At 36.1% G+C, this 213,946-nt stretch overlaps 23 protein-coding genes and 1 long non-coding RNA gene across 36 annotated transcripts; 14 read left to right on the forward strand and 10 right to left on the reverse strand.

Annotated features, from left to right (window-relative positions):
• Positions 1-6,533: 6,533 nt before the first annotated feature.
• On the forward strand, positions 6,534-11,558 carry LOC122301489 (cytochrome P450 90A1-like). Its single transcript, XM_043112873.1, has 8 exons — positions 6,534-7,223; positions 7,799-7,951; positions 8,319-8,564; positions 9,781-9,867; positions 9,984-10,062; positions 10,217-10,323; positions 10,450-10,580; positions 10,737-11,558. Exons 1-8 carry the CDS (start codon positions 6,705-6,707, stop codon positions 10,846-10,848), a joined length of 1,434 nt encoding a protein of 477 aa, XP_042968807.1. The 5' UTR covers positions 6,534-6,704; the 3' UTR covers positions 10,849-11,558.
• A 2,183-nt stretch (positions 11,559-13,741) lies between these two features.
• On the reverse strand, positions 13,742-17,447 carry LOC122301490. 2 transcript variants are annotated; one of them, XM_043112875.1, is made up of 4 exons: positions 16,913-17,447; positions 16,513-16,787; positions 14,713-14,867; positions 13,742-14,635 (listed from the first exon to the last, which is right to left on the reverse strand). In XM_043112875.1, the coding sequence occupies exons 1-3, from the start codon at positions 17,187-17,189 to the stop codon at positions 14,772-14,774; spliced, it is 648 nt and encodes a 215-aa protein (XP_042968809.1). In that variant the 5' UTR covers positions 17,190-17,447; the 3' UTR covers positions 13,742-14,635; positions 14,713-14,771. The 2 variants fall into 2 exon arrangements, with proteins under 2 accessions (XP_042968809.1, XP_042968808.1); XM_043112874.1 differs by having other exon boundaries at positions 13,742-14,607; positions 16,913-17,446.
• Positions 17,448-30,733: 13,286 nt separating this feature from the next.
• LOC122301491 (putative ABC1 protein At2g40090) lies at positions 30,734-36,571 on the forward strand. Its single transcript, XM_043112876.1, has 12 exons — positions 30,734-30,994; positions 31,287-31,441; positions 31,681-31,806; positions 31,989-32,084; positions 32,226-32,326; positions 33,616-33,652; positions 34,300-34,518; positions 34,629-34,740; positions 35,088-35,179; positions 35,278-35,457; positions 35,619-35,732; positions 35,984-36,571. The coding sequence occupies exons 1-12, from the start codon at positions 30,811-30,813 to the stop codon at positions 36,188-36,190; spliced, it is 1,623 nt and encodes a 540-aa protein (XP_042968810.1). The 5' UTR covers positions 30,734-30,810; the 3' UTR covers positions 36,191-36,571.
• A 757-nt stretch (positions 36,572-37,328) lies between these two features.
• On the forward strand, positions 37,329-40,651 carry LOC122301493 (GDSL esterase/lipase CPRD49-like). The gene is made up of 6 exons (XM_043112877.1): positions 37,329-37,828; positions 38,599-38,676; positions 39,122-39,262; positions 39,667-39,743; positions 39,831-39,980; positions 40,288-40,651. The coding sequence occupies exons 1-6, from the start codon at positions 37,718-37,720 to the stop codon at positions 40,499-40,501; spliced, it is 771 nt and encodes a 256-aa protein (XP_042968811.1). The 5' UTR covers positions 37,329-37,717; the 3' UTR covers positions 40,502-40,651.
• Positions 40,652-43,654: 3,003 nt separating this feature from the next.
• LOC122301495 (DNA replication complex GINS protein PSF3-like) lies at positions 43,655-47,111 on the forward strand. Of its 4 annotated transcripts, none has more exons than XM_043112883.1 (7): positions 43,655-43,922; positions 45,373-45,552; positions 45,643-45,711; positions 45,793-45,893; positions 46,330-46,422; positions 46,558-46,697; positions 46,756-47,111. In XM_043112883.1, the coding sequence occupies exons 2-7, from the start codon at positions 45,508-45,510 to the stop codon at positions 46,773-46,775; spliced, it is 468 nt and encodes a 155-aa protein (XP_042968817.1). In that variant the 5' UTR covers positions 43,655-43,922; positions 45,373-45,507; the 3' UTR covers positions 46,776-47,111. The 4 variants fall into 4 exon arrangements, with proteins under 4 accessions (XP_042968817.1, XP_042968813.1, XP_042968814.1 ...); XM_043112879.1 differs by having other exon boundaries at positions 43,656-43,922; positions 46,776-47,111; XM_043112880.1 differs by lacking the exon at positions 43,655-43,922 and adding an exon at positions 44,655-44,792 and having other exon boundaries at positions 46,776-47,111.
• A 153-nt stretch (positions 47,112-47,264) lies between these two features.
• On the forward strand, positions 47,265-51,900 carry LOC122301494 (phosphoinositide phospholipase C 6-like). The gene is made up of 9 exons (XM_043112878.1): positions 47,265-47,968; positions 48,670-48,866; positions 48,991-49,126; positions 49,207-49,449; positions 49,531-49,751; positions 49,854-49,971; positions 50,386-50,538; positions 50,614-50,700; positions 51,275-51,900. Exons 1-9 carry the CDS (start codon positions 47,654-47,656, stop codon positions 51,566-51,568), a joined length of 1,764 nt encoding a protein of 587 aa, XP_042968812.1. The 5' UTR covers positions 47,265-47,653; the 3' UTR covers positions 51,569-51,900.
• A 1,818-nt stretch (positions 51,901-53,718) lies between these two features.
• LOC122301496 (phosphoinositide phospholipase C 2-like) lies at positions 53,719-60,263 on the forward strand. The gene is made up of 9 exons (XM_043112884.1): positions 53,719-54,156; positions 54,923-55,119; positions 55,547-55,682; positions 56,059-56,304; positions 56,393-56,625; positions 58,386-58,503; positions 58,946-59,098; positions 59,231-59,317; positions 59,611-60,263. Exons 1-9 carry the CDS (start codon positions 53,833-53,835, stop codon positions 59,902-59,904), a joined length of 1,788 nt encoding a protein of 595 aa, XP_042968818.1. The 5' UTR covers positions 53,719-53,832; the 3' UTR covers positions 59,905-60,263.
• Positions 60,264-62,381: 2,118 nt separating this feature from the next.
• On the reverse strand, positions 62,382-65,371 carry LOC122301497 (putative serine/threonine-protein kinase-like protein CCR3). 2 transcript variants are annotated; one of them, XM_043112885.1, is made up of 2 exons: positions 62,663-65,371; positions 62,382-62,497 (listed from the first exon to the last, which is right to left on the reverse strand). In XM_043112885.1, the coding sequence occupies exons 1-2, from the start codon at positions 65,028-65,030 to the stop codon at positions 62,481-62,483; spliced, it is 2,385 nt and encodes a 794-aa protein (XP_042968819.1). In that variant the 5' UTR covers positions 65,031-65,371; the 3' UTR covers positions 62,382-62,480. The 2 variants fall into 2 exon arrangements, with proteins under 2 accessions (XP_042968819.1, XP_042968820.1); XM_043112886.1 differs by having other exon boundaries at positions 62,382-62,502.
• Positions 65,372-69,335: 3,964 nt separating this feature from the next.
• LOC122301498 (CTD nuclear envelope phosphatase 1 homolog) lies at positions 69,336-71,890 on the reverse strand. Its single transcript, XM_043112887.1, has 6 exons — positions 71,502-71,890; positions 70,801-70,929; positions 70,592-70,712; positions 70,420-70,501; positions 69,928-70,081; positions 69,336-69,833 (listed from the first exon to the last, which is right to left on the reverse strand). The coding sequence occupies exons 1-6, from the start codon at positions 71,787-71,789 to the stop codon at positions 69,699-69,701; spliced, it is 909 nt and encodes a 302-aa protein (XP_042968821.1). The 5' UTR covers positions 71,790-71,890; the 3' UTR covers positions 69,336-69,698.
• A 1,535-nt stretch (positions 71,891-73,425) lies between these two features.
• Positions 73,426-78,367, reverse strand: LOC122301499 (serine/threonine-protein kinase ppk15-like). Of its 3 annotated transcripts, XM_043112890.1 has the most exons (8): positions 77,846-77,979; positions 77,433-77,549; positions 76,071-76,890; positions 75,515-75,794; positions 75,286-75,393; positions 74,723-75,001; positions 74,266-74,409; positions 73,426-73,865 (listed from the first exon to the last, which is right to left on the reverse strand). In XM_043112890.1, exons 3-8 carry the CDS (start codon positions 76,781-76,783, stop codon positions 73,692-73,694), a joined length of 1,698 nt encoding a protein of 565 aa, XP_042968824.1. In that variant the 5' UTR covers positions 76,784-76,890; positions 77,433-77,549; positions 77,846-77,979; the 3' UTR covers positions 73,426-73,691. The 3 variants fall into 3 exon arrangements, with proteins under 3 accessions (XP_042968824.1, XP_042968822.1, XP_042968823.1); XM_043112888.1 differs by lacking the exon at positions 77,433-77,549 and having other exon boundaries at positions 77,846-78,366; XM_043112889.1 differs by lacking the exons at positions 74,723-75,001; positions 77,433-77,549 and having other exon boundaries at positions 77,846-78,367.
• Positions 78,368-92,809: 14,442 nt separating this feature from the next.
• On the reverse strand, positions 92,810-96,819 carry LOC122301501 (jasmonate-induced oxygenase 2-like). The gene is made up of 3 exons (XM_043112891.1): positions 95,869-96,819; positions 95,202-95,532; positions 92,810-93,443 (listed from the first exon to the last, which is right to left on the reverse strand). Exons 1-3 carry the CDS (start codon positions 96,366-96,368, stop codon positions 93,189-93,191), a joined length of 1,086 nt encoding a protein of 361 aa, XP_042968825.1. The 5' UTR covers positions 96,369-96,819; the 3' UTR covers positions 92,810-93,188.
• Positions 96,820-106,208: 9,389 nt separating this feature from the next.
• LOC122301502 (zinc finger CCCH domain-containing protein 29-like) lies at positions 106,209-109,312 on the forward strand. Of its 2 annotated transcripts, none has more exons than XM_043112892.1 (2): positions 106,209-106,367; positions 106,860-109,312. In XM_043112892.1, the coding sequence occupies exon 2, from the start codon at positions 106,869-106,871 to the stop codon at positions 108,924-108,926; it is 2,058 nt and encodes a 685-aa protein (XP_042968826.1). In that variant the 5' UTR covers positions 106,209-106,367; positions 106,860-106,868; the 3' UTR covers positions 108,927-109,312. The 2 variants fall into 2 exon arrangements, with proteins under 2 accessions (XP_042968826.1, XP_042968827.1); XM_043112893.1 differs by having other exon boundaries at positions 106,217-106,367; positions 106,877-109,312.
• Positions 109,313-111,174: 1,862 nt separating this feature from the next.
• Positions 111,175-113,514, forward strand: LOC122301504 (N-(5'-phosphoribosyl)anthranilate isomerase 1, chloroplastic-like). Its single transcript, XM_043112895.1, has 5 exons — positions 111,175-111,508; positions 111,813-111,875; positions 112,049-112,413; positions 112,494-112,657; positions 113,142-113,514. The coding sequence occupies exons 1-5, from the start codon at positions 111,499-111,501 to the stop codon at positions 113,365-113,367; spliced, it is 828 nt and encodes a 275-aa protein (XP_042968829.1). The 5' UTR covers positions 111,175-111,498; the 3' UTR covers positions 113,368-113,514.
• A 573-nt stretch (positions 113,515-114,087) lies between these two features.
• Positions 114,088-115,986, forward strand: LOC122301933 (GDSL esterase/lipase At2g40250-like). Its single transcript, XM_043113281.1, has 3 exons — positions 114,088-114,560; positions 114,594-114,888; positions 115,228-115,986. Exons 1-3 carry the CDS (start codon positions 114,244-114,246, stop codon positions 115,393-115,395), a joined length of 780 nt encoding a protein of 259 aa, XP_042969215.1. The 5' UTR covers positions 114,088-114,243; the 3' UTR covers positions 115,396-115,986.
• A 448-nt stretch (positions 115,987-116,434) lies between these two features.
• Positions 116,435-119,529, reverse strand: LOC122301503 (omega-3 fatty acid desaturase, chloroplastic-like). Its single transcript, XM_043112894.1, has 8 exons — positions 118,542-119,529; positions 118,212-118,301; positions 118,000-118,066; positions 117,803-117,895; positions 117,506-117,691; positions 117,346-117,426; positions 116,919-117,056; positions 116,435-116,835 (listed from the first exon to the last, which is right to left on the reverse strand). Exons 1-8 carry the CDS (start codon positions 119,057-119,059, stop codon positions 116,650-116,652), a joined length of 1,359 nt encoding a protein of 452 aa, XP_042968828.1. The 5' UTR covers positions 119,060-119,529; the 3' UTR covers positions 116,435-116,649.
• Positions 119,530-120,692: 1,163 nt separating this feature from the next.
• LOC122301505 lies at positions 120,693-132,901 on the reverse strand. 4 transcript variants are annotated; one of them, XM_043112897.1, is made up of 24 exons: positions 132,419-132,901; positions 131,753-131,868; positions 131,475-131,559; positions 131,212-131,265; positions 130,978-131,069; positions 130,758-130,861; positions 129,325-129,394; positions 127,719-128,178; positions 126,952-127,284; positions 126,620-126,829; positions 126,373-126,471; positions 126,214-126,286; positions 124,216-124,343; positions 123,816-124,107; positions 123,500-123,738; positions 123,285-123,409; positions 123,002-123,119; positions 122,637-122,692; positions 122,399-122,492; positions 122,111-122,300; positions 121,932-122,000; positions 121,751-121,854; positions 121,583-121,645; positions 120,693-121,120 (listed from the first exon to the last, which is right to left on the reverse strand). In XM_043112897.1, exons 1-24 carry the CDS (start codon positions 132,491-132,493, stop codon positions 121,013-121,015), a joined length of 3,357 nt encoding a protein of 1,118 aa, XP_042968831.1. In that variant the 5' UTR covers positions 132,494-132,901; the 3' UTR covers positions 120,693-121,012. The 4 variants fall into 4 exon arrangements, with proteins under 4 accessions (XP_042968831.1, XP_042968830.1, XP_042968832.1 ...); XM_043112896.1 differs by having other exon boundaries at positions 129,325-129,400; positions 132,419-132,900; XM_043112898.1 differs by lacking the exons at positions 131,753-131,868; positions 132,419-132,901 and having other exon boundaries at positions 129,325-129,400; positions 130,978-131,086.
• A 5,802-nt stretch (positions 132,902-138,703) lies between these two features.
• On the forward strand, positions 138,704-141,900 carry LOC122301507 (protein ESKIMO 1-like). 2 transcript variants are annotated; one of them, XM_043112901.1, is made up of 6 exons: positions 138,704-138,944; positions 139,054-139,643; positions 139,737-139,908; positions 140,311-140,510; positions 140,613-140,771; positions 141,253-141,900. In XM_043112901.1, exons 2-6 carry the CDS (start codon positions 139,099-139,101, stop codon positions 141,599-141,601), a joined length of 1,425 nt encoding a protein of 474 aa, XP_042968835.1. In that variant the 5' UTR covers positions 138,704-138,944; positions 139,054-139,098; the 3' UTR covers positions 141,602-141,900. The 2 variants fall into 2 exon arrangements, with proteins under 2 accessions (XP_042968835.1, XP_042968834.1); XM_043112900.1 differs by lacking the exon at positions 138,704-138,944 and having other exon boundaries at positions 139,048-139,643.
• A 128-nt stretch (positions 141,901-142,028) lies between these two features.
• On the reverse strand, positions 142,029-142,911 carry LOC122301508 (protein SLE2). The gene is made up of 2 exons (XM_043112902.1): positions 142,705-142,911; positions 142,029-142,501 (listed from the first exon to the last, which is right to left on the reverse strand). The coding sequence occupies exons 1-2, from the start codon at positions 142,817-142,819 to the stop codon at positions 142,338-142,340; spliced, it is 279 nt and encodes a 92-aa protein (XP_042968836.1). The 5' UTR covers positions 142,820-142,911; the 3' UTR covers positions 142,029-142,337.
• A 6,224-nt stretch (positions 142,912-149,135) lies between these two features.
• On the forward strand, positions 149,136-162,929 carry LOC122301509 (clathrin heavy chain 1-like). The gene is made up of 30 exons (XM_043112903.1): positions 149,136-149,528; positions 150,633-150,837; positions 151,585-151,673; positions 151,818-151,896; positions 152,045-152,172; positions 152,739-152,837; positions 152,966-153,074; positions 153,838-153,917; positions 153,997-154,224; positions 154,310-154,375; positions 155,167-155,283; positions 155,431-155,628; positions 155,787-155,903; positions 156,038-156,097; positions 156,433-156,519; positions 156,679-156,762; positions 156,856-156,990; positions 157,092-157,154; positions 157,234-157,338; positions 157,448-157,560; positions 157,691-157,943; positions 158,137-158,273; positions 158,361-158,639; positions 158,730-159,732; positions 159,977-160,462; positions 160,554-160,724; positions 160,805-160,990; positions 161,461-161,583; positions 162,056-162,166; positions 162,399-162,929. The coding sequence occupies exons 1-30, from the start codon at positions 149,484-149,486 to the stop codon at positions 162,558-162,560; spliced, it is 5,118 nt and encodes a 1,705-aa protein (XP_042968837.1). The 5' UTR covers positions 149,136-149,483; the 3' UTR covers positions 162,561-162,929.
• A 1,517-nt stretch (positions 162,930-164,446) lies between these two features.
• On the forward strand, positions 164,447-192,952 carry LOC122301510 (clathrin heavy chain 1). The gene is made up of 30 exons (XM_043112904.1): positions 164,447-164,829; positions 166,012-166,216; positions 166,969-167,057; positions 167,208-167,286; positions 167,462-167,589; positions 168,154-168,252; positions 168,381-168,489; positions 173,921-174,000; positions 174,080-174,307; positions 174,393-174,458; positions 175,150-175,266; positions 175,414-175,611; positions 175,846-175,962; positions 176,084-176,143; positions 186,145-186,231; positions 186,391-186,474; positions 186,568-186,702; positions 186,804-186,866; positions 186,946-187,050; positions 187,160-187,272; positions 187,405-187,657; positions 187,838-187,974; positions 188,060-188,338; positions 188,429-189,431; positions 189,676-190,161; positions 190,254-190,424; positions 190,505-190,690; positions 191,092-191,214; positions 192,070-192,180; positions 192,438-192,952. Exons 1-30 carry the CDS (start codon positions 164,785-164,787, stop codon positions 192,597-192,599), a joined length of 5,118 nt encoding a protein of 1,705 aa, XP_042968838.1. The 5' UTR covers positions 164,447-164,784; the 3' UTR covers positions 192,600-192,952.
• Positions 192,953-195,776: 2,824 nt separating this feature from the next.
• LOC122301512 (transcription factor bHLH51-like) lies at positions 195,777-197,291 on the forward strand. The gene is made up of 2 exons (XM_043112905.1): positions 195,777-196,170; positions 196,576-197,291. Exons 1-2 carry the CDS (start codon positions 195,871-195,873, stop codon positions 197,065-197,067), a joined length of 792 nt encoding a protein of 263 aa, XP_042968839.1. The 5' UTR covers positions 195,777-195,870; the 3' UTR covers positions 197,068-197,291.
• Positions 197,292-199,055: 1,764 nt separating this feature from the next.
• Positions 199,056-200,301, forward strand: LOC122301513 (transcription factor MYB73-like). Its single transcript, XM_043112906.1, has one exon. The coding sequence runs from the start codon at positions 199,358-199,360 to the stop codon at positions 200,138-200,140; it is 783 nt and encodes a 260-aa protein (XP_042968840.1). The 5' UTR covers positions 199,056-199,357; the 3' UTR covers positions 200,141-200,301.
• A 1,380-nt stretch (positions 200,302-201,681) lies between these two features.
• Positions 201,682-202,447, reverse strand: LOC122301514. The gene is made up of 2 exons (XR_006240198.1): positions 202,042-202,447; positions 201,682-201,909 (listed from the first exon to the last, which is right to left on the reverse strand). It is a non-coding gene; the product is annotated as an uncharacterized LOC122301514 (long non-coding RNA).
• Positions 202,448-205,839: 3,392 nt separating this feature from the next.
• Positions 205,840-206,872, reverse strand: LOC122301515 (RING-H2 finger protein ATL66). The gene has a single exon (XM_043112907.1). It carries the CDS (start codon positions 206,534-206,536, stop codon positions 206,042-206,044), a length of 495 nt encoding a protein of 164 aa, XP_042968841.1. The 5' UTR covers positions 206,537-206,872; the 3' UTR covers positions 205,840-206,041.
• Between the last annotated feature and the right edge of the window lie 7,074 nt (positions 206,873-213,946).

Raw genomic sequence — 213,946 nt, forward strand, 5'->3', positions numbered from 1 at the left:
ATCTTTTGAGCATAAGTCAATTATGCGATAAAGGATTTACAGTTACTTTCAAAATGGATAAGTGCATTATTTTGAATGATCATGATTGTAATATTTGTTTTATTTCTTTTAGAAACAATAATGTTTATACAATTGATTTTGAAGAAATTACCTCACAAGATGCTATTTACTTTTCAGCTCAAAATGAAACTAGTTGGTTATGGCATAGAAGATTAGGTCATGCCAACATGGAACTTATTTCCAAACTTTCAAAAAATGATCTTGTGAGAGGTTTACCAAAAACATATTTTCTTAAAGACAAAATTTGTGATGCATGTCAATTTGGTAAACAAACAAAAACTTCTTTTAAAACTAAGAAATATATTTCCACTACTAGACCATTGCAACTGATACACATGGATCTTTTTGGACCAAATAGAGTTGCAAGTCTAGGAGAAAAATATTATGCATTTGTTATTGTTGATGATTTCTCTAGATATACTTGGGTCATCTTTCTTGCTCATAAAGATGAGGCACATAATGCCTTTACCAAGTTATGCAAAAGAATTCAAAATGAAAAGGGCTATATTATTTTAAGTATCCGAAGTGATAGGGGAAAAGAGTTTGTTAATAAAAATATTGAAACATTTTGTGATGAAAACGGTTTTGTGCATAATTTTTCTGCTCCTCGAACTCCTCAACAAAATGGGGTAGTAGAGAGGAAAAATAGATCTCTTCAAGAGATGGCAAGAACAATGCTCAATGAGAACAACTTGCCTAGTTATTTTTGGGCCGAAGCAGTAAGTACTGCATGTTATGTTATAAATAGAGTTATGCTAAGGTCTAAGTTAGATAAAACCCCCTATGAGCTTTGGAATGAGAAAAAACCTAACATTGGTTACTTTCATGTATTTGGATGCAAATGTTTTATTTTGAATGACAGGGATAATTTAGACAAATTTGATGAAAAATCTGATGAAGGTATCTTTCTCGGGTATTCTATTAATAGTAAAACTTATAGAGTATTCAATAAAAAGACTTTGACTGTACAAGAATCTATGCATGTAGTATTTGATGAATCTAATTCTTCACTCTCCAAGAAATCTATTGATGAAGAAACATGAGGTATAAATAATACGGAAAGTCTCAATCTCAACAAAAAGAAAACAATAGAGGAAGTTCAACATGGAGCCATCATGAAAAATCATCAAAATTTAATACAATATGCAACCAAACAGTGAAAATTTGTGAAAGATCATCCAGTGGAACAAATTTTGGGAGAACCTTCACAAGGTGTAAGTACTCGATCATCTCTTAGAAATATTTGCAATCATACTGCTTTTCTATCTCAAATTGAACTCAAAAATATTGATGACGCACTTCTTGATGAATCTTGGATTCTAGCTATGTAAGAAGAGTTGAATCAATTTGAAAGAAATGATGTTTGGACACTTGTTCCTAGACCCAAAAATCATACTATTATTGGAACAAAATGAGTTTTTAGAAACAAGAAAGATGAGTCCGGAGTCATTACTAGAAATAAGGCTCGACTTGTAGTCCAAGGTTTTAATCAAGAAGAAGGAATCGATTATGATGAGACATATGCACCTGTCGCAAGATTAGAAGCTATTCGAATGCTACTTGCATATGTTTGTTATAAAGATTTCAAACTTTTTCAAATGGATGTTAAAAGTGCTTTTTTAAATGGTTTTATAAATGAAGAGGTATATGTTGAGCAACCTCCAGGTTTTGAAAATCATATTTCCCCAAATCATGTTTTCAAACTCACAAAAGCACTATATGGACTTAAACAAGCTCCTAGAGCTTGGTACGAAAGACTTAGTGGTTTCTTGATTGAAAAAGGTTTTTCAAGAGGAAAAATTGACACAACTCTTTTCATTAAATATGAAAATGATGATATTCTTTTGATTCAGATTTATGTTGATGATATAATATTCGGTACTACTAATGAAAATATGTGTCAAGTTTTTGCTAAGACTATGCAGGAAGAATTTGAGATGAGCATGATGGGAGAACTTACATTCTTTCTCGAATTGCAAATTAAACAAGCAAAAAGTGAGACATTCATCAATCAATCAAAATATATTAAGGAATTACTGAAGAAGTTTGGGATGGAAAATGCTAAGGAAATTGGAACACCAATGAGCCCATCAACTAAACTTGATAAAGATGAATCCGGTAAGCCAGTTGACTCGAAGATATATCGAGGTGTGATTGGTAGCTTATTATATTTAACAGCCAGTAGACCAGATATTATGTTTAGTGTGTGCTTATGTGCACGCTTTCAATCATCTCCAAAAAAATCACATTTAATTGCAGTTAAGCGCATTCTTAGATATCTTAGTAGTACAATTAACCTAGGGTTATGGTACCCTAAGCACACATCTTTCGATCTAATCAGTTACACAGATACAGATTATGCTGGCTATAAAATAGATCGAAAAAACACTAGTGGAGCATGCCATTTCTTAGGTCATGCATTAGTTTCCTGGTTTAGTAAAAAATAAAATTCTGCTGCACTATCTACTGCTGAGGCAGAATATGTTGCTGCGGATAGTTGTTGTGCTCAAGTTCTCTATATGAAGCAACAACTTGAAGATTTTAAACTCAAGTATAATCACATTCCAATCAAATGTGATAATACAAGTACTATAAATCTTTCAAAGAACCCAATACAACATTCTAGAACTAAGCATATTGAAATAAGATATCATTTTCTTCGAGATCATGTGCAGAAAGGCGATATAGTACTAGAATTCACAAACACACACGATCAGTTAGCAGATATTTTCACAAAGCCTTTACCACAAGATAGATTATGTATGATCAGAAGAAAAATAGGTATGATGCATGCTATGAATATCTCTTAAAAGATAGACTAGAGTCAATAAAAATAGAGATAGATTTTTTAAATACTTTTACATAAACTTGAGATTCTTAGCCTCATGTTTGAGACGCTCATTCTCTTCATACAATATCATGTCATTCTTATCCATGGGAACCGGCAAGCGGAATGAAGAATCTAATAAAGATTTCAACTGTTTATTCTTCTGCCGAATGATTCCTTCCCTTGTGTGAGACTCTTGAACAATTCGTTGAAGTATAACAATTTGTTCTTTGAGCTTTTCAACTTCATGATTTTTGGCTTGTAGCAGCTGAGAAAAAGCAACAATAGAGGAAGAGTAGCGAGTCCCAAGACTCACCAAGTCATAAATAGGATCAGAATCTGACTTATTAGTCAGATTATTATTTTCTTGCTGCAATATGGCACCAATGACAACTGCAGAAAGGACAGGAGGTTGAGATGCAGAATGCCTCATGGATGGATCTAGAGAAATGTTAGAAGAATGAGCCATTGAGAAAAGAATAGAAGGCTTAAAACGAGAATGCTGAAGGAATACAGATGAGTTATAGAGATGAGATGAAAACTTGATGCGGGTTGGATGAACTTCAGGACTGATTTTATAGAGATAGCATAAATAATAAGACAAACTATTGTCTCTTCAAATCTTATTTAGTCAAAAGAAATACAAGATATGCTGGACACACATTGTCAAAATTTTTCTTAATAAGCCAGCGAGATTAACAGTAGATTGTCCCTATTTTTCTAGTAAACGATGAACCTCTGCTGTTATCTGTCGATGTTGACCTTGTATCTGAACCCTTTCTCGTTCCAGCTCCTCTATTCGTGGTTACAGATCATGAGCATACCAATCTGTAAATTTTTTCAACTCTTGGTTTTCTTGCTTTAGCCTTTTATTCTCACTATCCTTATTAGCAAGCTTCTGTCGTAACTCAAATATTTGCATGTTAAGATGATCAATCTCACTCACCCTCGCCATTAACCTCCGAGACATGATCGTAACAGAGGCAGCATATTGACTACTGAGCATTCTTGATTCTGCAATAATCTCAGAATCAGCTTTACTAGAAAAACGGTTCACTGCTCCTATCATGGTATTGACGGCCTCAGGAGAAAAGATTGATGATTGATGCGTCAAGGGTTCCTAATTCAAGTCTGGAACATTAATGGAAGAGAATTGCTCAGCCATTCTATCGTTGTGGAAAAACAGAACTTAGGTCAAGAAGCGATTATTTTTTTGGCATCCGATAGATGAAAATGATCATTTTTTTATAGCAACTCAGATCCTTCAATCACGTTTGTCAACAACATCAGGCGATTATTTAAATCTCCAGCCGCATTAAATTCATAAAATTAGGCCTCGAGACTTTGCAGCATTTGTCGGGTCACGGACGACTCCTTTTTCAACTATCTACAGTGACTATTAAACGCATCATTTTCTTCAGTCCATTTACTTGCTACCGATCCTTTTTAATGATGCCAAAAGGGGGAGAAGTGTTAGACTAGAACATTAATATTGTTTGAATTGCTAAACTTGTTATATATGATTGGAATTATATTTATACTTTTGCTTGAAAAACTAACGCACATTCTCAGGGGGAGCTTAAGTATCAATACAGACTTCAGGTTCTATCAAGTATTTGTCATCATAAAAAATGGGGAGATTGTTGAACCCAAGGTTTCAAGTTTTGTGTAATTATATATCTACACATGAATTTTGATGATAACAAATGAATTCAAAGAATAAAGAAGTCTCAAGCTCAAGTTGTCTACACAATGGAGTCAAGCACATCAAGGAAACAAGCATAAGCAAGAAGGGAACAAGTTCACATTAAAGTTATAGAGTAATGTTGTAAATCTCTTCAAAATTCGAAATTAGGATTAATGCTCAAAAATTAATATTTTATCATAAACCATTAAAATACATTTTTCACATGTGCATGAATATTTTGAAAATTAAATTTGAAAATTTTGAAAGATGATTGGTTGTCATCTTTCACATGTGCATGTTTTATTTGAATATTTTCAAAAGTGATTGATGCTTTTTTAGACTTATACAAAAGGTAGATGATTTTGTTTGAAAAATTTGAAAAGTAAAGTATGCTCCTTTTGTCATATACAAAAAGTAAAAGATTAGGTTTGAATTTTTGAAAAATGAAAGTGTGCTCCTTTTGTCATATGCCAAAAGTAAAAGATTAGGTTTGAAGTTTTTGAAAAATGAATGATGTTGTCTTTGACAATTGAAAAGGAAGAACCTTTTATTTGAATTTTTTGAAAAAGTGAATGATGTTGTCTTTGACATGTGAATCTTTTTAAATTTGAATATGAAGTCTCATATGCCTATAAATAGATCATTTGAGAGCTTCACATTCACAACATCAAGAGCATACAACATTCATTCAAAGCTTTCATTCTCTCTTTTCTAAGCATTGAGCCTTAATCCTTGTTCATTTTGAGAGATATAGTTTGCGCTGTATTGTTCTTATTTCACTCATTGAAGAGTGTTTTCTGATAACCTATCCACTATCAGCTTTTGTATCAGAAAAATGGTGTGTATAACCCTTGTGCATGTAGAAAGTATTCTACACGTGTAAGGTGATTGCAAGTGTAGAGGGTGTTCTACACGGATCCTTTGTAGCGGTGTTGTTCAAATGTGTAATAGGTTTCTATCTCCACCTGAAGGAGGTTGAATAATGAATTTGGGAATCCTTAAGGGGTAGCTTGAGGCGAACGTAGGTAGTGGGGCCGAACCTCGTTAACATACTGAGTTTGCTTCTCTCTTACCCTTACTCTTTATATTTATTGTTATTTCATATTTTGTTTATATTTTATATTATATATTTGATTTATAATTATTATTTTTTTAATACAACTCAATTCACCCCTCTTGTGTTAGTCATCTGGGCAACACATCTCATTTAATCATTACAATTTTTTCAACTTCCAACATAAAATATAATAAATAATTTAAAATTTTCAAATCCTAATAAAATTTTTTCAAATTCTAAAATAATATTTTAAGTATAAAAAAAGATGAAGAGGAGAGAGAGGGAAAAAAAATTTAAGAACTACTTTTTTACTTTTTGGATTGTTACTAAATATAAGGCATACATTCATATTTATAAAAAAATTATATTAATAAGATAAAATAAGATAAATATTTAATTTTTTAAAAATTATGAAAATTAAATTATATTAAATGGAAGTGTTTTGATAATTATATACAACATATTTTTTAATAAAAAGTTTCATGGGAAAAGGAAAGTTGACAGATATGAAAATAACCGGCAGGAATGGGTTTGTCTGCCACGACCTCCTTTCTCTTTTTGACCTACGCTCGGAACTGTAATATATATTGCCCATGCAGAAAAAAGAAGTCATCAGTAAAACGAAAAAATCATTCGATTTAAAAACTTTCAAAACTACTGTAGTGTTTTGAGTTTCGTGCAAAACATACCCTTCCAATAAAATATATATGTATATATATACTATCTTCCCGGCGTATCAAAATAATTAATACTAGATTTTGATCATGTATTTGAATAGGAATTTATTCAGATTTTTTAATTATCCAACATGTCTTTTCAATTAGAAACTAATTAGCCGAGAAAAAAATTAAAGAATGCAAATAAAGACTTTCTTAACAAACTACTGTCCATTACTGTACACGCGTCTTCGGCTTGATAATGCCCATCCGTGTGCTACTGCTCTCTCCCCTCTCAGCCGTATTATCTTCCTCCTCCTTGAAAGCTTCTCTCTCTCTCTCTCTCTCTCTCTCTAAAACACTTCTATTTATTTATACAAATTACAATCTGAGAGGCTCTGTATGTAAATTGCATGCATGGCCACCTTCACCTTTCTGCTCCTTTGCGCTACTCTCTCCGCTATCATTTTCTTCTTCCTGTTCCGTGCCTCCCGGTGCCGGAGGTTGAGGCTGCCACCTGGTAACCTTGGCCTCCCGTTTATTGGGGAGACTCTACAACTCATTTCTGCTTACAAGACCGAGAATCCTGAACCTTTCATAGACGAGCGTGTGAACCGGTTCGGACCCATTTTCACGACTCACGTTTTCGGCGAACCGACGGTGTTCTCCGCGGATCCAGAGACGAACCGCTTTATCTTGCTGAACGAAGGGAAGCTGTTCGAGTCTAGCTACCCGGCCTCGATATCGAACTTGCTGGGAAGGTACTCTTTGTTGCTCATGAGGGGTGGCCTTCACAAAAGATTGCATTCCCTCACCATGAGCTTCGCCAACTCGTCCATCATTAAGGAAAATCTTTTGGTTGATATAGACCGGTTGATCCGGCTCAACTTGGATTCTTGGACCGGAAAGGTATTTCTCATGGAGGAGGCCAAGAAGGTACTTAACAGTCAATGATATGAATTCTAAATTATATGTAATCAGTATTTAGGACTTTTTTCTTTTTTTTGAAGAAAATGAGCCTAAAAGTTTGTTTCCAAAATATGCAACGAAATTGATATTAGTAAATGGACGTGAATTCGGGGTCAGCTCGTTATGTATCGTCCGAGTCAATCCATCTTGTAACTCCCTTATTCAGGTCACCAGCTCGCTAGCTAATACTAGATCCAGTTGCTTACATGATATTTACCTCCGCCTGGGTTATTAATATTAGTTGAGCAGAGACCATTATCCTCTGGCGTGAGTTATGCTTCATATTAAAGAATTAGTGGTGACAGCTTGTACAAGTACGCGTGCACGTTGGCATGTATAATAAGTTTACGGCTAAAAGCCGTTCTCTTTCGGCATTCGTAATATGTTATTCTGTTTCTATCATGATATCGTCATACATACATAGATATTTCTTGTGAGGTTTTTTTGCCCTTAGATAACTGAGTTTTCCCTAATGATCTCTATATCTATTAACAAGTTAAATGAAATAATGGCTATAATTTTTTGTTTTTTTGTTGATGCAGATAACTTTTGAATTGATGGTGAAGCAGTTGATGAGCTTTGATCCAGGGTCGACATGGACAGAAAGTCTGAGGAAGGAGTACGTGCTCGTCATTGAAGGTTTCTTCACCGTTTCGTTGCCTGTCTTCTCGACCACCTACCGCAGAGCCATCAAAGTATAGTCTTTCTTTTTATTATATATAATTGAAATTTTGTGTTGCCCAGGAAAAGAAAATTTGAAAATGTGTTATTCTCTAGTGATTGGCTATCGAGGAAATTGATAACCCATACTGGCCTACAGGGTGGACATTTTTATTGCTCTCGAAAAAGGAAAGAGAATAAAAAGTACAGCATCTTCTTAATCCATTTTATTATATAAACAACATGGTGGAAATTTATCACATGTAAATGCATGATCGAGTTTTGCTTAGAAAAAAGCCTACATTATCGGATGTCCTTTTCTTTTTCTTAGTTTTTGAAGTAGTTGTTAGTACTTCTCTTGATCGTGTGTGTTAATTTTGTTACTATTATTATGTTCTGAAGGCTAGAACTAAAGTGGCAGAAGCATTAAGCTTGATAGTGACGGAAAGAAGGAAAGAGATTGAAGCGGGAGAGAGAAAGAACGACATGTTGGGAGCCCTATTGGCCGGGGACGACGAATTCTCCGAGGAGCAGATTGTAGATTTCTTACTGGCTCTTCTCGTCGCCGGCTATGAAACAACCTCTATTATAATGACTCTTGCCGTCAAGTTCCTCACCGAGACACCTCTTGCTCTAGCTCAGCTCAAGGTATGATCTTGACTTGTTTGTTTTCATAAATAAGAGAATATGTGATAAGATAAGATAGTTGATATTAATATTAAAAATTAAATAAAATATTGTTAGAGTATATTGTTTTAATATTATTTTTATTTTAATATTTAAAAATGATAAATTATTTATTTTATTTTGTGTAATATATAATTTATTAAAATTATAATAATTAGATGTTATGAGATAAATTAAAAAGTGTTATAAAAATAAACGAGAAGCCTTCATCTTTCTGCCTATCTATCACTTTCTTTTTCACAACCGTTTCTTTCATATGGTTCTAATACTGCTAATAGATCAAGGAATTCATTTTCATTCATTATCAAGGGATAAGCGAAGCTTTGATGGGTCGTTTCGGTGTTTGTCCTTCGCAAGTCAAACTGGTACTCGAGCTCGTGTCTCTAACAATGTCTAAATTTTTGTGTGTTTGATGGGACATGTCTTTAACTTTTGACAAAAAAAAAACCCAGACTTTATTCGTCGTTCGAATGGAAAATTTCATGTAATCCTCAAGTGTGCTGCATGCATGTTGAGGCCAGACTGATTGGAATCATTTGCAAAATATTAATAGCGAAACAAAACTTTTATTCCAGTAAAGTTGTGTATGTCGGAACATGTAATTTCGTGGTTCAAAAGCAGAGGGCAATGTATAGATAGAAAAGTCAAATTCAGTAGTAGAAAAAGAAAAAACATTCGTCTAAACCGACGGACAAAATGATGGGTCTCTCTTCCAAACTGCACGCGTCAAGATGAACTTGTTAAAAAGAAACCCAGACGTGTCAGAATCTGATCACTTGGTCTTTGACTGGACAGTCCTCACGTGCAATTGGGAAGGGTTGTCACCGGAACTCAGATTGCATGGTCTGCGGTGTGTGGCAGAGATGTGGACAGAGTTTATTAACATGGGTCCCACTGTTCTTAGGAGAATCATTAGAAATCGTGTGGTTTTGAGTTCGAGGTATCTAGTTGATCGACGGTGAAAAGTGGGGGATGACGAGATGATGCTCTGTTAGCACCCCAAGTGCGGCACTCTATTCTTAGGATTATTTTGAATTAATAGTCCTTTGTATTATCTTATAAGACATGTATATATAATTATAAAATAGGGTTCAAGTTTTAGCTGCAAGATAAAATAAGAAGCGTCTAACATGTTTAAGGATGGTCCAGCGTCTCATGCTTATTGTGTCTTTGACAGGAGGAGCACGATCAAATCAGAGGAAAGAAGAGTGAGAACGAGGCTCTTGAATGGAGTGATTACAAGTCTATGCCTTTCACTCAAAATGTAAGTACGTACGTTGTTTAATTAGTTAGCCCACAATCTGTGGATATAGCAAAAGCTTGATTTTGATGTGATTGCTGAGGACCCGTCTTAATTAATTACCTGGTTTATGATTCCAGGTTATAAATGAGACTCTGCGGGTCGCAAACATAATTGGTGGTGTATTCAGGAGAGCAATGACAGACGTTCATATAAAGGGTAAGGAATTCCTCATGTGCAACATGCAGTGTGGAGCTAAGAGGATAATTTTATATGCAAATGTCTTAATGTGATGCATATACGTAGAGGTCATTTTGGTCAAACGCAAAATCTGAAACATTAGCATCTATGTATATAACCTCCATCCAAACAGGTTACACAATTCCCAAAGGATGGAAGGTTTTTGCATCTTTTCGTGCTGTACATTTGGATCAGGACCACTTCAAAGATGCTCGCTCTTTCAATCCATGGAGGTGGCAGGTAACACTACTCTCGCTAGATGTGTCCCCAGTGATCTCTCACACTCTGCATGTCTCTGTCTCATTTTTTTTTTTTTTTTTTTTTGGGTTTTCTTTCTAAAGTCTGCACGTACGTTTGGATATATAGGACAACTCGGGGGCAGCAAGCGCAGGAAATGTGTTCACGCCATTTGGAGGAGGGCCACGGCTGTGCCCTGGTTATGAGCTTGCTAGAGTGGAGCTCTCCGTTTTTCTTCACCACCTAGTCACTCGTTTGAGGTACCTCATCATATATATATATATATATAGATACGTATACTCCATTATCTTGCATGCACTGTAATCCTACAATCATTAATTAAAGATATTATATGCGTGTGTACATACGTTTCGATGCTGCAAAAACATTATGCCTTTGTCGTCATTGACGTGCAGTTGGGTTCCTGCTGAAGAGGATAAGTTGGTTTTCTTCCCAACCACCCGGACGCAGAAGCGATATCCCATCAATGTGAAGCGTCGAGGTGTGTCTAAGCTTTGTAAAGACTGAAGACCGAGATATGAAAGAGAGTCAATATGTAAAAGAGGTGAAATCCCTTTCGTGTCAGTAATAATAAAATCAAGATATTAGCTGAGTAGCGGATGTAAATTAATCTTGTTCAAATGTTTAGAGCATCTAGGACGCAGGCGGCAGGTATCGATGGTTATATTTTAATTTCTTTACATACAACCAAGCAACGTTTGGGAAGTGAGCTATATATATAATATATGTGGATATGTGGACATATTTCACATCTGGCCTTTCGGGAGAGGAACAAAAAAAGAAAAGAAAAAATCAGGCCCAGTAAAAGAGGAAAAAGAAAATCAGTGCCTATCATGCATGGCCCAGAAAGGGGAATTGTGGTGGGGGTTATATAGATTGCGTGAGTCTTCACATTTCTTCAACAGGGGGACCTGAAAACATCATTAGTTCGCAAATTATGTTTTATGAACAATGAGTACTGAATCAGCGCTGATGTTCTCGATCCCAAGAAGCGCGTGACGAAATACCACGTTAATCATGAACTCTTTTTTACCAAGGCAAAGTGCAGGTGGCGTACAGTGCTCGTGCGCAACTATTTCAAGTTTCAACACCCCTTGGTCTCCTCTTTCGACAATGCTTGTTGCTATGCTTTTGATCCTCCTCTTTTTACGAACTCTGTACATGACCATAATTAAATAAGTAGGATTGAATGTAACTTTATCAAACTTGCTAAACAATTAATCCCTCCAATGCTCTCTTCTTTTAGGTCTCATGCCAATTGAGTTGATTGTGGACTGCATGTGCGCAAAAATAAATGTATTTGCTTTGGAGTATTACGTAATTTTTATTGGTTTTTTAAATGTAATGGAGGATATATGTTTCCTATTATTTTTGTTTTATTTAAAATTATATGTAATATTTTTTTAGAAATAATTTAACTATATATAAATAAAAAAATTATAAAAGTAAACTAATAACTAACGTGTATTGATGTAGTAATGCCTCATATTGTAAAGTCATTTCAAGAAATATTACTTTTTGTGGTGAAAAAAATTAACTTTTCTTCTTATTTTCCTTTGCTCCAAAATCACGACAATCATGATGACTTAATAGAGAATTTGCAGCGGAAAACAAAAATGAGTTGCAAATAATAACTTTTTGGAGAAATCTTTTGCTGGAAAAGTCTAAAAATTTCATCTAACAAAATGTTAATCACGGTTAATCGTTGCTAGGAGTAGTTTTTCTGTGCTTAATATTGCCGATATTTATTTGCTGTGCCCCGTACCAAGCTTCAAAAATAAGTATTTGCGGCAAGTTATATCAGCGAGAATTACTCATATCTGGCGATAATTGATTGTCGGGGATAAAAAAAAAAAAAAAAAACTTGTATAAAAAATGCACAAAATGCAATGCAAAGGAAAACGGACAGAAAAAACAAAAAAAAATGCACAAAAGATAAATAAAATGAAAAAAAGAATGGGACAGGAAAAAGGAAAAAAAATGCAAAAGAAAAACGTACCAAAAAAAAAGTGCAAAAGAAACGCACGAAAAAATGGACGGAAAATGATCTGTGAAAAAAAAAAAAAAAAACAAAAAAAAGAAAGAAAGGGAGGGAGGGAGGGGGGGGGGGGGAGAAAACGCACAAAAAAAAGCCAAAAAGGCATAAAACATTGTGGTGTTTTAAAAACGTAAAATAAAAAACGCCAAATAAAAAACGTAAAATAAAAACGTAAAATAAAAACGTAAAAAAACGCAAAATAAAAAACGTTAAATAAAAAACGAAAAAAAAAAAACAACGCAACAAAAAATGCGCTACAAAAAACACCCCAAGGAAAGGCCATAAAAAACGATAAGAAAACGCACAAAAAAAAGATGGATTCATTTTGAAGTAGACAAAGTGAGGGACAAATTAACATTTTCCTATGCCCGTAGAGATATCGCCAATGCAGACGGCCTAAATGGCGTACGTGCATGCGTGCGTGCAGTAATGCTCCTGCATGCGGAATTATATCAAGACACTGTATTGGGCTTTATTTTCTTGACATTTATTTTTAAGAAGGTTATTCTCTTGACATTGGCTGTTGTTCATGTATCTTCTGATCCTCATGATGTTCATATAAACTTTATACAACTCTATTGAAAATCAACATACATTGAAAAAAAACTATATAATAAAAAAACAATCTCATTTTTACATTTCAAAATTAACTGCTAACCCAGCCTGCGTAGCTAGCTTCTCCACTACTAGTTAGATGCCGTTAAACAGAAACCTCCCTTGTAGTTGAAAAACCTTGATCAGATAAACATATAGCTAGCACATGAACTTAGAACATATCACCAATTTGAAAAACCTCTCGCCACGTTCAAGACTTCATCATGGGCCGAAACAACCAATCTATCACTGCCAATTTCCATGACAAGTCTAATTTCTGAGAACTTAGAACGTCCTTATGATGTATATAAACGATAGCTTGTTATAGAATTATTTGTCACTTCAATTACCCGTGGCTGTTTCTGGACCGTCCACAGTGGACGTGCACCATGGGAGTGGCCTTAGTAAAGTGACGTGGAGAATGGAAGCTAAAAGGAAATGGTGGAGGAAATTAGGGGCAGGGGAAAGTGATCAGGATTAGCCTACTTTACGTATTTGGTTCCTTACAATTTAATATGGATTGAGATTTTTTTAAATGCTGTACCGACTACGTCCAATACGGATCGAATAAAATTATTGAGAAGCTAGACTCGTACATATGCTAATTAAAAAGAACTGTAAGGTGCAGTACACCAGCTTTTTCTCTCGGATTTTACTTTACAATTTCGACTATAAATTATAGCTTAAGCGTACACGTACAAGAAGTTCAAAGAACGCATGATGAGTCATGTCCTTCTGCACAGTAGAAGCAAGCAAGCAAGCAAATCCTTGGAGAAGTTACGAATCATATAAATTTTGCATACCACAAAAGCTTAAACGAGTTCCAAAATTTATCCTGGTATTAACTACTATGCTTGTACTGTGGCATGAAAGCCAAAGACGCTTACTCGCACGCTGTATACACATTTCTTTATGATACTGATCTGTGAACATCTAATCATTACCCAACACTCGGCAGTTAATATGGAACGATGGCAGAGTAAGAAGTGGATTGCTCTCACATTCTCATGTAATGAGGATCCCGGGCTAGAATTGTCGCCCGAGATTGTGGCTTGAGAAGAATATCCAGATAGAGGCATGCCAACAGAGGATGAGCAATGATGGGGCTGTGGATGGTCGAATTCTTTGATGGTGGAGGTAGTAAAACTTGCCCGGCCTCACTTTCAACCCAAGCCTTTGTTTGCATTTCAAGCAGAGACCAGTGCTCTTTTGAATGCCCAGCATTTGGAAAATGGAGCAGGGGACTAAATAAGCTTCTCATTTTACAAGAAACTTCGATCCAATAACACAGAGCACCCTCTTTTTTACTTTTAAGAGCGACTCATTTTTAAGGTTCACATTTCAATAATTCGGAACTGTACTGCCGATTTTGATGCAGTTGAGACGTCAGCCATTTGTAATCAATAATCAAGCACCCCACTACTTCAATTGTGTGGTTCACAGAGTATACATTTCTAGCTAGAAGAGATCAGGAGGCAACATAAGTTAAAAGACAAACGCAGAAATCACAGCCTCTGTACTGTATAGTGACTCGAAAACTTTTCCAATCGTTGTACTAATGCCTAGCTAGCTTTAATCTAGAGTTAGTTTCTATTCTTGGGTCTCCAGAAGAGCCTGGTTTTCCTCGAATGAATCTGTACAAAAAGAGATGCATATTGAAGGCTAGAGTGAGTTGATGAAAGGAATAGATTTATGAGTCAAATGTGATGTAGCTAGGCGAAACTATTTAAAATCATTACCTGAAAAATCTCACGGCTACAAAGGATTGGGTTAGCCAAATAAACATGGGATGGATATATTATAATGAAATTTCCTTCGTTGTTATGTTCGCTTCGCCCTTTCTTTCTTGTAAGATATTCTGATACCTTGAAATCCCATTCTTGAAAGCTGAAACCTGTGCCCATGCCATAACATAATGTCATTTATTACAAATTGGTAGGACGGTTTTAGACATTCTACAAATAAAACAATTTATAACTTGCATGAATTAATACTATATTTTTAATTTTTAAAAAATTCTATCTACACTCATTTTTATATACTTTTTACACATTTTAAATATTTAATAGTATTTAGCAAGTAGCCTGTCACTAAAGGCGGCTGCGCATTATGATTCTTTGAACATAAATATTTTTATATACTTTTTGCACATTCTAAATATTTAATAGTATTTAGCTAGTAGCCTGTCACTAAGGGCGGCTGCGCATTATGATTCTTTGAACATAAGACATAAGGATGGAGGAACAACGAACAAGGCAATATTAAAGCGAGCCATATGCATATACAGAGGAGAATAAATGTTATAAAATTGTAAATTATCAGTGACCACTCCTTTTTTTAAACTTCGTGACATGTTTGGAGGCTCATCTTAATACGGACTATTTTTTTAATCTTTTATTTATTCTGAGTTTATGAGAGTATCAAAGTATTCATCGAGATCCCAAAGAGAACAAATAATAGGAAACTCCAAGGAAATGTGAAGAGGAAGAATATGTCAAAGAAATATTCAGAAAACAAGATGACAAAGGGAGTAATAAAAAATATATATACAATAAGAAACTTTATAAATTTCGTACGAGGGAAGAACATGCAAGAGATCAACTGTCAACAGCCTTTTATATGAAGTGTCAAAATATCGTTACCTATTAAGTACGTTATAGCTCATAAGCTCTAACAATTTTTTAAAAGTCAATGACTTTTATGATTTCATTGATTACAAAAAAGTAAAAATACCTGAGTTTTGAAAACTAAATGGTACACGTTAAGAAAATTTAAGAGAAAATTGATGTCAATGCTTGTATTAGTAAAAGATCATGTTAAGCCAAAAATCAAATATCTTTTAATCTGATCATTAATGAAAGAATACAAAAACCGTATTAAAGGAAACAGAATGGAGCTCATGAAGGAAAGGATTATGACAAACAGATCAACTTCGATGAATATATATATAGGTTGGAAATTCAAAAAAGGGTGGGCGTATGCCCACCGCTCCCAGCCTCCGTTAGTGTTATACTGTTATTTAAGTTTTTGTTTTTGTTTTGCTTTTTTTACATGTATTTTTTAATAATTTTAAATATTTTTTAAAAAATAAAAAATTGCAATATTATTAAAAAATATTTCCTTAATCATTAAGAAATTTTTTTAAAAATAAAATAAAAAATTCAAACAATAACAGGAACGATAAGTTTGAATGATAAGAGTAATATTTTTCTTTAAAAAAAAAAAAAAAAAAAAAAGAAGGCCGACCCGGCCAGCAATCCTCCAACATCTGTTTAGATTCACACACGATAATTTTGCCCCTTCCAGTAGACAGATTTTCAAACTTTTGTAATAAACGACCGATGAATTTTCCTCGTTTTTTCATCGCATATACAGATGTGGGACCGGATAAGTCAGCATCCACGTCACCCAATAAATGAACATAAACAATCATTTTCACATATATTTCCGATCTGAAGAAAAGTAATCAGGAATTGGGCCCTTAATTATGTAATTTGTTTTTTAATTAGAATTATATGAGATGGAGAAATTGAACTTACAGCTTCAATGTCAATTTTGTAAACCAGAAGCTTACGTCTCGCCCTGCAACTTGTTCTATAGGCCACGGCGATATGCCCTACAGCCAGAGCCAGAGAGCATATGAACAACGCTACTTCCGGTGCCCTGACATACCCTCCTCGATCGCTGCCCGAAACGCCAAAAACATACGCGGCTTTCATCGAAACAAACATTAGAGATAACACCGAACACATCGTCGTGATTCCCAAATACGGCCCTCGTGAAAGCCTTGGCCCATCACACAATCTATAGACACCTGGCAAAAATGGAAGAATACTAACAAAATCAATGATTTAATTTAAGTTCAAAACGCATTGCTTTTCTCTTGAAGCCAAAAGGGTATAGAAAAAATCATTTTGAAATTACAAGTATGGTACTCACAGATTATGATGGCTGATCTTATAATGGATATGAGAGGTATATCGATCAAGGAGTACCGAAAGTCGTAGTTCTGCAGATGAGAAGAGAGAGTTTGTAATGAAAGAGGAAGAGGAGAAAGAGAAGCAGAGAGGAGCGCAGAAGGAAGAAGCGTATCCGCTATAACCAAAAGAACAGGAGCTGAGAAAAGCAGCAAAGAAATAAGCATGGTGATCAAGAAGAACATGGTCTTCACACCTCTCAAAACCCTTTTTGATCTTTCTTCCTTTGAGAAACCCATTTCTCTATCTCCCTATTTCGTTTCTTTCCCTCTCTTTATCCTCGGATTTTGATTTGGGTTCTATATATGTTTTTGGGATTTGAAGGCTATGCGTGTATATATATATATATATGCATGTACAAGGGAATTGAAGTAAATGAAGTATATAGGAAAAGGGTTGGGAGGGGGGCCAAATGGAGGAGTGAACTTTATGGGAAAGTTTTGGGGGCCAAAGAGAGAGAGGCTTAAATCTTAATAGGAAAGGGAGGCAGAGAAGAAGTGTAAGCTGCAGGCCAAGGTGCAATATATGTTTCGACTCGTCGAGTGATGACAAAGACTTTGGAACCGAATTACACGCAGTATTTACCGGTCAAATAGTGGCATGTTCTCTCTCTCTCTCTGTTCAGGACCATTAACGGCAATACCGATTAATGTCTTTAAAATTTAAAATTTATAACTTATGTAATAAGTTTAATTATTAAAATATTATTTATTGTTTAATAACCATATATTTAATGCACTTCAAACATGCTATATTTGTTTATAAATAAATTAAAAAAATACTTTTTGAAGTGGAAATTACGATCATTTAAATTTTTAAAAATTATAATTATATCCTTAAAAGTTTGATTGTTGTAATTATTTTAAAATTGTATAGATATTTTCGTTTATTGAAAAATTTTTTAAAATTTGAATTACGTTCTGTATTATCTAAAAAAACATGTTTGAAAAAAAATATCAAAATGATGTTTTTCCTCAAATATACTTTTTAATTTATTTGAGATTAAAAGTATTTTAATATATAACACTTAAACGACTTAATATTTTTATTAAATAACTTTTACTAATATATAAATACATTTTAAGGCTTCTACCGTGACCTCAAATAAACCCTAAATGCTGATCTATTGGGACATGATTGTCTGCATGTGCACACGAGCATCGAGGGACAAAGCTTTGGTTCTTTGATTAAAGGTGCTGCTGGCATGTGACTGACTTGAGTACCGCTGATTGGAATAACTTACGTAACGGCTGTACTTAGATGGAACTTATGTGTTTGATGGGGTTAATTATTTGTTAACTAAAATTTGGGATAAACTATGATCTGGTGTACGTCGTAATAATTATTATAAAGAAAAATCTAGTTAAAAATATAATTACGTACTAATACGTGTGTCAATCTAATATGATTGATTAAAAAATAAATTTTATTGAAAATAATATTAATTTAAATTTTAAATATAAAGAAATCAGTATTAGTATGCAAATTAGTACACGACTTTACTTATACGTAACAAAACTCTTATAATAATATTGATGAAACTCATTTATTTCCGTATACATAGATGAGATTACTTGTAAATCAAAACCTACTAAAATCTTTTAAATCTGGCTGAATATTATATATGGAGTCCAATGACTTTATTTTTCTTAATTAAAGGATGAAAAAGTAAACTAAATATTTAATTGACTTGATTACAAGGTGGATGATAATTTATTATATATACTCTTTGATACATAATTCTATCAATTAATGAATTAATTAATATTACTTCTCTTTAAATATTTCTCACCAATTAATCAAGCGGATCATATTATATATATATATATATATATATATATATATATATTTATATATATATATATTTGTTTGTATGTATGTATAAATAGGTGGAACCGATTGATTGGGATCATGTGAATCTGTGATATCACATGCAGCATTTGTCACTTTATGAATCTCATTCGATCGAGTTTATACTGATTTTCATTTGTTTTGGGGTTAAATTAATATTATTTTAAAAAACTGCAAATCAATATAGTTATTGGTTATTAGTTACTAGCTACAATAATACTCTTTGGTGGTTGATGTCACAACCACCAGCGCGCGGTTAGGAATAGGCCGGGGTTGGTACGATCTTATCTATTTCGAGGTTTTTAAATTATGTAAAGGGAGATCAGATCTATCATGTACGTGTCATTTGAACGTAGTACTCATCATAATTAAAAAAAATATGAGTTTTGTTATATATAAGTACAGTTGCGTGCTAATCTGTATAATAATACTGATTCATTCATATTTAAAATTTAAATTAACATTATTTTTAATAAAATTTACTTTTTGACCAATCACATCACATTAGTAGATAGATTAATACACAATTGTATTTATAATTATATTTTTCCAAAAAATATATAATGTTTTTAAGTCCCTATTACACATAAGCGATATATAATTTTAATCACTTGTTTCGGTGTATATATTTCAGTACTTACGTAGAATGCTGCTGTGTTTAATGGTTTGGTTCAAACTTTGTTTCTTACGTACGGAAGACGAAAAAGAGCATTCTCAGTCCAAAAAACAATGCCAATTTGGCATAATTTAGAACTGTCTCGTTCCTGGAAGCTGCGACTGCGAGAAAGTCTGTGAATGTTATTAGCTTTTAAACGCGTAAGAACACTTTCCCTTAATTTAGACATTCACATCCCGCAGTTTTATCAAATGAATACGGATCCGATATATTTTTCTAGCCAAACTAAAACGTTAAAGAATACAAGAAAAAAATGAAATATGTGGATTTGATTTTTCTTTTATTTATTTTTTTCATTTTTCTAAGTCCACATTGGTTGAGCCAAATTCTTACGTAAACATGATGCAGAACTGGTTGCCCGGCGGATTTGACCATAGACCTGTATACATTTAATTTGTCTTGGTCAAACCTAACAATGGAAGTTTCGTACACATGAAACATATATATATATATATATATATATATATATAATATGTTTTGGGTCTTCTAGTTAATTATATTGCGGAGATTTTTAGCTTATTGGCTAAATTAGAGGCAGTGAAGCAAACCAACAAATGGCCCATCTGTAATACTACAATTGATGCCGCCCTCGGCCGTCAAAGTCGCCCATGATTCGGCCAATTCTGCCGCAGACATCGTGCATGTCTCCGAACTTGTTTCTTTTGTTTCGTTAGAGACACACGAACGGTGGACGTTGAAAGGTGGATGATATATAGATATCACGTGCACGATATGATGATGGAACAGTCTGATGAACAGATGTCCATTTGACAGGATTGTGCAATACTAGACTGCATGATTAACCGTTTGGGCACGTTGTTATAGGAAAAATATAGTTGTAAATATAATTATGTATTAATCTGTGTATTAATATGATGTGATTGATCAAAAAGTAAATTTTATTAAAAATAGTATTAATTTAAATTTTAAGTATGAATAAATCAGTATTGATACACAGATTAGTATATAACTGTACTTATATGTAACAAAATTCTTGTTGATATTCTTTCTTAACTTTCCAATCCTGGTGTGATGGAAGATATTGGATTGCTTCCATTCCAATATCAGAGCTAGTCACGATCTCTTCGGATAATAATCCAAAACGAATTAATTGTATCAATTAGTGCTGTACTTAATTCCATTCAAGAACTTACTACAATTACAGATATTTAAGATCCATAAAAGGAACTCAGAATTCAGAACCTCTTTTTCTTTTTCTTTTTTTATAATCTTTTTATAAATAAATTCAACCCAAATTTCTGTGCAATATCTTGTCAGTATTATATTTAGCTTCTCGTTGATACTTAATTGTTAAGCTAGAAGTTAAATAATAAAATAATAAAATGATAAGCCAGAAATTTGGCTTATTTAATCAACCTAAGCAACGCCAAAAGAATACCATAATTTTAAGTATTGATATATGATTAATTAGCCCATCCTGCACGCGGAGACTTGTCTATAAGCGTGCTAATAATGAAGTACTTGGCCACGTAATTACAAGAATTCAGAAACTTGCGTCTCAAGCACTGCCACTGATCAAAACGAGACGAAACTTCTTTGTCTAGAAAAACGAACCGTACATGGCCCCTCCCTTTGCGTATTGGCAAAGACAGGAGATGGCATGGCTTCAATCCGAATACGCGTGCTTCACGCGGAGTACTTAATTAGCACCCAAGAACAAGACTGATCTCGTTTTATAAACTTTGCTGTCTCTGTTTTCCTCTAGAAAGCAACAGGGTACCATTTATGGTCGCTGCCATTCAAGTACCCTATCAGCGACAGTGGCGGAGCCAGGATTTTATTTTAGGGGGGGCCAGATATAATTATAACAATATACATAAAATATTTTTTATTTTATTTTTATATAATTTTTTTTATGATATATAATAATTTAATAAGAAAATTTATAATATAAATAAAATACGTTTAATATAACTTATGCATTAAAAAAATATTTGATATGTCAATAATACTATATCATTGAAATAATATAAAGACATTCATACAAATATATTAAACAAACAAAATCATCAAGTATTGAATCTATATCAAAATTCTTAACTATTTCACTTTCAATATAGACAATGGAATAAACTTATCAAAAAAAAAATATAGACAATAGAATAATGTTAGAAATACTACTAGTTATAATTAGAATTTTTTTTATTTATAATAAAAATTATGTATTTTATTTTATATGATATGTGTTTTATTTATTTCATTTTTATATCAGATTAAATTTTATGGAGGGGCCAAAATAATTTTTAGAGGGGGCCAATACATGATAAATTAATATTATTTATTAAATAAAAAAATTAACACACATATTTTTTTTTTTTTTTGTCAAATTGTAGGGGGGGCCAAGGCCCCCCCTGCCCCAACGTGGCTCCGCCACTGATCAGCGACCATTCAAGTACCCTATCACTAGTTTATTTATATTTTTTAATGTATTTTTTTCTTATTTTTAAATATTAAAAAAAAAAAAAAGAGGAGAAGAAAAGAAGAAGACCATCATATCCCTTCGTCTGTCTCCCCTCTCCCAAATCCCATATTAGCGCACCAAATCCCTTCGTCTCCCTTTCGGCCGGTCTCCTCCGTCAAACACAATCCACACCCTTTCATTAACCCAGCCCCATTCCATGTCATCTTAGGTGCTCATGGGTGTGCGTAGGCCTGCAACCCGTCCAACTCGGACTGTTTTTGGATCCGATCCGACCAGTCCGCGTATCAATGTCATGATAAACCGACCCGTGACATGCGGGTTGGGTCGGGTCTTAAAATAACTGCTAATATTCCAACAACAAATTCGAACTAGTCGAGAATTATCCATCTTGATCTTACTTTCCTAATTCCTCAGTCATTAAACTTTTCGTTAGGACCTCAAAGGCTCAAACTCCAGAATCCACAAATTTCCCAACTGCGAAGCTTTAGATTCAATCAAAACAAGATCCATATTTTCCCATAGCAATGGATTTCAAGAACTATGAAACCCAGAAAACAACACAAAACCCCAACAAAACTTCCCTTTATTTCTTAATCCATCAAAAACACCATGCCAAGAGCTTTTGAAACTCACCAGAATCAAGGTCGATAGGCTTAACTTCATAAGATTCCTGGTGTGGAATGTCAGAAATTGTATGCCCATGTTGAAAATTCTTTTAGCCTCTGACTCTATAGCTGCTTGCCACTCTTGAAAGAGTATGTCTATGTTGGTCAAATTAGAGCTTGTACTCGGAGAATACCAGTGGAGTTCTAGGCCATGGAAGCCATAGTTTCTAGCTATTTTTATCAAAGAATCAATGAAGGATTTTCTATGAACAGGACCATTGGCCATTTGCAGAAATGTTTTTGTTGCGTTTCCACTTTCCATGCGCAAGAATATTCTTTCATTTGACTGTTTCCGTGCAGGCGAGAAGGGGAAAGTAGACAAAGGTTTCGTTTCGGCACAATCATCTTTAGAGCAAGAAAGAGAAGTGGGCTGCTAGGGTTTGATCAGATAATACTTTGAAGTGTTCTAAGAATTGTAAGAGTCAGTTTGCCCGTTATTTATCGGGTTCAACCCGACATTGAAGCAAAACGGTCTTCTATCGGATGGATTTGATCGGCTTAGACGGGGTTGACGGATCAGGCGGGTTTTTTGCACAGGCCTAGGTGCGCGGACTCGCCTTCGAGTAGAATTTTCCTTAAGGGGTAATCTATCATTTCTTCCCCCTCTATTAACTTCTCTCCTCTTCCATTAATTTTAAAATTCCCAACGTACACTTGTAAAATCACGAAATTATCTACCAATTTTCTTGAACAAATAAATTAAATCTCAATTATCAAGATTATGAAACAAATCAAATACTTTTAAATAAATAATCAAACTTGCAAGACACAACGATCGGTTACGAAGGGAAACCCTTTAAAGAACTCTTTAAAGGTAAAACCCTACGGGGCAGCCAAACCCAAGAAAGTCAATCTTATTATTTGAAGAACAATTACAAGCAATAATCAATTACAAAATTTTTACAATTCGACTTTCTTATTTGCCTAGACAAACGACCCGTTTGTCTTCTACCGCAGTAGCAGCCAGAACCTCTGGCGATCTTCAAATGTTGACTTCCTTTCTGGAACTCCAGAGGTTGAAATCTAATTGATATTCCTTCACACTCAAAGCATGATCACACTCAAGAAGATATGAAAAACCCTATGAAAATTCTCAAGTGAATTTTCTCTCATAAATGCTCAGAATATCCTCTCTGAAATTCGTGGCTCAAAGTCCTTGAAAAGATACAAAACCGAATCCCTTTAAATAGAATGTCTGGAAAGAGTTCTAGTCGTAGTAGGACTCTGCTGACGGTTAGCAACGGATGCGAAAACGCGTCTTGACGAACTGCTAACATTTCGCGATAATATCTTCTATTATTGACTAAATTCTGTTCAGCTTTCTTCTTGATAAATATCAATCTTCCAGAACTTGATTTTAACATCAAGGACTTATCTAAACAACACCTAAGACTTCTAGATAGACTTAATATTGTTTAGATACACATCAATACTTATTTTACATTCATCCAAATTTAATCAAATAATGATAAGATAAATCTTATCATTTAATCATCTAATTCTACCCAATTTTTGTCTTTACAATCTCCCCCTTTGGCGGATTGGTGACAAAACCAACTTGATCAATGTCTTGCATATATAATCTTCCCTTTGGTGGATCCGTCACAAAACCAACTTGATGAATGTAGTGTATACCTAAGACAAAAACAACCAGCAGACCAAGATCTCTTGAAAAATATCTTAATACAGTAATGATAAAAAATGACATAGAACATTATTTGAAACTAGTCCCAATAATAATTAAAGGTTAGATGTAATGTAAACCTACAAAAAGAAAGTGTTCTAGTCATCATCAATAACCATGTTCAATACTTAGTTTTCCCCCTCAATATTTTGTTGCCATCATTTTTATATTTTCAGCAAATTCATTAAACTCCCGCTTACTTAAACTCCCCCTAAATTTCATAATATCAAAATATTCCAATGTGCTCTTCCAATACTCCCCCTTTTTGTCACTAATCTGACAAGAAACAAAATAGAATAAATATCACTTATGTGTGCCAAGATGAAAACACTAAGAAAGACATGATGAACAACTCCAATGTGTCTCAATTTTTCATGGATTAAATGCACATGATGTATGAGCATGAATGTATGTTAAATAATGAACAAATGATTGAGACAACTTGGTTGAGACAAACAAACAAACACTTGGTGGGCATACCATGTTATATAAATAAAAAAAAATAGAGATTAGAAAGAAATAAAAAAAAAATTGAAATTTTTTTAATTTTTTTTTTAATAAAAAAAAAAAACAAAAGGGCAAGTAACATGTCTAGATGCATCTTAATTCAAACATAGTGTAATATCTTTTTTTTTTTTATACCTTTATTCATGAAAGATTGCTTCTTATAGATGCTCACAAGAGTTTGTTGCTTCACCTTAAAAGTCAAACTTTATGCTAGGGCCTAGATATATGAGCATCTCCTCTAAACACTAGTTTGTACACCCCCTTTTTGTGTTCATGTTTGTTGCTCATCTTTTTCCATAATGATTAGAGTAACGATTTTTTCTATAAGAACTTTAAGGTGGTGGATCCATGTAGGGTGTTTGTCTCTTTCTGCAATGAATTAACACCGACTTTTTCTATATGGATCAACTCTTTGTATTTGGCAAGAAGAGAGCTCTTTATTTATGTACTAGGTTCAACTAGTATTAATTAATTCAAGGTATGAACTCTCTCTTTGATGAGCATCTCATTAAATGATATGAACTTTAATTATAAAAAAACATACATATAAGTTTCTCACTGTGTATTGAAAATGAACTTTGCCAAGATAATCCATAAGGTTAGTATGCACAAAGTGAATTGCATCAAGTAGAGAGATGCATAGGTTCAGGAATTTATTAAGTGAGAACACAAATGCTCAAATTTTGACATATCAAGCATGCACTTTCCTTAAAGAAAAGTTTTGAACCAAACCAGAATTTTTTTTATATTATATTTTTCTGATTTAAAACAGAAAAATAAAAACATAAAAACAAAACAAAAAAATAAAATGCATGTCCTAAGCTAATGCAATAATATAAAGGATGCAAGAACATGCAAGTAGTCCTATCCATTAATGTGACATGACATCCTTTTTGACCACCCACTTTGTTTTAAATTTTACCCTATTCTTTTTATCAACATCACTTTGTATGATCTTTTCTTTATTTTGAAAGCAAAAATCTGCCATTTCACCAATTTTGAGACTTAAAAAATTGATTTGTTAACTCATATCATAAACTTGATTCTCTAGACTATTTCCTTTCCTTTTTGGATTTCTTTCACATCCATTTTTCTTCACATTATTCAAGTTAAAAAAATTTGGTCTTATATGACCAACAACACCACAATAATGACAAATATGAATAAACTTACATTTGGACTTATCTTAGTTGGACTTCTTTGTCATTGGTCTATCATGTGAGACTCTTGGAGCATGAGTTGTAGACACGGCCTTCTTTGGAGTTTCCTCATCTTGACTTCCTTTAACAAAAATGATATTTTTTGATGAGGTGGCAGCGGATGATGGGTCTCTAAGTTCCATACCTTGGGAAGTCATATACCCCAAACCCGTGCGATCACAACTAGATTTTTAAAAACTCAACATCTCTTATAGTTTCTGTGTTACTGTTTTTTCTTGAACATTTTCCAATTCTTTTTCTAATGCAATGTTTTGATCCCTTAATCTTGCTATTTCAATATCAGAAATTTTGAATGCCTTAGACAAATTATTTTTCTCACTCTCCATATTAGTGAATTTCTTGAAATTTGTCATAATCAGATGATGAACTTGAAATTTCAGATTCTGAACTATCACTAAGTGTGACATTCAATGCTTTTCCTTTACTTTTCTTGAAATTTGGACATTCAATTCTTATATGACCATAACCAGAACATCCATGACACTTTATTTTATCAGATTTTTCTTTATTCCATTTTCCAAAATAATTTTTCTTTGCAGAAAATTCTTCACCTCTTTTTTTCTTTCCACTATACTTTTTATTAAACATGAATTTTCTAAACTTTCTTACTATGGGATCTATATCCTCATTGTTAAGATTTTTTTCATCAGAAAAATCATCTTGATTTTCTTCTATAATTTTTAAGGCAATAAACTTACATTTTCTTGCTTGAGGAAGTGAAGATTCATACGTTTGTAAAGAACCTACCAGTTCTTCTACCCTTATTGCATCAAGATCTTTACTTTCTTCAATAGCGGTAACTTTGGGTCGAAATCTTTCAGGTAAAGACCTTAGAATTTTTCTCACGATTCTTGAATTCTCCACCTTCTCGCCGAGATTAAACTTGCCTAGACAAACGACCTGTTTGTCTTCTACTGCAGTAGCAGCCAGAACCTCTAGCGATTTTCAAATGTTGACTTCCCTTCTGGAACTCCAGAGGCTGAAATCCAATCGATGTTCCTTCACACTCAAAGCATGATCACACTCAAGAAGATATGAAAAATCTCATGAAAATTCTCAAGTGAATTTTCTCTCATAAATGCTTAGAATATCCTCTCTGAAATTCGTGGCTCAAAGTCCTTGAAAAGATACAAAACCGAATCCATTTAAAAAGAAGGTCTGGAAAGAGTTCTAGTCGCAGTAGGACTCTGCTGACGGTTAGCAACGGATGCGAAAACGCGTCCCGACGGACTACTAACATTTCGCGATAATATCTTTTGTTATTGACTAAATTCTGTTCAGTTTTCTTCTTAATAAATACCAATATTCCAGAACTCGATTTTAACCTCAATGACTTATCTAAACAACATCTAAGACTTCTAGATAGACTTAATATTGTTTAGATACAAATCAATACTTATTTTACATTCATCCAAATTTAATCAAATAATGATAAGATAAACCTTATCATTTAGTAATCTAATCCTACCCAATTTTTGTCTTTATAAATTTTCCTTCATAAATACATCAGTTTTTTCTTTTCTATATATAAAGAAAAAAAAAAAAAGGGATAGATCTTTTTCGCTGTTTGATCACTAAAGAAGCACATGTGCCCCCATCGATAAGTCCAGTGCCTGTCGATAGTGATTCCCATTAACCAGTGCTCCACCAAAAGTGGCCTACACGCGAGGAGCTGATGATGCCATGTAAAGTAGTGTCATTGCGCTTCCAAGCATTTCTAGTCCAGACATAACTGATCTAAGCGTCTTGAACCTGACCTTAATGCTTCCATTTGAAAGCCAAAACTCCTGCATTGCTGGTGCTGCATGGAGCCCATCATGTGTCATGAAAACAACATGATATATATAATGTCTCCTATTCAGTAGTTGCTAAAGTCTAACAACCTTATTATATTCCTGTTGTTTTTAATGAGGATTAATCTGAGATATCATACATAAATTCCTCATCCAAACTTATTAAAATAATTAATTAAAGCATGCATCCTTTTACCAGGAGGCCTTCTAGAGCCACCGCTATAGGCTCTCACTAGGCTTAAAATTTTGTTTTTTGTTTTTTTTTTTCATATCATTTTTAATATTTTTAAATATTAAAAAAATAAAAAATTCACAATAATATTAAACAATTTTTTCTTAATCACTAAAAAAAAAACAAAACAAAACAAAACTGGTAGCGGTACGAGATCCTAACATTATTCTTTACCGGGTTTAATTAGTGAGTGTACGTAACTTCTAAAACAAATATTCTCTTTTAGGGGTCCTGATCTCCTTGATAATTTGTTAAGGAATATGGGCCCTACGTGCGTACGTAGAGGATCTGATCTTACTAATTGTGTTGTGATCATGTACTTAATTATGATCAGTATTATTTTATCCATCGAAGTTGGCACCACGTCATAAAATCCAGCCAAGAGTTGTACGTAGGGGACTTAGAGAATTTTTCTTTCTTTATACCCTATTAATCTCTCTTTATTGTTACTTTGCCAGGTTTAGTACACCCTTAGAGCAAAAGATTAAAGTGAAATATCAGCTTAATTTATGACCATTTTTTAATGCGTGTTGTTATTTTAAACTATGTCATGGCTACTAAATTTATAATATTAAATAATTAATCAGGCTGAGAGGATCATACACTGTTAGGCATGAAGTGGCTTGATTCCATAGGTGGCAAATAAACTCTTTAAAAACAACAGACGTTTTGAATCACTCTGATTATTACAATATATATATACAAAAAGTGTCATTCTTCATTGTTGATTTTATCATTTTTCATTTCACTAACTGATTTAACGTACTTAAATTGTGTCCCATAAGTGAATGCGCTTAATAATTATAAATCCATGAGGAAGAACAACATTCTAGTAATTATTATATCAAAAAACTCTATATGAATATGAAGCATATATATATCAATTTTGCTACCGGCAGGTTAGATTGTGCAGGAGAGGTGAGCAGGATGCCACATCAGTTTCTTTAAAAAAAATAAAAAAACAAAATAAAAATTGGAGAAAACATTAGAAATACATGAAAAATAAAACACGAGGGATTTCATCATCGCCGGTCATTGTCAGTCATCGTCGCCGGTCATTGTCGGCGTTATTTCTAACAGTTATGGCCACAAATTCATCCAAAAAAAAATTTAATACCCTAAAAAACACAATATTTTGTAATATTCCCAATAAAAAATCAGTACATACAAAACGCCATCACTACTGTGAAGACGCTATCACTGAATTGATCTCTTGAAAGAAATAACACCACAAAAAAATGGATTTTTGTGTCTAATATTGTACTATTTTCGTTGGAAATAATAATTTTAGTTGTAAAATATTTGTCACAAAAATCTATTTTTCTTGTAGTATTAAAACACTAATTTAAAACATTAATTTCCATCAGCTCACAACTTTTATGAACTAAAAATGACTTACTACTTTAATGGAAAACAAAAATCAAATTTTCCAGAGCTTTTCTTATTACTAAGCGAACACACACCAATGGGTCTTTAATATCTCTCCACCCTAATATCTCGACAGCCAAAGCCTTACATCTCGGAACACACATCTCTGGTCACGACATGGAGGAGAGGAGGAGGGACATGGAAGGCGGTCAAGGTTCAGAAACTGGAAAGGAAAAAATTCAAAGAAATGGAGGAGTGAGATGGAGAGGGGACCACGAGATAGCTTTCAAAAGAGAAGGGAAAAATTTTAAAACTCACCGTACTAATTTCTACGTAGACCCCTGCATTCATTCGTGCGCATCCCTCCGCCAACTTACCTGCATACAGACTTTTTCTATTTATACCCTTCTCAAATTTCAAATTACGCCAATAGGGCCGAAAATAATCCAATATGCAAGTTTTGATCTGGGCCAAAAATTGTGCTCGAACATTATTAGGCTGGGCCCGGATAAACAAGATTATAAATGGAACACATTGGGGGAGGGTAGCCTGGGTAAGTGGATCGTTAAGCCGAAAACAGCCCACCATAAGTAATAGGGAAAACACCACGTCACGCGGATCTTGGCCATGCGTTTATTTCTTTATTTTAACTTTGTTTTAAATTTCTTTTTTGTTTTTAAAATTTTCCGTTTTATTTTTTTAATTATATTATTATTTTTGTTTGCTATGAAATTTATGTTATTTTTGTATTCTTTATTTCATTTTTCTTAATCTTTTTCAAGTGTTTTAAAATATCTTTAACAATTTTCATAACTGTTATTTATAATTTTATGTGTTTTAGAAATTTAGTTTATTAATTTGTTTGTTTATCAAAAACCATTCTGTTGTTTTGCGAATTCCATGTGTCTTTATTTTTTATTTTTTTATTTTTTGAAATTTCTAAATTTATTATATTTTTAATTTTTGTTTTAAATTTTTTATTGAGCTCTATTTCTTTTCATTTTGTAATGATTCTTAACATAATTTATTGATTCTATAATATTTTTCGTTTTTACTATGTTATTTTCGTTTTTATTTTTTATTTTTATCTTCTTTCAGTTTTCTACTGTTTATGATAACGTGTCATATTCTGATTGGTGCAGACATAACTTTTTCAGTATTGAGGGAGGTACTAATTTAAAGTCTAATCATATCAATAATTTTACTTATAAACTTTTTAAACCACAAATAATATTTTTGAAACAGTTAAAACCTTAAGTAATATCGTCCGAAATTAGGTGGATTTAGGAAGAGGGCCATAGCCATACTACACGTGACAGTTGACAGTTGACAGTTGACAACTTGATGTAGCGCGTAAATGCCCCAACCCTTCGGCTACGTGTAGCCCTAGCCCACATTTGCCGAGGCACAAGTTCTGAAACATGGCCACCAGATCCCTGTGGCGCACGGGAAGGAACCTCGCGGTGTTCTCCGCTACCGTTTGCGGAGGCAGCGCCGCGGCAGCCATTGCCACCTCGGAAGATCCGGCGAAGACGCTGAAACTCCTCACCACTGTTCCTATCCGCCTTTTCCGCGACTCTGTCACCGCTGCATCCATCGTCTTCGGTACCCCCACCTCTCCTAGCTACATTCGTGTTAGGGCTTAGGTTTCTTAATTCAGGAGCTCCATTTTTCGCTTTTTCTGCAATCTTGTTTTTTTGTTTGTTTGAAGGTTTATTATAATTATTGATCTCGAATATGTTGACAATTAGTGGTGCTAATTCACGAGGGATTGATTGAATGTTATGTATCTTCTTTTTTCTGTCGATGTTCAGTTATAGATTAATGTAAGTTCCGTGGAAAATGGAAACCGCTGCTTTTCGATTTTAATACAATTTTATTGTTGCTGTTTTATTAGATTACGAGTATTCACTATGGGGACTACGCGAAGGTAGCGTTGAGATCTCAAAAGTTAAACACGAAGTTCACCTCAGGTCCGCACGCAAACTTCAAGAACTATGCTTCAGAAATGGAGGAATATATATCAAGCTTGGTCAACATATTGGGCAGCTGGTATGCTCTTAAATCTGCTTCCTTAGGTGTCCGTGATAAAAACAAAACTTTAAATTCTGCATCTATCATTTAGCGACTGGTTTTCAAAATTATTGGCAAGAAAAGAAAAAAAGAAGAAGGATAAGAAGAACTGGAAAAGCTAGAAATAAGCTTTGGGATAGATTAGTTATTTATTGTTCTATATAATTGCTCACATTCGCAAATATTGGATGCCAATTTTTTCTCCTTTCTGTATACAGGAATATTTGGTTCCTCAGGAGTATGTCCAAATTATGAGGGAGTCTATGTTGAATAAATGCCCCGTGTCTTCTTATGATCAAGTATGTGAAGTCATTAAGAAAGAGCTGGGAGAGACACCAGATAAAGTATGTATTATTGTTTCGGTTTTGTAGATTTCTGCCTGAATTTTTTCACTTGACATTTTGTTAATGTTTCTAGTGCTTATCAGTTTTTAATCGTTACATTTTTTTTTTTTTTTGTGATCATACTACCTGCTTTTATTTAAAGGCATAAATTGGCCCACTTAATTGAGCCTTTTTATCTGCAGTTATTTTCTGAATTTGATCGTGATCCAATAGCAAGTGCTTCCCTTGCACAAGTTCATGTTGCTCGCACACATGATGGCCAGAAAGTTGCTGTCAAGGTCTGGTTTGTTGTGACATTTACATTAAATAGAAATTATCAATGATAGGTGCAGCCAATTTTTTTTCATTGAGATTTGCTTTACAGACATGTTTTTCTTATGATGATATCTCTCCATGTCCAAATAATTTCAAATATTCAGGTTCAGCACACTCACTTGACCGATACAGCGGCTGCAGATCATGCCACTGTGGACTTTATTGTGAACACCATACATCGTTTATTTCCGGCTTTTGATTACAGGTATGAGTCCTTCTACAGAGCAGCCACTGTAGCAGTGCACACAATGCACTCACTACGTGGCTGCAGCTGCTTCTCTCATTATTTTTATTTTTTATTTTTTTTTTCATTTCAAAACATGCGGTTTCTCTCCCATTTGAAAACATCTTCTTTCTACTTTCTCGATAAAGCAATGTAAAATCCTGGACACTCAGTCACTTCAAAATTCACATTTTCTCCTCCTCCTCCGGCCATTGGAGCAGCAACGTTACTACGGTGGGACTCCAACTCCAACAATGTTTGATTAGCAATCCAACACAATCAGAGGATCCATTTGGCTTCTCATCTTTCGCAGACCCAGAACAAGGCATCGCCTTTCTATAATGTTTTTCAGGAGGAGGAGATCGTTTCCCCGCAGTAGATCTCAGCAACACCCTGCCACCGTTTCTTAATGGTGACCCATTTCCTCCACAACCAGATCCCTCTTCTAAATTCCTGGACATGACAACCAAGAAATATTAGGTAATGGATAGCTAAAGGTGCTTGCTTTGGGATGGTTGCAGAGTAAATTCAAGTTCTAAAACTCCGATGAGAACGGAAAAATCGAAAAGACAGGATTTGTAATACCCACCCAAGACATTAAAATGCATTTTCAAAGAGTTCTTTCAAGTTTTTTTTTTTTTTTTTCCCCTCTCAAATTTCAAGATCGGGGACTAGAGGACTCTAACGGGGCTCAAAGCAATGCTCTGTCATAATCAAGAGACAGAATATAAGGCATTAATGGGGGATACCCACTAAACTCAACAAACATTTGAGAACTGGGCTTGTGAAAGAGAGTTGGAAAGCAGAGACAAAAACAAGAGGGGGAAGGAGAACTGGACTTGTGAGGTTCGGGGGGATGACTAAGGGCTGAGAGACGTGTGACTTGAAACCGGTTTAGTGAACCGGTTTACACCTCATGCGTGCAATGGATGCAGCCAAATAGTGGCTGCTCCCCAGATTTATTCTTACAGGTATTGCCACAGTTGTATTTTTTCCTGCTGGTTATATTTGCATTGTTTTCGATTACATGAAATTCGGTAGAGACCATCTTGGTGTAAATAGCTTTTTGTAGGGGCCATCTCGATCTTCAGCATGCCAACCTGACATGGATGCACACTTAGAATGCAACCGTTATTACAACTCATGCCTAGCTGCATAGAGTTTCTTTCGTCTATACACATGAGGATGTATCTCACTTTTCTATGCATGCCTGTATGTTTAGGAAGTTTTCTGGTCTTTTTGACCGACATCTTCTTGACTTTTGTATGTAGGTGGTTGGTTGATGAAATTCGTGAAAGTTTACCCAAGGCAAGCTGCTTTAACTGCATTCTTCAGTATTTAATTGTAGATTTCTATAATCATAATTAACTGTAAAAAAAATGTCTTTAATCATAATGAATGATTACTTTCAACATGTTTAGTAACCAAGATGCATCATTTGCAGTTGTTTGTTATTGTTATTTATAAAAATAATGTGGTGGTCCTGCCAATTAGGCCTAGGTGTTCCTCTTGTATATGACCTGTGTACTTGGGCTATGCCTAGTTCTGTTAATAAAATTCTTATTTACTGTTTAAAAAGACAATGTGGTGGTCAACCATGAGAATTATACATGATAAGTATTTTTTCCGTTTCTTTTTCTTTGGATTAGAACTTATACCAAACACCAACCCCTTGTTTTCGTGGTAAATATTTTTGCTTCAAATCTTAAATTCCATTGAGGAAACTGGAGCCTAGTTTCTTTTACATCAAAATATTCATCCTTCTCTTATATTACAAATTTGTGTTCTCTCTCTCTCTCTCTCTCTCTCTCTCTCTCTCTCTCTCTCTCTCTCTCTCTCTCTCTCTCTCTCTCTCTCTATATATATATATATATATATATTTATCGGTAAGTTTGTGTTCTATATATTCTTTTCTAACTGTATTGTTATTTGGTCTTTGATGCCATGGCTATCAGGAACTGGATTTTTTGGTTGAGGGGAAGAACAGCGAGAAATGCTTGGATAACTTTAGGAAGCTGTCTCCTCATATTGCAGACTATGTATATGCACCAAAGGTATATTGGAATTTAAGTACCTCAAAGTTGTTAACCATGGAATTTATGGATGGTGCACAAATAAATGATGTGAAGACCATTCAAAGGCTTGGAATTCAACCAAATGAAGTTGCAAAACTAGTAAGTTCATGGGTCTTATGAAGAAATAGACAGTGTTTGAGTAGAGATTAAAGACTGAAGACTTAAGTCTTAGCAACATTGAGGATGACTTTTTGCCTGTACTTTATCAGGTTAGCCAAGCTTTTGCTGAGATGATGTTCAAACATGGGTTTGTGCATTGTGACCCCCATGCTGCCAACCTGCTAGTTCGTCCTTCGCCTTCTAGCAAAAGGAGTATTCTAGGTAAAGCTTTCTTGTTCTAAAAGTAGAGGCATATTTTTTGTTCTAATCTACTGCTGGTTTAATATTTTAGCCATGACAATCATGAACCTGCCCAGTCCCAACCCCAAACCATTTGATTGGAACCGTTCCAGGTCCATTTTTTCCCTTGTGGGCATGTCATCTCATCTATAGTGACTGTCTAATGAAACATAATACAGCATTATATGACCCTTTAATCCCATCGTATTCACCCTGGTATTATGTAACCTCTTTCTCTTCACAAATTTCACAATTATTCCCTTCTAGTGTTTTCTTTGAAAAATGCTGCACTTTGAGTTCTTTATAAACTTCTTCCATCTCATATACAGGCAAGAGAAAACCACAGTTGATACTTCTAGATCATGGATTGTATAAAGACCTTGACTTCTACACTAGAACCAACTATGCTGCACTTTGGAAGGTACAACATTGCTTTGCATAAAAAGTGTCTTCCTTTCCTCTAGAATTGTTTCTGTTTTAAGCAACTTGCTTCTTTCCTTGTTTATGTTGTTGTTACAGGCATTAATATTTGCCGATGCCAAGGCAATAAAGGAAAATAGCGTAAAATTGGGTGCTGGGGAGGATCTTTATGCACTATTTGCAGGAATTCTTACGATGAGGCCATGGAATCGAGTTGTTGACCCAGCCGTTGATCATTTAGTCATTCGAGGTGCTGATGGTGACCGTTCAGAATTACAGGTGATCTGCTGTCCAAAGAAGCTTTCCATTGTAATTTGGTCCACTTCTATAGGGGGCCTGCTATGATGGCAAGCCTTGCACTGCTCATTCTTATATGTGGTGGATGGTATAAACGGAATATTTTGTTGTTAATTGCTTGATCATCTCTACCCTCTTTTCAGATGTATGCTTCTCAATATTTCCCTCAAATATCAGAACTTCTGAGGAGACTGCCACGTGTTATTCTGTTAATGCTGAAGACAAATGATTGTTTACGAGCAGTTAACAATTCTCTGGTATCATATGCTCCTTGTTGTTCATTAACTTATTTTTTCCAAGTGATCTTTAGCTTTCTACTGTAAAGCATTTCATTTGACAAGCGATGCTAAATCATCAAAAAATGACTTCCAACCGTGTGATTTCAACAAAATCAACCCTGTTTTTAGTCCTAACACAGGAACTTGGGAACTTCTTGATTAAAATGTTTGATAACATATTGCTCTAATTTGTATTGCAAAGTAAAATCATGTACCATTTTCTTGAGCAGGTGCAGGAATCTTCTCTTCTGACATTTTTCGTCGTTGGAAAGGTCTCTTCGGAGGCAGTGATTGAGGCAAAGCTGTTACAAAGGAAATCACTGCTATGTTGGTTGAACGTTTGGTTGGCTGAAATCTTGTTGGAAGCTCGACTCTTTGGAATGCAGATGGCTTTGTGGCTCTTACAACTCAGGAAGGCTCTGTCCTGGGGAAATTGACATACAGGAAAAAACGTTTTTTTCCCCCCCTTCAAGATCCAGTTATTGTTCTTTCATTTTTTCACACAAAAATTAGGCTCACTTATTCTTTGTCTCCGTGGTGAAATCTCAACCATCTACTTGAAGGTTTTGAGCACGGATTGACAGGTTGAATTTTTTATAGAGGAAAAATAAAGAAAGAAACATAGATTTTTTCCTATTTATAGTTTAGGGCCTGGCCCTCAGCGACTCGGTGGTGTAAATCCGCATCGATGGGACAAGGGAGATTTTAAGAACAATTTTTAGTAGGACATGATATCAAATAATAGAAAAAATCCAAAACATCATTGTATTTGGGATATTATATGTAGCAATAAAACAATATGCGACTTCTTCCCGTTATTCATTCTCTGCTTGATTTATTTTTGTAATTTAGAATGTGAGAATGAAAGTAATGACTAATGAGCAGTATGCATTCATGACCTTCTTCAGCTCAAAACTCCATAGCCTTTTTGTCTCCTTTGGGTAGGAACGTTCAGAGACAAAATAGTGACGAATGAACACAAGATCCAGAAAATTGGCGTTGAAAACCACCGAGCCATTACTAAAGAGTCCAGTCTGCTGCAAACTTGACCGTTGATCTTAACAAATTACGTAGCAAAGACACTGAGGCGTGAGGGTTGAGGCTATTGATGAGGGTATCGAAGTTCAAAGGGCCTAAGCTTAGCTATCCATTTTTCTTTCGGTATTGATGACGCCACTGAAGTTGCGAAGTTATGGGAGAATTGAAGCCAAATCGGCTGGTTGTTGCCTCGTTTTATTAACTTCTGTTTCTTCTTGCACTCCAATTTGATTGCTCGAACAAGAACAACTTGAGGCTTCTGGCTTTCATTCAGCCATTCATTTTCTTTTTCTTTTAATAAACTACGAGTGTTCAAAAAGCCACACAAAAAGGGTGAAGTCGTCTATAATTGGCCGTTCAGTTTGCAGTTCGGAGTTTCTTCACGGAACGGAACAAAAACTTTGCCCAAAATATTTTTTTCCTTTTTTTTAAAAAAAGAAAAAAAGAAAAAGAAAAGTCTACAAACATAAATGAACCTTTGGGAGAGTGTTACTGATGATGGGACTCTGGTTGGTTGGGTGGGGGTTGTTGACCTGCTTTATGGCGTCCGTCAGAAACCAACTCACAGGGCCATAACCATGTTTCCATAAATAAATAAAGTGGGGATGTCATCTGTTTCACATAGCTAAGTCCAGATCGATTATAAAAATTTACATTGGCGGAGATGCCATTATATTCCACACATCATCATTCTGCTTGGAAAGTTGTGAATTGTGAACCAATCAGTGTGTAAGTATTTTGAAAGTTTACGTGTCGGCACCATTAACGACAGCACGTGCAGCTTTTTCTCCATGCCGATTGCCGAGTAAAACGATATCAATAGCGTTATTCTCGTGCTGGATCCATTACTCTGTTCGATACTAGTTGGTGTTGGGTTTTGGTTTTTTGGAGTCGTTCTCCCGAGAAAGAACCAGTTTTGGAGAGAAATGGCGGGACCGGCGAGGCCTCAATTCGTTCTTTTCGGATCCTCCATTGTCCAAATGAGCTTCGGCCATGGTGGTTGGGGTGCCACTCTCGCTGAACTCTACGCTCGCAAGGTATCCTCTCTCTCTCTCTCTCACACACAAAATACATGTGTCTTTTTGTGTGTCATTTAGTTTGATGTTGGCTTATTAGCTTGGTTTGTGAAATTTGGTTCTTCAGTTCGATATTAGAGCACAGAAACATGTTATCGAAGCCTATCTTTTTTCCTATTAAAATGAAGCCCATTTTGGTTGACCCTGGCAAGGAGGGCATTTGTCTTCTTGTTTGTTTTCGCATGAAATAATATGAGATAACATGAACGGAGATCAAAGTTGAATATAATACGTTAGAATATATTTTTTTAATATTATTTTTATTTTAAAATTTAAAAAGGTTGAAATATATTTTTTTTAATTTTGTACGAAAATTTAAGAAAATTCTAATAATTAGATTAGATAAAAATGGTTAAGAAAACAAATAAAGCATTAGAGTTTTGGCTTGTTGGGTGTTGATTATATTCATATATGAAATTTTGGGCAAGAGGTGGGGTTCGAGTTATTCCGACTTCATGTATTTGGGTAAGGTTCCTTCGAGCCGAATTTGACGTGCTGAAGTCATTTTTCTCTTAGCATTTAAATATCTTTCTGTTGTAATCTTTGGATCCCGGATTGGTAGCTTTCCATATGGGAGATTTGATTTCCCCACATGGGAGATTCTGTTCAATATTTGGATTTATGGTTTACTTCTTTGGCCGTGATATTCGAGAGTCAGGAAGTATTTTGTTTCTACTACACTCTCTATCAGTAATGACTTCATTTCAACTCTTTTTCATGCTTTGTTGTAGGCAGACATTGTGCTGCGAGGGTATTTTGGGTGGAACTCACGACGTGCTCTCGAGGTCCTGGATCAGGTTTTTCCCAAGGTATTATACTTATAATATTTACGAAAAAAAAACTATAATGATACCTCAATTGCACTTTGTTGTGCCATGCTGGTGCTCATTATTATAATTGTGGACAGTAGAGGCCTATCTACATATATGTTGGTAATCTCAGAGCCGTTATTGTTTATGACTGTGGAGTTACTCCCTACCGTTTTGTTCTGACATAGAATTCCATAAGAACTTCATAGATACAGTGGAAAGGGAGTTCTAGTTCCCATAGCAGTTCATTGTTAATTGGACCTCGTCGTTGCTCTTGATAGCTCCCTTTGTATCCCTAAAATTTGGTACTAATAATGGGGAACTGTCTTCTATTTGATGTAAGATTGCCAACCATGTTAGTAGAACTTTCCCTAGTTAGGCCATCCGGTATACTTTTGTCTTACAATTAAGCTCTGACTCCCAACATTACATTTCTTGGTCCTAGAACGCTGCTCTACAGCCTTCCTTGGTGATAGTTTATTTTGGCGGTAACGATTCAATGGGGCCTCACTCATCTGGCCTTGGCCCTCATGTACCACTCCCTGAATACATTGAGAACATGAGAAAGATTGTGACTCATCTCCAGGTACTTTCTTCACATGCCAATTTATACGAAGTTGCAATGTTTCATGTTTGAAGCAAATGTAAGACTGTGTAGTAAGATAGAATCAGATACTTAAAAACAACTTGTCCAATTTGATTCTTGGATTTATATCATTATCGTTTCTGTTCTGGGAAAATGTTTTACCAGCTCCTGGAAACTGCACAGGTAAAAAAGGATTAACTTTTAACTTCATTGATCTATATAAAAATTAATGAGATGAAATCTTCACCTCTCCCAAGTAAATAAAAATCTTTAATCTTTATTTTAATGACGAGAAAGGTAGATTCATGTTATTTTGGTTTCTACCTACTGCGTTGATGTTGTCGTTGATTATCCTCAAATTTTGGTATACCCGACTCATATCCTATTGCAAATTTGTATATCAGAGCCTTTCAAAGCAAACACGCGTCATTGTTTTAAGTTGTCCTCCTGTCAATGAGGCCAAGATTCGTGAAAACAAAAGGTGCTCTCATGCATATCTTGAGCATGCTGCTTCCTGGTTTTTGAATGGTAGTGCCATTTTTAACGCTGGTTTTCTTTCTTAAACCAGTGAGTTTATAAGTGAGCTTGCTAGGACAAATGAGTTATGCCAAAGTTACTCAGAAGCTTGTATAGAGCTGTGCCAAGAAATGGGTGTGAAGGTTGTCGATCTTTTTACTGCACTTCAAAAAAGAGATGATTGGATGGAAGCATTCTTCACGTAAGTTTACTTGGCCATAATTTTTGTATGCCATTTTTGTTCTGCCAACACCATCAACTTCTATGTCTGAATTGTTATAGTTATGACTGAATCCTGCAGTGGAACTTCTTATAATTGCAGTTAATACGATTTATATGCAATTAGAGGACTTACTGACTCAGGAGTCGAGTGTTTGAGTGGAGTCTTTTCAACGCTGAAACTCAAAAGTCAAAACCAATGCCTTAATTATTCTGTTTATTGACTATGGAAGTTAATGTCAAAGGCCTCTCACTGTCAAATTTTATTTTTATTTGTTTAACTTTTTCAGAGATGGGATTCATTTATCAGCTGAAGGGAGCAAGATGGTTGTTGGGGAGATACTGAAGGTGCTCAAGGAAGCTGACTGGGTGCCTTGTCTACACTGGAAATCTATGCCGACAGAATTTGCTGAGGATTCCCCATATGATCTTGTGGCTGCTGATGGAAAGACAACCTTGAATCCCTCGGACTGGACATACTACTTTGAGAATCAGTGGGACTAGTTTGCAGAATCAAACATAAACGAAAATAATAATACATCTCTCTCTCTCTCTCTCTCTCTCTCTCTCTCTCTCTCTCTCTCTCTCATATACATATATAAACTTGTTGTAGTTGGCTATTCATCATTCAGAAAATTAAGGAATTATCATGCATGTGCTGGTGTGTTACAACTTCAATCCCATTTCAGCTAGAGCTTTACCAATAGTAGACTTACTTGCCTCTCCGTATCGGCTATATAGCTAGTTCCCCTCCCGCTCTAGTTTATCCCCGCTGCTGCGATAGCTGAGCAATATCGCTTGCCCCATATCAAATTTGAATAATAATTCGTATCTCTCAGCCTCTTTTCATAACTCATAAGCGCAATGCATTAAAATAGTTCAGTTTATTAAATAAAAACTACTCTATATAACTCCTCATCATTTACCCATTATACAATAAATTGAATTTTAAAAGAGTGCTGATAATAGTATTTTTGTTCAGCAATTTGTTGTTCTATCCATTACTCTTCTCTATTTTCATGATTCATGAGAAATCTCATAAATTTTACATGAGTTGAGAATAAGATAGTAATAAATACATATTAGGAAAACTAGACATTTAGTAATTTGATTTAATTTATAAATTTTTATTTAGAATTTGAATTTGATATAAAATAATAATTTAATACCATATTTTTGTTTAAGTACAGCTTTAATTACATTTATATAATCTAATACAAAAGACAAAGAATGATGTGACTTATTGTCATTTAATAATAACATTCGAAATATATTAGACCTGCAAAAAAAATTATAAAAACTTCGTTAACTATGTAATAAAATATTATGACTTTGTAATGTTGTGGAATTATCCCAGTTTATATGTAGACAAAATCTTATATATATTTATAAGAAATGAGTAATCTTTTTTTGTTGAACTGGTTTTAAAAAATAAGTTAGGGTCAAGAATTTCTTTACAGTATCAGAGTCCACCACAGAATAAATTGGAGTCTACACTACTTATCCCGTGACAATAACTAAGAAAAATACTGACCTGCACGTAAGATGAGATATTAAAGAATTATCTCACATTGCTTATAGACAAGACTTTGGGCATATTTGGAATGAGCAACTCTCTCTTATATAATCGATTTTATGATATGAGTTAAACTCATAAATTTCTTCAATTATAAGATATTTTGAAAGGTAGATTGTAAAGTTACTCTCTAAATTTCCATGCTTTATAATTTGAGATCTTTTTTTTTTTAAAAAAAAAAATCATAAAATTGAATATATATATATATATATATATATATATAACTTCAAAGAAATTCGCAATTAAATACATTATTTTATCTCAAGTTAAAAATTTGAGAAAATATATATTACAACCGTGAATTGTGCAATTGTCGTATAATCTATTTGAAAAAAATAAATAAAATATTGAACTTACATGAAAAAAATTTAATTTTTTAATAATGAACTCTACTCTTTTTTAAATTGATTATGCAACATTTATGTACTTCACAATTATATGTAAAATTAATCTAAAAAGGTAACCATAAAACTGCATTGTGATATTAGTATCGTGCGTGCTGGCTAATTAAAGATTGACGCATAGTCTCCCATTAGCTTTAATAGAAAATTGATTTAAATACCTAATTGCAACATCCTGTTTGGATGTTAGATTGTTTCAATTGATCTCATTTCATCTTAATATCTAAATATCATTTAAATATAAATATTTTTAATTTCAAATTTTCAAAATTTTTATATAATTATTACAATTTTCTCAAATTTCTAAACAAAACATAAAAAATTATTCAGTCTTTTCAAATTTCAAGATAAAAATAATTTTTAATAATATTTTAACTTTATAATTTATTTATTCAACCTTTTATCTTACATTTTCAAAAACCTTATTAAACATCATAAATCAAACTATTTTATTACTATTGTAAGAAAATTTTTTTCCTTAGGCCAAAGGCCTAGGGTAGAGGCCCTAAATAAATGACCCATCAAAGGACCCTGGCCTTAGAGCAGAGGTTTGCTAGTGACCTAAAATGCGTAGGAAAAACCCTGTAACACCGGGGGGGGGGGGGGGGGGGTTGGAAGAGGGGGAATATGCCACTATGACATTCATCTATATAGCCTAGTCTTGTATTGCTTTGTATGGGCAGAGGGCGCGCCTGCCGGGGGGGGGGGGGGGGGGGGGTGGTTGGAATAGGGGGAATATGCCACTATGACATTCATCTATGTAGCCTAGTCTTGTATTGCTTTGTATGGGCAGGAGGATGCAAAAGGGAACCCTCGATCCTCTGATAGATAAGGAAATAAAAAGCATGACAGCATGGATCCGTAGGATAAATGGAACAGAGAGTCACGTTGCATTAATTGCATCACTCTAAAAAGTATGCCACATTAAAGGAATTTGACTAAACGAACTGTTGAGGTGACACGTTCTCCTGATATAGGGCATGAGTAGCTGATTCTAGAAATCAAGTATAAAAGGCAATCTCTATATACTCGAAACTCTCTATTCGTTTGCATAAAATACTGAAACAATACGGACTTTAACATCAAAGGTTCATTGACCTCCACTAAAGTTCTCATATCGCGGTGTTTTCTTTATGTTTGTAAGTCACTAAAATTTTTCGTTTGGACGTTGACATAAATGTACGAAACATAATGTTAGCAACCATTAGCAGATTTTTAACATTATCTCATGTTAATGTCCAAATGAAAATTTTCTTAAAGTTGAGTATAAATTTTACAAAAGTTAAACTAAGGTATTGAATTATAAAATGATGAAAATCCTGCTATTGTAATTAACTTTTTTTCTTTTAATTTAATTTTTGGATTAGCCGGCGTTCCCACGTCATTTGCTAAAGAGCTTTGCTACTCATGAGCCCATACACCATATACCACATAATTTTTTAATTTTTAATTTTTTTAATTTTATTTAATTTTATTCTTTTTAAAATAATAGAATTCTTCTATTAATTATTCATATACTACATATTTAATAAGAGAAAAAAATTAAAAAAATAATAAAAATGATAGTGTGTGGTTTATGAAGCTTATGAATAAAATTTTTATTTACTAAAACGGAATTTTTCAACCGTTTGCGAATTGCGATTTCGTTCTTAATGAAACACACCGTTTCATTTCCCCCTCTCCCTCTCCATTTCGTTCCCTCTCTCTGCCCCTCGAAATTTCGTTTCCCCCTCCCTCTCTATCTGCCTCTCCTAGCCTCCACCCGACCTCTCCCTCTCCGATTTCACACCCTCCTTCTCCAATTTGTCTCCTCCTCCCTCTCCCTCTACATTTCGTAACCCTAAATCCATCCCTCTCCATCCCCATCTGTCTAGTTCGTAACCCACCCCAATTCAAATTGAAGTCTTCAAAATCTGAAAGGAGCATCAAGGTTGACTAGTGATTGGAGGTAATTTCTTATTTTATGCTTATCCACAAGTCTTTAGCTAACTACTTAACGTTTTGTTAGTAATTTAGTATTATAACGTCCAATGGATCTGGACTTTATCTCAATCTCTGCAACTCTCAAAATTCCATGTTTTTAAGGTATTATCCTCTGCAAATTTAAGTTCCCTCATGCAAAACTCATCTGGTATTTGTGTCGTTGAGCTGTTGCATTATGAGGCTTTAATGCTTTTTCTAATCTTAAGTTCAACAACCCAAAACCATATTATATGGATAGATTTCAGATGGGTCCTGGGTATAATGGTTTTTGCTTGATGCTACCCTCTGGCCATTGTGTTTTAATTTTTTATAAATTTAAACCCCATGTTTCCCCTATCGTGTGGGTTGGAAAATAAAAATACTTTAGGCATCTCGTGTATTCATAGGAGATAGAAATTCTACTTCATTTTTGTGGTTAGCTGAGCAGGCCAGGCCATATCTTCTCAGTTTCATACATTTGTAGAAGTTAGAGTTTGAGGGAGTTAATCCAAGACTTTCAGATGCCCAGGTTTTTTTTCTTGGTGGAGAAATGGTTCAACGTACCAGGAATTTTCAGTCTGCTACTCACCCGAAGAAGAAGAAAATCTCGCCTTTTTCCTTCCAGCGTTTTTCTTTCTTTGCTTTATCCTCTTTTGTTTTTTTCTTCCACGTCAGCTCCCACAGACAGCTGGTTACCCACCGTTTGTCGCTTTGCACATGCCGCTTGCACGTAGCAGAGCTGAAAAAAAAAACGCGCGCCTTTCTTGTTTTTATATTTTTGAATTTCCCTCCCCTCGAGGTTTCTAATTCATCACCTCTCTCTGTGCAACGGCAGAAGAGGAACGGGATCTGCTAGGTATCCTCTCCTTTCTTTCTAGGTCCCAGAATAACTTTTTCTCAGTTCGTTTTACTGAACTTGTTCTCAATTTGTTTGCCTCTATTTTACGGAGGTTCTTTAATTTGGGTAATCTAGGTAGGGTCTTTCTCACTACAAATATCAAAATAGTCTAGGGGGTGTCATTATACCATCAACTTTCATTGGACGCTAATCGAAGCCCTGAAATTTTTGGATCTTGCGGCTCGATATGTCGGTTGAATCTGATAGTGGTAGTTTGTCAAAATTTTAAATCCTTTGGTGTATGTGAATTTGATCGCAATTAGGTTGTCTTCTATACCCAAAAACACTAATCCACGTGTTTATAGATCAAGGCCAATACCCATTTCGTAATTCAACTAAAAAACAAGTTTATATACATATCACTACGTGGCTGTTAGATTTTAATAAACTTCAGAAATGGATTGAATTTGAATTAGTCATAATGTTCTGTAACTCTGCTATACTAATGCATGGAATTTTACTGGTGTTATTTTTATCGCAGAACTTAATTATTTTGGATCTTGCTAGATATAATGTTTTGTTTTATTTGCCTTTGCAGTTTTTAACGGATTCAGAAAAAGAGGTTTTAATGTGACTGTTGGTCGTGAGCTTCAAAAGCAGCAATTGGGTCCTTAGTAAGCTGTCTCTCATGAGCTGAGATAAACTACAAGAGTGGCAAAAAAAGGTTTCAAGAATGGCAAAATTCTATGACATTGATGATATTATTGCGGATGAAGAGGTTAACACTTGTGCCATCCCATGCTGGATAGTTTTGCTTCCAAGCATTTCAATTCCTTAATATAATTATGTGTTCTGCTTTTGCTCACAGGTTGTCTCGGTTGTGTTTGAAAAGGCAGCATGTGGAGTGGGAATTGATCCAAGTTCTGAAACTGACAGTGTAATTTCTATAGAAACTGGAGTTGAGTGTGAGTGGTTGCTCAAATAGTGTTTCTGACACTTTCTTTGGCCTTTTCTCCAGGTTGAAGTGGGTTCTAAGGTAGAGCTGCCTTTCTGGCTTGCACATGAGTTGCAACTGAGACAAGCAGTATCAATGAATGTTCCCACTTGTTTCAATCAAAAGTAATGATCGTAATAAATTTGGGTGTCATTTCTAGTCCCATTTTAAAGTTTTAATCTGAGAGCATATATAAATAGGAGAAGCATATTGCATGCTGTATCGTGGTAAATATGTAGAGGGATTGGACCTTTGTTGTAAAAATTTGGCCTTTGGTTGCTGAAATTTAACTTTAAATTATGCTCTGAGATCTCGTTGCTAGATCTTTACTTCTCTGCATTGTTTCGTTTATCCACTGCTAATAAACAGGCATCTGCTTGTTCCGAGTTACAACCATATTCACATCATGTAACTATTTCTATGCCTTTGTAGGAATTTGCTTGGAACTAACCCAATTGTATTGTTACCAACCCATTCACTATATCATGGACTGATTTAGGGGTATTTTTTGTGTGTTGAAATGTGACACCTATATTTTACCTGTCTGTTGTTTTATAACAGAACGAGGTTGGAAATACAGGCTGATTCTGCATGTGTGGATCTGAGATCTCGATGCCCATTCTTCTATGAATTTGGATGCAAGATAGCACCACTGTGAGTCTCAACGTACTTACTTTTTCTTGTTTACATTCACTTAATAATGATTGTTCTTTTTGTGGCTTTATTTAAATTGTTGCCTTCGTAGAATGCATGGTTTGATATTCTTATTCTTGCACTTTTGATGGACAGCGTGGGTGTTAGAACCATAGGAACTTTGCTCTTATCTGCGTTTAAGAGCAGGTACAAGGAAGTCCTCACCAAGGCACACACTGCAGCATTTCCAGCAGCTTCCAAGCATCTAACAATTTTGACAAAAGAAGAAACCAATTGTGAGATTCATTTTTACGTATATCCTTTTGATCACATTTTATGAAGTTACATTGATAGTCTTGTTATGCTTTTGTTAGTGTATGAGGCGGCTCAATCCTCAATGACAGCCTTTAAGAGGTGGCGGATGGGTGGCCCCAGATTTCAGAGAGCTTCCGTTCTTGGTAGGAAGAGAAAATCAACTGATTAGTTACCATATCTTTCTTTATGATTAATCTCCTTCACAATGGGGGGGCCTTGTCCGTGAGCATCTGAGATCTGTGGCCAGAGTTTGTATACATGAATGAAATATAATGTAAGATGCTAATTTAACACTTTAGAGAGGAATATTTCATTGATTAACCGAAGGCCCTGAAGTAGCGTTCGAACAATATGATGTGGTTGCAATAAAGCGTTGGAGCAATATTTGATCTCCAGAATAATTGATCTCCAGATGTTTGCACCTGGGAGGACAACAAAGTTTTATGTCCCGTCAAAATGTTGCATTTCATTTCCTAAAGTTCTTTTGTGGCTGTGATGACTGCTTTAGTTCTGGGAGAACAATAACTATTGATGCTTTGCCAATCCATAAGCCTCAGCCTTTTGCGTAGGATTAACTCAAACTAGTAGGTGCAAACATCTGTCTGTCTGTAATGGTACTTCCGCGTAGAATTTTAATAACTTTTTTTTAAGCAGAATATTTTGTGCAAATTAAGATTATTTTTGCAGTCACTTTTTTCAACTTTGGCCGCGTCTGTCTTCTCTCTCTGTCTCTCTCTATCTTTCTCGTCAACTTCGGCCTCGTCTGTCGTCTGTCGTCTGTCTCTCTCTCTCTCCATTGACATTTGCAATTACACGGGACCCATCGAAAAATGCTTATAAAAGTTTTATAACAGAATGACCTCGGGGGAAATCTGCAATTTCTCTTAATTCATCGAAAAAGCTAATAAAACTCGCAGAGAGACAGAGAGAGCTGAGGATGGCGAGTTACAAGTACAAGATGTTGGGGTTCAGCAGGAAGTTTAAGATGAACGAGCTAGGCCCACCGGCCGACGTGCAGAAAGCGTTCTCGAAGTTCGCCGAGGGTGGCGACCAGATGTCGGCCTCTCAGCTCCGTCGGTTCCTGGAGGAGCACCAGGACGAGGTGGAAAGCACCGTGGCTGATGCGGACCGAATCATAAAGCACGTTCTGCATGGGCGCCACGAGGCCCATAGCGCCAAGCAAAGCCTTTCCCTCGCCGATTTCTTCCATTTCCTGTTTCTCGATGATCTCAATGGCCCCATCAAATCTCAGGTCCTGTATCGCTCTCTCTCTTGCTGCTTTGGTATTCCTCTGTTTCGTCAACGAAAGAAATTTAGGAAAAACAAACTCGATAAAACAGTAATCCTTGTTTTAACCAATCTTCTTAACAGAAGGATTCTAGGAAAAGAAAAAAAAAATCCCCTAATGAGGGTTTATTCAATGATATGGTTTAGTGAGTTTTTTTCCTCTTTCGATAATCAAGCACCATCTTGGCGTGCAATGAAGTTGCTGAACTTGCTGTAATAACAATATGATGATAGCTCTTGTACAAGTGGCGTAGGGTATTCACCAGTTTCAGATACACTGGCTTTATTTATACGTGTTGAAAGGGGCCACTTACTGTTAAGCTCAGTCTTCACAAAGAAACTCTAATAAGCCCATTTTATCATAGGTCAAGACTCAACATGGTTTTTTTCTTTTAAAGCAACTCTATTTAGTTTCGTCAATGACTTTACAATCAACTCTTGCCCAGTTAACCTAACTCTATTTAGGCTAACTGGGCACTAGGAAGTTCATTTTCATCGGAGTCCTGATTCCCGAACTACTTATTGTGGCTGTTTTTGGACATTAATATATTGATAAGAATGTACATTTCCTTCGTCACCACGTTAATTGTTTACTTTTCTTATTTTGAAGAAATCTAATAAGGGACCAATGTAGGTTTGTTCCTGACAATTTACATGTAATTTCAGGTACACCATGATATGACTGCTCCATTGTCACATTATTTCATATATACAGGGCACAATTCCTACTTGACTGGGAATCAACTCAACAGTGATTGTAGTGATGTCCCACTCATCAAGGCGTTGCAGAGAGGTGTGAGAGTAATTGAACTTGATATATGGCCGAATTCTACAAGAGATGATGTTCTTGTTCTTCATGGAAGGTAAATGCTGATTCTCAAATCTCCCTCATTTAGCGATGCGATTGTTTTCTCATGTCTACATGGCTTTTGGCTGTGCTATAAGATCTTTATTTATGTTTCTGCAACACCGTCTTAATCACTGTAGGACACTGACCACTCCTGTGAAGCTCATCAAATGTTTGCAGTCCATTAAAGAGTATGCGTTTGTTAAGTCTCCCTACCCTGTCATCATAACTTTAGAAGACCACCTTACCCGTGATCTTCAGGACAAAGTTGCCAAGGTTAGCATTTTTTTCCCCCTGATAATAATATTTAAATTTGAGGTGTTTCTTCTTTGTGACTCACTTCGATTTTCATGTAGATGCTCACTCAAACATTTGGAGAAATGTTGTATTACCCCCAGGGAGAATGCTTAGCTGAATTCCCTTCACCAGAGTCATTGAAATATCGAATTGCTATCTCTACCAAGCCACCAAAAATATACCTTGAATCTGAGAATAGCAAGGATAAGGGTAGTAGCTTCAATGGTGAAAGGGAAATATCTGAAGAATCAGCATCAGGAAAGGAGACACCGACTTTTAATGCTGAGCCAGAAGAAGAGAAAGTGAGATGAATATGATGTGTGTCTATGCATTTTCAATCCCAAAACGTGCTTTTTAACTTTTACTCTTCTGATGGATGGCAGAACAACAGTGATCCAGATGATGAAGATATCAATGGGTGTGTTCACAAATCAGCCCAAGAAGGAGCACCTGAATACAAACGATTGATTACAATTCATGCTGGGAAACCAAAGGGTAGTTTAAAGGATGCATTACAAGTTGTCGTTGACGAAGTTAGACGTCTTAGTTTGAGTGAACAAGCACTTGAGAAGGCTGCCTCAAATCATGGAACTGATGTTGTAAGGTATCTATTCAACTAAATTTTGTGGATATTTTTACAAGACATTTTAGCATTCGCATTGCCTATCTCACCTGGATGATTCATATAGGCTCTCGTGCTTTACAGGTTCACGCAGAAAAATATACTAAGAGTATACCCTAAAGGAACACGTGTCACCTCCTCTAATTACAAGCCACATATTGGGTGGATGCATGGGGCCCAGATGGTTGCATTTAATATGCAGGTTCGTTAACAATTTTCAGCATTCAAATAATGTAATGGTAGCAGTAGCTTTTAAATGTAAATAATCTTTTATCTGTAAGGCTCTTTCTTTAATAATGTGGATGACTATGTGAATAGTTACATTATAATGAGATTATCCATTCCAATAATCAAATCAAGATGCAGCTAGTAAAAATTTATTTTTACTTCTCTTCCGTATTGTCAAGGCATTTGCTCAAGTGAATGCAAATTGGCTTATTAATGTCAATTTTAAATCATGAAATGATTAGTCAGCAGTCAGCCTAAAATTTCCAGTCCTTCCAAGTTAAAAACGATTTCCTTATCATGCCTTGACGCCTGACGGTGTTCCATTCATTTAGAATTGTCTGATCTCCACCAGAGAATTCTTTTTGACATGTGAGTTTTCCTTCACCAGGGACATGGCAAATTGCTTTGGTTGATGCAGGGGATGTTTAGAACCAATGGAGAGTGTGGTTATGTTAAAAAACCTGATTTTCTGATGCAAAGGGGTCCTCATAATGAGGTGTTTAATCCTAAAAGAACCTTCATAGTGAAGAAGACATTAAAGGTGAGAATACGATTTTGGTTTAGAAAAGAATGTTTAGCCTAATGACCTCCTCTTAGCATTGATGTTGATTATCAGGTGAAAATATACATTGGAGATGGGTGGCACTTGGATTTTAGCCGAACACACTTTGATTCATTCTCGCCACCTGATTTCTACACAAAGGTATAGTTGGATAGTACAGTAAATATACGTGTGGGGCGATAACCTTAAACAGATTTTTTTTCCTTTGCATAATTGCTTTAGAGTTGTGACTTTTGCAAAATGAATCATGTACCTTTTTCATAATCTTGAAGCTTGATGTAGCTTTGTATTTGCAAATATGCCCATTAGTCCATAAACTTATTGGAATAGTACAGTAAATATACGTGTGGGGCGATAACCTTAAACAGATTTTTTTTCCTTTGCATAATTGCTTAAGAGTTGTGACTTTTGCAAAATGAATCATGTACCTTTTTCATTGTCTTGAAGCTTGATGTAGCTTTGTATTTGCAAATATGCCCATTAGCCCATAAACTTATTGGAATCACAAGTTGTCTGGACCTGTTGCAATGCTGGTGTTTTATTTATGATTTAGGACTTCACCTACCGGTCTTATAATACCAGTCAATTATAATGTACACACTTGCAACACGCACACGCACATATACTCATATTTCAGGGGTGTAACTCCTAGAAATATATTGCACATGTACCATGATTTCTTTTTCTTTTCTATTTTTTTTTTTTGAAATGGCAGATTCGTATTGTTGGGGTGCCAACTGATGCTGCCAAGAAGAAAACAAGAATAATTGACGATGATTGGGCTCCTTCTTGGGATGAAGAGTTTGAATTCCCTTTGACAGTTCCGGATCTTGCCGTGCTTCGGATTGAAGTACGGGAGTACAATAGGTCTCAGAAGGACGACTTCGGTGGGCAGACATGTTTGCCTATCTCAGAAATAAAACCCGGGATCCGTGCTATCCCACTCTATGACCGAAATGGAGAGAAACTAAAATCTGTGAAGCTTCTAATGCAGTTTCAGTTTGTATAGGCCATAGGATTTCATTCATCCAGGACATATGCTCTTGTAATTGAGTCCATATTACATTTTTACACCGTTTTGAGCTAGAAGTTACAGGTGTGCGTTTTAACTAGTTGATACAAAGCTCGTGGCCGTGTTTCCCTTTCAGAATAGGCATTGATAATTGGAGAGGCAGTCTTTTATTTGGGTCACCGGATTCTAACGAGTCATCAATTTTCACAGATTGTTTTGGATTAGAGACTCGCAGCGATTGAGAATCAAGGAGTGAGGAGCAGCAATGGTCATATTAAAAAGGTTAAAGGTTAATTATGAAAGTCATCTTGAAAAAGATTGTTTCATTATCTTGTGGGGAAGTTGTTCCATCTACTGATTTACGTTCGAGTTCCCATTTTGCAAGCCTTTTTGAAATGCGACTACTCTGTTACTGTGACATTGGGAGTTCTCGTAGAATAATCTCTAGATTCATTGGAAAATAAATGCCCTTTTGATTTTGCTGCTGATAGGATCAAGATGAATATCTTTTCTATTTTTTTAGCAAAAGATCAGAGTGTTTGTTATGAAGAAAAATAGTATATGAAGACAAATGTGCACACCTTATCCACGTCTTTTTTAATCGCAACTCAATATTTTCTCACGTGTCAAGCAACTTGGTTTGCGATAAGTCAAGCTTATTTATATATCTAAATTTAAATTATTTTATTTTATTTCATCTCATTATTATATAATTTTTAATAAAATATCTCAACGAATGAAAATAGGAGAGTTTAGTTAACTGTTAGCGTTACACCATTAAAATAATAATTAATAAAAAATAGATGCAGAAAGGGAAGCTACCGACAGGAATAAAAGAGCCATCGATAAATACATTCAACCGTCAACCACCCCACCTTCTAACTTTTTGCAAATAAGTCTCTTTCCAGGGGTACAGTAAAGAGGATAATTCAAGCTACAAAGGCAGATGGTCTCTATCCATATAATTTTTTTAAAAATAAAAACAAAAAAGAGAATTGAGTCTTTGCACCCAATAATTTTTTTAACCCCTCACTTACAGGCCTTCTTTTATTTTATGCACGAGACGAGGAGAGTAGAAGTGACAAGTCAAATACATACGACACGTAGAGAGTCAAGTAAAAACTATATAAAGATAATTATTAAACAATTTTTATACAATTATTTGAATATAATATTATTTATTTCTCAATTTAAATTCATTATCTTTAAATTTTATATCTTCATACGTCTAAATTTTTTTTCATAATTTTTATATTTATCTTCTTATTTACTACTTAATATTTATCTTCATACTATTTAATAATATTTACTATATTTATATTCATTATCTTTGGCTGTCAACTATCATGAATGGTGTATTTCGAACTGCAAACAGTTGTTGTTGGTACAAGAAATTTAAAAATTGAAAGTACTTTGGATATGAAGTTATGTGTTCTCCATATTATTTCGTCAGGAGAATGATATCAGATTATAAGTTTTAAATATATTAAAATGAGTCTTATTAAAAAAAAAAAAATCATTTTTTTAATATTTTTTAAATATAATATTCATTTTCTAATAAAAATTTGTGATTTGTAAAAATTATTTATCTTTATAAATATAAATTTTCATATTTATTAGTAAAACTATTTTAAAAGATATTAAATAAAGAAAAAAGTATAATCGGATATGCCTAAGAGCATCAGCAATGAATTATTCATCTTCATATGTAAATTTTCATGATTTGAAGATTGATTTTGAATATGAACAAAATTTCCCACATTAGATTATGTATTTTTTGACTAAATAATAATAAAATATTCAAAGAGAGAAAAGAGAGAGAAGAGAAAAAAGAAAAGAAAGAAAAAGAGAGAAAGAGAGAGCCGGTTGGGAGTTTGGAGAGAGAAATAATAATAAAAATAATATTTGAAGATGAAAAGTGATTATTCATCTTTAAATAAACACTGTAGCAATTTATTCAAAAGTATAGATATGCATATATCAATACAGGACATTTTAAAGGCAATTCAAGAATGAAGATGAAAACTGATGCTCTAAGTCAACTTTTATAGGGGATCCAATAAAATCGTCCCACGTTTATATAAATAAAAATGTGTAGGGATGGGTCCCAGACCATCAATACCATCTTGCTGCTGAAATTATTAATCCCCAAAGGGAAGGGAAATGCCAAAACAATGTACGAAAACCCAATCCGATCAAATATATCCATTTCTGAATTCTGCGTCTCTCTATAATTCCTCTCCCACCCCAGACACAGCAATATGTCCAAACAGACCTACAAAGTCTGCTTCTGCTTCCGCCGGCGCTTCAGGCTGGCCGCAGCGGAAGCACCGGACGATGTCAAGATCCTATTCAGCCAGTACTCGGAGAATGGAACCATGGCCGCTGATCACCTCCGGAGGTTCTTGGTCGAGGTCCAGAAGGATCATAATGCCACCCTAGAGGACGCTCAAGCAATCATTGACGGTCTCGGCCGCCTTCACGACCCCCGGCACCACAATATCTTTCATCGAAAGGGCATTACTCTCGAGGCCTTCTTGAAGTACCTTTTATCTGACACTAACCCTCCTCTCTCACCTCTCGGGGTAATGCTCATACTCTTTAAACCCTTCTTCTTCTTCTTGTTATTGTTATTGATTTTCTAAAATGTATGTTTCCTTTTAAAGCCTCCGTTGGCTGTATGACTTATAATTCCATGTTTGATTCCGAGAACAATGGTGGAAAAGAAAAGAGAGGGACAATGTTAGCATGCGTTTGTTTTTGGAAGGAAGGAAGGAAGGTGGACTTTGCTAAGTCAAGTTTATTACTTTTTTATTTTATCGATCTGTCACCAATAGTATTCTTCTTTCTGAGCAAGCTGTCACCAGTATGAATGTGCTTATAATAATGATGCAACGCCTTTTATTTTTTGGCTTTTGCATCACGTGGCATGCTGCCACGTATTTGTGATTAAACAAAATATCTTAAGGAACAATTTCGAAAGAACTAGACGGCAAGCCCCATAGGCCCACCGTGGCCAATGTAGTCAAATTAGCAAACTTTCAATCACCAATGTATTGTTTGAAGAAGACTATAGTAGAGTTAATTACTGGCGATTGGTTTTTATGAACGTGACCGATACCAAATGTCTATGCCACGGAATCTGTTCTTAGTGAACATCATCCAAAACTTGTCTCAATTTTCATTAAATTGATGGTTTTTCCTTATTTTGCGCTTCTTTTTTGTTGTCTTCCTTCTTTATAACTACTAGTTCAGGACAGACTAAGGACTCACACAATTGTTAATTAATTATCTTGCTGATGTAAATTTTAAACAATAGCACTTTCTTGGTAACCATTTGCTATATTCTAGGTGCACCATGATATGACTGCGCCGCTGTCGCATTATTTCATATATACGGGTCACAATTCCTATCTGACCGGTAATCAGCTCAGCAGCGACTGCAGCGATGGCCCCATCATAAATGCCCTACGGAAAGGTGTGCGGGTAATTGAATTGGATATATGGCCGAACTCCAAGAAAGATAACGTGGACGTTCTTCATGGAAGGTTTGGTTTTTAACATGCGAACTTTTGTGCACATTATATGGGTGCAAGTGACTTCCCATCTTTATGAGAAACTAGTATTTGCCACCCAAATAGTAATATTACTGATACGAGAGTGTGTAATGAGTGAGATTTGTAATTTCCAATAATATTATACCTCTATGCTACAATAATACGCCTTTTCCAATAATATCCACCGTCGATTGGAATATTTTCAATTTTCAAATAAGTCTTTATGAACTTTGGTTGCAGCCCCCTCCACTTTTAATAAAATTTCTTTATGAAGTAAATTGTCGCACTTGAGCTGGTTGGCGAAAAATAGATTTATAAAGTCAACTCCAGTTATTGGGATTAACTATTGGTAGTCGATGTAAGTTAATTATATTCTACTTGCCATGTTCTTAGTTAGCAGATTGTTTTTCTCGTATAGGACACTAACTACGCCAGTGGAACTCATCAAATGTTTGAAGTCTATAAAGGAGTATGCCTTTATTGCATCTGAATATCCAGTTGTAATAACTCTAGAAGACCACCTTACACCAGATCTTCAGGCTAAAGTGGCTGAAGTGAGTATTTAGATTTATGAATAAATACATTTTCCGTCCTCCAATAACAATGTTTTATACCGTGCAATTGAACTATCAAAACTAACACATTACATACTCCTATTGCCATCTTTTGTTAAATAGCACCACCCATCTCAGTTTGACTGTTAAGATGGCAATAATAGATGGTATGGCGTAATCTTGTCTGTCAAATTTTAATGGAACGTGCTATTTGACAGACAACGATAGGGGATGCAATGTGTCAGCTACTATAGTTCAGGGTGTAAAGTGTAAAGCATCCATTAATTGGAGGGTAAAAAATGTTTTTTCTCCTTAATTTTATGTTGGTTTTAACAGTGCTCTTCTAATAATTTACAATATGTTCACCAATTTCTAGATGGCCACTCAAACATTTGGAGACATACTCTTTACTCCTGGCTCAGAATCCTTGAAGGAGTTTCCATCCCCAGAATCCTTGAAGAAAAGGATTATCATATCAACCAAACCACCTAAGGAATACCTTGAGGCCAAAGAAATCAAGGAAAAAGAAAGTGATTCACAAAAAGGGAAAGCTTTAGGTGATGAAAAAGCTTGGGGGAGGGAAGTCTCAAACCTGAAAGACGCATCTGTGGCAAATGACAAGGTGTGGAGATGTATATAATTTCCTTGTTCACTGATTTACTTGAGGTACTGAGTTCTTCTTTTTGCTTTCTGATGTGATGTTCTGGCAGAATGATTTGGATGAAGAAGAGAATAATGAAGAGGAAGATCTTGACGATGCAGATCCCAAGTTGCAGCAACATGCAGCACCTGAATACAAGCGTTTAATTACCATTCACGCTGGTAAGCCAAAAGGTGGATTACAAGAATGTTTCAAGGTGGACCCCGAGAAAGTTAGACGCCTCAGCTTAAGTGAGCAACAACTTGAAAAGGCTGTACTGACTTATGGAAACGAAATTGTCAGGTATTAACACGATGTCCCAAACTGTGTTTTGCTTTTTTGGTTCTTTAGGTCTTGCAAAGAGATTTCATTTGTGCCTATGGCATTTTTCAATGGTCACAAGAATGTCTCCCATCTAGTGATATTCATGCAAAAAGCTTCATCCAGGCTGGTTTTTTGAGTTTTTGCTTCTGTGTTGCTCGGTGCAGAGAGGCTTAAGGTTCTGTAATATTCCTTATTGACATTCCTTGAGAGATAGTTAAATGACATTGACAAAGAAAGCCCTTATCTTCCTCAGTGATTCTTCATGCTTGCTCTTCTCTTCAAGTTACAGATCTCCACATTTCTTTTCTTCACGTTCCCCTTGAAGCTTCTCAACATGGCCATTGAACTCAAAGTTTCTTTCTTTAGCACGAGTATATCTAGATTTTCTTGTTTCTTGTACTGTAAAACTGTCTAATTGCAAGTTCACCAAACATTATTTTAGCAACCCTTACCATCATTGTCAATTCTTTGCTCTCTTCAAAGTGGTCTACTACACTTATGGAATGCAAGTTGCATGGGAGAGAATTGTTTTGGAGAATAGTGCCCTGTTGCTTGATATTAAGTAAGAATAGTGCCCTGTTCCTACGCCAACAACAGGAAGAAGATTAGCTACTCCTTGTTTCAATTCATGAGAATGGCATGGTTGGGGAATTATTGAGGTTTGGAGCAATCCAAGCAACATCGACAGTAGAACTCATTGGCCATTTACTAACCCCCGCTCCCACTTCTTGGGCTTTTAGATCCTCGTATCCACAAAGACCAAATCACACTATTACTAGGTCCTACATGTTTAAAGACTAAACGACCACCCCCAAGGAGTAACCAGATGCCAATGCCACACAATTTGCATGACTGGGCCCTCTGCTTGAGAATTTATATATTGATATATCAGTGAGAAAGAGGATTGTTGCTAGAGATTTATCAAGCTAAAGTACTAGTTACATGGACTATAATAACTGAATCTTGGCTGTGAGATGGGGTAATGTTCTGGTGGAAGGCATTCTGCATTTTTTAATTGTACACATCCTGAAACAGAAGGTGCTGTCTAACTGGAGTGTTGAGACTTCAGTTTATGATATTTGGAAGCTTAGGGATACTATTTTGTATTTTAATATGTCTAGGGTTAGTAGAAATTCCAATTTTTCAGCAGATTAACTTCGGAGTGGGCAGTATGGCTACTTTTGTATATTTTAACGTTTGTCATGTTTGAGCCAGACCAATTCCCTTTGCCCTTGACAGAGCTCTCTCATGCAAAGCTTGTAATGACTCCTTTGGTGCAACGTAAGGCCTTTTCTCTTCAGCACCCAAAAAACCTTAATGATGATCTAAAAGTGCTGTTCTGACACAGTAGATGTGGTGAATTAGTGCAGAGGAAGAACCAACTACTAGAGATCCTTTTTATAAGATGAATCAATATGGTGGTACTGCTATTTTTGGGTCGATCACTTAGTTTAAAATGTTAGTAGCCATGGATAGGAAGGGCCTATTTTGGCAGGATAACAATTAACTGGTTGTGTGAAGTTACTGCCAGAGACAGGTCTCAGGCTTGATATTCAATGGTGGCTCCTATAAATTGACTCAGTTGCAGCCTTCAGGTGCTTTAGTGCCAGTAGTCTCCCGCAACTACCATAAGTTTTCTACTGTAACACTTTAACATGCTTTAACTCATGTCATATAAAAATTCAAATCTTGATTCCTAAAAAAAGTCTTTCCATGTTCTGATGACAGTTTTGCTGTAGGTTTACACAGCGAAATATTCTGAGGGTCTATCCAAAGGGTACACGCATTGACTCATCAAATTACAACCCCCTAATTGGGTGGTCGCATGGAGCCCAAATGGTTGCATTTAACATGCAGGTTTGATTTGTTTGTTTGTTTTTGTTTTCTTCTTTTAACTTTTTTAAGTTGGGGATATCTTGCTTTAACTATTCCCTTATCATTTGATCAAATTGCTGCTCCTTTACTTTTTCTTGTCCTTTTCTTTTGTTCTGAAGTCACGAGTACAGTAATTAATTAGCTGCTGGTGTACGAAAATTTGTAGCAGTATTTTCTTTTAACTTGAGCCATTAGAAAAGTGATCTGCACACATATGTCTATGATTGCCCATGGTATTCCCCACACAGAACTACTATTCTGATAGGAAAGAGATGCTATTGGATTTTAATTTGGGACTTTTGTGACTATTTGATTGTGTCTCTATGACCCTTGCTGATTAGTGAATTAAGTGTGGTCCTAATACTGATCTCTGCCCGTGAAAGATGTTCTAAAGAGTTCACCTCTGCTAATTACCCTATAACAGGGATATGGAAGATCACTGTGGTTGATGCACGGAATGTTCAAAGCAAATGGTGGATGTGGTTATATTAAAAAACCGGATTTCCTATTGAATACCGGTCCAGATAATGAGGTCTTTGACCCTAAAGTTAGATTACCTGTGAAAGAGACTTTGAAGGTAAGTGCTTTTTATTGCCAGGGCTTTTGGCTGTTAGTTTCCTAAGTGATTCAGGGAAGTGCTGTCGACAATATACATCTGTTCTTTTTGTTCATGTCTTGATCAAGGGTTAGTTCTTTTGTTATTCACCAGGTCACTGTGTATATGGGTGAAGGATGGTATTATGATTTCCCCCACACGCACTTTGATGCATATTCCCCACCAGATTTCTATGCAAGGGTAAGTTGATGGAATCTATGATTCATGAAAAATGTCTCAATTCATAAAGCTGCTTTCCATTCTAGTTTGACCTCTGGTGTGCCTTACTCATCTGCTGTGATTCTTATCATGCCTTGAGTTTTTCCTTTAACAGCGTGTCTTGCCTTTTATTCACAAGTCATGGCTTATGCAATTGGTTGGTCTCTATGCTTTACCCAGCCATCCCCATTTCTTCCCAGGATGCCCTTCAGCAACTCATGATCTTTTTGAAAAGTTTCTCCATTTAAGATATGATTTCCTCGATCTGTGTGCAGGTTGGAATTGCTGGAGTTCGTGCTGATACTGTTATGAAGAAAACGAAGACATTGGAGGACAATTGGGTGCCTAATTGGAATGAGGAGTTTGAGTTCCCACTAACTGTCCCAGAACTGGCTTTGCTTCGGATTGAAGTTCATGAGTATGACATGTCTGAAAAGGATGACTTTGGAGGCCAAGCATGTCTACCTGTGTCTGAACTAAGAAGCGGGATTCGAGCAGTTCCACTCCATAGTCGTGAGGGAGAGAAGTACAAATCTGTAAAGCTTCTCATGCGCTTTGAATTTGTGTGATGCATTTTGGTGGTTCCAATCTACATCCTGGTGGAAAAAGGAGCCAAAATAATGTACAGCTTTTGAATGTGCACGTCCTTTTTTTGTAATAATTTTATGGATAATTGTTGTCCCTCTTTGTTTTTAAGGCCTTCAGTTTCATGTTATAACACATATCAGATCCAGGCCTGTCCTTTTCATAAGTTGTGTGCGAAACTAGCAATGTGTTTTTGTGGGTCAAAATATTGGAGTTCTTTCTACTTGTTGCTGTTTCCGTAATTTTTTCTGCAAGTGAGCTGTCCCCCCATAAACGATGAATTGGTAAATGCAGCCATTATTTGGATCGAAGATTTTATTGAAATTATTAAGGATTTATGTAATCTGATTGTGCAGGCTTTGTTTCTGGGCTTTGATATGTTGGACCCAAAACTGTTTTCGATGCTTGAAGAAGCGTTTGGCCCAAGAGGTGTAAGTTCAACAAAATGCCTCCATCTTCTTCTTCCAACAAAATAATCAAAAAATAAATGGCATTTGAAGGAGAATAATAATTAATTTTGTAACCTCAGATTACTATTTATTTACAAGTAGGGTAAACGTAAGGCTCACGTGTGAAAGCACGCCAGCGGACACAGCAAACGCGTGTTTGACTCGGTCTCTCGCAATTTTTATGTTATTTTCTTTGTTTTTCCTTTTTCAAATTCCCCGGCCGTGTGAAACTGAAACGTGACCTGAAAACAACAGAAGGAGGGTGTGCGACAATTTGTCGTCAACGTCGTGGATTTTGGGGATTTTACGTGCATGATTCCAACAATTAATTAAATGGATTTCCTTGAGAACTTTCGCTGATCAAATTTAATTAAAATGTTGAATCCAACGGCTACTTTGACCCGAAAATCTTATAATTGATTCTCAGTTTTGACTATGTGATCCATTTATATCAAAATATCACGTCCAAAGAAGACTGAGCTGTGTCTAAATTTCAAACAATATATCATATTTAAGATAATTTACTTTGTGAAATTCTCGAGCTTAAAAAAAAAAAAAAAACATGTGAATACAAATCCATTTTGCTTGCTAAGGCTAAGACAACTTATCGGTTACATAGTCTCTTAACACTAATCAGGTGAGATTGATTTTGTCGTCGTTCAAGCGATGAATCAAGAAATAGTAATATTGTCATTAATCTTAATTTCTTTTAGCCTTAGTATACTTATTAATGCTACATATTTTAAACAATTTCATAACGTAATTACTTAAATAGGAAATAATTTAAAATTTTGAAAATTTAGTTGGTATAATTAAAAGAGAAGTGTTGTAATCAGAAAAAGATTTTATTAAATTAAATTTATAAATTAATATAATTTTTATATAATACATTAAATCTATTTTATAAATAATTTTATAATTTAATATATTATATTAAATTACGTTAGTTTATAAATTTATTTTTATGAAATGATAAAATGAGTTTATAAGTTTTATTCAAAAACAGAGAATAACATCTTATTAGAAAATTTGCTATCAACAAAACGAACGCTACCTGTCCTGCAAGCGAAAGGGTAAGAAAGCAAAACCCTTGGGGGGCACGGGCATGTTCCCAGAGGGAATCTCCTGTCTCCCATAGCGAAGAGTGGTGGTTGAATTGTCATTTTACTCTAATTTGTATTTAAATTCCGATTGGCAAGAAAGGATGGGATGATTCTTTTCACTTTATTCATGTGCAAACGTGGGGGTCCTCTCTATCTTTAGTTGCATTTTCGTTATAAATCAGCATTGGAGTTTGTGCACATACTCTTTCCACAAAACAGACTAATAAATAGGAGCAAAGGCAGGTGGTGATGGGTCACCGGCCAAGTATAAACGCAGCCTCTCCGAGTCCGCTTCACACACTCATGTAAGCTGTTAATATATTTATAGCCTCATTCATTTGTATTAAATATAGCAGCAGCATGAAGGAAGGACATTGGACGTTATGCTCTGGCTATTAAAGTTTTAAGAGGCACCGTTGGTTTTTTTTTTTTATTAAACTTATTTCCAAGACCTAAAGCATGAATCGTGATTTGAAATATTGAGATGAATCAATGAGGACCATTCAAGAATTTGGAAACTGCTAAGCCTTTTCCCAGTAACTACTCTTGAATTTTCAAAGTCAAAGTGCCTCCCAACGTGGAAAGTATAGACTACACTCTCTTTCAAAAGGTCGGACCACTTTCCCATCTACCCCTTCTTCGTAAATAAATAAATAGCAAGATTGACAAAGTTGAGAGTAGGTGTGGGGCTCAGCCGCGTCTCTGGGCACACTTCCAAGGTGCATGTATGGTCCAAAAATAAAAAAAAATCCAATCTCCGTTCACATCGTTGGTTCTGTCTTTGGGCATATATATGTCAAATTGAGTGAGGATCACCCTGCAGCTTTGCGTGAACGAAATTATTTGGTCAAAACTCGAAAAGAGCAATCCCGACCAAGTCAGACTACATTCATTACCGGCACATGATAATGATGGAAATATTGAAAGCTTCTTAGCAACTTTAGAACAAAGCAAAAAGAATGCCTTCTCCTTGAAAGTAAATCATGTAATCATCGTTCTTCCTGGCTGTCAGTGTTCACGAAATCCTACACTACAGCTCAATGTTAGAGGAAAGTCCTAAACTTTACAACAATAATCATATCAAATATGAATGATCCCAAAAAAAATATCAATAAAAAACTGGACAAAAATTATGTTTGTTTCCTTGCTTTCCGGTTAGAAATTTCATTCTGAAACAATGGAGATCGTACCACTAGAGATGCTCCCATGACTAACATCACAGACAGCCAATGCCCTGTCCAAATTAGCCACAATGTCAGCCATTGTTGGCCTGTCCTTCCCTTCCAAATTCACACAATGCAGTGCAGTATAGGCCATCAGCTCCACTGCTTCTACTTCATTCAGCTCTGGTGGCCCAACCCTGGAGTCTAGGATCTTTACCAAGTCTCCGGCCATAATTGCTGGCACTGCAAAGTCCACCACACTTATGGGTGCTCCTCCATCTTCACCGTTCCTGAATATTGCTCTCTTTCCTGTCAAAAGCTCTAATAGTACTATTCCAAGTCCATAAACATCACTCTTTGCCGTCAATACATTTAGACCATAGTATTCAGGATCAATGTAACCAACAGTTCCGGCTGCTTTCGTCGGTCTGTAATCATGATCGGATTCTGGACCCATTAATGATAATCCAAAGTCAGATACTCTTGCTGTCCAATTGGCATCGAGTAATATGTTAGAGGACTTGATGTCTCTGTGAATTATTGTTGGCACTGCATAATTATGAAGATATTCAATCCCTCTGGCTGCATCTAACGCGATTTTTATCCTCATCTTCCAAGAATTCAAAACACTACTACTCTTTTCCACATTGTTTTTGTCATGCAAATGATCATAAAGAGCACCGTTCTTCATGTGCTCGTAAACCAAGAGCCTTTCATCATTTTCCTCGCAATACCCAACAAGCCTGACCAAGTGTTTGTGGTGAAGACGGGACAAGAAAGCCAACTCTGAATCAAATGCACTTTCTTTCTCTTGAAATTTCTTCGTCTTTGGACCCGTTTCTCCCCTTTTGATCGCAACCTCTCGGCCATCTGTTAACTTGCCTCTGTACACAACACCAAAGCTTCCAGCACCAAGCTTGTTCTCTAGGGAGAAATTGTTGGTGGCTACTGCAAGCTCGCCTAATGAAAATTCCTCAGCCCTGTCTGCGTGCTTGGATGAGGTTCCACTCCTCTGGCGCCTCATAATTCTCGAACCCTGACGCCTAATGGTGGATGATCTCGAAGGCGGACTATTGTTTGAGGTTGTGCCATTGTTAGAACTGGGATCTCTGGTAATTGTGGGTTGCACTGAATTATGCACTTTTTTCTTCCCAAAACAAACTCCAGTCCACAAGCAGTAGATTACTGTGCAAATACCAGCGAAAGCTCCAACCGACCCTACAATGCAAAAAGCCAATAAACCCCGCCTCAATCCCTTCGATGGAGATGAACCCGTTGCCCCTGGTGGAAATGATACTGGCGGCGGCGGCGGCGGCATTGAAATTTGAGTCAGACAGGGCCTGCAAATATTCCCAAAACCAGAGCACAAAATCTGAGATAGCGGATACAGACCACACTCGCCACAGGAAGAATTATCACAAGGCCCTGGAAGAATTTTAGGAAGATCAGACATTAAACTAGAATTAGCCTCGCCAGGCCACCCGGGTCCCCAACATATAATCGATAAATTTCTCGTAGTTAAGCCACAAGTAAAATTCGACCCGGAAGCAATCGTTGTAAACGAAACCCCTTGTGTCATATTCACTGAATACTGCCCTTCCCCACCCCAACACACAACCGATTCATTTTCTCGCCTAATTCCACAACTATGGTTCGCTCCAAGCGCCAATGACGAGAACTCCCACGGCCAATTCGAAGGAACATTCAACTGCCCAGAATCGTTGTGTCCTTTGCAAACCACAAACCCAGTGGAATTCACCCCGCAAACATGTGAGCCACCCGCTACAATACTCTTCATCGACATGTTCCCAAATTCTGTCTGTGTCTGATTCGCTAAAACTGTATTTTTACCCCAGCAGCGAACCTGATTGCTGTCCCTCAAAATACCGCAAGAGAATCCAAACCCAGACGATATTGACACAAACGCATCGGACGCAGGTGGCAGTCCAACCGCGCCGCTATCTCTCCAGCACTTGACGGAGCCTGTACGAATCACCGTGGCGCAGATTTGGTCGTCACCGACCGAAAGGTTCCCTAATAGAACAGTGTTGTTGAAGTAAACCCGTTGGGGATCTAAGGTACTGTTGGGAAACTCAGTGGTGAACCAGCAAAAGAAGCTGTAGCCACCGGAGCGGAGGCCACAGAAGAAGTTACGGCCGCCAGAGATTGAGGAGAAGCTGACGTTGGGCAGGACGGAGATGATTTGGCCACGTCGGTAGCATTGGATGCTTTGCTTGGGTTGCAAGGCGACGATGCCGCAGACAGTGGCGGAATCGAAGCTGATGGCAAGGGTAGCGCCGGAGCCGAGCGCATGGGTTGAAGGTGTCCTAGAGATGATGACAAGGATGGTAAGAATGACGCCTACGGCGGAAGCGGAGGAGGGTAGTTTCGTCATCTAAAAGACTCTGTTTTTACGAAAGCAGTGGTAGGATGGAGTCTAAGCTGCTTCATTGGCGGAGTTGACCGAGGCAAGAGAGAGAGAGAGAGACGACCGTAACTTCAAGACCGGAGAAAGACACAGGGGGTGAGGTAACAGGTTGTGTGTTGCGAGAGAAAAGAGAGGGAGAGAGACAGAGCGCCAGAGGTTTGGGGCTTTGAGTTTGTAGTTTGTACAGTGACGATTAGTCTCTTACTGCACAGAATAATGCAAAAGGGAACGTACGAAAATATTCGTCTGTACAGACGGCGCATTTTGACTCAGGAGAGGAGGCAGGTTTGGATACAAGATGAGATAAAAAAAAGAATTTTGTTATGTAAAAGTATAGTTAGTATTAATTTATATATTAATATTAATTTATTTATATTTAAAATTTAAATTAATATTATTTTTAATAAAATTTATTTTTTGATCAATTACATCATATTGATACACAGATTAATATATAATTATATTTGTAATTATATTTTTTTTAAAAAAAATTCATTTTATTTTATTATTATAATTTTTTTAAATTTTTATATAAAATATAATAAATAATTTAACTTTTTAAAATCTTAATTTATTTTTTTTTAATTTTAAAATAATATTAATATTAAAATAATATTTAAAATCTTTATCAAAAACTTAAAGTTTTCATCTTACTTCCAAATCTGCCTCAGTTGAGGTTGCCATTTCCATAATTTCTTTAATTTCCCTTCAAGCAAAGGAAAGCAAAATCGGAGTGCCTGTTGTAAGCCTTAATTTATTCCTTAATGGGTAGTGATAGGAATTTATTTTGATAGGTTATTACCATATTATTACTCATTTATTATTTATAAAGTGTTAGAAATTTTTTATTTTTTTATTATTTTCTTTTAAGTATTTTTTCAACATTTCTAACCATTAAAAAAATTAAAAAAATATAAAATTTTATTAATAGTCACTTCTTTAATTATTAAATAAAAAATTAAAAAAATTAAATACAATAAAAATAATAAATAGATAATAATAGAATAATAACCTTATCATTTTCCTTTCTTGATAGAGTGGCGAGTGGATTTCAAAATTCAAAACCGCAATCCCCCAATCAATCGGCATTAAATTCGTAACCGCTGGTTAGAGCACAGAGAAATGATACAGAACAAACGATCGAGACCAGAGAGTTTTTTCTTTTCTTTTCTTGATATAAAAGAGCATACAGAGTTAAATCACGTTCACGGAATGCGAGACCCAAATAATTTATTTATTATTTTATAATTTTAATCATATAATATATTTTAAGTTATTTTATATTTAAATTAATCTAAATAAAAACTCTTTAAATTACACGCCATCAATTGATACTATTAATCATGATAACTTCACTGTCAATAACAACATTACTTATTTTTTTAATCTGGTCAAGTCGTAACGAGAATTCTAGAAAACAGCCTACCTTTGAATTTTCTCGTTCGTTTTTTGACGGGCTTTCGCATTTTATTTCTAACAAATATAATAGATATTAAATTATTAAAAAATTAATTTTTTAATAGTAAATTCTATGCACGATACTAACACACTATACATGATTACACGCAGCATTACTCTACATTATTACTAGTAATAATTAATGAGATAGGTGGCGATTTCTAACAAATACTTTGTCAAGAATGCCGATTGATCAATGCGTATAAAGCTGGTTCTGCTTCTGAATAGGAAAAACCCAGAAAAGTTGCTTTGATGGATCGTCAAGAATATTCCTAAAAAAGTTCAGTTCCATACAACAGCAAGATATATTTTGAGGGCATCTTATTGAAAACAAGAAGAGTAAAAGGAGGAAGGAGGAAGGAGGAAGAGAATGCCGAGGAACCAAATGTAATCATGACAGCAAAATCAATTCCAGAGACAACAGAATGGAGTAGGAACAAAGGTAGCCAACAGGACAGTAGGAAAAAAATAAAACAAGCACTACGTCGAGGGTCCCCCCGCCTTCTCAGTGTACGTAATCATAGTTCTTGTGCAATATTATTACAACATTGGTATTTGTAATACCCATCATATATATATATATATTAATTATTATTTAGGATAATTTAGACGTAGCTTTATTTTTAAGAGTATTTGAATGAGTCAAAGACATACATTCTGTAGCAATAGCATAATACAATGATTTTTGTTGTTATAATTCGTTTCTTAAATCTGTAATTGCCTCTACCAAACAAAGATGATTCTGTTTTTTTTTTTTTTTAATATAATTTGTTATTTGCTAAACATTTAATCACGCCATAACGATATGGTTCTAAATTTTCTACAAAGTTCTGCAAATTTGGTCACATACGGTATATAGTTAGGTAGCAAGCTTGTGCAACTTTGTCAATTCAGACTTCAATTATCGTGACAATCCAAAAAGTACATAGACCTTGTTTCACCAACTCTAAACCACGGTTCTAAAACATGAGGTTTGGGGGGACATGAGAACAGGGAATATTCAAAGACAACATTGAAAAAGACATACATAGAAAGCCAAGGGAGATAAGCATAATACACAAAGAGGGGGGAAATAAAAGGAAAGAACATCATCTTTTAGAAGGAAAAGTTCCCAACGCAGCTAGTGCTGCTACTTGGCACTGACAGTGATAAGCTTTAAGGACAAAGAAAGCTGCAAAAGTCTCATGTGGGCAGCCTGAATTCCTAAAATGATGTTGGACTGCTAACTAATCTGATTGATTGTAATCATTAACAACTTAACAAGACAACCGCCGACCATGTGGCCGGGCAGAGTGTCCTCACTCTGTTCCCCATTGTCGGAGACTGCCAGATAATTCTCGGATGCACAAGATCACAAGCCGAAAGCAAGTGAAAGATTCCCACAAGGCACCAGCTCCTCTAGTAAACTTTAATGGAAGTTAAAGGTTGTGCCGACGAGTCAATAGCCCGGGGTTTAACTATTTACTAGGGCTCAAATTTTCTATCCCTCCTCGTTGATTGTCAAAACAGAAAAAAGATTACAATTTTTCCTTAGCTTATACCCCATCTATCGAGCTGTTTATAAGTGAAACGGCGTGTGCTTGTTACTTATTGGGGTCCTGCTACATCCTTCAAGGAATGTAGCCCGCTACCGAATAATACAAAATAATTATTTTTTTTCATTACTTTTTCATATTCTTAAATATTTTTTTAAAAATAAAAAAATTGACAACATCATTAAAAAATACTTAATAACTAAGTTAAAAAAAAAAAAAAAATCCTGTTCAGGACACAAATTCGGGTCCAGAGCATTTTCCTTAACTTATTGCGAATAACACCTTACTTTAAGGACAGCCAGACGGCCCAGACATCGTTCGGCCAGAGACTTGAATTCTAGAAGTCTGTGAAACCCACCTCTTGACGGCACTCAAGGGTTGGTCCATGTACATCCTTAGGTAGTTAGGTGGCGCACGCCTCAAGTCTAAGATTGGGCAACCCGTGTTATTTTCACAAGGGGGCTGCCAAGGACGGCCTCTAATTTTCTTCTCTTTGTATCTAAATGAAGAAAATGGAGAGACTCAGAGAGGTGGGATTTCTTGGCTTCTTTAAACACACACCCAAACCTTTGATTCAACAATAGCGTGTCTAAATAAATTCATGCGTGTGAACTTGGGAGGCATCTGGTGTATGCAATGCCCTTGTTCTCATCCAGTGTGCTCCTGTTTCATGCTCATAGTCATGGCTTTGGCAGGTTCAGGTGATCCAAATCTCATATCGTAATATGCACCACACAAAACATGTACACAGCGAATAATTCCCGGTCCTGTCTGTTCTAATAGTTTTGGGCGAAACATTGGGAACATTCAAACCAAAGTTTTGAATACCTGAAAGTTATTCGGTTTGATTAAAATACTAAAACGAAATATTTTAGTACTAGTACTATTTCAAGATAGCCTATATATAAATAAGTTAATTATATATATAATTAATTATATTTCAAAATAACATCAATGTAATTCTTAAAAAGTTAAAACATATTTATAAAAATTAATAATACTTCTAAACTCTCAATCCAACTATTAAAAAAAATAATCACTCATCTTTAGCACGAAAAGGAGAGTAGGGATTTAATTTTCAGTCCTAAAAAAAATGGGATTAAAAGAAGTTAAAAAAAAAAAATCTTCAGATGTGAAAATTGTAGTGAAAATTATAAAAACGTAAGGATTTTTATATAAATTACAAAAATACATTATTTCGGCCAATACATTGAAAACCGGCTGGTATTGATCGAAACGTACCGATACGGTCGATATTTAACTTGGTATGAAACACATCTCCACTATGCCGATTATTGTTCCGGCACAGTAAATACCAGCCATACCGGCCGGTACAGAATGATATTCTTTAAACGGCTAATAATAACTGTTTTACAAATTTCTAATTAGTTGAGAAAACAATCAAGAGGATCACGAGCATGATAATCGAGTTACATAGCTATGACAATTTTACGAATCTACGTAATGGGGTACCTTTGTACCACGGTTCGCAGCAGTTGACATCTTCGAATTGTACTTCGAAGGAGCTTTCATTACTCCGGTGTACAATTAGTCCAATGATGAGATGCTGCCTTTGGGAAAAAGTAATTATGGAGGATTGTACAAAGAAGAAGGGCGGCTCCTATTGCAAGGAGTCCGTATCCTAAGATGTCCAAGCAGAACTAGGAATCCCTTGCTTTTGAAAACATTCAGGCATATGGAACCTTTCATAGAGCACTGGTCTCACATCTTTCTGCTGAGAGAGGTGCTTGAGGAGTGGAAGGAGGACTTCCAAAAGCTGATCAACAAGTAAATAAAAAAACTTGCTGAAGAGGCAATGGTGAAATTAATTGGTGAAAAGAAACTGGGATATCAAATGCAAATCCTGATACCTCTGTGTCATGGGGTTGCCCGGCAGTAAATGGAACGCAAGGAATTCCATTCAGTGGTTGCAACAAGAAACTGAATGGATTGTTATCAATAATGACAATTCGTTTTGGATTCTTTGATAGGATGGAGAGATCCTTCACGTGCTCCCGATGCTCGCTGGAATTCATTTAACAGAATCAAAGGTTTTTTTGAAAGGGAGATTTTTTGAAAGTTCATTTCTCCAACAAGCGTACTTAAATGACTTATAGAAATGTACGCTCGTGGAATTATTAACCTTGAAGCTTTATACTTGACCAAAGTTTGTGAGATAGAATGATGAAATGAAACATGAGGAAGAAAAGATAGGGGCTGGAATGAGACATCAAAAGCAGAAAAAAGTCCTCAAATGAAAAAAAAAAAATTCACATGAATAACAGGTTATGAATTTTAGAAGGGCGATAAAGTCGAATAACAGGTATCACAATTCACAAAGAGAAGAAGAAAGCAGCACTTACGTGCTAGTTGTAGAAGGGCGATAAAGTCGAAGACCAAATCGATTTTCAGTATCTATTTTGTCCACAAGTGGTCTAGCATAATCTGTGAGAATAAGTAAAGATCACATTGTAGAAGAGCAAATGGGAAAAGAGATACGGGAAGGGAATCTAAAAATTTATGTGATAAGCAGACCTTCAAGACCAGCAGTAAACAGCACAAGATCCGCAAATTGACCGACTTCTTTCAAGAATTCTTGCAATCCTGGGCGCTCAAAAACTGTAACATGGGTGACCTTAGGTTTTCCTTCACATTCCTTCAAATCCCAACATATTCGTGTGAAGATATATTCATATCAAATAATACTAGAAAGATTAGATATAAAATGATTATTATGAAAGCACCTTGTCCGAAGATATGCATTCCAGTTCAAAATACTTCAACCCAGCTTCGGTTGCTTGATTACGAACGCTAGCTGGCAAATTAGATGTCTCATATGTAGATACTAGAGTTTCGTCCAAGTCAAGAACTACCTGCAGGTGAATTTATCAGTTGCCAAATCCATTAAGGAAGGTAGCCGCTTTCAATCGAAGTTTGTGACGGTCAGAACATTGTATCTGTACACCTACAGCTGATAGAACTTTGCTACTCATCATCCCCACGTTACACACCACACTATTTTTTAATTTTTAAAATTTTTTTGAGTTTATTCTTCGGACTAATTAAATTCTTCTGCTCCGTATTTAGTTAAAAAAAAAAAGTGTAGTGTGTGGTGATGATCATTAGAACTTTTTCACCTGATACTGAGTTACTAAACTTCCGTGATCCCAATTTTCGAACACTATTTCCACTTTCCATGATTATCTCACCCACCGAGCAAAAAAACTTGGCTCAAATCTTCCAGACTAAAATCATTTGCTTTTAAATATAAAACTCAATCATCTTGAAAGAATTCAAAGAACAATGCTTTTCACCGTTGAATATTATACAAGCGAAACACACTCATATAAGAGAGCAAAAGATAAAAAATTTTAAAAAATATATCCGAGAAGCCAGATCAAATTAAGGAACTTCATACAAAAAAATAGCAGTGAATAAAGCGTACCGTGAGCTTATCGAGAAGCTCGTCGGAATCCGAATCCCTGGCGGTGATGGGGATTTCTATTTCGGAGGTGGCAGGCAACTCGTGGTCCGGGAGCTCAACGACCGGTAAGGGCTTGAAAGACAAAGAAGAAGAAGAGGAGGAGGAAGAGGGCAGAGCGTGGTGGCTGAGAGCTCTGAGGATCTGAAGGAAGATCCGGAAGAAGAAGGCCAACCAGTTCAGGAGCGTACGCCATACGTGCAGAGAACTCGGCGAGTACGCTTCGGCCCGAGTCAACTCCGAAATGGGCATTACAGCCAAACGGTGACTCTGTTTCTCCCAGAGAAGAGACAAGGAGGACGATTGGAGGGGGGCGTTTGGATATCAGCGTATCTGCTTTGCCCAGATATGTACGTTAATTACTTCTGTAGTTTTTCTCTCTGTGACTATCTTGGAGGTGGGGTAGCCTTCGTTCTTTGTCGAGAAAGACAGATGGTAGCCACGCGCTCTCCAGGAGAGTTTACTCTTGACTCTCGAGTAACGTGACCCCTGGGTTTCGGATTATTTAAAAAATATTATTCATCTAATTTTTTTTAATGATAGAATATCAAATGATTAAAAAATAAATAAAAATATTAATAAACTTCCAGTCATTTTATTTAAAATTTAATATACGAAAATTTGAATAAAACAGGGAAATTCTAATAATTATAATGAATGTGAGATAATATTGTTAGAGTCAGAAAAATAAGGGACAAAAAGAAAAAGAAAAGCAATTGAAAAAAGTAAAAGCGAACTCCACTTTTGAGAATAAGATTAATCCGAATGCCATTTTAAAATGAAATTAATAATTTAATTTTAATATCTAAATACTTAACCCTTAAATTATTAAATTTATTTTCAATTTAAAATTTTCTTACACATAAAATTTATAATATTATTTAACTTAACACATTTTTATACGTGAGACTAATAATTTTTTTAAATTTTTTATAAATATCTCTGTATCTATTTTAATATTTAAGTATATTTAAACTTATCATAAATGATTCTATATAACTTATTCTACTAATTTAATTCATTATTACTCATAAAAAAATTTAATTTAACTTAACTTAACATCTAAACTTAGCGAAAAGTTAGCTTATCACAAATTTTGTTATCTTTTATCGTACAAAGCAATTAATTAATATGTCAAAAACCATAAAATACGTAAGAGATTATGGACCTACGGTAACGTGGAGGAGGGGCTGATTAAGCAAGGGGAGTGCACGCGCTAGGGGTAAACGTGGGCTTTCAAAGATTTTGGGCGACAAGAGTAAAGAAAGTGAAAAGGAGGTGGGAAGGCTGATAGGATATAGAATCATCCAATCAGAAGGGACAAATCTTTTCTTCTTTCTGGTAATACTTTGTCCGGTTAATACACATAAAAAGTTAATATATTAGTGATGATTCATAGGTGATGGAGAGAGATGATTTGGTACCTTGTGGCGTACTCGAAGATCATGAAACTCTCTTGAAAACTGTGAGTTTTTCCTTTCAAGCAATATTACGTATCGTAGTAACAATTATTTTAAAAAATAATAAAATTTATTATTAAAAAATTAATTTTTTATATAAATTTTATATTTATTTATTTTTTTAAAATAATTACAGGCATTTGCATAGTTACGTAACTATCATTTTTTTTTTCTTTTTTCCCTTATTCTTCTTCAATCTCTCTGTATCTGTAATTTTGCCTGGGTTGACAAACCTGTAACGGTGAGAAATTATCTTTGCAGTTGTATATGTGCAATTACACGTGCTTTTTTCCATGAGTTTTGTATCATGGGGTAGACAAAAGAACATTGTATTTTGCATAAAATTTCACCAGCATTATAGTCTTTGGATCAACCATTGTTGGAAAAAGTTCGTCACTAGCATATAGAAATCCAAATTGGTGGGGAAATTATTTGACCCATAACTGAGGGTGAAAAAAATGGAGTAGAAACATTGTACAAAACGTATGTAAGTGTCAATCAATAAATAAATGCAAAATACAAAAAAAAAAAAAAAAAAACAAAAACAAAAACAAAAAACTTGTGTAACAGAACCAAAATGGGAAATGCATTCCCTCACGCTCAAGGTCATGGCAGTTTGGCTAAGACTACTACTCAAACTGAGAAATAATCCCACAAGAATGGAAAGTCCAACAAAAATGTAGCAAGAAGTGGACTAGTAGATGTGGGAGAGCCATGGGTGCTCTAGTGCCTCGACTGCTGTCGGACGCCTCTGTGGATTGATTTCGAGCAAGCTTTTCACAAAGTCGATAAAGCCAATATCATTAACCTGCAGACGATGCTCCAATGAGGATGACTCGGGGATTATGTATTCCAGTTGGTCCGTCTCCTGAACACACGTCATTATTGTCATATGTGAGCTGAGCAATTCCTTATTCACTCAAGATATTACACTTTCAATGCATCACCATATACCAAGTACTCTGATGAATTTCTGCATTTCTAAATTAACAAGAAAAAGATGATCCTGATTTTGCAGCCTCTTCTTGGGTAAATTATATTATTGCTTCTGTTTTGGAAATTCTATCTTTTTAAGGAAACATCATTTGATACCTAATCTTTCAAATAAAAAAAGTATTCTTGTTGTATTAATTATGCCTTTAATCAAGAATGAGATAAAATGTCATGTGTCCAACTGCAAGCAAGACTGTACGTTCATAACATCCTGTTCATGAGATAAAAAATGCAATTCACTCGAAGCATCAAGGCGGAAGACATGGGCAACCAACCTCGTTTATACAATAGAGATCATATTCTTCCGTGAAATACTTATGTGTCTCCTGACCCTGCACTAACATCTCTTGATCAATGGAGCCCAGCATCCCAATCATGCGTGCCAGGATCATTACAATCGAATCATTTGGAAACAGCACCTGCCCAACACATAAGTTACTAATTACTGGATGTGTTTCTCAAAAGAGAAGTACTATAACCACAAAGAGATCTCACAAAAGTAAACTCACAAATTGACATTATTTTATATAATACGTTAGATCTAATTTACAATAAAAATAGTTTTACAATCTAACGTACTAAATCAAGCTAGTGCCACACCAACTTGAGAGTTCACTTTTGTGGGATTTTTTTGTCGCTAAAGCATTTCTCTTCTTGAAATTGGTCGCAGGCATCTATTACCACACGTTTGAACTTCAACTAAATAATAGTACAATGCGAAACAAGACATACTTCACCAGAGCATAACTCAGCCAAGATACAGCCAAGAGACCAGATGTCAATCCTTTGGTCATATGGAAGGCCTAGGATTACTTCAGGAGCTCGATAGGAACGTGATTGTACATATAGGCACAAGTTGTCCGTCTCAAAGCAACTGCTTCCAAGATCAATAACCTTAACCTCACATCTTTTGTAACTTTTGATAAGAATATTCTCTGGCTTTAGATCACAGTGAATAATTCCCAAGTGATGCAAGTATTCCAACGCCTCCAAACATTGACGAGTTATGACCTGTGAAGAGTAAATTAATGTTTGAAGCATACATACCATTAAGTTTCATGATGGTTGTTTTACTTGTAAACTCGAATACATTATTTAGCCAGCTTAAACCGCCATTAAAATGCCTAAAAAACTGTTCATTAACAGACAAACCTTCATTCAGAAAAATTATAGATCCTGCGTCAAATATGGACTGTGTGAATCCATAGCACTCATATTACTGTCAGGCTAGGGAGCCAAAAAAAAAACAGCAGAAGAAAGCAAATGGTGCAAATAGATATTGTAGTTGAACTAACCTGCAGTCTGCTCAACGTAAAGTAAGCTTCTCCACCAGATTCTTGAATGAATTTCTGAAATTCATATAAGTTTGTCCGGAGGAGTTCACAAACAATGATGAGATGCTCCTGCATTATTTTCAACAAGAAAGAAAATAATTAAATCTGCTATATTTGAGTAGTTACATGAAGCATTTATAGAAAATAGACGAAAAATAATTTATTTGAATGCAGTACTGCAAAATCATACCCGATGATAAAAGAAGTCATAAAGACGCAAAATGTGCCGTTCATCAGCAGGGTCATGCTTGTTGACCAGCTTTAAAAGTTTGATTTCATCCAAACTCTGATCGAAGAAATCTTTGTTATTTTTTATGATCTTCAGGCAAACATCCATTCCTGTGTGAAGATCATGGGCCTGAACAACATTACTGAAAGCAGCCGAACCCAGATACTCTGATACATAATATCTGCCTGCAACGACAGTATTCAGCACTATCGGCAGATCCTTGTTCTCTTCGAACCCAGTCCTGTAAATGGTAGAACACATGACTACAACTGAATGCTAAATGCCAACCCGAGAATACACAAGCTTCAAATGTCTATCTAAAAAAAGAAGTCATAGTATGGAACATTAGGTGACTAGAATCAACCTTCTAAGGGGTTTTATGCTCCTAATAAAACCAGTATATTCAATCCAGACAAATTACAAAAGTTTTGTTTAAGAAATAATAATTTTCTTGAAGCTTGAAACTATGAATTGACCATGATGCAACCAAAAGTACAAGAGAGAATTTCCGACAAACCTGTTTTTTCTGTGTATGATTCTTAGGTCAAATACTTCATATTCATCCTCATGAGTAGCATACATTAAAAGCTCATCAATAAAGTCCTCCTCTGTAGAAGCAGCAGGCTTGTGGGATTCTGCATTTGACTTTCCACCATCTCCAACTTCATAGCTGTCAATTCCATTGGGTATGAAATCTTTCTCATAAACCTCCATATTTAAGTCAGGGGAACTCTTAAATCCTTCAACCAAGTCATTTGAGGAACCCTGTTTAGCAGAGTAGCTAGTCTTCTTTATTTTATCTTGTGCAGAAGTTTCACAATCGGAGGAAATGTCACTCATGACTTTTAACGCATAATCACTCCAATCATTTTTTTTAGTGCTCAGGTAGCCTTCATTATCATTAAAACCTCCAGCTCCCATACAACATTTGCAAAAGGCTGCTGTACAACCATGAGAAGAAACACCTTTGGACTTTCCATGAATGCCTCCTTCAGAGTCATTATTTCTATCAAAATTATCATTATCCACCTGAACCACATTTTCGTCATTCAAGGAATCAATGTAAAAAAGACATTTCTCTTCCAGTGGGTTCTCTTGTTTCTTCTTATTCTCCGATGTCATGACAAACTTATCCTCACTTGGACATTCAAAGAAGTCCAGTCCTTCAAAGTAGGGTGTCATGAAGTCACAGTCATCTTTCTCATCACAACAGAATGGGTCATTCTGCATATCAAAGTCATGATAATCGCGTGCTGTGCCAAACTGAGATAAATTCTCTGATGAAGCTTCAGAATTATCCTGAGATTTTGACCGAATTTCATATGGATTGATGAGCTCTGCAATGATGAAAACTTTTGAGAGTGCTCCAGCACGATACCAACAAAAAGAGAGGAAAAATGGAAAATACAAGAAGTCATGGTGAAGCAACTTGCACCCTTAAGGTTTGAAAGTTGCACAAGTTTGGTAATACGGCATTCTCTATGACTCTTTAGTTGCAATCATGCCTTGAAATGCATATAGCAGACAAGCCTCGGTGGCATGGGAAACTAGTGGCAATAAGAGTGATTGTTAAATCATATAAGAGAATCCAAAGGGTAAGAGTTGAAAGTGTTGATAAATGAAGGGTTCTTCTATTAAGTAATTATAGAAAAGCAAGTGTTAGTAATGATTGCCGATGAAAAAGATTGTAACCCATTTCTAGAGAGAGAACGATGCTAGACTGTGTGAAGTGAGATCACAGTTTAACAAGCCGCCTGTCTACTAAAACTATACCAGATGAAAAATCTTACACTTACACTACAGATTTGATGTAATCGACTTGACATATGGGAGAAAATAACGTAACAAGCAAAGTTGACCGCTACGACTAAGAGAGTACCTAGCAATTTTGAGCAATAACGCCGTTTGGTCGGCGATAATTTTATCAGAAAATCTGTAGTAAATGAGAGTTTGGCTTGTGACAGGCTTGGATAGTCTCACTGTCTCAGCATGTGCTCTATCACCAAAAAGAAGGGTAAAAAAAGCAGCATGAATTAAGATCGGAAAATTTGTTAACCAAACAGGGAAGGAACACCACGAAAATTCCAATTTGGCCAAAAAGAAAAAAAACTAAAACCCTATCCAGATTCGCATATGGGAACTAAAAAAAATATATTTGTTTCTTTATATTTACCTCAGTTATCTCAGAAACCAGATAGAAGGCCAAAAAGATCAAATAAATTAACGAGAATGGCACTTACTGCACATGTCTTTACACAAAGATTAACATAAACTCAATGCAAGAACAAGTACCTGAAGAACACACATCTGAAGAGGAAGACCCGAAGCTCACAAACTCATCGTCCTCGAACGTAGAGTTCGATCGCGACGATTCACCTCCACCCTGAACCTCCGATCGCCGGAGAGTCGAAGGAATTTTCACTGGTGGGGGCGGGGGAACCATTGGGAAGAAGAATTTCTCGAAATCAAATGAACCCAGTTCATCCTTTTCAATCATTTCCTCTTTGAGAGACGATTCGGCATACGAGAACCCATTTTTCCTCAAGAAATCCATTACTGCATCGACGTCTGAGACCGCCATGAACGTGAAAAGTTAAAGGTGGGGTAGGAGCTGAGGGAGAGAGAGACGTGACGGCATGAGAGTTAAGTGAATTGGGAGCGATAGAAGTAGAAACTATGTCATCGTTCAGGGTTTGCATGCTGCTATGAGGAGAGAGAGAGAGAGAGAGAGAGAGAGAGAGAGAGTTCTAAAATGTTCCTCACACTCTCTTTCTCTGCTGTGAAACTCAAGCTAAGTGAAGGGAAAGGGGCTGTGTCTTACCAACTTTATGAAGTGAGAGGTGTGGGTTTTGGGCGGGTTTTTGGTCTGTTGGCCGCAAGTGCTTCATCATTTCGATAGACAGTACACGTGAAAAATTATAATTGAAAATAAATATTAGTTTCTCCTATTATTAACTCTTTAAAAAGGGCAAAAAAAAAAAAAAAAAAAAAATCTGCTAACAACAAGGTTTATGTGGGGTTGGTATTATAATCTATAGGATCTGTCACAAAAAATAAGTATTGTAATAATAATAAAAAAAAAAAGGCTCCCACAATGTGATTTTCACATTTCTTTTACTTTCTTTTTTTCCTGCGCCACTTTACCTTCCTCGAATATATATTTTTTTTTAAGTTTTTGTTTTAGTGAGCAATTAGAATGTTCATTGATTATTCCTATTTGAATATGATATCTAGAGAAATGTTCTCTGGTATTTGAAAATAAATAATAAATTATTTAAAATTGCTCGATAATTAAAACATGTTTTTCATAGTGTCGAGGTTGAAAGTGTTTTCATAATTGGTAAGTGCAAATCTCTGACTAAATCTAATTATCACGGGAAAAAAAAATATTATTTTAACGATGGGATCGTGAGTGCACAAAATTTACACGGGTGATAATACCCTTGGTCCCTTACTACCCATAACAACCGCTTTACTACACATTCAACATTGGCTTTATTTTTTCTTTTTCTTCCAAATGCTGAAAGTCTTCTCTCCTCATTTTTGCACCTCTCCTCTCAATCCCCTGCTCTCAATGCTTGCCTTTCAATTTTCATTTTCGCACTGATCCTTCAGGGAATCTCAGACCCAAATATGTTCGGCTCTCCCCCTTTCAATATCAGACCCTAACATAGGAGAGAGAGAGAGAGAGAGAGAGCAAAAGAGAGACAGTAAATCGCGAGGGAACTATTATACAAATCGCTCACAGCCCATTTCAGAAGACAGAAGATAAAAAGAGAATAAAAGCAAAAAAAAAAAAAAAAGAGTAGTACAGTAGTTGTTGGAGATAGTAACGATATCATTTTTTAATTTATATATATTTTAATATTGTATTTAACGTTACTTTATCGGTATACCGGTAGATTCCATGGTTTCCAAAAGTACGAAAAACATGAGTTTAAATTATTGACATCGCTTGCTATCTAAGGTTTGTAAAAATAGGAAAAAGAAAAGAAAAATTCCTTGTCATTTTCTTTTGGTTGGTATGCTTAAATCACCGGACTCACTTGTCATTCAAAAATAGTTAATGTATGTCCCAAGGCCAAGGGTAGATCATGTCTATATTCTATATATAATGGTATCCAATATATATGATCTATATAATATATTATTCTCAAACTTTTTTCTTGAAAAATAAAAAGGGTGAAGGAATAGAACTGGATCCGGGGTCATTTCATTATTTCATTACATTTCTCTGGTGCAACCTGCTTTTCGATGGGGGTAATGAAAATATCAATACGACCCACCGCAGATCATAATGTTTGTTCCTACAGACCACACAGCCTTTTCACTTTCCAGCTTCTTTCCCATGTGACAACGGTAAAGAATAATTTACTTCCTTCTTCCCTTTTCGTTCCTCTCCCTCTTTATCACTAATTAAATTCTAGCTCTTTTTCTTTTTCTTTATCTTTTTTCCAGGCACTTTTGTATCCAGTTTTGAAATTTAAACGATCTGCCCGTTGTTGAAGCCACGGTGGCCTGGCCTTTTATGTTTTTTTGGCCCAATAAATACATCAATAATTAAAAATATATATTAATTATATTTTAACACCACCCTCTCAATATTAATTAATGGAAAATGTTGGGAATAAGTTGGTAGCTCCCGCTAAGGGTTACTGCTGGCTTTATTTGTTTTTTTTTTTAACTTAATAATTAAGTAAATATTTTTTATAATCCAAAAAGAAAAAACACAAAACAACTAGTAGTAACTTCCAATGAGCATAGTTGTAGTGCCACCCTTAATTAATATATATGACATTAAATGGTTAGTTTACAAGAAAAAAAAAATGAATAATTTTTAATAATTAAATGATACATCAATAAATAGTAATAAAATTGATGGTGGGTAGCATTACTCATAATTAAATTGAGCGGAATCAATTTTGGTGACAACCAATATGGTCGAATTCAACTATCAACTGAACATATTATTAAAAGAAGCCATCAATTCAACATATTGGTAATTTTAATCAAGCAAGGTTGGGGTTGGGACCAAGTTAGTTAGGACTTAAGTGGGACTATCTATCTTTCCACCACCTAACTTGTTTTTTTTATTAAAAAAAAGTTGGTCTTTTGAATATTAGTTTTACCTTGCTTGTTTTTTTAAGATTAATTTATAAGTTAATTTTGAGTGCAAGTCAGGCATGTTTCTCAAGATTTTTAATTAATTTCCAAAATAAGTAAATAAAAGTCACTTAAACATGTATCCAGTTAGTTAATTTATAGGAGGCTAGTGTCCTGTTATTTCTCTCTTAATTATGTTTGTTACTTTAGGCAGACATCTTTCATGCCCCGACAGTGACTTTTATATGTTAATGTGTACGATGGTTTAGTCCTAATGAATCGAATGAGTTGTCATTTCGGGAGACTTGAGCGCCGTTAAAAGTTTGAATAGCAATGCCCGAGCATTATGAACAGTATGATCCGATGCTGGTCCAAATGGAACCCGGCCCATCGCTTTTGAAGTTTAGACCGTGGGCAACGGACTGTTCATAATGATTGAGCTGCAAGACTGGGCCCATATTGTGAATAAGCACTCTGCCGAGTGCCGAATATAAGATGAATTACTGTTTTGACTTTAGATAGGTTATTTCTTAACCCTTAACAATGATTTTTTGTAATGATTGTATTCTCGATTTTGACCGTTTGTCCCGTTTGGTTGCAAGATTCAGTTGAGATTAATACAATTCAGTCTAATTTTAAATTGAGCATAACATCAAAACACTTAACTCTCAAATTACTAAACTCATCTCAACTCAAAACCTCCTTACATGTGGGATCCATAACCTTTTTCAATTCAACACATCTTTATACAAGGGACTCATAACCTGTTTCAATTTTTTATATATAATACTAAACACATCTTAACATCCAAATACATCTGAACTTATTTTAGATAGACGTCACAAAATTCTTTCTCATCTTAGTTTCCAGCCATATATTCTGTAAATTGCATTTTGTTGGTCAATGCTTTTAGCACCAACGAATTACATATCAAAATGATTGCTTTTGTAAGCTTTGTTTCACGTGAAATTTATATCAATGAGTTTTTACGTCATCATGCATGGTACAAATTTTTCTTAACTCGTGAAGTTTGAGTTAGCCTCTCTCTTATGGAATATACAATTTATCCTAGATTTTATACGTATTTCAAAAGGCTCCCTAGTTTTATGTTATAATCAATTTTCTCTTTGGTTCGATGGAATTATCAACTAACTTCTCCTGTGTATGTCCTCTATGGTTTGATGATGGTCGAAGTGTGAAACTTGTAGTCTTTACAACAATGTTAAAGTGCTGGTGATTTGTATTGGTATCTAGGTAAGCATTTTGCAGATTAAGGGAGATGCAAAAGCTTCAGTTCCCTTATATTTGGAGAGAAAGATCACCTCAGATGTGCCACCTACCTATATGTGCCTATAATTGCATCTCTATAACTCTCAAGCATAACCCCTAGGTGTCGGCTGCAGTGGTAAAAGCCTTGAGCTTAGGGCTATACTTCCCCCAAATCTAAGGTTTAAATATCCTTAGGTGTAAATAATTTATAGAGGTCATCTGACTAAGGAATTTTTCCCTTAAGTTATTTGAGGTGTACTTACGAAAAACACTTTGCCGAGGATCTGTGCACTCCCGGGATTAGTTGGGATGCTGTTGACAGACTTCCGGTGCCAGTAAAAAAAATAATTCTCTATCATCTTCTTTTTGCTTTTTGTGCTTTCTTTTACTGCAAAGCATTAGATGCGGCAGCTCATAAACACACTGACACAACTGGCAAAGGTATGTGGTGGTGCTAATCAGATGTGCCATAACTGAAGGAAGATGCAAAATATGTTTGGAAATTGTTTGACCAAATGGTAAAAGACGTAAAGTATGTTAATGGTAGGTAACAAGAATGAAATGAATCCAACGGATTTCGATTGATCTGAAAGACTGAAGTCCAAGCTTTTATACAAAGAAGAAAAAAGACTAAACTGCCCTTGAGCAAACATAAAGACTAAAATATCCTAAGTAAAAAACTATACAACCTAAATATAAAACTATACAACCTAAATATAAACTATAGAATATAAAAAATACAAATTTATAACGTAATACCCCCCTTCAAGATGGAGAGTAAATAGAATGAACTCCCATCTTGGAAATTAGCAACTGAAACTGGTGAGAGCCCAAAGGCTTGGTTAAAACATCAGCAAGCTGATGTTGAGATGCAAGGTGAAAAGTTTTGATGATCCCAGCTTGTAGTTTGTCTCGAATGAAGTGGCAGTCAAGTTCAATATGCTTCGTCCGTTCATGAAAAACAGGGTTAGCAGCAATGTGAAGAGCAGCTTGGCTGTCACAAAAAAGATGAGCACTATTAGTATGAGGAATATGAAAATCAGATAGAAGGGATAAAAGCCAAACTATTTCGCAGGTAGTGGATGCCATGGCCCGATATTTAGCTTCAGCAGAGGAACGAGAAACAGTCTGCTGTTTCTTAGTTTTCCAAGAAACTAAAGAGTCACCAAGAAAAACACAAAAACCAGTGGTTGATCTTCTGCTATCGGGACAAGAAGCCCAGTCTGAATCTGCAAAAGCTTTGAGAGTTAGAGAATTATTTGCTGGAAAAAAAAGGCCAAGACCAGGAGCATTTTTTACATATTGTAAAATCCTGTGAGCTGCCTGCAGATGAGGGAGTCTAGGGCGAGCCATAAACTGACTAAGCCTCTGAACAGAATAAGACAGATTGGGTCTAGTAAGAGTAAGATAGAGAAGTCTACCAATCAGTCTGCGAAAGACTGTAGGATCAGGCAACAAAGCACCATCATTGTTACTAAGTTTTAAATTTTGCTCCATAGGAAAAGAAACTGGTTTGCAAGCTAAAAAACCAGCATCTTGTAGGATTTCAAGAGCATATTTTCGCTGATTCAGGGAAATACCACTGGATGATCGAGCCACCTCTAAGCCAAGAAAATACTTGAGGGGCCCAAGATCCTTCAGCTTAAATTTTGCATCAAGTAAATTTTTTAAGGAAATAACAGATTCCATATCATTACTGGCTATCAGAATGTCATCAACATAAACCAAGAGAGCAATAAAAGAGGTACCAGTAAACCGAGTAAACAAAGAATAATCAGATCGAGATTGCACAAAACCCAACTCAAGAAGAGTGGTAGAGAACTTAGAGAACCATTGCCGAGAGGCCTGTTTAAGGCCATAAAGGGACTTATTTAATTTGCACACGTGGGACCCCCCTTTAATATGAAAACCAAGGGGTAGTTTCATGTAAACCTCCTCTGAAAGATCACCATGTAAAAAGGCGTTATTGACATCAAGTTGAATAAGATGCCAATTTTTAACAGCAGCAACAGCCAACAAGGTTCTTATAGTGGTCATTTTAGCAACAGGAGAGAATGTTTCAGAATAGTCTAAACCTTCGGTTTGAGAATATCCTTTAGCAACCAATCGTGCTTTATACCTTTCCACAGAACCATCAGCACGATACTTGATTTTATAAACCCATCTACAACCAATAGGTTGTTTACCAGGAGGCAAAGGGACAATAGTCCAGGTATTGTTGAGTTCTAAGGCAGCAATCTCAGCATTCATAGCGTCTCTCCAATGAGAGTGTTGGACTGCTTGGTGGTAGAACTCAGGTTCAATGTCAGCAGAGATAGCAAAAACAAAAGACTTATGACTAGAGGAGAGACGATCATAAGAAACAAAGTTAGAAATATCATATTTGATGGAAGAGGAAGGAAGATTGGTGTGAGGAACGGACTGAGAGTGTACACTGGAAGAATTACAATAGTAATCTTGCAAATAACCAGGAGCTCCTCGGATTCTACTAGATCTTCTAGGAGAGGAAGGTAGGATGGGGTTGGGAGGTGGAGAGGGTGAAGGATTAGGGTTTTCAGGAATAGGAAGGGAAGAAGCATCATTAGAGGAAAGGGGAGGTACAAGAAACATATCAAAAGTGGAAGATTGAAAAGGAATAGGAAGGGGAAGAGAAAAAGAGGGAGAAGGCAAATCAGTAGGAGAAGACTGAAAAGGAAAAATAGATTCATGAAAAATCACATGACGAGAAACAAAAGAGTGATTAGACTTAAGATCATACAATTTGTAACCCTTGATGCCAAAAGGGTAGCCAAGAAAGACACAGAGCCTAGCTCTCGGGTCAAACTTGGTTCGAGCTCGTTGCAAAGTGGAGGCAAAACATAAGCAACCAAAAGTCCTTAAATGATCATAGGATGGGGCATTGTTAAACAAAAGTTCAACAGGAGATTTATTGTGAGTAATAGGAGAAGGTAATCTGTTAATGAGATAGGTGGCTGTTAAAACAGCATCACCCCAAAATTTAAGAGGTAAATGGGATTGGAACAAAAGGGCCCGAGCAACATTAAGGATGTGTTGATGTTTCCTTTCCACAACAGAGTTTTGTTGAGGAGTCTCAACACAACTATGTTGGTGGAGAACTCCCTTAGAAAGAAGATAGGAGGATAAAAAAAATTCAGTGCCATGATCAGTACGAATTTGTTTTACCTTAGTACCAAACTGAGTTTTAATCATTTTGAAAAAAGTTTGAATGAGAAAAGAAACTTCAGATTTATGTTTAAAAAGATAAATCCAAGTAGCCCGAGTACAATCATCAACAATAGTTAAGAAGAATTTATAGCCTTCAACAGTAGGAACTGAAAAAGGCCCCCAAACATCACAATGTATAAGGTCAAAAGGTAAAAGAGAAAGAGTAGTATGATTGGGAAAAGGTAATTTTCTTTGTTTAGCTAAAGGGCAAACAAGACAAGGATCATCAGAAAAATTCAAATTAGGCACAAGTTTATGTAAAAAAGCCATACGAGAGGGAGATGGATGTCCCAAACTACTATGCCAAAGGTGAAACAAAGAACATTTGGAAGAAAGAAAACATGCAGAAGGTACCAAAGTAGTATCCTTATGACAATGTGATAAAGGATGTTGCAAAAGATAGAGTCCTCTTTGTTGTCTACCCACTCCAATCAGCCTCGAGGTGATCAGGTCCTGAAGAAGACAAGAGTCAGAGGAAAAAAGACAACAAATGTGAGATTGAGTGAGTTTACTAACTGAAATCAAATGAAAATGAAAAGTTGGCACACAAAGAACATCTTGAAGTATAAGATGATCAGTAAGAGTAATAGTGCCAATATGTGTAACAGTAACATGTTGTCCATTAGGGAGTTGGACAGATTTATCATGAACAGGATGAAATGAAGTAAAAAGACTAGTAGAGGGGACCATATGGTCAGTGGCCCCTGTATCAAGTATCCAACTAGAAATAGAACTATTAGAAGAAACATTACTAGAAAAATGAAAAGTAGAAGGGGGAGAAGAGACAATACCAGATAAAGAATGAGGAGAAGCGACAGTGTTGACCACATGGCTTGAATCAGCAGGCTTAGGCGGAGGATTAAAGGGAAGCATAGACAGTAAATGCTTATACTGTGCCTCAGTCAAGGAGAAAGGGGAGGCTGCTTGAGAGGTGTCACTGAGAGTGACAGTATTGGCCAGAGCCTGCTGCCGAGGCCGTGGCTTGTATCCCGGAGGAAATCCATGGAGTTTATAACATTTGTCAATAACGTGACCAGTGAGGCCACAATGCTTGCAGATTGGCCGATCTTTTTTAAGAAAAGACTTAACAGGTCGCAATGAATCAGAGTTAGCAACAAAAGCATGAGCATCAGTAAGGGGTGGGGGAACAGAGATTTCTCGCTGTTGTTCCTCTTGAAGAACAAGGGAGAAAACTTTGTTCAGAGGGGGTAAGGGTTCCATCAACAGGATCTGAGCCCTAGCCGAAGCAAAGGACTCATTCAGGCCCATAAGGAACTGCAAAATACGTTCCTGTTGAACATAGGAGTTCAACAGAGTAACAGCACCACAAGAACACATAGGAACAGGCTTGTAATTAAGCAGTTCATCCCAAAGAGCCTTCAACCGAGTAAAATAAGCACTAACAGTAAGTTGTCCTTGAGATAACGAGGAAATAGACTTCTGGATCTGAAAGATCCGAGGTCCATTCTTTTGAGAGAACCGTTCATTGAGATCGGTCCAGATCTCGAAAGCAGTAGTAACATACAAGACACTAGCAGCGATTTCGGGTGAAACCGAGTTGAGCAACCATGAAATCACCATATTATTACAGCGTAGCCAGGAAGAAAAAAAAGAAGCAGTAGATGGAGGTTTAGTGATCGTACCGTCGACGAACCCTAGCTTATTTTTGGCAGAAAGGGCCATGGTCATTGAGCGAGACCAAGTGTGATAGTTGTCGCCGAGGAGGAGTTGCGTGACCAGAACAACCCCAGGGTTATCGCTGGGGTGAAGAAAGAAAGGACTCGCAGGATTCGCAGCATCAGAAGAGGGAGGGGGAGGGGGAGGAGGAGGGGGATCGGCCGCCATGGGAAAGAAATTAGGTCAAAGGTCTCTTGATACCATAACAAGAATGAAATGAATCCAACGGATTTCGATTGATCTGAAAGACTGAAGTCCAAGCTTTTATACAAAGAAGAAAAAAGACTAAACTGCCCTTGAGCAAACATAAAGACTAAAATATCCTAAGTAAAAAACTATACAACCTAAATATAAAACTATACAACCTAAATATAAACTATAGAATATAAAAAATACAAATTTATAACGTAATAGTAGGTGTTATGAGCCACCGTGCTCCTGAAGAGTAAAAACTTTACCCTTAACTAGGGATGTGATTCTGCTACATATGTGATAATTAATTAACTAAGGAGTTAGCCAATTAAACAGCTAATATATGCTGGAGCAAAATCTCTAGTGGATTTGTAGAGAATCTGCTCTAAAAGTGCGATACGTGGACTGAGAGTGGATTCAGCCGCTAGTAATGTGATAGCAGCTCTTGACACTAGGGTCTTGTTTGTTCCTCTGCATAAAACATACAACTACACATTCAGTACTAATAGTATGCTTCTTCTAAGGTTCAATTACTTTTGCACAATATGAGAAAGTACGAGACGAGCAGAGGGGGAAAGCAAAGAATTTGTTGGGGAAAAATGAGTTTGTTTTGCTTTCGTGTAACCTGTGCTTTTTGTGTAAACTCCATTATGGCTCAGAATTTAGTAGTCTAGGAATTAAATTCGTTTAGAATATGTCAAGAAAAAAGCCCTTACACTGAAGCATATTTTTCGGTAGCTAGCCAAAAATTACTACCCTTTACCTGTACAGTTACTATTTTTTTTTTTCCTTGGGGATTTTGGAGGAAGAGAAGGGGAAAAGGTAGTACATAAGTTTTAGAAGTTTCCTTATTTCATTTTTCTCCTTTGAATGAAGCATCTGGCCCAGACTGGGCCTTGGACTTAGATTTTAGTTTCAAAGATTAATTGCTTGAATTTACTGGCAAATATATGTGCTCATAACACTCATCATCAAGCAAACACTCTCAATAATATAGGACTACATTTGTAAGTTTAATGCTGGATTTTTATCGAATCAAAAGTTAATAACATTGACATGAATATGTACTTCATTTAAGTTTATTTAAAGATTCAGCTGAAGTAGATTTCAAGAAGCTGCCAGGGCAAGGCTTACTCTGCCAGAAGCATATTTGTACCATGCACTTCTTATGGGAAGTTGGCATGACCTTGTTGATATCGTTAAAAGTTGTGTTGGATACTACATGTAACTATATGATTACCCGTCACATGCATATTTTAAAACTTCAAAAAAATTTGATGGGGTTGTATTTTCTGTCTAATTTACCATTATTTTGATGCCTCCCTTCCGGGCTATTTTCTACATTTCCACTCTCCTTTTTCTCATTCAATTTCGTTTCAGCTTTTTGAATCATTTAGTTGATGCAAGTGGAACTTCTGACACTCACTGTTAACAGTCATTTGCTCTGATATACAATGCCTTGCTGCTCCATTGCCTATTTGGTTTGTATTCAAGCTTCTTCTTTTCCACTCTGATATGTAATGAGACCATAATTAAGGATTTTTTTTTTTTTTTTTTCCACTCAACATAAAGCGTCTATTTAGCCTAATAAATGATCTTCCCACTGTCTTTGAAGTCGTAACTGTGAGGAAGCCTACAAAAGACAAGCCCAGTGTGGATAGAGGAACAAAATCCCGGAATAGCGCAAAGGTGTAATTGTTTCTCCTTTTATCTGGCAGAGATACGAAATCTAAAATAAAGTTTTTCATTGTTTCCTTTTTCATCTGCCCCTTGTAGATTCTTAGGTTTGTAACACACCTATGCTTTGCAGAGGTCAATTGATGGGCAGATGAGAAGCAATCCAAAGTTACTTGATGAGAGTTATGGAGAAGATGAAGATGAGCACAGTGAAACTCTTTGTGGGAGCTGTGGGGGAAATTACAATGCTGATGAGATTTGAATTGGTTGTGATATCTGTGAGAGGTGGTTCCATGGAAAGTGTGTGAAGATAACTCCAGCCAGGGTCGAAAGTATCAAGCAGTACAAATGCCCTTCTTGTAGCACCAAGAGGAGCAGGCGGTAGTATCCCAATGTTAAGCGTTTTGAGGGGCTAACCTCGTTGTTTGAGGTTATAGATATTGTTGTGATAGTACATGTGTTAGGTATCGGGTATTATAATGTTTATCCATAAAGAGGTACTCTTAGGCATCGGTTGAACTTTAACTCGTTACTTCTGAGATGTATATGCCTTTTATATGTTTCTGTGTAATATAGAAACTGTTTTTACCTCTTATAAGGTATATGGAATTGTGGATGATATCCACAAGCATACAAGGACTGGTGATGAGTTTTACGCTCCTTGATCCTGGTAGATCTCAATATCTTAACGTCTTCTCTATTCTTTTGCTTTTAATTATGAGACTCATCCGAGGATTACACTCCCCTCGTACCTCGTGGTTAAGCGGTATTTCTCCTCTTCCTTCAATGTCGAAGGACATATATAATGTTGGTTAAAGTCTACTTCCATTTGTGAATTATTATTTCGTGTACACTTCATTGCCATTCTCGCAATCTACGTGCTAAAATATGATGAGCGTGGGCGGTGGGAGAGGACCTACTCCCGCACTCGCCACCAAAAAAAAGAAAAAAAAAAACCATATTCGGCGGCATCTGTCAACAACCAAACTGAATTAACATCTTAAGATACGCTGATTCTTCGACCCTGCCAACAACTCTAGTAGCCCAGACAGAAGTGCGCACACCGTAATTGACCTATATTTTTGGCGCAGACAGACATCATTCACTTGTTAAGTCTACAAAGATTTTCTCCCCAGTCCCCAGTTTGTGTTTTAAAAAAATAAAAAATTAGAGAATGACTCATTTGATTGTAAGCTGCACGTTACTTCTTTTTTTTTTGTAAGCTGCACGTTACTTACCTTTTAATAGTTCTACTTATTTTTCTTACAAATCATATCTATTTTAATTTTTTTTATTTTTAATATAATAAATATATGATATATGAATGATAAATAGAACAATTCAATTAATTTAATAATAATAAAATAAAAATAATAATAAAAATAAGAGCAATGCTGCCATCTGTATTTGACTGCTGCAATATGGCTAAAATCATCCAATAATTTTTTTCCAATTTTTTTATACTCATATTTTTTTATCATTTTAAAATATTTTTAAAAAATATAAAAAAAATATTAATGCATTAATAGTTACTTCCTTAACTATTAAGTTACAAAAATTTAAAAAATAATTAAAATACAAGAGGCATCAAAATAAGGTGTCAAAATAGTAATTTTGTAAAAATAATATATATAATAAAAAATAATATTAAAATATATTAAATGTGTAATATGAGATGATGAATTACTATAATCTAACTTTAAAAGATATGTACTTGTGTGTGTATATATATATATATATATATATATGGATGTATATGACGGGCATTTCCAAATTCTAATGCACATAAATCGTATATGACTTTGGTGGCTGGTGTTTCTTGACCGGTTTATTAAAACAGAAATTTGAAAACGAATTAATATTAGATATCCAATTTGATATAAGAGAAATGCTAGCTATAGTTTTAATGTGGGTAAGTTTTACGTATGTCTTTTAAGTTTATTATTAAAACATATTTTTTATAAGAATATTAATATTCATATAATTGTTTTTTTTTTTTAATAAAATTCTTGTCGGTAGGTTGGCATTTCCTACCTTTGTACTTGGTGGGTTTCTTGGGGCTGCTGGGCTTAAGGCCTTTCAGTCATGCAGGAGCACTTCAGTGGTTGTGGTTCTTTTAAAAATGAAAAATATCAGCGACTACTAGAAGGAATCACTTTCTTGCATTATGTTTTCCTATTCAGCCAAACAAAACGTGGCAAGTGGGATAGATAAATTAAACTAAACAACGATAAATCACAAGCGAGAGGACACGTGCACTTCCTGTACGTTGGATTTGAATGAAAATCCAAGGCTTTCCCACATCATCAACTTTTCACAACCACCAAAGATTGGTTCATTCTAAAATTGAATATTATGAGATTGATCAATGTTGAAGGATTTGGCTTACAATCAATGAATTTATATATAATTATTTTGAGAGTTCTCTATTAAATAATATTATGAATGGATAAAAGCACATGATCGAGTGTAATAAAAGTCTTCGTACTTATTTTTCATTAGAAACAGTCAGCTTGTGCGTCGTCTTTTCATTTTTTTAGTAGCCAACTTCGATATTAAACGAACATTTAATTTAAAGGTTTCAAAACTCAAACCAACTAAACTTCCCGTGATGTAACCCACGATGTTTCTCAACTCCTTGATATTGAATAGTAAATTATTAGGTGATAACCTTCCATTATTAACCAATGAATATTACAAGCGATATTATATATATAATATTATATTTAATATCCTAATTAACTTAGGGTTAATAATAAAGAAAAGGGCCATTGTGGACAATACCAAACTTGTGAATGTTTTTGGAGATGAATTAGTATTATTTTGAGAAGATTCTTAAGTCTCGTTTAGTTACACAGATGAAATGAGATGAGATTTTTTTTAAAAATTAAATAAAATATTGTTATAATATAATTTTTTAATATTAGTGTTGTTTTGGAAATTGAAAATATTGAATTGTTTATTATATTTTGTGTGAAAATTTACGAAAATTATAATGATGAGATGAGATGTTTTTAGTAAAAAAAAGAGATATGTTTTTGACTTTAAAGATCGATGCAGATTGCTGCATGCATTTATTGAAAAAATAGAACAACAATTAATTAAAGAGAGGCGCATGTGAATGTTTTATATATGATATCATCAGTTTTGGTGGAGTGGTTAAAGCTCGATCGATCCATCCAATATTAATATGCACGAATAAGTCTGTAACAAATAATTAGGAGGTTATTCGAAAATCACATTTGAGGGTCATGATCGAATATATATATATGGATCCTAGCTATCTAGCTATAAAGTTTGAAGATTCCATGCATGCATGCATTAATCCCTTTGTTTAGATATATAATCATGTAGCTGTACTGATCTGAATGATCATGATACATGCTGCTGCTAATATAATTAATATTACGAAAACATATATATATTAGCCATTAATATATAAGTCACGGTGGCTTGATGACACACTAATTATGCCTAATAACACGATTTTGGAGGTGGATCGAATTTCATTACTGTGACACAATCATATATATATATATATATATATATATATATATATATATTCTCATGACCATCTCATGTTTGAGGTTACATTAATCACAATTTGTAATTAGAAATAAAATTATGGGTCTCTATCTGCAATATTAACTGGGATCATCATGTATTTAATATATATAGGTGATAACGTTATCTCAAATCAGTTCAGTCGTGTATATGTCCAAATTGGACATACATAAATCAATATTCACATTATTTATCCTATCATATGAAATGACCCAGCCTATATATATATATATATATTAATTTATAGATCATAGATCACTTTGGCAATTAAACATCCATCGATCATGAGATCGACTGTTCAAAACTCTTAATTAATAAATTACTTAAAAAAATGTGTTAACTTGATAATGATCACCTATATATATATATATATAATTAAAATTAGACAAGTCCGACGTTCTAGAAAATGCTAATGAATTAAACAACTTTGTAATTAGTACAGGCTTTATCATGACGTGGAGTACTCCAGTACTGGCCCTTCAACCTCATTCTTAACGATCTGAATTACAAGGAATCACATTATAATTTTATTACGTACCCATGACTAATATTTGTACTAGCCTGCATGGTTAACAAGTTGATCAAGTGGGAATTAAAAAGATGCAAGTAATATTATTGATCAGGATCAGTACTTTTGATTCGTGATCATGATAAAACCCAAATATTGGATATCGGAGACCAATCAAATATCCTTCACTTTCTGTATTCCGCTAGCTAGCTAGCTCGTTCGTTCTAATCCACGATGCAGTGTCATCCTTTTTTTCCTTTTTCTTTTTCAAAGGAATATATTATATATATATATATATATACACTAGTACGTGCGTACGTACCTTTACAAGATGCATGTACAATATTTGAATCGATAGTCAGTAGGCCGGGGGATCATCATGAGGGCAGGCTAGCTATTTACAGTGGAAGAAACTGATCATCATGTCATCGATCGAGACTTGAGTGAGTCCACTTGTGATTTGCCACGAGGACCCCTCATTCTTATGAAAAGCCTATATTCATCGAACGTCATGGGTGCGTATAAAGCAGGTTTATCCGGTGCGAGGAGCTCCTTTATTGGCCCTATGGGTATATCACTCTTCGGATTGTAGAAGAAAGCGAGGGAGACCCTCTCTTTGGCTGCATTTACAATCACTCTATGCTCCACGCTTTTGTATATTGCATTGCTTATAACCTAATAATTATCAAGATCAATCAAAACATATATACGTGCGTGCGTACGTACGAGTGATCCAATGAAGACAAAAGAGCTCGCCAATATTCATCATGCATGTGTAACTTTAGTTAAAAACATATAAATATATATATATATATATATATATATATATATTAACAAAGACTTGACACTGTATACATCAATTACATCAATTAATTTGGACATATTCAAGCACCATTATCGGTCCATAATATATAAATATATATATATATATATATATATATATATATATATTTATATATGTTGGCCTTGAAGGGATTATCACCAAGCAAGCTGGGGAAAAAACAAAGAGTGTCTAGCTAGCAAGTGGGTGATGGTCATCGATCACATGATGATGCATCTACTAGGACCCAGATTTCAACATGTTAAAAACATGCCATTACGTCCTTAAACACTAGATATTATTAAAAGTAAAAAAGAAATAGCTAGCTAATTAAGAAATTGTTGGAAGGGATCATCACAAATCTATTATTTTGCAGTACGTACGTCAGCTAATTGGCCGAGTAAATTAATTAAAGAGTCGAGTGAAATGGACACCTGATGAGAAATAATGTTAAATATGTGTGAAAAATTATATACAATTGGCCGGAATAAACGGGATATATAATTATATATATAAGTACATTTCTCTCCCCACGAATGATCAATTGTTCCTCAATACTTTTAATTAATTAAAATAATTCGGATCTTATTTTAAAGTTTCAGTATTCGTTACGTACCCTTCCATAAAATATATATATATATATATATATATATATATATCATCCTTAACTAATCCATTCCATTGGTGTATATGTGTAGATCACACCGTTTTGATGAGAATTTAAAACAATTTTTTTTGTTGTAGAAAGCTTCTTCTCCCAAAAAAATATAAATAATAATAAGAATAGCATGCAGCAATAATATAAGTAGTGGTCGCTAATTCACGTTGGCCCCGAAGGCCAAATTCAATGCACAAAAAAGGTCTATGAAAGCACGCTGGAAATTAATATAGAACGTCGTCCTTGAATTATAAATCATCAAAGATGAGCATTGCAAAATTAAAGAGGCCAGCACAAATTGAAAAAAAAAAAAAAATTACTAAAAAAATGAAAGAGTAGTACTCGATCTAGTTACTAACTTCAATTAATTAACAAGAATTAATAATTTTTATATATAATTAGTTTTATTATATTGTATTTAATAACTTATACACTTCAATTTACAAACATATTATTTAATAACATAATATAATGGAGAGTGCATTAACATATGAAAAATAGATTTATGCAGTTTATTTAGATTTAATTGAATTATTATTAAGATATGTATTCTGTAAGTTTTGCTTATTTAAGTATGTTGTATAGTGTTTGACTTGTTCTATATTTTATTTTGATATTTGGGTTTGGATTTTATGATTATATGTAATTTTAGATGTTTAATTGTAATCACGGTATTCCACAGGAGGGCTGTCAATAAATTAATTAGAGTAATGTTCTCTTTAAAAAAAAAAAAAGAAGAGAAAAGTACTAGCTGGCCTAGTCATGACATGTTTTTAAGTTGCTTTGACCAAAAATTAGTGATGACAGGTTAACAGCCTAGTAGAACATGACGACCATACATACCATATATATGCGAATGGTTCTGGAATTTTAGCCAGACACTGATCTTATACAGATAATATTGGATAAGAAAGAAGCTGGGAATAAAAAGGAAAAAGGAAAAAAGCATAGTCACCTGAATTTGGTCGCCAATATTGACGATAAAAGCGTGGGGAACCGGTTTGACAGTAATCCATTCGTCTTGTCTACGGACTTGAAGGCCAGGAACTTGATGATCTGGAAGGAGCAGCGTCATGCCACCTGGGTCCGAGTGGGATGACAAACCAAGGGTCAGGTCAGGCTGTGGACACTTTGGATAAAAGTTCACCCTTAGACAGGCTCCAATATTCTGGCCGCCGAATGCGTTTTGAAGAACATCCTCTTCCAATCCCAGGTTTATAGACAAAAGTTTCATTAATCTCCCACACAGCTTCACTAGTTCTCTCCCATACTCATCGAGCACTTCCCTAAAGTTGAAAAAACCCATTCATCAAAGTCAATAATGCTAAATTAAAGAAATAAATAAACAGAATATCATTCTTTTATATTAGATATAATATATAGGTTAAAATAATTACTAGCCGGCATATGTATGATATAGGCCGGAACACCATGCTTGACCATTATATAAGTTTAGTAAAAGCGACAATGACCTATAGTAATATGAAACCTATACCATGATAACTAACCCGCAGACTTCGATCGTTAATACTAGCTCTAGCAAAAGAAGTTTATTCTATGAAAAAAAAAGATTAAAAAAAAAAAAAAAAAAAACTTCTGGTGGGATGGTTGAATAACAGTACCTGCAGTCAGCCGGGAGGGCAGGCCATTTGTTGCAATCCTTCAACGATAATGGAAGGTAGTGCAGAAAGTAGTAGTCACTCCAATCAAGAATGGCACCCTTTTCCACCCCAAGTCGGCTACCGTACCCTTCATAAGTTTTCGGTGAGTTAGCATAAACGTGCTTCATCTCCATTGGCAAGTGAAAGAACTCGCGCCAAACCTCTCGGGCACGGTCCAGTAGTTGGGGATTAACTCCATGGTTGAGGATTTGGAAGAACCCCCACTTTCGACAAGCCTCAGATATTTGGCCAAGTATGGTGGCACGAAGATCATCGTCTCCGTCCCAGCCTTGAAGATCGATGATTGGGATATTAACATCGCTAGCATCAGTACTTTGTTTAGCTGCGGTTGGCCTTTCTAGTGGCGGCTTGATGTATCGGTCTGGAATCACTGGTACTTCACTTTCGGACAAGGATTGGACGCGAACTATTGGCTCGGGCCAATCTACCGGGCAATTCATGATGTTTTTAATTAACAATTAGGTTTGGCTTCAGAGGTTTATCCAAGTTAACGAAAATATATATAGAAGTCTCGATCCGTAAAAAATACAAGTTCGGATTATTCCAAGTACTTCACAGAGAGAGAGAGAGAGAGAGAGAGAGAGATCAGAGAGATATATTGATCACTGGGTGCATGTGGGAGGGATAGACGTTTGAGAATTGAGAGTAGTAGTTAAAGGAGCTGGGACAATTAGGTGGAGTACTGGGGGAGATGATATGGAGGTGAAAGAGAAACGTGAGATATAAGGTGGTTTTTCTGAAGCGTGTGGGAGTAGTGGCCGTGCGAGAGCCGAAGGTCGTCTAGATTTTTGTTTGTCCAAACACTACGGTTTTGTATGGATGTATAGATTTTTGTTATTAATTTGCGCGCCTTTGCTGGGGTTCGTTCACACTTCACGGGCCAAACAAATATTCGGGAAAGATGCATGTGTATATATATATATATATAAGTATTTATACAATTCGCTCCGAGATTAGAAGAACTCGTGAATATAACTGATCATGATCATGTCTAATATTGAACACTTGAATATGGATAAGGAAAAATCTAATTGTAAGTATAATTATGTATTAATCTGCATATTAATTTAATATGATTGGTCAAAAAGTAAATTTTATTAAAAATAATGTTAATTTAAATTTTAAATATAAATGAATCAGTATTGATATACAGATTAGTACATAAATTTATTTATATGTAACAAAACTCATATAACAATAATATTAATGGTCCCATTTCGGCGCCGTGAACAACTTGATCATTTACTTAATTTATATATTCTTTCTCATGTCCATATCAAAAATCAAGACAAAGGAAAATAGTACTTTGGCTGTACAAACTTGGCTGCGTATTTACCAAGATCATATTAAAATACGGCACTGCCGACCGCCGGGATATATACATAATGCAGTATATATATAACTGCAAGCTGGGAAAAGTAGTACTACTACTGATCCCTAGTTAAGAAAACAAGACCAATATAATTAACGCGTGTCTAGAAATTAATAATCTAAAATAATTGAGTCACTTAGTTGCCTTAAGTTCTTAATTTAAACAAATAAAAAATCCAACATGTTTTCAACATGTTATTTCATGAAAGAACCAGATCATGATCAGAGAGAGAGAGAACCGAGAGGGTTGTAATTAATCAAATGCCGTGAGGGAGGGGGTGGGGGGTACGTATTTTATAATAAACTAGCTACCTACGACGTCCTCATCTGTAACTACGTATACATAGGGATCGAATGGAAGTCCACACTTAAGATGATGATGATAATTGCAGAAGCAGCAGCAACAATAATAATAACGATGATGGAATTTATGCAGTGATTTTATCTCGATCGCTTCCTCGTGGCGCATCAGAGCGATACGTGCAATTAATATCTTAAAATCGTACGTAATGTACGATAGGATTACTTTAGGACCAAAAACCTGCTCCAACTGAATTTCATTTTAAAGAGTAACGTCTCGATCGACTCTCTCCGACTCGAAACCCTGTGAAACCTGGGACGTTTCTGATCAAACCTGCTTAATTAACCAGCTAGCTGGAAGCGACACATCCTCATTATAAGTACCGCGGGTTCCAGATTGTGAGACTTTGTCGATCTGAGACTGAGAGAGTAGCTACGAAAAGTGCATGGGTAACTCTTACACGTGCAAATTAATTAAGATGGGAATTTTATCGAAGAGGAGTGAGTGCTAGCTACTTGCAACCTATATTTTGAATCTCTTTTAGCTGTGAAATATAGTACTGTTTGTATGTCTATGGATTGACTCACACATTTTATACGTCTCATCATGCATATGGCTGATGACTTTTATCGTTTCATGAAATCCAATTTTAAAGATTAACTTGATGATATTGAAAAGTACTTAATTCTTTCCAAGTTTCAGGCTAGATACATACTAAATTAGGGTTAATTCAATGCATCTCATACTATTCTCAACGCTATATCCATAATACATTCTATTCTAACTACTGCAAAATAGCTGAAGAATGTAAATGCTGCAAGCTGCTTGATCATTGGCTAGATTTTCAGAGTCTAATTATACATCATCTCCATGAGTTTTTTACCCATGTGAGTTTTCAATTGTCTAATTAACGATTGAGTACTAGTGGGATATAAAACGGCCCCTCCCGTCTGTACGTGTTTATTTTATGAGGCATGCACTTTGTACACTGTTTTCTTTTTCGCCAACTGTTTCTTCCGCACGATGATTTTTAGGGTTTATCAAACATTAATTGACCTAAGGGAGATAAGGGCTTAGAGAGAGAAAATCATCAAGCATCTCCCTTTTCACTCTTGATCAACGAGACGCCATTTACATCAAGTACTACTGTACTAGTGCATAATCGCTAGCTTATTCCTGCATGATATCTGCATGCATCATGATATCTATATATATATATGGGTGTTTGAAATCCCAACAAGAATTCAAACAGTACGATCGAGCTCCACCGAGTGATCATCAGTCTTTTGTTCTTTAACTAGTCACGGAAAGGGATCAATGAACAAAACTAGGTATTTTAAACAAAAAATAAAAATCCGATTTAATGTTCCAACGAAAATAATTTACTTGAAAACAATGTTTTGAAAATCGTTCCGTTCCGGCCGGAATGGCCGGAATTTTTCGTGCCGGCACAGTGACCGGAATGGAATATGTATCTATTCCGTTTCGGGTCAAATTCCGGCCGTTCCGGTCAATTCCGGCCGGAATAGTAATTCCGGTCAGAAATTTAAAAAAAAAAAAAAAAAAAAAAGCTCTCTTGTAAATAAGTTGAAAAATAATAAATAAAATTGTACTTTTAGAATTCAAATACCCCTTTCCGTGTACTAGAAGTATTGTTATTTTTAATAATCTGTCTATTTTTTAATTGTTTTCCTTTATTTTTATGTCTTAACTCAAGTTTGTGATTTTTTTCAATATATATTCATTTTATAAATCTTTAATTCTTCTATATATATACACATATACATATCACACACTTACATATATATGTATTTATTTTATTAATTATTAGTTTATATATACATATAAATATTTATATATAATATATAATTAATCTCAAAACGGTACACCGAAATGTACCGGTACCAAAATATTCTGTTCCAATGCCTCAACCGGAATGGTTTCTAGAACGGATTTCAAAACTTTGCTTGAAAAGAACAAAAGAATTAAAGCAAAATAGGCCAGCTTATATATATAATCTATAAATTTGTTGAGAGAAATCACGGAAAATCAATCTGTTTAATTAGGTTAAGATAAATAAAAAGTAATGTTAAATATAAATTAATTAAAGCGTATAAATTTAATACAAATTTTAAGTGCGTGGTATTTTCTTTTAAGAAAATCACTCGTACATAATGTAAACGTACATGTTAAAGTTATGTTTAGATAATAAAGTAGTATAGATATTTTGTAAATAGTAATAAAAAATAATAATAAATATTAAATAATTATGAATAATAATAAAAAGTAAGTTAAAAATATGTAAAAAATAATTATAAGATAATAAATAATAGTTCATCCAAAAGAAACCTACTTTACAGATTAACAGAATGAATGCATGTTAAGTCCGGTTGATAGGCGCCACAATTAATTAATTAATAATATGCAATTTAAAAGGTTTGAAATCAAACCCACTTGACTTAAGTTCCCGAATTGGTACGTAATCATCACATCAAAGAAACATATAACCCACGTTTTTGGTCCTGTAAGAAATGTGTAAAACCTGAGTACAATTAATTCTACGTACGACGTGCAAAAAAGTCATTCAAACAAATAATGTATATATAAGGTCGTTGTTTCTCGTAAATGTGGATGCCGAGGGGCCGGGTAAAGGTGATTTGATAGCTAGCTTATTCAATAATTTCAGAAAATTATAATTTTTCAACCAAAAAATTCTAGATCCATCATTAATTTAATTATTTAGTATTTAATTAGATCATGTCAATTATAAATTAACGTACGTCCTAGACGTACCACAATGAAAAGAGTTACTGTTTATAATATATTATACATAAACACTGTATAATTGATCATATTAATTTTCTCCAACGTCCTGATCGAGTTTTATTGGGTACTTATAACTATTTCAAAAAAGAATTAGAGAACGAAGAAAAAAGGATAAAAATCTTTTGTTTTATTAACTCAAAATTAAGAGTACTCTAATATTATTATTATTATTATATGTTTTAACCAAAAAAATTAGGATATTGTCATGACCGGTTACCAACTCACTTGATAATCATGTGAGTTGGTTACCGGCCGATGGATCAGATCATATGCCGTTTCTATCAGCTTTATTTATTTGGAACGGATATCTATTAATGGCCGGCGGGACCCCAAAATAAAGGACATGAATGCAAGATACTCCGTACCCATAGCCATCGAAAAAAGTGGATTAAAAGAAAAAGTTTGAAGCTTATAACTCAACCACAAATTAAAGTCCTACGTGATCCATCTATGTATGTTTAGTTCGCTAACTCATCAACATCATCGGTCATCGATCATCATCTCCATGGGTCCGACTTCATTCATATTAATCAATCAATCAAACTAGAACTATATAATATATATATATATATATATATATATCAATAGGGCTATTTTATAACTAGTTTTACTGTCCGTACGTCAATATATATATATATGATAATAAATTAATAATGCCATGTGAATATTAGAATTTACACATACAATTATTCTCCATTTAAACAAAATTAATGTAAAACTAATTATGTTATATACATGTTTGAATATTACTCGTAAAGGAAAAGTCTGTATTGAAAAAACAGTGGAGAACGTGAACATGGAATATGCTATATATCCTTGCATTTTGATAAATGATAAGAATATATATGGTATGTAAGAATATCTCGCATTATTTAAAATTGATCTGAAATATTTCTTATTTTATATAATATTCTGAAAAGATTCCAATGATATTAATGATTAGTCATTTTAAAATATTTGGATCATCATATAGCTAGCTAGCTTGGTGCTTGATTTATCTAATTATAAATGATAATATCAAAGTGTGCCATGCACCTACCGGGAGGAGATTGTAATACCCCATTAGGACGGTTGGAAATATAAGAGGGGATTGAGATTGTGACACGTACCCATGTATTCTGTTGGCCCTAAAAATATGATCAGCTAATATGGTTAATTACTTAATTTGTGATATATATTGGTGAGTGCCGAGTGGAGCTTAACGCATGTGATGAAGTGGCGGGTGGGGATTATAATTATATATATATATATATATATATATATATATAGGTGTTGACAATGTCGATATTGCATGCCTAGGTCGTAATCTTCTACATCATGATTCTACTGCTTGCACGTGAATTAAGTATAATCTGCATACAAAGCCAACATCAACGGTGATATGCATGCATACATATAATGGAACTCATTGAGTTCCACCTTAAGCTTTATGACAAAGTTAGGCACGTACCGTTCATGTGTAGGTGTACAATACTTTGCAAAATTATATATATATATATTAAAGCGGATGATCCAGACCTTCACATAATTTGTTTACGTCTATAAAATATAAATATAAATCCCCACATGAGAAATTTTTTTTTTTGATTAAAATTAGTAACCAACTGCCATTAACTACCTTTTCAATTTGAGTGAATGATCTGTTGCCACCTCAGCAGATTTTAATGTATTACAAAATTCATAAAGCTACACTGGATCGAGCGAGGTGTTCCAATAGCTTATATTGTCTTAATAGTATTCCAGCCACACACATATAAGTAATGTTATATATAGTCATTTTTATATATTTTTTATACATTCTACTGATATAATTGACTGAATTAATTTTTTTTAATACATAACTAATCATAGTACTAGAGTGCACAAAAAAATTTACAAAAATAACTACACATAACATTTTTACACACATATATATATATATATATATATATACACACACTATGATGACATGCCAATCCGCATCCCGTTGGCCCACGTGTTATACTTTCAATAATTTTCAATGGCTAATTGCAGGATTGCTCAAATTTCAATAACTATTATATAGTGTCAACATCACAATGTCGTACTCAGTATAATATCATCACGTGCATAATTTGAGTGAAGCGATAAAGATTATTTGTTCCTTTCTCTTTCTTTCTTTGATTTTTTTTTTTTTTTTCCAAACCTGTTCTTTCTTTTGAGAGGAAGCAGGAAACTAGATTCTTGCAAGATGGAGCTTTAACTACCATGAACCTCATTTGGGCATAATCTTTTTGGGATAACCTTTTGTTTTTGAATGAATTAATGTCATCTTTTTGTCACTTCATCTCCCAATTTGATCTAATTTACATCGCAAGGACTAGTAGCTTCCTGTCTGTTGGAGTTTGATTGGTAGATCTTGACTGGTTCTGCCTATTAATCTTGCAGGTTAAATGTATCTATCAAATCATATGTCATGCTTTGATGCATTTATATCTCCTAGTTCATGATGATGTCTAGCGCCACAGATATTAAAGTAAAAATAATTAATATATGTTGTCCTGGTCTGGAATCCACATGCATGATCACCATTATAAATTACTCTCATATATACCATCATTTAAGTCTTTTCTTCTTCTTCTTCTTTTCAAAAGGGGGACGTACGGCACCCCTAGATTTTATTCAAACCCTAATATGGCTAAAAACTTAATGCCAAAGCTTCATTTCTAGCTATGACTAGTATATATCATTCATTGGATAAGTTGAGCTAGTGGCCTATACAAATAGTTATAGCATGTAGGAGTGTATACCTTGTTTGGTTGCTTGGAAACATACATACATACATACATACATATATATATATACACACACTTCAAATAGGATAATAACAACATCTGCAAGTGCTAAGAAATTCTTCTTTTTCATGTTTTCTTTCTTTAATAGAGTGATCTGTAAAACAGTTTGGCTTACAACAAGCGTACAAAAACGTCACATTTATAAACATTATTATAAAAGAAGGGCGAGGCCGGGGGAGTAAAGAAAAACACCAGCTCTGACTTATATCTGCGTTTCACACCTGGTTGTTGGGACCATTAATTAATTCCAATTGGTGCATATATGCATGCATGTACCAATTATATATATAATGATCATGAGTTTAATTATAACTCTCCCAAATAATTCACTAATTTTTCTATCGTATTGAGGGGGGGAAAGGCCGAAAGCTAATTTATACGTGAGCGTAGCTAGTGGGCCTGATGTTGAAGGAGGCACTGTTGCTTGCATTGTGCTGCACTTGAGCTCCATGATGGTGACACAACAACTTCTTTGGCTGACTAAAGACATGAAACTTCTTTCCCGTTTAGGTTTAGCTGTCGACAACATTTGAAGTTCGAACACTCAACATTGAGAACGAAATAAGCACATGTTTTCGGCACAAAAGTTAAAAGGGTTGGAATTTGGAGAGAGTTTTTCATTGAATAATTCAAATGAAAGGGAATCAACGTATCAAACTCAGAAGACGTGCGTGCTAGCTTCTGATTTATGCATGAGCTAGCGGTACAGATAATTATTTGAACCTTTACTCACGGCAATGTTTTACTGAATGCATGGTTGAAAATTCCCCGCACTTCGCGTAGTAAACGCCACTAATCAAGAGATATTATTAATTTTATTATAAAATATAGGCGTTTTCATTATAGTATCAACTGTAAGACGTGGTATTCGTAATCAGTTTTGTGTTCTGTACCTCAAAGTGAATACCAGACGCATGAGTACTACTCGAAAACAATTTTAAATATTGCTTCCAACAGGAAATGAAGGAAGAACGTCTTCTAGAACACGGCCCCAAGAAATTCCAAAGAAAAACCACTTTTTGGGCACGCTGTAATTGATAATGAAAAATGATATATGCCGTCGTAAAGCACACAAGTATCGTGTGCTTATTTTAAAAAAATTAAAAAAATATAAAATTTATAAAAAATATTAATTTTTTAATAATAAATCTAATTCTTTTAAAAAAAATTAAGCATTATACAATTCATAATTGTATCTAATGGTACAATCTTTTTAATTTATAGTATTAATGTGATTTTCAGGAGAAAGATTAGGTGAAAGAACATGAATCTTTTTTCCTCAAAATAGAAAAATCAATCCATCCCCCACAATGATAACGGGCTCAATAGAGGGGAATAAATAGTGGACAAGGGCCTGACCCAGATGAAAATGCCCTCGGGGTCAAAGTTTTGACTTCAGTTTCCAGCTCTCTAGATTACATATGGCCCTAACTCCAGCGAGATATTAAGGCTCGGCTACAACTAAGGCCAGACAGAAGCAGGGCCTTCAGCTATAACTTGGCCCAGAGCCACAACAAGCCCAATGCTGGCCACATAATAGGCCGTGGATAGCGTTGTAAATGGACGACGGTATGGACCACACAATCCGCGGCAGATGGTCTAGGACTCTGACACAACTAGATCTGTCCATAATTGAGTGAATTGTGACTTGCTCAGATGGAGAAACCAAAAAAAGTTGACAAAATTAAATTTGAAGAAAGCAGTCGAGAGGAAGGGAACTTCCGTTTCTTTATCTAAAATATTTCATTTTATTGTTATAATTTTTATATAAAATATAATAAATAATTTTTTTTAATTTTAAAATAAAATTAATATTAAAAAAAGTATATTATAATAATATTTTATTTAATTTTTAAAAAAAATATTTTATCTTATTTCATTTTATCTATGTAATCAAAAGGAACTATTTCTATTTAATTAATATATAATTTTTTATTTTTATCAGTTTATTTAAACACATGTATTCAAGCATTAAGATAAAAAAAATTAATAAATCCTATATTAATTAGACAAAAATATTTAATGACTTTCATAAAAATTTCTCATTACATAATCTAAAAATCAGTTTGACAGGACCCTCTTGGCTTCTTATAGTTTAATTAGTTGTGACCGTCAAATCATTCCAACTGTATGTCCCTTAAACCAATGTAACTCATGTGCGGCCAACAAATATTAAAGAGTTTTACTACATACAAATATAGTTATGTACTAATCTGTTTATCAATACTATTTTATTCATATTTAAAATTTAAATTAATACTATTTTCAATCAAATCTACTTTTTGATCAATCATTTCATATTAATACACAGATTAATACATAACTATACTTACAATTATATTTTTCTCCCAAAATAATACAGTAGGAGCAGTAGCTCGTGATAAAACCAACAAGGCAACTTTCAAATTCCGTAATGGAAGGGTGAGTCAGCTATTATCCTGTCTTGCTGTCGACGTGTCTCGGACAGCCCAGGCCACCCCAACATACAGAATGTAATGTATACGCGTGAACGGCTGCTTTCCCTTCTCCGGTCACCATAGGGCCACCCCACTTCACCATCTACGTCTGCTCATCTACTCTCGCTCAGAGCGAGTAACAGACACTGTCCCAACCAAACTGTTTCGTTTTCCTCACTCGTTTAACAGGACGTGTATTCAATAACATTTTTGTTTTTTGTTTTATATCATATCTTATATCTATGATTCTATTTATATATGAATGAGAATATATATTGGAGGGTGCATCAATGAATTCGTGTCAAGAGTGTCAACCACGCGTCATGGACAACCCCTCTACGCGGTCAGATTCACTTTGAAGGAGGTTTTGTGAATTTCACTCGCATCTGAATTTCATTTGGGTGTCATTTCCAAGAAATACTAATCACTCTTTTGAATGCTTTGACTTTGACTGAAAATGAAAGCAATGAAGGAGCGAAGAAGAAAAGTCGCACTTTCCTCCCTCCTTCCTGAGTCCGTACCCTTCCTGAAACAAATAAAAAGAGCGACCCCCTCGTCTTTCCTCCCATCTCACGTTACCAATCGAGGACTTCTCGATTTTCTGCTTCTTTAACAAACAAACCCACAATTCTCTTCCTTCGTTTACATCCAGTACATACTAAGTAGTCAAAGGTATGCTGTTTGCTTTTCTTTTTGTTTTTGTTAAAGGAATAAAGTTTTGGTTTTGATGGTTCCAGAAAATTTGTGGGGTTTGAGTTTTTGGACTAAAGCTGTAGCATTTTGATTCTGGGTTGGGTTGTATGTCCCGGTTATCTGGTGCTTGTGCTATAGTTCGAGTTTTTTCCCTTTCTTTAGGGATTTTGAAATTGAGTACTATCTCCTAGCCCTAGTCGCTGGTTGGACTTGGAGCGCGGCTAATTCGTCGAAAACTTCGTTAATCTGCTTTTAATTCTTCTTCTTAGTTTATTTTTTCTTATGGACAGTTTATTCTGTCTGTTTAGTTATAAGTAAGATAGTTGGGGGGAGATTAAAGATTGGAATGGAAATTAATAAATTGTAACACTGTGCCTTCTGTGTTTGTGAATAATTTAGGTTTTTGGTTTAATGGTTTTTTTAAGGAATAAAATGGAGTTCTAAATCGCTTTTTTTATTCAAAATTTGCAGTGTCTGGATATGTGCAGTGGTTCAAACAGTAGACTTTCCTCCTCAAGCTTTGGGATGGAAGGTGAATTTCAGAAACAGAACGATGGGTTTTTCTGCGATTGTTCGGTTTTGCTTGAATTGTCTGCCATGGATGATCTCGAGGCCTTCAGGAGTGAAGTAGAAGAGAAGGGTCTTGACGTCAACGAGGCAAGCTTTTGGTATGGTAGAAGAATTGGGTCGAAGAAGATGGCGTTCGAAAAGAGGACTCCACTTACGATTGCTGCCATGTTTGGTAGCGTTAAGGTTTTGAAGTATATGATTGAGACAGGTAAGGTTGATGTCAATAGGGTATGTGGTTCAGATAGGGTCACGGCACTCCATTGTGCCGTTGCTGGTGGTACCAATTCCTCAGTTGTGATTATTAAGCTCTTGCTTGATGCATGTGCGGATGCTACTTGTGTTAATGCTAATGGAAATAAGCCTGTTGATTTGATTGTCTCGGCGTTAAGGTCACCGTCCAATTCAAATCGGAAGGCAATTGAGTTGCTGCTTAAAGGCGAAGTTTCAATTGGGGAAAGTGATCAAATCACAAACCAAGAGGAAGATCAGCAGAAGATAGCAACGCCTCAGCTCTTGAAAGAAGGAACTGAGAAGAAAGAATACCCTATCGATGTATCATTGCCAGACATAAATAATGGGGTATATGGGACAGATGAGTTTAGGATGTTTACTTTCAAGGTGAAGCCTTGTTCAAGGGCATACTCCCATGACTGGACTGAGTGCCCTTTTGTCCATCCTGGGGAGAATGCTAGGAGAAGGGACCCACGGAAGTACCCCTATAGCTGTGTTCCATGCCCGGAGTTTCGGAAAGGCACATGCCAAAAGGGGGATTCCTGTGAGTATGCACATGGTGTTTTTGAGTCCTGGCTTCATCCTGCCCAATATCGAACCCGGATTTGCAAAGATGAGACTGGGTGTGCGCGTAAAGTCTGCTTCTTTGCTCACAAGGCCGAGGAATTGCGCCCCGTGTATGCTTCCACAGGTTCAGCTATGCCTTCACCTAAATCACATTCAGCTGGTGGGCTGGACATGACGGTAATGAGCCCATTGGCTCTCAGTTCGTCATCTATGCCGATGCCTGCTACTTCAACACCGCCCATGTCTCCTCTGGCAGCTGCATCATCTCCCAAGAGTGGGAGCTTGTGGCAAAACAAACTTAACCTCACTCCACCTGCATTGCAGCTCCCTGGCAGCCGGCTAAAGTCTGCTTTGAGTGCTAGAGATCTAGATTTGGAGATGGAATTGCTTGGGCTAGAAAGTCATGCTAGCCAGCAGCAGCAATTGATTGACGAGATAACCCGTCTCTCATCCCCATCCCTATCCCCATCCTACTGGAATAAGGAATTCAACCGGATTGGAGATTCAAAACCTTCTAACCTTGATGATATTTTTGGGTCTCTTGATTCTTCTATGTTGTCCCAGCTGCAAGGGCTTTCCCTAAAACCCACAACATCCACCCAATTACAATCTCCAAATGGGCTTCAGATGCGCCAGAACATGAACCAACTTCGAGCAAGTTATCCAACCAACCTCTCTTCCTCGCCAGCAAGAAAACCCTCATCCTTTGGGTTTGACTCATCTGCTGCAGTTGCGGCAGCAGTGATGAATTCCAGGTCTGCATCCTTTGCAAAGCGAAGCCAGAGTTTTATTGATCGTGGAGCAGGGACTCATCGAGCTGGCCTTACTGCTGCTGGCAACTCTGCATCAATGATGCCCTCTACTCGTTCAGATTGGAGCTCACCTGATGGTAAATTGGACTGGGGCATTCAAGGAGATGAGTTGAACAAGCTCAAGAAGTCTGCTTCTTTTCGGTTCCGTGACAACAATGTGGCTACAACAACCTTTATGCAATCTGGAGTTAATGAGCCTGATGTCTCTTGGGTTAATTCCTTGGTTAAGGATGTTTCTCATGAGAGCTCGGGGCATTTTGGCACAAAGAAGGCGCAGTATAATCATGGAAATGGGGGTGAGATTCTTCCTCCTTGGCTGGAGCAGCTGTACATAGAGCAGGAGCAGATGGTGGCATAAGCAACTATCTGCCTAATTTACCACTAGATTATATTGACGAAGTTTGATATTCTTTAAATTTTTATTTGTCATTAAGTATGCAATAATTGTATTTAGAAGTAGGAGAGGTGGTCGTAGAGAACAAAGTTTAGGCCAACCAAGGCCTGGAAATTTGTGCAGGAAGAACAAGTTCCTGCGGACATTAGTTCGAATTTGGAGCTAAGGTGGTGATTTTTTAATTTAAGATATTGTTGTAATCTTATTATCCTTTCCTCTTGGGTTTTACTTACTAGTATGGAAACGATATACGAAAGCAGTGGCAAGGAACTAGCTTTTATATCTGGGTAAAACCTGAACATTCCTTGTGCTTTATTTCGTTTATAAATTCATAAGAAGTTCCATGATAATACGAAATTTGTTCTTATTTGTTCTTGTGGTCTCAAGACTTTTTAGTTTCCTCCCGGATGATACGAATGCATTTCTTTAGAGCATTATGCTTCTCTTCCGGTCTCTATGAACCAGAGGAGGGTTTCAATATATTAAAAGCAATACAGCTCTTCGCTTACTGCACTTCCAAGTGCAAACTGTGTTTATGTTAGTAATCAGGAGCCTATAGAGTTGCAAGTTGCTTTTTAGATCCGTAGTTTTTTGGTCGAGTTAGCCAAGCTAATTGCGGATTGATCTTTAGTGGCAACTGATGGCCAAAGTTAGTTTCAAACACAGTCGCATTTGAAGCCAACTATCAGGTCTTCCTCTTTGGACAGCACTTTAGGATTGTTTTGAAATATAAAAGTAGATTTTACACAAAGAAGTTTACAAATTGAATATGACATTTCGGATATATTTTATAATAAATTAAATTTTACTATTTAATAGACCACATTAAATAATGTTAATTTATAAATTTTATTATATAAGATTTTTATACAGAAATATTGTCTTTTAAATATAATTTAGATAATCTTCGTATCTATATCAACTTATCTCATTATTATAACTTTTTAAAATTCTTATTTAAAATAAAATAATTAATTAAAATTTTTCAAATTTTAAAATAAATATAATACTAAAAAAATATATTTTAATAAAATACTCTTAACTTTAATCTTAATTCATATCATTTTATCCGTCAAATAAACGAGTTTCGGCCACCAAGATAACCAAACATTAGTGATAATTAGGTCAAAAGTGCATGAATGTTGTCGAATGGTAAAATCTTGAAAAGCTTAAAGGAAAGTGTGTTGTACAAGTAAAATTGATATTTTTATCTCTGACTCTTTGGCTACCAGAAATTGCATTAGGCAAGCAACTAGAGTTCTTCGTTTACTAAAAGTACCTGCACAGAAACATGCAACAAGACAATAAAGATTACTTGAACGTTGTTTACCACAGAATAACTTTGTCATTTAGGCCAATTTCCGTAAGCCTTTTGACTTATCCCAATATGTTATTGCTATTATTGGGGGTGGTGGGAATGTGGGGCATGATTGTGGAAAAACTGAATGAATATTATTTTGATTGGTGGACAGTTGGAGCGTCCGAGTGCCAGGAAAGGTGCAGCATTATGCGCGTGGGGTCCAACCTTTTAGGCTTCTGTCTTTCTTAAACAGAAAGTGTCTGTGCAAGCGTAAGCTGGGTCTATAATTGAGCCGCCCACGAGGGTTAATTCGCTACCAAATAATAAAAGAGAAATATGTTTGCACTTGAAAAGTAGTTTCTTTCAAGCTTCTCTCCCCCTTCTTACTTGTTCCACTGAGTTTCAAGTTTCAACTCAACAAGTGCGATACCCACCCAACATCTGCTTTAGACAATACATATATAACTTTGCTGAGATGGGGAAAAAGGAGAGATTCTTCATATCTTTGGATTCGATACTTATTATTAAGTCGAATGGGACATAAAAAAAAGGAAGAGAGGAGATTGAATATTTTCTTTTTGTATTGAAATATTAAGGAAATCTTTTATGGGACACCCCTTTCCTATGCTCGATTTAGAATTTTAGTCCACACATTAACAAATAACACATGATTCAATTAAAAAGTACCACGTATCATTTTTTTTTTTTTTTTGGGAAATACTATTTTGATGATTGTGCCATCACGGCCACGGCTGGCTGGGAGGCCCGATCTATAGTGGCCAGATCTTAGCCACCACGTGGGTGGTCAACACTGGCCACAACGCCCACAACGCCGGTCACCTCCTTAGTGGGGAGAATTAAACTGAAGGATGTTAAATTGACAGTGCGTAGTTATTATGGATTTTGGTGAAAAGATATGAAATAATCCAAATGGCATGGGTTAAAACGTCATTTTGATAAGTAAGGATATATGGATAGCTTTGGTACAGGCCGACCTTTGGGTTGGGTCGAGGAAGGACGAAGGAGCCCATAGCCGATACTAGGGCCTGGGGGTCGCTAGATTGAACGGTGTTCTGTTTTCTTTTTCCGGTTACGTTACGCCGTTACGTGGACACGCGATGGGCAATTTGATACATTGAGAAAAAGATCGACGATTTTCGCTCCTTTCATCTTCAACCTGTGACCGGCGTACCAGCATCTACTGAGAACCAAGTTGGGTTTTACCCCCAAAACAATATGCTCACAGGTCTCTCTCTCTCTCTCTCTCTCTGTACTTTGTCGCATTGCACTTAAACTACTCGGTGGATTTCCTGAGAAAGATCGCATTGAAATGTTTTCGTTCGGTCACTTGAATCCCCATGTTTCACTGAAATTTTCAAGAGAGAATTTAGTTTTATTCAAAGCTCTTGCGATATATTATATTTTCCCCAAAGCATTGTTCTTGGCCGAAGGAAGTAATTCACCCTTCAAGCTGTTCTATCATTTTGTTTTTCATGCTCTTAATGGAGGTGGGTGGAATACATTTGATCTAGAGAGTATTATGTTTGCAGGGCTAGCAATTGGAAGCCACTTTCAACCGAAAGTTGTGAACTTCCACCGAAGGCAAATCACTGGTACTCTTTTATTTTCCCGTTTCGGATTCATTTCTCACAATATGATTGAAAATGCACCAGCATCTAACCTCACTCCCACTGTTTGCTTGAATGCTTGTACAAGATGAGTATTTGTTGGTATGGGTGACTTTATGAATGTTGAATCTATGTTTATTTCGCTACTGTACCTGCAGGAATAAAAAGGAGAATACTACACTTTTCAAGAATCAGATCGTCTCCAAAGAGTAAATTTACTTGCAAGTTTGCCCAGTCGGAAAAAGTCTTCTCCAGTCCCGAGGAACATGAAAAGACTCGGCCTTTGGTTAAAATGTGCGGGGTTGCATCAGCTAAAGATGCTGCAATGGTTGCCGAAGCTGGTGCTGATTTTGTTGGGATGATTATTTGGCCCAATTCTAAACGTTCTGTTTCACTTTCGGTTGCCAAGGAGATCTCAAAAGTTGCAAGGGAGTATGGGGCAGAGCCTGTTGGAGTATTTGTGGATGATGATGCAGACACGATATTAAGGGCATCCGATGCGTCAAACCTTGAACTTTTGCAGGTATAAATTTGTCTGACCCACATCACCTTGGATATAGTACAATTAGTTGGCTAGTATGGTAATGATTTGAGGTGACGCAGCTTCATGGAAATGCTTCTCGAGAAGCTTTTCCAGTTATATTGCAAGAGAAACGAGTAATATATGTTCTTCATGCAAATGAAGATGGAAACCTTCTGAACCAAATCTCTGATGAAGAATGCTCTCTAGTTGATTGGATTCTTGTGGATAGTGCAAGGGGTGGCAGGTACAAAATATTCTCTCTTCAGGTGGTTTGATTATTGTGCTTCATTTGTTTGTTTGTGGATTCATAGATTGGCGCCAATTCTCATATGGAGGCATATATAGGTGTAGACATTGAATCACCTCATACAGTTTATTCTAGTTTATAAATCACGTCTTTTTGAGACCGTTCTGTTACCGACTAACAGATATACATGTTTTGAGATCTGGCTGCTTTGATGCTTAAAGTTGGGACAGTCAGAGTTCACTTAATACAAAACAAAAAAATTGTCCCGGGTGTATAACCATAAATGTACTTGTTAAATTGAATACGTAAATCACCTACAGGCCAAAGAGATTCCTTGTACGCTGTTCTGACCCTCTACTTGCTTAGCATGTCAACTTTTCAGCAAGTTAAAATAGGCAAATGTCATTTTATGTCTATATTTCTGTGCAAGAATATAATATAAACCCTTTCTGGTTTGCTTGATTGTGACAAATGTCTGAAGCGGTAAAGGTTTCAATTGGGCTCAGTTCAAGCTACCAATGATTAGAAGTAAACACGGGTGGCTCTTGGCTGGTGGGATCAACCCTGAGAATGTCTGCGAGGCTCTTTATACTCTCCAACCTCGAGGGATTGATGTAAGTAGTGGCATTTGTGCTTCAGATGGCATTCAGAAAGACCAATCGCGGATATCTTCCTTTATGAATGCCGTAAATTCTGTACACTATTGATTCATAATCACAAAATTATCCAGGATTTGAATTGCGGAGATGATGTCGAAGTGGCATGAATCTGTCGTTAATTTTATGTTTGAATAATTAAATTTATCTATTTTAAGGGTATAATAATATATTCTGGACCTAATTTAACGTAGCCAATTCCCACCTCTTTTTGAATAAAATTAGTTTTCGATCCTTTGGATTTGCGAATATAGCAATAAAATGGTATATGGGGATTGAAGAATTTCATACTTTTTGCAACATTTTTTTTTTTTGTTAAGTATGCTTTAATTATCCGGGAAAAAGTCTAATTAATTGAGTTTTACAAGGTTTGAAATTCTTGAGATATTATCTTATTCTCATCCAATATATTAAGTTGCAGGAGATCATACCATCAGTCCTAATTGAAAACGAAGTTGTTTTACCGAACTTGTGAGGTTAACCAAACAAATGAAATTAATTAAGCATATCATCATAATAGTTATTCAGATTATTTCAAGATTGAAGAATCTCATACGATTTAGTATTCGACATCACCTAAAACTCAAGATTGAATTTCACTAGGTTTGAACTTCTTTACCTAATTGTGAGGATCCAATATATTAAGGGGTAAGAAATCATTAATCCAAATTCGCTTACTAATGGGAATCGTCTTTTATCCGTTTTGGAATAGGACTCTGTGTTCAAGAGGTATGCTTAGAAGAGGTACCGTATCGTTGGCTCTATTGCTCAACAAGCTATCTCGGTATGTGCACTAATCCAAAATAGTTTTTAATTCAAACTCGATCACTGAAAATCAATGTATAATAGGCAACAGATTAGTGTATTATAAATACATCCGTTTGTTTTCTTTTTTTCATCACTTATTCAATCTACTAAATTTTGATCATGGTATTATTGCCAAGAATCACCATGGCGCTTAGGAACACCATCTTCTTTACATTCTTCTTGATTGCTTCCTTAATTGCTCTGCTTACTCCATTCACGACATCTCAAAATGCTAATGTTTCAGCGATCTTTATCTTTGGGGATTCAACCATTGATCCAAGTAATAACAATCACATAAACACGTTATTTCATAGTGACCACCCGCCTTATGGCATAGACTTCCCTGGCCGAGTCCCAACTAGAAAGTTTTGCGATGGAAAATTAGTGACAGATTTTTTGATTTCTTCCTTGGGCATCAAGGAACTCTTGCCGGCTTAGTTGGATGATTCAGTGACCAACACCGACTTGCTTTTTGGCATTAGTTTTGTATCGGTCGGTTCAAGTTTGGACCTGCAGACGATAATTATAACACAAGCTTTGGACCTTCCAACTCACTTGAATAAATTTTACGAAGCATTACAAAGAATGGAGGGTGTTGTTGGACAAGAGGAGGTTCGCAGGATTGTTAAAAATGCTTTGTTTTTAATCAGTTTTGGAAGCAATGATATGTTGTTCAACTATTACGACATACCTACGAGGGCACTTGACTGTTCACTTCCAGGTTACCACCAAATGCAACTCCAAACCATGTACGGTTTTATTGAGGTACGTACGTCGTTCTAAACTATTATAATTTTAATTTTAAGGTAATGTGTTTTTCTAAAGAGTACTTCTACACTCACCGAAAGCCACCCGAAAAAAGCTCCCAAACAATGCATTTCATTTTTTTTTTCTTTTTATTTTTTTATAAATGTTTTAATCATCATAAACATTTAAAAAAAAATCTCAATATTATTTAAAAATATTTTCTTAATCACTAAGTCAAAAAAAAAAAAGTGAAATCGGGACACTTTCAGTAGAAATAGTGTTTCTTTTTTCTAAAATGGTGGTTCGATATTAAAATAAAAATAAATATATATTTTAAAAGGTGTATTATGCATGCAGAATCTTTATAAATTAGGAGCACGGAGGATTGCAGTGGCTGGTCTTCCACCAATTGGCTGCGTACCTGCCCAAGTGACAATAGGCAGCATCCTACCAATTAGCACAAACTTTATCCAACGTTCATGTGTCGACAATCAGAACATGGACGTTGGACTCTCAAGCTTATAATCAACAGCTAAAGGCTCTTACCTCAAGTTGGCAATCTAAACTCCAAAGTTCCAGGATCGTATATGCCGATATTTACAGTCCCATTATGGACATGATCCAGAACCCAAATAATAATGGTATTCTTTCAAGTTTTTTTTTTTTTTTTTTTCGTTTTTCAAAAATTAGCATATGTCTATTTGCGTAACATAACGACTGATCTTGGGTTTAATTAATTTTCTGTGTTTTTGTGAGGGTTTCGATGTGACACTTGAAGCATGCTGTGGGACAGGGCTTGCGGAGGCGGGTCCATTATGCCAAGATGCATCTAAATATATTTTCTTTGATTCAGTACATCTTACAGAAGCAGCATATCGGGCTATTGCCGATATAACCAGAAATAATTTGTTTCCGCGTGTTGCTGGTAATTAGGAACAATTAATTGAACAATGCTAGCTAGTAATATATGTAATTTAATTAGTTATTGATGTTATTAGTGTTGTTTAGGACCTAAGAGTTTATACGTACGTTTTATTAGTCTTGATGTTTAGGAACCACAGTACGTACGTACGTACGTAGTAATTATCTATTTAGTATGTGAAATAAGGCCATAGTGTATAGAATTAGGGAGTGATTTTGAACTCAATTGAATAATTATCGAATTGTTGGTTTTGAAATTTTTCATTATCAAGTTTTCGTCCTTTAAATATCAAAGTTTATTGAAAAAGTGGATGCTAATTTACTTAGCGAGTAGTGGGTAAAACAGAAAATTAGCCTGATCCATCACAGAATAACCAAAAGATTTTAATGGACGCTCTTTTATTTCTCAATATTACTTGAAACCAAAACCCAAACCTGAAAGAATCGGTACTGATTCCTGGTAGCTATATAGGTATCAGTACTCATACTTGAACAATGGTAGAAGCTGCGAATTTTGAGTTTAGTCCATGGCATCTCGTGCCCAGCTCTAACCAGGACAACATATATAAAGCCATCTACAAATATATCACTTAGCATTTCGCGGCATGTTGATATTAGAGATAGAGAGATCTCAGGAGACAGATTCTCAGGAAACATCTGCATTGTTATTTTCTTTTTTCGAAAAATTGGTTTTATTATACTGAGACATTTATGTCCATGTACAATGTGATAGGCTTCATTATTCCACTACGGTTAATACAGAGATGATTTAACATATAAGCCAGAGTGATATTGATACAAAGACAGATAATATGTCGTAAGTGTAAGAAAACAAATAAAAAATCCATCTTCAGTTGTTCATTTTGATTCCTCGGGTCCATATAGTTGGGGGTCCGTTTGATAGTATACAACATCTCCAGTTTCGCTCACGTAGTGATCTTGTTTCATGCTCCTTATAAGGGTTCCCATTAAATGAAATGGGAGAGGACCAGACTTCTTCGGTTCTCGGCGGTACTTCCCGAGCACAGGCTTAGCTGCCTCAGTCTATATGGTAAAATTTATGGCAATTAGAACAATTTTATGTTGAATTTTGCATTAAGACTAGCTAAGCTGCAAGCAACACTTACTGCTTCTACTAAGTGGTAATGTGGGATTTGAGGGAATAGGTGATGTATGACATGGGTTCCAATATCATGGTGGATGTTATTGATTATTCCATAGTCCCGATCAAGAGTTGTGAGTCCTCCCCTCAGATAATTCCATTCCTGTTTGATGAACACACAACGAAACAATAGGCTATTAAATAAAATGACAAAGTGCTAACCCTGCTTTGTAAGTTAACCTACAAAATTTGACCAAATAGTTAAGGTCCTTGTCTTCGGCATAGTGATTAATTTGTGATTTCAAAGGAGGAGACCCTCAGCAGAACAGGAAACCTCTCTCAGAACAAGCAGAGGGATTCTATGGTATCTTTTGGGTGCACCCACCAAGATTTGCATAAAAGTAGTTGATATGCAATAGGAAAACAAGCGCATGGGAAATTCAGTGCAATACCTTTCCACGATACCAAGGAAGTTTCTCCTCGTGGCCATGGTGATGCAAATAAGTCACTAGATCTAGCCACATTACAAATATCTGCATTTCAATGCGAATTTAGTAAGGTACGTTCTTTCTTATGGCAAAAGTAATTCAAGCACGAAAGAACTGAACCTACCCAGTAGGGAATGAAATAGAGTTTAAGCATCTGGAGAGGACCCATAACAAAGGATAAATACCCAAGCAGAGCAGCCATTGCAGTCCAACAAGCAGTTGAGGTGACAACATCTTTTCTTTCATTTGGGACAAACAAGTCGCTGTTTGGGTGGAAATGAGAGCCCTTCTTTCCAGGACTTCGACCCCACTATAACAAGATACCATAGAAAATCAGAGCCTGGAGTTTTATTCTCGATAAACCAGGCCTAAATTATAAATACATTAGCAGGTATAATCAATTAAAAAGCAAAAGGCTTACCAAATAGAAAGGATAAGCGAGCATTGGAAAAGGAAAGGTGAACCTCAAGGTTCGGGTGACATTATCCAAATTCTTGTAAATTTTCTCGGACAACTGTTTATAAAAATATTAATGTATATCAGAAAGTACATGATTGAAACCAGATAGAACATATTCATTCCCTCAAGAGAGAGAGAGCCATAAACATGTAAACTTACGGGATACCACGATTCATCATTCTCAACGTGTCCATGGTTTTGATGATGAGTCCGGTGGCTAATTCTCCTGCAGTAGACATGACAAGTGAAAGCACAGTGATTACGAGTCATATCATAATGCTAACACCTTTGCAAGCAAGAGAATTAATTCATTTTACAAAGATACAAGTAAAACAGGACAACAGAATCATTTAAGGTTTTCAGGAACTAACCATCCATGGTAGGGGACAAGGATTGAAGAATGAAGGAGATGGCCCACAACACTATTGAGATTAGGATTATTAGAGAAGCTCCCATGGCCACTGCCAAATTAACACAACTCGCATTAAGGAAAAAATATTCAAATTGGATTCAAATCGCCACTGAAGTACAAGAAGAAACTAATAGGAATCCTTGATTCTTGAACAAGATACAGTTTGAAGCCAAACACAACTAACATTATCGGAAGCAAATAAACCAGAAGGCATTCGAGTTCTATATAGAGACAAGTAAATCACGAGAAATTATTTCCAAACTTAATAGAAGGACAGTGTTTGATTTACCAGTCATGGCCAAGAACAAAGAGAGCCCAGAACATTGTCCCCTGAGCAATCCAGTAGAGAGGCCAGACAACCCAATGGTTAAAGTAAGCCGCAACAGCCGCCAACCCAAAGACCACCACCACATCCCTCACAACATAGCTCATAGATCTCCAAGGGTCTTTAACCCAACAATGCTTTGGAATGGCCGCTCGGATATCAGCCAATCGGAAAGGAGGAGGTGAACCTGGGTCGAATTCACCATCATCTTCAAGCCCATTAACCCCACTATCTCTCTCTCTATTTTGATCTCCCTCTCCCACGGATGTGACCCTTAGTGGAGCACTCACATTTAGTGCCCAACTGTTTCCTCTAAACCCACTTGATACTCCCAAAGAGGAAACAAGCCGATAGCTTTTGAAGATTGGCAACGGCCTCACCTCGGAAGGAAAGGAACTGTTTGATGCTAGTCCATCTCGGAGTCGAGGAAAGATTCTAGGAAGAGGCTTTAGGCCACATTCTGTTATGACCCAACTCGCCATTTGAGACCCAGGTACAGAAGCTGGAAGAATTTCAGCTGTGAGTCTTTCAGGCTGAAGAGAGTCGGGCAGAGTTGAAGAGACCTCAGAATGAAGCCTATGAGTACGAACAAAACTAGAGAAGGGAAACGAGTAGATAACAACAGCGCCTCTCTCCTCCGCTTCCACTATCGAACCTCAACTTGTGCTTCTTGTTCCTTGTACCCCCGGTCTCTGTCTATCTGTCTATATAATTCCAATGGCAAGTGCATGTGTACGTATTACCATACGCAGGCATCTTGTCTGCCCCTCAAATGGAAAGGGCTTCTGAACACGTATTGGTTTCGTGTAATGACCAACTCGGTCTCAGTTGTTTGCGATTGGCAAGTGCTTCTGTGGGGTGTATAATCCTGTGAGAAAACGGAAATATGAGTATTGGTTGTGGACGTCGAAATGGGTCCCCACAACTGTGTGAAAGGAAAAAAGAGTTGACATGGTCAAGTCAGGTTCGTAGATGTAGAGTCAAGTGGTGGAATTCTGTGATTTTTTGCTCAAGGTCGTTGTTGTACACCATCAGTCAATTAATTTGCCTTTTCAAAGGGTTTTTGAATGGCTATTCAGTTCATTTGCATCACTCTTTTTAAATGGCCAAATTCGCTCGGCACAAGTTTTTGAAAAGTCTTACTTTTTTTTTCCCATTTTTGGACCTGATTTTCCATTGTAAATCGTTAGCTCTTACCGAGTTTTCACACGCTTTCTTGGTCAAAATTTACGAGGGTTTGAACTGACCCAACTTGGTCGGCGCATGTTTGTTTGACGTTCCGCATGGTTTCACCTAATATGGTATATTTCCTTCGTCAGAGAAGACCGAGTATCATACCGAGGGCTGCCAAACTTCAAGGAAAGTGATCCACTATAGCACTGGTATTGAATTATTTATCTTTATCTTTATTTTTAAATTTAAATAATATTTTTAAATTCATCTATATTGACTTATGCATCTCTAAATTTTTATATAGTTATAAATAATGATTCTTCAAGTTTGAAAAATCATTTTTCACTCTCCAAACATTATTTTTAATTTTTTTTCTCTACTATCCATTAAAACTAACTCCGTAAAATTTATATTAAGATGATTTTAATACATGAAATTTATATTAAGTTGATGATACAAAGTATTTTTTAGTACATATTAATATTTATTGATAAAATTGATCATTTTGATTAATGAAATGAGTAATATTTAGATATATGAAATTGATATTTTTGAACACATGATGTTAATTGTAAAATATATAAATAATAATAATTTTAAGAGAAAAAATAATAATTTTATTATTATTTGATTCAAATATGCAATATGTAAAATTAATCTTTAAAAAATGTAATTTTAAAGGTGATGCATAAGAGTAGTGGTGCTACACCATGCAGGATGGTTCCTGGGAAAACATAAGGTTAGTGATGCGAACTTTTTCTCCTTTACAGCATTATCCCAAAAAGATTTGGGGGCCTTTATTGCTTCGGGATTTTTATTTTTTATTTTTTAAAAACAAACAAATTATGGAACCAGTCACGATCCACATCGATCTTAACAATAAACAGAATATTTGTTTCTTAATTTTTCGGCTAAAAAGCTATATTCCTATTTCGAGTACACTGTTAAAAATTATTTTCCCATTTCCTTATGATGAAAATACACTAATACATATATACAGAGTGTTAAAAATGAAATCAAAATGGATTCATATTTTCCGCTGAATTTAGAAAATGAATTACCTTTTTACACAAACAGGGCCGGAATCAGTAATTAGCTATTAATAAATATTATAATACATGAGAATTTGGTGTGAATGCTTGCTCCAAATTTCTCGTAGAATCCTCGACTAAATTGTGCTGGCTACCTCTGAAAATGCTTAATAAGGACTTAAGCCACTCCAGACCAGGTCAATCGGGATATTATAAATTGATGCCAACATGTCATATGTTCCACCATTTACGACGTTCCATCGTCTTTGCGAGTTCACTTGCCATTGAAGCAAAGTTCTCAGCCCCACTTTGCAGCTCTTCAGTTCTCTGACTGAGCCTCTGGTTTAAACAGAACATAAGCAAATATGCTCAGTTAAAATCAAAGAGGCAATTACTTTATAAGGAAATTTCTTGCAAGTGAGGATGGGCGAGGACAGATATAAAATCAAGAGGGTGAGGATGGGAGGTCAAGAGTCTAAAACAGGGCTGCATGCAAACAGATATAAGATAATGGGAGCTCAATCAAGCACCGGAATAGTGGCATGCTCAATTGTGGTATAATTCAATAACCGTTGTCTGTTATTATCTTATATATAAATGTTTCAAGTCCAAAGCATCAGATTGCTCGAGGAATCATGTGGCAACCAAAGAGATGGGATTCAACATAACTAATTCTAAAGTTTGTTCTATATTATCCAAATCAACCTAGTTACATTGTTTGGAGGACTGAGAGCTTATGGTTGGACAAGTTAATCCAATGTCATAACTAGATGGGAATGAGGCATTCATGAACAAGCATACCTCAAGTTTTTCTTTCCGCTCTACAAGCTTATCCCGTGCATGTGCAGCTGCTGAAGAGGCATCCTGAACCCACTGACCATGTCAGAATACATAACTTACAAATGTAAAAGCGTTAACTAAATTTTCCAAATAAAATTCTTATTGCCTAAACAATTCACATAACATTACCCCCGCCTTTCTGTATTTAGCCTTAATTTCTTCGGCTGTCCTCAGTCTTGGTGTTGTCTCAGTAGATGCACCCTCAAATAATCTCTCTCTCTCCGTGCCCTTAACTGCCAAGCAATAAAGAGAATGTTAAAGTTCATTCGGGTTAAAAGGCATCTACCTGAAAATCAAGTAATAGGTATACCTCTCCCATCATTATTGCTCTTCTGAAAGGAAGAAGAGACTGCCATGGGTTCATCAATTTTGATATCATCTGCACCAAATCAAATCATATTACTCAGTCGGGAGAAAGAAGGAGGGGGGGGGGGGGGGGGGGGGGGGGGGGGGAGAGGAGGATGAAGGTGAATAGAGCAGATATAGAACCAATGTTGAGCTCCACAATGTCTTGGTCATCTGTTACTGCTGCGGGAGCCTTTAAGAAAGGAGGGGTTGAAAATAAGCTTTCTAAATGTGAAAAATTATTCTTATGAGCCACAGTAAGATCTGCATTGTGCGCCTCTCTAATCGCTTTAAAGGTCTTAATCACACCACCTAACAATCCAGGGGCAGCATCCTGTATCAACAGAAGTTAGACAAAATCCTAGATTCTTCATTCCTAGATTCTTCATTGAGAGAGAGAGAGAGAGAGAAGCCCAAATAATAAAGTGCAACCTGTCTGTTCTTCTGATTTGGAGAGTTGATGATGGAGGCATCTACAGCAGCTTGCAGGACTTTACTGTGAAGACCAGGCAAGGACTCCGGAATCCTAAATAAGTAAATAGCTCTTTTAGAAAGTAGTCAGGAACAGAATGTTTGTCTTTGCATTACACATGTTTGTTTAAAGCTTAATTGCACAACAATACACAAACACACATACTAGAGAGAGAGAGAGAGAGAGAGAGAGAGAGACCTGAAGTCATTTTCATTGGCCAATATGGATATTGCAGCAAGTTCGCACCCATTGACCTACAAAGGCAACTAAATTCACATTAGACATCACACCACAAAGTTTTAACATGGGAATACAAACCATTAAGGGTTCAGTGTTACAGACTAAATCACATGGTACGTCTGTGTATTACTGTCTAACCAACAAGGAATAAAGTGTAATTTTTATTTGTATTATTTAAGATAAAAGACTAGAGTGTAAGTTTTATTTGTAGCATCTAACCTAGAAGAAAGAAATAACTAAAGCCAGTCTCTCACCATTGAATTTGTAAAGAAAGTTTAAACTTTCATTTCAACAGGAAAGATCAAATTAATAGAAAAACCAACCAGAATAATTTGGCCGTTATGGGAAGAAAACATTGTCTTCTCCATGTTAGTCTTGAAGTTCCACCTTAGAATTGACATTAAACTTGTTTCTCTCAATACTTCAAGAGTTGGCAAAGACCTGTCCAAAGACGATTAACTTCCTCTTATTACAACTGGGTGTACTTACATAATCTTAGAAAAATGAAAAAGTCAGTACCAAAAGCATGGATCTACCAACTGGTACAAACAACAGGGTCATAAAAAACATTTCAGACTTTTCAGCAGCAATCAGTGAGCACTTCACCTGATCTCAATGACTCCACTCTGATAGAGAACAACCAGTCCACACTCTTTCTCATCTTTCTTCAAGGTTGTAGTCCAACAACATCGCTGTACAAAACTCACCTTCCCAATTGGCTCTCTGTCACCCTGGAAATAAGGCAGTTCCCTATACTGGATTATATATAGATAGATATATTGGGAGATGAGTAAAAAGGATAATAGATACACAAGGGGCACCTCAGTCATAGACTTCAAAGGGTATAATAGCAATGCATCTTCACAACAAAGTAAAAAGAATAAGCTCATTGATTGCAACCCAAAACACGCAGTTTCGCTTGAGGTTTCAAGTTGAACTTCATGTGGTGTACTTCCAGACTGCAAATTACTTTGTGCAGATTCACCTTTATCTTCACTTTTTGGATGTGAGTTCAATGAATGCTTTTTATTGGACACATCAGGGATGAAATTCCTCCCGTCTGCATGAAGAGAGTTCTTGGCATTATACTCCAAGGTAGAGTAGAAAATCTAGTTTTGCTCCACTGAATATACTTGCCTATCATGTACATAGAAATGGCAGCTGAATCCTTTTCTGGGTTCATTGACCAACTGCTAACCATATTGCCTGTCTCACTATCCATGACAATGATGTGTGCATTGCTGGTCATTACAAACACCAGCTCCTGTCCAAGATTTTTTGAAATTTTGGATTCAGAGTCCTCTGGACTGTTTATTACATTTGTATCTGAAAACGTTTTCACAGCAAGAGAAATGACAGGGGCACTTGAGTTGGTTACACAGTCTGTAACAAACAAAACTGATTGTGTACTGATATCAAGCACCGCAACCTGTAACATGAATGGAAATGTAAATTCTTAAACTTACTAAGCTAAAAAATTTCAACAACCACCACGAATTAAAGAATGATACTGTCATGAAAATCTAAACACACTCACCCTGCCACATTCAAATCCTACGGCAAGTCGTGATCCAAAATTTGCAAATTGCAGGGTGCATATACGAGAATTGAGGAGGGAAAATACAGCTGAGCATTGAGGCCCTTCCCCTTGGTGCATGCTATGAACTGCACGCAGCTTACACAACAATTAGCGCATAATGAAGACTGAAAGCATCAACACTATCAACTGTATTGTACATCGACAGAGTTGTATCGTAGACAAAACTAGCTTTAATCATCACAATACCATCAACGGGTCAAAATTGGTTTGCCTAACTTCATTATAGCCTTGGTTTTTATACCATTTTACTAACAACATTCTAGTCATTGATGGATGAAAGGAGCACAAAAATAAGATTCATTACCAAAGAAGTAAAATCTGGTTCATACACAAATACAAATATGCAGTAGCCCACCAGCCTAGCTTCTACTGCATCACAAAATTGGGATGGCAGAACATTGAACCACAAATATAATTTTTTAATCAATGGAATAAAATTTTCCTAAAAAAAAATGATATTTGCAGTCCTAAGCAATATTTTAAATTCCATGCCGTACCGGCCAATATCTCTCATACCAGAATAGCGATCGGTACAGGAAATGTATGTGTTTTGTACCGGGTCAAATACTGGCCACACCGGTGAATTTTCAGTCAATACAGGCCAATTTTCGATATACTGGTCGAAATTAGTAAATTTTTGTAATTAATGTAAAAATTTTGATTTTTTCATAATTTTCACTCCAATTATCACATCTGAAGACTTTTCTTAACTTTTTTAATCCCCTTTTCTCGAGGACTAAAAATCAAATCCCTACTTCCCTTTTCGTGATGAAGATGAGTGATTATTTTTTTAAATAGTTGGATTGAGAACTTAGAAGTATTATTGAGTTTTATAAATGCGTTTTAACTTTTTAAGACTTGCATTGATATTATTTTGAAAAATAATTTATACATATATAATTTATTTATTATATATAAGACTATTCGGAAATGGTACCGGTTCCGAAATATTTCGTTACAGTGCTTTAATTGAAATGGTATTCAAAACTTTGGTTCTAAGGTGTGCAAGCCTCGCGTACTCCCTTTGAAAAAATTGGGTAAATCTGGGACCCACACTTCCTTTTTAATGGTAGACCCCACTTTTTTTCAAATGGAGTGTGCGGGACTTGCACAACCTAAGACTGTATCTAGCATTACTCTTTCCTAAAGTAGATATTTCCACAACTTAAAAAAAATGTTAACTGTACATGGAAGGGACAGAATCACTAGTGGAAGGGAAAAGTGTGGGAAACCACATATAAAATCCTCTCAAATCATGTAACTTCTTGAAGCACAATTTTTTTTGTTTCGGCAGGAGCGAGTGCAAAGTATGACCTTTTGAGATTTGGAACAACTGGAAAAGCACCACTTGGTGCAAGTTCTTTGAGAGAGAACTGGTGGACATTGAGTGACAAGCAGGTATCTAGGAATCTATTAGCAACACTTGCAGCAGACCTTCTTTCCTTAAGTAAAACTTTCATAGTTCCCAGCTAGAGGTTGAGTTCAGGCCACCAGGAAAGAAGATTGTCAATTTGATATGCAACCTTAATATGGATTAACTAGACTGATAGTTGTGTTGTGCTCAAATCACACATCTTACACACAACCTTGGAAAGACGACAGTGAGTCCTTTGACATTCCCACCACTCAACCCTGGAAATCCTTAACGACTTGGGTTGGCTAGGTCAATCGTTTTCACTCTTAAGCTCTATCTAGACTCTAGGCCTTTAAGGCCTCAAAAATCCCATACATCCTTTGTACTTTTGAGGTTTTTAGAAAATCTTTTACTACTTATAAAAAAGTTAATTTTCTATTTCTCATCCTAGCCTTCAAATTGACACCTTTGCTTGCTCCCTTTTTGTACAGTTAATTTCAAGCAAACTATTAAATGAAGAACTTATCCTACCTGACATTTGAAAGGGATACAAAGACAGAGCTGTGTACAGTAAGCCAAACCTTCATTTTCAGTTTCTGTCACGAAGTGCAAAATCGTATCATCTGAACTACGCATTAGTTTGTAAAGGAGAACCTACATACAATCAAAAGTGACAACAATCTCTAAAACATGAAGTCTTGATTGCTTTAGAAATAAGGCAGAAAAACACTAACTCATACCAGACCATATTCATTGCCAATGGCAAGACTTAAAGTTTCAGAGCAGAAATCCAATGCTGATATTGATGCACTTGTACCAGCAATATTGATGCCATTCACCTGTCATATGCAATATAAATTCTATCGTAATCATTTTCTAAACTAAACAGTAAACAGAATTATTGATTACCATTCAAAGCCAGGGGGGCTAAGCTCTCTATTACGTTTGAAAATTAAAAGTACATATTACTAAAAAGAACTTGCTAACCTCAGCTCCTAAAAGATAAATAAGTGACAAGACTGGATATGTGGCATCCCATACTCGAACAGATCCATCTTTGTAACCTGCTATGTATAATCTCTCAATGTGATAATCTTCAGAGTCAAGAAGCTGACTGGGAACACCACCAGTTAGAGGCCACTTTGTACCTCCCATATCTGGAGTGTGAGCTGCATAAAGTTTTGCAGCTGAGGCAGCCTAAACAAACAACAAAAATATAATCAACAATGGAGGATGATGTGTATCAATGTTTTTGAAGTTTATAAATTTAATTGGAAACTGACATTAATACCAGGGTGGTGCTAACAAATGTGCAGTACCTCAGACAGAACCTTTGAGAACTTCCCATCTCTAGAAACCAATCCAAGCTTCGCCACAGTCATGTATGGATCAAGAGTGGGTATGATCATATGATACTGCAATGCAACTGCAGAAGCCTTCTTCTCTTTTTGAGAAATTAAGGCAGACAAGCAATTATTGTCGTAGATATGCAGTTTTCCAGGACTTGTCAATACAACTAGAGACATGGTACCATTCGCCGTTCTACCAGCACTTGGTAATAGAACCATATCCGCAAATCCATCAAGTGTAAGGTCTACACGTCCGATGCATTTCATACTTTCAATCCCAGAAGACCAGTCTAGGCTCAAAATCTGTAATATGGAAAATTAATATACACACAAACTTGAATGAATACTTCAATAATGTCCTGCTAATGTAATAAAAAAAATCAAATGACATCATAGTCGAAGAAAGCTAATTTATTGGCTATTAAAAGGAATCTATTACTGAAAATAATGTCCTTTCTTCCTTTCCTTCTATCACAGCTATAACCTCAAATGTTAATGTTCATGTTAGCATGTTCCTAAACCTGTAATGTTAAAATAAGTTTCTTTGATCACTACTACCCGCTGGCTCCTGGTTCAAGTGGTAAAGGGGGTGGGTGGGATCATGATAGGTCTTGTTTTAAATCTAATTAAAACATGAAAAAGAAGGATATTTTTTATCACTATTTGGCAAATATCACAAGAATATATATTTAATTAAGACTAACATATGAAAAACCGATTTTGAGTTAAAAACAAACCGTCAAAACCTCTTCTGATCCAACTTCATCACCGCCATATACAAAAAGTTGGCCTTCACAATCATTAGCAGATCTATTCATAGCCCAATGTAAAACAATGATTGGGAGTCTTCTGCTACCTGATGATAATTGCAACTTAACAACATTGTTAAATGATTTTTCAGCTTTCTGATCTGTGGTAGCGGCAGTATTTAGTAGGTTCCAAAACATTATATCACCATCTACATAGCCAACTGCAAGAACCGACCCATTATTAGATGCCCAACAAAGAGAGCTTATCTCTTTGTCCATTTCTCTATCGTCTGATACATCATCAGGCTGCTCATGTCTTGTGTCTTTTGGACAATGAACCACGGTTTTATCCTTCAATAGGAGGTCCTCATAGCCTCTAATAAGAACAGTGCAATCTTCCGAAGCATCCCATAGCACCATCACCCCATTCTGATATGCAATCAGCAATCTGTGAAAGGAAGCATTCTTTCAAAATGCATCAAACAGAATGAGTAAATTACAGTAAATGTACAGCGTGCAACACTCTTTGGATAATGGGCTAATTATTAGAAGCATGCACATGGCATGGTAAAAGATAGAGTTTAAAAGTATACATTCAAACACACATCAAAATTTCAAACTGTGACAAATCTCAAACTCAATGACACAGCTAAGTAGGTTTTGGGGTTGGGGAGAGAGGGCAGGAGGGGGCAATTGCCCTCCTTGTGGAAAACGTTTGAACCTTCTACAGGTTGTGTTCTGCAAGTTTGATCCCCAGGACTACTGAAAAAAATCGGAGTCCTGATAGGTTGCTTGAAATTAACGATTTGCCCTGAGCGTTTGTGATTTACACTTATCGATATGATTTACATCATAACCAACTGATTATTTTTTCTTGTATCAGACTTCAATAAAACAATACAAAAAAAATATCTCCTGCCTTGTACAATTTCTTTTGGGGTTCAAATCCCATAAAAATAAGAGTAGGGGAGAAATAAAGAAGAAAATGAGGAACCAGGATTCTACCCATAGAGAGAGAGAGAGAGAGAGAGAGAGAGAGAGAGAGAGAGAGAGAGAGAGGGAAATGAACAAAAGGGCCTTAATGTAATATGTCACCTCTTGAAAATGATAAAAATAAAAATGGTGACAGTGGCTCAAACTCTTAATGCCACAAAAAAAAAATGATGTTACCTCTCAAAAATGATCAATAAAATATAGTAAAAGGCGCTCAACTCTTAATAAAATAAGCCGTTCGTCTTTGTGAAAATTTTTGCATAAACTATTAATGCTAGTTTGTTTTTGTTCCTTGATAGAAATAATTGTTGAATTCAATGTGTGTGTGAGTGTTACAACCTCTTCCCCCCATCCTTTGTATTCAAATCCTGGCTCCACCACTCCTCAAATGCTCAGTCCATGGCCACTCTAAATTTCCTAAAATAATAATACGAGTATATATTCATACTTCTCAAACCATGCATTGGCCTATCCAATACATAGTCTCTAGACCAGTCTCAATAAAACAATGGCTTTGGTTACCAGTAGAGAATCATAAAACCCAAACTCATGGTTTGAAATGAAAAATAAATAAATTATACTAGTAAATCTCTGGTCTTGCCTATTTCCCTGGGAACAAGGTTGGTGGAGAACTCCAGCAATAGGAAGATGATCTTCCAATGACAGCCCAGCTGCTTCTGCAGAAATGAGCAGACTTTTAGACTTATTTATATATAATTGTCACAGAGCTACCTAATTCTCCTGAATGCAAACACAGCATAAATGGCCATATGCATACATACAGGTGAGAACTGAAAATTAGTGTCATGGCTTCATCTCTTTAGTTTTTCTCGTTTTCATTAAATTTTCATCTCTGCAGTTTCAAGCTTATATCGAAGTACTTGTCTATAAAATTTCTAGTAGATGTTTAGGCTGATTAACATATACACAAATGTTTGCTGGTATATCAGGCAGAAGATAATCTACGTACCAATAAAAACAATAGAATGTCTCCAAGTGTGTAGTTCTCATTACTAGAATGAAGTATTCCTCCTACTGAAGAAAAATCATTGAGGATCAAAACACCATGGACGCATACTTATGACACAATTTATTATCCTTCCTTTTGTTCAACGTTTTGATTCCTAGAAAGTAAGTCAGCCAGTCCCAGAGGCTAATTTGGTTAAAATCCAATTCAACCAGCATGATGAATAAAGTTTTCGTTCAATGTTTTTGGTATATGTTCATAACACTATTATACCTACTATGTATATTAGTTTTTTTTTACTGGCACCGGGTGTCCAAGAACAGCGTCTCAACTAATCTTGGTGGTGCACAGGCCCTTGGCAAGGAGTTTCCCGCAAGTCCACCTTGGGTAATTCAAGGGGAAAATCTCCAGTCCAATGGCCCCTAGAAATTATTTGCACCCAGTGGGATTTGAATTGTGGACCTTGGAGGGAGCATACCACCAATGCCAAGGCCTTTACCACTTGAGCCAACCCATAGGGGTTCTACCTACTATGTATATTAGTGAAATTATTAAAAGAGAAAGCCCAATAAAACCTCAGGTGTAAAATAAAATTTGATGGCATATATTTGCCACCACATAAAAATTTTTCCGGCCAGACGTATGAGAAGCATTATACCAACATAAAATGGTTTGAAAGTTGGTGACTCGGTGAGAAGTCAGCCAAGAACTACAGCCAAATCCCCCTCCTCCTGCTGTCTGTCTGTCTTTGCGTGTGTGAATTGGCCATTGCATATATGGACAACCATAGTATTTTATCTCTCTAAATGTATTCATATGACACTTATTATTTCAAGAAATAAAATATCATATCAAAAACCACCAATTGGAGTATATCAGTTAGACATAGATGCCATAATGCAGTGTATTCAGTGCTGTGTATTTATACCCACACGCAAGTTATCTATATCTCTTCCCCAATTTTTTTTTTTTTAAGATACATATAAAAAAGATCTACAAACAAAGATACAGGTGTTCCAATCCAACACAGTGATGACAACACCCAATTGAAATGATAGAGCACTTACCGGCTATGATATTCGTGGAAACACAATATGGTAATTGTGTAATATTTCTGCCTTCAGCATCATACTTTAGCACAGATACCATCCCATACTCACATCCTATATACCTGTACATAATGACAGGTTAGCAACACTCCACATGTCAAGATTTCACTCAAATTCACATCCAATATAAGTGAAATGAAGATGCAGCTATAACAATCATTTTAACAAAGTACCATACATGTAAGCGGTGCCATCAATGACAGAGAAAGCAGTTATATTGGACTCCCACTGTAAAGTAGAAGCTATTTGCCTGTGTTCTAAATCCCAGACCTGCCAACATCAGTAACCTATTAAAGCTGTCAATTTCGTCAGGGGCATACTGCAAGAATTCTCAATAACAATAAAGACCCAGGTAAAGTTTAGCTAGAGAAAAAATAGTTAAAAAGAATGGATAGCTCATGAAGAATAATACCTGAATTTCGTTTTCATTTGAGACACTGGCTAGAAAACCTTGATTTTGTAAGAACTGTGGGGAACAAAAACAATATATTCATTTTTTGAAATGATGGACTAAGAGCTAATATGTCGTGAGTATGGGAAAGAATAGATATCAATAAACAAAACACAAATGTAAAATTCATTGAGGGAAAATGCAGAAAGTAGTTTTAGTGAAATCATGCAACAGATATTGTTAAAGCACCTACAGATTAAGCTTTACAAGTAAAACTTACAAACCTGCAAGTGTTTAAAGGGCAATTGCCTAGGAGATGTAAGAAGCGCTTCAATGTTATCACCACCAATCACTTTTATCCTGCCATCCCTGCAGTGAGCAAGGGGAATAAAACTTAGTTTCTTAAATACTCTTTTGGTTTAGAAACTTCCGAAGTCAAATCAACATTAAAAGCAGAGATTGGCAGTTCTCCACAGAGAATAAACAGATTGAAGCATTTTGGTGTCAAAAAATGCTAAATGTTCTTAGAATCATGAAGCAGTGAATTATGTAGTTAACTCACAGAGTTCCTATGGCCAATAGGCTTTGAATTGGGTCCAAAGCAAGGATGGATGCAGTAGAAGGGATCCCATAGTGAAGTGTTACACGTGGATCCAAGTCCACTGGTGTCAAACTTATCTGCGTCACATCATGATGTTCAAAAGTTAGTTAGATAAATTTAAGAGTAAAAACAGAGAAAATACATAACAACGCAGATTTGCAATGTATGGAGCACGTCCATTTAAAACTTCATTCGTCATCTACATCGCAATATATCTTTATTTCCTTTGCATCGGCATCCTCTAGTTTTTAAGCTGACAGTGCGTGGAAATCATTACTAGTAAATGGTTCAGTTTATTCCCCAGCATACGATTAAGTATCATACGATGAATTAAGGATGCCGGGATGATTAGGCCGAACTAATTAAGATTTTAAGAACGATATGAAGGATGCTGGTCCTTTCCTCTGTCAATTTAAAATAATTAAAAACAAAACAACACAAAAGCTCTCGGTGCTCTTGAATTTTGAATTCGGAGAATTTTTCAATGCTATCGGTGCAGTATTGTCCATTTTAAATCAATAAAATAGAGAAGAGAGAAAGTCATCAACAAAAAGTATCTTTCAGATTATCGAATCGATAGCGTTGACCAATCGAAACAGAAAAATCAACCTCGCGATGCGACGATACCTGAGGAGAATGGTGTTCAGCGGTGCCCTCTGGAAATAACTTAGCAAACATGGTGGTGGCCAAATTCGAAGACATGGCTGTGCTTTCCTCTGCTGCTACAAATAGTTCTTGACGTATTGTACGGATAACGATGGTGTTGTATGTTGGATTGGATCTTTATGGGGAATTGAGCGCCTGATTGACGGCGATGCTAGGACGAGGGGTCCCGTGTTTAGTTCACCGTTGGGGGAAGCCTTGCAGGAGGTTCAGGCTTGGAGAAAAGTGAGGACCCACAAAGGTAAGTGTCCCTTGTCCAAGGACTAGACCGGGAGTCGCTTATTTGGATCTGGGTTTCCCATGTTGCCCAATTGGATCGGGGAGTCAGAAACTTGATTCTTCTTGGGCTGTCTTCGTTTATCTCGTAGGTGACGACGACATTCTGCCTTGATTAATTGTAGTTATAGGGATATGCAAATCTCATGTAGACGTTATAGGGTGGGTTTGCTGGTTCAGTTAAACCTGTCCTATTGATCGATTTTATACATCCTGCCATATATTTGCCAATAATTGCAACCTGCATCCCACAAACAACTGAGCATGTGCCGTGAGAAGGGGTGTAATTGGTCCAAATAGGGTTTATGAGATCGGATCAAAAATTTCAATTCACTCTTTTTTCCAACCTCGACTGGACCGTCTATCCTTATGGATCAGACAATTAACTGTCGGTCCATTCGGTTCAAGTCAATTCAAATAAGTTAGTTTCATGTCGTTCAGCCTAATTGACATTTCATTAAATTTTTTTGCCCAACAACTATATCTAATCCTTTTTTCACTGTTTTTCAACTCAACATAAGCTCAACATATAAAAAGTAGAGAAAAAGAAATTGAAAATGATGCAATATCATCCAAATTTCGAATAAAAATTAAAAAAAAATAGAAAAATAAAGGAAAAAAATATACATACAAAATATATATGATATTTTTAAAAATTATATATTACACTTCATTCGGTCTAATCTAATCCGGTTAAAAAAAAATTACAACTCAAGACCGGACTAAAAACCAAAATTCTCATATGGCATGGATCGAGACCGACCAACATGCTTATCAATCCGATAAGTTTACACCCCTAGCCGTGAACTCAAAAAAACAGGGCCCGATTTCACTAGTGGAAGATTTGTTGTATTTTGCAATTAATATGATAACTGGCACACTAATTGTTTTTTTTTTTTAACTTTTTTTTTTTATAAAAAACAAACTTCATTCATAGTGCTCTGTAACTGAAATTGAATACACAGAGATATTTCCTCCAGTACACTGTACAATGATAAGAGTCCCTAATGCCTAAAGCATTTCTTCCTAAGGCATGAGCAACTGTGTTATTATAACGTACAGTATGCTTCACAAACCATGAGTCAAAAAATGCCAATGTCAATCTATTGTTAGAAGTAAGTTGTCCTAGATAATAATCTATCTCAATAGATGAATTGAGACCTTGTATGACTTGCAATGCGTCTCCTTCCAAGATTATGTCCTTGCATCCCAAATTTTTGTTAAAAATAGTGGCTTGTAGAGCTATATACGTTTCAGCTAGTAGAGGGTCAGGGAATAAATCCCTCTTCATTCTCAATGAAGTAGGACATTTCCTTCCCAATCATGAATGACAACACCTATCCCCACCTTACAATAGACCTTATCCAAAGCTGCATTCCAGCTCAACTTGAACTTACCTCTTGGTGGAGCCTCCCAAGATCTATGTAAAACCAGTCCAGTTTCCACCTTGTCGTTGGTTTGTCGAATTTGTTTGAGGTCCTCTAATGGCAGTTTTGATTATCGGACAATGGCATTAGGATGAATGATAGAATCTTCTACATATCACTTTCAAGTTTTAGATGGGAATTTTAGATGGGATTAGAAGAAAATTTTCATATTTTTAAAAGATTTTAAGAAACTTTCATAGTTTTGAGATCAATATTATTTTTTTTTTATCATTTTTTTAAGTTTAAATAATAACGTTTAATTTTTTTGGGAGGCAATGTGGTTCTGCCACTGGATCTTTGAATAGTAATAAAAAATTAGTAAAAAATCATAAATAATAATAAAAAAATAGTGAATAATAGTAAAATAGCTTGAAGTAATTTATTATGGCATGAACCACAATTCGAATTAAATGCCATTCTCCAACGGATTTATAAATGGTGAGGTTTCTGGGACCTTTCTTTGGGTTTGTTGAATTATCACACACAGATTAACATATATGTTTGTTTTCTCATTTTCTGGTCTGGCTATGTAACATGTTACTTGCATCAATAGCCATTTGATTTCTTAAAGTTTCGGATATTCAGAACTGCCGGACCTCGCAGGCTCGCCGAATCTCCCATTCGCGACAAGGGGTAATGCCTTTAGAATCTGAACGGTAAGGACGCATTTCGAGTTCGAGGCAAAATGGATGGGTTATGTTGGGCCGAAATTCATACTGTTGCGAATAAGGCTCAAAAAATACATCCAGTCCAATTAAAACGCCGCGATGGGGCGGCTGCTCGGAACTCAATCTCAAAGAAGCCTCATCATTCCGTTAAGGTTGTTAATTCATTCTCATGCACGTAGACTTTTCTATTTGTACGGTTTTTACTTCGTTTTGCATTTCTTTTTAATATTTTTGCCCACTGGATCAAATGAGATGACATGTCCTGAATGGTGTTCATTTTAGATATCTTCAAATGGATGATTTTATAACTTATGATCTTGGAACATCTGCGAATTTAATCCTTTAGTTAATACTCTCATATTCCTTGGGTACATATTTTATATCCAACTAGTTAGGGTGGCTAATCTGTTATTAATTTGGTTTTCAAATGCAAGTAACTATATAAATATATATGTATATAAGAAAAATTTTATTCATCATCCTCATACCATACACTATACATAATTTTTTTTATTTTTTTACCAAATATATAGTGTATGGACAATGAGTAGAATAATTCAATTAATTTTTAAAAAATAAAATAAAAATAAATGTGGTGTGTAAGAATGATGATTAGCAAAACTAGTGCATATAAATGTGGATGGACCATTTCAACCGGAGGGTCTTGGAGCATATAAAAAGGATTCATAATATATTAAATACCAAAAAGTCCAGAGTTTGAATCCAGTATGAGCCCAAAAGTCATGAATGGATGGCTAAAAGGAATTCAAAAAGAAACATACATGGCGCCACATTTAATGGAAGAATAAAAATAACAAGAAGTGATAGGATTATTCAAAATTCTAAGCCTTGATTTGTTCCGGTAAATCCTGAATGAAATATGTATGACAAACGAGCTTATATATACAGATAATCTTTAAGGTTTAAAAGAACAATCTTTCTGAACTGACTTTAGCATCGGAGTGTTTGTAGGAGGAGCTCCCTCAAGTTCCATAAAAGAAGAATGGCTGAACTGTGGAAGATTGGAAGTGAGACATGTCTCGAACAAAATGTTTGCTGAAATTCTCTCTCTCTCTCTCTCTCTCTCTCTCTCTCTCTCTCTCTCTCTCTCTCTCTCTCTCTCTCTCTCTCTCTCTCTCTCTCTCTCTCTCTCTCTCTCTCTCTCTCTCTCTCTCTCTCTCTCTCTCTCTCTCTCTCTCTCTCTCTCTCTCTCTCTCTCTCTCTCTCTCTCTGTGGGATTTTGAACTTGCCTTGGCTTGGAAAAAAAGTGATGTTCCAACCATCAAACTGATGCCCACGGGAAGAGAAGTGAACAGGTACCCAAACAATATGTTGGTGTACTCACGCACAGAAAGGGATTCCTTAGGCTTTACTTTCCTCAAACATAAAGTTACTATATATAGTTATTAGGATCTGTTTTTGTTTTCTAACTAACCATACTCTCAAAAGTCCTTATACATCAACTGCAGTTGGGTAGTTGTTGGGACAAAGGAGCATCTCATTGAGCTCAACGAGGAATTACACACGAAAATAAAAAGGAGAGGGAGTTCGGGATTTCGACAGAATTATGAAGGTAATCAACTCTGGCACCAACTTAAAACATTGACATAGAACTTTAGCAGGTGAGCGTGAATAGAAGAATGGCAACTGCCAACAGTGATTTTAGCACTATAAAAAATCATTAATTTTGCGTTTTTCTTTTCAAATCTCGGAAATAAAATGTTCAAACTAATTGAGAGGAGTCAGGACAGATATTTTGTCGATTAAAAAAAAAAACATGAGAGGAAAGAGCAAACTCGATAGCTGTTTCCGAATATTTTAATTGGCTTCGATCTAAAACAGTAATAAATAGGAGAATAACTTATAACCGGTAGCTCCTATAAGCGGTGAAAATCGGAAACTAATGGCAACGTGCCACGTAAGACGTTGATGAAGACTTTACCTCCTCTGCAGCTCAGGGTATCTATTCCCTCCTCTTTCTCTGCTCTATCACTCTCTCTTCTTTCTTTTCTTCTTCAAGAAAACCATTCAAAAACAACCCAAAAAATCCTAGATTTTTTTCATCAAACCTTGTTAAACTCAAGAAGATGCTATTCTACAATTGATTTAGACCTAAATAGATTAAACATTCAAAAAATAAAAGTAAAAACCAATGCAAACAAAACCACAGATTTTTCATTCTAGATTACACAGATTTTACCATGATGAAGATTGTGGGTTCGTTGTTGTGCGAAAAGTGAAAAATCTAAGCCGAAAACCATATTTCTCATGCCAAAACTTCTGTCATCCTTGCGAGAGCCTGTGAGAATTCTTGTCTTCGGTCGCAGTCGTGGGCGAAGGATTTTCTGGGTTGCAGTCGTCATCTCTTCGCCGTCTTTGATAGCCATTGTCGATCTCTGAAGGATTCCGGTTATATGCTTTTATGCTTCATGTCCAGGTCCTCACACTCCAGGTTTACTCCATTTTCTCTCCCATATCTCCTCCTGGTTTTCTCCTTTATGGGTCTTTATCCTTGCACATTGCTGCTTTGTGTTTAACACAGAACAACTAAGCATTATCTAGCTATCTGTTTTATTTCTCAGCCAGCCCTTTCCTCACCACGAAACTATATGTCCAGCAACCCAAGCATGCATGCCCACTGCGTCTCCAACTTTTACAACAAACTTCTCCTTCGCATCCAACCGTAGCACCCTGCAGGCATCAATGCTGCCCTTCAACACCATGCTCCAACCCGTCACCTCTAGGCCGTAGAACCCATATCCTCAATTTCTGAAACCAACCACTGTCCCTCCACGCCAACAACCACCCATCACCCTTAAGCCAACTGCACAAGGAAATCTACACTCTGTTTTCAAGCACCGAAACAGAGGATTTAGTTCCATTGGGAGCACCTCAGCCATCCATACTCAGCCATAGCCACCGTGTAAGAGAGATCAACCAAGAACAAGCTGATCATGCCCAGATCAGTTCGGCATTTCCTTGACCCAGACCCGACGTAGGAAGAGGGATGGTGAGAGGGATGATTTCGGGTTCATTTTCATAGGTTTGGGTTAGAGTTTACGTGAAGGAGGAAAGAGAGATTCGAGAAGGAGAGTTATGGAAGGAGAGAGAGAGAGAGAGAGAGAGAGAGAGAGAGAGAGAGAGAGCGCAGCGAAAGGGGGAGTCGGGGGAAAGATCCCCTGTAGCGCAATCTCTATACGTGTCTTCCTCAACTTCTTACGTGGCAACTTCTTATTGGTCTCCGATTTTCTTCCCTTACAGGTAACACCGGCCCGAAGCGGTTCTGGATAAATATCACGTGTAGTCATAGTTGAAAACAAAAATGCAATGCAAGTTTCACAAGGGAATTTTAAAATTTTTGTAAAATATATATTCAAAGAATCCGTAACAGATTTTTATTTTATTTTATTTTATATTGTTATAAGAGATGATGTTATTTGTATATATGTTCATTCCGTTTATTTCATCATTATATATATTCAATATACACCAGATACTTAAAAGTGAAATTAGGTATGACTCACGGAATAAAGAACAAACGAAAATATGTGTTTCTATACAGATTATCATCTTCATTTTTTTCATAATAACCCCCCAAAGGGGTGATATATTAATTGACATAAAAAAAAAGGTTCACTAAACGGAAGAAAATATTAAGGTGTGTCCAATGTAAACCGAGCTAGAATCCTTTCTGTCTGATGAGCCAACCACACGAGGGAAGCTCTCAAATGGGTTTGACCATTTGTCCACAGAGTATGGACGTCTGTAGGCATCACGAAACTGTCACTTTTCAAGCTTCTTCCGCTTCCTCTCTCTCGTAAACATCGATAATAACTCGCTTTCTACCATTGGCCATAGACACCACCCTACCCTTCATCCGACTGAGATTTGGACCGACTTGGGAAAGCTTTAAAATCACCCCTCTCTCTCTCTCTCTCTCTCTCTCTCTCTCTCTCTCTCATATTGTTTGCCATGGAAGAAGAAAGTAGTTAGTGGAGGATTTAAGAAGAATAGCTGAGAGAGACCATTCTCCTTCCACCAAAAGCCAAACCAGTTTCTTGAAGACAAAACCATCTCACCAAACCCCAATTAAACAAAGCAAAGCTTATTTCAACTAATGTAAGTATCTCTCTCTCCCAGGTTGTTTATTTCTTTCTCTATATTTCCATCTCTCTCTTCTCGTCTCTCACCACTCTCTCTCTCTCTCTCTCTCTCTCTCACCATGCAGCCACCTCGCCGGAAAGGACCTCTGTTCCACTCCGAAAACGGAGCAATGAAAAGCCGTAAAAACAACAATCTCTCAGTATTTGTTGTGGTCTTTTCGGTGTTTCTTTTTGGGGTCTTCATGTACAATGAAGACGTGAAGTCCATTGCTGACTTTCCATTCTCACGGTCCAAGCAACAAGAAATCCAAGAAGAGCCATCCAAACTAACAACCACTTTTCAAGAAACTACCAAGAAGGGCATCGAAAATGAAGTTTCGCTTTCGGTGAAGTCAAGAACTAAACTAGAAGAATCCCAGGAAGAGAATTCCGAGGAAAAACAAGAACCGGTGGATTTGAAATCGATTCTAGCAAAGGAAGAGGAGCAAAAGATCGAATTGCCGGTTGTTGAGGAAGATGATGAAGATGTTGAATTGCCTCCAGAAGAGTGTGATTTGTTCACAGGAGAGTGGGTTTTCGATAACGCGACCCATCCTTTGTACAAAGAAGATGAATGTGAATTTCTGACGGCGCAAGTGACTTGCATGAGGAATGGGAGAAAGGATTCCCAATACCAGAATTGGAAATGGCAACCAAGAGATTGTTCTTTGCCAAAGTCAGAGACTTTGAAAAACTTTCAATTGTTTCCTATATTCTCTTCTGTTTCTGCGATTGTTAATCTATATGTTTGTATGTTTGTGTCGTCTAGGTTCAAAGCCAGATTGCTGCTAGACAAGCTAAGGGGAAAGAGGCTTATGTTTGTTGGAGATTCATTGAATAGGAATCAGTGGGAGTCTATGGTTTGTTTGGTTCAATCTGTCGTTCCTCCAGGCAGGAAGAGCTTAAACAAATCAGGCTCTCTTTCTGTTTTCAGAATTGAGGTACCTCTCTCTCTCTCTCTCTCTCTCTCTCTCTCTCTCTCTCTCTCTCTCTCTCTCTCTCTGTGGCAGAAGCAACCATATTCTTTACCTTATCTAATTAATCTCGTGCTCTTAGACAAAACGTGCGCCTATATCATTAGTGCCTTCAACTTTATTGTTTCCCCAAATTGGCATTACAAATTATTTGATGCACGGTCCAACTAGTTTGATTGGCCATGTCGGCCAATTTACTCGACATTTTCATGAAATCACTATGGGAAGAGCAGGGTCTCACAACTCATATATGGCATGTTAGCCCGGTAGTTGAGATTCAAGAAATGGGAGGAAATTGGTGGACATTGCTTCAGAATTCCGCAATATATATTGACTAATTTGAGAATGCTCCATTTGAACCATTTATAGGACTATAACGCTACAGTGGAGTTCTATTGGGCCCCCTTTTTAGTGGAGTCAAATTCAGATGATCCCAATATGCACAGCATATTGAATCGTATAATCATGCCTGAATCGATCAACAAGCATGGAGTTAATTGGAAGGACGTGGACTACCTGATCTTCAACACATACATATGGTGGATGAACACTTTCGCTATGAAAGTCCTGTAAGTACTTTAGTTGATTGCTGCTTCTACAATATCATTCTATTTAAAGAAAAGCTAGCGCTATTGAGGTTGATTTTTTTTATTTGCGATCTAATGGAAAAGTCGAGGATCGTTCGATGAGGGATCCACGGAGTACGATGAGATCGATCGGCCTGTAGCATACGGGAGAGTTTTGAAGACATGGGCTGACTGGGTGGATGGAAATATAAATCCAAATCGAACCACCGTCTTCTTCAGCAGTATGTCACCTCTGCATATCAAGTACGTACTATTCCTTCCCTCTATAATTTATATTGCCCAATGATTTAAGAGTTCTGATTAATCTATTGCTGCTAGCTACTAATTCAAATTGTCCAACTCAATTCCCTTTATTATATAACTTTCCAAATAATCTTTTTTATATGCCATATGGACGTTAGTAGAGTAGTCGAGAGATTGAAGTGAGCTTGATCAGCCATTATTCTTTTCTTCTTGTCCAATGAGGGGAGCCGCCTCGGTGGTTGATACTGTGGGCCTGTGACCTCTAAGCATCATTTGACCCTAGCTAGCTAATTAGTGTCCTTTAAATCTTTGGTTGGTTAACCACCACCACATATATTCTTCCCAATACTCATCCTTTTTATCATGTTGCCTTCCTAATACCGCAATCATTATTGTATGTTTGAAATTATGCATTATTTGGAAGTTTCCCACTGGGAATGACATAACTCATGAAATCATCAATGCCATGCAATTGTGTTAGGAGCGAGGATTGGAACAACCCAAACGGCATAAAGTGTGCTAAGGAGACTACCCCAGTTATGAACATGTCCACCCCATTGGAGGTGGGCACCGATCGAAGGCTCCTTGTTATCGCCAGCAATGTGACACATTCAATGAGATTGCCGGTCCACTTCATAAACATCACCACCCTCTCTGAGTATAGAAAAGATGCACATACTTCCGTCCACACCATCCGTCAAGGCAAAATGTTAACACCGGAACAACAGGCTGACCCAGCCACCTATGCGGATTGTATCCATTGGTGTCTTCCCGGATTGCCCGATACTTGGAACGAGTTCCTTTACACACGTATCATCTCAAAATCTTGACACGCGATTTAATTTTGGTTCTCGGTGCACTTGCCACCTGTTTTGTCTCTCGGTTAAGCTCATGTAATCCTCCTTCAATTTTCCTGTAGCTGTCTTGTAGAGCTTGGTTTCTGGGGTTGAGCCATTGAATTTTTCTGGGTTCTACCCATTTAAGAGAGGTGGGAGATGAGCATGCCAAATTTGTGCGAAGTAGGGGAAGGACGCCTAAGTCCACAAAAAGGGGCAACTTAATGCACGCATCTCAATTGTTCAATGCATACTTGGAGAAGAAAATAAAACTACAAATTGTACGTTAGGCACAATTGCTTTTCAGTTACTTTTCAAGCTCGCCTGCTCAAATTCAAGCAATGCATACCGTATTAACGTTTTGTGCTTCATAAAATATTTGCAACCTCAAGGGGGTGAGAGAAAAATAGAACACGGCATGTATGTCCGTCTGACCGTCGTATTTCGTATTGCATCTAATGGAACTTCCAAAAAGGCGTGCAAACACCACTATATAGGACCTCCAGAGTAGCCATCAAGTAGATACAGCACCATGCGGAGAAAGCACCAACAGACGTTACAGAACGCAAAAACAGATGCGCCCACAAGAGATGCAGCCAGAACGAGCGGCGCCAAACCCTAAAACACCATTCTAGAACAAAACAACTAGGCAACACGAACTACTAGCATGCAGCAACTAAACCCACACCGCTACGGACATACTCAAAACAGCTGGGAAGTACTGCACCAGCTAGCTCTTGGTCCTGAACTTGGACTCATCGATTGGAAAACCCTCCTCGCGTGCACGTTCCTCTCCGGACTTGTCTACAGTGCTCAGACCACCCTTTCGACCCATCTCCTGGTACCCTTCTGTCCCCAGCTGCTCCCTCCTTGTCTGCCCTCCTCGGATCCTCCCTTGCATCACGCAAAGTATGTAACATCAGAACTTAGCAAAATATTTGATCGTACGACGTTACATATATAACCGAGAACTAACGAGAGCAAAAATGAAACAAATGATACGCCCAATTCATGCATGTATACGTGCAAACCGTAAGTTCTGATTAGTAAATACATACATCTGTGACGAGTTAAGAGAAGTATTCAAATAGAGCTACCTTCAGCGAGGTGTTCCTGCGCTTCAAGGCTCTTGCCACCTGTTCCACCAGGGATCACAGTCTCCCCCTGTCTAGCCCTGGCGTCAAGTTTTGCCCTTTCCTGTTCCGTAGACATTGCTGATCTCTTATTATGTGCTTTGGTAAAGTTAACCTGAGAACATGCAAAATCGTTGAAATCTTTGTAATGCCTGTGTTGTAACAGAGCTTGGACGAGGAGATCGCCATTTTATAGGACCAATTAGGAGAAGAGCATATTGGACTGGATGACACGTGCGTAATGATGCGTCAATTTTGGGCAAGAACTGTGGGACACGCGGTCACCGGTAGGAAAGAGAATGACACGAGTCATGCCTTTGTGACAACGATGGGAAAGAGACCTGTTCAAGGGACACTTATGCTGGTCTAGCTTCGGTTGGGGACGGACCGGAGTGACCAACTGCAGTATTGCTGCCAAATTTCAGTATTCGAAGTGTTTCTGTTCGATATAAGAGACTGACGGTATGTTTGAAGGTGTGTTTTTTTGAAGTTATGTAAGAGCACTTCTAATAATTTTTATCTTATCCTTTAAAATATATTACTAAATCTCATTTTTTTTAATTTATATATTGATTTTTATAATACATCATACATCAATTTATCTATTTTTTCTTCGTATCATTTTAATAATATACTTTTTAATATTTTATAAGAAAAAAAATACAATAAAAGAAATTAATTTTTAAAAAAAAGTACAAAAAAAATAGAAAACAATTAAAATATATTTACATTTGTGTACAGTTGCTTCTACATCTAAAGGCAACACATGTACACAAATGTAAAATAGAAAAAAATAAAACATCCCTTAGATGCATGTTTTAGATAATTTTTTTTAAAATTTTACATAACAATAAATTTTACAAAATTAGTGCTATAAAAGCAATATGGATCCCTAATTTTTGTATTTTCAAAGAGCGACCACTCACGGACCTTACTAGAATGGTCATTACTCATTAGGTCGTTAGCGCAGTCAGCGCCCCTTAGTCAAACGGCCTTGATTCGTCGCCCTAGCCGGGAAAAAAAAAAAAAATCGAATTATTGAAACCAAAGGAAGAAAATTCTAAAAGTCAAACCGAGTCATTTCCTTTCCTACAACATCGTTTACGGAGAGGTCCACGTATCCCATCCTTGATGATCTGTGTTTGCGTTTCCCGGAGAAGAAACAACCTCAATTAACACCCAAAAAGTAAAACGTGCATTGCGCTTTGACTGTACGTCTCAAACTCTTCCTATTCTCTCCAAGGCTACCGAACTTGCAGCCAAAAGAACATGGATAGGCCCATCCACAAGGAGATAGATGTAAAGAGGAAATTGTTGCCACAGATGCAGAGTTCTTGAAGGAGATTTTTTTTCTTGACTCTATTGACGCTGGTATGCGAGAAGGTAATCTTGTGGTCTCAAATATTGGCAACTATCGTGCTGTTATATATGAGCCGAGGCCTTACTTGTGGGATTTTTATTTGAGACCAGATAATCTTGTGGTCTCAAATATTGGCTACTATCGTGCTGTTATACATGAGCCGAGGCCGGCCTTGTGGGATTTTTATTTGAGACCAGGTAATCTTGTGGTCTCAAATATTGATCATTTTTATGGTGCCAGCTACCTTGCTTGTGAGATTTTTAGTGTTATATATATGGCGCACATAATTCATAATTGTGTTCAATGTTTTGGTTGCAGAAAGATGGCCCTCCTATTTGGAATATTTTTTACAAATAATTGCACTTTTTGTTTGGTTTTGTAGTTCATTCGAGAATACACAGGCAAAGTTGATGAACTTGTTAAGGACAAAATTGAGGCTCAAAATGAGATCAAGGCTAAAGAGAAGGAAGAGAAAGACGTAATTGCGCAGCAGGTAATCATTTCAAGACTTCTAGTCCGTTGATTTTTAAAAGGATGCTGCTGGAGGAACCGACGAACGACCGATAAAATCTGACCGATGAGTGCAAATGCACTTTTTTTCTTTTTTAATTTTAATCATTTTTTATATATATTTATATATTTTTAAAAAATTAAAAAAATATCAATTCACTAATAATCACTTCCTTAATCATTAAATAAAAAATAAATCAATCAATCAGTAACTTTACCAGTCAAATTATAGGTTCAAATATCATTTTTATTTTTAAAAATTATGGTGCTTTCTGAGAGTATTTTTATCCTCACTGCCTGTGGATTTCTTACATTTTCTGGGTCTATATATCTTAGTCATATATTTCCCCCATTCAAAATTTTAACCGCCGTGTTGCTAGTTTTCCATTCATTTTTATTTTTTTCCTGTTCTTTTCTTTGTGGTTTATGAATAATTTAAGCATTGATTAATGTGATGCAGAACATGTATGCTCATTGCTGCCTCTAGCTTTGCCTGCACCTCCAACGCCAGTTATAAGAAGTGGACCAGGAATGAGAGGTTTTGTTTCACGAGAAATGATATTTATAGTCGTAATTGTGTAAGCTGCGTATATTTAAAAAAAGTGAATTAATACGAGACCCACATGAAAAAAAAATTAATTTTTTAATCGTGGACCTCACTCTTTTTTGAAACGATTATACGACGTTTGCATATTTTACAACTATATATATCATTACTCATATACGGGCAATCTAGACCTTAGGGGTGAGGACAATCTAGTGACATGTTTGTGCTATTTTGTGGAGTTTCAATGGAGGTGTAGTTGAAATAATATATTTTTTTCGGTGTATTAGGTTTGTGAATATTTGTGTAATATCCTTTTGGTAGCAAAGACATTTCCTCTTCGGATGCTGCTACGTCCATAGAGAATTTTTATAGAAGATTTTTACCGATCACTTCAAAATTTTTATTTTTGAGTTTTTTTTTTCTTTCACTACTTTTTAAAATTATTTAGATATTTTAAAAAAAATTATATATTCATTTAAAAATGTTTACTTAATCACTAAGTAAAAATTAAAAATTAAAAAAAAAAAATCGGTAGATGATTTCGGTAGAAATCATATGTGAATATAATGTTTTCCTTTTCTGTTTGTTACTGCATGGTCTGCTGTTTTTACATTGGGATCATCGCAAGATTGGTTGCGATGAAGGTGATATCTTATCTGGAGGCCGATAGATTTGGGGAATTGGTATCTGAAATGGAATTGAAATGATGACACTCTTGTGTAGGAAGTAAGCATACTGAATTAAGAATCTTTAGAAGGTGAGACAGCTAATATGCAAGCACTCGATGATGCTGTGTCTACCCCACTGATCTTATCGACGACACTCGTAAAGCCTTTACGTTCCTCATGGTTTGGTACATACATGAGTTGAAACTTCAGAACTTAGGGTCTACGAATTTCGTAAGTTCATAATTTATTTAGATAATATTGAATTTGGTAACGATATTAAAAAAAAAAAAAATTGTTTGCATGTTCAACTACGGTTATCTGCTAATTGTTAAATTTTAATACCCCACTAATCACTTTTCATTCTTTCATTAATCATTATGCAGTTTCTTCGCCAATTTGGCTTGCTGCATCTCTTTAACACGCTTGTGCTAGAATTGCCCCATTTAATCTGTTTGGTTTGAGATTTTTAGAATTTTAAATTTTAAAATTAAATATTAAAATATTATATTTTAATATTATTATTATTTTAAAATTTGAAAAAATTAAGAAAAAATTGAATTGTTTATTATATTTTGTATGGAAATTTGAAAAAATTGTAATGATGAGATGAAAATTTTATATTTGAGATGAAAAATCTTAATGGTTAAACAACACTTAGAAGAGTTATACATTCTTATAGCTTGTATGTTGGTCCTCCATTTGGCATTGGAACTGACTTACTTTGTATGAGCTGGTTGTCGTATATCCAACCTTCTGGCTATGGACCGATAATGTTTAATCCATTGGAGCCATAAATTAGTTGCAAGATTAAGTCTTGTTTACATATAATGTTTATAATATCATCTCCATCGATATTGTACAAAGTATTACAATAATCTCTTATCAAATTGAAAAGGTTCCAATAACTATATTGCTATTGTAATAATATGCTTGTCATACTAATTTAGGGGTGAGCACGGTTCGGTCCGGTTCGGATGATAGTCCATCATTTTTCTCAAACCAGATTAGATTGAACATCCCTAGGGACTGGACCGATCGGTCCATTCGGTCTGACCTTTTTAAAAAAAAAAATTAAATCTACTAATAAATTTTTTTTTATTTAAAATACTAAATTAAAATTAAGTGACTTATTAAATACAATTAACAAAATAAATTATCTAATTATTAATATATACTAAGTACTATATATTATAGTTATACATTAAAAAATATAATAATACATCGATTTAAATATATATAGTTATAAACTTAATACCAATACTATAACTAATAACTATACTAGTAGTATTACTAATTTATCACTAACATATTAGTAATACTATATTAAATAATACTTTATGTAGTTATAATGATTTAATACTAGAAAAACTCTATTGGCAACCGGCCAGTCTACGGGCAAACTGCATCCCACGTTGTAAAATTACAAAGCACCATTTCTTTTTTGGTTTTTTTTTTTTAAATTTTTATAACACACACCGTTTCTTGAATATGTTAAAAAAGAGTCATTTTTCCCATTTTCAGAGCTCCCTCTACTTTCGCCTTTGTATTCGTCTTCTAGAGCTTATATAATTAGGACTGATCATGAAAAAAATGTCTTTGTGGGTAGTGCTCTTGTCGACATGTATTGCAAGTGTAAAAGCATAAAATATGCAGAAGCATTTTTCGTGAGAATGAGCAATATGAATGTTGTATCATGGACTGCAATGAAGCCAACTATAGTATCCATGCGAGCAAGTTGTCGAATAAGGTAATTCCTCCAATTATGATGATAAGATGGTCGTGGATGAGGAAACCAGAGGCGACGATAGCAGGACTGTGTTAAGAGGAGATGAAGTTGAAGAGGTAGCAGCGTCCAACTAAGTTTTGAGCAAAAGCCAGATTACTAATCACTTATAAAAGCAAAATCCAATGGCCTAAGACTTGTCCATGGCATCGCTGGCATGCCAAAAGATAAAAGAAAGAGGAAGCATTGGTGGTCCCTCTCTTTTTGGTGGGTTCATTTTTTTAATTGAAATAAACGAAATAAAAATAGCTGGTTTTACTGTAGTTCCCATTGCTTGTTGTAACTATCAGAGTTATTAATGCTAACTTATTAAGTTAATTATACTAATATTATTATAAATTTATATTTATACTATAATTTATACTAAAACTCTTATAATATATTAATATATTAATATATATTAGTACGATATATTATAGTTATATATTAAAAAATATAATACTTATGTAATATTATGATATATTAATAATTAATTATATAAATAATATATAAAAATAATTAAAAATATATATTTTAATTTTTATTTGGTCCGGTTCGGGGTGAAAATCCTTAGACTAGAGATCTGATCGAATGAATTTGATTCTATATAATTTGGACCGTTGAATCAGTCTGGTCTAAAAATAACTAATCCGGTCTGTTTCTTGAGTCCGGACTAGTCAAATCTCACCCCTGAGTATGAAAGAAGAGTTATATACTCAATGTTATTTGTAGCCAGATTCACATGTTCTCATGACATGCCTACAAAAATTTTATAATGTTTGAGTTTATTACTTAAATAAAATATATTTTGGATATTTTAAAAAAAATATACTTCTTTCTTTATATAAATATACATAATATCTTGTGTATGGGAGTATATCAACTCTTTTAAGTATGTAAAGAATGAAATGTAAGTTCCACATTGAACAAATAAAGTGTAACCAAATAGTTTATATTGAATCCTCCTTAGTGTAATATTGTCTTTTGAATGAGAAGATTTACCCTCGCGTGGCCATTGGGCACTATGAGGCTTACAATGATTATATACACTTCTCACTTAAAAGTAATAAAAGAAATGAGAAATAAAATTTACAGTCGTGATTGTGTAAGTGGCGTGCAGTCGTTTTGAAAAAAATGAATTAATATGGGACCCATATAAAAATTTTTAATTGTGAATCTTACTTTTCTTCAAAATGATTGTGTACGATTGTATATATTATTGCTGAAAAGAAATATGGTCTTGAAGACCAAAAGTCAATGACGTATATACGCTGTTCTTGCATATATAGACACAGGCAATTGTTATTGCGTTAGGGTCGGGGGCTGCGGCAAAACTGTGCTTTAATTGCGATTGGCCACTTGATAAAGTCCAAAACCGAAAGAATTATAATTTATTAATTTCATCCCATAAAAAGAAAGCAACAATTCGGTCTGGGTCGGGCAAGCCAGTCCAAAAGACTCGAAATATAGGTTGGGTGGATCCATTTTATAACGGACTCGGAACCGACCCGGCATCTATAAAACCAATGCAAGAAAAGCAATTCCCCTCGTCTCTAGGCTGGCACGTCTTAACACGTCTCTTCCTTTCGGACGAAGATTTTTTTTTTTTTTTTCTTGTTTTAAATTTTTTTATTCCATCTCTCACATGCTTTCCTAGTGGCTTGTTTATGCCATCTCTGCTCCTCTTTACACCATTGCAGTCACCTTCGCCTTCCACTCGTTAATCCGAAATTCGCAGCTTGAATTTCTCCCGTCTCGCTGTAGATCTCTCCCTCTCCTTCCTACGGTGGGTTACAGGGTTTGTCGCTGCTTCAGATCTTGCAGCGATTCGAATCCACTGTGAACTTCGATCTGCTTCTCCATCGGTGATCTGATTACATCCACAGCTGAGCCACCATGGCGGCCGCCAACGCTCCGATCACCATGAAAGAGGCCTTAACTGTCAGTTCCCTCCCTCTCTTTTTCGCTAAAGCTGCAATGATTGCTATTATACCTTTGCGAATAGTTTGAAACGATAGCTGTTTTTTGAGCTGAAACAGCATAGATGGCATAATTATGGTGGTTTAGTAATTTTTTTTTTTGTTCAATTTCGATTCTACGTCAAATACTTTGCTATGACTTCCGCGATTCACTAATCTCACAGTGCTTTTAATGTCTGGTGTGCATCATACTTTCGATGGATTTGAAATTTCTGATTTATACTCAGATCTGTAATTATTCCATCACTTTCTTGAAGTTGATTCATAATTTGTCTAAGACTCTCATAGGATAACTTATTAAAAAAACTTTGTCTCGTCGGATATAATTTCACTATCTATTTTCTGACTGCATATTTTTTGTGACAAGTGAAGTTCGTTATAATCAAGCATACATGGAGTATACATCAGATTTATTTAATTAGATAAATTAGATGAAGAAAATCGTGCAAGGTAAAACTAGAATAACATAAGCGAGCTTCCATCCAATGGTAGAGTGAATTGAAAAAGAAATCCTTGAGACCTCTCTAATACGTTGTGCTGTCTTCAAAGCTTCGGTCATTTTTTCTTCTCCTTAATACACAGCATCATACAGATCGGGATCATTTTCATCAAGGCCTCACTATGATGACTAACAAACCGTCCTTGCTAGAGGCATTAACATTTAACACATCTACTACCCTTCTAGGCCCCATCCATTCTGGCCCTAAAAGATAATAAACAACTTGTCATAAAGTGCGAGCAACATCACAATGGAGTAAAGATGATCTGCAAATTCCCAATTCCTCTTACACTTACAACACCATTCTATCACCATAGCATGTCTCTTCCTTAAAGTATCTATGGCAAAGATATGATGTGATCTGATTTGTATATATCCATTCATTAAGTTGGAATTAATCTGTAAACTGAGTTACCAAGCGTGGACTTGTGTGATATGACATGGTTGCAGTTACCTAGATCTGTGTGATGTTAGCTGATTAGTATATATGTGATCTAATCTGATATGATTTCACAAGCAGTAAGTACAACCAGAGTTCTGAACTGTCATGATTTGATGTGATTGCAGTTACCCAGCATTGGGATTAATCCGCAATTCATTACATTTACTCATGTTACTATGGAGTCCGATAAGTATATATGCGTGCGGGAAACAGCGCCACAGAATAGCGTTGTTATTGTTGATATGAATATGCCGATGCAGCCTTTGAGGAGGCCTATCACTGCAGACTCAGCCCTTATGAATCCTAATTCTAGAATCCTTGCTTTGAAAGGTAGGATTTGGTTATGAGTTAACTATTTGCTTTATGGATATAGAATTGTGTGTGGAATTGGTACTATGATTGGACTACCATTTGTTGCTTCTCATTTCATGCAATCTTAGATATTGGGAAATCTTTCATTTATTGTAATATTCTTTCTCCTTAACATGCAACTAGTTTAACATCAAGCATGAGAGCTCATGGATCTATTTTGGCCTAAACATTGTGGTCAAATTTGTTTATGCATGCAACTAGTTAAACCAGTTTGTTCATGCCCAATTTTTTTTTTTTTTTGGCACCGGTTGTTTGGGAACAGTGTCCCGATTAATCTCAGGGGCACACAAGCCCTTGGCAAGGAGTTTCCCGTTAGTGTATCTCGGGTAATTTAAGGGGAAGATCCTCCAGTCCAATGGCCCCTAGAGATTGTTTGCACCCAAGGGGATTTGAACCTTAAACTTGGGGGAAGCATACCCCCAACCCAAGGCCTTTACAACTTGAGCCAACCCTAGGGGCTTGTTGATGCCCAGTGTTACTACTTGTTTTCAATCTTTCCTCAATTGCTCAAGTATCTTAAGTATCTTAGCATTCGAGGTTAACCAAGAATTTAACTTTTGGCATGCACATTGTGGCATGTCCTAATTTAGCTGCATTTTATCTGTTACTTTAAAAATTAATTTATGCATATTTATATTTTGGGTTTATGCACATTCCTATTATTCTCCGCACTCACATTGTTTTATCTGTGATATTTCTGTGAAGCCCAACTCCAAGGAACCAATCAGGATCATTTGCAAATATTTAACATTGAGATGAAAGCAAAAATAAAATCTTTTCAAATGCCTGAGCAGGTGAGAATTTTAATACAGCAGTTTCTCTGCTATAGCTTATGAGATATCTTTTTTGTTTTGTTTATTTGTTTTGTTCTGCGGGTTGATTTTGATACTTTGAGATTGAAATCATTCCTGAATTAAGTCCCCATGCTTCCTGTATAGATTGTGTTTTGGAAGTGGATTACAGTAAAGATGCTGGGCCTGGTGACTCAGACCTCAGTGTATCATTGGCCCATTGAAGGTAAAATCCGTTTATTTAACCTATTTCAGTGTCATGCTGCAATAATCTCAGTTCTAAAGTTCTTGTTTCGGGGATATCTTTGCATTTACCTTCTTGTTTTGTTCTAATTGTTCACTCTTACATGGTCCTCACTGCATATCTGATGTAGGTGATTCTGAGCCAGTAAAGATGTTTGATCGAACAGCTAATATGGCAAACAACCAGATAATAAACTATCGATGCGACCCTTCTGAAAAGTGGTTGGTTTTGATTGGAATTGCTCCTGGTTCTCCTGAGGTAAGTTTCTGTTTTTCTGTTCATTCCCATTCAAAGTTCCTCGCCTCGTATCAATGAGATCTAGCTAAGATGACACTTCCTCAAACATGGTGGAGGTTGAGATTGTGGGTTTAAAATTCACTAAATGAATGTCTAATTTTGCAACAAAAAATTACTCAAGATTTGGATGTGCCCCTTCCGCTCTTAATAAAATTTTGATATCTTTACTCGTTTAAAAAAAACTTGCCAATAAAAAGAGTTGGTTACAGCAATGCTCTTTTGTATAAAGGACCTGATACCATCCAACATTGAACTGAGTACAGAGTGCTGATGTTTACGAGTAAAAAACTCGTTATGGTGAAAGTGAGAATATGCGTGGTAGAACTACATTTAATGGAACCCAATAAGCTCCAAGCTCACTGCATCGATCTAGCTAAGTTTGCCTGAATGATATCCTAAATTTGGTTGCATGCTTTGCAGTCCATGATTAAACTGCCTGCCTGAATTTATGGTATCTTTTCCGTGATAAATTTTATCAACTGTCTTGGTATTCTTGTTTTGACTTCCTCATCTGCTTTTGATTATAGAGGCCACAATTGGTTAAAGGGAATATGCAACTTTTCTCGGTTGATCAGCAGCGCAGTCAAGCTCTTGAAGCACATGCTGCATCATTTGCGCAATTTAAGGTGTGAGGGTTTCCCTTTCCTAATCCTATTTTCACATTTTCATATTTTTTTAAGGTAACGAAATTCATTAAATGAGTGCAAAAGATAGACAGTTTTATTGATGTTGATAAACTTTTATGTTTTTACAGCTCCCAGGAAACGAGAATCCTTCTATTCTTATTTCCTTTGCCACAAAGACCCTAAATGCTGGACAGATTACATCAAAGTTGCATGTTATTGAGCTTGGTGCCCAGCCAGGTGAACATGCTATTTCTGTAACTGAATTTTTATATGGGATTTAATGAGTTCTAACTTCCTCATTCCAAATTCCATATGCATTCCTAAGACTTTCAAATTCCATAAAATCTCTTGTTCTTTTAATATAAATATACATTCAGTTATGGATTAGGTGTTCTGGAATGGTAACTGGAATGAGGTATCTTGGTTGTAAACTTTGTTGTAAATTGCCTAATTTATGATGGATTGGGACCATTGGGTCTATACATGTTGCCTAAATGAAAAGATCAATTGTAAATTTTGCCCAAAAAACTAATAAAAAAGAAAGAAAAAAGTCCAGGACTGGTGTGGGTGTGTTGCAAATTTCTGAAATATTAATGGAGATGAGGAGAAAAATTATGGAAAAGCATACTGGTTTAACGTGGTTGTACTTTCAAACTATTGTTTAGATGCTTTGTATAAGTTGGGCTTGTTGTATGTAGTTCAAATTTTTTTTTTTCTATGTTTGGGCTTGTAAAGATTGTATTGGAATTTATGGCTATAGGGAGATGGAACTTGAGATTTATAAACATATCTGGTATCAAGTGGGAATCCTTGAGGCAAACTGTATTAATTTACAGAAATTTTAGGGATCCTTGAAGGCAGACTATTAGTTCACAGAAGTTGTAGTTATCATTGATATATTATCACATTTTTATATAGGTAAAAAGATTATCACATTTTCTACTTACTGCAATTTTTTTGCATCCTTAATAACTATATAAATTTGCATTTTTTATGGTAGGGAAGCCTTCTTTTACGAAGAAACAAGCAGATCTCTTCTTCCCCCCAGATTTTGCCGATGACTTTCCAGTTGCAATGCAGGTATCAAAGTCCCTACTTTTTGGTACTTGTTCCAGTAAACTGCGGCAAAATTGATAATCATGAATTTTTTAATTCACAGATATCCCACAAATACAGTTTGATCTATGTGATCACCAAGCTTGGGCTATTATTTGTTTATGACTTGGAGACTGCTACTGCGGTTTATAGAAATAGAATTAGTCCAGATCCAATATTTTTAACAGCAGAAGCTTCGTCGGTGGGAGGTTTTTATGCTATCAATAGGCGTGGACAGGTGTTGTTGGCTACTGTAAATGATCAAACAATTGTGCCATTTGTTAGTGGACAGGTATATTCACCGGCTTGCATTTTTGTTTGTTTTATTATGGATAATTATTATTGTGTCTGCAAATGATATCTGTTTACATTTGCAGTTGAACAATTTGGAGCTAGCTGTCAATCTTGCCAAAAGAGGGAATCTTCCTGGAGCTGAGCAGCTTGTAAGCTGATTCTTTGTCCATCTTATAATACTGATTCTGTTAGTTCGGAAAATTTGGGCAGATGACAATTAGAATCAATGTCAAAACTTAATAGTTATTTAAGGCAATGATGCTAGCAAATGTGCTGCAGTTTGTGATTTGCCAATGCTTTGAAATATTGGCTTTTTTAATGATCAAGGCACCCTCTTTATGCATGTTTCTCATAAAAGACTCTTTTAGTTGCTCCTAGAATGTATTTACTTCCTGTGTACACGGGCTATGCCTATTGCATTCAAATCAATAATATTTATATCTTATAAAAAAAAAAAAACTATTTTAGTGAGAATTATGGAACAGTTTTGAGTTCTTTGTAGATTTTCTAAGCATGCTAGAGCTGCCTAGCCTAATAGTGGAGATAGTTGTGATTCATTTATGATGTTGGCCCCCCATTTTGTTAAAATTAACAGTGTGGTATGATTACATCCCAAGAATTAAAAAATGGGGTTTTGGGCTGTGGGAGTTGAGTTTAGCGAACCCCATGCTCAGAAATTGTGTACCTCTCTATTATTCACTGTGGAAGTGGGAATATGGACATTTATTATTGCTGTTGTAGTTTAGACCCTGGGGTCTCCCAATGATAGATAAATGATGTTTTTGTTGCATATATGGATTGGTAAATATGTTTTTTTAATTAAATGTTTTTATTCTTTAATTGCTGGTTATCTGAATATATGCTTAGAGTTTGAATTATTTATTACTGTGTGCTTTTTTGTGATACTGAAAATCTGGGGGTGCTTGGTTTTGGGTCTCAGGTTGTCCAACGTTTCCAAGAACTATTTGCCCAAACGAAGTACAAAGAGGCTGCAGAACTTGCTGCTGAGTCTCCACAAGGAATCCTCCGTACGCCTGACACAGTTGCCAAATTCCAGGTTTTACATTTTGATCTTCCAATCAAACCCATTTCATTTGTTGCTAATATTTCATAGTTTAAGAGTTTTGTTTTATGTTTCCTTCCTGAATGGAAAATTTCCTGAAAGAGCCTTGGCATGTAAAGTTGGCATCTTGCTCTGTTTCAGAGTGTTCCAGTCCAAGCTGGGCAAACGCCACCTTTGTTGCAGTATTTTGGGACACTTTTGACAAAAGGAAAGCTCAATGCTTTTGAGTCATTGGAATTATCACGCCTTGTTGTGAACCAGAACAAAAAGAATCTTTTGGAGAATTGGTTGGCAGAGGATAAGCTGGAATGCAGTGAGGAGCTAGGGGATCTTGTGAAGGTTTGATGTGCAATTTAAGATTGAAATATAGAAACACACTTCTGAAAAGAAATTACTGGTTACTGGTTTACCTTATCCCTGTCTGCCATATTTGAAATTATGTTTTTTTTTTTTTTTTTCCTGGTTGTGTTCATACTATTTATTCTGTTTCATTGCAGACTGTGGATAATGATCTTGCACTGAAAATATATATTAAAGCTAGGGCAACTCCAAAAGTTGTTGCCGCTTTTGCTGAACGGAGGGAGTTTGACAAAATTTTGATATACTCAAAACAGGTGAAGACATTCTTTTTTTTAAGTAATTGTTGCTGTTGCAAATGATTGCATTATTATTATCTCTCTTTTTTTTTCTTTTTTTTTTCCGACTTATTTTGTGGTATGATTGTGTAATTGTTTCTTTTTTGCTTTAGGTTGGGTACAGTCCAGATTATCTATTTCTTCTGCAGACAATTCTTCGTTCAGATCCTCAGGTACTGCACTATCTCTCTGTCTCTGTTTGTATGTTTTGTTGTTTTAGTACTTGAGGGTTGAAGCTTTAGCAAATCAGAAATCCTATTGGAGCCAAAACTTTTCCTTCTTACCTATGTTTTCCATTCACCTTTTTCTGAATAACTTTGTGTTGAAGTATAAAATCTTAAAACCATTTTTAATCAACATAATTTTAGCCCAGGACAGAGTTTATTTTCTGGAACTACAGAGCTAATACTTACTTTTGACAAGTAGGGAGCTGTTATTTTTGCATTAAGTCCAGGACAGAGTTTTTCTTTCTGGAACTATAGAGCTAATACTTACTTTTGGAATGTAGGGAGCTGTTAATTTTGCGTTAATGATGTCTCAAATGGAGGGAGGTTGTCCAGTTGATTTCAATACCATTACAGATCTATTTCTTCAGGTTTGTTGGCTCTAATAGTGCTCGAGTAGATATATTGATTGGATAATAAAGATGTGTGATATTCCATTGTCATTGCTTTAATGTTGTTTTTAATCACTGACAGGCTTCATATGTGTAAATTAATTTTCATTTTTGCTTTCAATTCTGTGGTTTTAACAGAGGAACCTGATCCGCGAGGCAACGGCTTTCCTATTAGATGTTTTGAAGCCAAATCTTCCTGAACATAGTTTCCTTCAAACAAAGGTTCTCTTGATTCACACCATTGTTTTTAAAGCTATCTGACTTCGGTTTGGATAACTGCTGCTGTTTTGAGTACTGTAACACTCTTTTATATAGGTCCTGGAAATCAATCTGGTAACTTTTCCAAATGTTGCTGACGCCATATTAGCTAATGGAATGTTCAGCCATTATGACCGTCCTCGAATTGCCCAACTCTGTGAAAAAGCTGGTCTTTATGTTCGAGCTCTGCAAGTAATCTCCTCTTGCAGTTCTTCTTGTTCATTAATTTCTCTTTGTTTCTGTACATTAATCACTCACATTATTCCGTGTTAAACATTTCACTTGTGATGCAGCATTACACAGAATTGCCAGATATTAAGCGTGTCATTGTGAACACACATGCAATTGAGCCACAGGTTCCTGTACTCCAATGCTTTTATCTTTAGGATATGATGGAGTTTTTAAACTTCCTACTAACCATGCGGTTCTTTACAGTCACTTGTAGAGTTTTTTGGCACTCTGTCACGTGAATGGGCTTTGGAGTGTATGAAGGACCTTTTGTTGGTCAATCTAAGAGGAAATCTTCAGATAATTGTGCAGGTAAACATCAATGTAGTGTGTTATGTGAAACTTATCTGAATGAGTAATTAAATGAAGCTTACTTATGCACTTATTAAAAAATGGAAGTCCCGTATACTTGCCTGTGCAGGTTGCCAAGGAATATTGTGAACAGTTGGGTGTTGATGCATGCATAAAGATTTTTGAGCAATTTAAGTCATATGAAGGATTGTACTTTTTCCTTGGCTCATACTTGAGCTCCAGGTAAGCTACTTAATTGAAAAAAATTAATTTTTGTTTGGTGTGTCATGGAACATCCATTTTACTATTTTCTGATTCCTTTCACATATATAAAAGAAAAAAAAAATCTGATTCCTTCCAATGTATGGAACAGTGAGGACCCTGACATTCACTTTAAGTACATTGAAGCAGCTGCTAAAACTGGACAAATCAAAGAGGTTGAGCGTGTGACCAGAGAGTCGAATTTCTACGACCCTGAGAAAACAAAGAACTTTTTAATGGAAGCAAAGCTTCCAGATGCGCGGCCCCTAATTAATGTCTGTGACCGTTTTGGATTTGTTCCAGATCTCACACACTATCTGTACTCCAACAACATGCTTCGTTACATCGAAGGTTATGTTCAAAAGGTATGAAGTTTTTCAAGTGCTTTTTTTTTTTTTTTTTTTAATAGGTAATCAATAAGTTATATTCATAAGGAAAGAAGGCATAGCCCAATTTTGAGTGTTATTTTTAGCTCTTAGAACATTTTCAAATGTCTTTTCTGTTATACAAATTTTACTTGTTTCTTGTACTAGCGACATTCTGTGTTCCTTTGGATAGGTGAACCCAGGGAATGCTCCTTTAGTAGTGGGGCAGCTGCTAGATGATGAGTGTCCTGAAGATTTTATCAAAGGCTTGATTCTTTCTGTCCGTTCTTTGCTTCCGGTGGAGCCCCTTGTGGAGGAATGTGAGAAGAGGTGAAGTCCCAACTCTATTTTCATCCCTTTGTGTTCCTTTTTCCACCATTAATTTTGTTCTCATATAGATATATTTTTTTATATTAGGAATCGACTTCGTTTGCTCACTCAGTTCCTAGAGCATCTTGTGAGCGAGGGAAGCCAAGATGTTCATGTTCACAATGCTCTGGGGAAAATTATCGTTGATAGCAACAACAATCCAGAGCACTTCCTTACCACCAACCCCTATTATGATTCTCGTGTTGTGGGTAAATATTGTGAGAAACGTGATCCTACCCTGGCTGTTGTGGCATACCGGCGAGGACAATGTGATGAAGAGCTTATCAATGTCACAAATAAAAATTCTTTGTTCAAACTGCAAGCAAGGTTTGTGTTTTATTTATTTCTTTATTTATTTTTGGTCTTACTAGGTGCAGTTGGTGCTTGAAGGCTTACTGACTCATACTTTGGTTGCAGATATGTGGTTGAAAGGATGGATGCTGATCTTTGGGAGAAAGTTCTTAACCCTGAAAATGTCTATAGAAGACAGCTCATTGATCAAGTTGTATCTACTGCTTTGCCCGAAAGCAAGAGCCCTGAACAGGTTTCTGCTGCTGTTAAGGCTTTCATGACAGCCGATCTGCCTCACGAATTAATCGAGCTCCTTGAAAAGATTGTGCTTCAGAACTCCGCATTCAGTGGGAACTTTAATCTGCAAAACCTGCTCATTTTGACAGCCATCAAAGCAGATCCGTCTAGAGTTATGGATTACATTAATAGACTGGATAACTTTGATGGACCTGCAGTTGGGGAAGTGGCTGTGGAAGCCCAGCTGTATGAGGAAGCATTTGCAATTTTCAAGAAGTTTAATTTGAATGTTCAGGCAGTCAATGTCTTATTGGATAATATCCAAAACATTGAACGGGCGGTGGAGTTTGCATTCCGCGTAGAAGAAGATGCTGTTTGGAGCCAGGTAGCCAAGGCTCAACTCAGGGAGGGCCTGGTGAGTGATGCCATTGAGTCTTTCATTCGAGCAGATGATATGACTCAATTCTTGGATGTAATTCGTGCTGCTGAGGATGCAAATGTTTACCATGACTTGGTGAGATACCTTCTGATGGTTAGACAGAAGGCGAAAGAGCCGAAGGTGGACAGTGAACTCATCTATGCATATGCGAAGATCGATAGGCTGAGTGAAATTGAGGAATTCATTCTCATGCCTAACGTAGCTAATCTCCAAAATGTTGGTGATCGCTTATATGATGAAGCCCTGTATGAGGCTGCCAAAATTATATTTGCTTTTATATCTAACTGGGCCAAGTTGGCTAGCACTCTTGTGAAACTGAGACAGTTCCAAGGTGCCGTTGATGCGGCAAGGAAAGCTAACAGCTCAAAAACATGGAAGGAAGTTTGCTTTGCTTGTGTTGATGCAGAGGAATTCCGCTTAGCTCAAATGTGTGGTCTCAACATTATTATACAGGTGATTGTTGCATTCTATATACTTCCTATGAACTTTGAAGGTCTAATTTTAATGAGCTTCCTTCAGTTGGAAATCTGAAATTTGGGCTCTTGCAGGGTACAAAGATAACATTTGATTTAGTGCTCGGCAAGATGCTATATACACCCACACATTTATATATTAAGCAAATCAGCATGTTATATATTGATAACGTACATATTTTTTCAACTCTCAACTCTATTTGCTGCGTGATGAATCTTAATAGGTGGATGACTTGGAAGAGGTCAGCGAGTATTACCAGAATAGGGGTTGCTTTAATGAGCTAATCTCCCTTATGGAGAGTGGTTTAGGTTTAGAACGTGCGCATATGGGCATCTTCACTGAGTTGGGAGTTCTGTATGCTAGATACCGTCCTGAGAAGCTTATGGAGCATATTAAGTTGTTCTCAACCCGTCTCAATATTCCAAAGCTTATACGAGCCTGTGATGAACAACAGCATTGGATGGAACTTACCTATCTGTATATCCAATATGATGAGTTTGATAACGCTGCAACCACTATAATGAATCATTCTCCAGAGGCATGGGATCACATGCAGTTCAAGGATGTTGCAGTTAAAGTTGCTAATGTGGAGCTATACTATAAGGCTGTTCACTTCTACTTGCAAGAACATCCAGATCTTATTAATGATCTTCTCAATGTGCTTGCACTTCGTGTGGACCATACACGTGTTGTTGACATTATGCGAAAGGTATTACTTGAGGTTTATGCTCTTGTTGGAATCTAAGTTATGACTCTCTTCGTTTGGCTCTAACTGTTGAGTTTTTCTCATGTTGTTTCAGGCGGGTCACCTGCATCTTGTGAAGCCATACATGATTGCAGTTCAGAGTAACAACGTGGCTGCAGTGAATGAGGCTTTGAACGGGATATATGTTGAGGAGGAAGACTATGATAGATTGCGTGAATCAATTGATTTGCATGATAACTTTGATCAAATTGGCCTGGCGCAGAAGGTGAGTTGCAATAATTTTCCTTTTATATTGTCTGTTTACTTGTCCAATTTCGCAGGCCTCATTGTTATGTGTTTGAGCAGATTGAGAAACACGAGCTTCTTGAAATGAGACGTGTTGCTGCATATATATACAAGAAAGCTCGTAGGTGGAAGCAGTCCATTGCATTGTCAAAGAAGGATAACCTTTACAAAGATGCCATGGAGACAGCCTCACAATCTGGTGACCGTGAACTTGCAGAAGAGTTGCTTATTTACTTCATTGAAAAGGTAGATAGCTTGGTCTAAAACATGTTTTCTCCTTTACTGCTTGCAATTTAGATATTGTTTTTGGTTGGGTACACAACTTTACAAAGATGCCATGGAGATGGCCAATTTCCTGAGAACATTCTCACTCATAGTCGGGTCTGTTGGCAATGTTAATTGTTGGGTTGGGATGTCTGTTACAGCTACTGCACAGGTAGTCCTAGAGGATATATTTATGTTTCCATGTGAAGTATGCCAAACAATCCTTTTACTTGTTAATAAAAAAAAAAAAAAAAGATGTTAAACAATCAACTTCCCTAATTTGGAAATGGCTCTCTCTCTCTCTCTCTCTCTCTCTCTCTCTCTCTCTCTCGCAAAATTTCAGCTTTTACTTCTAGCATTTGGGCATGCTATTTTTTACAGCTATTGAGTGAGGGTGTAGATAATCTATGTTTGTTTATGATTTTATTTTTTATATCGATGTGCATGTGCAGGGAAAGAAGGAATGCTTTGCTTCATGCCTGTTTGTTTGTTACGATTTGATCCGACCAGACATTGCTCTTGAACTTGCCTGGATGAACAATATGATCGACTTTGCTTTCCCCTATCTTTTGCAGGTGATTTACAATATCATATATACTCCCTAGCTATTCCATTCTCTTTTACCGCTGTAAATTTAGGTTTAGGTGCATAGTGTGTCATGCCAAATATTAGTTTGAGCTTGTGCTTGGCATATGGATCTTTGATTTAGTTTTGATCATTTTTATGGTGCCAGCTACCTACCTATCAAAAAATGGTGCCAGCTACCTTGCTTGTGAGATTTTTAGTGTTATATGGCATACATAATTCATAGTTGTGTTCAATGTTTAGGTAGAAAGAGGGTCAAGGTTTGGGAAGAGGGCCGCTCCCGCGGGGGGGGGGGGATTTGTGGAGTGTGGGGTGGTGAAGTTTTGGAAAATTATTGTGCTTGCAAGATACCCTTCTCTGTTTGATGTTTATTTTTTTGGGGGGTGGGGTTGGTTGTAGAAACATGGCCCTCCTATTTGGAATATTTTTACAAATAATCGCACTTTTTCTTTGGTTTTGTAGTTCATTCGAGAATACACAGGCAAAGTTGATGAACTTGTTAAGGACAAAATTGAGGCTCAAAATGAGTTCAAGGCTAAAGAGAAGGAAGAGAAGGATGTAATTGCGCAGCAGGTAATCATTTTAAGACTTCTAGTCTGTTTTTAAAAATTATGGTGCTTTCTGAGAGTATTTTTATCCTCACTGCCTGTGGACTTCTTACCTTTTCTGGGTCTATATATCTTAGTCATATATTTCCCCCATTCAAAATTTTAACCACCGTGTTGCTAGTTTTCCATTCATTTTTTTTCCTTGTTCTTTTCTTTGTGGTTTATGAATAATTTAAGCATTGATTAATGTGATGCAGAACATGTATGCTCAGTTGCTGCCTCTAGCTTTGCCTGCACCTCCAATGCCAGGTATGGGAAGTGCACCAGGAATGGGAGGTTTTGTTCCACCACCACCTATGGGTGGAATGGGGATGCCTCCTATGCCACCCTATGGCATGCCTCCAATGAGCAGCTTCTGATATGCAGGCAATCTAGACCATATGGGTGAGGACAATCTAGCGACATGCTTGTGCTATTCTGTGGAGTTTTGGTAACTCATTTTTTTTTCTCCATTTCAGTGGAGGTGTAGTTGAAATAATATATTTTTTTCGGTGTATTAGGTTTGTGGATATTTGTGTAATATTCTTTTGGTAGCAAAGGCATTTTTCTGTTTGTTACTGCATGGTCTGCTGTTTTTTCATTGGGATCATCGCAAGTTTGGTTGCGATGAAGGTGATATCTTATCTGAAGGATGGATTTGGGGAATTGGTATCTGAAATGGAATTGAAATGATGACACTCGTGTGTGAAGTAAGCATACTGAATTAAGAATCTTTAGATTGGGAAACAGCTAATATGCAAGCACTTGATGATGCTGTGTCTACCCCACTGATCTTATGGACCACACTCGTAAAGCCTTTACGTTCCTCATGGTTTGGTACATTTCTGATACATGAGTTGAAACTTCACAACGTAGGTTTGGTTTGGTAGTAGAGGATTTTTATATGAGAATTTTAAGTTTTAAGATGAAATATATTTTATAATATTATTATTGTTTTAGAATTTGAAAAAATTGAATTATTTATTATATTTTGTATAGAGACTTGAAAATTCTTATATGCCAAACCGAACCCGGTCAACGAATTTCACAAGTTCATAATTTGTTTGGATAATATTGAATTTGGTAACGATTTTTAAAAATAAAAAATAAAAAATTGTTTACATGTTCAACCACGGTTTTCTGCTAATTGTTAATACCTAATCACGTTTCATTCTTTTATTAGTCAGTATGCAGTTTCTTCGCCAGTTTGGCTTATCTCATTATTTGGTAGAAATTAAGCAGCATCTTTTTAACACGCCTGTGCTAGAATTGCCCCCATTAAAAGATTTGTACATTCTTATAGCTTGTACGTTGGTTGTTGTCCTCCATTTGGCATTGAAACTTTCCTACTTTGTATGAGCTGGTTGTCGTATATCCAACCTTCCGGCTATGGACCGATAATATTTAATCCATAGGAGCCATAAATTACTTGCAAGATTAAGTCTTGTTTACATACAATGTGTGTAATATCATCTCCAGCAATATTGTAAAAAGTTTTACAATAATCTCTAATCAAATTGAAAAGATTCCAATAACTATATTGCTATTGTAATCGTATGAAAGAAGAGTCATATACTTGATGTCATCTGTAGCCAGATTCAAATGTTCTCGAGACAGGCCTACAGGTATTTTGTAATGTTAGATTTTATTACTTCAATAAAATAAATTTTGGGTATTTTAAATAAATATACTTATATATATATATATATATAATATCTTGTGCATGGAGAATGTCAACTCTTTATGTATGGAAAGAAGGAAATGTAAGTTCCACATTGATCAAATAAAGTGTAACCAAGTAGTTTATATTGAATCCTCTTCACTGTAGTATTGTCTTTTGGATTGAAAAGATTTGCCCCGCGTGGGCAATGGGCACCATGAGGCTTACAATAAGTATATGCACTTTTTACTTAAAAGTGATAAAAGAAATAAGGTCTTGAAGACCTTCTTACTTAAAAGTGGTAAAAGAAATAAGGTCTTGAATACCAAATGCCGATGACACATATATGATGCTGTTCTTGCACACAAAGAACAATGACACAAATAAACGCTGGCAATTGTTCTTGCGTTAGGGGCCCAGGGGCTGCGGCATACCTGTGCTTTAATTGCAAGTGGCCACTAGAGAAGGTCCAAAACCAAAAGAATTATAATTTATTAATTAATTTCATCCCAAAAAAACTCGAGATATAAGTTGGGTGGATCCATTTTATACAGGACCCGGAAACGACCCGGCATCTATAAAACCAATGCAAGAAAAGCAATTCCCCTCGCCTCTAGGCTGCCACATCTTAACGCGACTCTTCCTTTCGGACGAAGACTTTTTTAAAAAAAATTTCTTATTCCATCTCTCACATGCTTTCCTAGTGGCTTGTTTATGCCATCTCTGCTCCTCTTTACACCGTTGCAGTCACCTTCGCCTTCCACTCTTTAATCCGAAATTCGCTGCTTGAATTTCTCCCGTCTCGCTGTAGATCTCTCCCTCTCCTTCCTACGGAGGGTTACAGGGTTTTGTCGCTGCTTCAGATCTTGCAGCGATTCGAATCCACTGTGAGCTTCGATCTGCTTCTCCATCGGTGATCTGATTACATCCACAGCTGAGCCACCATGGCGGCCGCCAACGCTCCGATCACCATGAAAGAGGCCTTAACTGTCAGTTCTCTCCCTCTCTTTTTCGCTACAGTTGCAATGATTGCTCTTATAGCTTTGCGAATAGTTTGAAACGATAGCTGTTTTTTGAGCTGAAACAGCATTGATGGCATAATTACGGTGGTCTAGTAATTTTTTTTTGTTCAATTTCGATTCTACGTCAAATACTTTGCTATGACTTCCGCGATTCACTAATCTCACAGTGCTTTTAATGTCTGGTGTGCATCATACTTTCGATGGATTTGAAATTTCTGATTTATACTCAGATCTGTAATTATTCCATCACTTTCTTGAAGTTGATTCATATTTTGGCTCAGACTCTCATAGGATAACTTAGTAAAAAAACTTTGTCTCTTCGGATATAATTTCACTATCTATTTTCTGACTGCATTTTTTTTTTTTGTGACAAGTTAAGTTCGTTATAATCAAGCATACATGGAGTGTACATCAGATTTATTTAATTAGATAAATTATATGAAGAAAATCGTGCAAGGTAAAACTAGAATAACATAAGGGAGCTTCCATCCAATGGTAGAGTGAATTGAAAAAGAAATCCTTGAGACCTCTCTAATACGTTGTGCTGTCTTCAAAGCTTCGGTCATTTTTTCTTCTCCTTAATACACAGCATCATACAGATCGGGATCATTTTCAATAAGGCGTCACAATGATGACTAACAAACCGTCCTTGCCAGAGGCATTAACACATCTACTACCTTTCTAGGCCCCATCCATTCTGGCCCTAAAATATACAAACCAACTTGTCATAAAGTGCTAGCAACATCACAATGGAGTAAAGATGATCTGCAAATTCCCAATTCCTCTTACACTTACAACACCATTCTATCACCATAGCATGTCTCTTCCTTAAAGTATCTATGGCAAAGATATGATGTGATCTGATTTGTATATATCCATTCTTGTATAACTTCTTGTTTTACTTGGGCTATGCCTATTCGTATTAATACTATCGTTTACCTATCAAAAAAAAAATATATCCATTCATTAAGTTGGAATTAATCTGTAACTGAGTTACCAAGCGTGGACTTGTGTGATATGATGTGGTTGCAGTTACCTAGATCTGTGTCATGTTATCTGATTAGTATATATGTGATCTAATCCGGTATGATTTCACAAGCAGTAAATACAACCAGAGTTCTGAACTGTCATGATTTGATGTGATTGCAGTTACCCAGCATTGGGATTAATCCGCAATTCATTACATTTACTCATGTTACTATGGAGTCCGATAAGTATATATGCGTGCGGGAAACAGCGCCACAGAATAGCGTTGTTATTGTTGATATGAATATGCCGATGCAGCCTTTGAGGAGGCCTATCACTGCAGACTCAGCCCTTATGAATCCTAATTCTAGAATCCTTGCTTTGAAAGGTAGGATTTGATTATGAGTTAACTATTTGCTTTATGGATATAGAATTGTGTGTGGAATTGGTACTATGATTGGACTACCATTTGTTGCTTCTCATTTCATGCAATCTCAGATATTGGGAAATTTTGTCATGTATTGTTATATACTTTCTCCTTAACATGCAACTAGTTTAACGTCAAGCATGAGAGCTCATGGATCTATTTTGGCCTAAACATTGTGGTCGAATTTATTTATGCATGCAAGTAGTTAAACCAGTGTGTTCATGCCCAATTTGTTTTTTTTTTTTGATTGGCACCGGTCCGGGAACAGTGTCTCGACTAATCCCGGGGGCGCACAGGCCCTTGACAAGGAGTTTGCCGCTACAGCATCTCAGGTAATTTATGGGAAAGATCCCCTATTTCGATGGCCCCAAGAGATTGTTTGCACTCAAGGGGATTTGAACCTTAGACTTGGGGGAAGCATACCCCCAAGCCCAAGGCCTTTACAACTTGAGCCAACCCTAGGGGCTTGTTCATGCCCATTGTTACTACTTGATTTTCTATCTTTCCTCAACTGCTCAAGTATCTTAAGTATCTTAGCATTCGAGGTTAACCAAGAATTTAACTTTTGGCATGCACATTGTGGCATGTCCTAATTTAGCTGCATTTTATCTGTTACTTTAAAAATTAATTTATGCATATTTATATTTTGGGGTTATGCACATTCCTATCATTCTCTGCACTCACATTGTTTTATCTGTGATATTTCTGTGAAGCCCAACTCCAAGGAACCAATCAGGATCATTTGCAAATATTTAACATTGAGATGAAAGCAAAAATGAAATCTTTTCAAATGCCTGAGCAGGTGAGAATTTTAATACAGCAGTTTCTCTGCTATAGCTTATGAGATATCTTTTTTGTTTTGTTTTGTTTATTTGTTTTGTTCTGCGGGTTTGATTTTGATACTTTGAGATTGAAATCATTCCTGAATCAAGTCCCCATGCTTCCTGTATAGATTGTGTTTTGGAAGTGGATTACAGTAAAGATGCTGGGCCTGGTGACTCAGACCTCAGTGTATCATTGGTCCATTGAAGGTAAAATCCGTTTATTTAACCTATTTCAGTATACTTATCATAAAACCTATTTCAGTGTCATGCTGCAATAATCTCAGGTTCTAAAGTTCTTGTTTCGGGGATATCTTTGTATTTACCTTCTTGTTTTGTTCTAATTGTTCACTCTTACATGGTCCTCACTGCATATCTGGTGTAGGTGATTCTGAGCCGGTAAAGATGTTTGATCGAACAGCTAATATGGCAAACAACCAGATAATAAACTATCGATGCGACCCTTCTGAAAAGTGGTTGGTTTTGATTGGAATTGCTCCTGGTTCTCCTGAGGTAAGTTGCTGTTTTTCTGTTCATGCCCATTCAAAGTTCCTCGCCTCGTATCAATGAGATCTAGCTAAGATGACACTTCCTCGAACATGGTGCAGGTTGAGATTGTGGGCTTAAAATTCACTAAATGAATGTCTAATTTTGCAACAAAAAAGTACTCGATTAGGATGTGCCCCTTCCGCTCTTAATAAAATTTTGATATCTTTACTCGTTTAAAAAAAACTTGCCAATAAAAAGAGTTGGTTACAGCAATGCTCTTTTGTATAAAGGACCTGATACCATCCAACATTGAACTGAGTACAGAGTGCTGATGTTTACGAGTAAAAAACTCGTTATGGTGAAAGTGAGAATATGCGTGGTAGAACTACATTTAATGGAACCCAATAAGCTCCAAGCTCACTGCATCGATCTAGCTAAGTTTGCCTGAATGATATTCCAAATTTGGTTGGATGCTTTGCAGTCCATGATTAAACTGCCTGCCTGAATTTATGGTATTTTTTCCGTGATAAGTTTTATCAACTGTCTTGGTATTCTTGTTTTGACTTCCTCATCTGATTTTGATTATAGAGGCCACAATTGGTTAAAGGGAATATGCAACTTTTCTCGGTTGATCAGCAGCGTAGTCAAGCTCTTGAAGCACATGCTGCATCATTTGCACAATTTAAGGTGTGAGGGTTTCCCTTTCCTAATCCTATTTTCACATTTTCATATTTTTTTAAGGTAACAAAATTCATTAAATGAGTGCTAAAGATAGACAGTTTTATTGATGTCGATAAACTTTTATGTTTTTACAGCTCCCAGGAAATGAGAATCCTTCTATTCTTATTTCCTTTGCCACAAAGACCCTCAATGCTGGACAGATTACATCCAAGTTGCATGTTATTGAGCTTGGTGCCCAGCCAGGTGAACATGCTTTTTTTGTAACTGAATTTTTATATGGGATGTAATGAGTTGTAACTTCCTTATTCCAAACTCCATATGCATTCCTAAGACTTTCCGTTCCAGAAAATCTCTCGTTCTTTTAATATAAATATACATTCAGTTATGGATTAGGTGTTCTGGAATGGTAGCTGGAAGGAGGTATCTTGGTTGTAAAATTTATTGTAAATTGGCTAATTTATGATGGATTGGGTCTATACATGTTGCGGCTTGCCTAGATGAAAAGATCAATGGTAAATTTTTCCCAAGCAACTTTTTCTTTTGATAAGTAATTTTGCCCCAAAAACTTATAAAAAAAAAAAAAAAAAAGTCCAGGACAGGTGTGGGTGTGTTGCAAATTTCTGAAGTGGGGGACCCGTGCGAGGTGGGGGGCCAGTTGGGGGAGTTTCTGCCATAGGGGATGGATGTGATTCCGAATCAGGCTGAAATGGCAGTGGTCTTGTTCAACAAAGAACTTCCTGCTGGGGGGGAGGATGATCCTCCTCCATTATGTACACTTCCCCCTAATTCAGAGGTGCATGTCTCGGATTGGGTCTTCAAGAAGGTGGAAGAAATGCAAGCAGTTCTTGGATTCTCTTGTGTAGGCTTCAAAGAACAGGTTAAGAGTCCTTTTCATAGCCATTGAAGATAGTTGCTCAAAGTCGGCCACGAAGCGAGAAAGGGAACTTAAAAGACTTTCATGCTCCATTAATTATGAAGGCAAGTAGGGTGGGGGCGGAAGGGATAGATTGAAAGGGAGGGGCATCCTTTGTAATTATGAAACCTAAGATCTTGTCGTGGAATGTGTGGGGTAATGATTGTAATAAGCACCTTCGCGTAAGATCCTTATTACAGTCATGGAAGGTGGATGTGGTGTGTTTTTAAGAAACTAAGCTGAGAGTTGTGGATAGAAGAATCATTCGTAATTTGTGGGGGTGTTCATATGTTGGTTGGTCTTATCTGGCCTCGGTGGGGGCTTCTGGTGGGGTCCTTTTCATATGGGATAAAAGTAGGGGTGTAACCGGTACTCCGGTTTCTGGTCTGGTTTTAATGTACTAAATTATTTATTATATAATATAATATAATATATTACATTATATAATACTATAGTGATAATATATTGTAGTATATTATAATATATAGTGATATGGTATTAGTATAACTATTAATACAATAAACAAAATGATATAAGATTTTAAAATTTAATATTATATTAATTAGTAATTTATCATATAATACAAAACTATTTTATATATAGTTCTATATTATAGATAAATATTATATACAATATAAAAATTAAAATATATATATAAACCAGTCCAGTTTGGTTTTTCTGGTTTTAGAAAGAGAAAAATCAAAACCGGACCAATTTTGACCAGTTTTAAGAAAAATAAAACCGATACTAGACTGAACCAAAGTCAGGACCCGACCGATCCCATCGGTTTGGTCCGGTCCGATTTACTAGTTTATCGGTTTTTTTTAACACCCCTAGATAAAAGAGTGGTGGAGGCGATTGAGGAGTGTGTTGGGAATTTTTCAGTTGCGAGTCGTTTTAAAAACATGATTGATGGATGGGAGTGGGCGTTTTCAGGCATTTATGGCCCAAATTTGGATGGAGATAGGAGGCGACTCTGGGAGGAGTTGGCGGAGTTAATGTATTTATGGGAGGTGCCATGGTGTATGGGGGGAGATTTCAATATTGTTTAGTTCCCTAGTGAGCGTTCGGGGAGTCATCGCAACTTGGTAGCCATGGAAGAGTTTTCGGAGTTTGTATTTGATTTGAATCTCATGGACCTCCCTCTCATAGGGGGCGAGTTCACGTGATCAAATAGTCAGGGTTGGTCAAGATTGGATAGGTTTATTGTCTTTTTGTTGTGGGAGGCGTATTTCCCGGCGCTTTCTCAAAAGCGGCTGCCCCAAGTGTGTTCTGATCATTTTTCTATTGTTTTGGACTACGGATGTATCCTAGGAAGACACTGGTATTTCAAGTTTAAAAATATGTGGTTAGCGGCGGATGGGTTTGTGGAAAAGGTATGTTCTTGGTGGTCCTCTTATGTAAGCTAAAGGCTCTGAAGCAATATCTTAAAAAGTGGAATCTGGAAGTGTTTGGCAGTATAGATAACCAGAAGGACAACCTTATGGAGTAATTACAGGAGTTAGATGAAAGTGAATTGACGGGAGATCTTTTGAAGGAGGCCTTAGTTAGAAAAAGGGGGTGGTGACTGATTTGGAGAAGGTGTTATTGATGGAAGAGATTTCGTGGCGACAACAATCTAGGGCCCTTTGGTTAAAGGAATGAGATAAATGTATGAAATTCTTTCATAAAGTGGCAAATTCTCACAGACGTAGCAACACTATTGAGTCACTTCATTCTGGCCCTCAAATACTCTCGTCTCTTGATGAGCTAGAAAATCATATCGTGCAGTATTATGAAAACCTCCTTTCGGAACCTGCAGGCTTGAGGCCGAAGCTCGAAGGTTTGTTGTTTGATTTTATTGATTCACATAGTGCAAGTGGGTTGGAAAGGCCTTTTGATGAAGACAAGGTGTATAAGGTGATCCGCAGTATGACAAAGGACAAAGCACGGGGCCCAGATAAATTCTCATTGGGCTTCTTTCAGGCTTGTTGGGATGTTGTGAAAGATGATATTATGTAGGTATTTATGAAATTCCAGTCCTTTTAGAAACTTGAGAAAAGCCTAAATGCAACGTTCATCGCTCTTATACCAAAAAACATGAGGCTAAGGCCGTTGAAGATTTTCGCCCCATAAGCCGTGAGCGGAGTTTATAAAATTATTTCGAAGGTGCTTGCTAATCGGCTTAGCCTGGTGTTGGATCACATCATCTCTAAGCCTCAAAATGCTTTTATCTAAGGGAGATAGATTCTGGACTCGGTACTTATTGCCAATGAATGTTTGGATCACAAGATGCGAGAGGGAGTCACAGGTATTCTTTGCAAACTTGATATGGAAAAGGCCTATGATCATGTGAATTGGGACTTCCTTCTATACTTACTAGGGAGGTGCGGTTTTGTTAATTGGTGGATTTTCTGGATTTGACATTGTATCTCTACCGCTCGCTTCTTGGTGCTAGTTAATGGCACTCTTGCTGGATTTTTTAGCAATTCACGCGGCCTGAGGCAAGATGATTCTTTATCTCCCCTTCTATTCGTCATTATTATGGAGGCATTAGGCCGATTGGTGAAGGCTATTGCTGGTAGAGGTTTTCTTTCCGGCTTTTCAGTGGGTAATATTTCACTCTCACATCTCTTATTTGCAGATGATACTCTCCTTTTTTATGATGCAGACCCTGGCCAGATTCAATCTATGCAGACTCTTTTATTGGTTTTTGAAGCGGTGTCAGGGCTTAAGGTGAACTTTGGTAAATTTGAGATGGTAGCAGTGGGGACGGTACCCAATATCAACCGCTTGGCGTGGTTCTTGGATTGTAAGGTGTCTTACTTGCCTATGAAATACTTGGGACTCCCTTTGGGGGTGACGTTTAAGGCTCAAGCTATTTGGGATGGAGTGGTGGAAAAAGTAGAGAGGAAGCTGGCAGGGTGGAAACGGATGTATCTATTGAAAGGGGGCCGTCTCACGCTAATTAAGAGTTCTCTTACTAATCTCTCCACATATTTCCTTTCACTCTTTCCTTTGCCTGTAGGGGTGGCGACTAGAATTGAGAGATTATTCCGGGCTTTTCTTTTTTTTTGGGGGGGGGGGGGGGGGTATGGGGGAGGAAACAAAATTTCATTTGGTTAAGTGGGACAGTTTGTTCCCCCATCCCGTATGGCGGTTTAGGAGTTTGCAATTTGATGTTGTTCAATAAAGCTTTACTGGGAAAATGGTTGTGGAGATTCTTCCTAGAAGGGGACACTCTCTGGAAAGATATTATTGTTTCTAGACATGGGAGTGAGTGGGGAGGATGGTGCTCCAATGTAGTGAGGGAAGGGTATGGCGTGGGCTTATGGAAATTTATTATGCGGGGATGGTAGTGCTTAAAAAGTCATTTACGGTTTGTGGTGGGTGAGGGGTCCATAATCAGTTTTTGGCATGATGTTTGGTGTGGAGATAGCGCTTTGTATATGGTTTTTCCAGCACTATATCGTATTGCAGCCAATACTGAGGCTTCCGTGGCAGACAAGCGGGTTTTCTCTTATGGTTCTTAATAATGGAATGTTCTCTCTAATAGGGATATTCATGATTGAGAATTGCACTCCATATCTGATTTTTTCAGTCTACTTTATTCTATGGGAAATTCCACGGCACAGGAGGATAAGGTATAGTGGAGGGCCATTGACAATAAAAAATAAACAGTCAGGACATACTACAAGATTTTGTCAGGCCAAGGTCATGTTCCATTTCCATGGAAGAGAATTTGGAGGTCCCGAGTGCCTACTAAAAGTAGTTTTCTCTGTGTGGACTGCAGCTCTTGGGAAGATCTTGACTACGAACAATTTGAGAAAGAGGGGACTCACTGTGATGGATTGGTGTTATCTGTGTAAAAAACATGAGGAATCTGTAGACCACCTACTATTCCATTGTGAGGTTACAAGGGGGGTTTGGGATGAGATCTTTAGAAGAATGGATATTGCCTAGGTAATGCCTTTGAAGGTGGTGGATCTACTGGCTTGTTGGAAGGAACTTCAAGGCTGCTCTCAAGTGGCGGCAGTGTGGAAGATGATCCTATTGTATATCATGTGGTGTACATGGTCGGAAAGGAATGAAAGATGCTTTAAGGATAGGGAGCGCACGATGGCAGAGCTCCAGAATTTTTTTATGCGCACCTTGATGCTTTGGTTCTCAGCTATTGTACTTGATGGAAACAATGTTCATGACTTTCTTTCCTTAATTTAGAATGTATTTAGGTGTTCTTTTGTATACTCCCTGTGTTCATGGGCTATGCCTATTTCATTCGAATGAATAAAATTTACTTTTTACTTATAAAATAAAAAAATAAAAAAAATTCTGAAATGTTAATACTTTAAAAAAAAAACAAATTCTGAAATCTTAATGGAGATGAGGAGAAAAATAATGGAAAATCATACTGGTTTAATGTGGTTGTACTTTCAAACTATTGTTTAGATGCTTTGTGTAAGTTGGGCTTGTTGTATGTAGTTCAACTTTTATTTTTCTATGTTTGGGCTTGTAAAGATTGTATTGGAATTTATGGCTATAGGAAGTAGGAACTTGAGATTTATAAACATATCTGGTATCAAGTGGGAATCCTGGAGGCAAACTGTATTAATTTACAGAAATTTTAGGGATCCTTGAAGGCAGACTATTAGTTCACAGAAGTTGTAGTTATCATTGATATATTATCACATTTTTATATAGATAAAAAGATTATCACATTTACTCCTTCTGCAATTTTTTTGCATCCTTAATAACCATATAAATTTGCATTTTTTATGGTAGGGAAGCCTTCTTTTACAAAGAAACAAGCAGATCTCTTCTTCCCCCCAGATTTTGCCGATGACTTTCCAGTTGCAATGCAGGTATCAAAGTCACTACTTTTTGGCACTTGTTCCAGTAAACTGCTGCAAAATTGATAGTCATGAATTTTTTAATTCACAGATATCCCACAAATACAGTTTGATCTATGTGATCACCAAGCTTGGGCTATTATTTGTTTATGACTTGGAGACTGCTACTGCGGTTTATAGAAATAGAATTAGTCCAGATCCAATATTTTTAACAGCAGAAGCTTCGTCGGTGGGAGGTTTTTATGCTATCAATAGGCGTGGACAGGTGTTGTTGGCTACTGTAAATGATCAAACAATTGTGCCATTTGTTAGTGGACAGGTATATTCACCGGCTTGCATTTTTGTTTGTTTTATTATGGATAATTATTATTGTGTCTGCAAATGATATCTGTTTACATTTGCAGTTGAACAATTTGGAGCTAGCTGTCAATCTTGCCAAAAGAGGGAATCTTCCTGGAGCTGAGCAGCTTGTAAGCTGATTCTTTTTCCATCTTATAATACTGATTCTGTTAGTTCGGAAAATCTGGGCAGATAACAGTTAGAACCAATGTCAAAACTTAATAGTTATTTAAGGCAGTGATGTTAGCAAACGTGCTGCAGTTTGTGATTTGCTAATGCTTTCAAAAATTAGCTTTTTTAATGATCAAGGCACCCTCTTTATGCATGTTTCTCATAAAAGACTCTTTTAGTGAGAATTATGGAGCAGTTTCAAGTACTTTGTAGATTTTCTAAGCATACTAGAGCTGCCTAGCCTAATAGTGGAGATAGTTGTGATTCATTTATGATGTTGGCCCCCCATTTTGTTAAAATTAACAGTGTGGTATGATTACATCCCAAGAATTAAAAAAATGGGGTTTTGGGCTGTGGGAGTTGAGTTTCGCAAACCCCATGCTCGGGAATTGTGTACCCCTCTCTTATTCACTGTGGAAGTGGGAATATGGACATTTATTATTGCTGTTGTAGTTTAGACCCTGGGGTCTCCCAATGATAGATAAATGATGTTTTTGTTGCATATATGGATTGGTAAATATGTTTTTTTAATTAAATGTTTTTATTCTTTAATTGCTGTTATCTGAATATATGCTTAGCGTTTGAATTATTTATTACTGTGTGCCTTTTTGTGATACTGAAAATCCAGGGATGCTTGGTTTTGGGTCTCAGGTTGTTCAACGTTTCCAAGAACTATTTGCCCAAACGAAGTACAAAGAGGCTGCAGAACTTGCCGCTGAGTCTCCACAAGGAATCCTCCGTACGCCTGACACAGTTGCCAAATTCCAGGTTTTACATTTTGATTTTCCAATCAAACACATTTCATTTGTTGCTAATATTTCATAGCTGAAGAGTTTTGTTTTATGTTTCCTTCCTGAATGGAACATTTCCTGAAAGAGCCTCGGCATGTAAAGTTGGCATCTTGCTTTGTTTCAGAGTGTTCCTGTCCAAGCTGGGCAAACGCCACCTTTGTTGCAGTATTTTGGGACACTTTTGACAAAAGGAAAGCTCAATGCTTTTGAGTCATTGGAATTATCTCGCCTTGTTGTGAACCAGAACAAAAAGAATCTTTTGGAAAATTGGTTGGCGGAGGATAAGCTGGAATGCAGTGAGGAGCTAGGGGATCTTGTGAAGGTTTGATGTGCAATTTAAGCTTGAAATATAGAAACACACTTCTGAAAAGAAATTACTGGTTACTGGTTTACCTTATCCCTATCTGCCATGTTTGAAATTATGTTTTTTGTTTTTTGTTTTGTTTTTTTTGTTTTTTTGTTTTTTTGTTTTTGTTTTTGTTTTTTTGTTTCTGTTTTTTTTTTTTTTTTTTTTTTCTCTGGATGTGTTCATACTATTTATTCTGTTTCATTGTAGACTGTGGATAATGATCTTGCACTGAAAATATATATTAAAGCTAGAGCAACTCCAAAAGTCGTTGCCGCTTTTGCTGAACGGAGGGAGTTTGACAAAATTTTGATATACTCAAAACAGGTGAAGACATTCTTTTTTTTAAGTAATTGTTGCTGTTGCAAATGATTGCATTATTATTATCTTTTTTTTTTGTCAACTTATTTTTTGGTATGATTGTGTCATTGTTTCTTTTTTGGTTTAGGTTGGGTACAGTCCAGATTATCTATTTCTTCTGCAGACAATCCTTCGTTCAGATCCTCAGGTATAGCACTATTTCTCTATGTGTTTGTATGTTTGTTTTAGTACTTGAAGGTTGAAGCTTTAGCAAATCAGAAATCCTATTGGAGCCAAAACTTTTCCTTCTTACCTATGTTTTCCATTCACCTTTTTCTGAATAACTTTGTGTTGAAGTATAAAAATCTTAAAACCCTTTTTAATCAACATAATTTTAGCATAGGATGGAGTTTATTTTCTAGAACTATTGAGCTAATACTTACTTTTGACAAGTAGGGAGCTGTTAGTTTAGCATTAAGTCCAAAATGGAGTTTTTATTTCTGGAACTATATAGCTAAGGTTGCCGCGGGTATGTTCGATCATTTCCCAATTTTGCTTGATTGTGGTGGCATTCATGGGGGTAGGCGTTCCCTCAAATTTTGAGAATATGTGGTTGGAGGTTGAAGGATTCGTGGAGAAGGTAAGGGCTTGGTGGGATGCTTATTCTTTTGATGGTACTCCTAGCTTCATAGTGGTGGGTAAACTTAAAGCCCTTAAGTCTAATGTAAAGAAGTGGAATGAAGCAGTTTTTAGACATACAGAAGTGCAGAAAAATATCCTTTGGGAAGAGTTGCATGCTTTGGAGAAAGGGGAAGTTAATGAGGATTCTTTGTTAAGGAAGAATGTGGTGGTGACCGACATTGAGAAAGTCTTGTTGATGGAAGAAATATCTTGCTGGCAAAAATCAAGGGTGCTTTTAGGGCTGAGCAGAAATCCAAAAATCCGACTCCGACCCCAACTCCGACAAGTCGGAGTCGCAGTTGGAGTTTTTTTCTGGTGGAAAGTCAGAGTCGGAGTCTAGGCGGATCCGACTCCGACTCCCTATTCCGACTTCTACTCCGCTCCGCTAATGTACATATTTTATAAAAAATGTGTTTTTCTATATAGTAATCATATAAATATAAATATAATAACATGTAATATTAATGTATAAATACTAAAATGCTTAATAACATGTAACATTGTAATACTAATGTATAATATAACATATAACACTAATATATAAATAATAAATTTATAATAGCATGTAATACTAATGTATAAAAATTAAAATTGATTATATAGATTTTATATAAATATATCTTATATAGTAACATCATTAGTTAAATTCAATAATATACTAGCAATTAGCACTAGTTATTAGTTATAAACTTATAGTAAATAAGTTAATAAATATTACTAATTTACTATATACTAATAGTCTAATAGTATTAGACTATTAGTATATAGTAAATTACTAATATATATAATAGTATACTATTAGTTATATATATTAAATTAATATCTTTAAGTTATTATCTATTAGTAATTTAGTACTAGTGTAGTGTTATCACATATTATTATTTACTAGTTATTACATCTAGACTATCTAGTTATAAGTTATTAGACTATAGTAAATAAGTTAATAAATATTACTATATATTAATAGACCAATAGTATTAGTATTAGTGTATTACTAATATATAATATATATATATAATAGTATACTATTAGTTAATATATATTAAATTAATATCTTTTAAGTTATTATCTATTAGTACTAGTGTAACTAGTGTTATTACATATAATTAGTTACTAGTTAATAGTTATTACATCCAGTTATTTAATATTTGTTATAGACTATAGTAAATAAGTTAATAAATATTACTAATTTACTATTATACTATATACTAAATTACTAATAGACTAATAGTATTAGACTATTAGTATATAGTAAATTACTAATATAGTTCAATAGTATACTATTAGTTACATATATATTAAATATATATCTTTAAGTTATTATCTATTAGTACTAGTGTAACTAGTGTTATATACATATTATTAGTTATTAGTTATTACATCTAGACTATCTAGTTATTAGACTACAGTAAATAAGTTAATAAATATTACTAATTTACTATATATTAATAGACCGATAGTATTAGTATTAGTGTATTACTAATATATAATATATTTAATAGTATACTATTAGTTATATATATATTAAGTTAATAAATATTACTAATTTACTATATATTAATAGACTGATAGTATTAGTGTATTACTAATATATAATATGTATAATAGTATATATTTTTACTAATTTAAATATATTTTTACTAACTTAAATATATTTTTACTTACTTATTAATTTATTTTTATTGTTTAGAAGTAGATTAGTAGAATGTAGAAGAAGGAAAAACCCCAAACGGCGCCGTTATTAGACCCTTTTTTTTTCTCAATATCTGTCACTGAAACAGCGCCGTTTGGGGGTTATTTTATGGTGTCGTTTCAGTGCATCTTATGATTCTTATTAGGTTCCCCCCCCCCCCCCTTTCGGTCCTTCCCCCTTGATTCCCTCCCCTCCCCCTACGCTGAATCACTTTCTCCCTCACCTTCAGAACCCTAACCTCTCATTTGAACCCGTGAACCCCGTGAACCATTGCCGTGTCGTCGCCCCTCCGACCTCCATCGCACCTTTGGATAATTTCCTCTTCTTTCTTTCAAGTAATGTTCATTCTCTCTCTCTAGATTTTGATCTCAGATCCACCAACATTTGTTCACCTGATTCAGATGCTTCTTTTATTTTTTTTCTTAATATTTTCTAACGGATCACCAAATCGGATTGATTACTCTTCATTGCAATATTCTTTTTTTTTTTTTTTTCAAATAATGTACTTGTTTGCTTGTTGTCGCTAATACCAGTTGTTCTGACCAAGATTTATCACTAAGGTTTTATATTTTGTTTGTTTGTTTTTTTGATAAGTAATTGAAAGATGTTTTTTCCCGGGCGGGGGAATAAATTTTGTGGTTGTCTTGCTTCCAATGCTAAACATGTTACAACTCCGACTCCGCTCCGACAAGTCGGAGTCGGAGGAGGCCAAATCCGACTCCAGTTGCATCGGTGCTCAGCCCTAGGTGCTTTGGTTGAAAGAGGGGGATAAATGCGGTGGTTTCGCCGGCGAGGTCTAGGATGTCATAATATGTGTCGACAAAGATCAAAGATATAGATTAGAGTGGGTGTAGGGTTGAGAGACCCTTTCGGTTGCCGAAGATCACACATAAACAGTCGCCTGAGGTGGTCGGAGTCACTGTCGTTGCCTCTGTGCCGTCCGAAATGTCGGAGGGTGGTTCTATGTTCTTGAGGCCTTTGATATGCCCTTTGATCCAGGAGTTGTGTGGTGATGAAAGGTATAGTCTAGGGGAGGGCAATTCCTTTGATTTTGGGAGGTATTATGAAACTCTTGTGGCACTCAGTGGAGAATCTGATCTAGCTAGTGGTTCACTCCCAGATTCAGGCTCCAATTTGCAATTGGCTCTAATTAATAATGATTGTCCCGGTGGAGAAGGGGCTGTGTTAACCCCTTTATGTACACTCCCTCCCAGTCCTACATATGGGAGTGGGTCCTCTACTTAGGTGTTCAAGAAGGTGGAGGAAATACAAGCTGTTATTGGGATTTCTAGTGGAGGTTATGAAGATCAATTTAGGGCTCTCCTCATGGCAATCGAAGATAGCCACTCGAAGTTAGCCTCAAAGCGGAATAGGAAACTTAAAAGGCTAACTTGTTCCATAAAGTATGATGTGAGAGAAAGGAGTGGCAGGAGGGATAGATCGAAAGGGAGGGCAATCCTTGTTTACATGTAGCCTAAAATTATTTCTTGGAATGTGCAAGGGCGTAATGATCGCAATAAACGCCTTCGTATCAAATCATTATTACGGTTGTGGAAGGGCGACCTGGTGTGTTTTCAAGAAATAAAGCTGCCATTCATTGATAGAAAAATTGTGCGGAATTTATGGGGGTGCCCCATATGTGGGTTGGTCATACTTGGCCTCTATGGGTGCGTCAGTTGGAGTGTTATTAATGTGAGATAAAAGAGTGGTAGAAGTGAGTGAGGAATGTATTGGGGACTACTCGGTAGCAATGTTATTCAAAAATGTTGTTGACGGATGGGAATGGGCATTTGTAGGCATCTACGGTCCTAATGTGGATAGGGATAGGAGGAGGTTATGGGAGGAATTGGCGGGTCTATATTCCGTGGTGCATGGGAAGTGATTTTAATATTACCCGCTTTCCTAGTGAGCGTTCAGGACTTTATCGGAATTCTGGGGCTATGGAGGAGTTCTCAGAGTTTCATATTCGATTTGGACCTCATGGACTCTCATTGGTCAGGGGCGAATACACTTGGTCAAACGGTCGGGTTTGGTCGAAATTGGACATATTTCTTGTATCTTCTTCTTGGGAAGCTCACTTTACAGAGGTATGTCAGAAACGGTTAGCTCGAGTCAATTCAGATCACTTTCCTATTTTGCTAGATTGTGGGGGCATTCATAGCGGTCGCCGATATTTCAATTTTGAAAACATGTGGCTTGCAGTGGAGGGTTTTGTAGAAATGGTGTGTGCTTGGTAATCACCGTATCAGTTCATTGGCACTCCAAGTTTTATTCTTGTAGGTAAGCTGAAAGTTTTGAAACTAGACCTGAAGAAGTGGAACTTGGAAATGTTTGGACACATTGACAATCAGAAGGATACCCTTTTGGAGGAATTGCAAGAGTTAGAGGGAAAAGAATAATTGGGAGGATATCTCGGAAGAGGGGCCTTTGAGGAAGGGCATAGTTATGGCAAATTTTGAGAGGGTTTTGTTGTTGGAAAAGATTTCTTAGCGTAAAAAATCAATGGCCTTTTGGTTGAAAGAAGGTGATAAGTGTACGAAGTTCTTTCACAAACTGGCTAATTCACATCGGCGGTGTAATGCTATTAAGGCACTATATTCAGGTTCTCAGGTGCTATCCTCTCCTCCCGATCTAGAAAATCATGTTGTGGATTATTATGAGACCCTTCTCACGAAACCGACTTGTTGGAGGCCGAAGCTTGATGGCTTTTCCTTTGAGAGTGTGTGTGTTTTGGAGAGACCTTTTGATGAAGAGATTTACAAGGTCATCTCTAGTATGGCTAAGGATAAAGAGCCTGGTCCGGATGGTTTTTCAATGGGTTTCTTCCAAACTTGTTGAGAAATTGTAAAAGATGATGTTATGCAAGTCTTTAAGGAATTCCGTTCTTTTCAAAAGTTTGAAAAATCCATTAATACGACTTTTATTGCTCTCATTCCTAAGAAACATGGGGCTGTGATTATTGAGGACTTTCGCCCTATTAGCTTGGTAAGTGGTATTTACAAGATCATTTCAAAGGTTCTTGCCAATCGGTTGAGTCCTGTGTTGGAACATATCATTTCCAAGCCTCAAAATGCATTTATTTGTGGGATACAAATTCTTGACTCGATACTCATTGCAAATGAGTGTTTGGACCATAGATTGAGGGAGGAATGATCAGGTATTCTTTGCAAGCTTGACATGGAGAATGCCTATGATCATGTGAACTGGGAATTCCTCTTATACTTGCTTAGGAGGTGTGGGTTTGGTGATAGGTGGATTGTTTGGATGCGTCATTGTATTTCTACTGCCCGGTTTTGGTTCTAGTTAATGGTACACTGGCTGGGTTTTTTTATAGTTCCCTGGGTTTGCGGCAAAGAAATCCTCTATCTCCTCTTTTGTTTGTTATAGTTATGGAGGCTCTTAGCCGGATGGTGTAGGCTGCTATTGGTGGAGGGTTCGTATTTGGTTTCCAGTTGGGTAATGGTTCTATTGGCTCGATTATTCTCACACCTTTTATTTGCAGAGGATACCTTACTTTTCTGTGAGGCGGATTATAGCCAGATCCAAACTCTACATGCATTGTTACTATGCTTTGAAGCAGTGTCGGGGCTCAAGGTGAATCTTAGCAAGTCCGAGATGGTTACGGTGGGTGTGGTCCCAAATATACTCAGTTTAGCAAGACTTTTGGATTGTAAGGTGTCCTTCTTGCCAATGAAATATCTAGGTCTCCTGCTGGAAGCAAAGTTTAAGGCTAGGGCTATATGGGACAGAGTGGTGGAGAAGATAGAGAAAAGGTTGGCTGGTTGGAAACGAATGTATTTATCGAAAGGGGGTTGTCTCACCCTTATTAAGAGCACTCTCATTAACCTTCCCACTTATTTTTTATCTTTGTTTCCTTTGCCGACAAGGGTGGGGAACATGATTGAGAAACTCTTTAGGGCATTTTTATGGGGGGGTATGGGGGAGGAGAAGAAATTCCATCTGGTTAGATGGAAGACAGTATGTACTCCAGTGGTACATGGGGGGTTGGGAGTATGCGACTTGAGAACTTTTAACAAAGCTTTACTGGAAAAATGGCTATGGAGATATCACTTGGAGGGGGGATCTTTGTGGAAGGAAGTTATTGATGCTAGATATGGTGCTGCTCGGGGTGGTTGGTGCTCTAACGAAGTGCGAGGGGGGTATGGTGTGGGTTTATGGAAGTTTATTAGGAGGGGGTGGTCATATTTTGAAAAACATATTCGTTTTGTAGTCGGAGAGGGCAATCGTATTAGTTTTGGCTGGATGTGTGGTGTGGAGAGCATGCTTTGGAAAGAGTTTTTCCAGTTCTCTTTCATATTGCTGCTAATAGTGAGGCTTTAGTGGCGGATATGCGACTACTCTCTCATGGTTCTCATCAATGGAATATTCTTTTCAATAGGGATTTTCATGATTGGAAATTATCTAGGATCTTAGTTTTTTTCAGCCTCTTATACTCCATGAGGACTCCTATGACACAAGGTGATCGACTGAAGTGGAGGTCTAATAACCATAAGAAATGTACTGTTAAGGGGTATTATAAAATTTTGTCAACATTAGATCATCCTCCATTCCCATGGAAGAGCATTTGGAGGTCCCGTGTGCCTTCCAAAGTCGCTTTATTTACATGGAATGCTGATCAACTTGAGGAAGAAGGGATGTGTAGTGATGGATTGGTGTTATTTATGTAAAAAGAATGGAGAATCTGTGGATCACCTCTTACTGCATTGTGAGGTAACAAGGGAGTTGTGGGATGAGATCTTTCAAAGGGTTGATATTGCTTGGGTTATGCCTTTGAGGGTAGTAGACTTGTTGGGTTGTTGGAGGAAGATGCAAGGTTGTCATCAAGTGGCAGCAGTGTGGAAGATGATCTCGTTGTGTCTCATGTGGTGTATTTGATCGAAAGGAATGCGCGTTACTTTGAAGACAAGTAACTTACTATGGCGGAGCTGAAGAACTTTTTTCTCCACACTTTACTGCTTTGGTTTTCAGCTATTGTATTAAACGGGGACAATGTTCATGATTTCTTGTCTTTAATTCATCATTATTAGAATGTATTTAGGGTTCTTATGTATACCTCCTGTGTACATGGACTATGCTTATTTTCATTCAGATCAATAATATTTCTCTTATAAAAAAAAAAATTCGCATAGGCGCAACAATGCTATTGAAGTCCTCCATTCCAGCTCACATGTATTGCATTCTCCCGGAGAAATCCAAAACCATACAATGCAGTATTTTGAGGATCTCCTTGTTGAAAAGGTAGAATGGCACCCCAAACTTGATGGTTTAATTTTTGACCAGCTAGATTCAAAGGTAGTAGATTGGTTGGAGAGGCCGTTTGATGAAGAGAAGGTGCATCTTGTGGTGAAAGATGTGTAAAGATAAAATCCCGGGCCCGGATGGTTTTTCTATGGCTTTCTTTCAAGAGTGTTGGGATATAGTGAAGGAGGAAGTGATGCAGATTTTTCTAGCTTTTCATACTAGCCATAAGTATGAGAAGTCACTAAACGCTACCTTCATTGCTCTCATCCTGAAGATAGTTGGTGCCTATGATTTGAAAGACTTCTAGCCTATCAGTTTGGTAGGTGGGATTTATAAAATCATTTCTAAAGTGTTAGCTAATCGCAAGAGCTTGGTGATGTACAATCTCATATCCAAACCTCAAAATGCTTTTATTCGGGGCCGGCAAATTTTGGATTCAGTTTTGATAGCAAACGAGTGTTTGGACAGCCAGTTAAGAGAAGGCATCCCAGGGGTCCTTTGCAAGCTAGTCATGAAAAAGGCTTATTACCATGTGTGTTGGGACTTTCTCTTGTATATGCTTAGAAGATGTGGTGTTGGGGATAGGTGGTGTGAATGGATTAAACATTGTGTATTGACCGCTCGGTTTTCAAAGTTAGTTAATGGAAGATCATGTGGTTTTTTTCACGCTCTAGGGGTTTGAGACAAGGAGACCCGTTGTCCCCTTTCCTTTTTGTTATTGTGATGAAGGCTTTGAGTCGCATGGTGGAGGCTGCCGTAAGGGGATTTATTGCTGGTTTTTCAGTGGGTAGCAATAGAAATGTTAGTTCTATTTCTCACTTACTTTTTACAGATGATACCCTGATTCTATGTGATGCTGTTAGTGGCCAGATTCGAGCCCTAAGGGCAGTTTTGTTGTGCTTTGAAGCTGTTTCGGGACTCAAGGTGAAGTTGGGGAAGTCGGAGTTGGTTCCAGTGGGGGATGAGTAATATAGCCTCTTTAGCAGAGTTATTGGGTTGTAAAATTGCCTCCCTTCCTATTTATCAAAAAAAAAAAAAAAAAAAAAAATTGCCTCCCTTCCTATAAAATACTTAGGACTTCCCTTGGGGGCGTCATTCAAAGCTAAAAGTATTTGGGATGGAGTGGTAGAGAAGATTAAGAAAAGATTATTGGGTTGGAAGCGGTTATACCTATCAAAAGGGGGGAGATTAACTCTCATTAAAAGCACCATTTCCAATCTCCCCACCGACCATCTTTCTCTATTCCCATTACCGGTGGGGGTGGCAAACCAGATAGAGAAGTTGTTTAGAGCTTTCCTGTGGGAGGCATGGGGGAGGAATTCAAATTTCACCTTGTGAGTTGGCAAATGGTGAGCTGTCCAATTGCAAATGTGCGGTTAGGAGTGCAAAATTTGCGTGTGTTCAACAAGGCACTATTAGGGAAGTGGCTGTGGAGGTACCAAATGGAAGGAAACTCGCTGTGGAGGGAGGTCATAGATCACAAGTATGGTTGTGCGTGGGGGGGATGGTGTTCTATAGAGGGTAGGGGGTCTTATGGAGTAAGCCTATGGAAATTCATAAGAAAGGGGTGGAACACTTTTGAAAAACATCTCAAGTTTGAGGTGGGTGATAGAGCATGAACCCGCTTTTGGTTAGATGTTTGGAGTGGGGAGAGTCCTCTTTGTATGGTATTTCCAGTAGTATTTAACTTGGCTGGAAATCAGCAGGTCCCAATTTCAAAAGTACCATGTCTTGCCAATGGGACGGTAACTTGGAATGTCACTTTTACAAGAAACGCTTAGGATTGGGAACTTGAAGAGCTGGTAGATTTTTACGGTTATTTGTATTTAGCAAAGCTAGGTGTCAATGGGGGTGACCGAATGTTGTGGTCTCACACGGGGAGAAAAAAATTTACTGTTAAATCTTTTTACAAGGTTTTGACAATCCAACAGCCTACATTCTTTCCGTGGAAGAGTATATGGAAGGTGTTAGTACCTTCCAAACTTACTTTCTTTATCTGGACAGCTGCACGGGGGAAGATTTTAACGGTTGATAATCTTAGAAAGCAAGGTATGGTTGTCATGGAGTGGTGCTATATGTGTAAAAAGAGTGGGGAATCGATAGATCACTTTATTTTATATTGTGAGGTGGCTGGGGAGTTATGGGCTGGAATCCTTGGTAGAGCCGGGCTGAGTTGGATTATGCCTTGGAAGTGTGGTGGAGCTACTTGCGTGTTGGAATAGGCCTCACAATAGCGCTCAATTGGCAGCAGTGTGGCGGATGATACCTTTGTACTTAATATGGTGTCTATGGTCGGAAAGGAATGATAGGTGGTTTAACAATAAGGAGCGTGGAGTGGGGGAAATCTGGAATTTTTATGTATTGTCTCTTTTTCAATGGTTTTCTGCTATTGTCCTGAAGGGCGGGAATGTTCATGAGTTTTGATTTTCTTTACAGCTTACTAGAATGTAACTAGGTGTCTCACTTTGTATACTTCCTGTATACTTGGGCTTTGCCTAGTCTCTTTCTATTCAGCAAAGATTATTACTTATCAAAAAAAAACTATAGAGCTAATACTTACTTTTGGAATGTAGGGAGCTGTTAATTTTGCGTTAATGATGTCTCAAATGGAGGGAGGTTGTCCAGTTGATTACAATACCATTACAGATTTATTTCTTCAGGTTTGTTGGCTCTAATGGTGCTTGAGTAGATATATTGATTTGATAATAAAGATGTGTGATATTCCATTGTTATTGCTTTAATGTTGCTTGCAATCACTGACAGGCTTCATATGTGTAAATTAATTTTTATTTTTGCTTTCAATTCTTTGGTTTTAACAGAGGAACCTGATCCGCGAGGCAACAGCTTTCCTATTAGATGTTTTGAAGCCAAATCTTCCTGAACACAGTTTCCTTCAAACAAAGGTTCCCTTGATTCGCACCATTGTTTTTAAAGCTATCTGACTTCGGTTTGGATAACTGCTGCTGTTTTCAGCACTGTAACACTCTTTTATATAGGTCCTGGAAATCAATCTGGTAACCTTTCCAAATGTTGCTGACGCTATATTAGCTAATGGAATGTTCAGCCATTATGACCGTCCTCGAATTGCCCAACTTTGTGAAAAAGCTGGTCTTTATGTTCGAGCTCTGCAAGTAATCTCCTCTTGCAGTTCTTCTTGTTCATTAATTTCTCTTTGTTTCTGTACATTAATTACTCACATTATTCCATGTTAAACATTTCACTTGTGATGCAGCATTACACAGAATTGCCAGATATTAAGCGTGTCATTGTGAACACACATGCAATTGAGCCACAGGTTCCTGTACTCCAATGCTTTGATCTTTAGGATATGATGGAGTTTTTAAACTTCCTACTAACCATGCGGTTCTTTACAGTCACTTGTGGAGTTTTTTGGCACTCTGTCTCGTGAATGGGCTTTGGAGTGTATGAAGGACCTTTTGTTGGTCAATCTAAGAGGAAATCTTCAGATAATTGTGCAGGTAAACATCCATGTAGCGTGTTATGTGAAACTCATCTGAATGAGTAATTAAATGAAGCTTACTTATGCACTTATTAAAAAATGAAAGTCCCGTATACTTGCCTGTGCAGGTTGCCAAGGAATATTGTGAACAGTTGGGGGTTGATGCATGCATAAAGATTTTTGAGCAATTTAAGTCATATGAAGGATTGTACTTTTTCCTTGGCTCATATTTGAGCTCCAGGTAAGCTACTCAATTGAAAAAAATTAATTTTTGTTTGGTGGGTCACAGAACATCCATTTTACTATTTTCTGATTCCTTTCACATATTAAAAAAATAAATAAAAGTTCTGATTCCTTCCAATGTATGGAACAGTGAGGACCCTGAGATTCACTTTAAGTACATTGAAGCTGCTGCTAAAACTGGACAAATCAAAGAGGTTGAGCGTGTCACCAGAGAGTCGAATTTCTACGATCCTGAGAAAACAAAGAACTTTTTAATGGAAGCAAAGCTTCCAGATGCACGGCCGCTAATTAATGTCTGTGACCGTTTCGGATTTGTTCCAGATCTCACACACTATCTGTACTCCAACAACATGCTTCGTTACATCGAAGGTTATGTTCAAAAGGTATGAAGTTTTTCAAGTGTTTTTTTTATAGGTAATCAAGAAGTTTTATTCGTAAGGAAAGAAGGCATAGCCCAATTTTAAGTGTTATTTTTAGCACTTTGAACATTTGTGAATGTCTTTTCTGTTGTACGAATTTTACTCGTTTCTGGTACTAGCAACATTCTGTGTTCCTTTGAATAGGTGAACCCAGGGAATGCTCCTTTAGTAGTGGGGCAGCTGCTAGATGATGAGTGTCCTGAAGATTTTATCAAAGGCTTGATTCTTTCTGTCCGTTCTTTGCTTCCGGTGGAGCCCCTTGTGGAGGAATGTGAGAAGAGGTGAAGTCCCAACTCTATTTTCATCCCTGTGTTCCTTTTTCCCCCATTAATTTTGTTCTCATATAGATATATGTTTTTATATTAGGAATCGACTTCGTTTGCTCACTCAGTTCCTGGAGCATCTTGTGAGCGAGGGAAGCCAAGATGTTCATGTTCACAATGCTCTGGGGAAAATTATCATTGATAGCAACAACAATCCAGAGCACTTCCTTACCACCAACCCCTATTATGATTCCCGTGTTGTGGGTAAATATTGTGAGAAACGTGACCCTACGCTAGCTGTTGTGGCATACCGGCGAGGACAATGTGATGAAGAGCTTATCAACGTCACAAATAAAAATTCTTTGTTTAAACTGCAAGCAAGGTTTGTGTTTTATTTATTTGTTTATTTATTTTTGGTCTTACTAGGTGCAGTTGGTACTTGAAGGCTTACTGACTCATACTTTGGTTGCAGATATGTGGTTGAAAGGATGGATGCTGATCTTTGGGAGAAAGTTCTTAACCCTGAAAATGTCTATAGAAGACAGCTCATTGATCAAGTTGTATCTACTGCTTTGCCCGAAAGCAAGAGCCCTGAACAGGTTTCTGCAGCTGTTAAGGCTTTCATGACAGCCGATCTGCCTCACGAATTAATTGAGCTCCTCGAAAAGATTGTGCTTCAGAACTCCGCATTCAGTGGGAACTTTAATCTGCAAAACCTGCTCATTTTGACAGCCATCAAAGCAGATCCGTCTAGAGTTATGGATTACATTAATAGACTGGATAACTTTGATGGACCTGCAGTTGGGGAAGTGGCTGTGGAAGCCCAGCTGTATGAGGAAGCATTTGCAATTTTCAAGAAGTTTAATTTGAATGTTCAGGCTGTCAATGTCTTATTGGATAATATCCAAAACATTGAACGGGCAGTCGAGTTTGCATTCCGCGTAGAAGAAGATGCTGTTTGGAGCCAGGTAGCCAAGGCTCAACTCAGGGAGGGCCTGGTGAGTGATGCCATTGAGTCTTTCATTCGAGCAGATGATATGACTCAATTCTTGGATGTAATTCGTGCTGCTGAGGATGCAAATGTTTACCATGACTTGGTGAGATACCTTCTGATGGTTAGACAGAAGGCGAAAGAGCCGAAGGTGGACAGTGAACTCATCTATGCATATGCGAAGATCGATAGGCTGAGTGAAATTGAAGAATTCATTCTCATGCCTAACGTAGCTAATCTCCAAAATGTCGGTGATCGCTTATATGATGAAGCCCTGTATGAGGCTGCCAAAATTATATTTGCTTTTATATCTAACTGGGCCAAGTTGGCTAGCACTCTTGTGAAATTGAGACAGTTCCAAGGTGCCGTTGATGCGGCAAGGAAAGCTAATAGCTCAAAAACATGGAAGGAAGTTTGCTTTGCTTGTGTTGATGCGGAGGAATTCCGCTTAGCTCAAATGTGTGGTCTCAACATTATTATACAGGTGATTGTTGCATTCTATATACTTCCTATGAACTTTGAAGGTCTAATTTTAATGAGCTTCCTTCAGTTGTAAATCTGAAATTTGGGCTCTTGCAGGGTACAAAGATAACATTTGATTTAGTGCTCGGCAAGATGCTATATACACCCACACATTTATATATTAAGCAAATCAGCATGTTATATATTGATAACGTACATATTTTTTCAACTCTCAACTCTATTTGCTGCGTGATGAATCTTAATAGGTGGATGACTTGGAAGAAGTCAGCGAGTATTACCAGAATAGGGGATGCTTTAATGAGCTAATCTCCCTTATGGAGAGTGGTTTAGGTTTAGAACGTGCGCATATGGGCATCTTCACTGAGTTGGGAGTTCTGTATGCTAGATACCGTCCTGAGAAGCTTATGGAGCATATTAAGTTGTTCTCAACCCGTCTCAATATTCCAAAGCTTATACGAGCCTGTGATGAACAACAGCATTGGATGGAACTTACCTATCTGTATATCCAATATGATGAGTTTGATAACGCTGCAACCACTATAATGAATCATTCTCCGGAGGCATGGGATCACATGCAGTTCAAGGATGTTGCAGTTAAAGTTGCTAATGTGGAGCTATACTATAAGGCTGTTCACTTCTACTTGCAAGAACATCCAGACCTTATTAATGATCTTCTCAATGTGCTTGCACTTCGTGTGGACCATACACGTGTTGTTGACATTATGCGAAAGGTATTACTTGAGGTTTATGCTCTTGTTGGAATCTAAGTTCTGACTCTCTTTGCTTGGCTCTAACTCTTGAGTATTTTCTCATGTTGTTTCAGTCGGGTCACCTGCATCTTGTGAAGCCATACATGATTGCAGTTCAGAGTAACAACGTGGCTGCAGTGAATGAGGCTTTGAACGGGATATATGTTGAGGAGGAAGACTACGAGAGATTGCGGGAATCAATTGATTTGCATGATAACTTTGATCAAATTGGCCTGGCACAGAAGGTGAGTTGCAATAATTTTCCTTTAATGTTGTCTGTATACTAGTCCAATTCCGCGGGCCTCATTTTTATGTGTTTGAGCAGATTGAGAAACACGAGCTTCTTGAAATGAGACGTGTTGCTGCATATATTTACAAGAAAGCAGGCAGGTGGAAGCAGTCCATTGCATTGTCAAAGAAAGACAACCTTTACAAGGATGCCATGGAGACAGCCTCACAATCTGGTGACCGTGAACTTGCAGAAGAGTTGCTTGTTTACTTCATTGAAAAGGTACACAGCTAGATCCAAACTATATTTACGCTTTTACTGACTGAGATTTAGATAGGTTTTGGTTGGGTACACACTTCTATAGACACTAATGGTTTCATGAGAACATTCTCGCTCATAGTCAGGTTAGTTTGCAATGTTAGTTGGGTTGGGATGTCTGTTCTTCCTCCTTCTCCGGTAGTCCTGGAATATATTTGTTTGCTTCTATGAACGATCTACTTCCCTGATTTGGAAAAACGCTCTCTCTTTTCCCCCCTCTCTGTGAAATTTATTGCTTTTACCTGTAGTCTTCAAGTGTGCTATTTTTAACACCTAGTGAACGAGGGTGTTGATATTCTTTTTGATAAGGATATAGATAATCTGTGTTTTTAATTCTATTTTTTTATATCAATGTGGTTGTGCAGGGAAAGAAAGAATGCTTTGCTTCATGCCTCTTTGTTTGTTACGATTTGATCCGGCCAGACATTGCTCTTGAACTTGCTTGGATGAATAAGATGATCGACTTTGCTTTCCCCTATCTGTTGCAGGTGATTTACCTACTCCTATTCCATTATCTTTTTCCGGTGTAAGTTTAGGTCTAGGAGCTTAGCATGTTGTGCCAAATATTACTTTTGAGCTCTTGCTCTTTGTTACTTATAAAAAAAATACTACTTTTGAGCTCTTCTTTTCTTTCTTTTCTTTTTTTGGATGTCGGGGAACCTCTCCAAGGCAGGCCCTTTGGACCCACTTCTGCAGAGTAAACCTCAGTCCCGTACACCGCACCCTCGGAAGTTTCCCTACACAGAACCGGTTAAGTCGCTGGCTTTTCACTAGGGGCTGTGACCCCAAATGATTGTTTGCACCCATGAGATGTTGAACATTGGACCTTGAGGGGACTGATACCCCAAGACCAAGGCCTTCATCACTTGGGCCAACCCCCTCGGGTTACTTTTGAGCTCTTCTTGGCACATGGATTTAGGATTGGTTTTTCTGGATTCCCCCATGTCATAGGTTCGATTTCCCCTGGGATCAAACTGTGATTCAAGTGGGAGGCCATGGCGGTGTGTTGTTGTGCTAGTCTCCCCAGGGGTTTAGCTTCCATGGGTGAGTCAGTCCTAAGGGCTTTGCCATGGGATGGTTCCCCCGTCATAAAAAAGAAAAATGTTTCTTAACTAGATCATGCTTCTGTCGATTGAATGTTTTGATTATTTCTATGGTGCCAGCTACTTTGCTAGTAAGAGTTTAGTGTTATATGAGTACATAATTGTGTTCAATATGTAGGGAGTAAGAACAGAAAGTATTGAAAAGCCTGCCCTGGGAAGGGAGCGTGTTTTGTAGAAACAGCAACCACCTATTTGGAATCTTTTTTACAAATAATCTCACATTTTTCTTTGCCTCTCTAGTTTATCCGAGAATACACTGGCAAAGTTGATGAACTTGTGAAGGACAAAATCGAGGCTCAGAATGAGGTTAAGGCTAAAGAGAAGGAAGAGAAGGATGTAATTGCACAACAGGTAATCATTTCAAGACTGCTAGTCTGTTGATTTTTTGAAAATTTTGGTTGTCGTCTAGGGCTTTCTGGGAGTATTTTTATCCTCACTGCCTGTGTGATGGGACTTTTTATATTCTCTGGGTTTATATATCTTAGTCACATATTTCCCCAATCAAAATTTTAACCACCGTGTTGTTAGTTTTCCATTCATTTTTTTTTTTTTTCTGTTCTTTTGTTTGCAATTGATGAATTATTTAAGCATTGATTGATGTGATGCAGAACATGTATGCTCAGTTGCTGCCTCTAGCTTTGCCTGCACCTCCAATGCCAGGTATGGGAAGTGCACCAGGAATGGGAGGTTTTGCTCCACCACCACCTATGGGCGGAATGGGGATGCCTCCTATGCCACCCTTTGGCATGCCTCCAATGAGCAGCTTCTGATATGCAGGCAACAAGTTCAAGCAGCTGATGTTGAGAACATAGGGGCGATGACAATCTAGCAACGTGCTTGTGCTATTCTGTGGGGTTTTGGTAACTCCTTTTTTTACTGTTGCAGTGGAGGTGTAGTTGAAATGATATATATTTTTTTCGGTGTATAAGGTTTGTGGATATTTGTGTAATATTCTTTTTGTAGTAGAGGCATTTTTTGGCTGCTGATAGAGGGCAAGCCGCTGCTACTGTATTTTCCTATTTTTGTTATGGTCTAGGAATCGTTCATTTATAATACGATAAAAACCCTATCGGTCATCAGCTATTATTTAGATATATTATGGCGTGCTCTGAATTTTTTTTGACGGATGTATATTCGATTAGGATTTAGGTGTCCTTAATTTCTTTCTTCAAGCATCTTTGTACTTGGCGCCTTTAGTATCTTCTCTGACCAGTCTGTTGTGTGGGTATCATTACTCAGCCACCCACCTTTGTCGCGCGCCAACTCGACCGACTTGTCCCTTAAAAACGACCAGAAGATGGCGGTATCTCTGCATCCGGTCATTGGCTTCCAACTCAACGGTAAATCTGCCTACTAATTTCTCTCGTTTAATTTAAACTGCGGACTTCTTTTTTGTTTTTTTTTCTTTGTTTTTGTTTTCTACGCTTTTCTGAATTAACTTCATTTGTACGAAGATTTTATCCGTACAGTTGCCAACGTCGATTGCAATTTTTAAGCTTAACTAGGTATGTATGTTTTAAAATAATCTCAGTTGTGAATCGAAATGGGTATTGGACGGTGGAAGAGTACAATGGTTGATACTTGGCTTTCTTTTTGAGTTTTTTCAGCGTAAATCAGAACCTTAAGGCGAATTTGTAAGTTTATATAAAGTAAGCCCAGATTACAAATCTTTATTAGGCCGAATCTTGAGTTGAATTGAGTTTTTTTTATAAAGTAGTAAGTTGAGATGATAAAATGAGTTTTATGAGGTTCAGTTAAGATAAATTTAGATGTGTTTAAATGATAAGATGCGTTTAGATATATTTATGCGAAGTTGAAAAATGTTGAGTTCTAACTTCTATGTGTAAAGTGATGTTGAATTGAAAAAGGTTGTGGATTATGTGTAAAGAGATTTTGAGTTGAGATGAATCTAGTAATTTAAGAGTTTGGTGTTTAGATATTAAATTTAATTTAAAATTAGATTAAACTGAATTGATATTTCCGGCGAAGTTATAGACCTAATTTTATGATACTTGAGTCGCTTTAAGGGTTAAAAAAATTTTTGTTTTCTTTTTTATTAACGAAGGAATTGGGCCCTAGATTCAATTTAGGGTACTTGTATAGAAGTGAAACCAAATGTGTTAGATCGTTGTCAGTGGTCAACATTTGCTGCTCTTCGCGCGTGCTAGCTGTTGCGACTTCAGAAAAGTGAAGTCGCCAAATAAAAGTTAAATATTTGAGTATCCTAAACTCACTGCTTGGAATTCTTATTTCAAGTGGTCCGGCATGCATATCCATGATAGAAGAGAAACTTATAGCTTGCTCTTGTAATGATCTCCATAAAATGACTTTAGCTTACATTGCAATCGTGGTGGATCCATATCTCACTGCCAATTTGTGCGCTAAAATGCCACCTTAACTCGACGGATTGATTTTCCCCGCCATGGGATGTTTCAATTCCCTTAATTAACTGGGGATATGGTACCATGCTATGCCACACTTTGGTAAAATCAGTTCTTTGCTTAGGTTTGTTTAAACGTATATCAACTAATAATATTCCATGATCTCAGCTTGTTTACTGTGTGATTTCTACAAGGACCCTTCGTATTGTTCATGTCTTTTTGGTTCTTCTACATTGCCAACTTGTCTAACGTTGACAATCATTTTAAAGTCTCGTTTAGTTGTACAGATGAGATTATATGTTTTGAATAGTAATGAATAAAATATTATTATAATATAATTTTTTAATATTAATTTTTTATTGAAATTTTAAAAAATTAAATTATTTATTATATTTTATATATAAATTTAAAAAAATTATAAGAATGAATCGAAATAAAATGAGATGATACTTTTAGACTTAATCATACAAGTGGGGTCTAAGTGTTTGACAAAACATGCTGCAGTTGAATTCATCATGCACACCTTTTGTTTTCTTTTTCTTTTTTTCTTTTAGCAACTCATTGCACGCATAGATTTGACGCATTTTAATCGTGGATTTTATGACAATACAAATCTTTCCACTTTGCTAACGCAATGATGGGACTCAAAAAGCGTGCACTTAAATATTCTCAATATTTAAAATATAGAAAAAGAAGAATATACAAAATAAAAGACACAATTTTATGAGATTAATTTATATAATGAGAAATGATATATCGACGTCCGAATTAACATTATGGATTGGGAATAATGAGAATAATTGTTTTTTCCACTCCGACCTATTATGCAAATTTTAAGCATTAACAATATACATGAATATATAAATCGATAATGGTAAAACATGAAAAAAAAAAAAAAAAATGTCCCGGATACAAAATTTAATCAAGGACATGCATGTTCCACCAACCGATCGAAACAGCTGGGAATGTTGTAGTGTGCGATAGTGCTAAAGTAAATCCTGGTGGGTTACAAAATTGATGGGTCCTTCACAACTGCCACTGCTGGTAGGTCAATCAATGGAACACATATTTTGATAGGCTTCATGCATCTATACTAGTTCGGTGCTACCACTGCATTTTTCGTCTAATTTCAGCAAAGCACGGGTGCTATTACTTTTGTCGGCCGAGTTAACTGATCGGATCAACTACTATACTGTTTGTGAGATTTATCACAAAAGTTTTCCTATTGAAATGACGCGCAAAAAAAGCCAATCATGTTTTCATTTGACCAATTCTAATATATTAAAGAAAAATATAATTACAAGTATAATTATGTATTAATGTGATATGATTGATTAAAAAATAAATTTTATTAAAAGTAACGTTAATTTAAATTTTAAATATAAATAAATTAATATTAATATATAGATCAATGAGCGGCTGTACTTATATATAATAAAACTCATGTATTAAAAGCTATTGGGCTCATAAAATAATTAATTAATTAAAATATTCAAGGGGACTGAATCGACTCACACCAATCACAATCAAGTAAGAAGAGATATCGCACATTATTGGCTCAAGAAACAGTAGCTATAGAGTGTCATAAAAAGCAAGCCTGGAGGGTCGAGTTGAAGACGTGCATCGCTCAGATAAATGAGGCTAAATTTGTTTGTTGGCCATGGAGAATTGCTGTTATTCTGATGGGGCAAACTGGGTTCAGTGTCATCATTCTGCTCTGAACGGCGAGTTTCCCTATCCAGTTCCATGGCCACTACTGGTACCACCACCTGATCATGAGGTGTCAGCCTCTACCAGATTCCAATTCCATGGGTTTCCTCCCGTTGAAGGTAATGTTGCAGAAGATGGAAGAGGTACTGCTACTGCTTCCAAGAGCCACAGTCAAGCAGAGAAGCGGCGCAGGGACAGGATAAATGCGCAACTCTCAACTCTCAGGAAATTAATTCCCAAGTCTGATAAGGTAAAAAAGAGAGAACTCTCTCAATCACTCGCTCTATGATCTCTCGCTGAAATTTAATTATATTACTAGTAATTAGTGAACTTCCCAATTTAGGAATGCATATTTAGGTTATAAATATATTAATTTGTTTCTTTTAGTACTTATAAAATGTTAATTGGTGATTTTGTATCTTAACGATCGAAGGCACTTCTCCATCATCTGATCTGAGGCCAGAGAGGCGCCATATAAGTCGACGTAGCTAGGCGTACTGAGTTTTACGGAGATTCATGGGATTATTTACCATTTACGAAGAAAAATGTTTATAAATTTGGTGATTCTATACATAAACCCTATATATGCATAATTGCAAGCAAATTTTCAGAATCTGAAGTAAACCAATATATAACACATCTGTATGGTATGCAGATGGACAAGGCAGCTCTATTGGGAAGTGTGATTGAGCATGTGAAGGATCTCAAGCGAAGAGCAATGGAAGTCAGCAAAGCCTGCTCACTTCCCACAGAAGTAGACGAGGTAATCATTGACTATGATCATGATCAAGATGTAAACATGATCGGCAACGTTGACAAACGTGAGGAAAATATCCTCATAAGGGTTTCTTTTTGTTGCGATGATCGACCGGGGCTGTTTTCTGAGCTCATCCAAGTCCTTAAAGGTTTAAGACTAACTGTAGTCAAAGCAGATATAGCCAGTGTGGGTGGCAGAATTAAAAGCGTTTTGGTGCTTTGCACCAAGCTGGAAAGTGATGATCAAGTGGGTGTTTGCCTCATGAGCACTTTGAAACAGTCCATTAAACTAGTTCTTAGTAAAATTGCTTCATCATCATCTATGGCAACAAACTATCGCATTAGAAGCAAAAGGCAGAGGTTCTTCTTGCCTTCACCTTATTCACAATAATCTTGCTGAACGAGCATTAACGTTTTGGGTCATCTTAGAGATCATGCACTACTGGTATATATATATATATATATCTTTTTTCAACCTTTTTCCTCATCAAGGCATTCAGATTTTGTCCACGCACTGTCAGAGAACAGTAACAGTACACTTGAAATGTTGATGGCACGCTCAAAAGGCGCATGCACGAACTATATATATATATATATGATCATGTGGTTTGCCTACCATATACAGAAGTGGAGTTCATTGTAAGACCACTCTCTCTCTCTCAAAAAAAAAAGGGAAAAAAAAGCCTCGCTCTATGTTGCCCTATCACATCTTTAGTACGTAGGAATTATGCAGCAGCACGATGATCTGAGTCTTGAAGCCACTACAGCACTGCTCATGACTAGTTGATCATTATAAGTTTCCTTTTTTTTTTCTTTTTTAACCTTTAAGCTACTAATTATAAGAAGTTTTATCTGCTATAAGAGTGGCGGCATTATTCGTTTGATAACATAAACGATTATTATCTGGTAATTATTGTGCCGAGAGAGAGAGTTCCAAAGGCCGGGCCAAATTTCCTTATTCTAGGGCCTAAAACCCATTTTACGATCTTAATTGGGCATTTCCTTATCAAAGTCGAAGCCACCGTTGGGCCGAGTGAACTCAACTGTGCGATTGTGACCCTCATGTGTTGGATTCAGCCGACAATTTCCGAAACTCAACGGCATCATTCGATCGTAGAAAGCGTACAAAAATTGACATCCATCCATCTATATAAATGCGTGGTGTGTTTTTTTCTTTTACATCTTTTCATATATAGGAGTCTCCACGGATCAGTACCATTATGTTATTTGCGATTGTGACCCAGCCACTGAGAGTATCAATGTCTGCTTATTTTCCCTCCATTAAAAGAAGAAAAAACATAACTAGGAATGTGTGCGAGTAGACAAACGTGTGTTTTTTAGGCAATATAGAGCATCATCATTGGTTTGGCCAAATTCATCTTTAAATTTAGTCAATATCAACACTTCTTTACATTTGCATATTTCATCTAAATTCAATTCTCATATTGGATTAGCCATTCATTTTCTATATAATAATAAAATATTGTTAAATTAATAATTTTTATTTAATTTATTTTATCACATTTTGAAGTTCTAGTAATTAAATTTTAATAATAACTATATTCTAATTAAATTAATATTAAAAAAGTATTATTAAATGTTAATAATAATTCTATTCTAATTAAATTAATATTATAAAAAAGTACTATTAAATGTTGATAGTAATTATATTCTAATTAAATTAATATTAAAAAAAATTATTGTTAAATGTTAATAATAATCATATTATATTAAATTAATATTAAAAAAAATTATTAAATATTAATAATAATTATATTCTAAATGTTAAATGTTAAATATATTCTAATTAATTTAATTTATTTATTTGAAATGAAAATTTAATATTTTAATATTTGATAAATGAATAGTATTTATCTATCTTTGGCCAAACACGATAACTCAAGTCTAAATTAGTTTAGATATGTTCAACCCAATGTAGAGTTTTTTTTATATATATTATTTAAATTTTAGCCGAACTCTTCTTCATTTGGCAGCGAAGCCAATGCGGATGCGGTAACCTTTCTAAGCCTATCCATGATCTCCAAGGTTACGGCATCCCTAAACCTCACGTAAGCGTGTATAGTATATACCGTTACAACGACACTGTTACAGTATCTCGTTGTAATTATTCTCTCCCACTAAAAATCCTGTGTCTCTCTGAATGCCTAATTGAAACGGATGGCCGTTACACGTTATGTCGCCTCCTTAATTCCTCGAACCCAATTGGTAATGGTAACCCTCTTTATATTTAATTTATTTCAAAACAAATTTTATATATATATTAAACAAAAACCACCCCTAACTAGATGCAAAGTTTGGGAGCTGTACTCCGAGTCGTTGAATTCATGTAAACCCAAGGCTTTTATAATTCTTGAGAAAGTCCGTTATTCGAATCAGTTAGAAAAAGGGGAAGTTATAACTCGCACCATATTCTCTCATTCGACCACTTCAATAAAAAGAAAGAAAAACTCTAACAGGACGACCTGTTTTCGATTCCAAGAAATAACAGAGTCCGAACTCGCATGCAACTGCAACCAGAGCTAAGTTGTTATGTCAAGTGGCGGTTTTACGGTTCACACCAACAACCCCTCTAAGCTATCACCAAAAGTACCATTTAATAACAATTGTAACCCCACGCGAAATCCCCCCAACCCAAACTTTATTTACAGATTCTGAATATCATGAAAATGACGAGTCTGCAGAAGAACGGTGGTGACCACCGACTAAAGGGTTCTTGGAGTCCACAAGAGGACGCCTCCCTGATCACCCTGGTGGAGAAGCACGGCCCTCGCAACTGGTCCCTGATAAGCCAGGGCATTCCGGGCCGCTCCGGCAAGTCTTGCAGGTTAAGGTGGTGCAATCAGCTCAGCCCCGAGGTGCAGCACCGCCCTTTTACGCCCGCTGAAGACTCCATCATATACACGGCCCACTCCATCCACGGTAACAGGTGGGCTACCATAGCCCGCCTTTTGCCAGGACGGACGGACAACGCGATCAAGAACCACTGGAACTCCACGCTGCGACGTCGTCGTGACTCTTCGTCCGAGTCGGACTCTAGGGCGAAACGACTCGGAGGTCCGGATGCAGTGATCTCTCCAACTGCCTCCCTGGAGTGGGACTCGGGCGTTAATAAGAGAAAGTGCTTGAGTGCACCGCCGGAACATACTAGTACCGATGAGGAAGAGGGTTTGGCGGGGCCGGAAGATACTTCACTGACTTTGTCGCTATCGTTAACGGCGGGTAAGAAGATGAAGGAGAAAGAGGAGGAAGTGGCGAAGGTCGAAGAGGTGGCACGTATCGTAAGGAACGAGGAGGAGGAAGAGGGGACGTGTTTGGTCACGATCATGCAGAGGGTGGTAGCGGCGGAGGTGAGGAGTTACATAGATCATTTACGGGCTGAGAACAGGCTTGGACCTCCGTACCTTCCGGCCCAAAAGGGCCCATACAAAATTAGCAAATCCTAGTTTACGAGTGTAGTCTAGTTCTTCTATTTTAGTCGTGAAAATTGCTTGACGTGGTACATCATAATCCTGTTTTTAGATCTACATTTTAAATCAAATTAAGGTGTAATTTGAATACTGAGGTAAGACTAGATAAAAATTAAATAAAATATTATTTATTATTATTATTATTATTTTAAAATTTGATAAAACTGATCAGATTCAATCGATGATTTGACTTCCGCCACATATTTCTTCATTGTTAATCAGAGTCCTGACGAAATTGTTTCATTTGACGGTCGTTTTTTTCTGATTCTGATTTCCGTTTAACAGCTTAGTGGTCAAGTGCTCGACGTAATTACTCGAAGCAGTTCTTTTGGCTGCTTGCGACATCCACATGTCCCATCACACATTTCGAATAATCCAGCACGACATATTCAACTCATTTCATATAATTATTATAAATTTTTATTTATAATTTATTTAATTATCTCAATATTTTATTTAATTTTTAACTTTTATCTCAATTTAATTTAAATCAACTCAACATCCAAAAATGCATGTGAAACATAACTTTTAAAATCAGCAAAAAATGGATTCCTGGAATAAAATTGATCACTCTCAACATATTTGAGAAGAAACATATCGTCGATTTTGAAAGATAAATAACATCACTCGTCTAAAAGTTCGCAAAACCTAAAGGCTAAACACTGATGTTTACGCCAAAGAAAAGCCCAACAAGTATTCATGGCATGAAGAAGGTGCTGGATTGAAGAAGGACCTGCAGAGATTTCTAGTCTTATTATTAGAGAAAAACCTTGTTCTAATGTAGAGCTTTGAGATGGTTTTTGAGTGATTGTAATCAGGTGCTGTTTTTTGCACAATTTATGATGAATGAATGAAAGGTATCGTTTGATGATTCAAAAAAAAAGTATTCATGGCATGAAGTTTAAGTTGCAATTACAGTTGTTACGAGTAAAACCGAAAACCAACGACCGGCCCAAATGAATTTTTTTTTTTTTTTCCTGTTCTACATCGTGAATCAGAGATTGTAAAACCCAATTTCTCAACATTTAAATAGCAGCGCACATCTCACAGCAAAAAAGGGTGCTAAATATAATAAAATAACGTATCTATATACTTCAAACTCTATTATTATATCCCCCCTGTATGACCTCCCCACCACCTCGGTAGACCTTTTGGAAGTTCAAAACTCAACCCGATGGAAACCCAATATTGGTATCTGTCCTAATACGAATGGGGGAAGATGGTGTAACTCATCAGCAATGGGCACTATTAGTACACGAAACGCCAGAATGACATGCATCAATTCTCAGAACCACTAGTAATCAAACTTTATAAATGAATAGCTTCAAGATAGCATAAAACAGGATTCATGGCCTCTTATTCTCAGCTAGCGTTTGCTCTAATGGACACAAAAGTCAAAACAGCTACCGTGCACTTTAAAACTTTGTTTAGTCCTAAGATTACCACCGAGAAAGCACACTCAGTTATGAGCATTCCCATTTGCTTAAAAATAATGAGCAAATCAAATCCAACACTAATTACTGTAACCATATAGCATTAAGAAGTACCAAAATCTCATTCAACAGCTAAAAACTCCAACCTTTCAGATATTAGATCCAAACGTAAAAATGGGAAACACTACGACTCTCTAATCAGAAACCGATTAGACACAAAACAACGGCGACTTATTGGTAAGATAACTACTTGGATCTCTGCCTCATCTTTCGGCGCTTCCTCTTCAACCTCCTCATGCGCTTCTTCTTCCACTGTAAAACCAAAGAGGAAACCACAGTACGAGATAAGAAAAATTGGAAATCGTCTATTTCTAATTTTTTAGATCTAGCAAATAGAGGGTCAGAGAAATATCGTATTGCAATAAGACTACGATCAAATCTTACCTTGGCCCTCATGGTGATTCCGTGTCTAAGCTCCTTCTCACTCTCGCTTGCGAAACCCTAGTAGTCCGGAGTAGGCTGCGCAGAGAACAATTTGTACTTTGTAGGCTTTGAGAGAATTTATAGCAATTGAAGAAGAAACCCTAATGTATAGGCAGTGAGATTTAGGCTGAGAACATTGGGTTGAGTAGGCCCGTAGATTTGCTGGACTATGGGGCTTCATATTCGACAATATATACCATACTATGGCCCAATCTTGACTCCTTGAGTTTGGACTTTGAGATTGTTGGGGTTCGGAACTCGAGATACTCTTCTTGCTATTAGAAAAGTGCGACATAGACCGCCAATTTTATTTTTTTATTTTTTTTATCTTTGACCGACATAGACCACAATGTTATATATATTTTTTAGAATAATGCTATATATCATTATTTTTATATATTTTTTCTATATTTCATTGATATGATTAGTTGTATTAAATTTTTTAATACATAATCAATCACATTAATAAAATACACAAAACAGCATATAAAAGTGACTGCAACTAGATTTTTTTTTTTTCTTTTTATATAGAGTTTGGTTTTCTATTTAGAAATAAGACCTTATACCATTTGATTCAAAGGAACTTGACATATATACCTAGAAGTTACATCCCATGCAATGCTTTGTCATTAGATTTATGCATAGGTCATAAATGTGCCTTATGACCATATAATACGATGGAGATTGAGGAAAAAAAAAAAAAAAGAAGTGACCATTCCTCACTATTCGCTCCATATAGAATATTTACAAGAGTATCAATTAATTAGTAGGGGTGTTACTTGCACCCTCAGATAAGTAGGTGATGGCCACGCCCCAGCCCTTGCACGAGGGAGAGTTAGGCCCCTAGCCCGCCTCCTATAGGCGAGGTGTCCTTGTCTAGATGTCAAGGGCCAAATTGGCCCGGGCCCCTATGGTCATCCTGCTCCTGCCCATGATGACATCATTGAGTCACGAGAGAGATATCTCGGTCGATGATGAGAGAGAGAGAGATATGGGATTGGAACAAATATTTTTTAATAAAGTTCTTCTATATACAAGCAGTTAATGTATCCATTAGCGCATCAAGATGAGATGGCAGGAGCAGTTTTTATAATAATAAAATAAAATAATACTCGTTCATTATTTCACAACAAAAACTAACTCCCTTACCACTCATGGCCACGGCTAACTAATCACCAAACCAACCCAATATGCAGCCACCTCCACGGTTAGCTCCACACCTTGAGCCTCCTCCATGCTGCCACCACCTTGTACCTTGAAGCCCCTGTTTCTCTCTAGTCTCTATGCCAAAACAGAGCACTGCCATAGGTCCTCTCCTCCAGGCCAAAACTCCTCCCTACAACCACCACCATGCACCGTAAAGCCTCTATTTCTCTCTTCGCCAAAACAGAGTACTACCAAAGGTCCTTTCCTTCATGCCAAAATTCCTCCATACAAACATCACTCTGCATTGTGACGTCCCTGTTTCTCTATTCCAAAACAGACCACTGCCAACTCCTCCCTACAACCACCACCGACGTTAAACGGAAACCACCGTTTCTTTCCTAATAGCATAACCCAATCTGTCACGGTCGAACCAGCTCGCGTCGCCATCGACAACGCCATAGCCCAACCCCATCTCATGATCCCTCGAAGCATCCCTTCGTGGCAACAATTGCAACCGCGTTACTCCTCGTTCGAAGTCCACCACCACGCACAGAAGAAGCCAACCAGAAATCGCCACGATCTCCTTTAGCTCGAAGTTTGTCCGTCACGTGCACCACCTCAGCGCAATGTCGTCGCACCCAGCAACACTCTTCTTTTGGGTTAGGGTTCGGAACCCAAATATAGGGGTTTAACTTGAGAAGCTGGACTCTGCGACGGTAGCGACTAATGATAGACAAAAACTGGAAGAGAACAGGGAGAGGAAACTAGAGAGGAGGGGATAAGTGTTTCTTAGAGAATGGTAACAAAGAGGAGAAGAGAAGATGCGAAATTCATTTCCAAACAAGAAAAGAATGGAGAGAGAGAGAGAGAGAGAGAGAGAGAATGCGAAATGCATTTCCTTGAAAATTCATTCCCACCAGCTCCATACAAAACACCGCATTTCATTTTTAATATGGTATGCAACTACAGACTGCCTACAAGAAGACTTTCCATTTTTAATATGGTTGTTTTTAAAACAAAACACATGGGAAAACAACGACATTTTGTTAAAAAAATTATATATATATATATATATATATATATTTAGGACAGGCAGACGGGAGAATTCGTGAGCAAGCTTGGTCCTGACCAGGCTCATCCCCCAGCTCCCAAAACCGTGCAGAGCTCTATCTAATACGAGTTAAACTGGGGGTAGACCGGCCGACATTCGGCCGCGCCACCCCCCCCCCCCCCCCCCCCCCCCCAAAAAAAAATAAAAGCATGTTCACTTGAATCATTTTTGCCAATATCAATTTAAGGAAATCTATATTTATATATCCGAATGGTTGTCAGCCAATTAACGTAATTACCTTGTGCGAGCTAGTCATGGGTGTTTGATTTTCTCAGGGTGACTACGTACACTAACCACACGAGATCCGGACTATCTATTTCGACGACACTTGGATCCTAAATTAGAAGGATATATGACAGATGTTTGACCATATATAAATACAGCTTTGCTACATATAGTCGCTACATGCAGTCGGCGTGCAGTCGATTGTACGGAATGAATAAAAAAAATTATAAAATTTTTTTTTTATATTCAAGGGGACCTACATGAATTATAAAAAGTTATAAAAATAATTTTTTTTTCATGTAGGTCTCATATTAATTTTTTTTTACAACTAACTGCACGCGACTGCATTTTCTGACTGTAAAAAGTATTTCTCATATAAATATTACTAATAAAAGATATCTTATTGTACCCTGTGTCGAAAGCCTGAACTACTCCAAATAGTCTCTGCCGCTAGTCGGCTTCTTGTTCAGCCATATTCCTGAAGGCTTAATTCTTAAAAAGATTCGAAAAGTTCCTCGAATATTATCGACTTCATTGATTTCACATCTGTGATAATAATATCGCCAATGGGATTCTCTTTCCTTTTCCTTTTTTTTTTTTCTAATATATTTAATTATTCTTTCTAAATTCTTAGTATTATTCTCATCTCATGTAATACCAGTTCAAAGTCGGTGATCAACTTAAATCGCTCCGATTAGTAATAATCGCCATAAGAAGTTAAGAACCTCTCTTCAAGCCTGAATTATTCTCTATATACAAAGCTTAATTAAGTAACCGGACTTCATATTACTAAATCCTACAGTTCCTACTCATGACAAAATTATTTGAGGAAATGGCTCGAACAGATGGCAGTCAAAAATCAACAAATTCATCTTTTGCAGTAGCTCCCAAAACTGGCTGACTCATTTTACTGCCAAATGATGACATATCAGACACTGTTTTCATTGTATAAGTGAATTCCTGTTTGTTTAAAATTTAAATTGGGGGAATTTTTATTAAAATTTAACCATTATTAAAATCTGACTCATTTATTAAAATCACTTCTGAGCATATTTTTAAGTATCAGATGACCCGAATACCGTCTTCCCGCTTTCTTTTACCGCTTCTTTCTATCTTAAAACTGTAGTCCACAGATTTCCAAACAAAAAAAAAAAAAAACAACTGTAGAATCACTTACGAGCATAATTTTAAGTATCAGATGGCCCGGATACCGTCTTCCCGCTTTCTTTTACCGCTTCTTTCTATCTGAAAACTGTAGTCCACAGATTTCCAAACAATAAAAACAACAACTGTAGTCCACAGGAAAGCTGAAAAACCAGACAAAGTGCAAAACAGAAAGGCTTTCAGATGAAAAATACAATGATGCAATGAACAGCACCACACACCAATCCTTACAACGTTTTGCTAGCTATGACTTCGAATAATTATACCACAGAGCAAACACTCCATTTTAACAGCTAGTTTTAAAGGCTACTTTGTTCATGGGAGGTAATTCGTTTGTGGAACGGCCGATTCAACCTGCGCGTCCACTCCCAGAGAAGCTCTACACAATGGGCAACTCGAGTGACCGCTCAACCACCTGTCGACGCACTCGGAATGATAACAATGTCGGCAAGGTGGCAAAACCTTAACCTTCTCGCCATCTTCGAACACACCAAGGCATATACAACACTCGGCTTGTGCCGTTGAGTTCGGAGCTTCCAATGACCGGAGCGGGATTATGGGCAAGCTTTTAATGGTGGACGGGTCGAGCCCCCGAGGAGCCGGCTGCGGTACAGGAGGGTTGGGGAAGGGGAGGTGGCTGTACAGGTAGATCCAGCGGGCGTAGAGGAAGAGGAGAATGAATAGCAGTAGAACGGAGAAGAGGATGACGATGAGGAAGAAGGTGCGGCCGCGGACTTCGAAGCCACGATCATCGAACTCGTTGAAGTGCCATTGGAACATTGGCTGAGAGTCCTGCGATACCGATGCCATTGCGAGCGGCGGAAAACCCAAATGGGCCTGGGTTAGAAGTAGTGGAGGCGATCAAGACGTGGCGGATGAGGGAAGGCACGGCTGCTTCAGTGGCTGTGAAGAGCCGCATGGACTGGTTGTTGTGGTGTGGGGATGGCAGACTCACTTGATGAATAGTAAATAGCTTTGTACGGTTGTGGATGTAAATTGTTTTTTCTTTGTAAAACCTAAGACAGCGTAACCTGCCGACCAGGTTACCAGTGTACCACACCTTACAGAGCGCGTAGTCGCAAGCCCAACCCCCAAGGCATTTAAGCGCAATCTCGACTAATGTGCCATGTCGTGCTCCTTTAATTTTAAGGGGAAAAGAAAATTTCGGTTATAATTATGTCATTCTCATTTATATCTTAAAAATCTCTTTAAAATGAAAATATTGATAAAATACTTTTATCGAATTACATTTTGATATAATTGAATTACATAGCTGCTATTCGGATATTAGAGACAACTTTCAAATAATCATTAGGGCAGTATGGATCAAGCAGGTTTATAAGTTATATAACTTCGATAACCATTTTTTTGATTGCAGGTTGAAGCATGCATTGTTATTACTTTGTTCTTTATTGCAGGTATTTTTTGTTAAGCATACACTTTTTCTGTTTTTGAGTTGACATGTATTCTGTGTATTAGGTCTACTGTCTGCTTTTTAATTGTGTTATTGCAATCTCTTTTGATACCTGGTTGTGGGGTTTAAGATAATTTGTCATTCCATGTATCCAATGTAATCACGATTTTCTTCTTTCATAAGTTAGGGTAGTTAATAAAATTAGATAATAATATCCTTACATCTCTTTTATTATTATTTTACTATCTGGTTATTTTTTTCCCTTTTGTTCCTTGAAATTAGATTAAAGATCTCATAATTTGATCTTCTTATACAATCTAGAAAAAAATAAATTTAATTAGCTAAAGTAATCATGTAATTTAATTAAAAAAATCAATTTTATAAGAATTGAGCTTCTTTTACTCTTTTGAGTAAATTTTTATAAAATTGAATTGAATTTTAATTAATTTATATGATTACATTGGTTGATTGATTTATTTTCTTCTAGATTATACAAAAAATTCATATTCTAAAGTTTTTAATCTAGATTCAAATGGGAGAAAGGGAAAAAAAAAAAAAAAAAATTGGGTACTAAAATAATAGTAAAAGAGGTGTAAATGTATCATTATCTTTTTATTTTTTTAAGCCTCGAAAATATTGAACCCGGCTTTCAAGAAAATTTCACACTGTGATATATGTAACAAACTAATTTACTTTTCTTCTAGGGCAGTGCTAGGGCCACCGAGAGTAGGTCTCGACACTACCCGTCGATCTTTTTATTTTTTGCTTTTTTTTTCTTGTATTTTTAAATCTCCTTAAATAATATTCTAATCATTAAATTTCTCCCCTTCAAATTTTGCCATAACCATCCCTCAAGATCTCACACGGAGCATGCTGCTCTAATATTAATTTCTTGAGATAAACTAGTTATCAAAGTTTAATTTAAAATATAATAGTGGAAGCAAACGAAAGAAATAATGACAATCACACACAGAACACTAAAATTTTAGTGGTTTGGCTCAATGTAAGCCTATATCCACTAGTGGGGTCAATCTCAATAAATTCACTATCAACAAAAATGGAGTACAAGAGATTAATTACAAAATCATCTTCCCAAAGTCCCAATACACCCTTGGAAATATCAGAAGAGGACCACTCTCTCTATCTGTGAAAGTTCTCGGCATCGTCAAACGTATAAAGTGAAAAATAAAATAAAAATATTCGTATTTATATTGAAACAATACAGAACCTGGTATATGAACATTCGCTCTAGCGAGGTGTCAAGCGGTGTTCGAACGAACGTTAGGATTTTGCATCTCACTCAAGTTAAATGTCAAGCGGGTGTCGAATAAACTCACGGGTTGTATCCGTCTCAAACTAATTGTCAAGCAACTAATGAGCGAACTCTCGAATTAAAACTTCGCTTGAGTGGCAGCAAACAATCTATAGAGACTTTTTCAACAGGACTCGAGGCACATTTCAATGGTAGGGATTGTAAGTTTGGAAGCCAGTAGCTAGCTGTCCAAACCATCGAACAATTGTAATTCAGGATTAATCAAAATCGTGAATCAGCAATATTGTCCAAACATTAATATATGCTAATTAATATATATATATATATATATATATATATATCATACGATCATGATTAACCACTAGTAATTGCTATGAATCACGAACCAAGTTCGATCTGTACGTGATTCTGTCATGCATATAAAAAGTAAAAACCAACTCAAAATAACGATCGAGGAAGAAAAAGATCCATAATTAAGTACTACTTATGTCGCCCAAAGAAAGAAAGAAAGAAAGTGCGAATTGCGCAATTGAAGAACCAGTAATATTGCGTTCCTTTTTAAGGGGAATTCCCTTTTTAGGTGTCCTAGGCTCCTAATTAATTAACCATTGGCACTGTCCATGGAAAAAACTGAAAAAGATTGTCGTTCATATAATTTGTGGGCACAGAAAGCTTGTCATTCATATATAGCACATTTCCATATGATCTATGGCTAGCACATTGAATCAACCAAATAGAGAGAGAAAGGTGGCATTCCATTTCTATTAATGTAGTTTTATTTTCTCTGATACTTGCACTTGTCCTTTGCTTGCTGTAATTAGTTTGGATTTTACTTTTATCAGACTCTGGTTTTAGAATTTCTTTATAACCTCCGGCCAAACTCTGTATTTGTAAAAGATATTATTCCATTAAAAGTAAGTTAATTAATAAAAATGAAGGTACCGTCCGCTTCTTCAACAAAATAATACCTGCAAATATTAGAATAATAATATTTATACAACTTTTTAAGAATCAACCAATGCAATAATTCTACTTATAAAAAAAAATCTTTAAAACTTTTTAATTTGAATTTTAAGCTCTATATAATTTCTCATAATTTGAAACACGGTAATAGAAATAGCTATAAAAAAGATTAGAAAAATATAGTTGCAAGCATAATTGTGTACTAATCTGTGCACTAATACGATGTGATTGGTCAAAAAATAGATTTTATTGAAAACAGTATTAATTTAAATTTTAAATATGAATAAATTAATATTAATATACAGATTAATGCACGATTGTGCTTAACAAAATTAAAAAATATTACGTCCATCATTGTTCCAGATATAAAGATAGATATGATGGCTTGTGATTCAATGAATGCATACTGCCTCCGAACTGTTCGATCCAATAGTAATGGGCCATAAAATAGATCATCACATAATAATGTGTGGATTTATTCAGCTCGATATGGGCTCTACCGATGAGCCCCAACCTAAAAAAAAAAAAACTAAACTGTTCCCCCGTCTTGCAGTTAGGGGTGAGCACCGTCTAATCTGAGTGATTTTTAGTTCATTATTTTCTCTTGATAGAATTGAACATCTCTAGAAATTGGATTGGATCTATTTATTTAGTTCGATCCAGTTTGGTCAGTTTATTCGATCTAATTTTTTTAATTTATTAATAAAAAAATTTATTTAAAATATTAAATTAAAATTAAGTGACTTATTAAATAAAAATAATATAATAAATTGTATAATTATTAATATATACTAGAACTATATATTATAGATATACATTAAAGAATATAATATTTATGTAATATTATGATATATTAATAATTAATTATATATAATTATTTATATAAATAATATATATTTTAATTTTCTTTCGGTCCGATCTGGGATGAAAATCCATGAACCGGAGAATGGACCAAATGAATTCAATCATATATAAATGATTAAATTAATAATTTAAAATATTAAATTAAAATTAAGTGACTTATTAAATGAAAATAATATAATAAATTGTATAATTATTAATTTATATTAGAACTAAATTCAGTCTAGTCTAATCCAAAAATAGTCGGTCCAGTCAATTTTTTCAACCTGAACTGGCCAAATCCCACCCCTATTCTTGCTAGTATATTGTACATATATTAAGAATCACAATCAGGACCTTCATATATGGTCCATGATTACCCAGATCATGAGTGTTGTTCCCACTTCCCAGCCAGCCAGTAGGTTTGGTGAATAGATGAGAAATATTAATTTTTTTAATTTTCTTATAATTATTATGAATTTATTTCAAAACAAATATTGTGCTAACGCACTAAACTTGCTGATCTACTTCCCAACATCTAAGTAGCTGGGGTTTGTATGCGGTGCCTGTAGCTGACCTGTGCAGGCTTTACGATAGGCAAGCACTACACAGCTCAGTGCTCATGGGAATCAGTCTCTATCGAGGGTGCAAGACCTGTGTCATTTATTGTGAAGTCATATCATATCATACGATCGAGTAGATATGAATGATTAAGTGAATTATACTTTCAAATTCAATGCATGCAGGTGTCATCGATTTTGAATTAAAAACCAAAATGCAATTAATATACGAAATGGATTTTTATTAAACATGTCATTAATGTTTTTCACTTTCTAGACTCATGATGAGGAAATACATTGAATTTAATTAATGGACGTGCTTAATTTTTAGGCAACACACCAACGTACAATGCTTTAGGCATCAATAAATAAAGTTAAAGATACTCTTGAACACATTAATTGTACTTAACCCAAGAGCAAACATAATCCTATAAACAAGCTGTCTAAAACAATCGGGAGAGCAGCGATTATCCACTAAGCAAAGTGATAGACCTTCTTCAAATATCAAAAAAGGCCGCTTAAAGGACGGTGCCAGCAACCGATAAAGGGTACCGAATTCGTGCCAATATTGTTAAACTTTATTTTATTTTAAAATTATTTATTTTAGTATGTTAAACATTTATTAAAAATAAATATATACAATGATTTTAAAAAATATTGATCAGTACGTACTTTGCATACAAGTATCATTTTCCTACGTCAGTCTCAGAATTGATGTGCACGTAATATTTCGCACATTCAATGAGCTGCTTCTATTAATATTTATGGAAGTATATCACTTATTAGCATCCTTCAGTATCTTTTAAGCTTTCATGGTGGTAATGACCCTTCCTCCTTACTTGTTTAATTTCGGACTCTTCTGTATTTTCAGGACTCAGTTGTATTTTGCACTATGAATGAATTTTGCTTAGAAAAAAATAAAAAGTATCCTTTTCCAAGCTAGCTTAGAAGGATGTCATGGCCACCAATTTTTCAAAAGAGAAATAATATATGCAAGTCTTAAGTGCTTAAGTCTTATACAGGTCTTTTATAAAAAAAGTAAATCTTATCATAGAAAAATTTTAAAAATTTAATTTTTTTCAAAGTGAAATTCACATTTTTAGAAAATATTTATATATTTATATCTTATATCGAACGTTACTCTAAAATATATATATATGAAAAAACTACATATATGGAATGGAACTGATATGTTCTTCAAAGTGTCGACCAAACTTGGGAATCAGGTTTATTTATTTATTTATGAGGTTTGCTACGGATCAGCCAGCATACCTTACGTGTAAATTTGTTTTTTTTTTTTTTTAAAATACAAGACCGACGTGCATTGTAACAGCCCGCTAGAAATTCAATTGTGAAATTTCTATTAACTTTAAGAACCTCGTGAAAACCCCATAAGTTTTCACGAATGCATTAATCATATAGGTTTTTGTCTAATTACATAGTTAGTGTTATTATTTACTATGGTATCAGAAGTGTGTTTTTGATTATTGGAGATAGTTAGAAGTGTCAAAATGTATTATGGTTTGTGCCATTAGACTCGGAGGGTTATTTAAAGTCTTATGGCGCAATAATTTTTTTTTAAATTTTCGGTCAAAACGTCTGTTTAAAACTGTAGATATTATTGGATAAAAAAAAAATATCTTGAGGTAATTTTCATGAATATTATTGGGTAAAAATATTTTGAGTTGATTTTTATAGATATTATTAGATAAAATATTATGAGATAATCTTTTATAGATATTTTGGGTAGGAGAAAACTACACTCAACTCTCAACTCCAGCCTCATCTCTTCCATATCTCATCCATAATTATCTCCAGCCACCTCTCCCCACGAAATTATCTAATTACACCTTCCAATAAAAGATTATCAAACACTCTCTCTCGGACAGCTTTTAGGAGGTCTTTTGCACGCCCATTTCGAAGCTGTTGTAAGTGTTTTATCATAAAGTCTCCTTCATATAAGTTGTTCCTTTTTGAGTCTAGTTTACATGGATATCTTATTTGCCCAATTTGAAGATCATTTGGTCAGTCAAATATTGTATAAACTATAGAAAGGTCATTCTGGGAGATAAACTGGAGAATATGTTATAGTTTGGAGTTTTTGACCAAGCTAATGGATAGATATTGGTCCGAAATTTTTATGGAGTATTGTTAACATGTATATGTGACTATTGGTTGAGGATTTTTGCATGATTAAAGGTTTTGATGAAAGATTTACTTAGATTTAGAAACTTAGAAACTGGAAGAAGAAAAACAGTTTCTGTTTTGAGAAAGTTTAACTCTTTGGTGGTCTAAACCTATTCTAATGACTTTAATAATTTTATTGGAGGATCCTAAGTATCTTATATACATGTTATATTATTATTTTGAAGATATTTGATATTAGTTTCAAAGATATGAAATTTTATGCAAAGAGATATTCAAACAAGCCAAAGTGTGGATATTCTTGGCTAAATTTATGTTTTGGTTAATTTCTAACCATGTGATCTTGAATTAGAAGCTTATATATGTTTTAGGACATCTTTTTAAACCATGTGATGGTTTGGTTTGAAGATCATATATTTATAAGTCATAGATCAAGATATTTATCAAAACTAGTTGAGGAAAAAGTTTCTGTTTTTGGATTAAGTGTAAAACCAAAAACTCCAAATGTTATTTTGTGATTTTGGTGACTTTGGTTTGATGATTTAAAGCATGGTTGATGTTAGGATGATATTATGAATATGTTAGAAGTAAGATTTGATTTTTTGAAACTCTTGAAGATGTTTTGATTTAATGTCAAAACTTGTGATTCAAGTGCTTGGATCTTTTTACAAAAAAGTTTGGTGTTGATTATTAGCTTTTTCTAAATGGATGTTTTAAGTATGGTTTTGAACTTAGGATTGGAAGATGTTTGTTGCAAAATTTTGGTTTAAGCATGAATTTTGAAGTTGGAAGGAATTGCAACAAAAATAAAGGGAAATGGCCTATGGATGTTTCAACCATAGTGTGTTCTTCATAGTTATGTTTTGTTTTAAATTTTTCTGAGTTGATATTTAAGTTTAGGATAAAATTTACATGAGGAATGTAAATTTTAGAAACTTTTAGAGTTAGTATGCAAAATCCTTAAGTTATGGGTAAAACAGTCATTTTTCCACATGTAGAGAGTAAAATAAAAATTTTACTCTTTA

Source organism: Carya illinoinensis, chromosome 2 (assembly GCF_018687715.1).
Source record: "Carya illinoinensis cultivar Pawnee chromosome 2, C.illinoinensisPawnee_v1, whole genome shotgun sequence".
Taxonomy (NCBI): domain Eukaryota; kingdom Viridiplantae; phylum Streptophyta; class Magnoliopsida; order Fagales; family Juglandaceae; genus Carya; species Carya illinoinensis.

Bases quoted from the DNA above. Each gene is read 5' to 3' on its own strand.
- LOC122301497 (XM_043112885.1), bottom strand. From the start codon at position 65,030: ATGACGAAACTACCCTCCTCCGCTTCCGCCGTAGGCGTCATTCTTACC.
- LOC122301509 (XM_043112903.1), top strand. From the start codon at position 149,484: ATGGCGGCCGCCAACGCTCCGATCACCATGAAAGAGGCCTTAACT. The intron at 153,075-153,837 runs GTGAACATGCTA...TTTTTATGGTAG, and splicing joins TGAGCTTGGTGCCCAGCCAG to GGAAGCCTTCTTTTACGAAG. The intron at 154,225-154,309 runs GTATATTCACCG...TTACATTTGCAG, and splicing joins TGCCATTTGTTAGTGGACAG to TTGAACAATTTGGAGCTAGC.
- LOC122301507 (XM_043112900.1), top strand. From the start codon at position 139,048: ATGCAGCCACCTCGCCGGAAAGGACCTCTGTTCCACTCCGAAAACGGA. The intron at 139,909-140,310 runs GTACCTCTCTCT...AACCATTTATAG, and splicing joins TTTCTGTTTTCAGAATTGAG to GACTATAACGCTACAGTGGA. The intron at 140,511-140,612 runs GTAAGTACTTTA...CTAATGGAAAAG, and splicing joins ACTTTCGCTATGAAAGTCCT to TCGAGGATCGTTCGATGAGG.
- LOC122301513 (XM_043112906.1), top strand. From the start codon at position 199,358: ATGAAAATGACGAGTCTGCAGAAGAACGGTGGTGACCACCGACTAAAG.
- LOC122301496 (XM_043112884.1), top strand. From the start codon at position 53,833: ATGTCCAAACAGACCTACAAAGTCTGCTTCTGCTTCCGCCGGCGCTTC. The intron at 58,504-58,945 runs GTTTGATTTGTT...ACCCTATAACAG, and splicing joins TGGTTGCATTTAACATGCAG to GGATATGGAAGATCACTGTG. The intron at 59,099-59,230 runs GTAAGTGCTTTT...GTTATTCACCAG, and splicing joins CTGTGAAAGAGACTTTGAAG to GTCACTGTGTATATGGGTGA.
- LOC122301495 (XM_043112879.1), top strand. From the start codon at position 45,508: ATGGCAAAATTCTATGACATTGATGATATTATTGCGGATGAAGAG. The intron at 45,712-45,792 runs GTAATTTCTATA...CCTTTTCTCCAG, and splicing joins CAAGTTCTGAAACTGACAGT to GTTGAAGTGGGTTCTAAGGT. The intron at 45,894-46,329 runs GTAATGATCGTA...GTTTTATAACAG, and splicing joins CCCACTTGTTTCAATCAAAA to AACGAGGTTGGAAATACAGG.
- LOC122301502 (XM_043112892.1), top strand. From the start codon at position 106,869: ATGTGCAGTGGTTCAAACAGTAGACTTTCCTCCTCAAGCTTTGGGATG.
- LOC122301490 (XM_043112875.1), bottom strand. From the start codon at position 17,189: ATGGGTTTCTCAAAGGAAGAAAGATCAAAAAGGGTTTTGAGAGGTGTG. The intron at 16,788-16,912 runs GTGAGTACCATA...CATTTTTGCCAG, and splicing joins AAGATCAGCCATCATAATCT to GTGTCTATAGATTGTGTGAT. The intron at 14,868-16,512 runs GTAAGTTCAATT...GCATGGGCACAG, and splicing joins ACAAAATTGACATTGAAGCT to GTTTCAGCTTTCAAGAATGG.
- LOC122301489 (XM_043112873.1), top strand. From the start codon at position 6,705: ATGGCCACCTTCACCTTTCTGCTCCTTTGCGCTACTCTCTCCGCTATC. The intron at 10,324-10,449 runs GTAACACTACTC...TTGGATATATAG, and splicing joins TCAATCCATGGAGGTGGCAG to GACAACTCGGGGGCAGCAAG. The intron at 10,581-10,736 runs GTACCTCATCAT...ATTGACGTGCAG, and splicing joins CACCTAGTCACTCGTTTGAG to TTGGGTTCCTGCTGAAGAGG.
- LOC122301504 (XM_043112895.1), top strand. The intron at 111,876-112,048 runs GTACTCTTTTAT...CTGTACCTGCAG, and splicing joins CCACCGAAGGCAAATCACTG to GAATAAAAAGGAGAATACTA. The intron at 112,414-112,493 runs GTATAAATTTGT...GAGGTGACGCAG, and splicing joins CAAACCTTGAACTTTTGCAG to CTTCATGGAAATGCTTCTCG.
- LOC122301498 (XM_043112887.1), bottom strand. From the start codon at position 71,789: ATGCCCATTTCGGAGTTGACTCGGGCCGAAGCGTACTCGCCGAGTTCT. The intron at 70,930-71,501 runs GTACGCTTTATT...ATTCACCTGCAG, and splicing joins AGCTTCTCGATAAGCTCACG to GTAGTTCTTGACTTGGACGA. The intron at 70,502-70,591 runs GTCTGCTTATCA...TTATTCTCACAG, and splicing joins GTTTACTGCTGGTCTTGAAG to ATTATGCTAGACCACTTGTG.
- LOC122301503 (XM_043112894.1), bottom strand. From the start codon at position 119,059: ATGGCGAGTTGGGTCATAACAGAATGTGGCCTAAAGCCTCTTCCTAGA. The intron at 117,896-117,999 runs GTAAGTTTACAT...TTTTATAAACAG, and splicing joins ATGATGAATCGTGGTATCCC to TTGTCCGAGAAAATTTACAA. The intron at 116,836-116,918 runs GTAAGTGTTGCT...TTTACCATATAG, and splicing joins ATTACCACTTAGTAGAAGCA to ACTGAGGCAGCTAAGCCTGT.
- LOC122301491 (XM_043112876.1), top strand. From the start codon at position 30,811: ATGGCCACCAGATCCCTGTGGCGCACGGGAAGGAACCTCGCGGTGTTC. The intron at 35,180-35,277 runs GTACAACATTGC...TTGTTGTTACAG, and splicing joins ACTATGCTGCACTTTGGAAG to GCATTAATATTTGCCGATGC. The intron at 35,733-35,983 runs GTATCATATGCT...TTTCTTGAGCAG, and splicing joins GAGCAGTTAACAATTCTCTG to GTGCAGGAATCTTCTCTTCT.
- LOC122301515 (XM_043112907.1), bottom strand. From the start codon at position 206,536: ATGGCATCGGTATCGCAGGACTCTCAGCCAATGTTCCAATGGCACTTC.
- LOC122301508 (XM_043112902.1), bottom strand. From the start codon at position 142,819: ATGTCTACGGAACAGGAAAGGGCAAAACTTGACGCCAGGGCTAGACAG. The intron at 142,502-142,704 runs GTAGCTCTATTT...GCGTGATGCAAG, and splicing joins GCAGGAACACCTCGCTGAAG to GGAGGATCCGAGGAGGGCAG.
- LOC122301505 (XM_043112896.1), bottom strand. From the start codon at position 132,493: ATGTCTTCGAATTTGGCCACCACCATGTTTGCTAAGTTATTTCCAGAG. The intron at 126,830-126,951 runs GTACTGCACATT...TTGTTTGTTTAG, and splicing joins TCTCAAAGGTTCTGTCTGAG to GCTGCCTCAGCTGCAAAACT. The intron at 123,120-123,284 runs GTGAAGTGCTCA...GTCTTTGGACAG, and splicing joins AGTGGAGTCATTGAGATCAG to GTCTTTGCCAACTCTTGAAG.
- LOC122301494 (XM_043112878.1), top strand. From the start codon at position 47,654: ATGGCGAGTTACAAGTACAAGATGTTGGGGTTCAGCAGGAAGTTTAAG. The intron at 49,752-49,853 runs GTATCTATTCAA...CGTGCTTTACAG, and splicing joins CATGGAACTGATGTTGTAAG to GTTCACGCAGAAAAATATAC. The intron at 50,539-50,613 runs GTGAGAATACGA...GTTGATTATCAG, and splicing joins TAGTGAAGAAGACATTAAAG to GTGAAAATATACATTGGAGA.
- LOC122301510 (XM_043112904.1), top strand. From the start codon at position 164,785: ATGGCGGCCGCCAACGCTCCGATCACCATGAAAGAGGCCTTAACT. The intron at 190,425-190,504 runs GTGAGTTGCAAT...GTGTTTGAGCAG, and splicing joins AAATTGGCCTGGCACAGAAG to ATTGAGAAACACGAGCTTCT. The intron at 191,215-192,069 runs GTGATTTACCTA...TTGCCTCTCTAG, and splicing joins CTTTCCCCTATCTGTTGCAG to TTTATCCGAGAATACACTGG.
- LOC122301501 (XM_043112891.1), bottom strand. From the start codon at position 96,368: ATGAATTGCCCGGTAGATTGGCCCGAGCCAATAGTTCGCGTCCAATCC. The intron at 95,533-95,868 runs GTACTGTTATTC...TTTCAACTTTAG, and splicing joins GCCCTCCCGGCTGACTGCAG to GGAAGTGCTCGATGAGTATG. The intron at 93,444-95,201 runs GTGACTATGCTT...GATAATTATTAG, and splicing joins ATATTGGCGACCAAATTCAG to GTTATAAGCAATGCAATATA.
- LOC122301933 (XM_043113281.1), top strand. From the start codon at position 114,244: ATGGTATTATTGCCAAGAATCACCATGGCGCTTAGGAACACCATCTTC. The intron at 114,561-114,593 runs GTTGGATGATTC...CACCGACTTGCT, and splicing joins AAGGAACTCTTGCCGGCTTA to TTTTGGCATTAGTTTTGTAT. The intron at 114,889-115,227 runs GTACGTACGTCG...TTATGCATGCAG, and splicing joins CCATGTACGGTTTTATTGAG to AATCTTTATAAATTAGGAGC.
- LOC122301499 (XM_043112888.1), bottom strand. From the start codon at position 78,134: ATGGCGGTCTCAGACGTCGATGCAGTAATGGATTTCTTGAGGAAAAAT. The intron at 75,394-75,514 runs GTATGATTTTGC...AAAATAATGCAG, and splicing joins ATGACTTCTTTTATCATCGG to GAGCATCTCATCATTGTTTG. The intron at 73,866-74,265 runs GTTGGTTGCCCA...ACGTGTGTTCAG, and splicing joins ATCTCTATTGTATAAACGAG to GAGACGGACCAACTGGAATA.
- LOC122301493 (XM_043112877.1), top strand. From the start codon at position 37,718: ATGGCGGGACCGGCGAGGCCTCAATTCGTTCTTTTCGGATCCTCCATT. The intron at 38,677-39,121 runs GTATTATACTTA...TCTTGGTCCTAG, and splicing joins TGGATCAGGTTTTTCCCAAG to AACGCTGCTCTACAGCCTTC. The intron at 39,744-39,830 runs GTGCTCTCATGC...TTCTTAAACCAG, and splicing joins AAGATTCGTGAAAACAAAAG to TGAGTTTATAAGTGAGCTTG.
- LOC122301512 (XM_043112905.1), top strand. From the start codon at position 195,871: ATGGAGAATTGCTGTTATTCTGATGGGGCAAACTGGGTTCAGTGTCAT. The intron at 196,171-196,575 runs GTAAAAAAGAGA...TATGGTATGCAG, and splicing joins TAATTCCCAAGTCTGATAAG to ATGGACAAGGCAGCTCTATT.